The sequence below is a fragment of the Canis lupus genome, chromosome 1 (assembly GCF_003254725.2).
Source record: "Canis lupus dingo isolate Sandy chromosome 1, ASM325472v2, whole genome shotgun sequence".
Lineage (NCBI taxonomy): Eukaryota > Metazoa > Chordata > Mammalia > Carnivora > Canidae > Canis > Canis lupus.
The window spans coordinates 100,138,655-100,427,012 of record NC_064243.1 but is presented as its reverse complement, the minus strand read 5'-3'; the positions used below and the strand labels follow the sequence as shown (position 1 = coordinate 100,427,012).

At 43.8% G+C, this 288,358-nt stretch overlaps 8 protein-coding genes, 3 long non-coding RNA genes and 1 pseudogene across 25 annotated transcripts in view; 4 read left to right on the top strand and 8 right to left on the bottom strand.

Moving 5' to 3' along the window:
* The window catches only part of LOC112643660 (adenosine deaminase 2-like), a 14,912-nt gene extending 1,159 nt beyond the window's left edge, over positions 1 to 13,753 (top strand). Inside the window, 2 exon segments of the mRNA XM_049108344.1 lie at positions 10,908 to 11,743; positions 11,746 to 13,753. Coding sequence (XP_048964301.1) covers positions 10,908 to 11,743; positions 11,746 to 11,873 — 964 coding nt within the window. The 3' untranslated portion in view covers positions 11,874 to 13,753.
* Positions 13,754 to 14,671: 918 nt separating this feature from the next.
* On the bottom strand, positions 14,672 to 22,239 carry LOC125753105 (uncharacterized). The gene is made up of 3 exons (XR_007404137.1): positions 21,636 to 22,239; positions 19,794 to 19,936; positions 14,672 to 17,028 (listed from the first exon to the last, which is right to left on the bottom strand). It is a non-coding gene; the product is annotated as an uncharacterized LOC125753105 (long non-coding RNA).
* Positions 22,240 to 30,284: 8,045 nt separating this feature from the next.
* Positions 30,285 to 53,649, bottom strand: LOC112643321 (zinc finger protein 850-like). 3 transcript variants are annotated; one of them, XM_025421229.3, is made up of 3 exons: positions 53,417 to 53,649; positions 50,746 to 50,872; positions 30,285 to 38,152 (listed from the first exon to the last, which is right to left on the bottom strand). In XM_025421229.3, the coding sequence occupies exons 1-3, from the start codon at positions 53,447 to 53,449 to the stop codon at positions 35,355 to 35,357; spliced, it is 2,958 nt and encodes a 985-aa protein (XP_025277014.1). In that variant the 5' UTR covers positions 53,450 to 53,649; the 3' UTR covers positions 30,285 to 35,354. The 3 variants fall into 3 exon arrangements, with proteins under 3 accessions (XP_025277014.1, XP_048951310.1, XP_025277016.1); XM_049095353.1 differs by lacking the exon at positions 53,417 to 53,649 and adding an exon at positions 51,259 to 51,596; XM_025421231.3 differs by lacking the exon at positions 50,746 to 50,872.
* Positions 53,650 to 63,836: 10,187 nt separating this feature from the next.
* LOC112643323 (zinc finger protein 345-like) lies at positions 63,837 to 78,206 on the bottom strand. The gene is made up of 3 exons (XM_025421235.3): positions 77,902 to 78,206; positions 75,205 to 75,331; positions 63,837 to 68,729 (listed from the first exon to the last, which is right to left on the bottom strand). Exons 1-3 carry the CDS (start codon positions 77,932 to 77,934, stop codon positions 66,412 to 66,414), a joined length of 2,478 nt encoding a protein of 825 aa, XP_025277020.2. The 5' UTR covers positions 77,935 to 78,206; the 3' UTR covers positions 63,837 to 66,411.
* A 5,218-nt stretch (positions 78,207 to 83,424) lies between these two features.
* LOC118351473 (mitochondrial import inner membrane translocase subunit Tim23-like) lies at positions 83,425 to 85,728 on the top strand. The gene has a single exon (XM_035702096.2). It carries the CDS (start codon positions 84,190 to 84,192, stop codon positions 84,817 to 84,819), a length of 630 nt encoding a protein of 209 aa, XP_035557989.1. The 5' UTR covers positions 83,425 to 84,189; the 3' UTR covers positions 84,820 to 85,728.
* Positions 85,729 to 85,860: 132 nt separating this feature from the next.
* Positions 85,861 to 94,777, bottom strand: LOC125753140 (uncharacterized). Its single transcript, XR_007404250.1, has 2 exons — positions 94,474 to 94,777; positions 85,861 to 86,138 (listed from the first exon to the last, which is right to left on the bottom strand). It is a non-coding gene; the product is annotated as an uncharacterized LOC125753140 (long non-coding RNA).
* An 8,742-nt stretch (positions 94,778 to 103,519) lies between these two features.
* Positions 103,520 to 104,491, top strand: LOC118351470 (ribosome biogenesis protein NSA2 homolog; annotated as a pseudogene).
* Positions 104,492 to 124,551: 20,060 nt separating this feature from the next.
* Positions 124,552 to 200,885, bottom strand: LOC112643320 (zinc finger protein 850-like). Of its 13 annotated transcripts, none has more exons than XM_049095083.1 (4): positions 200,753 to 200,885; positions 200,222 to 200,481; positions 135,792 to 135,918; positions 124,552 to 130,686 (listed from the first exon to the last, which is right to left on the bottom strand). In XM_049095083.1, exons 3-4 carry the CDS (start codon positions 135,823 to 135,825, stop codon positions 126,947 to 126,949), a joined length of 3,774 nt encoding a protein of 1,257 aa, XP_048951040.1. In that variant the 5' UTR covers positions 135,826 to 135,918; positions 200,222 to 200,481; positions 200,753 to 200,885; the 3' UTR covers positions 124,552 to 126,946. The 13 variants fall into 13 exon arrangements, with proteins under 13 accessions (XP_048951040.1, XP_048950992.1, XP_048950956.1 ...); XM_049095035.1 differs by lacking the exon at positions 200,222 to 200,481 and adding an exon at positions 180,182 to 180,439; XM_049094999.1 differs by lacking the exons at positions 200,222 to 200,481; positions 200,753 to 200,885 and adding exons at positions 160,759 to 160,970; positions 197,928 to 198,054.
* LOC125753143 (uncharacterized) lies at positions 160,942 to 171,901 on the top strand. The gene is made up of 2 exons (XR_007404254.1): positions 160,942 to 161,356; positions 170,557 to 171,901. It is a non-coding gene; the product is annotated as an uncharacterized LOC125753143 (long non-coding RNA).
* On the bottom strand, positions 188,360 to 200,893 carry LOC112643324 (zinc finger protein 256-like). The gene is given in 4 exon segments (XM_025421236.3): positions 188,360 to 190,896; positions 190,898 to 193,047; positions 197,928 to 198,054; positions 200,753 to 200,893. Coding segments are annotated over 4 exon segments (2,406 nt in total). The 5' UTR covers positions 200,786 to 200,893; the 3' UTR covers positions 188,360 to 190,800.
* Positions 200,894 to 213,744: 12,851 nt separating this feature from the next.
* On the bottom strand, positions 213,745 to 278,770 carry LOC112643345 (zinc finger protein 671). Its single transcript, XM_049108288.1, has 8 exons — positions 278,618 to 278,770; positions 277,598 to 277,739; positions 274,632 to 274,707; positions 274,234 to 274,402; positions 268,638 to 268,727; positions 221,608 to 221,734; positions 220,574 to 220,696; positions 213,745 to 219,965 (listed from the first exon to the last, which is right to left on the bottom strand). The coding sequence occupies exons 1-8, from the start codon at positions 278,768 to 278,770 to the stop codon at positions 218,770 to 218,772; spliced, it is 2,076 nt and encodes a 691-aa protein (XP_048964245.1). The 3' UTR covers positions 213,745 to 218,769.
* Positions 264,069 to 268,447, bottom strand: LOC112645635 (zinc finger protein 256-like). The gene is given in 5 exon segments (XM_025425303.3): positions 264,069 to 267,195; positions 267,198 to 267,537; positions 267,539 to 267,595; positions 267,597 to 267,863; positions 268,274 to 268,447. Coding segments are annotated over 5 exon segments (1,125 nt in total). The 3' UTR covers positions 264,069 to 266,908.
* Positions 278,771 to 288,358: the final 9,588 nt, after the last annotated feature.

Sequence of the window (288,358 nt, the reverse complement as noted above, 5' to 3'; positions counted from 1 at the left end):
GGGAGTGTTGTGTGTTGCCTGTAGCTGTTCACCCAAGCGTTTGGGGACATGTTCTTTTGGACTCCGTGAAGTTCAGCTTGCTCCCAGAGGCAAAAACATTATTTCAGATACTCCCAAAGGCTACAGATCCAAATAACATTTATCATCCGTAGTCATGAGGGCTCAAAATGTGTCCACGGGTAGCAGAAGCTAACATGTCACGTTGCAGTTTAAATCCATACACCATGAAGTGTTAGAGCCAGTTTTATCAGTTGTTCTATGTTTGATCAGGGACGAGAGAAAAAATAGATCAGGTCATGACAGGAAATACTGAGGGGGATGTTGGGGTACTCTGAAGCAGGAATACAAAGGTGATCTCTGTAATTACCACAGAAAACATTTCCCTTGACTGTAAATTGTGTCCAACTTAGCAACACATTTATCTCTCTGACATTAATCTCAAAAACAGAACTGTGAAAGATGTGCTATTTTGATACCAGACAGTGGCTTCAGTGTTCACAGGTGTTAGCATGTATGAAAAGGGCTCTCTGATTTCCAAAATGTAGGAAGTAACTTAAATCTATGATCTCATCACGTTACTGGAAAGTGGTTATCATTTCCCCTTTGATTACAGGGAGTATTCTACATGAGGAACTGGTATTATCTGAGAAACACAGTTGTAAAATGCAAATTATACAAAGCTATTAATAATAGCCACATAAGGGGATCCCTGGATGGTTTGGCGCCTTCGGCCCAGGGCGTGGCCCTGGAGACCCGGGATGGAGTCCCACGTAGAGCTCCCTGCATGGGGCCTGCTTCTTCCTCTGCCTGTGTCTCTGCCTCTCTCTCTCTCTCTTTCTCTCCTGAATAAATAAATGAAATATTAAAAAATAATAACAATGGCCACATAATGATTCAGAGATTGTGTCAGAAATGTCTTAGTGGAAATACCAGTGAATGGTAAAAATGTGAAGATCGTAGAGAAATTTTATAAGTGATGTCTGAGAAAAGATGCAATTAACCTGAGCACGTGACTAAATCATGCTGCAGACTCTCTCTCCAAATTTGATTCTTATTCATTCTTGAAATTAAGCAATACCAGCATTCAGGGAGAGTGAACAGGGATATTAGGAATAGGTAGAATTGGGCAGCCTGAGTGGCTCAGCAGTTTAGCACCGTCTTCAGCCCAGGACATGATCCTGGAGACCCAGGATGGAGTCCCATGTTGGGCTCCCTGCACAGAGCCTGCTTCTCCTTCTGCCTGTGTCTCTACCTCCATGTGTCTCATGAATAAACAGAATCTTTAAAAAAAAAAAAAAAAGAAAAGAAAAAAGGGAATAGGTAGAATCATAAAAATACAAAGGGAAGCTAACATATCTTGTTTATCCACTTTTCTAACAAATAATCAGAGTATTCGGCTTCAAGAACTTATTGTAGATGCATAAGAGACATTCAAACAAAGAGACAAAAGACTTCTACCCTCCTGGGTGTTATGTTATATACAAGGAGGTCACAGAAATCATGGAAAAAAAAAAAAAAAAAAAAAGCCTAAGTCATATAGCATCTTGGAATGTGGTAGGCACAAGGGAAGAACATAGGTGAATGCACTTAATAATATGGTATTTATATTACAAAGCACAGTAAGGTGGACCTCTGATAATAGGGTCATTGAACAAAAACTCGAAGGATATGAGGAATAACTATATGGGTATTTTTAGAATAAGTTCTAGGCAAAATATGCAGGGAACTGGATAGGTTTGGTAGGTGGAACCCTCACAGGGCTCCTAAGCATTTGAGGACTCCAGCCAAGTTGGCCATTAGCCTGACTTGCTCACTGCAGAGACATATGTATGTGAGAAACCTTGGCTCTGCCTCTGGGAATCTGCAATATTTCACTGTGGTGGACTCCAAGACCTGGAACTAGGTAGCCTAATTTTTCACAGGATCCTGGTTTTCAAGTTTGATTCCTAGACCTTTACCATTCATGTCACCTGGTGACTTGTTTGAACTATTCATTCTCATTTCAGAAACTAACCTAGTGAAACAGAGATTCTGTGGATCAAGACCTAGCTTCCATGTTTTAACAATTTTCCAGGTGATTCTGATATAACATTCCACTGTACTGTTGTGGTTTCTGTGGACCAGGTCACAGTGTTCCTGAAAATAACAGGAAAATCCTCTAAAATCTGCAGGATTTTTGAACTGATATAAAAAAAAAGAACGGATCAGTACAGGTTATTTTCCCTAATAAAGAACACTATATACAATTACAAAATAGAATGTAAAGGCGCACCTGGGTGGCTCAGTTGGTTAAGTATCCAACTCTTGGTTTCAGCTCATGTCATGATTGTAAGATCAAGCCACCTGTCAGGTTCTGTGCTCAGAACGGAATCTCAAGATGCTTTCTCGCTCTCCCTCTGTCCCTCACCCCGCTCTCTCTAAAATAATTAAAGTCTATTAAAAAATACAATGTGAAAAGTCTAATAGTTGTACCTCCTGGAGAAAAATATTTAGAGTACAGCATTATCTTTTCAGAATTGTGTCTGCACATGTATCACTTTGTGTCTGAGTTCAAATACATTCCTTTATAGTTTTTCTCAGTAAAAATTAAGTCAGACTTTATACACCAATCCATATTTTGATTTTTCTCAATACATCTAAAGCTACTTTCTCATTTTACACTCAATATCTGATATTTCCTTCTCTTGAAACTTTGTAGACCTAAAGCTGCCTTCTTTTAAAGACTGTTTTGCATTTTGTGCACTGGCATGTACTATAACTGGCCAGCTGCTGTGAGGGAGCAGGGCTTATGGCTATTCATCACCTTTCAATCCCCTTTCTCCAAGGCCCCCTTCTCCAAGGCCAAAGAAACTCCTCAGAGGCAACTAGAGTGCTCCAAGTGCTGATCAAGCTCCTCTGTAAGTTCCCTGTGGGCAGAAACACCAGACCAAGTAATGATAGCATGAAGGTCCAGAGGCTGGCAGCTGTGTCCTAGTTCTCAGAATTAGCAGACATTCCTGATGCAGAGTCCATGAGGCTGCATCCTGACACAAGGGCAGGTCCCCAAGATTGCATGTGCAAGAGAGGAGCTAGCACTGCTCAACTGCACAAGGGGTATCAACTTCTTGAGTAGGAGTGGGACCTCAGCTTCTGAGCCTGAAATAAGGACACTGTCTCTGTAGGAGGAAGCTGGGATGCAGCAGCTAGCTGGTGGCAACTGCCTACACCTGACCTCTGATGCTAGAGTGAGGGTCTTCACCTCTGGGGCTGAGGTTTGAGAGAGGCCAGCCTGAGGTTTCAGAACCCTCCTGGGTAGGACTCCCCGGAAAAGACAGACACAGGATTCTAGCTCCCTCTGGAGCACTGGGTTCTGATCTGTTACCCTCATCTCTGTTGTCTGGGCTCCACTTCCCTATAATAGGGTTAGAAAGTGCCCTTGCCCTGGCAGAAGACATCTCATCTGCTGTGCTGTCATTCCGTCAAAGAACACAGCCCCATGGGATCCCTGGGTGGCGCAGCGGTTTGGCGCCTGCCTTTGGCCCAGGGCGCGATCCTGGAGACCCGGGATCGAATCCCACGTCGGGCTCCCGGTGCATGGAGCCTGCTTCTCCCTCTGCCTGTGTCTCTGCCTCTCTCTCTCTCTCTCTGTGTGTGTGACTATCATAAATAAATAAAAATTAAAAAAAAAAAGAACACAGCCCCATGCTGTGTGCTGTCCCACATGTGAAGCAGGAACTCCATGTATTTTGCCCTTTTTATAGTTACTTATGGCAGGTGTGTTACTGTACACGTAGACAAAGGCACTTAACAAATGCAAATGCCCACCCCAATGAATTTCTAATGCACTATTTAGTAAATGGTGCTGTCTAGTCCTCTTACTTGAGGACTAGTTCACATTTTCTTGAGAACATGTACGTAATAGGTTGTATCTGCCTGACTGTATAAAAAGGTGAGATTTCTTACTGACTTCACAATATCTTTATTAGATTGCCTGTGATGCACATCACATCTCTTTTAATGCTTACTAATAATAAAACTGTTCTTTCTCTTCTACTGTGTGCAAAGATTTTCTGGGTAAGCAGGTATTTTGTTTCCCCAGTAGATCCTCCTACCTCAGAACTCCAAAATGCTGAATGTACAACCCCAAAAGTGAACTCTCAACTATTAACTTTGGATGATAATGATATGTCAATTTAGGTGCATCCATTGTAACAAATGAACCACTTATATAGGATGTTCATAGCTGGGGAGACTGTTCATATAGGCACAGGCAGGCATATAGGAACTCCCTGTACTTTCTGATCTTTCATAGTTATGAACCTAAAACTGCTCTAAAAGAATTTTATTTCAGGGGCACCTGTGTGGCTTAGTGGTTGAGCATCAGCCTTTGGCTCACGTTGTGATCCCAGCATCCTGGGATTGAGTCCCGCATCAGGCTCCCGGCAGGGAACCTGCTTCTCCCTCTACCTATGTCTCTGCCTCTCTCTGTCTCTCTCATGAATAAATAAATAAATCTTTTCTAAAAATAAAACAGGTTTATTTCAAAAATTAAAATCCATTTCTAACATTTTAGAAAGTCATCTTTGAGTAATAATTATTTTAACATTTTTATAATAAAATATACATAATAAAAATTTACCATTTTAACCATTTTAAGTGTACAATTCAGAGGCAGTAAGTACATTTACATTGTTGTGCAACCATTAAGACTACCCATCTCGAGAATTCTTACATCATTCAATGAGGTCCTTTTGTTCTCATGGAGCTTAGGGCCTGACACACAGAAATGTTCCGGTTCTCCAAGTGTGAAACCTCTCCAAAATGACCAAAAGACATGTCCTCTTGGGTCTTTATGAAGGCTTTATTACAGTCATGATTGCCAAGTCATTGGCCATTAGCTGATGCAACCTTCCAGCCCCTCTCATTCCCTGGAGGTGGGGGACTAAGGATAGGGACTGAAAGTTCATCATGTGATTGCTCCTCCTGGCAAATTGCCTCTGAACCTTGGGTGGGTTTGGAAAGGAAAAATCACCTTCATTAATAACAAAACACTCATTTTACCTTTATGGCTCTGAAGTGTTTTCAGGATCTGCGGACGAAGACAAATATATCTGAGAAATTATATACTATATAATAATACAATATTTCTTATAAATCATTGTATCATACCAGCAACAAATGGAATTTGAAATAAAAAAAGTTACTGTTTACATAATACCCTCAAAATGGAATACTTAAGTATCAATCTAACAAAACATGTAGAAGATATACATGGGGGAAAATTACAAAATTCTGATGAAAGATATCAAAGAAGAACTAAAAAAAAAAAATGGAGAGGTATACCATGTTCATGAACAGGAAGACTCAACATTGTCTAGATGCATTTTCCTCAAATTTATCTATATTCAACAGAATCTTAATAAAAAATCCCAGCAAATTATTGTGCAGATATTGACAAACAGATTCTAAAGCTTGTATGGAGAAGAAAAAGAGCAAAAATAGCTAACTAACCCAATATTGAAGAACAACAGAGCTGAAGAGTGACACTACCTAACTTTAAGATTACTATAGAGCTACAGTGAAGACAGTGTGTAACTGGCTAAAGGATAAAAAGATTAATGGAACAGAATAGTCATCTTAGAAATAGACCCACAGGGCAGCCCAGGTGGCTCAGCGGTTTAGCACAGCTTTCAGCCCAGGGCATGATCCTGGAGACCCGGGATCGAGTTCCACGTCAGGCTCCCTGCATGGAGCCTGCTTCTCCCTCTGCCTGTGTCTCTGCCTCTCTCTCTCTGTCTCTCATGAAAAAATAAAATCTTAAAAAAAAAAAAGAAAAAGAAATAGACCCACATAGTCAACTGATCTTTGACAAAGTAACAAAAGCAATGCAATGGAGCACAAATAATATGTTCAACAACAACAACAAAAAAATATGTTCAACAAATATGCTGGAACAACTGGACATCTACATGTGAAAAAAAAAAAAGAAAGGATCTAGACATAGCCTTTATTCCCTTCACTTTAAAAATGAACTCAAAGTGGATCACAGACCTATGTATAGCAAGAACAACTATAAAATTCCTAGATGAGGGACACCTTGGTGGCTCAGTGGCTGAGCATCTACCTTTGGCTGAGGGCGTGATCCTGGAGTCCCGGGATCAAGTCCCACATCGGGCTCCCTGCATGAAGCCTGCTTCTTCCTCTGCCTGCGTCTCTGCCTCTCTCTCTGTCTCTCTCATGAATAAAGGAATAAAATCTTTAAAAAAAAATTCCTAGATGATAACATAGAAGAAAACTTAGATAACCTTGATAACTTTTTCAATACAAAACCAAAGGCATAATTCACTACAGAAATAATTGATAAAGACTTCATTAAATTCAAAACTTCTGCTCAGCAAATGACAATGTAAAGAGAACAAGAAGACAAGTCACAAACCATAAGAAAACATTTGTAAAAGACACATCTGATAAAAGACTGCTATCAAAAATATACAAAGAACTCTTAAAACCCAAGAGTAACAAAACACTCAAAAAATGGGCAAAAAAATACCAAACAAACAAAAAAGGGCAAAAGACCTTAACAGAAACTTCACTAAATAAGATACACATACCACCACTGAGCATATGAAATGATGTTCTACATCATAGGTCATTAAGAAACTGCAAATTAGGGGTCCCTGGTGGCTCAGTCGGTTAAGCATCTATCTGCCTTTGGCTCAGGTCATGATCTCAGGATCTTGGGATCGAGCTCTGCATTGGGCTTCCAGCTCAACAGTCCCTGTCTGCTTGTCCCTCTCCCTCTGTCCTTCACCCTCACTTGTGCTTTTTCTCTCCTGCTCTACTCTCTCTCAAATAAATAAAAATTTTTTTCAAATAAATAAAAATCTTTTAAAATGAATATTAAAAATGAATATTGAAACGAGATGCTACTACACACCTAACAGAATTGCCAATATCAAAAACACTGACAATATCAAATGCTGGGGAGAAGGTGGCACAACAGGAATTATCATTCATTTCTGGTAGCAATGCACACTTGCATAACTACTTTGGAATATAGTCTGACAGTGTCTAACAAAACTAAACATACTCTTAATACATTGATTCAGTAATCAATCACATTCCTTGGTATTTACCCAAATGGGCTAAAAACACATCCACACAAAAACCTGCAAACAGATGGTATAGCAGCTTTATTCATAGTTGCCAAACTGGGAAGCAACCAAGATTCACTTTAATAGATAAATGGATACATAAACCCTAGTATATTTAACAATGGAATATTATTCAGCACTAAGAAGAAATGAACTCTCAAGCCTTGAAAAGACACAAAGGAATCAAAAATGCATATTACTAAGTGAAAGAGGATAATCTGAAAAGGCTACACACTGTGTGATTCCAGTTATATAACATTTAGAAAAAGGCAAAACGTTGGAGACAGTAAAAAGATCAGTGGTTGCCAGGGATTAAGGTTAGGAATGGATGAATATGCAGAGCATGAAGAACTTTTAGGGCAGCAAAATTATTCTGTATGATAATGATATCATTATATGTTTGCCAAATCCATAGAATGTACAACACCAAAAGCAAACTCTAATTTAAACTATGAACTTCGGTGATAATGATGTATCAACTTAGGTTCATTGATTGTAACAAATGAACCACTCTAATATAGGGTGCTCATAGTTGGGAAGGCTGTGCATCTGGGGACAAGCAGACAGTATACAGAAACTCCCTGTACTTTCTGCTCTATTTTGCTATGAACCTAAAACTGCTCTCAAATAAGTTTATTTTAAAAAATTAAAAATAGGCACGCCTGGGTGGCTCAGCAGTTGAACATCTGCTTTCAGCTCAAGGCGTGATCCCAGGATCCAGGATCAAGTCCCGCATTGGGCTTCTTGTGAGAAGCCTGCTTCTCCCTCTGCCTGTCTCTCTCTCTCTCTCTCTCTCTCTCTCTCTCTGTCTCTCATGAATAAATAAATAAAATCTTTTTAAAAATATAGATAGATAGATAGATAGATAGATAGATAGATAGATAGATAGATAGATAGAGATGCCTGGATGGCTCAGTGGTTGAGCGTCTGCCATCAGCTCATGGTGTGGTCCAGAGGTTCCTGGGTTGAGTCCCACATCGGGCTCTATACATGGAGCCTGTTTCTCCCTCTGCCTGTGTCTCTGCCTCTTTGTGTATCCCTCATGAATAAATAAATAAAATCTTAAAAATAAATACAAATAAGTGAAAATAGGCACCTGGCTGGCTCAGTTGATAGAGCATGCAATTCTTGATTGCAAGACCATGAGCTTGAGCTCCGTATTGGGTGTGGAGCCTAATTAAAATTAAAAAAATAAAATTAAAAATAGATTATCACACTTTAAAGCTTTTACATAATTAAAGAGGAAAACATACATTTAAAGGCATGGAATGTAGAGGAGTTTGAGTAGCTCTTCTTTTCCCTTTGATCTCTGGGTGAAAGATGAGTCAAAAATAGGCTTATAGTAAAAATTTCCTAGAGCTAGTTACTTAAGAAAAAAATTTAGGCATTACCTACCATACTGTTAGATTGTAGAGTATGAGGACAAAAGTCTTTTTTTTTTTTTTTTTAAGATTTTATTTATTCATGAGAGACACACACCGAGAGAGAGAGGCTGAGACACAGGCAAAGGGAGAAGCAGGCTCCATGCAGGGAGCCCGACGCAGGACTCGATCCTGGGTCTCCAGGATCACGCCCTGGGCTGAAGGCGGTGCTAAACTGCTGAGCCACCACGGATGCCCACAAAAGTCTTCTCTACTTACTCTTAGCTCTTCATAATTATTCAGAACCTCCAGATTCAAGAAACTGATCAATGACTATCATCCAAGTATATTTTGAATCTGAGTCTTAATATATTAGCACATGATTCTAGAAAGAAGATGGAGGAGGATCCTAGTCACATACATCAAGATTTTCAATGCATAGCCATGCCATCTGCCCTGTCCAACAACAGAACCTTGGATGTTATCCTCATGAGAGGAGGAGTATCAGGTTTAGAACCCAAAAGAGACTGGGATTCAGAGAGGAACACCCCAATAAGGAGCACGGTACACCAGGGCCATCCCTATAATTGCTGGGGTTTTTTAAGATTTTTTTTTAGTTATTCACAAGAGACAGAGAGACAGAGAGAGAGAGAGAGAGAGAGGCAGAGACACAAGCAGGGGGAGAAGCAGGCTCCATGCACGAAGCCCAATGTGGAACTCGATCCTGGGTCTCCAGGATCACACCCTGGGCTGAAGGAAGCGCTAAACTGCTGAGCCACAGGGCTGCCCAAGACTTTATTTATTTATTTATTCACAAGAGACAGAAAGAGAGAGGCAGAGACATAGGCAGAGAGAGAAGCAGGCTCCATGCAGGAAGCTGGATGCGGGACTCAATCCAGGGACTCCAGGATCACACCCTGAGCCGAAGGCAGACGCCCAACCACTGTGCCACCCAGGTGTCCCTAGCCACAGGATAATTTACTAAATGTATGCAGTGACCATGTACTAAACTTTTATGAAAGAGAGACACAGGAAAATGATGAGCCATCTGGAGTGGCTTCCTAGACTTGGAATATTCTTCATATGGATTTATTCCTGGCAAATGAAGAGGAAATATGACTGAGTTGAATTTAGGACAGGTCCTAGATGTCGGACATTTTCTCTTTTATATTATTTAGTGGAATCTTCAAGAATGGAGTCGTAGGAGTTTTGATGTAGTTATGAAACCTAATCTTTTTTTTTTTTTTTAAGATTTTATTTATTTATTCATGAAAGACAGAGAGAGAGAGAAGCAGACACACAGGCAAAGGGAGAAGCAGGCTCCATGCAGAAAGCCCAACGCGGGACTTGATCCTGGGACTCCGGGACCACGACCTGAGCCAAAGGCAGACACGCAACTGCTGAACCATCCAGGTGTCCCAAAACCTAATCTATAGCTAGATTGTTATTTTTGCCTTCTATCTGCTGTTCCACCTGCCGTTCGAAATCCTCACGTTGCCTCTTCACACTGCAGAATCATGAACATTTTTATAAAACTCTTGTAGATGGGATCCCTGGGTGGCGCAGCGGTTTGGCGCCTGCCTTTGGCCCAGGGCACGATCCTGGAGACCCGGGATCGAATCCCACATCAGGCTCCTGGTGCATGGAGCCTGCTTCTCCCTCTGCCTGTGTCTCCTCCTCTCTCTCTCTCTCTCTCTCTCTCTCTCTCTCTGTGACTATCATAAATAAATAAAAAAAAAATTAAACTCTTGTAGATGATGGCAACAGTATGGGGCACCTGGGTGGTTCAGTTGGTTAAGCGTCTGCCCTTGGCTCAGATCATGATTTCAGGTTCCTGAGATCCAGCTCATCAGGCTCCCTGCTCAGCAGAGAGTCTGCTTCTCCCTCTGCTTTCCCCAACCCCTGTGCTTTCTCTCTTAAATAAAAATAAAAATTAAAAGGTAACACAGTATGTGGGAGGCTCCCAATTCAGAGAAACTCCAAATCTTATGACACCATCCAGAATATGACTGTTTCTCTGAGGACACACTTAAGAAATCAGGATTATACTTCCATGGAAGAATTATATGAACTGCAAAAAAAGAAAAACCTTCCCTCCCCTCTTAAACAGAGAAAATATAAATTTAAGGAAGAGACTTAGTTATTTCAGGTAAAAGGTTGTATGTGGTTTTATCAGTTTCAAAATTCAAATGTTTTCCTAAGATGCTTTTCCTAACTTAAACCGCTTTAATCTAATCTCATCCTGTCTCTTGACATGTTTGCTCTTTCCATTCTTCCTACTTACAAATATCTCTTAAATCTTTTACTTCTGGTCTGAGTGACTGAGTGGATGAGGCAACTGATGTTTGCTAAAAGTTCATTTGTTTTACAAATGGTGTATGTGGTCATGAATTATACATTTAAAATCTTGTAGGAAACTTAAGTGTTTGAAAGAAGAAATACTGGCAGATGGTCTGACCCAGAGCACACTGGCAGCAAGGGCCTTCTCTACCTTGACCTTTACAAAGCACTCGGGCTGCATAGCAAGCTTGCGCCGTATAGGCAGGAAACTGAGGCGTAGAGGGTCCAAGGGCTCGATCAAGATCACACTGGTGGTGTATGAACTGAATGGGACCGTCCATAGCCGAGAGTGGTCAGTGAGGACTTATAGAGAAGTGGCTTATATGTTTGCGAAAAAGCATCCTGGGTTCATTGGAATCAAACTCATTTATACGGATCACAGATTTAAAAATGTGTCCTTCATCATGAAATCCGTGCAAACAGCCATGGCGCTTCGAATCATGTTCCCCAGGATGGTGGCAGGGTTTGACCTGGTGGGGCATGAAGACACTGGCTACTCCTTGTTTGACTACAAGGAGGCTTTGATGATTCCCACCTTGCATGGTGTTAAACTGCCTTACTTTTTCCATACTGGAGAGACAGATTGGCTGGGTACTTCCATAGATAGAAACCTTTTGGATGCTCTAATACTGAACTCTACCAGGATTGGCCATGGATTTGCTTTGACCAAACACCCAGCAGTCTGGGCTGACTCCCGGAAGAAGAACATTCCCATAGAAGTCTGTCCCATCTCCAATCAGGTTCTGAAACTGGTGTCTGACCTGCGAAACCACCCTGCTGCTGTCCTGATGGCCAGTGGGTATCCCATGGTGATCAGCTCTGATGACCCAGCTATCTTTGGTGCCAAAGGCTTATCCTATGATTTCTATGAGGCCTTCATGGGCATTGGGGGAATGGAGGCTGATCTGAGGACAAACAGCTGGCCATGAACTCCATCAAATTCAGCACCTTGTTGGATATTGATAAAAAGGCTGCCATGAAAACCTGGGAGGAGAGATGGGATAAGTTTGTAGCCGACCTGGCCAGGTGGCCAAAGTGAGAAGATAGCCATTTATTACCATATTCCTCTGCTTTCCTCTGCAAGCTGTTTTCACCTTCGGTCAGTCAGTCTTGAACCCACTTCAGTATGGTTTCTATCTCCATTTCTTTATCAAAACTGCCTCATGAAGGTCATCAATGGCCTCCACGTTGCTTGACTCTCAGAAACACTTAAACAGTCTACCAAACTCATCTTTTTGAAATATTATTTTCTCTCAACCTCAGGCCATCAATTTTCTTGGTTTCCTCCTTTCTCTCTGGCCATTCCTTCCAGGGTCCCTTTTCCAGAGGGTCTTCTCTATCAGATCTCTGTGTTGGAATTCTTCAGGGCTCAGTTTTGCTGCTTTTTGCTTTTCTGTTCACATCTCTGCTTCTCTCCTCTACTTTTCTCTCTACTCAATAGTCTTTTTCTAGGTAGTCTCATCCATTCCTTTGCTTTTAAATATCATTTATTTGCTGATGATCCCCAGTTTATTCACTTGGATGGTTCACAGGAATCTCAGAAACCTATGTGCAATTCTGAACTTTCAATCTCTCCTTTCAATCTTTTCCTGGTCTTTCTCATCTTGGTAAATGGCACCTCCATCCCATCCCACCGAGTTGCTCTAAGTAGAATTTCTCAGCAAAATTCTTGATACTGCTTTCTTCCCTGTTCCCTACATCAAAATGTACCTTGAATTCTGCACACCTCTCTATCTGTATTGCTGTTGGCTGAGTTCAAGCCGCTATCACTTCTTGTCTAAGTTATAATAGCCTCTTAGTTGATCTCTCCTTTCTTCTCTTTGCTTACTTCATTACATTTTTCACAGAGCAATGACTTTTTAAAAATTAATTCAGATTACTCCATTGTTTACTACTCAGTGCACTTAGAAAAACTCAAATGTTTCAACAGGGCATATAGCATCCTCCGTAACCTGGATTCCTTCCAGCAGCATCCCACCCTAGGCTCCTCTAGAGCACCAGATTCTGGCCACATTGGTCCTTTGTTCCTCAAATATCTCAAACTCTATCCTGCATCAGAGTCTTTTCTCATTCTCATTGCCTGGGAGAGTCTTTCTTTCCACTTTTGCCTAACAGACTCCTGTTCACCCTTCAGGCTTCACTTTTAATGTCCCTGTGTCAGAAAAGTTTCCTAGACCCCTAACCTGTTAATATCTCTCATGGCACCTTGCTTTTTGTCTTCAAGGAAGGAAATACCATAATAATATGGTATTATCTTACCATAATTTGTAATTACGTATTTATTTCTGTGTTTATAGTCTTCACTTCTACCAGACTGTAAGCTCCCTGTGGGCAAGTACTGATGATTGTGAACCCAGAGCCTTGCTCCATGCCCCAAACCTAGTCAGTACTCAATAAAGGATATGTTGAACAAATGGATATAACCTGTATGTTTTGAGCTGGTTGCTGAAGCAGGAGAGAACAGAGCAGAGTCTCCCCCAAAGAAAAGACCTCCCGTGATCAAATTCTGGCTCCTGACCTGGTTTTCAGGAGAAGTAAGGCAAGAAGCCAGCCCTGTCTTCACTTGACTAAAAGAAGTGTAGGAGGATCAAAGAATTCATTAGAAGTCCCCAGAGGATTCAAGTGTCTGCTCATTCATCACCCATCACCTGCACCTGAGCTCAAAGGCCGCAGCCAACCCTCTCTCCATTAGTAGTTTATCACTATTTGGCTCATGACACTGGAAAAACTCTTGGTGATTAGAGGTCCTCAACCACAGGCTGGTACCCAGATGGAACAAGATGACCTTTCAGCTCCTGTCCAATTCTGACAATCTTTGATTTATTGCCTTAACCAACCCCAGTAGATAGTATATAGGTCCCAACTCTGCCAACTTATGTTTAATAAATGGTGAAAATGGAAAAAAAAAAAAAAAGAAAGAAGAAATACTGTCTCAAATAAAACAAAACCACCTAACACCTAAGGAACCATGGAATTGTCCTGACAGAACATGCATGCGCAAGAACACACAAATATCATTTGTGATAAGGAAAGCTGTCTTCCCAACTTTTGAAAAAGATGAATGTGTTTGGTTTTATCTATATAACTAGGATTTCAACAGCTCTCATCAAGAGCACAGGGTAGGTTTTTCTCAGTCACTGCGGTCAATAGATGGACCTCAAAACACCAAACCTTACTGCTTTAGTTTTCTTTTTTTTTTTTTTAAATTATTTTTTATTGGTGTTCAATTTACTAACATACAGAATAACCCCCAGTGCCCGTCACCCATTCACTCCCACCCCCCGCCCTCCTCCCCTTCTACCATCCCTAGTTCGTTTCCCAGAGTTAGCAGTCTTTACGTTCTGTCTCCCTTTCTGATATTTCCCACACATTTCTTCTCCCTTCCCTTATATTCCCTTTCACTATTATTTATATTCCCCAAATGAATGAGAACATATAATGTTTGTCCTTCTCCGACTGACTTACTTCACTCAGCTTTAGTTTTCTTAATCACTGCACTGTGCTTGTTCACAGTAGTCTCTTGTGATTCTTTTATTTCTCTGGTATCCGCTGTAAAGCCTAGACTTTTTATACAGTTTTAATTGGATCCTTTCTCTTTTTTACATTGGGTAACTAGTTTTATCAATTTTGCTTTTCTTCACACACACACACACACACACACACACACACACACACCCTCTTGGCTTCATTGATCATTTCCACTGTCTTTCTAGTATCTTTTTCACTTATTTCTGTTCTAATCTGTATCATTTATTTTCTTCAACTAACTTTGGGCTTAGTTCATTGTTTTTCTAGTTCCTGGAAATGTAAAGTAAGGTTGCTTATTGGAGATCTAGCTTTTATCTTTTTTTTTTTTTTTTTTTTTTTTTTTTTTTTTTTTTTTTTTTTTAAATTTTTTATTTATTTATGATAGGCACACAGTGAGAGAGAGAGAGAGGCAGAGACACAGGCAGAGGGAGAAGCAGGCTCCATGCACCGGAAGCCCGACGTGGGATTCGATCCCGGGTCTCCAGGATCGCGCCCTGGGCCAAAGGCAGGCGCCAAACTGCTGCGCCACCCAGGGATCCCTCTAGCTTTTATCTTAATGTAGTTATTTCTATCTATAACCTTTCCTTATTTGTTTTTTTTTTTTTTAATTTATTTATTCATGAGAGACACACAGAGAGAGGCAGATACATAGGCATAGGGAGAAGCAGGCTCCATGCAGGGAGCCCAACGTGGGACTCAATCCCGGGTCTCCAGGATCATGCCCTGGGCCGAAGGCGGCACTAAACCAGTGAGCCACCTGGGCTGCCCCTGGTTCATATCTATTATGTGCTTTTTATTTTTTAAAAGATTTTATTTATTCATGAGAGACAGAGAGAGAGAGGCAGAGACACAGACAGAGGGAGAAGCAGGCTCCATGCAGGGAGTCCGATGTGGGACTCGATCCAGGATCATGCCCTGGGCCAAAGGCAGGCACTAAACCGCTGAGCCACCCAGGGATTCACCTAATATTATTATAATATTATCCTATCCTAACAAAGTTTGGTCCCAACACAAGCTGGCTACACCTTCATGCTAGCAGAACTCAAATAGTTATTTTCAAACTGCCACATACACAGTGAACAGAATCCCCAAGGTTAAAGGTGCCTTAAATAAGGCCTTCATTATCACACAAACCAGAAACACAGAAGGCAGGCTGTTCCAAGCTTTTTTATTTGAAGGCTGGAAAACTCCATCACGAGAGTCATATCAACAACCTGAAAGGAATAAAATGCTGGAGGAGTCCCTGTTGACTCTGGTTGGAGTCAACTACCCATTCACAAGAATGCGTTTGACAAACTCAGGACAAGTCCATGGGCTTGTCTGCAGAACCAGGATTGGTTTGGGCTGAAGACAGCCTTTGTTCCAGGGAAATGAAGAGCATAAAATGGGGAAGGTCTCAAATGGTGGAGGACACAACTCTGATGTATGACAAGTGGAGGAGAGGAGGCCTATGCCCCGTTTTTCTGCAAGTAACTTCCAACAAGTTCTTGTTTATGAGTGACACATGAGCACTATATAGAAAGGTAAGTCCAGGACCAAGAAAATCCAACTGCAACAGAGTAGCTCATGTTCAAGGACTATTTGAAGATATATGCACACCTCATGACAAGGACTATTTGAAGATATATGCACACCTCATGTTCAAGGACTATTTGAAGATATATGCACACCTCATGTAGAAGTCAATGTTGGGAAACACTGCAGATGGAGGAGTGAGAAAAGTAGGTAAGACATGGAGTCCAGAAAGGTATGGACTGGTCCTGCACAGAACATAAGAATAGAAGTGACATGTAGAGTTGATAAGTAGGCAAAGCATCAAGACTGAAGAAACACCAGAAATGAGGTGTGCCCCCTGGCACTGAACACTAACCAAATAGAATAGATTTCTGCTACAATTTATTTATTTTAAAGATTTTATTTATTTATTCATTAGAGACACAGAAAGAGACAGATACAGGCAGAGGGAGAAGCAGGCTCCATGCAGGAACCCGATGTGGGACTCGATCTCAGGACCCCGGGATCATGACTTGAACCAAAGGTAGATGCTCAACCACTGAGCTCTACCTGGGTGCCCCGATTTCTGCTACAATTTAAGCACAACCTTGATATTATGTCCTTCTCCAGGTACCAACCCTCCAGATCAGGATCCTCCATCTTGCTGTGGCTTGATCAGAACCATTTGTGAACCATTTAAATAAAGGCTCTACAACCTACCCCCAAGATGACCAAATACATGGCACCTGGATGATGTAAGAGAAGAGCAGACAGTACTGGGTCAGAACAACTCAGCATGTGATAGCACACAGGAGGAAAAAAAATACAGAAAACGTAGAGGAGTTGCAAGAAAAAGACCGTGGTCCACACAACTGTAACTGTGCTGGTGTTAGCAATTCCTGGCACAAGCAGTCATGAAAAAATGTCAGCTAGAGGAAAGAAGTAGCAACTGGTATTCAGGTGCCTTGGACCTGCACAAAGTCACCAGGCCAGGGAAAGGGCAAGCAAAGTAAAATCAATTACAATGACCACTATATGCCTAACCTTGTGTTGGGGCTGCTCAGGGAGAGGGCAGTGCACACACCTCAGACTTCTCAGCCACAGCACAGGCTTAGGGAATTGGGGAAACAAGCAGTGTCCATGGTCCTGCTATGGGAAGGAGAGACCAGTGCCTGGGGAAAAAGAGAAGAGCAGAGAACATCTAAGGGTACCATGATGGGTATGAGGGCCTTACCCAGAGAGACTGTAAGTTCCTTTTTTTTCTTTTTAAAGATTTTATTTATTCATTTATGAGAGATACACAGAGAGAGGCAGAGACACAGGCAGAGGGAGAAGCAGGCTCCTTGCAGGGAGCCCAATGCAGGACTTGATCCCAGGACTCCAGGATCACACTCGGAGCCAAAGGCAGACGCTCGACCACTGAGCCACCCTGGCGTCCTGAGATTATAAGTTCAAAGCTTTCCAGCATCACATTATTGTATGAGTGTCTCTGAACCTCAAGGAGACCCTACTCCTGCCAGAACAAGTACATAGCCATGTCTTCAAGGGTCACAGTGCCCTATCATGATGGTGACACATGAAACCACCAACAGCCCTTCTCCAGAGTACCCACAATTCATCCATACACGAATACCCCATACCCATTCTCCTCCCAAGCCCTCCAACTCAGGGAATGAATCAGGCCTTGGTACAACTTGCACTGCTGTCTCCTCATGGGCTCACTGGTCAGGTCCAATCATCAGCAAAAAGAGGCAGGTGAACAAATGGATGTCTAAGCTGTTGCCCTCACTAGATGAATCCACACACTTCTGTCAAGCTATTCCTCTGATGTTATCAAAGTCCTGTAAATCTCAATACTAGGTCTCTGAAACCATCAGACACACTCTCTTTCCAAGTATTCTTTAGAATGCACAGCCCTCACATTCCTGGACACCACAGCCATATGCCCATGGCCATACCTCAATGCCCCACAGCACAGGCATCTCCCTGGTCTCCCTATAAGTCACTCTTGTGTTAGTCATCCCTCCTTTACACCACTGCGAGAAGAGCAGAATTCCCATCCTAGGGTTAAGGGGATGGCCAAACACAAAGTACCTAATACTGGACAGATAAGGTCAAAGGTAGTTTATTAATTACATATACTCACAGCCAGGGAGAGGAGGACACCACAACCTTATAGGGCCACATGAACGTTGTACACTGTGTAAGAGTAAACAACCAGGGGCTGTGAGATGCAAGTTTTACAAGATCAAGAGGTGGGGTACAATCTGGTTCCCACAGGATGATGTGAATGGCTTGTGTGAATAACCCCATGGCCTAGCAGAGAAGTGAAACCCATTTTAAAGGCATAAGCAGGGGGGATCCCTGGGTGGCTCAGTGGTTTAGCGCCTGCCTTTGGCCTGGGGTGCGATCCTGGAGTCCCGGGATCGAGTCCCACATCAGGCTCCCGGCATGGAGCCTGCTTCTCCCTCCTCCTGTCTCTGTGCCCCCCTCTCTCTCTGTCTATCATAAATAAATAAATAAATCTTTTTAAAAAAATATTTAAAAAAATAAAAATAAAAATAAAGGCATAAGCAGGAACTGCTCTGGTCCTCTTGATGAAAAGGGATGCTTGGCTAGGAAACTTTATCTAAGAGTGGGGAGAACTTGCACTCAGGCCATGTGAAGCACTTGGGAGTTTCATGAGGTGTCAAGGGAGCACATAACAATGGGTCTTAATTTTAGGCCATGAAATACAACTTAGCAGAAAACAGCCAGAGTTGCTTGGCAAATTCAAACAGGACCCAATACTACCCCAGAGTTCCCATGGCTCCTGTTGGGAGTTGGAAACACCTAATCCTTCTATGAAGGCCTCCCTCCTGGCTCTGTTCCATGCCTGACACTAAGCCACACAGAGCCAGTTGTGGATCTCAGAAACCCATGGCCCTCTTGCACCTTGTGTTGTGCTTGCTGTCCCCTCAGCAATGACAACCTTCTCTGTCCACCTAACCCTCATTCAAAGTTCAGTCCATTTATCACCCACCCCAGTCCTACTGATTCTTACAGATGACCATATTTGCCCCAACTACACCCACCAGGCTGAATGAAACACCCCAGGTCCCACCAAAGTCCTCACAAATCATAGAGAATAAGCAAGAGCTCTGGCCTGAGTGACATCTTGCCTCATTTACCCCTTATCTCTGAATCTTTCTCATCTCCATTCTTATCTTGGAAGCCCTGGCCATCTGCTAGACTAGTCAGTCTGATACAGCCTACGTTAGGGATACATACCACCCTCACCTGCATTTATGAATTCTAATACCATCACTAAGGTACCCAAATGAGAGACCCAGTGCTCAGCCCTTACCCTCTACATCCTGGCCTATAAACAGCTTCACAATCATTAACAAGACTATACCTCTTATATGTAACCACAGATTAATTAGGTCCACACAGTAAATACCACATTTTGAAGGTCTCCAATTTGAACCACTTTTTGATTTCCCAACTTGTGTTTCCAGTTGCCAATTTGATGCCTCCACTCAGTGGTCTCTGAAATACCTCAGATTCTCAATTTGGCCAAACAAAGCTCCTGATATCCCCAGTGATTATTACTCCTACTATCAACTTCCTCATCTCAGTTGGAACTGCCATCCCTACAGTAGCAAAGATCAAATCCCCTGTGGTTATCCCTGATACCTCTGTTTTCTTCCCTCATCACACATATTAGAAAATCTAGTTTCGGGGATCCCCGGGTGGCTCGGCGGTTGAGCGCCTGCCTTCGGCCCAGGGTGTGATCCTGGAGTCCTGGGATCGAGTCCCACATCAGGCTCCCTGCATGGAGCCTGCTTCTCCCTCTGCCTGTGTCTCTGCCTCTCTCTCTCTCTCCCTCAGTCTCTCTCTCTCTCTGTGTCTCTCATAAATAAATAAAAATCTAGGGGATCCCTGGGTGGCTCACCGGTTTAGCGCCTGCCTTCAGGCCAGGGTGTGATCCTGGAGTCCCAGGATCAAGTCCCACATTGGGCTCCCTGCATGGAACCTGCTTCTCCCTCTGCCGATGTCTCCGCCTCTCTCTCTCTGTCATGAATGAATTAAAAAAATCTTAAAAAAAAGAAAGAAAAGAAGAAAAAAAAAGAAAGAAAAGAAAAAAAGAAAACAAAAGAAAAGAAAGGAAAAGAGAGAAAATTTAGTTTCGGATGCCTGGGTGGCTAAGTCAGTTAAACGTCTACCTTCAGCTTAGGTGGTGATCCCAGGGTCCTGAGACTGAGCCCCATGTTGGGCTCTCTGCTCAATGGGGAGCTTGCTTTTCCTCTCTCTGCCTGCTGCTCTGTCTACTTGTGCGTGCACGTGCATGCTCTTGTCAAATAATAAAAAAAATAAAAATCTTAAAAAAAAAAAAAGAAAATCTAGTTTCCCATTTTTAAAACATGCATCCCATGTTGCATCCAGAAACGCAACCACTCTAAATCACAGTCCTGGATGATTAACCGTCACCAGCCTATGTTAGTAGCCTCTGCCCTGATTTCCCATGATCTGTTCTCCACTTTACATTCAGGAAGACTGTTTCGACTTTCCTAATATTATCCCTTTCCTCTGACCCAAACCTCCCATTACCTCCTGAATAGACTCAATTTTTCAGGCAGTCATTCCTGTCCCAACACCTAACCTCCTATTCTTTATTCATATCATAAAAGGAGGCCTGTGAGGCACCTGGGTGGCTCAGAACATGATCCAGGGGTCCTGGGATTGAGTCCCACATCAGGCTCTCTGCAGGAAGCCTACTTCTCCCTCTGTCTGTCTCTCTCATGAATAAACAAATACAATCTTTAAAAAAGAGAGAGAGAGAGAGAGAGCAAGCTGTGGTTCCTAAACACCCCCAGCTCAGCTTTACCTCCATGTATTTGCATATCCTGGTATCTGCTCCTGGCTTAACCCTTAACACTCATTTATGTTGGTTGCCAGGAATGGGAACGCCTTAATATAACCCCTGACATGAACTTAGAACTCTGAGATCGGGGTTTCTCTAGAGTCCTCAGACCCAAGGACTGGGAAAGTGGCAGGTAAGAGTCCCAGGACACCACAATCCAGAGAACATCTGAGCGGCAGTCATGGCCAGTAAGGGACGCGGACACCCTTTATACATCCCTGTTGGTTCCATAAGTATACTTCTGTAGTCCTGGGGCTTTGCGGGAAAAGGCAAAACTTTAAAATTTTTAAATTTTAAAATTTTAAAAATGTGACCACGGGGGAAAGGGAAATTGAAAGGGAAATTCATGCCTCTGTGTACCCTCCCGCGGCCGTGGAGCCAAGTGACCTCAGGCTGGCCGTCTAACCAGTGGGCCTCAGGGCTCAGTGTTGCCTTTTACCAGCTGTGTGACCCTGAACAAAGACTCAACCTACCAGGGCCTCAATGTCCTCATCACTCCTCACCCCTTACGGAGATCCTGTCCCTCCTTTGGCCAAAACTCCCCCTGGCGTCCAGAGTCCTTACATAAAGGTGCCGCAAGTCTCGGACCGCCAGCTCCTGAGTGACCCCGCCTCACGCTCCCTGTTCCCAGACCTCAGACTCCTCCCGCCTCAGCCCCCCGACCCCCGAAGCCGCAGCCTCTGCCCCAGCCCGCCTCTCCCCTGCAGCCCGCTCCCGCACGCCAGCGCTCACACGCGGGGCCCCCACCCACCGGCGCCTCCCTGTCCGGAACACCCGGGCCTGGGCCGCAGGGACCCGAGCAGGCGCCCCGTGCTCCGGCCTTGAGGGTCTGGGTCGGGGGAGGGCGGGGAGGGCCCGGGGACGAGCGTTTACCTGCGCTGGGGCCCTGGGCTCGGCCGCCGCCATCGGACTCTGTGGACGGAGCGGACACCGGGCTGGGGGTCCCTGTCCCCGACCCCGTGAGGCGCAGCCCGGGCGGCGTCGCAGAGCCGTGCGCCAAGTCTCTGCCCTGAGGACGACTCTTTTCACATCTACTCGGCTCCGTCACCTACTCCTCAGCCCTGCGGAAAGGATCTCCGAAAACTGCAAACTACGCCAACCAGCCGCAGAAAGCCGGAAGTTCCGCCCCGATGCCATGCGCAAGCACAGATACGCGTCGTCCTGATCAGTTATCGCCTCCTCTCAACGCAGAATCTTCTGGGTAATGTAGTCCCGGAGCTCTGGAGGTGGCTGGGAAGGGTGTTCTCCATCCTGACCAACCAGAGCATTGACTGCGCGGCACTAGGAGGGAAGCTGGAAAGTAGTACTTCTCCTACCTCAAGGAAGGTAGAGGCTTTGCCTGTGTCAAAGGCGGAGAAAAGACATTGTTTCAGACTCCATAAAGTCAGCATGCCTCAAGAGGATAAAAATCGGGGATCCCTGGGTGGCTCAGCGGTTTAGAGCCTGCCTTCGGCCCAGGGCGTGATCCTGGAGTCCTGAGATCGAGTCCCACGTCGGGCTCCCTGCATGGAGCCTGCTTCTCCCTCTGGTGTGTCTCTGCCTCTTTCTCTCTCTCTCTCTCTCTCTCTCTCTCTCTCTCTCTCGGTCTCGTGAATAAATAAATAAAATCTTTAAAAAAAAGAGGATAAAAATCTTATTTGAGATGCTCCCAGATCTATTAACATAAATGGCCTAATCATCCCATAATCAGTCAGTCATAAAATGAGTCGTAGATGGGACGTCTGGGTGACTCAGCGGTTGAGAGGCTGCCTTTGGCTCAGGGCGTGATCCTGGAGTCCCCGGATGGAGTCCCTCATCGCGCTCCCTGCATGGAGTCGGCTTCTCCCTCTGCCTGTGTCTGTGTCTCTCATGAATAAATAAATAAAATCTTTTAAAAATAAATACAATGAGGGCAGCCCTGGTGGCGCAGAGGTTTGGCGCCGACTGCAGCCTGGGGTGTGATCCTGGAGACCCGGAATCGAGTCCCACATCGAGCTTCCTGCATGGAGCCTGCTTCTCCCTCTGCCTGTGTCTTTGCCTCTCTCTCTGTGTCTATGAATGGATAAATAAAATCTTTTTTAAAAAATAGAAAAAAAATAAATACAATGAGTCCTTGAATAGCTGGAAACATTATGTTATTGCTCTTCAAATGCTGTGGCTTGAAGTGCTATTCAGCATTTCTATATGTTTGGTCAGGAAGAATAGAAAAGACTCCAAAGAGGGCCATGACTGGGAAGGAAGAAGAGGGATGTTAGACCGCCTGAAGCCGGTGGACAAGCTCTGTGTCTGAATCCCATAGAAAATTTCTCCTTTGCCTATATCATCAAGGATTGTGACCCACATACTGAAAAACACTTTTTATCCACTTTTTTACTCCATATACTAAGATACACTCGATTCTTTTAGCAATCTGAGAAACATCTCAATCTGAGAGCAACTTAACCAATGCTATCTTTTTTTTGTAATAAATTTATTTCTTTAAGATTTTATTCATTCATGAGAGACACAGAGAGAGAGAGAGAGAGAGGCAGAGAGAGAAGCAGGCTCCATGCAGGAAGCCCAAAGCAGGATTTGATCTCGGGACTCCAGGATCATGCCCTGGGCCAAAGGCAGGTGCTAAACCCCTGAGCTACCCAGGGATCCCCTATTTTTTAAAGATTTTATTTATTTTTCATGAGAGAGGAGAGAGAGAGAGAGAGGCAGAGGAGAAGCAGGCTCCATGCAGGGAGCCCAATGTGGGACTTGATCCCAGGACTCCAGGACCACACCATGAGCTGAAGGCAGACGCTCAACCACTGAGCCACCCAGGTATCCCTAGATTTTATTTTATTTTTTTTAATTTTTATTTATTTATGATAGTCACAGAGAGAGAGAGAGAGAGAAGCAGAGACACAGGCAGAGGGAGAAGCAGGCTCCATGCACCGGGAGCCCGACGTGGGATTCGATCCCGGGTCTCCAGGATCGTGCCCTGGGCCAAAGGCAGGCACTAAACCGCTGCGCCACCCAGGGATCCCCCCTAGATTTTATTTTTTTATACCAGTTTTAGGATCACAACAAAATTAAGCAAAAGGTACAGAGATTTTCCCTATATCTCTGCCCCCTCCCCCAACCGAAGCTCCCCCATTACCAGTATACCTCCACCAGAGTGTTGTATTTGTTGCAATTTATGAAACTTCACTGACATATCATTATAACCCAAAGCCCACAGTTGTATACGGATTCACTCATGGTATACAGTATATGGATTTAGACAAATGTATACTGACAAGTATCCACCATTATAATATCATATAGAGATGTTTCCCTGATCCAAAAATTCTTTGTGCTCCACCTATTCACCCCTCCCTGTAGTGCTAGGACTTGACAATAAACTTTTGATTGCCAAGACATCAATTTCAAAGACATCCATCTGGAAAAAGCATATTGCCAGCTTTTTTTTTTTTTTTTTTTTTTAGATTTTATCTATTTATTCATGAGAGACAGAGAGAGAGAGAGAGAGAGAGAAAGAAGCAGGTTCCGTGCAGGAAGCCTGTGGAGGACTTGATTCCGGGATTCCAGGATTCCGGGATTCCAGGATTACGCCCTGAGCCAAAGGCAGACGCTCAACCGCTGAGCCACTGAGGCATCCCATATTGCTGGCTTTTTAACATAGCTACTAGTCAAATGACTGGTGTAAAGTCCCAGGCAGCCTAAATAACCGATCACTTAAGTGACCCTGTTTTTCCCTTTGTGACACAATTCCCACTCTTATGTTTTAAATTCTCCAACAAAGAGGGGACCTGTGAAACCCTTGGCAGCCCATACATGGCCATAATCAAGGCAGAGCTCCAGGTTCACACCCATCCCTATCTCTACTGGTGACCCCCTTGTGTGGCCCTTGTGTGTGCCTTGTATCCTTCACTACCTGTGAGTAATAAATTTTGGTTTTTCAAAGTTCTTGGTGGTTTTCCCTGAGGTGTGTCCTGCAATCATAATAAAAAATCATGAGGGGTAGTCCAGCCACGACATTAGCTCCAGAGATATATCTATGAGGGCTTGCCACAAGTAGTACTGAACCTCAGGCATTCCTAGCTGATTGCCTCATTATTGATAGGCTGAGACCAACACAAAACCCTCTCTTACTCTAATGTTGCTATTTTGTAAAGGTCAAGGTAGAAAGGGAGCATCTGAATTCTGAGATGAGGCACCTGAATCCCATGATCTCCTCTTTTTGCTCCAAAGTGATTATTATCTTCCAGTGGTTGCAGGGATCGTTCTGAATGGGGAATTGAGATTATCTCAAAAGTGTTTTTAAATGCAAATTTCAGAACATTAGTTATAAGGTTTATGCAGTTATTCAAGACAGTGTCAGACACAGCTCTGAGGAAACATCAGGAAAGTCTGAAGAAAGTTAGGATCATGGAGAATTTTTATCAGGGCTTTTATTCCTGAAAACATTGAGAAATACCAGCTTGCAGGGAGACTTGAAGGGGATATTTACTGTAGCCAGATTGGTAAAAATGAATAAGAAGCTGAGGTGTCCTATTTATTCACAGCTTCAACAAGTGTTCATTGAGCAAGTACTCAGTTTCAGGTAGTACTATACGTGAATGGGAGACCTTGGGACACAGAGACAAAAACCATTGTCTACGTGCAGCTTACAGTCTTTTTTTTTTTTTTTAATTTATTCATGAGAGACAGAGAGAGAGGCAGAGATGCAGGCAGAGGGAGAAGCAGGCTCCATGCAGGGAGCCCGACACGGGACCCAATGCCAGGTCCCCAGGATCACGCCCCGGGCAGAAGGTGGCACCAAACTGCCAAGCCACCCGGGCTGCAGCTTACATTCTTCAAATAAAATAGGCAGGTAATATGAAAGAAAATCATGAAGTAACATAGTAGGTTAGCATGTGGTAAAACAATGAAAACAAGAGATCAATAGAATGTAATATTACATAGCACAGTAAGGGGGGGGGAGATTCTTCTTCATAAGTCCATTGAGAAAACATTTTAAAGAGATAAGGAATGAACCATATGGGTGTTTTTGAAATAAGTTTGGAGCAGAAGAAGCAGGTGACTGGCTTTGCTGGGTAGAGCCCTCACAAGGTTCAACAGCAGTGGAGGGTGCAGGACTTGAGCCCAGTTCATTCATCTGCTTTCCTCACTGTAGAGATACTCAGAGGATGCAGGTAAGAACACTTGGGTGTACCTCTTGAAGCCTACAATTCCCCACCTTGGTGGACTCTGGGCCAGAACCAGGCTGGATTTCATACAACCCTGGTTTTCCCAGTTTGATCTTTGGACTTTTGCCTTCACAGTCACTTGGGAACCTACTGGAAATGCATCTTCTCATTTTTTTTTTTTCTTTTTTCTTTCTTTTTTTTTTTTTTTTTCTTTTTTTGCATCTTCTCATTTCTGAATGCAGACCAACTAAATCAGTAACTCTGGAAGTCAGGCCCTGGAATCTGTCTTACTCTTCACTCTTCAAGTGATTTTTTATTTTTTTTTAAGATTTTATTTATTTATTCATGAGAGTCACAGAGAGAGAGAGAGAGAGAGAGAGAGAGGCAGAGACACAGGAGGAGGGAGAAGCAGGCTCCATGCCGGGAGCCTGACGTGGGACTCGATCTCCAGGATCGCGCCCCGGGCCAAAGGCAGGCGCCAAACTGCTGAGCCACCCAGGGATCCCCAAGAGATTTTATTTTAAACAAGATTTTATTTATTCATGAGAGACAGAAAAAGAAAGGCAGAGACATAGGCAGAGGGAGAAGCAGGCTTCCCGTGGGGAGCCTAATTCAGGACTTGATGCCAGGACCCCAGGATCACAACCTGAGCCAAAGGCAGACACTCAACCACTGAACCACCCAGACGCCCCTCAAGTAAGAGATATTAAATGGATAAAAATGCTGTTCATTGAGAGACATGCAGTCACTGGATATACAGAGGAGGGATCCCTGGGTGGCGCAGCGGTTTGGCGCCTGCCTTTGGCCCAGGGCGCGATCCTGGTAGACCCCGGATCGAATCCCACGTCAGGCTCCCGGTGCGTGGAGCCTGCTTCTCCCTCTGCCTATGTCTCTGCCTCTCTCTCTCTCTCTCTCTCTCTATGTGACTATCATAAATAAATAAAATTAAAAAAAAAATTTTTGGATATACAGAGGAGATATGTGGGAACCACAGAAATATACCCATATTTATATTCCTGCTTCAGGGTGACCCAATATTTCACCTCATGCAGTGTTGACCACGAAGACAATGAGGCTGATAAACGCAAGAGCATTTATTTGGGGGCTTAGAGATTACAATCCAGAAGACACAGTCAACCAAAATCAAAAGCATGCTCCAAATTGCCAGGAGGGAGTGCAGGTTTATAAAAGCAAAAACCACAAAGTTACATGTCATTTTGAAAGAATTATGATTGGTGCTGGCAGAGTTTAATCTATCTAATAGATGGTTGGCGAGTTGGCAAACAGGCGTTGCATTATCTCTGTTTTAGTCCAGAATAGAAGGATGTATTCCAGGAGGTGGCTAAGTTTGCAACTGACAAAAGTCAAAAGTTCACAATGTTCCAAGAAACAGGAGACTTGCATAGGCCCTACTTCCTCAATGTCCTTCTGACTCTGTTTTGAGTGATTCCACTAGCAGTGCTTACTCCATTTTGATTCTCCTTTCACATTTTATCCTCTTGGTTGAGATCTTTCTGGCAGGAAAGCATGGATGACCAATTTTATGACTGTATAGTCCCATTTCATTGTGGGAGTGATTGGCAGCCTGCTTTGGGTCCATCATGCCGCTCAGAGGGGAATTTTATAGTTGGCTGATAACCTGTTATGTTCAACAAACATTCTGGTTGAGTCTCACTGCTACATTTGAGGAACAAGGAGGTTCGAAAAGTATGACCTAGATGTTATTTAGGTTCTCATTTCTTTTAGTCAGATCGAACAAGAAGTTAAAGAAAAAAAAAAAAAGACTCTTCAGTACAGGTGCTTGGTCATCTAGTTGTTGTAAAGTGGCAGTAACAAGGGAAAGTGGGGAGACTCCTCTCGGTTGGGCAGGCAGCTCACAAAGGTCACCAACTGACTTCTGGTCCCGCACAGACGCTGGAGACCTTCAAATAAAATCAACAAATAAGAGAAGTAGCTGACACTGAGGTACACTGCTTCCACCAAAGATGTCAGATCAAGACTCAAGAATGAAATCTTTTCTTTTTTCATTTTCTTTCCTTTACTGTGGCATTGAACTGGAAAGATAATGGCTTTAGTATTTCCCTGGCCATTGCTAAGGGGTACCTTTCAGACTTCTAGATCCATCAATGATCCCAATCTTCCCATGATGCTCAAGACTCCTTGGTCGTCCCTGCGACCAACTACTCTTCTATTTCCAATGTAAATGCAAACTACAATCAATCCTCCCACCTCCACTGCCCCTGCAGAAGTCTCTTACCAAGTTCCACTTTTATGGCCAGAACAACCTGTGCCTTGTTTTTACCTTTCTTCAATTATAACTATATGTACCAAATTAGACACAAATACTTAACATATATCTTAGTACATTTGCACCATCACCCTCCCATGATTATCTAGATCAGATCTATCCTTACTAAGAGATTTCAACCAGCAGTAAGCATCTTTGCAAGGTATTTAGAATGACTCAATCTTTAGGCTAGGAGAGTTTCTTCCCATATGTGCTAAAACTTTTTGCAAGCAAACTAAGACATCTTATCAATCAATTCCCCTGGATTTACATTGTTGAGACATACCTACCAGGAGGCATTCATGGCTCAGGTTTTGCTTCCTTTGGCAAGGCCATAGTTGTTAGGAGTAAATGTAAAGGGGAATTATGATCAGAAACCCCTCCTTAACTCTGAAAGATATTATAGAATTTGTTCCTAATAGCTTTAAAAAAAGATCTTTAGACTCTGACCAAGGTTGTTTTCAAATATTTTATTTATTTAGACAGAGTGAGCATGTGGGGAGGGGAGCACAATCTCAGGACCCTGAGATCATTACCTGAGTCAGAATCAAGAGTCAGATGCTTAATTGACTGAGCCACCCAGGTGTCCCCCCAAAGTGGTTGTTAATAATAGAAGAGTTCTTAAATCTTTTAGCTGAGCAAGGAGGTATCTGTGCTGTTGTGACCAACACCACCTATTGTACCTGGATTAACATTTGCAGAAGTTGAAACTCAATTACAGATCATGGAACAATCCGCTTGGTAGCTTAAAAGGTGACTTCTTCTACAAGGTCTTTCTCAGACTTCTTGGTCTGGGTCTTAGCGACCATGGCTCCACAGTGCACTCCAAACATGAGGAATTATCCTGTTCATAATCATCTATCTCCCTGGCATGTATTCTCTCTAAATTATGCCTCCTCACTGCAGTTCACAAGAAGCAAATCCCCTCCCTCCCTTTAGGTTTCCAGCATCCTTTGAGAAAGCCCTGGCTGATGCACTAATTGGTCAGAATGGAGAAAACCCGTCCATTGGGCTCTATGGGGCCTCCAACACATTACCCACAAGATCAAGCGCGCAGTTGAGCCAAAGGAATCATTTCCGTGGTAATTTACCGCTGACGGTGGGGAATCCCGGTCTCCTCCTGGCGGCTTCCTTCTTGCTGCCCTCGGGCTGCCAGGGCCGGGCCGACGTGACGGAACTGTCAAGGTGCTGGAGTCGTCCCCACGGCAGAGAGGCGGGCCCCAGGTTGATGTCGCCGTCCAGGCTGCCCCTCACAGGGCCTGGGACTAGGGCCATCGGCCCGGGTGTCCGCCCCGCCTCCCGAGTCCGATGGCGAAGGCCGTGCCCAGGGTCCCGGTAGATGCTCGTCCCCTGGGCCCTCGCCGCCCTCCCACCACCCAGACCCTCAAGAAGACCCGAGCTCGCATCCCTGTGGCCCAGGGCTCGTTGTGAGTGCCCCTGCACAGGCGTGCGGGAGCGGGCTGGAGCAGAGGCTGCAGAAGGATCTGAGGCTGGAAGGATCTGTCATTCGGGAACAGGGAGCATGAGGCGGGGTCAGGGACTGGTGGCCCCAGGTGCCGGACCTCTGTTCCCAGGGCCTTGGGAGCCACGGGATCTTGAGTCGGAAGACACTAGTCCAGCCCTTCCCCAGCTTCTGAGAGAACTGGTCATTGGCCCTGCTGGAGTATTCTCAAGGTTGTGGTTTCCTAGTAGTCTAAATTCCATTTCCCTAGGCTTTTTTTTTTTTTTTAAGATGGACATAAAGGCATTATGCTAAGTGAAATATGTCAGAGAAAGACAGATACCCTGTGACTTCACTTACATGTGGAATCTGAAACAACAAAGGAGAGAAACTGACTCAGAGAAAACCAGTGGATGCCAGGGAGGAAGGGGTAGGGGGATGGGCAAAATAGGTGATTAATTAGTACAAACTTCCCATCATAAAATATGGAAGTCACAGAGATAAAAAGTACAGCATAGGGAATATAGTCAATAATATTGTAATGATTCTGTATGACAGATGGTAACTACATGTATGGTAAGCATTTCACAATGTATGTGTCAAATCACTATGTTGTACATCTGAAACTAATATATTACACGTCAACTATATCTCAATTAAAATTTTTTAAAATGTATTTTATTATTTTTAAAAGATTTTATTTATTTATTCATGAGAGACATAGAGAGGCAGACACAGGCAGAGGGAGAAGCAGGCTCCATGCAGGGAGCCTGATGCAGAACTTGATCCTGGGACTCTGGGATCATGCCTTGGGCTGAAGACAGGTGCCCAATTGCTGAGCCACCCAGGTGACCCGAAGACAAAGATTTTAACAAACCTGCACTTGAAATGTGCAAGTCATTACAAAACAAGACCCCAATTTAAAACCACAAAATATGCTTTTCACTTTTTAAAAAATAGAAACATATGCAAAATACAAAGACAGCTAGAAAAATCACAAAAATAACTTATATAATGTAAAAAAGTAGTATAATATTTTCAACACTCATACAAGCCATAAAATATTAGGCAAAAATTTAAAACAGGCAATTATTGTGAAAACTATCCAGCATATGGAGATACACACTATACAATATATTAATTTGTGGAAATTTCATTTTTGATGTCAAAATTTACCTTTAGCCCATTCAGAACTAAGGTGGACTGAAATTTTTAAATGTTTCAAAAACATTCTAATTGTAGAAAACGTATATAGTTATATATTTATCATTTCTACTTTATATCAGCCACTTTCACTGAATTCTTTAAAAATATATTTGGAAACTTTCCAGTACACTCTAACAGAATTCATTAAAATAGTAAGTAGTCCTCTGTTACATACATATTAAGCTATTTAAGTTTAAAACTCATGTTGAATTTTTAGTAAAGACTCTTAATGAACCAAAATATAACTATGTAGGTGAAAAAGAATCTATGGTGTGTGGAATAACATACCTTAATAGTATTGAATGTTTTGCATTAAGCATCATAAATCGAATTTGTTTAAAGAGGACCTGAAGAGGATTAATCTGGCAGTTAAGGCAAGTAGAGGTCCATAAGAAGAGCTCTCCCAGTACATAAGACAATGAATTGGAGCACCTGGGTGGCTCAGTCAGTTAACTATAGATTTGTCCTTCTCCCAATCCCCCCCGCCCCCTGCTGGGGTGTTCTCTCAGATAAATTTAAAAAAAGAAAATGATTCAAAATATTTGTGATAATCCACCAATTGATGAGCATGATCTTGGTCTCAGTTATAGAGTGATTCAGAAGAGAAAATAAGCTAGGTCATACACACATGGATTGGACAAAACTCCACTGTAAATATATTGATTTGAGTGGTACTCTATAGAATGGACAAAACTAGGATATTAGGGACACCTGGGTGGCTCAGCAGTTGGGTTGCTGCCTTTGGCTCAGGTCGTGATCCTGGGATCCAGGATCGAGTTCCACATTGGGCTCCTGTGAAGAGCCCGCTTCTCTCTCTGCCTATGTCTCTGCCTGTCTTTCATGAATAAATCTTAAAAAACAAACACTAGGATATTATTGTGATACAAACACCAGTAAGAGTGAAGCAGAGTAAGAGAAATGTGAAAAGGAAAGTTATGGAAATATTTATATTAAAAACTTGATATAAAAACAGTGAAGCAGAGTAAGAGAAATGTGAAAAGGAAAGTTATGGAAATATTTATATTAAAAACTTGATATAAAAACATCGTATACAAGCTCAAAATCCCATGGAATTCTTTAAGTGCTCAGTGTTTTATTTTTATTAATGGCCCCAGGGGCCAGGGTAAACACCATCACTTCTGTGTCATAGCAGACTGAGGCTCAAGGGGCTCTAGAGAGTTGTCCAGATATTCCCAGTAAACCACACTGAGACCTACTGTGCAGACCCTCCTCCCCCTAGGGACTGACCTGGATCAGGGGCTCTTGAGCAGCTCTATTTCTTTCTGACACACCTGGTGGCATAGCAGTCTGGTGGTAACAGGGAGAGCTACAGGTGCCTGGCTCTAGGATGTTCCCCACAGGTACAGCTATATAGGAATGAATACCTCAGCTCTTCACAATTCCCAATGGATCAGGGATAGGGCCACTCCTAATCCCACTGTACATTGGGTTTTTGAAACAGGCCCTGGATAGGGGCTTTTGCCTGCGGGTCCTTACAGTGGCCCGAAATCCAGGAATTAAACCTAGGGACCCTGGACAAAGACTTGGGAAATCTGATTAGTGACCTCTACATCACCCCCTAGGCAGGCTTTGGGACTCAAAGGAAAACCCAGCCCATACTGATCCAATCTTGTCCCCCATCTGCTCCAACCCACCAACCCCAATGGTGATAAAAAAGGAAAATAGGTAGCCACTAAAAAGCAAGGCTTTAATGCATTCCCCAATGACTGGACTTAATGTGATGGAGAGGGGAGCCTGGGTAGCTCAGTCAGTTGAGCGTCTGCCGTCGGCTTAGGTCATGATCCTAGGGTCCTGGGATTGAGCTCTGGGCTGGGGTCCCTGTTCATCAAGGAAGCTGCTTCTCCCTCTCCCTCTCCCTCTGCCCTTTCCCCCACCGCTCGCTCACTCTCTCCCCAAATAAAATCTTTTTTAAAAGAATGTGACAAAGAATATGTTAACAATGCAGAAAAAATTTGAAAGCGTACAGCTGTCCATTCCATTGTGAGTAGCGCATGCACGCAGAAACACACTTGTTTCATTGTTGTATCTGTTAAAGGAAAATAGCTAAAGCTCAAAGAATAGGAAAAAGGTACATGCATTTTACCAAAGGTGTAGACAGTAAATAAGCATTGGAAAAAATGATTGTGAATCCTTACAGAAATGTAATTAAAACAAAATAACATAACACTAAAAACTTATTAAAAGGCCTAAAATTAAATAATTAGCCAAACCAAATGTTCAGAATGTGGATGAACTGGAACTCCTACACTGCTGGGAAAAGGCAAACGATACAATCAAAAAGTAAAACATTTACCTACTCTATGACCCAGACATTATACACTAAGTTACTGACAAAACATCAAAGAAACATACATTCACATAAAGAACACAGATGTTTACACTAGCTTTACCTTCAATAGTCAGAATCTAGAAATAAACCAAATCCTCAAACACAGATAAATGGATAAACTGGTATATCCAAAAATATTACTCAGCAAAAAAACAAAAAACAAAAAACCCACTACTCATATATCACTGATGAATCTCAAAGTAATTTTCAATAAAAACAAAAAATCAAAACAGTATCAATACCAAACATAAATTTAAAAAATTCAAAACTATCCATCTATTGTAAAAGCAAGTAAATCAGTAGTTACCTGGAGAAGTAGGAGGGGCAGGGGAGATTATAAAAGAACAGGAGGTAAACATGTGACAGATAAAGTTATTAACAGGACTATGATGATGGTTTCAGAAGTTCATAACTATGTCAAAATTTACCAAATCACACGGTAAATACATGCAGGCTAGAAAATATAAACTATGCCTTACTTAACAAAGCTTTAAAAATGGCTCAAAATGTCTATGTCCCACTCTTTTTGGGAAATTGGTTTGGCCACCCCACACCGATTCCATCCCTCTTTCTCATGCCTATGGGGTATTACCTTAGTGGCAGCAAATGTGGAGAACAACAGAGTATTTCCATACAAGTCAACAGGAATGCTTCCTGGGTCACAAGTGTCATATTCCAGGAATATAGATTACCCTTTATCTTTTTTTCCCCTGACTCAGTGGTAGTGGCTTTGAAGCAGACATCACAGAGAGGAAACCACAGAACCTTTGGATTATTTTAGTTTTTATTTTTTTCTCTAACAATAACTATACCTAACACAAGATAATCATACCTGGAGGTCCTGAGATTTGTGTACACACTAACCTTGCAAAATCACTGTTACAGAAACGTGTCCGGATCCATTTTTAGAAGAGGCATATTCCATCTAGTTGGCTGCGGTCTCCTCTACTTCCTATTAAGCAGTGTTTCTGTAGCAATTATGGTTTCCCCTGCCCCCTGTGATCTTACAACCAGTGACCCTAGCCCAATTAGGCTGTGGACATCAGGGCACATGGCTGTTTGTAAAGCTAGGGAAGATAACTCAACAGTGCTGACATCCCCTGTGATGTCTCCTTTGAGTAAGGAGAAAAAATTTATGCTGCTTTCAGAAGCACCTGAGGGTCTCACACTTGCCTCCTCCTTGAGTCATCTTTTTTTTTTTTTTTAAGATTTTATTTTTTCATGAGACAGAGAGACAGAGACATAGGCAGAGGGAGAAGCAGGCTCCAAGCAGGGAGCCCCATGTGGGACTCGATCTCAGGACTCCAGGACCACACTGTAAGCCAAAGGCAAACACTCAACTGCTGAGCCACCCAGGCGTCCCAATCACTGAGACTCCTAAAACACGAAGCATCTAGGATTTCAAATGAAAACCAGAAAGCCCTGCAGTTTTTCAGAGGCTGTGGGGCAGCAATGCACATTTGATCAACACTGGCAAGCTATTTTCTGCCATCCTCCTCTCCCTCCTCAAGCACAATTTGAGACTCCTAAAAAGCTCACCCAGTACTGCTTGTTGAGCCCAGATCCATTTATAAACTACCCCAAACAGTAAGCAGAACATCCAAAATTAAGACTTAAAAAGTAAGGCCTTGAACATCACATAAGCCAAAGCAATGTGCAGTAGTTACTGTTTCACTGGGAAGCTGGAAAAACATCGCGTCACAGGAGACCAACATGTCCCTGAAAAAAGGTAGTCATTCTCTGTAAGCTGCCAGCCAAACTCATTTTCTCTGGGTCATCACTGATTCAGGTCCATGCCTAAGGTAGTTAAGGAGACAGGAAAGCTGATCCCTCAGGGCTCAGGTTACTTCTAATTTGTTCTAAATCATGGGAGAACAAAGGTCAGCTTCCCTGAATACATTGTAGTGGTGACTGATGCACACTTTGTAGACCTCCGAAGTGGGAGAGGTGAAAAGGCTTTGGCTACAAAATCTAGCAGTGAGCTAAATCTGGAAAAGAGCCCTGGACGGTTTAGAAAGTGCAACATATTTACACAAGTTTATTACAGAACTAAAACTTACAAGGAATATACCACTGCATGTTTAGCTGAGTTTTAGTTCAGAGAGATGGCTCCTCAGAGTTCCCTCCAGTGTTGTTATAGTGAATAGGAAATTGCACATTCCCTGCACACCTAAGGCTTCTCTCTAGTGTGAACTCTCTGATGTTGAGAGAGTGTAGATTTTCTTGTAAAAAATTTCCCACATTCACCACACTCATAAGGCCTTTCTCCAGTGTGACCTCTCCGGTGCTGACTGAATTGTGAACTATCCCTGAAGGATTTTCCACATTCACTGCACTCATAAGGCCTTTCTCCAGTGTGAACTCTCTGATGATAACGTAGTTTGGAGCTAGAGATAAAAGATTTCCCACATTCACTACACCCATAAGGCCTATCTCCTGCATGAACTCTCTGATGATAACGGAGAGTGGAACTGGAGGTAAAAGACTTCCCACATTCACTGCATTCATAAGGCCTTTTACCTGCATGAACTCTCTGATGATAAGAAAGGGTAGCGCTACTGGTAAAAGATTTCCCACATTCACTGCACACATAAGGTCTTTCTCCTGTGTGAACTCTCTGGTGTCGAATCAGTATTGAGCTATTGGTAAAAGATTTCCCACATTCACTACACTGATAAGGCTTTTCTCCCTTATGAACTCTATGATGATAACCAAGGCCAGAGATAGATGTAAAAGATTTCCCACAAGCACTACACTCATAAGATCGTTCACTATTATGAATTCTCTGGTGTATTGACAGAGAAGATTTTTGGCTAAAAGTCTTCCCACATTCACTGCACTCGTAAGGTCTTTCACCCGTGTGAGTTCTCTGGTGTTTATTGAATTGTGATCTATCTTTAAAGGATTTCCCACATTCAGTGCACTCATAAGGCCTTTCTCCACTGTGAACTCTGTGATGATAACGAAGGCTGGCACTAAAGGTAAAAGATTTCCCACATTCACTGCATTTGTAAGGCCTTTCTCCTGTGTGAACTCTCTGATGATAACGGAGAGTAGAACTGGAGGTAAAGGATTTCCCACACTCACTGCATTCATAAGGCCTTTTACCTTCATGAACTCTCTGATGGTAACAAAGTGTGGAGCTGCAGGTAAAAGATTTCCCACATTCACTGCACACATATGGTTTTTCTCCTGTGTGAACTCTCTGGTGTTGAATAAGTGTCCACCTATTATTAAAAGATTTCCCACATTCACTACACTTGTAAGGCCTTTCTCCTGTGTGAACTCTCTGATGTAAAATGAGGTTATTTCTTCGGATAAAGGATTTCCCACATTCATTACACTCATAAGGCCTTTCTCCAGAATGAACTCTATGATGATAATGCAGGTCAGACCTAGAAATGAAAGATTTCCCACATTCACTGCACTCATAAGGCCTTTCTCCAGTATGAACTCTCTGGTGATAACGGAGGGCAGAACTAGTGGTAAAAGATCTCCCACATTCATTACACTCATAAGGTCTTTCTCCAAGATGACCTCGATGATGATACTGGAGAGTAGAGCTACAAGTAAAAGACTTCCCACATTTACTGCACACATAAGGCTTTTCTCCTGTGTGAATTCTTCGGTGTCGAATGAGTGTCCACCTATTGTTAAAAGATTTCCCACATTCACTACATTCATAAGGTCTTTCTCCAGTGTGAACTCTGTGGTGATAACGCAGGCTGGAGCTAAAGGTAAAAGATTTCCCACATTCACTACACTCATAAGGTCTTTCACCTGAGTGAACTCTTAGATGTATAATGAGGTTATTTCTTCGAGTAAAGGATTTGCCACATTCACTACACTCATAAGGCCTTTCTCCAGTGTGAACTCTGTGATGATAACGGAGAGCAGTACGAGTGATAAAAGATTTCCCACATTCACTGCACTCATAAGGCCTTTCTCCAGAATGAACTCTCTGATGATAACGGAGGTCAGACCTAGAGATAAAAGATTTCCCACATTCACTGCACTCATAAGGCCTTTCTCCTGTGTGAGATCTCTGATGATAACTGAGGGCAGAGACAGAGGTAAAAGATTTTGCACAGTCATTACACTTATAAGGCCTCTCTCCAGTTTGAACTCTACATGGAATCAACACTGAGCTATGGCTAAAAGACTCTGCACATTCACTGCACACATTTTCTCCATTATGCCATCTCTGGGGATGAATGAGGACAGATTTGTGGCAAAAGGACTTCCCACATTTGCTACACTTGTATTGCCTGGACCCAGTGTGAGTCTTTCCATGTTGACTGAGGGTTGAGCTTTGCCGAAGGGATTTTTCACATTCACCAAACTCATGATGTCTTTTTCCAGTATGGAATCTCTGGTGTATAGCAAATGAAGACTTGTACCTGAATGTTTTCCCACATTCACTGCATACAAAACAGTGGTCCTGAACAAGTGTGTGTTTTGGACCAAAGTCCTTCTTGCATTCTCCCCAGGTGTAATGACTTTTTCTGCTTTGTAAAGTTCCCCTGCACTGTGTGATTGTGTTTGGCTTCTCCCCAGCATGAGTGGCCTCTTGCTGCAGATGCCCTGAGCCAGGCAAGAAGTCCTTCTCAACCTCTCCACAGGTAAAGGGCTTTCCTGAATCAAAGATTCCGCAACTCTTCACAAAAGAGGCCCTGTCCACACTGTTTCTCAACAGTTTCTCTCCCACATGCTCCTCCTGCTGCTGTTGAAACTTTATGCTGAAATAAAATCTTTTTGTACATGCCCCGCACCTCAACAGTTTCTGGCTGTTTTCTTTTCCTTGGTGCTCAGCCAAGTGGAAAATGTCTCTCAAGACTGGACCACACATCTCACAGGGGTGGGTCTTCCGGAAAGTCAGAGCTGCCCTGGGCGTTCTGTCCTGTGACACACCTACAGAAATGCTCTGTTCACAAGGTGCCTCCACATCCTCTGCTCCACAGCAGCAACCTGAACGCAAAGATACACTGGTGAGATACGTGATCATAGCGAGGGGATGAGCACATGACATATATACATCCATCTCATTTAGGCATGAGTCTATGGCATACTTTTCCAGACACCGTAGTTGGAATTCAGTTGTAGGGGCAGCCACTGTGCATTACTTGACCCCAAAGGTCACAGAATGGTGACCTCACCAGGGGAAGGATACAAAGACAGGGTATGAGACAAGAAAAAGAGGCAAGGATTACAACTGATTTCCCTGTCAACAGTCTTTGGCAGGACCTTTGCTACTGCTGATGTGAGGCTGGGTAAAAGCATGCATCCAAGCCCATTAAAATCTAACTGCCAACAGATTAGCTACTGTTCAGTGTCAATTTAGGGATACATGAACATCTCATGGCCAATGCTGGAGTACACAGAAAGAACAGTGGGAGAAATGGGTACAATGTGGGGTCCAGAGAAGTGGAGATTATCCCTGTGCTGGAAGTCAGGGGATTGGCAAAATGTCAAAATGGAGAAGAAAAGGTAGCAATGAAGTGTGGCCACTTGAAATGGCATGAAAGTGTGGGTGAATAAAGACAGGTTCACCATGGGGGATCTGGTATGACCTGAACACTCTTTCCAGTCATTGACCAGGACCACATTGCTCTGAGTCTACTTTGCCATGTCTGGAGTCCTGTCCATCCTGTGATACATAAAAGATTCTTCCCTGGGCAGCCCTGGTGGCTCAGAGGTTTAGTGCCACCTTCAGCCCTGGAGACCCAGGATCAAGTCCCACGTCAGGCTCCCTGCATGGAGCCTGCTTCTCCCCCTGCCTGTGTGTCTGTTTCTCTGTGTGTGTGTGTCTCATGAATAAATAAATAAAATCTTAAAAAAAAAAAAGACAATAAGTGGGGTAATGGTAGGAATAACCCCCACAATTTGTTTGTAAAAAAAAAAAAGATTCTTCCCTATAAGCCTTGGACAACTACATGGGACATGGACAATACAAGTCCTAAGGGAAAAACAGGACAAATGAATAGCTAGCCCCGCCCCAGGGCTATTCAGCACAAAAGAGCAAGGTAAGTAATGTCAGCATAACAGCCTTTGCCCTTGGAAGGTTTAAGTGGCCAATTAAGGGCAGCCCGGGTGGCTCAGTGACTTAGCGCCACCTTCAGTCCTAGGTGTGGTCCTGGAGACCTGGGATTGAGTCCCATGTTGGGCTCCCTGCATGGAATGGGGCCTGCTTCTCCCTGTGCCTGTGTCTGTGACTCTCTCTCTCTCTCTGTCTTTCTCATGAATAAATAAATAATAAAAAAAAAATTTTTAAAAAGGGCACCTGGGTGGTGGCTCAGTTAATACCTGCCTTCAGCTCAGGTCATGATCTTGGGGTCCTGGGATTGAGCCCCACATCCAGCTCCCTCCTCAGCAGAGAGCCTGCTTATCCCTCTCCCTCTGTCATTCTCCCTGCTTATGCATGTGCTCTCTCTCTCTCAAATAAATAAATAAAATATTAAATACACAGTGACACAACAGAGCACACAATAATAATAACCACCACACAAAAAGGATCAATGGGGACACTGGCTTAGTGAAGACATATGGATATAGGCAGAAAATAAGAAGGATGGCGACTGTGTCAGCCAAAGAGCTGATGCCATTACAGTCCCCTACTATGCAGGGGACCTCAGCATCCTTTGCTGCAGAGAACCTCAATAAGTCCTGCTACAGTAGCAGAACATCACAGATTACACAGCAGAGGGGTCCAAGTGTTTATAGGCATGGACCCCATATGCCTGCTCTGCAGAAGACCCCAGCAGCTTTTGCACTAAGGTAATCAAAAGCTATCACCAGAAACCCGCCAGAGAATAATATGCTGACTTGCCCTCTCCCCCCGAAAAGGGAGCCATTTTCCATTCCAGGGGCAGAGCTGCCACTCACATCAACACTGCATATACCCTGGATGCCAGCATTGCAACTATTCCATGGATGCCTATATTTCATAACCTGACTGCATGGCTGTCACCTGAGTGCCCAGGTCGAGGCACCAGTTCCATGGCTGTTGTGGGCTAGTGAGCTCCTTAGGACCAGAGACAGAGTACCTATGCTCCAGTCACAGACTCCATCAATGCTTAGTGTACAACTGCATCTCACACAGCAAGTCATCACTGCTATAGGCTATTCAGAATCTGGGATCCTAGAACTGCTATTGCTCTAACTATTCACATTCTAGAACCCAGACCCTTACCTGATCCACTGGTGCCTGCACATCACACTCCAATGTTAAAACCACCACAAAGGGCAGCCCCGGTGGCTCAGTGGTTTAGCACTGCCTTCAGCCCAGGGCATGATCCTGGAGACCCGGGATTGAGTCCCACGTCAGGCTCCCTGCATGGAGCTTGCTTCTCCCTCTGCCTGTGTTTCTGCCTTTCTTTCTCCTCTCTGTGTATTCTAATGAATAAATAAATAAAATCTTTTAAAAATAAAAAAATAAAAAATAAATAAAACCACCACAAAGACACCCAAGAGCTGGACTTGGCATCAAAGGAACACCACAGCCAAAACACTTCCAGTGAGAGAGAGAGATCAGGAGGTTCCCAGTAACATTCTCTACTACTATGGACACACACAGCCTTGGATTCCTACAATCTTTGCTGACACTGATCTCAGGTAACAGCTGCACAGACACTAAGCCTCTTGACCATCTTATACTCAGACTTGCCACACTCCACCAAGCTGGTGCATTCACATCAACAGACAGACAAAGATTTTCCTGTTCAAAACCTTTCTGTAAAGTCTGGAAAAAGTGACTACTCCATGAAATGTACAGACATCAACGCAAGGCTACAAGAAACACAAGAATATCAAGGAAACAGGACACCTCCAAAGGAACACAGTAATTGATCAGTCACCCCAAAGAAATGCAAATCTAGGAATTGTTAAAGAATTCAAAATAACTTTTTTTAAAGATTTTATTTTATTTATTCATGACAGACACAGAAAAGAGGCAGACATAGGAAGAGGGAGAAGCAGGCTCCATGTAGGGAGCCCGATGTGGGACTTGATCCCAGGACTTCGAGATCAGGCCTTGGGCCAAAGGCAGGCACTAAACTGCTGAGCCACCCAGACGTCCCATCAAAATAATTTTTCAAGGGGGCTCAGTGAGCTATAAGAAAACACAGACAATTCAATGAAATAAGGAAAACAATTATAAACAATGCAAGATTTTCGATAGATAACTGTACTGTATACCTGCAACAAATAGAACATAGTATGTTAATTATACTGGAATTACAACTTAATAGAAAAAGTTATGGTGAAGAATACAATGAATGAAATGAAAAATGCAGGGGTGCCTGGGTGGCTCAGTCAGTTACATGTCTCTTGATTTCAGCTCAAGTCATGATCTCAGAGTTGTGAGATGGGAGCCCTATATCACCAAGCCTGCTTGATATCCTCTTTCTTAAAAAAAAAAAAAGAAAGAAAGAAAGAAAAGAAAAATGCAATAGAGAGGATCAATAGCCAGCCTGATCAATCAAAAAAAATGAATCTGAAATTAAAGATATGCCTTTTGAAATCATCCAGTCAAATTATAAAAAAGACAACTTAAAAAGGGTAAATAAAGAAAGTCTGTGTGGACTATAGGACATCAAGAAACAGAGCAATACTTGCATTATGGGGGCCTGAAGAAGGCAGATGGGCAGGGACAAAAATCTTATTTTCTCTAGCTTACTTACTTGTCCATTTCAAAGATTTTATTTATTTATTTATTTATTTATTTATTTATTTATTCATTCATTCATTCATTCATTCATTCATTCATGAGAGACAGACAGAGATGCGGGGAGGGGGGCAGAGACACAGGCAGAGAGAGAAGCAGGTCCTACGCAGGAAGCCCGATGCAGGACTCGATTCTGGGACTCCGGGATCAGGCCCTGAGCCAAAGGCAAATGCTCAACCACTGAGCCACCCAGGCGTCCCTCTCTAGCTTACTTTAATGTAAGAATACAGTACACATATAACATACAAAACATGGGCTAATTGACTCTAATTAGGAAGGCTTTGGTGAAGAAGAGGCTATTTGTAGCTAAGTTCTGGGGACTGTCAAAAGTTATACACAGATTTCTGGCTACACAGAGATTAGCACCCCTAACCCCACGTTGCTCAAAGGTCAACTATATGATAAAAGTCTAAATGTAATGACAAAGAGAATTTGACAGCCTTGAGAAAAGAAACTCATATGGGGGGGGGGGGGAACTCCCCTCCCCTTCATAAGGATATGAGCCGTTTTCTTCGCTGTAACACTGAATACAAGGAATAAATGGGATGATATGTTCTAAATGCTGCAACAAAGAAACCGCAAACCAAAAATCTTTACCAGTAAAGTTGTCCTTCAGAAATGAAGGAGAAAGACTTTCCCAAACAGAAGCTGAGGGAGTTCAACACCACTTGACCTACCCTACAAAAGATACTAAACACAGTTCTTCAAACTGAAATGAAAGTATGCTAATTAGTAACATGAAAATATAGAATACTCTAATAAATGCAATTGTATAATCATATTCAAAATATAGGAGTCCTTCCTTATCTAACTTTCCACGGTCTCAGTTACCATAGTCAACCATGGTCCAAAAACAAATGATCCTTCTTCATTGTAACGTATTGTCAGGAGGAATAGTAGCCTAATGCTATGTCACAAAGCCTATGTCATTCACCTCACTTCATTTCATCGTGTAGGCATTCTATCACTTCACACCGTCACAAGAAGGGTGAGTATGCTATAAAAAGATATTCTGGGGATGCCAGGGTGGCTCCGCAGCTCTGCCTTCAGCTCAGGGTGTGATCCTGGAATCCCGGGATGGGAGTCCATATCCGATTCTCTGCAGGGAGCCTGCTTCTTCCTCTGCCTGTGTCTCTGCCTCTGTGTCTCTCATGAATAAATACATAAAATCTTCAATAAATAAATATACTCTTAAAAAAAAAGCATCAGGAAGCTTAACCATTCAAATATGTGGGCATTAAACAACAAATGCCTATCCAATCAATTGGCCAAAGGAAAAATAAAAAATTAGATGTGCCTATTACTAACAATGAAATCCCTTTTTTAAAAGATTTTATTTATTTATTCATGAGAGACACAGAGAGAGACAGAGAGAAGCAGAGGCACAGGCAAAAGCTGAAGCAAGCTCCATGCAGGGAGCCCTACGTGGGACTCGATCCCGGGTCTCCAGGGTGACACCCTGGGCTGAAGACGGTGCTGAGCCGCTCACCCCTGAGCCACCCAGGCTGCCCCACAATGAGGTATCTCAATAAGAAATTAAGAAATCAATTCCATTTGCAATAGCATTAAAAAATAAAACGCTTGCAAATAAATGTAGCTAAGGAGATGCAAGATGTGTACAATGAAAACTGTAACACACCAATGAAAGAAACTGAAGACACAGATAAATGGAAAGATAGCCCATATTTCTAGACTGAAAGAATTATTATTAAAATACTTCTACTATATAAAGCAATCTAATATTCAATGCAATCTTTACCAAAATTCCAATGGTATTTTTACCAGAAACAGAGAAAGAATCCTAAAATTTGAACCACAAATGACTTCAAATAGCCAAAGAAACCTTGATTATGAAGATCAAAGTTAGAGGAATCACATTTAGAGATTTCAAACTATACTACAAAACAATAGTAATCGGGATGCCTGGGTGGCTCAGTGGCTGAGCACCTCCCTTAGGCCCAGGGCATGATCCTGGAGTCCTGGGATCAAGTCCCACAACAGGCTCCCTGCACGGAGCCTGCTTCTCCCTTTGCCTGTATCTCTGCATCTCTCTGTGTCTCTCATGAATAAATAAATTAAATCTTTAAAAAAACACAAGGGCAGCCCTGGTGGCTCAGTGGTTTAGTGCCGCGTTCAGCCCAGGGTATGATCCTGGAGACCCGGGATTGAGTCCCACGTTGGGCTCCCTGCATGGAGCCTGCTTCTCCCTCTGCCTGTGTCTCTGCCTCTCTCTCTGTGTGTCTCTCATGAATAAATAAAATCTTAAACAAAACAAAAAAAACAAAACAGTAATCAAAACTCTATGGTACTAGAATAAAAACAGACATACAGAAACATGATAAAAAGCCCAGAAATAAACCAACACATATATAATCAACTACTGACAAGGGTGCCAAAAACACACATAGGAAAAGGACAATCTCTTTAATAAATGGTGCTGAGAAAACTGGATATGCATATGCCAAAAAGAGAAAAAAAAAAAGAAAATGGGACCCTACCTTACACCACTCACAAAAATTACCTCAAAATGGGTTAAAGGCTTCAATGTAGACATGAAAATGAAAATGTAAAACTTCTTGGGGGGAAAAAAGGTCCCTTGAAACTGGTCTTAACAATGAGTCTTCTGACAGGAAACAAAACACACAGGCAACAAAGGCAAAAATAAACAAGTCAAGCTACATCAAACTAAAAATCTTCTGCACAGCAAAGGAAATAATCAACAAAATATAATGGGAGAAAATATTTGCAAATGCTTTACCTTATAATGGTTAATATCCAAAATATATAGGTGCTCATACAAATCAGTAACAATGAAACAATCAGATTAAAATATTGGCAAAGAGGGATGCCTGGGTGGCTCAGTGGTTGAGCGTCTGCCTTTCGCCCAGGGTGTGATCCTGGAGTCCAGGGATCGAGTCCCACATCGGGCTCCCTGGATGGAGCCTGCTTCTCCCTCTGCCTGTGTCTCTCTGCCTCTCTCTGTATGTCTCTCATGAATAAATAATTAAAATCTTAAAAAATATATATTGGCAAAGATCATAAATAGACATTTTATCAAAAAAAATCTACAAATGGCCAACAGGTATGTGAAAAAATGTTCTTCCCCACTAATCAACAGGAAAATGCAAACCAAAACCACAATGTATCACTCGACACTTGGTAAGATGGCTACCTTCAAAAAGAGCAGAGACAGGTGTTAGTGAGGGTGAAGGTTGAAGGAACCCTTGTATACTGAGGTTGGCATGTTTAAAAAAAATAAAAAATAAAAAAGCCAAAATCACAGAAACAGAGAGTACAGGCATTTTTATTTATATTTTAGTTTTATGGTATTTTGGTTTATGATGCTTCACAGATACTGTGTTTCTAACATAGTGAAGGTCTATGGCAATGCTGCAAGGAGCAAGTCTATTGGTGCCATTTTTCCAATGGCACTTGCTCACTTCATGTCTGTATCACATTTTGATAATTTTTGTAATATTTCAAATGTTTCCGTTAGAACTGTATTTGTTATGATGATTTGTGATCAGAGACCTTTGTTACCATTTAATTGTTCTGGAGCGCCACAAACTGTGCCCATATGACATTTAACATAATCAATAAATGATAAAAGTTGTGTCTCTTCTCATTGTTCCATGACCAGTCATTCCTCTATCTCTTTCTCTTGGGCCACTCTATTCCCTGAGTCACAACAGTATTAAAATTATGGCAATTAATAACCCTACAATAGTTTCCAGGTGTTCAAGTTAAGAGTCACATCTTTCAGTTTAAATCAAAAGACAGAAATGATTAAGCTTGGTGAGGAAGGGATGTTGAAAGCCAAGATAGGCCAAAAGCTAGCTAGGCCTCTTGAGCCCAACAGCTAGCCAAGTAGCCAAGCTGTGAACACACACACACAAAAACCCTCAAAAAGTCTTTGAAGAGAATTAAAAGTGCTACTTCAGTGAACACACAAATGTTAAGAAAGCAAACAGCCTTACTACTGATATAAAGTTTTAGTAGTCTGGATAGAAGATCAAAGTGGCCACAACATTCCCTTAGGCCAAAACCTAATCCAGAGCAAGGCCCTAACTCTCTTCAATTCTAGGAATGCTGAGAGGGGTGAGTTGGCAGAAGACAAGTTGAAAGCAGAGGGTGCTTCATGAGGTTGAAGGAAAGAAACCATCTCCCTATCATCAAAGTACAAGGTGAAGCAGCTAGTGCTGATGCAGAAGCTGCAGCAAGTGATCCAGAAGATCTAGCTAAGATCATTCATGAAGGTGGCTATGCTAAACAATACAGTTTCAATGCAGACAAAACAGCCTTCTATTGGAAGATGTCATCTAGCACTTTCATAGCTAGAGATGTCAATCAAGCCTGGCTTCAAAGGACAGGTGGACTCTCATTAGGGACCAGTGCTCATTTATTACTCTGAAAATCCTAGGATCCTTAAGAATTATGCTAAATCTATCCTGCCTGAGCTATCAATGGAAAAACGAAGCCTGGATGACAGCACCCTGTTTATTGGTGCTGGTTTATTGAATATTTTAAGCATATTGTTGAGACGTACTGCTCAGAAAAAAATGTTTCAAAAATTACTGGTCATTGACAAAGCACCTGGTCACCCAAGAGCTCTGATGAAGATGTACAATGACATTAACATTGTTTTTGCTAAGATTTTTATTTATTTACTTGAGAGAGCAAGAGCAAGAGAGAGTGTGCATGCGTGCACGTGAAGGATAGGGAGAAGCAGACTCCTGTTGAGCAGGGAGCCCAATGCAGGGCCCAATCCTATGGTCCTGGGATCATGACCTGAGTCAAAGGCAGATGCTTAAGTGACTGAGCCACCCAGGCACGCTGACATTAATGTTTTCATGCCTGCTAACATAACATCTATTCTGTAGCCCAAGTAATTTCGACATTCTTTCTTTTCTTTTTCAAAGATTTGTTTGGGAGAGAGAGAAAAAGAGAGAGTGAGTGTGTTCCTGTGTGCAAGGGGTAGAGGACAGACCCTGAACTGAGCACAGAGCCTGACATGGGACTTGATCTCATGACCCTGAGATCATGACCTGAGCTGAAATTAAGAGTCAGACACTGAAAAAACTGCACCACTCAGGCACCCCAACACTCCAAAGTGTTATTATTTAAGAAATACAATTTGTTGGGGTGCCTAGGTGTCTCAATTAGTTAAGTATCTGCTTTTAGCTCAGGTCATGATCTCAGGGTCCTGGGATGGAGCCCCATACCGGACTCCCTGCTCAGCATGGAGTCTGCTTAAGACTACCTCATTCTCCCTCTACTCCCCTACCCCTCGCATGCAACTGTGCATGCACTCTCTTTCTCTCTCTCTCTCAAATAGGAAGGGAGGAAGACAATTTGTAAGGCCAGGGCTGCCAGAGTGAGTTTTCTGATGGATCTGGGCAAAGTAAGTAGGAACCTTCTGGAAAGGATTCAACATTCTAGCTGCATTCATGGGTGCCAGAAGTCAAAGTATCAACAGGAGTCTGGAAGAAGTTCATGTCAAACCTCATGGATGATTTTGAAGGGTTCATGACTTCCATGGAGAAAGTAACTGCAGATGTGGTAGAAATGGCAAGAGAACTAGAACTAGAAGTGGAACCTGGGGGCACCTGGGTGGTTCAGTCAGTTAAGCATCCAACTCTTGATTTTGGCTCAGGTCACAATGTCAGGGTCCTGAGATTGAGCCCTGCATTCAGCATGGAGTCTACTTATCCCTCTCCTTCTCTTTCTTCTCCTGTTCTCTCATTCTCAAATAAGTAAAATCTAAAAAAAAAGTGGAGTCTGAAGATGATTGAATGCAAGCTCATGATAAAACCTGAATGGATGAGAAATTACTTCATATGGATGAGCAAAGAAAGTTGTTTATTCAGATGGAACCTAAAATTCAAACATGTTTTAAAAAATACTATATTTAACTATACTGGAGTTAATTTTTTTTTTTTTAATTCGAAAAAAAGGACAGCCTGGGTGGCTCAGTGGTTTAGCACTGCCTTTGGCCCAGGGCCTGATCCTGGAGACCCAGGATCGAGTCCCATGTAGGGCTCCCTGCATGGAGCCTGCTTCTCCCTCTGCTGTGTCTCTGCCCTTCTCTCTCTGTGTCTCAAATAGATATAGAGATAGATAGATAGGTAGATAGAATCTTAATAAAATAAAATTCGGAAAAAAAAAAAAAGAGATGGAATCTACTCCTGGTGAAAATGCTGCGAAGACTGTGGAAATGACAGTGATAATTTAGAATATTATATAAACTTAGTTGATAAAGCAGCAATAGGGTTTGAGAGGATTGACTGCAATTCTGAAAGGTCTACTATGGGTAAAATGCTATAAAACAGCATCACGTGCTAGAGAGAAATCATTTACAAAAGAAGAGTCAATGCACCAAGCGTCATTGTTGTCTTATTTTCTTAAAGAAAAAAAAAAAAGATTTTATTTATTCATTCATGAGAAACACACAGAGAGAGAGAGAGAGGCAGAGATAGGCAGAGAGAGAAGCAGGCTCCGTGCAGGGAGCCGGATGTAGGACTCGATCCTGGGTCTCTAGGATCATGCTCTGGGCCAAAGGCAGGCGCCAAACCACTGAGCCACCCAGGCGTCTCCACTGTCTTTTTTTTTTTTAAGATTTTATTTATTCATTCATGAGAGACACAGAAAAAGAGAGGCACAGACATAGGCAGAGGGAGAAGCAGGCTCCATGCAGGGAGCCTGACATGGGACTCGATCCCAGGACTCCAGGATCACACCCTGGGCTGAAAGCAGCACTAAACCGCTGAGCCACCTGGGCTGCCCTCCACTGTGTTATTTTAAGAAATTGCCACAGCCGCCCCAACCTTGCAAGCTACCACTCTGACCAGTCAGCAGCTATCAGTATCAAGGCAAGACCCTTCACCACCAAAAAGAAACCTGCTAGAATTTCAGATGGTAGCATTTTTTAGGACTAAAATATTTTTAAGTGTACTTTTTTTTTTTTTTTTTTTAGACATAATGCTAGGCTATAGTGTAGGCTATAGTGTAACAGGGCACCATGTGGCTCAGTCAGTTAGGAGTCCAACTCTTGATTTCAGCTCAGGTCATGATCTCAGGGTCCTGATATCAAGCCCTGTGTCAGGCTCTGTGCTGTGTGTGGAGCCTGCTTAAGATGCTCCCTCTGCCCCTCCCTGTCTGCTTGAGGTTTCTCTAAAATCAAACAAAAAAAAGACTATATGTAATAAACCTAACTTTTATATGTACTGGGATAACAAAAATCTCATTTGACTTGATTTATTGTGATGTTTGCTATATTGTGGTGGACTGGAACCAAACCTACAGTATCTCCAAGGTATGCCTATAAAATGCCAGGAGCTAAGGTGTGGGGGAAATGTACCATGTTAGTCAAAAGGTACAAATGTTCAGTTATAAAACGAAAAAGATACAAAGATAAAACATATAGCATAGTGACTACAGTTAATAATATGTTGTATATGTGAAATGAGAGTAGATCTTAAGTATTTCTACAAAAAAAAAAAAAATAATGATAATAATAATAATAACGTAGGGACACCTGGGTAGCTCAGTGGTTAAGCGTCTGCCTTCAGTCCAGGTCGTGATCCTGGAGTCCCGGGATCGAGTCTCACATCTGGCTCCCTGCATGGAGCCTGCTTCTCTCTGCCTGTGTCTCTGCCTCTCTCTGTGTGTGTGTCTCATGAATAAACAAATAAAATCTTTTTTTTTAAATAAAATCTTTAAAAAAAATTAATAATGTAATTTTATGAGGTGGTAGATACTTAATGAACTTCCATTGTGAAAATTATATTACAAAGGATGCATATACCAAATCATCACACTGTATGTACATTTTTATTTTTTTAAATATAAAGGTTTTATATATTTACTTGAGACAGAACACAAGTGAGGGATGAAAGAGGGACAAGCAGACTCCGTGCTAAGCGTGGAGCCACACACAAGGGTCAATCCCACATCCCTGAGACCATGACCTGAGCAGAAACCAAGAGTCAGATGCTCAACTGACTGAGCTACCCAGGTGCACCTCGTACATTTTAATTATTTTATATTACTAGGCTGGAGGGAAAAAAATATGTTTAAACTATAAACCTTTAGGAGTATGTTGAAAAGTAGCCTATGGTTCAAGTTAAGTGGTGACTATGACAATGCATGCAAACCTGGCACAAGCAGACACAAGGAAATGCTGGCTAAAAGGAGAGATCAAAACCTGGGATACAGGGGAGCCTTGGCTGGCTCAGTCAGTAAAGCATCCAATTCTTTTTTTTAAGATTTTATTTATTTTTTTGAGGGAGAGCGAAGTCAAGAAAGATCAGAGTGAGAGTGAGAGGGAGCAGACTTGCCATTGAGCAGAGGAGCCAGATGTGGTACTCGACCCCAGAAACCTGAGATCATGACCTGAGCCGAAGGCAGATACTTAACTGACTGGGCCACCCAAGTGCCCCTGAGCATGCAATTCTTCATCTGATGGTTGTGAGTTTAAGCCCCAAGGGTGTAGAGCTTACTTTAAAAACAAACAAACCAACCAATCCTGGGATACAGAAGTGACATGGATCTGTACACAGTGACCCAAACAAAAAAGAGAATAAGCATGACAGAATCCATTAAGCTCACTAAAAATCTACTAACCCTGAATCCTTTCCTAAGAGGGCTCAGTATACCAGGTATTGAGGCTGCAGGGGAGAGAAGAGGGCAGTGCAAATAAACCAGCCCTATCAACACAGCAACTACCCAGAAAGCTGAGAAGCAGGCAGTGTTCATGGTCCACATATGAGAGACACTGAGAAAAGGTGAGTGGGGAGGGAAAAGAAACAGTTCAGGCCACTGGGGAGGGTGAGGGCCTTACCCAGTGAGGATATAAGTGCAAAGTTCTCCAGCATCACATCATGGTACAGGAATCTCTGAGCCTCATCAAGGAGCCTCCACTCCTCCCAGGAAAAGTACACAGCAATGTCCTCAAAGGTCACACTATCCTGTTATGATGGACAGATGAAACCATGAACATTCTCTGAGATCCCACAATCCATCTCACCACACATCTATCCCATGCTCATCCTCCTTCAAAGCTCCCCACTTCAGAAATGCCAGGAGTAGGTGCACCTGACGCCCACCCTATCTTCAGGTTCTCTTTATTCACTGTGTTCTGCCCTCAACATCAGGCAGGGGGAACAGAGATGTCATCCAAATTCGTCCTGGCCTGTAGGGTCTCCTCTACATCATCAATTCTCCCAGAGTCTCTACTTTGAGATTCCCAAGATACAATGAAATGTGGACTCCTGTTTTACCCTTCAGCCTCTAACACCCTGAGGCCTTTAGCTCCCACTTCCTCTTGTTGTGCACATTGTTCTGTAAACTGTACCTCTCTCACATCTTTAGTTCTCACAGCTGCACTCCCATAGCTCCACTCTGGGCAAAGCCCTGATTGCTGCTTAAGGGCTTCTCTGTACCGGATCCTTGCTTCAATACTAGACACCTAGAGGCACATACAGATTACAAATGCCCGTGACCCACTTCCACTTCTGTGGACTTGCTGTCCCCTCAGCAGTCACAACTCCCCCACCTTCCATTCAATTTTTCCTAAAACCCCAGTCCTTAGAGTTTCCCCTGGCATCATGACTCTCACAAATGACTACATTGACCCCAGATCTTATCTACCAGCAAGACTAAATACCCCAGACCCCATCAAAGCTCACCACAATATTCCAGTGAAACTATAGTAATGAATAAAAGGAGGAGCCTGGCCTCAGTGTCATCTTGTCTCAATTATTCCCATGCCTCCATAGCCATCTCATGCCCACTCATCCCATGGAAGCCTTGATCATTTGTCAAACCATTCTCTCTCCCACATGGTTACCATGATCACCTTTCTCCTTCACCTGCATTTGTGTGCTCAGCAAGACAATCACTCCTCATCATGCATCTTCCTCTGAAGCTAAGGCATTGTCATGATGACCTGCATTTCCAAATATAAATGTAATCCACAGCTCTGCCCTGGTCCACACAATAATCATCACTTTTGGATATCTTTATCCAAAACCACCTCCCCAGATCTCCAGACCTGTGAATCCAGCTACTTATTTGCTGTCTTCACTCACTGTTCTCTGAAACATCTCAGACTCTTACCAGAACCAAACAAAACTCTTCTTAGTCCCAAAGAAAATTAACCTACAATCAATCCATCGCAGTTGGATGGGTCAGCAGTTGAGCCTCTACCTTTGGCCCAGGGCATGATCCTGGAGTCCCAGGATCAAATCCCGCATCGGGCTCCCTGCATGGAGCCTGCTTCTCTCTCTGCCTCTCATGAATAAATAAATTAAATCTCAAAAAAAAAAAAAAAAAGTTTCCCAGTTGATGGAACTTCCATCCCTTTAGCTGCTAGAACCAAAACCCCTGCGGTATTCCTGGTCTCCTCCCTCCCTCTCAACTATAACATCAAAAAATCTACCACTCTTTAAAAAATGGACACAGAGTCCAACTTTTCACCCACCTCTACAGGGACCACTCTCGTCCATCAACACTCCTCTGGATTATAGCAGCTGCCTCCTCCCTTACCCTCAAGATCTGTTATCTCAAGCATTTGCATACTCTGGTGTTTATTTGTGGGATAATTTCTCATATCTGTTTATATTAGCTGACAGCAACAGGAACACCTGCCTGGAACCCTTGGCCTGCACTCAAGACCCTGGGCTTGGGGTATCCTCAGGGTCCCCAAACCCAGCAACTGGAAAACTACCAAGGGAAGAGCCTTAAGACACCACAATCCCAGACACCATACTGGCGATGTCCAGACCAGTAAGGGACAGAGGCAACCTCCCCATACTTTTGTAGGTTTTCTAAGTGCTTTCACAACCTTCAGAATTTGAGGTTTAGGTAAGGAAACCAGGGCTGGGTTCCACGAGATCAGGCTTCCTCCGCATCCCGCCCAGGCCTGGAACCCAGTGACCTCAGGCTAACTAACCCCTGTGCCTCAATCCTCAGTGCTCCTCATACAAGCTCTGCGACCTCCAACAACTCCACTCCCGCTGCTTCCTTGTTTCACCACCCCCATTCAACCTGTTTTCCCTCAAGCAGCTTTTGGAAAGTTGTTAAGACCCTCACCCAGACTGTCCCTCTTTTTTTCACGAGTTCCAGGGTCCTCGGAACAGAGATACCACACCTCCGCCCGCCAGGCCCCGCGTGACGCCGCCTCACGCTCTCTGTTCCGCAAACGCAGAGTCCTCCCGCCTCAGCCCCCCACCGCCACCCCGCAGCTTCTCTACCAACCGGCCCCTCCCCTGGAGCCCGCTCCCGCACGCCAGTGCACCGGCGCTCACATACGGGCCCCCCCGCCCACCACTGCCTCCCTGTCCGGGACACTGGGGCCTGGGCCGCAGGGACGCGAGCAGGCGCCCCGCGCTCGGGCCTTGAAGGTCTGGGGGAGAGGGGTGAGGGAGGGAAAGGGAGGGGCGAAGGGGGGAGAGAGAGGGGAGAAGGGAAGGAGGGGGAGGAGGAGGGAAGGCGAGGCAACGAGCGTTTACCTGCGCCGGGGCCCTGGGCACGGCCGCAGCCATCGGACTCGGGGTGCGGGGCGAACACCGGGGCCGACGGTCCCTGTCCTGGCCCACGTGCGGGGCAGCCCGGGCGGCGTAGCCAGCCGCGGACCCGCCTCTCTGCCGGGGGGGACAACTCCAGCGCCTTGACAGTTCCGTCACTTCGGTCCCGCCCTGGCACGCCCGAGAGCAGCAAAATGGCCGCCACAAGGAGGAGGCCGGAAGTCCCACCCCTAGGGGAGGTATTCCCGCGGAAATGATTCCATTGGCTCAATTCCGCGCACGATCTTCTGGGTAATGTAGTTGGCGGCTTTCTAGTGGCCCCTGCAAGAGCGTTTCTCTATTCTGACCAATCAGAGCATTGGCCATGCGACTCCTCAAGGGATGATGGAACCTAAAGGTTGGGCGGGATGCAGAGAAGAGGATTTGCTCCTTGTGAACTGCAGTGAAAAGGCGTTAATTTCATACTCTGTAAAGGTCAGCATGCTCCAGAGGGTAATATTGTTTTTGAGGTACTCCGAGATCCACTGATCTAAATGATCATATTCCGTAGAGTCACTCAGACAAAATAGTCCACGCATAGCTGAAGGCATTTTCTTAATCCTCTTGAAATGCATGTAGCCTGATGAGTTTGTCAGTTTTGTGAGTTCTAATATGATTGACTAAGGGCAAGGGAAAAAACTTTATGCAGGGCTATGACTCAGAATAAAGAAAGTTGTTAGGCCGCCCTCATACAGGTGAACAAGCAGGATCTCTGCCTCTGGTTCCCAAAGAAAATGTGTCACTTGATTGTGGGTCAGTAATTGTGTCTTGCCCATTTTTTTATATAATATGTCTTACTCAGTACTCCAAGATACACTCAATTCTATTGAGCACACTGACATCTATCTCAAATGGAGATCAGCCTTAATGCTATTTTAGTTTGGGTCAGTGGCTACAACTTTCACAGTTGCAGAATGTCTGAACCTCCAGACAAAGGGGCAACTGAACCCCATGTTCTCATGTCCTTGCCTGTAAGTGATTAGAGGCATCACGTATCAGTGATTGCCGGTACAGTTCTGCATAGAGAATTAAGATTATTTTAGAAGAACAGTTTTGAAATGGAAATTTCAGAAAATTAGTAATAATGTTTATACTGTTTAAAGATAGTGTCAGAAAAAAAAAAAAAAAGATAGTGTCAGAAATACCTCTGGGGAAATATAAAGGGATACTGAAGAAAGTTAAGTGTTAAAACACTTTTCCCCACTATGGTCTGTAAATTGAAACAAGTCTATATATAAGTGTCTGCATAAATTTCAAATCAGAAGTGGTTTTCCACCCTAAGCTCCAAAATCATGAACATTCTGTGAAAGGATTTCAATTTCAAATGGAACTGGAAGATATGAAATGGAGAATCTCACGTACACACTCTGAGAATGGAACTTAAGAACTGAGACTAGGGGCACCTGAGTGGCTCAGTTGGTTGAGCATCTGCCTTCAGCTCAGGTCATGATCTTGGGGTCCTGGGATCTAGTCTCATATCAGGCTTCCTGTTCAGCGGCAAGTCTGATTTCCTCTCTTCCTCTCCCTCCGTGATCTCTCTCAGTCAAAAAAATAAAATCTTTTTTAAAACAAATATTGTTTATCTTTTTTAAAGATTTTATTTATTTATTCATGAGAAACAGAGAGACAGATGTAGAGACACAGGCAGAGGGAGAAGCAGGCTCCATGCAGGGAGCCCTACGTGGGACGCGATCCCAGGTCTCCAGGATCACGCCCTGGGCCAAAGGCGGCACTAAACCGCTGAGCTACCCAGGAAAAAAACGACTGAGACTCGTTTCCTTTAAGTGTTCAATTTACAGAAGACTTATCACCTGACCAATGAACATCCTCCAAGAATGTTTTCCATCCTGAAGACAATTAACTTACTGCTTGAACTCTGGCTGGACTCTGTCTTTGTACAGTATGCCGGTAAATACAGCCTGCTCAAAACCCCCAATGGACTTGCCTATATCTTGCTACTTTTGTGTGTCTGAATTTCCATTTCTTTCTTATTTCTGAATAAATTCAGTTTCCAGTAATTCAAGTTTGTTCCAGTTTTATTTAGTATAATGATTCCCTACATTATCATAAAATTTCCTGAATCTCTTTAGTGATTAACATTATTCAATTTTAGAAAATTATTATTTTTTTTTAAAGATTTTATTTATTCATTCATGATAGTCACAAAGAGAGAGGCAGAGAGGCAGAGACACAGGCAGAGGGAGAAGCAGGCTCCATGCTGGGAGCCCGATGTGGGATTCGATCCCGGGTCTCCAGGATCGCGCCCCGGGCCAAAGGCAGGCGCCAAACCACTGCGCCACCCAGGGATCCCAGAAAATTATTTTTTTTTTAAAGATTTTATTTATTTATTCATGAGAGACACACAGGCAGAGACAGGCCGAGGGAGAAACAGGCTCCCTGTGGGGAACTTGATGTGGGGCTCTATCCCAGGACCCCAGGATCAAAACCCGGGCCAAAGACAGACACTCAACCACCAAGCCACCCGGGCACCCAATTTTAGAAAATTATTTAAAAATAATCATCAAGGGGTGCCTGGATGGCTCAGTTGGTTAAGCATCTGACTCTTGACTTTGGCTCAGGTCATAATCTCAGGGTTGTGAGATTGAGCCCGTCATCAGGCTCCACACTGAGTCTGGAGCCTGCATAATAAATGCTCTCTCCCTCTCCCTGTCCTTCCCTGCCACTCTTCAAGCTCTCTCTCTCTAGTAAATTAATTTTAAAAAATTTAAAGTTATTAATAATCTTCATGAGAGAGAGAGAGAGAGAGAGAGAGGGAGGCAGAGACACAGAGGGAGAAGCAGGCTCCATGCAGGGAGCCTGATGTAGGACTCGATCCCAGGACTCTAGGATCAGGCCCTGGGTTGAACACAGAGCTAAACCGCTGAGTCACTCGGGCTGCCCACATTATTACTCAATTTTGAATCAAAATGTCCTGGAAGATTAAATCATGTAAAATGAGAGCCTACAAATATATAAAGTTGACTAAACAAATGATAGGGTGTTCTAGAGGGGACTTGTAGCCCAGAAACTGCATTTAGAACATTTGTTTTTTTGCCCAGCTTGCAAAACAAGAGACCTGGGTGTCATTGCCAAAGCATGAAGGGATGAATGTCAAGGGGCCTGAAGACACCAGGGCAGAGCTGTTCATCACACCTGGTGTGTCTTTATAATCAGGGTTATGTAAAAATATAAAATAGAAGACAGAGTAAGAGGAGACAAACACCCACCACGATGAGAGCTGTGCTGAGGACTCCAGCCCCAGGGGAAAGGCTGGGGGAAAAGCTGTTGCTGTGAATTTGATGGCCTTGCTGCCTATGCCAGTGCAGGTCAAAGATCCTGAAGCCACTTGGTTAACCATGAAGTTGGAACACATGTTAATGAAGAACAACATGAATGTGTACCCTGGAACAGTACATCTCTCTGGAATGCCTGAAAGACAATATCCATGAATTTTTTTTTTTTGGTAGTTATTTTTCCTTTGTATTGGTCTAGTCCATTCATAGCAATACATGAATTTAGTAGCGGTTACAGGACCCAGCAGAGGGAAGAGTAAAATTTAATGCACTTTGGGGACATCATTCTTAGCTCCACCCACCTCGTAATACTGGGGCAAAGCTTACTGGCCCAGAAGCCACTTAAGAGCAGGTAGTGCTGAGACAGATCCTTCTGGCCCTCTGTGAAAATAAAGGACAAGTTTATGTCCAACATCACTCAGAAAATATTTCCTTCCAAAATTGCCATTGTCTTAAGGAACTCCTTAGAGAGAAGCCCTAAGTAGTTGGCAAAGGCAAGTTGTTTAACCAAATCTTTTTAAAATTATTTATTTATTTATTTATTTATTTATTTATTTATTTATTTATTTATTTATTAGAGACACAGAGAGAGAGGCAGAGGGAGAAGCAGGCTCCCCAAGCAGAGCCCGATGTGAGACTTGATCCTGGGACTCTGGGACCAGCCTTGAGCTGAAGGCAGATGCTCAACCACTGAGCTACCTGGTCCCTGTTTAACCAAATCTCTTGACAAGTAAGCTCCCCATTATTGCTATTCTGTCTCTGAGGTTTTTTGTTTGTTTGTTTGTTTGTTTTGTTTTGTTTTTTGGTCTCTGAGTTTCTTTTTAAAATATCTTTATAATATTGGACACATTGAGGCAGTTACATTTTCATTCTTCCATCCAGTACACTTATTGCTTCTACCTTTTCGTTCATTATTTTGGGAACTTCCTGGGTAGAATCTGAAACTGGCCCCCATACATGGAAGACAGAGGCAAACTACTCCACATTGGTAGGTGGCAGGTTTAAGCAGGGGAACTTACATATGAAGCTTAACTTGGGTGACTGCAAGATGAGTAGATCTCTGTACCTGCCTGCCAGAATCTTAAAATTTATATAGAAGCAAAAAAAATTACATAGAAGCTTTAACTGGGTTCAGTTGGATATACCATCCAGATGGTAGCAACACCACCTTATTATCTCAAGGCTGTGTCCTTGGGCAGCTTCTAGTACAGGGAAGGCAAGCAGAATGGACATTCCAAGGACAGGGGAGAGGGTAAGAAGCCTCTGATTGCCCCGATCTAGCTCTTGCATCAATCAGTGGTCAGGTCTTTTTTTTTTTTTTTTTTAAGATTTTATTTATTCATGACAGACACAGAAAGCGAGAGAGGCAGAGACACAGTCAGAGGGAGAAGCAGGATCCATGCAGGGAGCCCGATGTAGGACTTGATCCTGGGACTCCGGGATCACACCCTGAGCCAAAGGCAAAGGCTCAACAGCTGAGCCCCCATGCATCCCTAGTGGTCATGTCTTCTTGGTGACTTTATCCAATACTACCTTCACACCTAAAATAATACACACACACACACACACACACACACACAGAGTCTCTGCCCCTGGTTCCTGATGCAAAGCTCCTAAAACCGTTATAATTACCTGGTAATGACGGTTTTAGGAGCTTTGCATCAGGATAGTCTTTTGTTCTAATAAGTGACTCTTGGTGGGCTCCTGGATGGGGTCTAGCCACCAGAAAAACTAAGCCATAATCAAAAGCTTGGAGTTTTCAGCCTGAGTTCCCATTCTCCAGAGAGGAGAGAGGGGCTGGAAATGGAGTTCATAATCGATCATGCCTATGTGATGAAGCCTCCATAAAAATCCCAATAGTATGGAGTTGGGAGAGCTCCCAGGTCAGTCAGCATATCCATGTCCTGGGAGAATGAAGTATCCCATATCCATGGGTACGGAAGCTCTTGCACTTGGAACCCTCCCAGACTTTATCCCCTGTATCTCTTCATCTGGCTATTCCTCTTTGTCTTGTATCACATCTTTTAATAAACTGGTACATGTGTTTTCCTGAGTTCTGTGAGCCACTCCAGAAAATTAATCCAACTTGAATAGGGGCATCATAGGAACCTCAGGTTTACAGCTGATCACTCAGAAGTAAAAGTAACAAACTACACCTGTAATTGGCATTTGAAGCGGGAGGCAGTCCCTTGGACCTGAGCCTTTAACTTGTGGGATCTGGGTTATCTCCAGGTAGTGTCATAATTGAGCTGAATTTTAGGACACCCAGTTGGTGTTGGAGACTTCTTGTTCCTTTCATTGGAACTGTTGGTGCAGAATGTAGTTGGTGTCATGAAATGGGATTTGCTAGGACAGTGCTTGCTCATGGAAACATGTGGTTTGGGAAGAGAAAGGATGAAAGGGTCAGGGATAAATAACCTTTGATTCCTGAATGGACACATGGTCACAGTGGTCAACGTGATATGGAGCAGCAGCTGTGCTGTAATCAGTTACTAACGGTAAGACTTAGCAAAGGAATTCAGAGACGGATCCAACTCCTGAGGAATTGGTTCATTGCATGCATAAGGAAGTGCAAACTAATAAGAAACAGGCAAAATAGAGTTAAACTAAAAATAAAGGAGAATACTGGGTCAGACTTCGATGCTAGACCAAGCTCATATTTCAGTGAGTCTAAGCTCTGCTCCCTGGCCTCAAATCGGCCTCCCAAGGGAAAAATTGTGCAGGGATAACAAAGTAATTCTAAGATCTCTGGTCACCATGTTCATCATCATGGTGGAGGGGCAAAACCAAGAAACTTGAAACCAAGGGGGCATAATATAAAGAAGTTCCTTCATTTTATTTTTTTAAAGATTTTATTTATTTATTCATAGAGACAGAGAGAGAGAGAGAGAGGCAGAGGGAGAAGCAGGCATCATACAGAGAGCCTGATGTGGGACTCGATCCAGGTTCTCCAGGATCACGCCCTGGGCTGCAGACTGCGCTAAACCACTGCGCCACCGGGGCTGCCCCAATTCCTTCATTTTATAGATCAGTATCATGAGAACCTGTACCTAAATGGCTGATGAGAATAAGTTGGGGGCTATGTCTCTGATTTGAATGCTGCAGAATGGAAGAGCATGTTTTGTTGATACAGGACCCATGGCTCACTGTGAAATAATCACAGATGGCTGTATGTGATAGAGACACAGAAGGTATTCCTTAGGGCAAAGCCAACTGATGGACCAGAATAAGTCACTGAAAGGTGTGTTAGTCCTGAGAAGGGGTCTGTTTCCTCCTATGAATGCCAAGTGGAGCGACCCAGGTGAAGCAGCTGATACACTTGGTATGCAAGCCATGTGGGCCTGACTTTGGGATACTCACACACTGAATTATGCCTGTTGCCTAGGTCATGGTAAATGCTGTGCTTAAGGGACTCCTTTCATATGGACACCCCATACAGACCTACTGTTGTTAAAACCAAAGCACAAGTCAGGAAGCCTTATCAAAATGCTGTTTCAGCTTTTCCTCGTGGGTCTTATCGATAACAAAAACATTACATTAATTAACAAAAGTAGGAAAAAGCAGAAGACAGAATCAGTAGACGTTTTAGCAGGGCAGAAATTTTTAAACAGTTATTAAGGAATAAAGTGAACAAAACAAATATTTTTTTTTGAACAAAACAAATATTGATAGGAATGGAACAAAAAAGGATTATTATTTTTTTTATTTTTTAAAGACTTTACTTATTTATTCATGAGAGACACACATAGAGACAGAGAGAGAGGCAGAGACAAAGGCAGAGGGAGAAGCAGGCTCCATGCAGGGAGCCCGATGTGGGACTCATCCCGGGTCTCCAGGATCACACCCTGGGCAGAAGGCGGCGCTAAACCGCTGAGCCACCCAGGCTGCCCTGAGCCACCGGGGCTGCCCAGGATTATTATTTTAAAATATTTTTTTCTTTATTTATTTATGATAGTCACACAGAGAGAGAGAGAGAGGCAGAGACACAGGCAGAGAGAAAAGCAGGCTCCATGCACCGGGAGCCCGACGTGGGATTCAATCCCGGGTCTCCAGGATCGTGCCCTGGGCCAAAGGCAGGCGCCAAACCACTGCACCACCCAGGGATCCCCCAGGATTATTATTTTAAAGTGGTATTGGGGCACCTGGGTGACTCAGTGTTTGAGATCTACCTTTGGCTCAGGTTGTGATCCCAGGGCCCGCAGGGAGCCTGCTTCTCTCTCTGCCTCTGTGTCTCTCATGAATAAATACATAAAATCTTAAAAATAAAATAGATATTGATAGGGTTAAAACTGTTTAAAAATTTTGACCAAGGGATCCCTGGGTGGCGCAGCGGTTTGGCGCCTGCCTTTGGCCCAGGGCGCGATCCTGGAGACCTGGGATCGAGTCCCACATTGGGCTCCCGGTGCATGGAGCCTGCTTCTCCCTCTGCCTGTGTCTCTGTGCCTCTCTCTCTCTCTGTGACTATCATAAATAAATAAAAATTAAAAAAAAAAATTTTGACCAAGTAAATTTGAAGATCTAATTGGCTTTATTAAAGATTTATGAATGAGGCAGCATTCCATCTAGGAAGTAGAGGGCAGCTCCGGAGATATACAAAATGGAAAGTTTTTAAAGGCAGAGATGGTGCAGAAAATGGAAATTTATTAGCAAGGAATGCATTGTTTTAGGAAAGCTTGCCCTTCTAAGGGGAAATACAGGGGCCTATCAGGGGATTAATTCCTAGTGCTGGCCAGGAAATTCCTGTTTGGTTAAAAGTAACATCCCTCCAGGGATTGAAACTACAGTTAGGTTATGCATTAAGCCACCCGGATCACCCCGCTGGCCCAGACTGCAACTGTTGGACACACTATCAATGTCATTTCTCTGGCACTGAAACTGTGCTGTGTCTGTCTGTCTTCCTTCCTCCCTCCCTGCTTCCCTCTCACCCTCCCTTGCTTCTTTCCTCTCTATTCTGTCCTTCCTTTCCTTCTTTTCAATTTTTAAAATCTGAGTATAGTTGACATACAATGTTACCTTAATATCAGGTGTACAACATAGTGATTTGACTTCTGTGCTTTCTCCTTGCTGCAAATGCTTTGTCTTTTACAAGAGACTGTGAACTCCTTCAGGTCAAGTACCAGATCTTAAAACCAAAGTTGTAGCAAAAAAGGATAACTAATACTGGTTTGGAACTTTTGCAACCATCATCTTCACTTTCTCATAATGGCCATGTGAGGTAGATGGGGGCAGAGGCATAATCTCCACCGGGCAGATGAGGAAGCAAAGTTTAGAGGGGCTAAGTAAGTTACTTGCAGTCACACAGCAAGCAAGCAGCATGGCCCAGAGAGGGCATGAGTCTTCTGCTGCTTGATTCTATACTTGGTTCCACTACCCCTTGCAGTATCCCTTGTGCACTTCTGATTTCCCAAACCTTATCTAAGGCAAGTGACAGCCAATATTTGTTGATTTTATAATCTCCAACTTTACCCCGGGTATTGTCTTGCTGCCATTGTGGCCTGATGTTTTGCTATTACAGCCTTGACCTCCATCTTCTATATGTCAGTGTTGTAGGCTCTGAGGCACAGCAAGTTACTGATGGTGGAACCTCAGAAGCTGCTGCCCAGTTCTTTACTGGACCAAGTGTGTGTCAAGGTCACACAGCTATAGAAAGATAGAGACTGCATTGGGACCTCACTCATTTGGCTACCCCTCTGGTTCTTTCCAGAGCTCGGTGCTGCCTCCTATGGAAAAAGCAGAGATGGAGCAAGGGAGAGAGATGCCCGTTGGGAGAAGTGAGCCCTTACCTAAGCGAGACCAGAAACCCAAAGGTCTCCAGCATCACTTCCACTTACCAGATCCTTTGGGCTGTGTACAGCTCACCAGAGCTAAAGTCATAAACACCTGAAAAACTAAACCTAAGACATCATATTGATCTTTGGGTTGGTGGGTGGGGGTCAGAGCTGTCACTCCATTGCTGATAAACGACGCAGAGATGGAACCCTGAATCACGAAGGCATCTTGAGGTTTGGGCTCTCTGCTGGGCTCAAGGAGGAGCATGGCACAGCCACTGTACATAATGCTGTGGCCAAGAGAACAGCCCTCCCCCAGGGGAGGCCACTGCAGATGAACATGGCTTCCCCATAAGGACTGTGTGGGCAGAGGGCAAGTGGGGAATATGCTCATGATGGTAATTCCACAGAGAACAACAGCAGCAGTGCCTCCTTGGTCCTTGCCCTTCATCTTCCCTGGGCTGAGGGCTTCATGAGCTGTGCTAACAGGATTAAACACCCAGGTCTGGAGCCAATCATTCAGGTTTGAGTCTGGTTACTGGAATCTATTGCCTGTCTCTTGTATGGCCTTGGGGAGCCAACTTCATCTTTCTGACCCTGGACTTCCCTAGAAATACAATAAATAATCATTCCTATTCCCACCTTCTCAGGTTGCTGTGAGAATGAGAGAAGATGCTCACAACACATACCCTCGAGTCCTGACACCAGTAAGTGCTGAGTGCAAGTCCTTGTAACCTTCACGGGGGCCAGTGTAAGCACCATCATCACCTCGGCATCAGTCAGGGAGCTAAGACTTAGGGAACAATAGCAAGTTGCCCCGATTCCCTGGTGGAGAAGCCCTGGCCTCCCCAACGGGTGGGTCAGCAGGTTTGAAGAAGCACCATTTCTTTCTCAAATACTCAGGGGTAGAAGGCCTTTGGGGCACTGGGGAAATAGATTGCTTGGCCTAGGCACGTCACTGCAGAGACTGAAGCTGCTCAGGCCTAGAGAGGCCACAGGTGCAGCCATTGCACAGCGAAGGGGTACCTCAGCTCTTGACCTCCAAACACTACCCCTTACATGCGTTTTACACAGGCGGAACCTGAGGCCCACAGAGGGTGGGTAGTTTGCCCGTGTGTCCTGGGGATCTGGTATTCAAGCCCAGGGTGCCTGGACCCAGGGCTTGAAGATCCTGATCAGCATTTTATTTCTGTCTCTGTTGGGGTTTGGGACTCCGAAAACACTTTCTCCATCTTGAGTCTATCTGGTGCCCCCAGAGTCCTGCTAACCAACCCACTAACCTCCATAATAGACCAGGAAAATGGGTGAACACTACAAAGCAACGGTTTATTGTATTTTTAAATGTCTGGACTTTAAAAGCAAAAATGTCAATAATGCAGATTAAAATTAAAAGTATATATATGTCCATTACGTTATACATAGCATAAAAAAACTGAAAACAATGAGAACATACACTTCCAGTATTAAAAAGGACTCCAAAAAGTTAAAAAAGTCACAAAATGAGTGAAATTCCAACATATCTTTGTTTCACATTCTTTTGTAAAAGAATACTCACAATTCATAGAATAGGCAGAAAATATGAACAGACATTTTAGCAAAAATATAGATAGCAAATGCACATCTGAAATAGTCACGGTGACTCCTTACAGAAATGCAGTTCAAACACTAAGACAGCACTACACATTTATAAAAAGGGTCAAAATTAAGAACAACTGATCAAACTAAACCACTCACTAGGATATGCAGGAAATGCAACTCTCATACACTGCTGGTGAGAATGCAAAAAGGTATAATCGTTTAGATCACAATTTACTAATTTAAGTTAAACACTGATCTACTCTATGACTCAGACTTTCCACTGAGTTATTGACAAAAGATTAAGTGAAACACATGTCCATATAAATAATTACACACAAATGTTTGTATCTTTATTTTCCATAGGCAAAAATTAGAAATACCCAAATGTCCATTAACAAATTAATGGGTAAACTAATAGTGTTATACTCAAAAACAAGAATATTTCTCAGCAAAAAAACAAAACAAAAACCACAAACCACCAAACACAAAACAAGCTACTTATATATCACTGATGATTCTACAATTATTTATGCAACATAAAAACAGGAAGGAAATAGTTCAGACTCCTATTATATAAATCATAGAAAATAAGAGTTTTCTATTACAATGGAAAGTAAGTCAATGGTGACTCAGAGGACTGGGGAGACAGGTAGAGAAATTACTAAGAACATGAGGTAAATATGCAATGACACATATGCTCACTATCATGACTATGATGTTTCAGGGTCATCAGTAGGTCAAAACTTACTGAAGACTACATTTCCAATATGTACAATTTATTACATGTAAATTATACTTTAATAAAGCTTTAAAAAATGATTCAAGATTAAAAATCTGTCCAACTCTTTTTGGAAAATAGGTTTTGCAACCCTACATTCACCACACATTTTTGCATTGTGGAGGCCAGTTTTGCTCAGTGAAAGAAAATATAGCAATTAAAGACTTTCCACTACAGCCAAAAAGACTGCTGACTGGGTCACGAAAGCCGCATCCCTGGACTACAGATCCCTGCTTTCTCGATCTGTTTTCCTCCCTGTGCAGCAATGGTCTTGAGGTGAACATCACTAGGCTACAGGAATCCAAAATACCTTTCAATTCTTTCCAATGATGACATAAGCTACACAAAATAGATATACCTGGAGGTCCACAGATTTGTGCACACACCAGCTCTGCAGTCCTCACTGCAGAAGTATTTCTGTGTGCACTTTTAGAAGAGGCACATTCCATATAATTGGCTGTAGTCCCCTCCACTATTAAGCCAGTGTTTCTGCAGTAGTTCTGGTTTCCCCCTGACCCTTATGGCCTTACAACCAGTGACCATCACCTACAGAAATGCGGACATCAGGGCAAATGGCTCTTTGCAGGACCTGGGGAAGAAGTTCCCCTCAACAGTGCTGGCGTCCTCTATGATATCCTCTGTGAACAAGGGAAAAACTTTCATGCTGCTCCTAGAAGGAACTGAGGTTCTCACACCTGATCTCCTGGGGGTGACCTCGGAGACTCCCAAAACTCATTGCATCCGGTCTCAAATCAGGACCAGAAAACCCTGCAGTTTTCCCTAGGAAGCCACAGGGAATACAAATTTAGCAAAAACTGGTAAGCTAATTTCTGCCACCATATTGACACCTTGAGATACGAAAGTTTGAGACCCTCCTCCCCAATGAAAGTTGTTTACTCCTGCATTCTTGTAGACCTCAAAATGTTTAATAAACCACATACATGGTAAAGAGAACACCCAAAATTAAAGAGGACTTAAACAATAAGGACTTGTTACTATACAAACCAAACCAATAGGGGCTAGCAGTTTTTGAGTTAGTGACTTGGAAGCTGGAAAATTAATCACACATATCTCTGGAGACCATGTCCCTGCAAACGGTGGTCCTAGGACAATATGGTGGTTCTCTAGGACAGTATGGGTCAGGTCCATGCCAGTTAGTCAGAAAAAAGGAAATGTGGGTCCCCCTAAGGACTCAGGTTACTCCTAATTTCCTTCAACAAATGAAAGCAGAGGTCATCTTCCCTGAGCACAATGGGGTGATGACTGATGCATGTTGTGGAGACATGCCAAATGGTAGAAGTACATTGCTTTGGCCAAAGACTGGCAGTAATGTAAATCTGGAAAGAGCCCTAGGCAGTTTAGAAAATGCAACATAGCCACAATGCTTCCCACATAACTGAAACTTAAGGGAAATCTCCTTACTATTGGCATTTGGATGTAGTAGATTGAATTCAGACAAATGGTGCCTCACAGAGTTTCCTCTGGTATCATTACTCTGAAGAAGGAAACTCCATTCCTATGCATCTAAGGCCTTTCTCCAGTGTGAACTCTCCGATGCTGAGAAAGATTAGATTTTCGACTAAAAGATTTCCCACATTCACTGCAGTCATAAGGCCTCTCTCCTGTGTGAACTCTTTGATGATAATGTAGGGTGGAACGAGAGGTAAAAGATTTCCCACACTCATTGCATTCAAAAGGCCTTTCTCCTGTGTGAACTCTCCGGTGAATAATGAGATGAATTCTTTGGGTAAAGGATTTTCCACATTCACTGCACTCATGAGGCCTTTCTCCTGTGTGAACTCTGCGATGTCGAATCAGTATAGAGCTATTGGTAAAAGATTTCCCACATTCACTACACTCGTAAGGCCTTTCTCCAGTGTGAACTCTCTGATGATAACCAAGGGCAGAGACAGAAGTAAAAGATTTCCCACATTCACTGCACTCATAAGGCCTTTCTCCAGTGTGAACTCTCCGGTGTTTAGAGAGGTATGAATTTTGACTAAATGATCTCCCACAATCACTACACTCATAAGGCTTTTCTCCAGTGTGAACTCTCTGGTGTTGATTCAACTGGGAACTATCCCTAAAAGATTTCCCACATTCACTGCAGTCAAAAGGCCTTTCTCCTGTGTGAACTCTCTGATGACAACGGAGGGCAGAGGTAGAAGTAAAAGACTTCTCACATTCTCTGCACTCGTAAGGCCTTTCTCCAATGTGAACCTTCTGATGATAACGGAGGGCAGAGCCAGATGTAAATGATTTTCCACATTCATTGCACTCATAAGGCCTTTCTCCTGTGTGAACTCTCTGGTGTATATTGAGGTGATTTCTTTGGGTAAAGGATTTCCCACATTCACTGCACTCATAAGGTCTTTCTCCTGTGTGAACTCTACGGTGTCGAATAAGTATTGGTCCATTGGTAAAAGATTTCCCACATTCACTACACTCATAAGGTTTTTCTCCAGTGTGAACTCTCTGATGATAACAGAGGGCAGAGCCAGAGGTAAAAGATTTTCCACATTCACTACATTCATAGGGCCTTTCTCCGGTGTGAACTCTCTGGTGTTGAGAGAGGTAAGATTTGTGGCTAAAAGATTTTCCACATTCACTACATTCATAAGGCCTTTCTCCAGTATGAACTCTTCGGTGTATGATGAGGTGATTTATTTGGGTAAAAGATTTCCCACAATCATTACACTCATATGGTCTCTCTCCTGTATGAATTCTTTGATGATAACGGAGGCCAGAACTAGACGTAAAAGACTTCCCACATTCACTACACTTATAAGGTTTTTCTCCAGTGTGAATTCTCTGATGATAACGGAGTGCAGAGCTAGAAGTAAAAGATTTTCCACATTCACTACACTCATAAGGCCTTTCTCCTGTATGTACTCTCCAATGTTCAATAAGATCAGATTTTCGTCTAAAAGATTTCTCACATTCAGTACACTCATAACTCACTTCTCCAGTGTGAATTGTACGTTGTCGAATAAGGATGGAGTTCTGGCTAAAAGACTGAGCACATATACGGCACACGTAACAATTTTCTTCAGTGTGATTTCTCTGAGGATAAATGAGGACAAATTTTTGGCTAAAGGATTTCCCACATTTGCTGCATTTGTACTGCCTTGGCCCAGTATGAATTCTTCGATGTTGACTAAGGGTTGAGCTTCCCCTAAAGGATTTTCCACAGTCACTACACACATGAAGCCTATCACCATTGTGGACCCTCTGATGAATTATAAGTGAGGACTTGTACCTGAATGTTTTTCCACATTCAGGGCACACAAAACACTGTCTTCCAGTGTGGACACCCTCGTCCTGACCAAGTGTGTGTTTGGGACCAAAGGGTTTCCTGCATTCTTCCCAGGTGTTATGATGTTTTAAGCTTTGAGAAGACACCCCAGACTCAGTGATTTTATTCTCCCCAGTATGAGTGGACTGGTGTTCGAGATGTTCTGAGGGGGCCAAGAGGTCCTCTTCAACTACCTCACAGGTGAAGGACTTTCCTGAATCATGGAAATTGCTGCTCTTCACAAATGATGCCCTGTCCACACTGCTTACAAAGGGTTTTTCTCCCACCTGCTGCTTCTCATGCTGCTGAAGGTCTGCACTGGAATAAATTTGTTTCACACATGTCCCATATTTGAAAATTTTCTGACTCTTTTGTTTTCCCTGGTGCCCAACCAAGTGGAAAATATTTCTCAAGACTGAACTACACATCTCACAGGGGTAGGTCTTCTGGGGAGACCGAGGTTCCTTCTGAGTCCAAGGCTGTGACACACCTACAGAAATGCTTTGTTCAAAGATTGCCTCTGCATCCTCTACTCCACAGCAGCAACCTAAATACAAAGAAACACTTGTGAAGAACACATTGACTTTACTGGAAGAGGGCAACCCAATTATGAATATATAAATGAAAACCAAAAAAATAAAAAAAAGGAAACCAAAAACAAACACAGTAACTATTCTTTTTATTTGTTTTTTTAAATAATTTTTATTTAAAAAAAAATAATAATAATTTTTATTTATTTATTTATGATAGTCACAGAGAGAGAGAGAGAGAGAGGCAGAGACATAGGCAGAGGGAGAAGCAGGCTCCATGCACCGGGAGCCCGACGTGGGATTTGATCCCGGGTCTCCAGGATCGCGCCCTAGGCTAAAGGCAGGTGCTAAACCGCTGCGCCACCCAGGGATCCCCACAGTAACTATTCTTATGTCAAAGCAGACTTAAAAAAAAAAAAAAAAAGTATACTTTAAAGTAAAAAACTGGGACGCCTGGGTGGCTCAGTGGTTGAGCATCTGCCTTCAGCTCAGGGCATGATCCCGTGGTCCCAGAATTGAGTCCCACATCGGGCTCCCTGCATGGAGTCTGCTTCTCCCTCTGTCTCTGCCTCTCATGAATAAATAAATAAAATCTTAAAAATAATAAGAAATATTTAAAATAAAAAAAGTCAAAAACTATCACAAGAGACAAAAAAGGTCATTTCAGAATGATAAAGAAGTAAATTCATCAAGAGGATATAATAAGTATATGTACCAAAAATCCAAGCACCTATTAAGCAAATACTAACAGATCGGAATTCAGAAATAGACAGCAATGCAGTAACAGTAGAGGACTTCAACAACCCAGTAGCAACAATAGACAGATGATTCAGACAAAAAATCAGTAAGGAAATGTTGGATTTGAACTGCACTTAATACCAAAGGCATCTAATAGACATAAAACAGATGCCTTTCAGCTGTAGCAGAATATACATTCTTTTCAATTACACATAGAAGATTCTCTAGACTCTTACCTGTTAGGTCATGAAAAAATTTTTAACATTTAAGAAGACTAAAATTATATCAAGTTTCTTTTCCAACTACAAGATATGAAACTAGAAGTCATTAACAAAAGGAAGGCTGGAAAATATCACAAACATGTGGAATTTAAACAACATTCTGAACAACAGGTCAAAGAAGAAATTAAAAAATATATGAAGACAAATGAAAATAGAAAAATAGAAACACAACACATGAAAATTTATAAGAGGCAAGAAAATCAGTTATAAGAGGGAAGCTTACAGTAATAAACGTCTACATTAAGAAAAAAGAAAAATCTCAAAACAACTTAATATCTCAATGTATGAGAAAAAAAACAAACAAACTAAGGTCAAAGCAAAAAGAAGAAAATAACAAACACCAGAGCAGAAATAAATGAAATAGACACTAGACAAACAATAGAAGAAGCACCTAGGTGGCTCAGTGGTTGAGCATCTCCCTTTGGTACAGGTCATGATCCTGGGGTCCTGGGATCAAGTCCTGCATCAGGCTACCTGTGAGGAGTCTGACTCCCTCAACCTATGTCTCTCTCTCTCTCTCTCATGAATAAATCTTAAAAACAAACAAACAACAACAACAACAACAACAAAAAACAATAGAAAAGACCCATGAAACTAAGAGTTGGGTTTTGGAGAATATAAACAAATTGACAACCTTTAGTTAGACTAAGAATAAAAGCGAAAAGACTCAAAATCAGAAATGAAAGAGGAAAAGAGGAAACATCACAATTGATACTGCAGGAATACAATCAAGAGACCACAATGAAGAATTACATGCCAACAAATTGGATAACCTAAAAGAAATGGATAAATTCACAGAAACATACAACCTGCCAAACCTCCACCTCCCTCTCAAAAGAAAGAAACATACAACATGCCAATACTAAATAATGAAGAAATAGAAAACGTGAATAGATTCGTAACTGGTAGGAGAAATCTCCTAACAAAGAAAAGCCCAGGACCAAACAAACAGAACCATGGAGAATTCTACTACGTATTTAAAGAATTAACACCATCCTTTTTATTTTTTTATTTTTTATTTTTTTTCATCCTTTAAAAAAAAAAGATCTATTTATTTTATTTTTTTAAAGATTTTATTTATTTATTCATAAGAGACACACACAGCGAGAGTGAGAGAGAGGGGCAGAGACACATGCAGGGAGCATGATGTAGGACTCGATCCCGGGACTCCAGGATCACGCCCTAAGCTGAAGGCAGGTGCTAAACCACTGAGCCACCCAGGGATCCTAAATATCTATTTATTTTAGAGAGAGAAAGAAAGCATGAGCAGGAAGAGGGACAGAGGGAGAGGGCAACAGAGAATATCAGGCAGACTCTCCACTGAGCATGGAGCCTGACGCCAAACTCAATCTCATGACCCTGAGATCATGACCGGAGTTGCAATCAACAGTCATATGCTCAACCAACTGACCCGCCCAGGTTCCCCACCATCCTTCTTAAAGGTCTCAAAAAGCAACAACAACAACAACAACAACAACAACAACAACAACAACAACAACAACAAAACTGAAGAGGGAACACTTCTAAACTCATTTTATAAGGCCTGATATCAAAGCCATTTTAAGACAACACAAAAGAAGAAAATCAGGCTAATATCTCTGATGAACATAAATGCAAAACTCTTGCAAACCAAATCCAAAAGCACATTACACAATATATACTACAATAATCAGGACTTATCCCTGAGATCCAAGGAGAGATCGACATGTGCAAATCAAAACAAGATACACCACCTTAAGTAAATAATGGTTTAAAGGGTAAAAATCATATAACCATATCAACAAATGTAGAAAAAGCACCTGGCAAAATTCAATATCCTTTTATAATGAAAATCATCAACAAATCAGATACATATTTAATATTTTATTTATTCATGAGAGAAAGAGAGATGGGATGCCAAATAAAGAGATCATTTGAAATAGGAAAGAGAGAGAGAGAGAGAGGCAGAGACAGAGGAAGAAGCAGGCTCCCCATGGAGCAGGGAGCTCAATATGGGACTAGATCCCAGGATCCTGGAATCATGAACCGAGCCAGAGACAAATGCTTAACAGACTGAGCCACCAAATAAGCAAAGAACCTCAACATACCTGACACGCCCACAGCTAGCATCATATTCTATTATCAAAAGCTAAGATATCCCTCCCAAACCTCCCCACCCCCAGCATCAGAACAAGACAAGGTGCCCACTCTCTTCACTTTTATTCAACATAATACTGAAAGTCCTAGCCCTGAGTAATTAAGAAAAAGAAAGGCACCTGGGTGGGCTTAGTTAAGTATCTACCTTCTGCTCGTGTCATGATTCCAGGGTCCTAGGACTAAGCCTCATGTCCAGCTCCCTGCTCAGTGGAAAATCTGCTTCACCCTCTACCCCCCTTTACCCCTGCTCATCCTCACTTGTACTCTTGCTCCCCCTCTCAAATATTTTTTTTAAAAAAAGAAGAAAAAGAAAAAAAAAAAAAAAAAAGAAGAAGAAGAAAAAGAGATAAAGGTATCCAAATCAGAATGGAAGAAGTAAAACTGTCTTTTTCCAGTGACATAATCTTACATATAGAAAACTAAAGAATCTACCAAAACACTGTTAGAATAAATGAATTCAGTATAGTTGCAGGATAAAAAAAAAAAAAAATCAATATACAAAACTAAGCTGCATTTATATACACTAAAATAAAGCTCTCCGAAAACAAATTGAGAAAACAATCCCACTTAAAGTAGTATCAAAAAGAGTAAAATACTCAGGACACCTGGATGGCCCAGTGGTTGGGCATCTGCCTTCATCTCTGGTTGTGGTCCCAGGGTCCTGGGATCGAATCCCGCATCAGGCTCCCCACGGGAAGCCTGCTTCTCCCTCTGCCTACGTCTCTGCCTCTTTGTTTCTCATGAAGAAATAAAATCTTAAAAAACAATAATAAAATAAATAAATGGTGATGGAAAAACTGGGTATCTACATGGAAAAAGAAAAAAGGAGATCCCCACTTTGGCTCTTAAAATAAGAGGGAAGGTGTAGGGAAAACTTGGCCAAGCCCAGCTAACTTGAGAAGCTAGACTACCTATTGGTAAATGTGGACATTCTAGGCTTACATTCACTCCACCACCAAGATTTCCATATGTATTTTGGGGGACCAGAGCACTGTGATGAAGCCAAGGCTGTCGATATTCCCCACACAGACACTGAGGCACTGAAGAAGCTTAACAAGAATAAAAGATTAGGGATCCCTGGGTGGCGCAGCGGTTTAGCGCCTGCCTTTGGCCCAGGGCGCGATCCTGGAGATCCGCGATCGAATCCCACGTGAGGCTCCCGGTGCATGGAGCCTGCTTCTCCCTCTGCCTGTGTCTCTGCCTCTCTCTCTCTCACTGTGTGCCTATCATAAATAAATAAAAAATTTAAAAAAAAGAATAAAAGATTAGCCAAGAAGCTGGCCTAGAAATATGATGCATTTTTGCCTTCAGAATCTCTGATCAAGCAGATCCCACAAATCCTGGGCTGAGGCCTAAATAAGGCTAACAAGTTCCCTTCCTTGCTAACTCACAATGGGAACACGGTGGCCAATGTGGATGAAGTTAAATCCACAATCAAATTCTAGATGAAAAAAAAAAAAAAAAAAAATTCTAGATGAAGAAGGTCCTTGTCTGGCAGTGGTAATGGCCATATGAAGATATGAGCTTGTGTACAACATCCACTTAGCTGCCACTTTTCTGAAGTCAACGCTCAAGAAGAATTGGCAGAACATTTGGGCTTTATACATTAAGAGCACCATGGGCAAGACCCAGAGCCTCTACTAAGACACAGCTTAATAAATCCTAGTGTTGGGACTCCTGCGTGGCTCAGCGGTTGAGCGTCTGCCTTCAGCTCAGGGTGTGATCCTGGGGTTCCGGGACCGAGTCCCACATCGGGCTTCCTGCATGGAGCCTGCTTCTCCCTCTACCTCTCTCTCTCTGTGTCTTTCATGAATGAATGAATAAAGTCTTAAATAAAATAAAAAACTAAAAACAAAAATGGGCAAAGGACCTCAAAAAACCTTTATTCAAAGATACACAAATGGCCAACAGGTACATGAAAAGATGCTCAACACCACTAATATAAGAAAAATGCAAATCTAAATAACAATATGCCTCACGCCTATTAGGATGGCTATTATCAAAAAGCAAGATATAACAAGTGTTGGTGAGGAATGTGAAAAAAAGGAAATCCTTATATAAAGTCGGTAAGATAAATTGGTACAGGCATTGGTAAAGAACGGAAGATCTTTAAGAAATAAAAATAGGGGTGCCTGGCTGGCTTAGCTGGAAGACCATGTGACTTTTGATCTCTGGATTTTGAGTTTGAGCCCCACACTGGGTATAGAGATTACTTAAAAATAATGTAAAAAATCTTAAAAAAAATTAAAAGTGGATCATATGGTTCAACAATCCCACTTCTCTGTACATGTCCAAAGGAACTGAAATCAGATATTTGCACTCCTGTGTTAATTGCAGCATTATTCACAATAGCCAAGGTATGGAAACAATCTAAGTATCTTTCTATGGATGAACAGACAAAGCCTGGTATATATACACAATGGAGTATGGTTCAGCCATAAAAAAGGAAATCATGCATTTATGATAACATGGATAAACTTGGAGAACATAATGCAAAGTGAAATAAGTCAGGAAAAGACAAATACTATATGTTATTACTTATATGTGGAATTAAAAAAAAAAAGTTCAACACCTAGAAGCAAAGAGTGGAATGCCAGGGGCTGGAGATACTGGTCAGTTACAAGATGATTAAGCTCTGTGAATCTAATGTACAGCATGATGATTATAGTTAATAATAATGCTATGTTGTATACTTAAATTTGCTAAGAGAATAGCAAGTGTTCTTACACATACACAAAAGGTAAATTATGTAAAGTGATGGATATGTTTAAGTTCATTGTAATACTTATTTTATAATGTATATGATATCAGGTCATAACACTGTATACTTTAAATATATACAATATTATTTGTCAATTATACCTTTATAGAGCTGGAAAAAAAAAAAAAAGAAATCTAAACACCATAAATAGAACAGTACAGAATAGTCTTAAAAGACAGTCCATGGCCCAGATAGGTAATGACCATGATAATTCCCAGCACAGGGAAACACAATGAAATGTCAGATAAAAAAAAAGGAAACAAAACCAGGGACACAAAAGACCTAGAGAAATAACCTGGCCAGGGAGGGGATAAACAAGATGCCATCCACTAGTCTCACTCCAAGACTACTGAACTCAAATTCTTCCTGTGAGGGTTCAGTACAGACAGTGTTGGGGAGAGAAGAGGGCAGAGCAAAAAACACAACCCTACAAAGGACAGCATCTATCCAAGAAACTGCTGAAGGAAGCAGTATCTATGGTCTACATACTGAAAAGAACAGAGCACCCCTGAGAAAAGAAGGGTCTGGGGAAATGTGAAACTTCGTTTACATCACTGGAGAAAGGGAGGGTCTTACCTAGTGAGGATATAAGTACAAAGTTCTCCAGCATTACATCGTGGTACAGGAGTCTCTGAGCCTCATCAAGGAGATCCCACTCCTCCTGGGAGAAATACACAGCAACATCCTCAAAGGTCATGCCACCCTGTCAAGAATGGGACAAAACCATGAACATTCTCTCTCTGAGAACGCATAATCCATCTCCCATACATCTATTCCACATGTATCCTCTGGAACTCCCTACCCCAGAGGAGGTACCAGGCCCTATCACCACTGATGCCTCTTCTCTCTTCATGATCTAATTCACCACTGTACATAGCCCTCAGCAACAATAGGCAAGGAGGCAGAGAAATGCCATGTAAGCTCTGGGCCTGGCCTGGAGGGCTCCGTCCCTTCTACAAACCAATTTCCCTACATCTCACAGATTATACATGCAAGATACAGCCATGTGGGCTCATGCTTCACCCTGAGGTCCCCAATACTAGGGCTCTAGGGTCTTCAGCTCATACTTACTGTCAATGTACACATCATTCAGTAGGCCAAACCTATCTCACATCTTTGGATCCCTCAAATGCACTCTCACTGCTCTGCCTTCTCCATACCCCACACCACAGGCATGACCCTGGACTCACCCATGCACTGGGCACACTGCATCCAGGGTGCCTGAAAACTTCAAACAAGATCTAATATAGCCCCTATCCTTCGATAGATCCCACTGACAAAGAAAGGCCTAAGGGCTGCTTTGAAGGCCTGCCCATCTACCTGTGATCTTTGTTTCTATTTCTATATCAGTCACACAGAACCACAAGTAAATTTTAGATACCTGTGACCTCTGTGCTGCTCTTGCTGTCCCCTCAGCAGCAATTACCCTCCTTCCTTCATGTAACCTTCATTAAAAGCATATCAAAACCCCATTGGTCTCCATGCTAGGCACAGAGACCCTCACAAATGAACAAATTTCCCCACACCTTATCCACCAGCAATACTAGAACACCACAGACGCCATAAAAGTTCACCACAAAACTCTGGTGAACCTGAACAGTAGTGAATAAACAGCAGGTCTGGACGCAGCATCATCTTGATTCAATTTCTACTCTGCCTCCATAGCCATCTCTCGTCCACTCATCCCAGGGAAGTCTTGGCCGCCTGCCAGATCATCCTCTCCCACACTGTTCCCACTATCAAATTTCTCTCTTGACATGCACCCTCTTCTTTCTAACTCACTAATAGCATTGCCACCATGACACCAGAACCTGCATAATCCCTCCTATATGTAATCCAAATCTCCACCCTCCTCCACACTATAACCATTATTCTTGGACATCTCCAACCTGGACCTCTCCCCCGATTCCCGACCTGTATGTTCAATGGCCCATTTGATGCTTTTACTCAGTTCTTTGAAATGTCTCAGACTCTGAACAGAGCCAAAAACTTTAAGATATTCCCAATGAAAATAACCTACCACCAACTTCCCATCCCAGTTGATGGACATTCCATACCTTCAGCTGCTAGGACCAAAAAGCCCAGAGATCCTCCCTGACTCCTCTCTCTCCCTCATCTACAACATCCAAAAGTCTACTTGGCCCTTCTTAAAAAATGGACAGAAGTCCAACTCCTTCCACCTCCACAACCACCACTTCCATCCATCAGTACTCGCCTGGATTATAGCAATTGTCTCCTCCTGGGATCCCTGTCTCCTTCTTTAACCCCATAATCCGTTCTCCACTGTGCAGCCACATGGAGCCTGTTAAACCTGGGTATCACCAACTCTTTCCTCCTAAGTTTATGACTTCCCTAACAGATGCTCAGATTCTCAGGCACCCACATTACAGGCCTGATTCTTGATCTCCTTCTCTTTGTTCTTAATAGAAAGAATGAAGACCTGCTATACTATTTCTAACTCAGGCACACCAAGTATTTACAAACAGGTATCTGTTCCTGGGATAACATTTTACACCTGTTTACATCGGCTGACAAACCGGGAACACCTCCATTAACCCTTGGCCTGCATTCAGGACCCTGAACTCGGGATATCTCGAAGGTCCCAGACCCAATTGCTAGGAAAATACTTGAAAGTTTCAGGCTACCACAATCTAATACATCATGCGGGTGGTCTCAGAGCAAGCGAAGGACTGGGAAACCCTCTCCCTCCTTGTGTAGGTGCCATAAGTGCCTTTTCAGCCTCCAGAAACTGTAGGAAGAGGAAGGCAACCAGCTGACCTGCTAATGGACTAACCTCTGTGCCTCGGTTTTCCTCCTACCAGATCTGCGACCTTGGACAAGACTCCACTCCCAGGGCCTGCTTGTCTTCATCACGCCCATTCCAATCCGTTCTCTCTCTTTAGCAGCTTTTGGAAAGCTGTTTACAGCCTCACCCAAACTGTGTCCCTCTTCTCTTCACAACTCTCCAGGGTCCTCGGAAAAAAGTACCACACCTCGGGCCGCCAGGCCCGGGGTGACCCCGCCTCACACTCCCTGTTCCCCGACTGCAGAGTCCTCCCGCCTTAGCACCCCCTCCCAACCTCTGCCTCAGCCAGCCCCTCCACCGCAGGCGGCTCCCGCACGCCAACGCGCCGGCGCTCACACACGAGGACCCCGCCCACCGGCGCCTGCCTGTCCAGGGCACCCGGGCCTGGGCCGCAGGGACGCGAGTAGGCGTCCCGCGCTCCGGCCTTGAGGGTCCAGGTGGGGAGGGCCCCGGGGACGAGCGTTTACCTGCGCTGGAGCCCTGGGCGCGGCTGCCGCCATTGGACTCGGGGCCGGTGGGGGGGGGAGGAGGTACGGCGGACACCGGGGCTGGAGATCCCTGTCCGAGCCCACGTGCGGAGCAGCCCGGGCGGCGTCGCCGAGCTGTGGACCCAAAGATGTGAGGCGGGGACAGCGCCTCCTCCCGCCCTTTCTCTGGTCCCGTTACCACAATCCAAACCCGGAGCTCCAGAACCTCTGACCGAGTGAAAGAATCAACGAGAAGCAGACCAGGATGACGATAAGCCAGAAGTCCCGCCCCGAATTAGTGCGCACGCTCGGAAATCCCTCATATTGGTCCCTCATTGGCTCATGACTGCGGCCTCCCATCGCAGAGTCTTCTGGGAGTTGTAGTACTTGCAAAGGGCGTTCTACCAGATGTTCCAGGAGGCAGCCTGAGAATGCTAGTGGTACTCCTGCGTCAAAGCAAGGAGGGATTTTGCTGGTTGTTAAACAAGGCTTGGAGACGTTTTTCGACTCTATAGAGTTCAGCCTGCTCCCAGAGGATAAAAATATTTAAGATGCTCCGAAATCCTCTACCTACATCTCATTCCGTAGAATCGTTCAGACGTTCAGACTTTAAGAGTTCACCCGTGGCTGGAAACGTTCTAGTATTGTTCTTCAAATGTATATAGCCTGAAGCATTACTCAGTTTTGTATTGTGTTTGTTAGGAAGGAAAAAAAAAAGACTTAACCCAGGCCCATAACAGAAGAGGAAGAAAAGGCATGTTAGGCTGCTGCCCTCACGCTGGTGGGCAAACAGGATTTATTTCTGGTTCCCACAAAAAAGTCCACTACCTACGTCTTCAGTGATTTTGACAAGTGGAAGCAAAATTAGAAGCTCTATAATAAATCCTCTAAATTTTGTAAAAAGCTAATTTATACTGTGTAGCCTTTAAAAAAAAAAAAGATTTTATTTTTAGGGGCACCTGGGTAGGGCAGTTGGTTGACATCCCCTGCTATTGTGTTGGCTTAGGTAATGATCTCAGGGTCCTGAGATCCAGTCCTGACTGGGGCTCACTCTCATCCTGGAGTCGGCTAGGGATTAAAAAAATATATTTTATTTTAAAAAAGATTTTATTTATTCATGAGAGACACACAGAGAGAGAGAGAGAGAGAGAGAGAGAGAGGCAGGGACACGGGCAGAGGGAAAAGCAGGCCCCATGCAGGAAGCCCGATGTGGGACTCGATCCTGGGATTCCAGGATCATGCCCTGGGCCAAAGGCAGGTGCTAAACCGCTGAGCCACCCAGGGATCCCAATTTTATTTTATTTTTTTTTAATTTTTTATTTTTTTTAAATTTTTATTTATTTGTGATAGTCACAGAGAGAGAGAGAGAATGAGGCAGAGACACAGGCAGAGGGAGAAGCAGGCTCCATGCACCGGGAGCCCGACGTGGGATTCGATCCCGGGTCTCCAGGATCGCGCCCTGGGCCAAAGGCAGGCGCCAAACCGCTGCGCCACCCAGGGATCCCCCAATTTTATTTTTAAGTAATCTCTACACCCAAGGTAGGGCTGGAACCCACAACCATAAGGTCAAAAGTCACATGCTCCACTGACTGAGCCAACTAGGTAGGTGTGCTTGTAGCCTTTTTATAATTGTATCAAGTATGTCCCCTAACTGTATCTTTTTGGATGTCCACTTTATTTGGTGAGGAAAACACATTAAATGACAATTGTGTTAGTCTACTAGGACTGCTATAACAAAATATTATGGACTGAAGTAGTTTAATCAACAGAAATTTTCTTACATTCTGGATGTTAGAAGTTGAAGGTGTCAACAGGTTTGGTTTCTCCTGAGGCCTCTCTCCTTGGCTTGTGGATGACCATCTTCTTGTGCTCTCATAGGGCCCTTTCTTCCCTGTGAACATACCCCTGGTGTCTATTCTTCTTAGAAGGAAATAGGTCCTCATGAAATAATGCCCCACCCTTATGATTTCATTTAACTTTGCCTCTACAAATGCTCTTTCTCCAAATATATATTCTGGCTTAGGGTTTCAACATATTAATATTACGTTAATGTTTTAGTGGTAATGAAAGGCAAATGACTTACTAAAGGCATGTAATAAAGAGCAACTTTTTGAAAGTATCATCCAGGTGCCAGTGGTTCACAATAATTACTAAAATCGACTTTGATAAAAATATAATTTCCAAAAACTTCCCATAAATACTGTAAATGCTCTTTTAAGATTTAAAACAAACCTTCAATTAAAACAGATATTAAAAAGTGGTAAAATGTAGTTTAATAAATTTAATTGAATACTTAAAATTGTATCATTAACAGTACTGTTTATCTCACCTGATTAATCCTTCACAAACCCATCATCTCCTTTACCAAAAGTTTTGATCATTCTGACAGTTCAGGTGTACTCTGATACCTGGTAAAGCCTCAACTACTTTCTATGATGTTATTTTCACCACTGTCCCCACCATACATTGTACTATGAATGCACTGATCTTCCTTCAGCTCTTTGAATTCCATATGTGCCCTTCCAACTCAGAGTATTCCCAGGTCTTTTTTTGCCTCTCTAAATGATATCCCCCCTTCCTGCCAACTATGCTTTGTTAATTAGAATGAATCTTTTAAGTGTCAGCATAAATTTCTAATCAGAAGTGGTATTATACTCTCAAGTTCTATATTCTAAGTATTCCCAATGCTGTATCATAAAATTACTTGAACTCTAGTGAATAACATTATACAATTTTAGAAAATTATTTTTGAATGAGTAGCATTCCTGTTTTATACACTATAAGCAATATAGAGCAGTATCATGATCTTTGTTATTCACCTTTGAATCAAAATATCCCAGAATGTTTTTTAAAAGATTTATTAGAACACAAGCATGGGAGTGGCAGGCAGAGAGAGAAGCAGGATCCCCACTGATCAGGAAGCTCGATATGGGGCTCAATCCCAGGGTCCTGAGATCATGACCTGAGCCCAAGGCAGATGCTTAATTCACTGAGCCACCCACGCACCAAAATATCCCAGAATATTAAATGACATAAAGTCTGAGCCCACAAATATATAAAGTTTACTGAAAAAATGGCAGATGTCCTAGAGAGAACTTTAGGAACTACACTTGAAGCATTTGGTTTTCTTGCCCAGCAAGCAAAATATAACTGAAAGACCTGGGTGTCACTGCCAAAGAGCATGAAGGAATGAATGTTAAAGAGCCTGAAGAGACAAGAGTAGGTATTCATCAAACCATGGTATAGGTTCATTATTAGGGTTATTAAAAAAAAATAGAACAGTATAAAACAACAAACATTCACCAGGATGAGAATGGTTAAGTGGCTTTTGTCTCACAGGATAAGAATGCTGCTTATGGGAAAGTCTAGGGGAAAGGATGTTATGTATGTGTTGGGTTCTCCGCTTGTGTCTGTACAGAAGTACTTTGGACTACTTGGTAGATCATGAAGCAAGAACATGAAATGTTCACAAAGAACAACATGAATGTGGGTGCCTGGGTGTCTCAGTCAGTTAAGTGTCTGTCTTCTGCTCAGGTCATGATCCCAGGGTCCTGGGTTGGAGTCCCACATTGGGCTCCTTGCTCAGAGCAGAGTCTGCTTCTCCATCTCTCTCTGCCCCTCCCCTGCTTGTGCTCTCTCTCACAAAAATAAATAAAATCTTAAAAGAACATAAATGCATATACTGTGATGATACATCTTTCTGGAATGCCTGAAAGACAATATCCATGAATTTTTTTTTGGTATTTTTCCTTTGTATTAGTCCAGTCCATTCATAGCAATACATGAATTTAGTAGCAGTTACAGGACCCAGCAGAGGAAAGAGTAAAATCCAGTGCATTTTGGGGACATCATTCTTAGCTCCACCCACTTCATAATACTGAGGCAAAGCCTACTGGCCCGGAAGCCACCTGAGACAGATTCTTCTGGCCCTCTGTGAAAATAAAGGACAAGTATATGTCCAACATCACTCAGAAAATATTTCCTTCCAAAGATGCCATTGTCTTAAGGAACTCCTTGGAGAGAAGCCCTAAGGAGTTGGCAAAAACAAATTGTTTAATCAAATCTCTTAACAGGTATCATTGGTATTCAGTCCCTTTGAATCTTTTTTTTTTTTTTTTCCTTTGAATCTTTTAAAGTACCTTCATGTTGGCGGTATCTGGCTAGCTCAGTTGGAAGAACATGCAACTCTTCACCTTGGGGTCATGAGTTTGAGCCCCATGTTGGGTGTAGAATTACTCAAATAAAAACAAGAAAATAACTTTGTTGGACATCTTTTTTTTTTTTTTAAGATTTTATTTATTCATTGAGAAAGAGAGAGAGCATGAGTGAGTGGCTGGGGCAGAAGGAGAGGGAGAAGCAGGCTCCCCACTGAGCAGGGAGCCCGACTTGGAGCTCAACGCTAGGACCCTGAGATCAGGACCTGAACCACAGGCAGATGCCCAAAAGACTGAGCCACCCAGGCCCCCGTATGTTGGACACTTTGAAACAATTACACTTCACTCTTCCATCCAGTACATTTCCTGCTTCTACCACTTCTCATTCACTCCCTTTACAACTCTTTTTTTTTTTACAACTTAACTTTTTAAGAGTATTTTTCCCGGGGATCCCTGGGTGGCGCAGCGGTTTGGCGCCTGCCTTTGGCCCAGGGCGCGATCCTGGAGACCCGGGATCGAATCCCACATCGGGCTCCCGGTGCATGGACCCTGCTTCTCCCTCTGCCTGTGTCTCTGCCTCTCTCTCTCTCACTGTGTGCCTATCATAAATAAATAAAAAAAAAAATTAAAAAAAAAAAAGAGTATTTTTCCCTCTGTTATCTCAATTCCTGTATAATTCTATTTACACCTTCATCTTCACAGATCAAATGTCATGAGCAAACTTCTAAGCAGAACAATCACATTTAAGATTTTGGTTAGGGGGATCCCTGGGTGGCGCAGTGGTTTGGCGCCTGCCTTTGGCCCAGTGTGCAATCCTGGAGACCCGGGATCAAATCCCACGTTGGGCTCCCGGTGCATGGAGCCTGCTTCTCCCTCTGTGACTATCATAAATAAATAAAAATTAAAAAAAAAAAAAAAAAAAAAAGATTTTGGTTAGGGATCCCTGGGTGGCGCAGCGGTTTAGCGCCTGCCTTTGGCCCAGGGTGCTATCCTGGAGACCCGGGATCGAATCCCACATCGGGCTCCCGGTGCATGGAGCCTGCTTCTCCCTCTGCCTGTGTCTCTGCCTCTCTCTCTCTCTCTCTCTGTGTGACTATCATAAATAAATAAAAATTTTTAAAAAATGTTAAAAAAAAAGATTTTGGTTAAAAACTCCTCTCACCAGATCTTGACACTCTTAATAACTTTATTTTAATTTTTAACTTACTTTTGCTGATTCTTCATTTTTCTCCCAAACGGTAGTAATGGAATTCCTGAGGGCTCCATTTTTAGTCATCTCTGTCTTCAAAATCTATACACATTTTATTGGTGATTTCAACCAATGTCATGGCACAAATACCACTATAAGCCAAAACCCTCCAAATTTCTTTTTTTTTTTTTTTAACCCTCCAAATTTCTATTTCTGAATATGTGCAAAGGGAGCATTTTACCCCTTAAATAAAGCTTTGGGACAACAGGAGGTCATCTCCTTTCTGGGAAGAGATTATTTCATGTCAATGCCATGGCAGTGTTTTCGGGACTTGAGATGATCTGAGACACTTGTAAAATGATCACATTATTGAGAACTATTAGAAGTGATTAAGTCATTTATTGAGAGAGAAACTGCCAGGTTAGAACATATCTAAAATGCCTGGAGGGGCGCCTGGGTGGCTCAGTCAGTTAAGTGTCTGCCTTTAACTCAGGTCATGACCCCAGGGTCCTGGGACTGAGCCCTGCGTAGGGCTCTCTGCTTTTCCCTCTCCTTCTGCCTGCTGCTCCCCCTGCTTATGCACTCTGTCAAAAAAATAAAATCTTTTAAAAATATATATTTTTAAAAATGAGCACGGACAAAGTAGCTATACTTTTATTCATTGCTTCAATAGGTACATATTAATCATGTAATGTGTGTATCAAACATTATTCTTGTATATGAGTAGTATCAGGAAGAAAAGTATCTGACAAAGAACCTGACTCTATTAAGCTGATGTTATCATCAGGAAAGACAAACTTCAGGAAAAACAAATTGTAAATACAATATGCAATATAGGGCTCCTGGAAGGTCACCATGCCTGCTGTTTTAGGGGAGCAAGGGCCAAGCAGATGAACCCGGCCTAAGGCAGTGGTGATAAGCAGACGGGCAGTTTGCTGCGACACCATGGAGAGCAGCCAGGGAAGCGGGAACAAAACCACCGGGGGCTTGGCTGGCTTCTTCGGAGCCGGCGGGGCAGGACTCTGGCACACGGATTTGGCCAGAGTCCCGCTGACTGGTATGAACCCTCTGTCTCCTTATTTAAATGTGGATCCACGATACCTGGTACAGGATACTGATGAGTTTATTTTACCCACTGGAGCTAATAAAACCTGGGGCAGATTTGAACTGGCCTTCTTTACCATGGGAGGATGTTGTATGGCAGGGGCTGCATTTGGAACAATGAACTGTCTACGGCTAGGATTGAAGGAAACCCAGAACATGTCCTGGTCCAAACCAAGAAATGTACAGATTTTGAACATGGTGACTAGGCAAGGGGCACTTTGGGCTAATACTCTGGGTTTTCTAGCTTTGCTTTATAGTGCATTTGGTGTCATCATTGAGAAAACACGAGGTGCAGAAGATGACCTTAACACAGTAGCAGCTGGAACCATGACAGGCATGTTGTATAAATGTACAGGTGGTCTACAAGGGGTAGCACGAGGTGGGCTAGCAGGACTAACGCTTACCAGCCTCTATGCACTATGTAACAACTGGGAGTACATGAAAGGCTCCTTACTCCAACAGTCACTCTGAAGATTTCGCCAGCTTATGAGTGGAGGACACTTTAGTAGTCATCCAGATCAATTTATATGTCAGTCTGGAGTTGCTCTCTCTTCCTACAATTAGTTTTAAAAATTGGAGATTCCAGTTTGCTGTGGTGAAGATCATGTAAGGTTCTATGCCTCCTTCTAGCCAGAGTGGAAGCCCAAACTCCTCTGGTAGCTGAGTAATGTGGTTCTTCCCTACCCTCTGAACTGGAAAACTACTTACAGGATTCAGGTCATGATTGTTGTCAGTACCGTATCACCACATTTATTTAATGATCTGAAACTGTAATGTTGCCTTGTATTTCCAATAAAGGGTGAAAATAGAAAAAAAAACAACAATATGCAATATATTTTCAGTTGACAAGGGCATAGACAGGAATTCCATAGAGGGAATTCCATCTCTAGATTGTCTTCAGACTAGAGCTGAATATCCTCTATTCCATGGATCTCCAGATTGCCAGTTTCCCCCCAGATTTGGACTTTCTAGCCTCCACATTTTTGCAAGTCAATTCATTAAAAATCTCTCTCCCTTTCTCTCTTGTGTCTCTATTAAGCCAATATTATTGAAGGAAAAAAATATCAATTTTCTCTTTCCCTGTCTATATATTTGTTCTGTTATTCTGGAGAACCCTGATGAATAGTCTTTGAAAACTCTCTATGATCAGTACAAAACTGTACATCCCATGTACTTTCTTATTGGTTCTGGGGAGCAGGCTATACTTTATTTCATCAATAATTTCATGTCGGGATCCCTGGGTGGCGCAGCGGTTTAGCGCCTGCCTTTGGCCCAGGGCGCGATCCTGGAGACCCGGGATCGAATCCCACATCGGGCTCCCGGTGCATGGAGCCTGCTTCTCCCTCTGTCTATGTCTCTGCCTCTCTCTCTCTCTGTATGACTATCATAAATAAATAAAAATTAAAAAAAAATAATTTAATGTCTATAGCAAATTTCTGGGATCCGTACAAAGAGTTACTAAACCCAAGTTCACCTGCCAGTCACCTGAAAGACCATTACTCATGAAAGAAGTTTCGATTGGATAAGAATTTGAGTTTTATTTAGGAGGCTGGCAACCTGCAGAGAAAGTGGACTCTTGTCCCAAAGCCAATTCTGAGGTTTCTGCCTGGCCCAGGGGTTCTTTAGAGGGTTTTAAGGTAGTTATGAAGCAAAGGGAGTGCTGTGGCCTGCAACATTTCTTAGTTACAGGCAGACTTGACGGTGCCAGTTACAAATGTTATCTCAGTGCTCGAGAGTTGTGTGAAGAGTCCAATTCTTGGTTCATGATATGTAGGAGTACTCTGTTCACTCTGCAAAGGAAGGCAAGTTCTACAGATGAACAAATGGAGGTCAGTATAGTCATTTCTATGACCTAAAAGAAAACAGTATACTAAAAAAAACTGGTAGGCTTCAAACAGGCTTGCTGGCCTCTGTGGCCTGGGAAGTTCTGGCTCTTCACTCCTCAAGGTTAGTGGTCTGCAAATCTCAAATACATTAGTTCTGTTACAGATCAAGGACCTCAAGTCAGTAAGGAATGTGTGAACTTGAAGAAACTTAACCCTTAGGACCAGCTGAAGTGGTTGCAAATGTGCTTCTCGGGATGCCTGGGTGGCTCAGCAGTTGAGCGTCTGCCTTTGGCTCAGGTCATGGTCCCAGGTCCGGGGATCAAGACCACATCAGGCTCCCTGCAGGGAGAATGCTTCTCACTATCTGTGTCTCTGCCTCTCTGTGTCTCTCATGAATAAATAAAATCTTAAAAAAAAAAAACAAAAACAAAACCCAAATGTGCTTCTCACTTAGAATAATAAACACTTCATTTGAGGGACATCTGCGTGGCTCATTCGGTTAAGTGTCCTACTCTTGATTTCAGCTCAGGTTATCTCAGGGTCTTGAAATCAAGACCCATGCCAGGCTCTATGCTTACCACAGAGTCTGCTTGAGATTCTCTTTTCCTCTCTGTCTCTCAAATAAGTAAATCTTAAAAAAATAAATAAATACTTCATTTGATAAAATAATGAATGAGATTGCCAAACTTAGAAGGCAGGAATAATAAAGGTGTATAATGGTATTAAGGTCTAAGTGTTTCTCTGGTAGATATAAAAGTGCTTTGATGGTCCCTGAACATCAGCACCTGCTCCACATTTGTTAGGATTTCTAAAGCAATTGCCCCATTCTTTGAGCACTGACAACTTGGTCTGATCTGACCTCCAAAATTTAAACTACAAAGCTGTGAGGTAGGGATTCTCCCATCACTTCCACTGAAAATAAGAGGTGTCAGTTTAGTCCCTAAGTGTCCTTCCACAGAAACTGTATGATAAAGACCAGAGACGGGCAGCCCTGGGTGGCTCAGCGGTTTAGCGCCGCCTCCAGCCCCAGGTGTGATCCTGGAGTCCCGGGATCGAGTCAGGTTCCCTGCATGGGGCCTGCTTCTCCCTCTGCCTGTGTCTCTGCCGCCCTCTCTCTCTCTCTCTCTCTCATGAATAAATAAACAAAATTAAAAAAAAAAAAAAGACAAGAGACAAGCTTGATTTTTTTTGCAAATGACTGCAGTTCTAAATGGGGGTGAGACACAACCACAACTAGTCCAAGAGTCAAAGATCTACTGTGATCTCCATTATTTACCCACATTTTGTGGTTCCGACTCCCATTTAAATGATATCTGATTATTTAAATTCATTTTGTAATTTCTTAGAATTCCTCTATAATTTTTTATTTGTATGTGTCAATTTCATACACATTTTATCAGTTTTCCTTATTTTCTTCAATATGTATAAAATAGTAGTTTGGAAAATTTTGAGATTTATTTGCATATACGTACAAGAGATGGTATTTCCTTTCTCCTATTCCATTCCTCATCCTCTAGAATGCAAGAGTTAAATTTTATCAATTGTTGAGCATGCCCCCAATGTATTTGTTAGCATACAGAATAACTAATCTGTAGTTTACATGTCTAATGGTCCCTGCGTCTAATTCCAATTAATAATGTTATTTAATAGGGGCAGCCCCGGTGGCGCAGTGGTTTAGTGCCGCCTGCAGCCCAGAGCGTGATCCTGGAGACCCTGCATCGAGTCCCACGTCAGGCCGTCTGCATGATGCCTGCTTCTCCCTCTGCCTGTGTCTCTGCCTCTCTCTCTCTCTGTCTCTATGAATAAATAAATAAAATCTTTTAAAAAAATAATGTTATTTAATAATTTATTGACTATTCTAAACAAGTAAAATACTATTATAGATTTGAAGTAAGTGAAGCTATGATGAATCCTAATTTGATTCTCTGAAATCATCTAAATTTTATTTTATTTTATTTTATTTTTTTGCTTTTTTTTTTTTATTTATTTATGATAGTTACAGAGAGAGAGAGAGAGAGAGAGAGAGGCAGAGACACAGGCAGAGGGAGAAGCAGGCTCCATGCACCGGGAGCCCGACGTGGGATTCGATCCCGGGTCTCCGGGATCACGCCCTGGGCCAAAGGCAGGCGCCAAACCGCTGCGCCACCCAGGGATCCCTGAAATCATCTAAATTTTAGATGGCTTAGGTGCTATTAACTTAAATGCGGTTATTAAAACTATGTTATTGTTTCTTTTAACATAACCATGAACAGATACCTCACCAAAGATGACATATGGATGGCAAACAAACATATGAAAGGAGTGAAGTTACCAAATCATGAAAAGGCATGGAGGAAACCTGAATGCATGTTACTAAGTCAAAGAAGCCAATCTAAAAAGAGCATATACTGTTATAATTGCAAGTATATGACATTCTGGAAAAGGGTGAACTATGGAGACAGTAAAAGGATGGGTGTTTCCTAGGGGCTAGCAGGGAGAGAGAGCTGAATTCAGGCAGAGCACTGATTTTGGGGACAGTGAAACTATGTATGATACTGTAATGGTAGATACATTTGTCAAAATCCACAGAATGCACAACACCAAGAATGAATCCCAATGTTAATTGTGGAATTTGAGTGAAAATGATGTATCAGTGCAGATTCATAGATTGTAACAAATATACCATTTTGATGTAGGATGTTAAGAGTAAGGGAGTCTGTGTTTAAGTGGAGGTGGGGGAGGGATATATGAGAAACCTCTGTAGTTTCCATGCAATTTTGCAGTGAACCTAAAACTGTCCTAAAAAAATAAAGTCTAAAAAAAAAAAAAAAAGTCTAATTTAAAAAAATAATAATATGGATTTGATGATCTTCTTAGCAATGTAAAAAATTGATCATAAATACAAAATAAGGGCGGCCCGGGTGGCTCAGTGGTTTAGTGCCACCTTCAGCCCAGGGCCTGATCCTGGAGACCCGGGATAGAGTCTCCCATTGGGCTCCCTACATGCAGCCTGCTTCTCCTCCCTCTGCCTGTGTCTCTGCCTCTCTCTGCATCTCTCATGAATAAATAAGTAAAATCTTTTTAAAAATAATAAGCCAATGTTATTTTATTAATGCATATTATAAAATATATATTTTAAAGATTTATTAAAATATATAATTTTATTATTATATATTTATATATTATAAAATATTATTTTTATTTATTAAAATAAATAAAATCTTTTTTTTTTTAAGATTTTATTTATTTATTCATGAGGGACACAGAGAGAGACAGAGGGAGAAGCAGGCTCCATGCAGGGAGCCCTATGTGGGACTCAATCCCAGGACTCCGGGATCAGGCCCTGGGCTGAAGGCAGACGTTCAACCGCTGAGCCACCCAGGCATCCCTAAATAAAATCTTTAAGAAATAATAAGCCAATTTTATTTTATTAATATGTATATTATAAAAATATTTTTTAATTTAATATATAATATACATATTTTAAAGGCTTTATTTATTTATTCATGAGAGAGGCAGAGACACAGGCAGAGGGAGAAGCAGGCTCCATGCAGGGAGCCTGATGCGGGACTCGATCTCGGGACTCGATCTCTGGAATCTGGCATCACGCCCTCAGCCAAAGGCAAACGCTCAAACACTGAGCCACCCAGGTGTCTCTAATTAATATATTTTTTAAGTAAGCTCTACACCCAACATGGGGTTAAATTCATGACCCTGAGATCAAGAGTCCTATGTTCCACCAACTGAGCCAGCCAGATGCCCCAAGCCAATTTCACTTTAAAATCTGCGTATTTCCCTCTAACTAGATTTCTCGGCCAATGGCAGCTTTTGAACAGAAATATTTTCTGGAATGATGTTGGATATTAACTTATCTTTATTTTCAGAGAAAGGGCAGATTTTTCTCAGCATTACCTGCTTTCTGTGTGGCTTTCAGAACCTTAGGCATTGCCACAATACTTTGCAGTGGATGGAGCTTAGAATGATGTTCCCAAAGTGTCATTGGCTTCTGCTGTTTCCTCTCCTGCACCCTGCATCTCCATTAAATAAATTTACTGCTATGAAAGCAAATGGCTCCAAAATAACAAACAAAAAACTAATGAAAAACATACAGTACTGTTCATCGGATATTCCAGAAATAGTATCTCACTGCATTTATGTATGTTGTCCTCCATTGACATTATATTTTCTGGCCTCAACTACCAAATGGCGCCAACTCCTTGTTCTGCTCATGCACAAGCACAAACCCAACACATTCATAGCCATGGCTATTTCCCCAGACCTTTCTGTGAAACCAAAGCCTCAAGCTCCATTACCATATTAATGGAACAAAAGCCAATCTCGGGCAGCCCAGGTGGCTTAGCGGTTTAGCGCCACCTTTAAGCCCAGAGCCTGATCCTGGAGACCGGGGATAGAGTCCCACATTGGGCTCCCTGCATGAAGCCTGCTTCTCCCTCTGCCTGCTTCTCCCTCTGCCTGTGTCTCTGCGCCTCTCTCTCTCTGTCTCTCATGAATAAATCAATAAAATCTTAAAAAAAAAAAAAAAGCCAATCTCATCCTGATGAATATGTTGGTCTTTTACTTTCTTCCACTTATCTTTTTGAATAACCCTGGTTATGAACCTATAACATGGTCTGACAAACACCTCTACACTGTTCTCTTCAGGCTCCCCGACATTCATCCCTTCATGCTCTTTGACAGTGACACATGGGTCTCTCAGTTCTGCTTTACCTGCTGGGTAAGAAAAACAAATGTTCCAAGTAGTCTCTAGGCTCAAGTTCCCTCTAGAACATCCTACTATTTATTTAATCAACTTTATATATTTATCGACTCACATTTCATGTCAGTTAGTCTTCTAGGATAATTCGATTCAAAATTCAATAACAGTGATAGTAAATCTGTATCATCTTGCTTATAGTGTAGACAACTATAAGCCACATCTTGAAAGGTCACACTGTCCTGCTATGATGATGACAGATAAAAATCACAGTCTACTTCCGAGGAGCCATAATTCCTTCCCCCACACATCTACCCAATGACCATCCATCTCCCAAGCCTCTCAGCTTAGAAATCATGCTGTGGTATCAACACTGTTTTTGTTTTCTCATGGTCCCATGGTCCCATTGAACACTGGGTTCAACCACCAGCAAGAAACAGGTGGACAGATACATATCTAAGCTGTGGGCCTGGCATATAGGGATCCATGACCTCCTGACAAGCAATTCTCCTGATACAGTCACTGTCATGTATCTATCAGTGCAGGGCCCTGGGACCATCTGACAATGCTCCCTCTCCAAGTATACATCATTCTTTAGACTGCATATCCCTCAATGTCCATATCCTACAGCTGACTGACCACGGCTGCCGCCACCTTACCCTCTTCCATATGCATCTGCCTGACCTACCCAGATGTTACTGCTTCCTCCTGACCCAACTCTTAGATTATAGTGATGGCCAAACACATGACACCTAAGACTAGAAAGATAAGCCTGACAGTAGTTTATTTATCACATAAATTCACACCTCCAAGAATAGGATATTGCTCACCATAAAGGCCCACAAGGGAGCTGGATTCTGAAAAAGAGTGAACAAACTGGGGATGTGAGATGCTCTCCTTGAAGAATGAAAAGGTTGGGAGTGCTCTGAATCCCTCAGGAAGATGTGACTGGTTTTTTTGAATAAGTCTGTTTGCTGGTGGGGGACTGGAACCTGCTACAAAGAGATGACCAGGAACAGCACCATGTTCCCTTTTTGAAAAAGGTCATGAGGCTAGGAAATGTTACCCATGAAGCAGTGCAGGGAGATGGCACTCAGGCCATCTGAGAGCATTTGGTATCACCAAACATCAAGGAAGCACATCATATAGGGTTTAGGTCTTATGCCACAATTTGCTAGATAGCATCCACAGTATACTTGGCAAATTCAAAGAGGATCCCATGGGTCCCAAATCATTTTATGAAGGCCTCACTCTGTGGCTTTGATCCTTGCCTTAGATTTAGATACACAGAACTATGTATGGATCTCAGATATGCATAGTTCAATTCTATTTTCTTAATGCATTTGCTGTCACCTCAGCAAATAAAAATTATCTCTGCCCCCAACCATCATTCCAAGACCACTCCCATTAATTGCCCATTGGAGGCCTAGTGATTCTCAGAAGTGATTCTATTTTTTCTCTGACCAGGCTGAAACACTTCATGTCCCACCAAAGTCCCCACAATATCATGCTAAGTCTAAAGAGTGGCTAAGAAGTACCAGCTCTGTCCTAAGTGTCATCTTTTGTCCATTACCCCTTGTCTCTGCATCCATCGCAAAGCTACTCTCCCCCTGGAAGCTTTGGCCACCTACCAGACTTTCCTGTCTGATACACCAAAACTTCATGTCCACTTACCTACATTTGTGAAGCCCCATACCCAGGGCTCCAAGGTAACCCAGGTAACAAAGCAAGAGATCCAGGCCTGGGCCCCCACTCTCTACACCTGGCTCTTGAAGAGCTTTGCCACAACAACCTCAAATTTGCCTCAATGCTTACTCATATTGGTCCACACTGTAGTTACCACATTTTGGGTGTGTCTAACCTGAATCCCTCCCCAGACTTCCCACCCTGTATATTAGTTGTTCATCTGATGCCTCTGATCAGTGATTTTTGAAACACCTCAGACGCTTAAAATGGTCAAAACAAAGCTCCTGATATCCTCAGTGAATACTGACTTGCCCATTTGAATTTTCCACCACCTAGATCCCAAGACCTAACTTTACTTCTCACCTGCTTCTAACCACCAAACTTTGTCCCACATTTTTCCTTAGTCTTCTCTTAGCTGATGTCCTATCTCAGGCAAAAGACCCAAGGGGCATAACATCCCAGGATGGAAACCAAACTACCTCTCAAGTAATAACAACTGCCTGGACTAAAGAGTTCTGGCCTCTCTGGTGGCTCAGACCACCCAGACCAATTTGAGCTTAACTCCGGACTCATGCCTGTGCAGATGGGCTAGAGAGTGATCAACAGTTAACTTTACTTCATTACAATGCTATAAATCATGCTCAGAGGTGGAGACAATTGCAAATGAAACAACGTATGAAGAAGCATGTTCTGACAACTATGCTTGAGCACCTAACTCCTTGTAATTCATTACCTCTACATGCTTGGATGTCACTCTTCCTCTGCTCTAGGTCCTTAAAACTTTCCCTATTTTTGGAGAGCCAATCTGACACCTTTGTTGTGACTAAGTCTCCATTCTGTTGCAGCTGTTGCCCCAATAAAGCCTTGTCTGTTTTTAAATTGTAGGTCCAGCCTCGTTTCTACTGTCACTGTGTCCAAGGACCGGAGTCCAGTACACACACAATGATGCAACTTCCATTCCTACAGCTACTTAAGACCAAAAGCTCTGAGATCATCCCTGATTATCTCTGTCCTTCCCTCACTGTCCATATCAGAAAGTCTAGCTGCCCCTTTTTTTATTTTTTAAAAGATATTATTTACTTATTCATGAGAGACAGAGAGTTAGAGGCGAGACATAGGCCTAGGGAGGAGAAGCAGGCTCCATGCAGGGAGCCCAGTGCAGGACTCGATCCCAGGACCCCAGGATCATGTCCTGAGCCGATGGCTGCCCCTTTTAAAAACAGCCAGAATACAACCATTTCCTAAGCAACAACCCTGGTCCATTAACTCTCACCTGGACTATAGCAGTAGCCTGCACAATGATTGTTCTTACTCTCTCAAGCCCATAGTCTGTTTTCCACTGTAAAGCCAGATGAAGCCTTTTAAGACTCTGGTAACATCACCTCCTTCCTGTGACTGAAAACTCTTATTACTTCTAGATTACACACCTAACATCTCAGGCAGTCGCTCTTGACAGGACTCCTATCCATTTGCTATTTATTCCTACCTGAAAGAAAGGAGATCTGTGGCTTTTGAACATACGATGGTTACTAGAAAAGGGAATGCCCGCATATAACAGCTGACACAGACTTAGGACCCTGGGCTTAGGGATTCTCCATGCCCACCAGACTCAAGGAGGGAGGAATGGGACTAAAAACCCCAGGACACCACAATCCAGAGAACATGAGGGCGAGAGGTTGGGGCCAGTGAGGGACTGGGGCATTATCCACTTCCTTCTATAAGTTCCAAGCACTTCTCCAGCCACGAGAACGTTTGTTGAGGCAGGCCTTTAAGAAATGTGTCCATGGTGGGATTCCACAGACTCACTGTATCTCTGCCTGACTCTGATCAGCCAGCTTATCGCAGGCTGGTTTCTACTCTCTGTGCCTAAGTACTTAATTTTGCCTTTTATCAGTAGTGTGACTTTGAACAAAGACTAACCTTCCCAGGGCCTCAATGTCCTCATCACTCCTCACCCCTCACAGAGATCCTGTCCCTCCTTTGGCCACAACTCCTGGCGTTCAGAGTCCTCACCGGAAGGTACCGCACATCTCGGGCCGCCAGTCGCGGCGTGACCTCGCCTCACGCTCCTCCGCAGCCGGCTCCCTCACGCCAGGGCGCCCGCGCTCACACGCGGGGTCCCCGCACACCGGCGCCTCCCTGTCCCGGACACCCGGGCCGGAGCCGCAGGGACGCGAGCAGGCGCCCCGCGCTCGGGCCTTGAGGATCTGGGTTGGGGGCAGGGTGGGAGGGTCCGGGGGACCAGCGTTTACCTGCGCCTGGGCCCTGGGCGCGACTGCCCCCATCGGACTCGGGTGGCGGAGTGAAGTGATGACAGCTGAGCGACCCGGTCAGTCCCGGGCACCAAGGTTTCCAGGCCGGCGTAGCAGGCAGTGAATGTGCCCGACACTAGACCCACCTCCTTACAGTGGGGACAAAGCCTCCTTTAGCCTCCGACCTCGCCCTCCGCAACCTCCCACGCGGTGAAGAAATCAGCAAGAAGCCAGCCGGACGCCGGAAGCCCCACCCTCACCCTTTGGGGAATGGGAAACCTCTTTTCTAAGCCTTCATTGGCTCAGCTACGCTGCCTTCAACGCAGGGCGTTCTGGGAAATGTAGTTCCCATATATTCCCAAGGTCTAAGTAAGAGGGTTCCCCATCTGGCCCCAGGAGAAAAGGCCAACATTTACTGAGAGGGGCTTTGGGAAATGGAAGGCCATTGCTCAAAGGTTAAGGATTGGCTGCCGTTCTTTAAAGGGGCCATATGCAGGTATCTGGAGACTCATCACCTAGGCGTCCAGGCCATGAATGACAATGACAAATCTCTACCAGGAGGCCCTGTGCAGCAATGCAAATTTGCCCAAAATAGTGCGTTTTCTTTTCTTTCTTTCTTTCTTTCTTTCTTTCTTTCTTTCTTTCTTTCTTTCTTTCTTTCTTCTTTTCTTTCTTTTCTTTTCTTTCTTTCTTTCTTTTCTTTCTTTCTCTTTCTTTCTTTTTTCTTTTCTTTTCTTTTTTTCTTTCTTTTCTTTCTTTTCTTTTCTTTTCTTTCTTTCTTTCTCTTTTCTTTCTCTTTTCTTTCTTTCTTTCTCCTTTCTTTCTTTCTTTCTTTCTTTCTTTCTTTCTTTCTTTCTTTCTCTATTGATTTTTTATTTATTCATGAGAGACACAGGGAGAAGCAGAGACATAGAGGGAGAAGCAGGCTTCCTGCGGGGAGCCCAATGCGGGACTTGATCCCAGGACCCTGGGATCAAGCCCTGATCTGAAGGCAGATGCTCAACCACTGAGCTGCCCAGGCGTCCAGAGGTGCCATTTTCTGCCATACTGACAAAAAATTATAATGCGTGCAGGGCCCAAACCTATTATAAAGCACTGCATAGTGACTAGAACCCCCCAAATTTAGAGAGGATTTAAATGATAAGGGCTTTCAGGGATCCCTGGGTGGCTCAGCGGTTTAGCGCCTGCCTTTGGCCCAGGGCCCATGATCCTGGAGTCCCGGGATGGAGTCCCGCCTCGGGCTCCCTACATAGAGCCTGCTTCTCCCTCTACCTGTGTCTCTGCTCCTCTCTCCCTTTCTCTCTAATGAATAAATAAAATCTTTTAAAAAAATAAATGATAAGGACTTTCTTTCTGTACAAACCAAAGTGTGGTAGGCTATTCTCAGGTTGGAGACTTGGGAACTGGAAAAATGCACTACAGGTATATCATGTGAGACAAACATGCCTGAAAAAGATAGTTTTGAGTGAGCTGCCAGTAAAATTCATTTGGTTTCTTGGCCAAAACTGGGTGAGGTCCTTGCCAACTAGTCAGAGGGAAGGGAACATGGACCTTCTAAGGGATCATGTTATTCCTACTTTGCTCCAATACAAGACAGATGTCAGTTTCCCTGAGTGCACTGTGGTGGTGACTGACACTGTGGGGACCTGCCAGGTGGCAGAGATGAAGTAGGTCTGGCTGCAGACACTGGAAGTGACATTAATATGCAAAAAGCCCTGGGCAAGTTAGAAAGTGCAACATAGCCATACATGCTTCCTACATAAATGAAATTTATGGGGAATTTTCCCTTTATGGAGGTTTAGATGTATGAGATTCAAACAGGCAGATGACTACCCACAGAGGCTTTTTTTTTTTAAGATTTTATTTATTTATTCATGAGAATAGACACAGAGAGAAAGAGAGAGAGGCAGAGATAGGCAGAGGGAGAAGCAGGCTCCATGCACGTCATCGGGGGAGACAGGACCTATGCAGGAAACCTGAACCATAATTTACCCAGACCCCATATAAGGGCATGGGCAGTTATTGCCCAGGCCGATTTCACCAGTAATATGCCTAATACCTATCATCCCATACAGGCTCACAACCCCTTACCCCTCCCTAAAAAAGCCCGCTTGCAGTCCCCTGCCCAAGACTTCCTCTGCTCTCTCCCTTCCTGGTGGACCGCAGAACCTTGCCCAAGAGCGTGTCCCATTAAAAGCCTGTTTAGACCAACTTTTGCCTGGCCTATTTCATTTCACTACGGATCGGATTAAAACTGACATAGTATGTGTTGATGTTACTGGAGGAATGCATCTACACTGATTTGTTGAATTAGAATCAATTGAATTACTCAACTGAAATGTAACCAGGGGATGCTTTTCAAGAAATGGGAGTGGGTTTCTGGTTGCAGAAGACTGCTGTGTATTACTGGACCCATAAGGTCACAGAATGGTAGTGGCCTCACCAGGAGAACACAAGGACAGGGTGTGGCACAGGGAAGCAAGGCAAATGTACAACTTCTTCCACCTGCTGGTGACATTTAAGGCTATGCAGAGGTCAGGCAGCCGGGTGGCTCAGCGGTTTAGCGCCGCGTATGGCCCAGGGAGTGATCCTGGAGACCCGGAATCGAGTCCCACGTCGGGCTCCCTGCATGGAGCCTGCTTGTGTCTCAGCCTCTCTCTCTGTCTCTCTCTCTGTGTTGCTCATGAATAAATAAATAAAATCTTTAAAAAAAACATATTAAAAAAAAAAGAAACAATGTCTGTGGTGCCAATGTGAGAAGGACAGAGCACCCTGTGGGGAAAGTAAGGCTGGGGAGGGGGGCGATATGAAGCCTAGATCAAGGCACTGGGAATGGTATGAGTACCTTGCCCTTTCAGGATATAAGTGCAAAGTTCTTCAGATTCATATTGTGGTACAGGCATCTCTGAACCTCATCCAGGAAACCCGTTCCTCCCACAAATATACAAGCATGGCCTCAAATTTCATAGCACCTGTCATGATAGGGACAGATGAAATCAGGAGTAGCCTCTCTGACGTCCCACAATACAATACAAACTCATCTTCTTGGGACACCTCAGTGATTGGGCGCATCTGCCTTCAGCCCAGGATGTGATCCTGGAATCCCGGGATTGAGTCCCGCATAGGGCTCCCTGCATGAAGCCTGCTTCTCCCTTAGCCTATGTCTCTGCCTCTCTTTTGGTGTCTCTCATGAATAAATAAATAAAAATCTTAAAAAAAAATCATCTTCTTCCAGGGATCCACATCTCAGAGGAAATACCAGTCCTTGGTCCCATTGATGCCAGTGCTCTCCTAATGGTTACACTGAGGGACACCTGGGTGGCTCAGCGGTTGGGCACGTCTGCTTTCAGCTCAGGGTGTGATCCCAGAGTCCCAGGATTGAGTCCCATATCAGGCTCCTTGGATTGAGTCTGCTTCTCCTGTCTCTGCCTCTCTGTGTGTCTCTCATGAATAAGTAAATAAAATCTTAAAAAAAAAAAAATGGTTACACTGATACTCAGCTCAGACCTCACAACAACAGGCAGGTTGGCAGATGCTACCTAAGCACTGGACCTGGCCTTCAGGGCCTAAACCCTACTGCCAGTCATAACCTTGGGGCCCCCAAGATCATGACTCCCAGATACAACCAAACCTGGCTTCACAACTCTACCTTCAGTCCCCAACAGCAAGGCCCTGGAGCATCAGATAACACTTCCTTTCTATAGGCACATCATTCTATGGACCATACATCTCACATCTCTGGGCACCACAGTCCCATTTTAACAGTCACCATCATCTCCCCCTGCCCCACTCATCAGGGAGAGCTGGACTCACTCAAGTACTCGGCACAAGGCATCCACAGTGCTTGACCAATTCAAACATGATCCAGCACAATCCCAGACCTCTGATGGATCCCATGGCCCGGGAAAGCCCTGAATGCTGTTTTGAAGGCCTCATAGCCTTCCTCTGAACCTTTCTGCAATATTAACTACCCAGACCTACATGTGAGTTTTAAGATACCCATTCCCTCTTTATTTCTGTGCTGCACTTGCTCTCCCCTCAGCAGCCATTATCCACGTTCTCTAAGAAGTTTTCATTAAAATCCCAGCACTGGGATCCCTGGGTGGCGCAGCAGTTTAGCGCCTGCCTTTGGCCCAGGGCGCGATCCTGGAGACCCGGGATCGAATTCCATGTCGGGCATCCCGGTGCATGGAGCCTGCTTCTCCTTCTGCCTGTGTCTCTGCCTCTCTCTCTCTCTCTCTTTGTGTGACTATCATAAATAAATAAAAATTTAAAAAAATGAAATAAACTCCCAGCACCGCTGACCTTCCTGCCAAGTAGAGTGATCTCACAGAGGACAACCTTGGCTCCAGACCCTATCTACCAGCAAGACTGAAACACCCCAGGCCCCACCAAATCTCACCACAAAATTCTAATTTTGTACAGCTTTGAATAAGCAGGAGCCTGGCCTCAGCGTCCTCTTGTCTTAATGACTCCCATGCCTCCATAGCCATCTCATGTCCACTCATTCCATGGAAGCCTTGGCCACCTGCCAAACAAGCCTTTTATCTTTGTGTGCCCACCACCCTCAGCCATGTGCCTGAGCAACAGACTCAGTCCTCTTTACCATTTTCCTAACCTATTAAGAGCATCAACAGCATAACATGAATTTCCCCTCCTTCATGTGATAAAAAAGATCCACCCTGGTCCACACCAGAGCCATTTTTTTTAAGATTTTATTTATTTATTCATGAGAGAGAGAATGAGAGGCAGAGACACAGGCAAAGGGAGAAGCAGGCTCCCCACAAGGAGTCCAATGTGGGACTGGATCCCGGGACTCCGGGATCATACCCTTAGCCAAAGGCAGATGCTCAACTGCTGAGACACCCAGGTGTCCCCAGAGCCACCACTTTTGAACACCTCTCTCCTGAACTGCTCCCCAGATTTCCAGTCCTGTGTGCCCAGCTATTTGATGACTTCAATCACCATTCTCTGAAACACAGATTCTTACCAGGCCAAACAAAACTCCTGAAAGTCCCAAAGAAAACTAACCATTCACCAACTTCACCATCCAGGTTGACAGAGCTTCCATTGCTTCAGATGCTGGAACCAAAACACCTGGGGTACTTTCTGACTCCTCCTTTCTCTCTCTCACCTACAACATCCAAGTCTACTTGGCCCCCTCCCCCTTTTTTAAAGCTTTTATTTATCCATTCATAAGTAACACAGAGACAGAGAAACATAGGCAGAGGGAGAAGCAGGCTTCATGCAGGGAGCCCGGTGAGGGGCTCGATCCCAGGACCACGCCCTGAGCTGGAGGCAGATGCTTAACCACTGAGCCAGCCACCCAGGTATCCCTACTAGGCCCTTCTTTAAAAATGGACCCAGAATCTAATCGCTTCCCTCACTTCTACAGCCACCATCTTGCTCAATAACCAGTTTACCTGGACTATTGCAGGAACGTCCTTCTCGGCCCCTACTTCCTCTCTTAACCCCATCATCTGCTCTCTACTGTGCAGGGTGTCACTCAGACCCTGTTGCTCTACCAAAACCAGAACCTACATTTGAGGAAAAGAAAAGTGATTCTGAGAGTTTCATAAACCAATCCTTCAAGTGGGGCTTTGTTTACATTTAGATAAAGTAGGATTTTGTTTTGTTTTTAAAGATTTTATTTATTTATTCATGAGAGACACAGAGAGAGGGGCACAGATACAGGCAGAGGGAGAAGTAGGCTCCATCCAGGGAGCCCGATGCCGGACTCAATCCTGGGACTCCAGGATCACACCGTGGGCGGAAGGCAGGCGCCAAACCACTGAGCCACCCAGAGATGACCATTGTTTTGGTTTTATTTTATTTTTTATTTTTTTATTTTTTTAAAAGATTTTATTTATTTATTCATAGAGACACAGAGAGAGAGAGAGAGAGGCAGAGGCACAGGCAGAGGAAGAAGCCGGCTCCATGCAGGGAGCTGACGTGGGACTCGATCCAGGGTCCCCAGGATCAAACCCGGGGCTGCAGGCGGCGCTAAACCGCGGCGCCGCCACCGGGACTGCCCTATTTTATTTTTTAAAGATTATTTATTTATTTATTTATTTATTTATTTATTTATTTATTTATTTATGATAGAGAGAGGCAGAGACACAGGCAGAGGGACAAGCAGGCTCCATGATTGATTGATTGATTGATTGATTGATTGATTGATTGATTTATGATAGAGAGAGGCAGAGACACAGGCAGAGGGACAAGCAGGCTCCCTGCCAGGAGCCCGAGGTGAGACTCGATCCCCGGACTCCAGGATCACGCCCTGGGCCAAAGGCAGGCGCCAAACTGCTGAGCCACCCAGGGATCCCCTTGTTTTGGTTTTAAAGATTTAAGTAATCAGGGATCCCTGGGTGGCGCAGCGGTTTGGCGCCTGCCTTTGGCCCAGGGCGCGATCCTGGAGACCCGGGATCGAATCCCACGTCGGGCTCCCGGTGCATGGAGCCTGCTTCTCCCTCTGCCTGTGTCTCTGCCTCTCTCTCTCTCTGTAACTATCATAAATAAATAAAAATTTAAAAAAAAAAAATTTAAAGATTTAAGTAATCACTACACCCAATGTGAGGCTCTAACTCTCCAGATCAAGAGCTGCATGGTCTACCAAATGAGCCAGCCAGCTGCCCCAAGTTTTGGATTCTAACAGACATGATCCATAGGCACAAAAAATCTTCACATAATATATGTACTTTTGAAAAATGCAATACATGAACAAGAGATAATTTTAAGGATCTTGAATTAGGCCAGATTTTATTTTATTTTAATATTTCATTTATTTATTCATGAGAGACAGACAGAGAGAGAGAGAGGCAGAGACACAGGCATAGGGAGAAGCAGGCTCCATGCAGGGTGCGATCCTATGGCCAGCCCCAGGCCAGATTTTAAAGTCAATATTTGTGAAAACAATGAAAAGATTCAACATTTCAAAATAATGGCATACCATTCAGATGCCATCTACATAAGGCACTAAGAACTTACTAAAAACTCTCAGACTGTGCAGGACGCCTGGGTGGCTTAGTGGTTGAACACTGGTGTGATCCTAGGGTCCTGGAATCAAGTTCTGAGTCAGGCTCCCTGTAGGGAGCCTGCTTCTCCCTCTGCCTATGTGTCTGCCTCTCTGTCTGTCATGAATAAATAAATAAAATTTACTATGGGAATATAGTAAAAAAAAAAAAAGAAAAAGAAAAACAGCTCTTACTACGGAAAATAATATATTGTTTACCAGAAATAAGAAATATAACTTAAATCACCATAATTTATCATTTATAACATCCATGTTACATAAATATACTGGATAAAAGTGTTATTTAGGCAATGATGTGCTTCATATTTTCTATTAAACAGTAATCTACATAATTAAATGTTAAAAATTAAAATTAATTTTCGAATCAATTTTTTAAAGCAGACATCATAGAACTACCTTTAGCTACAGGTAAGACAGGTACATTATTTTTCAATGACCAAACATTATTTTCTTTTAAGAGTTTATTTTTAGGAGATTCCAGGGTGGCTCAGCAGTTTATCACCTGCCTTCAAGCCTAGGGTGTGATCCTGGAGTCCCGGGATGGAGTCCCGCATCGGGCTCCCGGCACAGAGCCTGCTTCTCTCTCTGCCTGTGTCTCTGCCTCTCTCTCTCTTTCTCTCTCTCATGAATAAATAAGATAAAAAAAAATTTTTATTTTGAAATTTAAAGACCATGCACGGAGGTGTGCACAAACTGGGGAGAGGCAAAGGGAGAGGGAGAGGGAACCCAGAGCAGGCTCTCCACAGTCAGCACAGAGCCAATGCAAGGCTCCATCTCATAACCTTGAGATCACAAACTGAGCGGAAAAACAAGAGCCCAGTGCTTAACCTAACCGACCAAGTCACCCAGGTGCCCCAACCAACCATTAGTTTTGTTAGTCATAAAAGAAAGACAAATGGTTATAAAATATGAATAATGAATGAAAATTCAGCTGTTTGAAAGTTGCCATTATGTGCCAATGACTGTCAAAAATTTTCTAAAAGTTCTTTTCATTTCATAAAAAAAATTCCAAGGCAGCTACTCAACTGCTGAGCCACCCAGGCGTCCCACCTTCAGGATTCTATTTTATTATTTTTTAAAGATTTTATTTATTTATTCATGGGAGACACACAGAGAGAGAAAGAGAGAGAGAGAGAGAGAGGGAGAGGCAGAGACACAGGCAAAGGGAGAAGCAGGCTCCATGCAGGGTGCCCGAGTGAAACTCGATCCCCAGTCTCCAGGATCACACCCTGGGCTGAAGGCGGGGCTAAACCACCGAGCCACTTGGGCTGCCCCCACCTTTAGTATTTTTTTAAATTAATTAATTAATTTATTTATTTATTCATGAGAGAGAGAGAGAGAGAGAGAGAGAGAGGCAGAAACACAGGCAGAGGGAGAAGCAGGCTCCCTGCAGGAAGCCCGACGCGGGACTCATCCAGGGTCTCCAGGATCAGGCCCCCGGCCGAAGGCGGCGCTAAACCGCTGAGCCACCCGGGTGCCCCACCTTTAGTATTTTAAATCGAAGTTTATTGGTGGAAAATGCAATAGTCAATAAAATAAATTTATTTCAATTGAATTTTATAAAGAAACCCAATCATTTCACCTATGTAAATAAACACTCAGTGACCCATCATGTCTCCTCTGTAAAGTTTCTCATCTTTGGCATATCTATCAAAACCTAAGAGGGGCTCACGGGCCGGGAGCCCGAAGCTAAGAGCCTCTTGGCGCCGGGCGGCTGCTCGCGGCGGCCCGGCGGCCGTCACCATGCCACAAAATGAATATATTGAGTTACACCGGAAGCGCTATGGCTATCGTTTGGATTACCATGAGAAAAAGAGAAAGAAAGAAGGTCGAGAGGCTCATGAACGTTAAAAAAAAGCAAAAAAGATGATTGGTCTGAAAGCTAAGCTCTACCATAAACAGCGCCATGCTGAGAAAATACAAATGAAAAAGACTATCAAGATGCATGAAAAGAGAAACACCAAACAAAAGAATGATGAAAAGACTCCACAGGGAGCAGTACCTGCATATCTACTGGAGAGGGAGGGGCAGTCCCGAAATAAAGTACTTTCCAATATGATTAAACAAAAGTGAAAAGAGAAAGCGGGAAAGTGGGAAGTTCCTTTACCCAAAGTTCGTGCTCAGGGAGAAACAGAAGTATTAAAAGTCATTCGAACAGGAAAGAGAAAAAAGAAAGCATGGAAGAGGATGGTCACTAAAGTCTGCTTTGTTGGAGATGGCTTTACTAGAAAACCACCTAAATACGAAAGATTCATTAGGCCAATGGGCTTACGTTTCAAAAAGGCCCATGTAACACATCCTGAATTGAAAGCCACCTTTTGCCTGCCAATACTCGATGTAAAAAAGAATCCCTCATCCCCACTATATACAACTTTGGGTGTTATTACCAAAGGTACTGTCATTGAAGTGAACGTGAGTGAGTTGGGCCTTGTGACACAAGGAGGCAAAGTTATTTGGGGAAAACATGCCCAGGTTACCAACAATCCTGAAAATGATGGATGCATAAATGCAGTCCTGCTGGTTTAACAGCAGTTTGACAAGTAATCCCTTATAATTACTGAAGACTACACACCTGTCAGGAAGACCATCATTGTTGTGGTTCTGGATGCTACCAAACAGCCTTACATATCTACAGTCATCAAGACATTTATTCTACTGTAAAAAAAGTTGAAATAGACATTTATTAAAATAAAAAAAAAAACCTAAGAGGGAAATGATCACCACTTTCTCTGCTTTATCTCTCTCTCTCTCTCTCTCTGTCTCTCTCTCTCACACACACACACACACATTTTTAAACTCCTTTCAGTTTTGTGAAGTCTTTAGAAGCCTCTACAATCTGGATATTCCTATTGCTTTTCTTTCCATTTGAAAGGACCTTCACTTAGTATGCTTAGAAAATGCAAATAAATCTTTCCATCATTAAAGTGACCTGGGTGGCTCAGTCAGTGTTCATCTCTTGATTTCAACTCAGATCATGATCTCAGGGTCCCCAGATAAGAGCCCAGCATCTTGAGCTCCATGCTCAGCAGGGAGTCTGCTTGAGATTCCCTCTCTCTCCCTAAACTGTCTCTCTCCCTCTCCCTAAAATAAATAAACCATTTTTTTAAAAAGTAAAAGAGGGGTGCCTGAGTGACTCAGTTGGTTAAATGTTTGCCTTTAGCTCAGGTCATGATCCTGGAATTCTGGGATCCAGCACCACATGGGGCTCCCTGCTTCTCCCTCTCTCCCAGCTCATGCTAGCTCTCTCTTTCTCTTTCTCTTGCTTACTCACTCTCTCAAATAAATAAAATAAAATAAAATAAAATAAAATAAAATAAAATAAAATAAAATAAAATAAAATAAAATAAGTAAAAGAGAAATAAAGACTTTCTCAGACAAAAATCGAGGGAATTTGTTGCCAGGAGACCTGACTTGCAAGAAATGTTACAAAATGCTCTTATTTTTTAAAAAAGAATATTAGTCATTCCTATGTTTCCACAATAGAAACCCAATTTCTAAATTTAAAACATCATTCACTATTTGTTTAAGAATCACATTTAGACGATATGGCTTTTGACATATAAAAGTTCTGTGGGAAAAACTAAGATCTTTTAATTTTGCTTTAACATCAAAATAAACAGAGCAGCTGTGTCTCTCATGAATAAATAAATAAATAAATAACCTTTAAAAAAAAAAGGGCATCCTCTTGTGGGAGGGGAGGTTGGTGAGGGGATGGGGTAACTGGGTGATGGGCATTAAGGAGGACATTTGATAGAATGAGCACTGTATATTATATGCAACTGATGAATCACTAAATTCTACTTCTGAAACTAATAATACAGTATATATTAATTAAATTTTATTTACAATAAATAAAAATAAAGAGCATCCTTTATTATTATTAGAGCGGTATAGAGTTATTAGAGCAGTTATAACTAGCAGCATATGAAAAATTTCCAGAAATATGACCACAATGTTGAAATCCACCATTTTTAAGATTAACATATCTCTAGCAAAGACAAGGCAAAAGTATAACCATACGGAATTTCTTGGCAATCACAAATTTACCTTTTAATCTGTGGAGATTATACAATTGACTACTTGCTGAATAAATAGGCAATTAGTAAATGGAAAAAAAAAGTTAATATTTATGGATTTAGAAAATATACAAATGCTAAGGTAAAATGAGTAATTTATAGATGTTTCTGTGTAGATATAGTATTGTATTTGAAAATATGGGGAAAAAAGTGCTTTGAGAAAATGCGTATAAATGTACAGAACCACATGGTGTCTGAGTAGCGCAGTAGGTTAAGCATCTGTCTTCAGCTCAGGTCATGATCTCACGGTCCTGGGACTGAGCCCCATGTTGGGCTCCCTGCTCCGTGGAAAGTCCGATGCTCCCTCTCCCTCTGCCCTTCCTCCTGCTTGTGCTCTCTCTCTCTCTCTCTCTCGTGCTCTCTCAAATAAACAAAATCTTTAAAAAAAAATGACAGATCTACAGAATTAAATAAATATGGAATAAATATTTCAAGAAAGTAACTTAAGACAAGGTCTAAAGAAATGCACAGGGAAACAACTATCTTGCATAAAATGCTTCAATATTTAAATAATTTGACTGGAGAGCCTGGGTGGCTCAGTCGATTAAGTGTCTGACTCTTGATCTCAGCAAGTCTTGATCTCAGTCTTGAGTTCAAACGCTACACTGGGCTCTACACTGGGTGTGAAGCCTACCTTAAATAAACAAATAATTTTATCAGTTAAATAGAATTCTGTAAAAACAATGTAATTTGTAAGTAAGTGCAACACCATCAAATATCCTGTACTGGTAACAGGAGAAAGAGGAAGAGGAGAGGAAGGGAGGGGAGAGAGGAAGGAAAGAAAGCTCAGAGAACACTAAGCAAGATCAATGCCCAAAAAATCTAAATGTCAGCGTATTATTTTCAGTTTACAGAAAATCAAAGATAAAGAAAAAAGTCCTGAAAGAAAAAAATACCTTACCTATAGAGGAATATAGGTAGGAATTAAATTTCCCTTTTCAGAAATCATGAATCTGAGTAAAAGGGAAAACAACAAAATTTTGGTCAGTGTTTTCAAACAAGAAAATATTTGAATCCTGGATCAGCTGTGGTTATGGATCTGGGTGCCCTTCAGAACAGCAGTTACCCATAGAAAAATAAAGACCATTTTCTTTCTATGGAGGCACAATTAGGAATTAAATTTGGGATTAAGTTTTCCTTCCTGGCACAGTGACAGGAAAATACCTGCTCCACAGGTCTTCTGGCTTGGAACAGATGAAGTTTTCAATGCTCAATGACTGAATGGGGTGACAAATTCAGAAATCTTAACAGATCTGGGGCAGATGCAGAGGTTTCCAGGCTATCAAAACATTTCTAGGGATCCCTGGGTGGCGCAGCGGTTTGGCGCTTGCCTTTGGCCCAGGGCGCGATCCTGGAGACCCAGGATCGAATCCCACGTCGGGCTCCCGGTGCATGGAGCCTGCTTCTCCCTCTGCCTGTGTCTCTGCCTCTCTCTCTCTCTCTCTCTCTGTGACTATCATAAATAAATAAAAATTTAAAAAAAATTTCTAAGTCTGGTTACATGTCAGAGTGGCATTAAGACATCAACACACTTTAATCCCTGGTTATTCCTCCTCACTAAACCTGGCAATCTCTCTGAGAGAGAGAGATTTCTAATTCATTAAATGGGGGATATAGGGATGCCTGGGTAGCTCAGCGGTTGAGCATCTGCCTTGGGCCCAGAGCATGATCCTGGGTTCCCGGGATTGAATCCCACATCGGGCGCCTTGCACGGAGCCTGCTTCTCTCTCTGCCTATGTCTCTGTTTCTCTTTCGGTGTCTCTTGCAAATAAATAAATAAACTCTTTAAAAAATAAGTGGGGGATATAGTTTACTTCACACTGATCACAGAAATTTCGCAGAGATGAAATTACTGGTGCAATAAAATACATCCTACTCCCCACAGCCCATAATAAAGGAAATGGAGAATTACACTGATCACAGAGAGTTTTCACAGACATACTGTTATAGCCAATCAGCACAACATGCCACCACAGATGTTTTATTTTTGATTTTTTTAAAAATTTTATTATTTATTCATGAGAATACACAGAGAGGAGACAGAGAGAGAGGCAGAGGGAGAAGCAGGCTTCATGCAGGGAGCCGGACGTGGGACTCAATCAGGGGTCTCCAGGGTCACGCCCTGGAATGAAGGCAGGCGCCAAACCACTGAGCCACCCAGGCCGCCCCACCACAGATGTTTTAAAAGTCATATGTAGTAGGTGCCATCAGATACCAGGTGTCTAAGCAGAAACCCCAAGAGCTAAACACACTCATACCAACTGTATAAGCAGGACAGAGGGCTGTGAGGGTGTGTGTGCTCACTTAGGGAGAGGACTTCAGAGCTGTGACAGAGAAGGTGCACAGGAGATGCCAAGCAACCCTGGGACAGGAAGGCTGGGGTGACTCTGTCTCACCATGTTCACTCTATGTGAACTGTCAGAAAATACCACTACATATATCTCTGTGTTCAGTTTCAACAATGGGGGGAGAGAGAAATGTCTGTCTACATTGTATTTCTTACGAGTTTTCTAAAGAAACATTCTACTTCTCTAAGAATCTGTCTAAAATGAAGGTCCACTCACCAAATACCTTTTCTTGCTGGGACAGCAGCTACTATGGTCTCAGTCTGAGCACAAGTGCAGAGCACAAGCCTTATCCACAAGATAAAGGCTAGGGGCAATATGACCTCAACTCCTTGCTGGCGAGTGATTATAATTTCATTTGTAAGTTTAGTGAGTATCTGTATGGGGAGTGACAATTGTCTCAGAAAAAACAAATGTGAAATATGAAAATTACTTAAAGCTAGTAGTAGCAATTTGTAGTGATTAACCAATTAAAGAGAGACAGAGACAGAGAAGCAGGTAAAAGAAAATACATCCCAGATGCCTGGAAGAAACCAGGTAAAAGTGACAGGGAGGACAAGGACACTGAGGTCTAGAACTGAGCGAGGGAACCTGAGAACAAGGCTGGGCTTTGTTTCTTGCCAACCTGAGGTATTTTGCTTCCAAAATGTGATTATTTTTCAATTCTGCTAACTTTGCACTGTTGCAGCCTGAAAGGGAAAAGAAAGAATTGATTAGGAACAAATTGTCAGAATGTCAGAAACGAACTGGAGAAAGTGGATAAACTTTTACTCACTGCTTCAACAGACACAGGTGAAGCATCACACAGTATTTTTGGTGTGTGAGAGGTGCCACGAGAAAAACTTTTGAAGAACCTACCTCTATAGAAACAATTGATATAGATAAGAAAGATAGACGATAACAAAATATTGAATATAAAATGAATAGCACATTGCAAAGAGAGAGTGAGAGAGATGGTTCGAGGAATGAGCAGGGAATGAAGGAGGAAGCAATATAAACTGGGTAGTAATGGAGAACCTCACTGACAAGATTATCACAGGCAGTATTTGGAAAAAAAAAAAAAAAGCCAAAGGACTAAGCCATGCATGTATTGCATTGCATATTATATTATCCAAACACAGGAACCAGCCAGCATCATGTCTCAGACAAAGCCAAGTGCTAGTAGTGCACATGGAACTAAATGTGGGTCAGAGTCCAAGGAGGAGGTCAGAGAAAAACATAGGAGAAAGGACTGTAAGGCTGTCTAGGTTTCTGTAAGAATTTTGAATTTCCTCCAAATAAAATGGGAGCCATTACAAGGTTTGACCAAAGTATGGACATTATCTGATTTGTCTTTTCACAGGTTCATGTTGACTGGTGGGTAGAAATTACCCTTCAAAGAAGGTTAGGGAGAGGGAGAACCACCAGACAACCAACGAGGAAAGCCAAGTATATGGAGATGGTGGCTCTGCCCAAGCCAGTCATAGGGACAATGATGGAAAGCATTCACATTTCTGATACATTCTGAAGACAGAACCAGTAGGATGTTCTGTAGGACTGGATGTGGGGAGTGAAAACAAATGAATCAAAGATGGTTCCTGGGTTTGTGGGCTCTCCAACCAGAAGGATGAAGCTGGCATGAACTGAGGTTGGGAAGGCTGGCCAGAACAGGTCACATGTCCGTGAATATCACACAACAGAGAAATACTACTCAATGTAGATACATTTTACCACTGATTAAAATCATAGTAATTGTAAACTTTCCCATTTACATGTAATATTGTATTACGAACATCTTATGTTACAACTGGAAGTATTTTTTTTTAAGATTTTATTTATTTATTCACGAGAGACACACAGAGAGAGAAAGAGACACAGGCAGAGGGAGAAGCAGGCTCCAAGCAGGGAGCCTGATGTGGGACTCAATCCTGGGTCTCCAGGATCACGCCCTGGGCTGAAGGTGGCGCTAAACCGCTGAGCCACATGGGCTGCCCTACACTATTGGAAGTATTATGAATATGTTATTTTATTATTTTCTAAATAGTAAGGCATAGTGTTAACCTTCTGTCTGCAGCTTCACCCCCTTTTTACCTTCTCCCTGCACAGAAATTTTCAGCCTCAGAGATCTACTCACTTTCCTGAAATATTCTATATATCTGTAATTTTGTGCATTTCCAGATCTGCTTATCTTTGCTCATGGACACTTAGTGAACAAAGGACACCCTGAGTGAAGCTCTGTGGCTGTAGCATGGGCAGAACAGAAACAAAGCCTTTGCTCAAATGTATCTTGCACGCTGCAGAAAGAGGCAAGTATGACCGAACTGACACCTGCCCTCCGTTCTTCACTCAGGCATCTCACCTATCCTCCAAGGTTATCTCTGAGAACCCTTTCCTATTAACTCAACAGCTTTCCTAACCCTTGCTCATGTTCAAAGTTCTCATAACAGCCCAATCTCTAACATTTATGTGGATGCCATATATGTGGCATCATATTAGGATTATTTTGGTCTTTGGCCAGTAAATCGGCATCCCCGTTGCCACAGAACTCCCACTAGACGTTCATGATGTAATAAGGAAGACAGCAAATTCCCTGTGATTCCTCCCACTGAAAAGTTACTCTATTTCACCTGATCTTTAACTGGAGGACTTGTTGATTAAAAGAATTAGTGGGTGTGATTTTTTTTTTTTAAATCTCTGAGAACAAGATACAAAGAGTTTACAGCTTGTCTGTAAACTTCCTGATACACCCTGGACTTCCATGTAAGAAACCATGTGTATGTAAGTGCTCTAGTTCAGAGTTCCTGCTGAATCCACTTTCCATCCATCTATAAGGCAGCACAGGAATGTAAGTGAGGTCATCCCAGACCCCCTAAACCAACCCACCCACCACCCAATCTCCAGATGAATTCCCCTGATACGTTGAAGAGTAGAATTACCCAAGTGAAACCCATTCAGTTTTCAGAAGCCAAAATTGAATTAATGCCTTATTTGCTATTTGAAACCACTTAAGTTTGGTGTTCATGTTTTTACACAACAATAGATACCTGCAAAAGTATTTCTTTTTACCCACTCGATTATTAACTTCTTCCAAAGATGAGTGGAAGCCTCATTTATAAGTTCTTTCACATACTCACTTTTCCCTCTGAGGATGTCATGGTCCAAAGAACTTACAAAAAATGAAGAACTTATCTAAAAGGTGAGGTTCTCCCCTTGATAATTCAAGAGAAAATAAAAATTCTAACTTGGAGAAATGAAGAAGTTTGAACTCTTCTGACTCTTTTCAGTGCCCCCTTAGACCTCATGCTTGAATACGTTCAATATTCTGTCTCTGAGTGACTGGAGACCAGCCTGAGGGCCAGGTAAAAGAATCCTGGAGGACAACTCTCCTTCCCACCCAGGCAGGCAGAACTTATTCTCAAGAGCAAACTACTGGACAAGTCACCTAGTAGTTCAGCGACCATGGTCACCTGGAGCTGAAAGTAGACAGCTGCTCAATGGCCCCTGAACCAGAGCCTGTCTTTCAAGGGATGTGCCTATGTTCATTCAAGGAAGTCAAACGTTGCCTTTATATGGAAGACAGAGGTGTGAAAGAAACCCTGCTTGCTGGGACGCCTGGGTGACTCAGGGGTTAAGCACCTGCCTCCATCCTGGGGCCTGATCCTGGAGTTCCAGGATCGGGTCCCACGTCGGGCTCCCTACATGGAGCCTGCTTCTCTCTCTGCCTGTGTCTCTGCCTCTCTGTGTGTGTCTTTCATGAATAAATAAAGTCTTAAAAAAAAAAAAAGAAAAGAAAAAACCCCGCTTGGGCATCAGGCATCCTGTACTCTGGCTTCAGGTCTGACGTAACTTGCATGATGTTGGGGAAGCCCATTCCCCATTCTCCCACATGAAGGTAGACCTCAGGATGCCTGGGTGGCTCCAAGGTTGAGTGTCTGCCTTGGGCTCAGGTCATGATCCCCAGGGATCGAGTCCCACATCAGGCTCCCTGCAGGGAGCTTGCTTCTCCTTCTGCCTGTGTCTCTGCTTCTCTGTGTGTCTCTCATGAATAAATAAATAACATCTTAAAAAAAAAAAAAAAGGAAGGTAGACCTGTTTCCCATTCTGTACAAGAAGGCTAGGTTGTTGATCTTAGTGATGATTTAAATAAGCTAGTTTTGGGACACCTTGGTGGCTCGCTCAGTGGTTGAGTGTCTGCCTTCAGCTCAGGGCGTGATCCTGGGATCCAAGATAGAGTCCCACATTGGGCTCCCCTCAGGGAGCCTGCTTCTCCCTCTCCTATGTTTCTGCTTCTCTCTATGTCTCTGATGAATAAATAAATAAATCTTTAAAAAAAATAAGCTAGTTTTTCTCACTTCATTGAAGTACAATTGAAAAACAATAAAGTGTATCAATTTCAAATATACAATTTATTGAGTTTTGACAAACGTTTGCACTTGTGTAGCTACCACCATATATTTGGTGTCAAATCCAAAAAGATCATTACCAACACCAATGGCAAGGAGATTACCCACACATTTTCTTCTAGGAAATTATGGTTTCAGGTCTTACATTCAAATCTTTCACTCATTTTGACTTAATCTTCACTTATAAGACTGGGTTCCACATTCTTTTGCATTTGATTGCCCAGTTTTGCCAACATAATTTATTGAAGAGACTATCCTTTCTAAATTGTACATTCCTGGCTCCTTTGTCTAACTAAATTGACAAACCCATATATACACAAGTTTATTTCTGGGAGCTATATTCTGTTCCACTGATCTTTGTGCATTTCTACACCACTGATCTTTGTGCATTTCTACACCAATGATGAGATTTAAAAGCTTGCTTCAGGGTTGCCTGGGTGGCTCAATGGTTGAGCGACTGCCTTGGGCTCAGGTTGTGATCCCAGGGTCTTGGGTTCAAGTCCCACATCAGTCTCCCCACGGGGAGTCTGCTTCTTCCTCTGCCTCTGTCTCTGCCTCTCTCCATGTGTCACTCATGAATAAATAAAATCTTAAAAAAATAAAAGTTTGGGCAGCCTCGGTGGCACAGCGGTTTGGCGCCACCTGCAGCCTGGGGTGTGTTCCTGGAGAACCGGATCGGCTCCCACATTGGGCTCCCTGCATAGAGCCTGCTTCTCCCTCTGCCTGTGTCTCTGCCTCTCTCTCTCTCTCTCTCTGTGTCTATGAATAAATAAAATATTTTTTTAAAAAGGTTGTTTAATTCCAAACCCTCATATTCTTGAAGTATGATATCATATTTATAAAACACTATATATCCTATAACTATTTATCAGGTTAATTTCATGCAATACTCTGGGACTCCTGAGTGTCTCAGTGGGTGAACCTCTGCCTTCAGTCGTGATCCCAGGATCTGGGATTGAGTCCCACATTGGGCTCTCTGCAGGGAGCCTGCTTCTCCCTCTCCCTGTGTCTCTGCCTCTCTCTCTCTCAGTCTGTATCGCTCATGAATAAATAAATCAGTTATCATTAAAACACAATGATTTGAATGCTTTCCAAGTAGCTAAATAGGTTACCAACTAATTGACTTTTACACTCTATAATACTAAGGTCATTTCTGACTCAGTCATACCTGCATAATTTTATGATGAAATATCAATATAAAGTCATACTTTTCCCTGATGACAGTTAATGGATGCTGTTAAGCAATGAAGCCACAGTAAATAAAGCTGTTTACTTACCCACACTGACACTACCACGTCACACACAGGGAGAACCTTCATAAAGAAGTGACCCCTGGGACACCTGGGTGGCTTGGCGGTTGAACGTCTGCCTTCAGCTCAGGGCAAGATCTTGAAGTCCCAGGATCGAGTCCCACATTGGGCTCCCTGCATGGAGTCTGCTTCTCTCTCTGCCTATGTCTCTGCCTCTCACTCTCTCTCTGTCTCTGATGAATAAATAAATAAAATATATATAAAAAAAAGAGTGACCTCTCGCTCCATGACTTGCTCCATGTCTTTCTCAATTACTTAATTTCTTTGCATGCCTATTCTTCTATTCCTTTTCTATTGTTCCTATAACAAATTACTACAAACTTAGAGGCTTAAAACAGTGCATATGTATTGCAGAGTTTCTGTAGAAAATACATAGTAGGATCTTGGTTTGGGGCCCATTCTGAAAATCTTTTATTGTTTTTTTTGCCATTCAGAGTGATTATTGGGGGCACCTGGGTGGATCAGTCAGTTAAGCATACACCTTTGGCTCAGGTCATGATCCTGGAGTCCTGAGATCAAGCCCCACATCAGGCTCACTGCTCAGCAGGGAGGTTGCTTCTCTCTCTGACCCTTCCCCATCTTGTGCTCTCTCACTCTCTCTCAAACAAATAAATAAAAATTTAAAAACAAAATCAAACCAAAACCAAAATGATTAATGATAGATTTATAGCATATTTATTACTATTTGTCACCCTTTTTTGAGTTTCAATTTCTCTTCCACTTTCTGTTTTTTGTGGTTTTGAGTATTTTATGTGATTCGATTTTCTTTTGTTTCTTAGCATATCAGTTATACTTCTTTTCTTTAACTTTTTAAATTGGCTGTCCTACAGTTAGTCTATCTATCTATCTATCTATCTATCTATCCACATACAGAAAGGCAGAGACACAGGCAGAGGGAGAAGCAGGCTCCCTATGAGGAGCCCAATGCAAGACTTGATCTCAGGACCCTGGGATCACGACCTGAGCCAAAGACAGATATTCAACCACTGAGCTAAGCTGTCCTACAGTTTTCAATAAACATTGACCAGTAATCAATATCTAGTTTCAAATACTATACCTCTTCATGGGTAATATGAGTACCTTATAATAAAAAAAAAAATCTCACTTCCTTCCTCCAGTCCCTTGTATCATTGATGTCACTCATTATACAAATATAAAAGCATAATAAAAGTACACATACACACTAAGATAATCATAACAGAATATATTTTTGCTGCTACTATTTCAAAAAATTGTCCTATTAGATCAATTAAAAATTAGAAAAATAAGGAGGCCTGGGTGGCTTAGTGGTTGAACGTCTGCCTTTGGCTCAGGTCATGATCTTGGAGTCAAGGGATTGAGTCCCGCATTGGGCTCCCTGCATGGAGCCTCTTTCTCCCTCTGCCTATGTCTCTGCCTCTCTCTCTGTGTCTCTCATGAATAAATCAATAAAATCTTAAAAAAAAAAAAGGAATTATAAAAATAATAGTTTGGGGGCAGTTGTTTGGTTCAGTTAACTGAGCATGCAACTCTTAACCTCAGGTCAGGAGTTCAAGCCCCATATTTAGTGAGGAGCCCACTTAAAACTCAGTTAGGTGTTCAGCTCTTGATTTCAGCTCAGATCATGATCTCAGGGTCCTGAGATCGAGCTCCACCATCAGGCTAAGTGGGGGGTCTGCTTGAGATTCTCTCCCCCTCTGCCTCCTCCAACCTACTCTCTCTTTCTTTCATAAACAAACAAACAAACAAACAAACAAATAAATAAATCTTTCAAATGTAATAATAAAAGAAAAATACTTTTTATTTGGCCTTCACTTATTCCTCCTGCAACACTCTTCCTTTCTTTATGTAGACCAAAGTTTCTGACCTATATCATTTTATCTCTAAAGAACTTCTTTTAACAATTCTTACAAGAAAGATCTCATAACCACCCCCCTTCCCCCAAATTTATGATGAAATTCTAACCCCTAAATATATTATTAAGAGGTGAGGGGCACCTGGGTGGCCCAGTAGTTGAACATCTGCCTTTGGCGGGGGGGTTGTGATCCTAGGGTTCTGGGATTGAGTCTCACATCAGGCTCCCCACCGGGAGCCTGTTTCTCTCTCTGCCTGTGTCTCTGCCTCTCTCTGTGTGTCTCTCATGAATGAATAAATAAGATCTTAAAAAAAAAAGGGGGGGTGGGGCTTTGGGAGATACTTAGGTCATGATGTTGGAGTCCTCATGAATGGGCTACTGCCTTTATAAAAGAGATTCCACCTGAGTGCCTGGGTGGCTCAGTTGATAAAGCATCTGCCTTTGGCTCAGGTCATGATCTCAGGGTCCTGGGATCCAGGCCCACATCAGGCATCTTGCTCAACAGGGTGTCTACTTCACCCTTTCCCTCCCCCCCTCCCCCTGCTTGCGCTCCCTTCTCTCTCAAAAAAATTTCAATTAATTAAAAAGGTGCCATGGGGATCCTTGGGTGACTCCATGGTTTAGCGCCTGCCTTGGGGCCAGGGCGTGATCCTGGAGTCCCAGGATTGAGTCTCACATTGGGCTCCCTCCCTGCATGGAGCCTGCTTCTCCCTCTGCCTCTGTCTCTCATGAATAAATAAATAAAATCTTTAAAAAAAATAAGTCTTTAAAAATTTTTTTAAAAATATAAAGTTTTCATCAAGATCCATAATTTCTTCAATCATGGAAAGACACAGCAAGAAAAGTCAACTATGAACCAGGAGGAGGATCCTAACCAGATAACTCATCCATGCTGGCATCCTGACCTTGGACTTCCCAGCCTTCAGAACTGTGAGAAATGAATATTTACCTTTCTATAAATTACCCAGTCTCTAGTATTTTGTTATATCACCCCAAGAACTAAGATGGCAGGTCTACTGGCAACAAATTTCCTAATTTTTCTTTCAGAAAGGCTGTTTGCTCTGCACTGTTGAAGGATAATTTTGCAACAAACAGAATTCTAGCCTGATCAGTTTTTCTCTCAACGCTGTAAATATTTAAGCCTTCTCTCTTCTTGTTTGTGTGGTTTCTGAGACAATGCATTAAGTCTCAACTTGGTTCTTCTGGAGCTAAGGTATTTTTTTTCCTCAGCTTTTTTCAAAACTTTATTTAGGATTTCAAGGAAGTTGAAAATAATATGCCTACACGTGGGTTTTTGTGGCATTTATCCTGCTTAGTGTTCTCTAAACCTTCTCGACCTGTGGTTCATTTCCTGATATTAATTTGTCTCTTAACAATGTATTTTGAAAAAAATATAATCATTATGGAGACTGAGTGCCTAACTGGCTCCAAAGACTGAATACCATTTGTACATGCCATCACCTAGCACATGTGGGTTGCGTCAAGGACCTCCAGGCCACAAGGCCTGTCATGTGTCCCTCAGGGGACTGATGGGTAAAGAGCGGCTGGAGCTCTAGGCAGGGCATTGCTTTAGGGGCCCACAGTGGGGAACCGACCTACAGAAGAAGGGAGACTCAGCCCATAGGGTCCTACCTAAATTGCATCCCTAAGTGTGCCACCTCCCTCCAGGTGTCTACTCCAGTCCCCACTCCCCACCCTTGCCCTCCCACCTGCACTCCACATGGCTAGAGCCCCTTCTCTCTGTCCCCACTAAGATGTGATCACACTCACACTTGGATCTGCAAAGGAAAAGACCTCACCAGGTTGCTGTGCAGTACCCTACCACCATCCCCTCCTCCTGGTTGAGATCCTGCCTTACCTAACCAATTGGGCATCACAAGACCAACAATATCCCTAAGAGATTTAGTCATCTTCTGCAAGACACCACTCAGAACTCAGATCACATACTGATAAATACCAGGTTACATCCATGTCCTAACTTATAAGGGAATGAGAAGTTCCAGTTGCACATAATTTCCATCAGCAATGACAAACACAGAACTCAGCATCCTTAAGCATATTGGAGTGTGACTGATGTACATTATTGGGACCTGCCAGGTGGCAGAGGTTAAATGACATCTTCCAAAGAAATGTCAGTGTCTTCAATCTAGCAAGGACTCGGCACACATCATAAAGCACAATGCACTTCTCAATTTTCCCACATACCTGGAACTTATGGGAAGTCACACCACTGTGGACATTCAGGTGAACAAAGTTCAATTCAGGAAGGTGGCTGCCTCACAAAGGTTCTTTCCCTGTGTAATTATACTAAACAAGGAAATATCACCTTCTGTGCTCTAAAGCCTTTTTGCAGTGTCAACTCTCCAGTTTATTATTTTTTTAATTTTTATTTATTTATGATAGTCACACACACAGAGAGAGAGAGGCAGAGACACAGGCAGAGGGAGAAGCAGGTTCCATGCACCGGGAGCCCGATGTGGGATTCGATCCTGGGTCTCCAGGATCACGCCCTGGGTCAAAGGCAGGCGCCAAACCGCTGCGCCACCCAGGGATCCCGACTCTCCAGTTTAGAATGAAGACAGATGACTAGATAAAGAATAGTATCATTAACCTCACTCATGAGACCTTACTCCAGCATGAATTGTGATTTTTCTGAACCTATACCTTTGGCCAAACGATTACCTATATTCTTTACATTTGTTCTACCTCAGGCTTCTCTAAAAATAATAATAATAATAAAAAATCATAATCTAGGTGGCTTGTAAAACCACAGTTTTATTTCTCAGAGAAATAGAATGAAAAATAAAACTGAGAAATAAAATGCTGGGTATCTGGCATTACAGTCCTTATAAGGACTGGTTCTGTGTCTGGGAAGGTCCTGATTTATAGATGGTCTTCAAAAAAGGTCCTCACATGATATATAGAGGAAGCAACCGCTAACAGAACTCTTTGGAGGAAAAAAAAAAACTTTTTTGAGGACAATAACCCCATTCACAAGGGCTCCACACTCATGACTCATTCTAATTCCAATTCCTTGCCAAAGATATCACCTCACCTCCTAATCCTATCGCATTAGAGGATAGATTTTAACATATGAATTTTAGTGAACATAAAGATTCAGTTCATAGTATCACTCATAAGGACTTGATCTACTATGTACTTCATGGTTGAATGAGACTGGAGCTTTGGCTGAAAGACGGTCCACATTCCTAGCACTCCTGCGGCCTTTCTCCAGTGTGAACTCTTTGATAACATTTCTTACATTCATAAGGCCTTTCTTCTGTGTGAATTCTCTAGTGGCGAATGAATGTTGCCCTCTACTTAAAAGATTTCCTCCACTTGGGGTGCCTAGATGGCTCAGTCAGTTAAGTGTCCAAACTTAGTTTGGGCTCAGGTCTGACTTCATAGTCAGGGGATTAAGCCTGGATTCTAGCTGTGGATTGACTTTATATGTGATACTTCATTATGGCAAACCCCAAAAGACAGGCTTTCCTGATTACCACACCCAACAGCTCAGCCAATGAGAAGCCACAAGAAGCCACAACTCCCAACTTACTCCAGTGGACTTGTAGTTTACAACAGCCTCCCCAACTTCCTCCCTTTCCCCTTAAAAAGACTACCTCTTTTGTTTTCCACACTGGCCTGCTATTTTGACTCAGCTGCTTTGTTCCAAATTGCACTTCTCTTTCGCTCCCACATCAATCCATTATTGCGGGGAACTGGCACTTCTTAAGGTTCACATAAGGCAAGCTCTGGGGTTTGCCCTGACTCCTCCCTTCCTTTTCTCACCTGCAACACCCACAATCGGCCTCGGCCCTTCTCAAAACATAGACCAGAGTCAACCGGTTCCACATCCACGGTGGCCACGGAGTCCCTCAACAATCCACCGACTACTGCAATTCCCTCCTCCTCGCTTACCCCATAAGGACTTTCTCCAGTGGGAATTCTCTCGTGAGAAAAAAAGCCAGTACTGGTGATGAAACACTTCCCACATTCACTGCACACATAAAGTATTTCCCCTGTATGAGATCTTCAATGATAATGGGGGGCAGAGATAGAGGTAAAAGACTTGACACAGTCACTACACTAATAAGGCCTTTCTCAAGGATGAACCCTATGAGTAATCATCACTGAGCTATGGTTAAGATATTTTGCACAACCACTGCACACAGTTTTCTTCATTGTGCCATCTCTGAAGATGACGAGGACAGGAGAAGGACACAGCAATGTCCTCAAAGGTCACGCCACCCTGTCAGGAAAGGGACAGATGGAACCATGAACATTCTCTCTCTCTCTCTGAGAACCCACAATCCAACCCCACACACAGCACCCCAGTCTCCCCTGCCACCTCAGCTCCCCACCGCGGGATACATGCCAGGTCCTGGTGCCGCTAATGCTGCACTCCTCTCGCCTTCCCGTCAATCACTGTTCAGTCCTCAGTAGTAACAGACACGGGACATGTAGGTGCAATCTAAGCTCTGGGTGTGGCCTGCAAGGTCCCATCCTCCTGTCACGATATTCCCAATGCAGGCTCCCAGATTATGCCCTGAGACAGCCAGGTATGGGCCCTGCTTTACCAGAGAGTCCTCAATATCAGGACCCTGAGGTCCTTGGCTCACACTTCCTCTCCATGTGCACATGATTCTGTAGACTGTACCTCTCTCCTGTCTTCAGACCCCACAGATGAACGCCCACGCCTTCCTGCCCCCACACCACACGATTCTCCCACCACTCACTCATCACCAGTACTGGCTTTTTTTTCTCACGAGAGAATTCCCACTGGAGAAAGTCCTTATGTGTGCAGTAAATGTGGAAAGCCCTTTCTCCATAGAAGGAGCCTCAATGTGCATGTAAAGGTTCACTCAGGTGAACAGCCTTATAAGTGTAGTGATTGTGGGAAGTGTGTTATTTTTTCCCCAAAGATTTTAAAATGTATTTCAAAGAGGAATAGAACAAATGGAGATTGGCAAATAGAATCTTCAAGCTGCCTCCCTGCTGGGCTCGGAGCTAGAATCCTCTGAATCCGGCGCTCTGGAACCTTAGGAGACAGACGGATCTAACAGGAGGCAAAAAAAAAAAACCGCCACGGAGATGAGGCGGGGCTGAGGCAGGAAGTCCCACCCCCCTGGGGTGGCGCCCGCCTAGAAATGCGGCGTCCTGTTCCCTCATTGGCTCCTCACTGCGCCCTGTTGCCCAGGCTCTTCCGGGTGGTGTGGCTCGCAGAACTCTGGCTGTCTCCCGTCGTGGGTGCTCCCTCCAGGAGTTCTTGAGCATAGTTTTTCCTAGACGTCGGTAAAAGCTAAAAAAGGAAAACCATTATCACCCCAGAGACCTACTAGGAGAAGACTTAAGTCTGAGAAAAGATAGAATCAAAGCATGTCACCGTGCTAGACCAATGGGCCTGGACATTGTGAGGTTGTTCTCTCCAAAATGTGACTTGCATTCCTGAAAACATTGAGGCATACTGTTGTCAACCATAAGTATAAATAGCCAGCTATTTTACAAGCAGACTGAGTTTATTCAGGAATAACGGGAATTTCAACTCGGGATAAGCACAGGATGGTAAACCACAACTAAGTCTGAAGAGAAAAAGGGAAAGTCAGCTTTTATTAGGTCTTAGAAGGCGATTGGGGAGGGTAGCTTTAATTAAAGGTTATTCAAGAAAAGTTTGAAGGACGCCTGGGTGGCTGAGTGGTCACACATCTGCCTTAGGCTCAGGGCATGATCCCAGCATTTTGGGGATCGAATCCTGCATCGGGATCCCTGTGAGGAGCCTGCTTCTCCCTCTGTCTGTGCCTCTGCTTCTCTCACTGTGTTTCTCATGAATAAATAAAATATAAATATAAATAAAATATTTTAAAAAAAGAAAAGTTTGAGGTTTTTGGCAGTGTTTTATTGGCGCATGTCAAAGTTAATGTGTCTTTGCTGGGGCAAAGATAATGTGGACAACCTAAATCTGCTTAGTCGACTTCTACCCTGCATCTCCACCAGAAGGCACCAGTGGTCATATTGGGGCGAGTGGGTAGAATTAAGGACTCACCTGTGAACTATGCTGTATCCCATACCTGGACAAGAACGGGCAGAGCTCTGAACAGGGCATTACCTTGAGGATCCAAGTGTGGGAACATCAGCTCCAGAGGAAGTAAGGGACTCAGCCCAGAGGGTCCTTCCTAAATTGCCTCCAGCAGTGTTGCCATACATCAGGTGTTCCCCGCTCCTGCACTACACTTGCCCTCCTACCCAGCATCATGGTCCCCCTGCAGGCAGGCCTCTTCCTGGCTGATCCTCACAGAGGAGACCCTATCTCACCTGGGTACATGACAAAAAGGTCTCAGCAGATTCCCACACTAAAGTGCCTGACCTGGGATCCTTTTCCTTATGGTAGAGCACTACCCCAATCTTCCTGGTGAGGCCCCATTCCACCTGGCTCCCAGTCCTTCCAGGCAAGGGGAATACCGTAAGTGGCCCTAGTGTCCCTTCACAATCTTCCCCAAACAGCTATCTGGAAATTGCCCAGAGCAGTGGTGAGATGCACAGAAGGTAGACTCCTTTGGAGACGAGTAGTCAACTATTCCAGGAAGAAAAGGAATTACATCATTTGGAGGTGATTATGTGAATGGGGAAGTCCTTCCAGTGTACTGTGTGGGATCAGAGGAAGTGACTCTGAACTGAGTGGGTGTCACAACCTTGTATCTACTAGAGACCAGCCTGACTTACAGTCACCCCTCAGGGTATTCAGGGAGGTCCCTCCCGTCCACTGTCAGGATTAACTGCTCCCGCCTGCGTGGCTCCTGCACACATCTAGCCAGCTCACAGCCTGCGTGGCTCCTGCACACATCTAGCCAGCTCACAGCGACTCACAATGAGTCGCTTCCTACCTAACACCCAAATACGGTTTTTCAGCACATCCTGCACTCAGAATGGGATAATAAGCACTCTGGAAACTGGCTAACACTACAAATCAGGATGGATTTTTGTATTTCTGAATGCCTGGACTTTTTTTTTTTTTTTCCTCAAGATTATTTAAGAGAGAGAGGGTAAGAGAGAGAGAGAGCATGCACTCAAGGGTGAGGGGTGGGAGAAGATCCCCGCCCCCCACAGAGCAAGAAGACATACCTGGAGCTTGATTCAAGGACCCTGAGATCATGATCAGAGCCAAAGGCAGATAGATGCTTAGCCAAGTGAGCCACCCAGGCAAGTCTGAATGCCTGGACTTCAGAAAGACATTACATAATGGTAGGAATGCACTCTACACTTAACAGTGGGGCCATATCATACGGGACACAAAAAAATCCGAGAAAACATAAGGAAATGCCCTTCCAGTATTACTATGATTCCATTGAGAAAAATGTCACACCATGAAAGAATGAGAATTCCAAAATATACCTTTGTTGTACACATCTTATTTGTAAATGACAAGGAATAGTCAAAATTCATATGAAATACACAAATGATACAAACAGAAATTTTACCAAAGACGACATATAGGTGGTAAATAACACATTAAAGGGCAGCCCTGGTGGCGCAGCAGTTTAGCGCCGCCAGCAGCCTAGGGCGTGATCCTGGAAATCCTGGATGGAGTCCCACGTCAGGCTCTCTGCATGGAGCCTGCTTCTCCCTCTTCCTGTGTCTCTGCCTCTCTCTCTGTCTCTATGAATAAAAAAAAATAAAAAAATTTAAAAACCACATTAAGAAAAATGCTCAAGGGCAGCCTGGGTGGCTCAGTGGTTTAGCGCTGCCTTCAGCCCAGGGTGTGATCCTGGAGACCTGGGATCAAGTCCCATGTCGGGCTCCCTGCATGGAGCCTGCTTCTCCCTCTGCCTGTGTCTCTGCCTCTCTCTCCCTCATGAATAAATAAAAATCTTAAAAAAAAAAAAAAAAAAAAAAGCTCGAAGTCAGAAATTCCTAGGAAATGCAATCACAACATAGTACTACATGTGTATTAAAAGAGCTGACATTGGGATCCCTGGGTGGCACAGCGGTTTGGCGCCTGCCTTTGACCCAGGGCGCGATCCTGGAGACCCGGGATCGAATCCCACGTTGGGCTCCCGGTGCATGGAGCCTGCTTCTCCCTCTGCATATGTCTCTCCCTCTCTCTCTGTGTGTGTGTGACTATCATAAATAAAAATTTTAAAAAAAGAGCTGACATTAAAGACTGGCCCTACTAAGTATTGGCAGAGGCTGGAAATACTGGAACTCTCATACAAGCCTAGTGGAATGCAATAGTGAACAGTTTAGATCCCATTTCATATGTTTACACTGACCTGCTTCGACTTAGGCATTGGACTTGGAGGGGTGTTTTTGTTTTGTTTTTAGATTTTATTTATTCATGAAAGACACACAGAGGCAGAGACACAGGCAGAGGGAGAGCAGGCTCCATGCAGGGAGCCCGATGTGGGACTCGATCCCGGGTCTTCCAGGATCATGCCCTGAGATGAAGCCAGCGCTAAACTGCTGAGCCACCCGGGCTGCCCTGTTTTGTTTTGTTTTTAAGAGATTTTATGTATTTATTCATGAGAGACAGAGAGGCAGAGACATAGACGGAGGGAGAAGCAGGCTCCTCACAGGGACCCCAATGAGGGACTCGATCCCCAGACCCAGGATCATGCCCTGGGCCAAAGGCAGGCACTCAATCACTGGGCCACCCAGGAGTCCTGTGCTTTGAGTTTTAAGAGAAATGAAACCTCTATCTGCATAAGGAGTTACAATGAAAACATATAGATGGGTTTGTTTCCCAAAGCCAAAAGCTGGAAATAACCCAAATGCTCCAAACACATAAAGAAACTTTTTATTTTTTTACACATGAAGAAATTAATAGTGCTGTATGTCCAGAGAAGAAAACAGTAGTGTTGAAAGGAACGTCTTTGCAAAACACCTGAGCCTTCAGACCAATGAAAAAGTCTGAAGTCCACCTTGATTAGAAATGGTTAATTCAAGGTCTTTGGGACAGAAATATAATTTGAGAAACAACACTAGGAGTAGGTCTCTGCACCACCACATCCAGTAAGATTTTTTTTTTTTTTCTTTAAACACTGGGGTGTACTTGGGAAGAGGTTTCAGAAGAGGTGCCTGCCAGTTTGATATACCAACAATACTGTCTAGGCAGGATCACAAAAGCTACATCCCAGGGATCCCTGGGTGGCTCAGTGGTTTAGCATCTGCCTTTGGCCCAGGGTGTGATCTTGGAGTCCTGGAACCAAGTCCCACATCAGGCTTCTGCATGCAGCCTGCTTCTCCCTCTGCCTGTCTCTCATGAATAAATAAATAAAATCTAAAAAAAAAAAAAAAAAAAAAAGAGCTACATCCCTATGAATTCTCCCTGTTCCTTATCTTTTTTCTGCCTGCACTACAATTTCCTTGACATTAAGCAAGCACCAAAGAAGAAATGAGAAATCAGGTACCTTGGATTATTTTGATAATGACCTGTTACACAGGATATGTATCTGAAAGTGGAGAATTTGTGAACACTGATCCTGCCCACTCAGCCACTACAGTATTTGTGGATACACTTTTATAAGACATATTCTGGGACACCTGGGTGACTCAGTGGTTGAGTGTCTGCCTTTGGCTCAGGTCGTGATCCGAGGGTCCCTCTGGGGAGCCTGCTTCTCCTACTGCCTATGTCTCTCATGGGTAAATAAAATCCTAAAACTAAAAGAAAAAAAAAATACATACCTTCCATTAGGGGCCTGATATCTCCTCTAATTACCTAATTATGCAGTCATCTAGAGGACCACTTACAGTTCCCTTTCCCCTGTGGTGTCACAAGTGAATACTGTACATCAGGTCACATGGCTCCTCTGAAGGATCTGAGGTAGAGATTCCACTCAACAGTGCAGGGCACTATGTGGTATCAGCTGTGGGCAAGCAAAATATTCACATGGTCTCCATAAGCACTGGAGATGGTCTCAGCTGCTCCCTCTTCAGGGTGACCTGTGAACACGCAAAACTTCCTGGCATCTAGAACACAAAACCCAAATGTGGCCCCTAGGAGGATGTATTAGCTAAAACTGATGTACCAGTACCGCACACTGGGTGATTAGACAAGAGAAATTAATTTTCCCACAAATCTGGAGTCTAGAAATCAGACATAAAGTGTCATCAGCAGGGTTAGTTTCTTCTGAGGCCTCTCCTTGGCTGGTAGATGGAGATTCCCTGTCTTCAGGTGGTCATCCATATGTTCCCATACACTCATCTCTTATCATGAAACCATCCATACTGCCTGAGAGTCCATCCTAATAACCCATCTTAACTTCATCATTTCTTTAAAGGTGCTATGTCTAACTATAGTGAAATTGTGAGGTACTGGGGATTACTTCAAAATATGAATTTTAGGTACAGAATTCAGCCTATCAGAAAAGTTTGGGTTATAATGCAAATTAACAAACAAGCTAGTGTATTTATGGATATATCTATGTACATATTATTGATTTATTTGCAATTATCCTCTTAGAGACACATCCAGGTTGGGATGCAATGCAATCTGTTCATTCCTTTATGTTGGGAGAGCCCAATCCTGCTTGCTTGCTATTTATTTATTTATTTCCCCAATCTGGCTTTCAAACCACCCCTAGAGTACATACAATGTCAAAGACTAAAGGTAATTAAACAAAGATGGCATTTACTAATATATACATCAGAAAAACATGTGGAACACAATCCCCGTGTGGTGACTTGGAAGCTGCAAATACTTACCAAAGCATCATGAGACCAACAACATCCCTATGGGATTTTGTCTTCCTATGCAAGTTACCACCCAGAACTCAGATCACACACTAGATCAACACTGGGTCACATCCATGCCCTAACTTAGAAGGGAATGAGTTCTAATTACCCATAATTTACATCAGCAAATGAAAAGGCAAAGTCAGCATTAAACATGTTGGGGTGTTGACCTATGCACATTATCAGGAAATGCCAGGTGGCAGAGGTGAAAGGACATCTGCCACAGGAACTGACAGTGACTTTAATTTTGTAATGACTGCATGCATATCAGAAAGTACAACACAGGTTCTGAATTTTTCCCAACTGGAACACATCAGAAGTCACTCCATAGCATTGAGGTGAACCAAGTTCAGTACAGGTAGGTAATTGCCTCACAGAGGTTGTCCTCCAGCCTAAACTATACTAAGTAAGAAGTATCACATTCTGTCCTATTTTAAATCCTTCCTGCAGTGTGAAGATTGTTATGATATTTAAAACCATTACTACTCATATATGATTTCCCACATTCACGGCACTCATAAGGCCTTTCTCCAGTGTGAAGTCTCTGGTGAGAACGGAGGGAAGAATTACCAGTGAATGATTTTCCACATTCATGGCATTCATAAGGCTTTTCTCCAGTGTGAAGTCTCTGGTGAGAACGGAGAGAAGAACTACATATAAATGATTTCCCACATTCACGGCACTCATAAGGCCTTTCTCCAGTGTGAACTCTCTGGTGAGTACGGAGGGCAGAACTAAAAGTAAATGATTTCCCACATTCATTACACTCATAAGGCCGTTCACCTGAGTGAACCTTTTGATGAACAACGAGGGTATCTTTTCGGGGAAAGGATTTGCCACATTGACTGCATTGGTAAGGTCTCTCTCCACTGTGGACGCTCTGGTGAGCTCGAAGGCGGGTACTTGTGAGAAAAGATTTCCCACATTCATTGCACTTAGAACAGTTTTGTCCAGTGTGAACTCTCTGATGAATACGGAGGGCAGAACTAGCAATAAAAGATTTCTCACATTCACTGCACTTATAAGGCCTTTCTCCTGTATGACGTCTCTGGTGACAACGGAGGGCAGAACTAAAAGTAAAAGATTTCCCACACTCAGGGCACTCATGAGGCTTTTGTCCAGTATGACGTATACGGTGAGAATAGAGGGCAGAACTAGCAGCAAAAGATTTCCCACATTCACTGCACTTATAAGGCTTCTCTCCAGTGTGAATTCTCTGGTGAGAACGGAAGGCAGAACTAGTAGTAAAAGATTTCCCACATTCACTGCACTTATAAGGCCTTTCTCCTGTATGACATCTCTGGTGAGAACGGAGGGCAGAACTAAAAATAAAAGATTTGCCACATTCAGGACACTGATGAGGCTTTTGTCCAGTATGACGTATGCGGTGATAATAGAGGGCAGAATTAGCAGTAAAAGATTTCCCACATTCACTGCACTTATAAGGCCTCTCTCCAGTGTGAATTCTCTGGTGAGAACGGAAGGCAGAACTAGCAGTAAAAGATTTCCCACATTCACTGCACTTATAAGGCCTTTCTCCTGTATGACATCTCTGGTGATAACGGAAAGGAGAACTACCAGCAAAAGATTTCCCACATTCGTTGCATTCATAAGGCCTTTTTCCATTGAGAACTCTCTGATAACGTAGGGCAGAATCACTGGTAAAAGATTTCCCACGTTCACGGCATTCATAGGGCTTTTGTCCAGTGTGAACTCTGTGGTGATAACGGAGAGCAGGATTACTGATAAAAGATTTCCCACATTCATGGCACTTATAAGGCTTTTGTCCAGTGTGAACTGCCTGGTGATAACGTAGGATAGAATTAGTGGTAAAGGATTTCCCACATTCACGGCACTTATAAGGCCTTTGTCCAGTATGAACTCTCTGGTGAACACGGAGGGCAGAACTAACAGTGTAAGATTTCCCACAGTCATGGCACTCATAAGGCCTTTCTCCAGTGTGAAGTCTTTGGTGAGAACGGAGGGCAGAATTACTGGTAAAAGATTTCCCACATTCATGACACACATAAGGCCTTTCTCCAGTGTGAACTCTGTGGTGATAACGGAGAGCAGGATTACTGACAAAAGATTTCCCACATTCACGGCACTTGTAAGGCTTCTGTCCAGTATGAATTCTCTGGTGAACACGGAGGGCAGAACTAACAGTGTAAGATTTCCCACATTCACGGCACTTATAAGGCCTTTGTCCAGTATGAACTCTCTGGTGAACACGGAGGGCAGAACTAACAATGTAAGATTTCCCACAGTCACGGCACTCATAAGGCCTTTCTCCAGTGTGAAGTCTTTGGTGAGAACGGAGGGCAGAATTACTGGTAAAAGATTTCCCACATTCATGGCACTCATAAGGCCTTTCTCCAGTGTGAAGTCTTTGGTGAGAACGATATTGGCTACTAGTAATAAAAGATTTCCCACATTCATTACACTCATAAGGCCGTTCTTGTGAGTGAATCTTTCTGTGTTCAACAAGGCTATATTTTCGGGAAAAGGATTTGCCACATTCACTGCATTCATAAGGCCTCTCTCCACTGTGAACTGCCTGGTGATAACGTAGGTTAGAACTACTGGTAAAGGACTTTCCACATTCATGGCATTCATAAGGTCTTTCTCCAGTGTGAACTCTCTGGTGAACGTGGAGGCCAGAACTAACTGTGTAAGATTTCCCACATTCATGGCACTCATAAGGCCTTTCTCCAGTATGAACTCTCTGGTGAGAACGACATTGGCTACTAGTAATAAAAGATTTCCCACATTCCTTACACTCATAAGGCCGTTCTTGTGAGTGAATCTTTTTGTGTTCAACAAGGCTATATTTTCGGGGAAAGGATTTGCCACATTCACTGCATTCATGAGGCTTTTCTCCACTGTGAACTGTTTGGTGAGAACGGCACTGATTACTAGTAATAAAAGATTTCCCACATTCTCGGCACTTATAAGGCTTTTGTCCAGTATGAACTCTCTGGTGATAACGGAGGGTAGAACTAAAAGTAAAGGATTTCCCACATTCATGGCATTCATAAGGCCTTTCTCCAGTATGGAGTCTTTGGTGAGAACGGAGGACAGAATTACTGATAAAAGATTTCCCACATTCACGGCACTCATAATGCCTTTCTCCAGTATGAAGTCTCTGGTGAGAACGGAGGACAGAATTACTCGTAAAAGACTTCCCACATTCACGGCACTCATAAGGTCTTTCTCCCGTGTGAGATCTCCGATGATAACAGAGGGCAGACATAGAGGGAAAAGATTTTCCACAGGCATGACACTTATAAAACCTTTCTTCAGGTTGAACATTATGAGTAATCAACACTGAGTTACAGCTAAAAGATTTTTCACATTCACTGCACACATAACTCTTTACTCCATTGTGCCATCTCTGGGGATGAATGAGGACAGTTTTGGGACCTAAGGATTTCCCACATTTACTACACGTGTATTGCCTGGATCCACTATGAGTCTTTCCATGTTCACTCAGGGTTGATCTTTGCCTAGAGTATTTTCCATATTTGCCAAACTCATGGTATCTTTCTTCAGTATGGAACCTCTGATGTATAGCAAGTAACGATTTATACCTGAACGTTTTCCCACATTCACTACACACAAAGCACTGTCTTCCAGGGTGGACACCCTGGTCCTGAACATGGGGATGTTTGGGACTAAAGGCGTTCTTGCATTCTCCCCAAGGATAATGACTTTTTCTGCTTTGTGAAGTTGCCCTGTACTGTGTGATGGTGTTTGGCTTCTCCCCACTCGCAGTGGCCTCTTGCCGCAGATGTCTCGAGCCAGACAGGAAGTCCTTCCGAACTTCCCTACAGGTAAAGGGCTTTCCTGAATCATGGATTCCGCAGCTCTTCACGTCACAGGCCCCATCCACACCGTTTCTGCATAGTGTTTCTCCCACGTGCTGCTGCTGTTCAAACTTTATACTGAAATAAAATCGTTTCCCACATGCTCCGCACCTCAACAGTTTCTGGCTGTTTTCTTTTCCCTGCTGCTCAGCCAAATGGAAAATGTCTCTCAAGACTGGACCACACATCTCACAGGGGTGGGTCTTCTGGGAAGTCAGAGCTACTCTGGGCGTCCTGGTCTGTGACACACCTCCAGAAGCACTCTGTTCAATGGGTGCCTCCACAGCCTCTGCTCCACAGCAGCAACCTGAACGCAAAGAAAGGCTGGTAAAACACGTGTTGACTAAAGCGAAGCAGTGAGCACATAACATGTAAGCAACCCACTCATGTAGGCATGAGTGTATAGCTTGATTTTCCAAATACAAAAGATTCATTTGAAAGAATGGCTGCTGTGCATTCCTGGGCCCAACTGGTCAAAGTGTTTTGGAGAACACACTAGAAGGCTAAAAAACTAGGGTATAACATAAGGAAGAGAACCAGAGTCTACAACTTGTTCTCTGACAGCAGCTTCATATAGGACCATTTCTGCTACTGGTACTTGGCTGACTAGAAGACTGGAGGAAAATCCAATTACAAGAAATTTGTTTTTGTTCAAGGTCAGCTTAATATCAATATCTTATGGCAAAATGTTCACTGGTGAATGTTGGACTACACATAAAGTGCAGTGAGAGGAATGGGTGAGATAAGGAGGCCCGAAAAGCATTAATAACCCTTGCACTAGACATCACTGAATTACCAAAGGAATAGAATCCATAAAACAAATTGTCAACAGTGAGGACGGAAAGACAGAAATGGGGTGTGGCCATCAGCAATGGCACCAAACTCTGGTGTTTAACAAACAAAAGGTGCCCAGTATAACCTAAACACAGCCCTGATGTCACAACTTTGCCAACCACCATTCACAAGAAACAGGTCCTCTAGTCGACGTGGTCACGTCTAGAGCATAACCACTCTCTGAAACACAAAAGACTCTTCCCTGGAAGCCCTAGCAGTGCAACTAGAGTATGAAAAGGATATAAATACTGCAGGAAAACAGGCCAATTGGAGCACCAACACTGTCCCTGAGTTACTCAGGACACAACGAACACAGAAAAATAGCCTAACGGACTGTTATCAGCAAGAAGGCAGATTATGAGATACCATTACTCACTCCAACAAAAATCAATTCAATAGCTGTCCATAGATGACATTAGCCTTGGAGGGCTCAGTAGTCCTATTAAGACTGACTACTGTACAGTAGAACATAAGAGGGCACAAGCACATAGAAAAGATGGCTGAAGGCTATATTAGCAGAGACACATAGGGATGGGTAGGAAATAAAGCTGGGGCTATCTCCATCAGCCACATGGTGGGTGCTACTGCAGTCCCTGATGAGCAGAGACTCCTACTACCTGGTCCACAGAGGACATTGGAATATTTGTCACCAACTTTACAAAAGCTGAAACACTGGGCAGTCCGGGTGGCTCAGGGTTTAGCACTGCCTTCAGTCCAGGGTGTAATCCTGGGAACTCAGGATCTAGTCCCACATTGAGTTCCCTACGTGAAGCCTGCTTCTCTCTCAGCCTGTGTCTCTGACCGCCCCCCCCTGTGTCTCTCATGAATGAATAAATAAAATCTTAAAAAAAAAAAAAGCTGAAACATGAAGTCATCTTGAGAAAGATCAGTTTTAGGTAGCACATATCTTTAAATGTTTTCTTTCCTTTCTTTTTTTAAAAATTTATTATTTGAGAGAAAGAGAAAGAGAGAGAGAGAGAATGCATAAGCAGGGGAGGGGAAGAAGCATACTTCCTGCAGAGCAGGGAGCCCAACTCGGGGTTCAATCCCAGGATCTCGAGACCATGACCTGAGCCAAAGGCCAACTGCAGACACTTAACCGACTGAGACACCCAGGTGACCCTAGGCAGCACATTTCTGCTAAGAAACTACAGTGGGGAAAAAAAACTTCTTTCCTACTGCTGTGAAATCTAAATATCCAAATGAAAAAATAAAAGTGACTCCACCTTATAGCACTCCTTGAAATGCACATGCATTGATTAAAGACTGAAATATATGACCTGAAATCCCAAAACTCCTAGCAAAAACAAAGGGAAAAACCCCTTTAACCTTGCACCTGGCAATAATTTTTGAATCAGACATCCAAAGCATGTCCTATTTGCTTTCAAAAGCAAATACAACCAAACCATATTGAATTGAAATGTTGCAGCAGAGCCAAAGAAACAAAAAAGAGTGAAAAGGAAAAAAAAAAGTGAAAAGAAGATGTAAGTGCCCAAGACGAGCTCACAATCACTGATCATCAGAGAAATGAAACAAAACCATAATGTATTACCTCATAGCTGTTACAATGGTTATTACCAAAAAGACAAGACATGTGGTGAGGAAGTGGAGAAAATTGAACCCTTGAATACTATTGCTAGGCATATAAATTACAGAAGTCATGATGGAACACATTGGGGAAGACACAAAAAATTAAAAATAGAAATACTGTATCGGCTACCATTGCCATTTCTTTTTTGTAGGTTTTTTTAAAGAATTTTTTTTAATTTTTATTTATTTATGATAGTCACAGAGAGAGAGAGAGAGGCAGAGACATAGGCAGAGGGAGAAGCAGGCTCCATGCACCAGGAGCCCGATGTGGGATTCGATCCCGCGTCTCCAGGATTGCGCCCTGGGCCAAAGGCAGGCGCTAAACCACTGCGCCACCCAGGGTTCCCCGGTTTTTTATTATTATTCATGAGACACACAGAGAGGCAGAGGGATAGGGAGAGGGAGAAGCAGGCTCCTTGCAGAGAGCCTGATCCCAGAACTAGGACCTGAGCCAAAGACAGACGCTCAACAACCACTGAACCACCCAGGTGCCCCTACTGTTGCCAATTCTAATTATGTATCTCAAGGAAACAAAATCAGTATCTCTACAAACTCTCGGTATCTATTAGGGTTTAAAATGACAAAGAAAAGTTAGGGAGTGCCTGGCTAGCTCAGTAGGTACAGCATGGGACATTTGATCATGGGGCTGTAATTTCTAGCCTCACACAGAGTGTAGATTACGAAAAAAAAATAAAACCTTAAACAAAATAGTAAGGTGACAAAGAACAAATGCAGGAATACTCAGACATAAAAATGGGAACATTACCACTCGACACAACATGGATGAACATGGAAAACATTATGCTAAGTGACATCATCACAGAGCAAAAGACAAATACTTGGGGATCCCTGGGTGGCGCAGCGGTTTAGTGCCTGCCTTTGACCCAGGGCCTGATATTGGAGTCCGGGGATATAGTCCCACATCAGTCTCCCTGCATGGACCCTGCTTCTCCCTCAGCCTGTGTCTCTGCCTCTCTCTCTCTATGTGTCTATCATGAATAAATAAATAAAATCTTAAAAAAAAAAAAAAAAGACAAATACTGTATGGCATTGCTAACATGGATATCCCTTTTTTAAAAAGCCTTGGGATCCCTGGATGGCTCAGCGGTTTGGCGCCTGCCTTCTGCCCAGGGCATGATCCTGGAGACCTGGGATCAAGTCCCAGGTCGGGCTCCCTGCATGGAGCCTGCTTCTCCCTCCCTCTGCCTGCGTCTCTGCCTCTCTCTCTCTCTCTGTGTCTCTCATGAATAAATAAATAAAATCTTTAAAAAAAATAAAATAAAATAAAATAAAATAAAAAGCCTTATTTGAGAGACAGAGAGCCCACATGCACAAGACAGTTTGTAAGTGGGGGAAGGAGCATGGGGAGAGAATCTTCAAGCACACTCTTCACTGAGCAGGGACAGACACAGGGCTCAAACCTACAACCTAGGATCACGACACAAGCCAAAACCAAGAGTCAGGGGCAGTGTGGGTGGCTCAGGGGTTTAGTGCCGCCTTCAGCCCAGGATGAGATCCTGGAGACCTGGGATCCAGTCCCGAATCCGGGTTCCCTGGGTGGAGCCTGCTTCTCCCTCTGCCTGTGTCTCTGCCTCTCGCTGTGTGTCTCTCATGAATAAATAAATAAAATCTTTAAAATAATAAAAATAAATAAATAAAAAAGAGTCATATGCTTAACCAAGCAAGCCACCAAGTGCCCTAGATATTATGTTGTTAAATTTTTTTATTTTTATTTTTTTTATTTTTTTATTTTTTGTTTTTAAATTTTTTAAAATGGTGTTTGTATATGGGGATCCCTGGGTGGCACAGCGGTTTAGCGCCTGCCTTCAGCCCAAGGTGTGATCCTGGAGACCTGGGATCAAGTCCCACATCAGACCCACCTCATGGAGCCTCTCTCTGTCTCTCTCTCTCTCATGAATAAATAAATAAAATCTTTAAAAAAAAAAGTGTTTATTTGAGACAGCATGAGCTAGCATAGTCAGAGGGGAAGGGATAAGGATAGCAGACTCCCCACTGAGAAGGTAGCCCGATGTGGGACTGGATCCCAGGGCCCTAGGATCACAATCTGAGCCAAAGGAAGGCACTAAGTAGACTAAGCTACCCAGGCATCCAGCCTTGCATGTACCCATTAAAAAAAAAAAAAAACTCAGACTCAGAGACAAAAAGTAGAATGCTACAAAGAATTACAGGAGGGGACAGCGGGTGCTCAGGGGTTCACACTTTCAATTAAAAGATGAGAAATTTCGGAGGAACTAACATACAGCATGTAGAGTACACTTAATATTGCATTTACAGTTGAAATTTGCTAAGAGGGAAGATATTAAGCCTTCTTACCATCAAAAACAAAAAATGTACTATGCCAAGTGATGGGTGTGTCATTAGCTACATATCGGTATTAATTTCATAATGTGTGAGTAAATGAAATAATTATACTACATAATACATTACATATTAAATAATATAACTTTATCTGTCAATCATTCCTCACAAACCTGAAGGGAAGGGGGCGGGTAGAAAAAGAGATGTAAACACTACAGAAAGAAACACAGAGGACGCTCTTGAGAAGTAGCCCATGGTCCACTTAAGAAGTAAACATGCCAATGCCTGCAGTTTCAGGCACAGACAGGCACAAGGAAATGTCGCAAGGTATCAAAAGGCAGGCCACAGAAATGGCACGGATCTGAACACATGTACCCAGCTGGGCTGAGGACAAGCCAGGTGCAATCCATCAGCCTCACTGCAGGACTACTGACCTCCAATGTCACCCTCAGGGTTCAGTACACAGGGTACGGGGACTGCAGGGCAGAGGAAAGGGCACACCAACAACTCAGAGCTAGCCACAAAAGCAACTACCCAGAAAGCTGGGGAAGCAAGCAGTGCCCACAGGCCACGCATGAGAAGGACAAACCATCCCCTGGAAAAAGGAGGAGGGGGATGTGGAATACAGAGTCTACTACTCCAGGTGAATGAGGACGGTGAAGGCCTTACCCAGTGAGGATATAAGTGTAAAGTTCTCCAGCATCACATGGTGGTACAGCCGTCTCTGAGCCTCATCCAGAAGTCTCCACTCCTTCCAGGAGAAGTACACGGCAATGTCCTCAAAGGTCACGCCACCCTGTCAGGAGAGCGACAGATGGAACCATGAACATTCTCTCTCTCTCTCTCTCTGAGAACCTACAATCCAATCCCCCACACAGCACCCCAGTCTCCCCTGCCACCCCAGCTCCCCACCGTAGGATAAATGCCAGGTCCTGGTGCCGCTAATGCTGCACTCCTCTCCTCTTCCCATCAATCACTGTTCAGCCCTCAGTAGTAACAGACACAGGACATGTAGGTGCAATCTAAGCTCTGGGTGTGGCCTGCAAGGTCCCATGTCACGATATTACCAATGCAGGCTCTCCCAGATTATGCCCTGAGACAGCCAGGTATGGGCCCTGCTTTACCAGAGAGTCCTCAATATCAGGACCCTGAGGTCCTTGGCTCATACTTCCTCTCCATGTGCACATGATTCTGTAGACTGTACCTCTCTCCTGTCTTCAGACCGCAGATGAACGCCCACGCCTTCCTGCCCCCATACTACACGATTCTCCCACCACTCACTCTTGTACTTGTCACAGGTCATCCAAAGGATGTTTGACAGATTCACACAGGCTCCACTACCACCCCAGGACTCTCATGGATCCCAACTGAGGGAAAGCCTCAGATGCTGCTGAGAAGCCCTCCTCAACCTGCCTGTAATCCTCCCTTCAATAACAGACACTCACAAGCACATGTCAACCTAGGATACTCACAGACCCTCTTCTTTTTTTATTTTAAAGATTCGTATTTATGGGATCCCTGGGTGGCGCAGCGGTTTAGCGCCTGCCTTTGGCCCAGGGCGCGATCCTGGAGACCCGGGATCGAATCCCACGTCGGGCTCCCGGTGCATGGAGCCTGCTTCTCCCTCTGCCTGTGTCTCTGCCTCTCCCTCTCTCTGTGTGACTACCATAAATAAAAAAAAAAAAAAAAAAAAGATTCGTCTTTATTTATGCATGAAAGACACAGAGAGAGAGAGGCAGAGGCATAGGCAGAGGGAGAAGCAGGCTCCACACAGGGAGCCTGACGTGGGACTCCATCCCGGGACTCCAGGATCACACCCTGGGCCGAAGACAGGCGCTAAACTGCTGAGCCACCCAGGCGTCCCTGCATGCCTTTCCTATATGGGACCCAAATTTCCACCTACTCCGCACAACAGCCATCATTTTTGGAAGCCTCCAATCTGCAACTTTCCCCCAGTTTCCCAAAATGTCCTGTCCAGCTGCCCACTCCACACCATCACTCACACTTCCCTAAAACATCTAAGATGCTTAACCATGTCAAGACAAGTTAGGACACCCCAAGGGATAATCAACATACTGCCAACTTCCATCAGGTTCACGGGAGCTTCAATCCCTTCCGCTGCTATTCATAACGGAAAACCTCACTAAACTGTGGAGTCGGGAGATTGCACTTCGGGGAGCTCTCAGGCATTACCAATGTGATCAACTGCAGGCCCAACAGAAAGCGATGGGATTGACCTTATATGGGACAGGACTTCACTACCTCAGACCCCAAAAGACAGGCTTTCCTGATCACCGCACCCAACAGCTCAGCCAATGAGAAGCCGCAACTCCCAACTTACTCCTGTGGACTTGTAGTTTACAACAGCTTCCCCAACTTCTCCCCTTTCCCCTTAAAATAGACTACCTCTCTCTTGTTCTCCACACTGGCCCGCTATTTTGACTCAGCTGCTTTATTCCAAACCGCAGTTCTCTTTCGCTCCCACATTAATCCATTTTTGCGGGGAACTGGCACTTTTTTAAGGTTCACGTAACTAAGGCCCTGGGGTTTGCCCTGACTCCTCCCTTCCTTTTCTCACCTGCAACACCCACAATCGGCCTCGGCCCTTCTCAAAACATAGACCAGTCAACCGGTTCACCCACGTCCACGGTGGCCACGGAGTCCATCAACAATCCACCGACTACTGCGAGTCCCTCCTCCTCGCTTACCCCCGCGGGGCGTGCCCTTCTGCGGCCAGATAAAGCCTATGTACACCCGGGTCTCCCCCCACTCAGCATCGCTAGGACAGATGGCCCCGTCAGGCAGCGAGGGTGCAGGCCTCACTGGCCGTCACTGCTCCTGAAAGAATGGACACTTGCAGCTCGCCGCTGCTGACGCAGCCACCCCGCACCGCTATCCCCGCAGCCTCTGCCCCAGCCCGCCCCGCCTCTGCGGTCCGCTCCCCACCGCAGCGCGCCGGCGCTCACACCGGGGGTCCCAGCACACCGATGCGGGGTCTCAGGGACACAAGCAGGCGCCCCGCGCTCGGGCCTTGATAATCGGGGGGGCGGGGGAGGGGGGCGGGGAGGGTCCGGGGGATGAGCGTTTACCTGCGCTAGGGCCCTGGGCGCGGCCGCCGCCATTGGACTCATGGGGCGGAGCGAGGCCCGGTCCTAGTGTGTGCGGCGAGGACAGTGCCTCCCCTTGCGTCTTCACTAGCCACCCCGACTCTGAACCGGCACTCTGAAACCTTAGGAGACAGACGGACCTAGCGGGGGTAAAAAGACCGCCAGGGCCTCAGACCGGAAGTCCCGCCCCAGCAGATGGTGCCCGCCTAGAAACCCCGCGTCCTATTCCCTCATTGGCTCCTCGCTGCGCCCTTGCCCAGGTTCTTCCGGGTGGTGTGGTTCCCTGATCTCAGGCGGTCTCCGGTAGGGATCCTCCACCCTGGAGTACTGAAGCATAGGTCACGTGGCATCCTGAAGGCTGCAGGAAAGTGGTGCTCTTATGCAGAAGTATATGAGCATTGATTTTTTTTTTTTTTTAGATTTTATTTACTTGACAGAGCACAAGCAGGGGAATAGCAGAGGGAGTGGGAGAAGCAGGCTCTCTGGTGAGCAGAGTCTTATGGGACCCTGGATCCCGCGTGACCCCAACCTAAGGTAGGGGCTTGACCAACTGAGCCACCCTGGACTCCTGGCTTTACCCCTTCTTAAAGGTAGAGAGGAGTCATGAATGCAGACTCCATGAGGCCCAGCTTCCAAAGGAGAAAACTATTTTTGATAGTCCCAAATTCTTCTACTGAGATGACATTACTTCTGGACAGCAGTTCCGAAATAAATGAGACTTTACATAACTGGGAATATATTGCTGCTCCTCAAAAGTTTTCACCCTGAAGCATTAAAGTCAGTTTTGTAAGTTTCAGTAGGCTTGATTGGGAACTATAATTTCCAGTTAACAAAAATTCAACTCATCACATTGTAAAGCTCTCTTGGCTTTATTCAGCAATTTGTGAATTGGGCAGCATCCCATCTAAGGGATGGGATGAGTGCAGCTCCAAAAAGCTACAGAAAGGAAAAGGTTTTTAAAGGTAGTACAACAGCATCAAAAACAGAAAAGAATAGATTCACCATATTGTGGGAACAAAAGAGACTTATTAGAGGAATCCCTCATCTTTTGGGAGATGGAGAGGGCCCATCCATATGACAGATTACCTTTTTATTGCTTGCCAGAAAATTCCTAGCAGTGGGAACTAAATTCCTGGGGGAGGTTGTAAATGCAATGAGTTTCAGTATTCTGCCGCGGTTTGGTGACATGGCCTACCTAGCAGAAGCGATTCCATTTGGAACCCAATTGTTTCCTTTTTCATACCCTATACAGGTTGGTTACATGAATGGGGATGAGGGATGGTAGGTCACCCAGAATTATGGGGACAATGATGAAGTAAGACTCTGGTTCCACACTAAACCTCTCTTGCCGGGATCCTTGGGTGGCACAGCGGTTTAGCGCCTGTCTTTGGCCCCGGGCGTGATCCTGGAGACCCAGGATCAAATCCCACATCCGGCTCCCGGTGCATGGAGCCTGCTTCCGGTGCATGGAGCCTGCTTCTCCCTCTGCCTGTGTCTTTGCCTCTCTCTCTCTCTGTGACTATCATAAATAAATGAAAATTAAAAAAAAAAATTAAACCTCTCTTGCCTGCATACTGATTCTGTCCCAACTATTGAGGGACACTTTTATTCATATATTTCTTGCTCCATATTCTCAGATATATTCATTTCCTTTTAAGAGTCTGACATGTCAGGGACGCCTCGGTGGCTCAGAGGTTGAGCGCCCACCTTGGGCCCAGGGTGTGACCCCGGGGACCTGGGATCGAGTCCTGCATCGGACTCCCTGCATGGAGCCTGCTTCTCCCTCTGCCTGTGTCTCTGCCTCTCTCTGTGTGTCTCTCATGAATAAATAAATAAAATCTTAAAAAAAATATATTAAAAAAAAAATAAGAGTCTGACATGTCAAACACAGAGCAACTTAATGATTGCTGGTTTTGGTATAGAACACGTTGCCATTTCCAGTTGGAGCATGTGTGCAAAGAAAGAATCTAAACACTGAAATAATGGGTTATCTGAACCCAATGATCTCAACTTCTTGTGGGGAAATGATTCTATCTTTTTCAGGCCCTGGCAGTAGTGTTGCTTTAGGAATTAAAATTATCTCCAAAAAACAGCAGTGAAACACATTTCAGATGTTTAAAGACAGTGTTAGAAATAGCTCTGGGGAAACCCACATTCCATCTTCCTACATATCAGTAAAAGCTAAAAAAGCATTATGACTTCAGAGAACTTTTAGGAGAAGGCTTAAGAAGTCTGAGAAAAGATAGAATCAAACAGCATATCATTGTGCTAAAAATGTGCCTGACACTGTGAGGCTTTTATCTTGAAAATGTGTTTTTTTTTTTTCATTCCTGAAAACATTGAGCTATGCTACCGGTCAACCTTAAATAAATAGCCAGTTATTTATAAGCAAACTGAGTTTATTCTAGAATAATGGCGAAATTTCAACTATGGATAAGCACACTATGGCAAACCACAATTAAAAAAAACAAAAGTCAGCTTTTATTAGGTCTTAGGAGAAGATTGGGGAGGATAACTTTCAATAAAATGTCCTTGAGAAACACAAGACTGAGTTTGGCAGTCTCTTATTGGCTGCATGCCCTGGTTAGAGTGTGATTGCTGGGGCAAGGAGAGATCATACTTTCTTTTGTTAAAAACAGGAGATTGGGGGGATCCCTGGGTGGCGCAGCGGTTTGGCGCCTGACTTTGACCCAGGGCGCGATCCTGGAGACCTGGGATCGAATCCCACGTCGGGCTCCCTGTGCATGGAGCCTGCTTCTCCCTCTGCCTCTGTCTCTGCCTCTCTCTCTCTCTCTGTATGACTATCATAAATAAATAAAAAAAAAAAAAAAAAAAAAAACACAAACAAACAGGAGATTGGGCAGCCCAGGTGGCTCAGTGGTTTAGCGCTGCCTTCAGACCAGGACCTGATCCTGGAGTCTTGGGATCCAGTCCCATGTCAGGCTCCCTGCATGGAGCCTGCTTCTCTGTCTCTGTCTCTGTCTCTATCTCTGTCTCTGTCTCTCTCAGTGTGTCTCATGAATAAGTAAATTCTTTTTTTTTTAAATTTTTATTTATTTATGATAGTCACAGAGAGAGAGAGAGAGAGAGAGAGAGAGAGAGGCAGAGACACAGGCAGAGGGAGAAGCAGGCTCCATGCACAGGGAGCCCGACGTGGGATTCGATCCCAGGTCTCCAGGATCGCACCCTGGGCCAAAGGCAGGCGCCAAACCGCTGCGCCAACCAGGGATCCCTGAATAAGTAAATTCTTAAAAAAAAAAAAAAAAAGCAAGAGATTAAAATCATCCCTAGAAAGTCTCCTTTGTCAAGATAAAAATTGTCTTCCTTCTTAACTGCTGATTATGCTTCTCATGCCGGTTTGTACTGTGATTCCTTAATACATCTTCCATGAGTTCTCTCTTCTAATTTTCACACTACTTTGGAGAAACTTAGAAGAGTACATTTAGGGTACCTGAAGACTTAAAATGACCAGGAAATTGAAAGCCCATGTTTATCCACTCTTCTAACAAAGTGCACTGAGCGCATACGGGGTTTTCAGGAACTTTGGTAGGTGCATGGGAGAAATGTAGGCACAAGACATGCAGTCTTGCCTTCCTGTGGCTTTTATGAGGTTCAAGAAAACATAGGAAACATGAAAGCAGAAATACTAGGGAACCCTGGTTGGCGCAGCGGTTTAGCGCCTGCCTTTGGCCCAGGGCGCAATCCTGGAGACCCGGGATCGAGTCCTGCATCGGGATCCCTGCATGGAGCCTGCTTCTCCTTCTGCCTGTGTCTCTGCCTCTCTCTCTCTCTCTCTCTCTCTCTGTGTCTCATGAATAAATAAATAAAATCTTAAAAAAAAAAAAAAAAGAACCTTTGACTCTGCTGCTCATCACAGCCTGTACATCTACAGCCTCTCTGTACTGGAGCCTGGGGCATGCAGTCTGACCTTCCCTAAATAACCTGTTTTTACAGTTTCATCTCTGCACTGAGCTCTCCATCGGCTTCACCTCAACTCATTAGAAATGCTCATTCTCAGCCCCACAAGACACACCTATTGACTCAGGGCCTTTGGGGGTAGCCATAGAATGAGTATTTATTTTATTTTATTTTATTTTATTTTATTTTATTTATTTTATTTTATTTTTTTTATTTTTTTTTTAAATTTTTTTTTTTTATTTATTTATGATAGTCACAGAGAGAGAGAGAGAGAGAGAGAGAGAGAGAGGCAGAGACATAGGCAGAGGGGGAAGCAGGCTCCATGCACCGGGAGCCCGATGTGGGATTTGATCCCGGGTCTCCAGGATCGCGCCCTGGGCCAAAGGCAGGCGCCAAACCGCTGCGCCACCCAGGGATCCCTATTTTATTTATTTTATTTTATTTTATTTTATTATTTTATTTTTTTTTAGAATGAGTATTTTAAAAAGCCTCCAGGTGAGAGAGACACACAAATTCCATCTGCTTGCTGTGGTTCCTGTGGACAAGGCACCTGATATTCTTGTGATTCACACAAATGTCCTCTACGGCTGCAGGATTTCATAACCTAGGCAGAAAATTTATCAGCACACATTTGTTTCTTTCATTAAAAGTGGAGTGTCTAGGGACACCTGGGTGGCTCAGTGGTTGAGCGCCTGCCTTCAGCCCTAGGGTGTGATCCTGGAGTCCTAGGATTGAGTTCCACATTGAGCTCCCTGCATGGAGCCTGCTTCTCCCTCTTCCTGTGTCTCTGCCTTTCTCTCTCTCTGTCTCTGTCTCTCATGAATAAATAAATGAAATCTTTAAAAAAAAAGTGGAATGTCTAGAATGTCTGGTTTTGCTTTTAGTAACAGATTATTACTCCGTTGTGAACATAAAAATGAAAACCGGCTAATCACTCTGATGTGGAGAACAAGGGAAAAGAAAAAAAATTAAAATTCTTTACAACTTACTCCCCATTGACAACTACTTGAGACAGGGAGGGTGACCTTCCAGGAAGGTAACTCCCTCAGCGTTAGCTCTTTCCTTTTTTTTTTTTGTTAGCACTTTCCTAAAGGAAAAAGACAATTTTAGCCCAAATGCCAAGATCCGGTAGATCTTCTTTACCATATGAATATCCCTTTGGAAACTTCCTTTAGTTCTACCTATTCCCTCAAGGTATACAAGAGCAATCGTTCTCTAAACAAAGAGCCAACTAATCTACATTTGAAGGGGCTCTCAGTACTAAGATTTTAGTAGACAGCAGCAAATGACCTTGACCTAACAACAGCTACCTCTCAAGGTCCTGGAAACCTTGCTTCTAAAATACTTTACAGGTTAACATTTTCCCTACCCCAGTCCCAACTGAAAATTATATAATCAGTCACAGTGCAGCTCTTTCTGACCATGGATCCTGTCACCATGCTTTAATCAATCACTTTTTTCTCACCAAATCCTTTCCTGAGTCAAGAAATTCTTTCTTGACTGTGTGATCCCTCACCCTGACATTTCACATCAACTACCTCAATGCAGAAAAACAATTATCAGCAGTATGGTATCCTTTTATTTATTTTTTTTTAAGATTTTATTTATTCATGAGAGACACAGAGAGAGGCAGAGAATAGGCAGAGAGAGAAGCAGGCTCCATGCAGAGAGCCCGATGCGGGACTCGATCCCAGGACTCCAGGATTACACCCTGAGCTAAAGGCAGATACTCAACCACTGAGCCACTCCGGCATCCCAGTATGGTATCCTTTTAAAATTGCTTCGGCACATGGAAGGATTGCAATGTTTCTGTGGGGATCTGTGTTCAAATATGTTGTTAGCAAAACCCAAGTTTGGCTGCACATCACTATAAAGCCAATAATCAAGAGACAGGTGCTGACTGGAAAGATACAGGAGCTTTTTTTTTTTTTTTGATACAAGAGCTTTAACGAGGAGGCTGGCCGTGTGGAAAGAAGGCAGACCACTGTACAAAGAAAAACTCCAAAGTCTCTGCCTCATGAAGAGGTTTTTAGAGGCGTTTGGGTCAGTTAGCCAGTAAATGGAGCACAGCAGTACTTAACACTTCTTGACAACGTGCAGACTCCAGAGTGCTAGCTATAGATGTTATCACAGTGCTGGGAGGTTGTGCAAGGGGATCTGGTTTGTTTTGTGGCATGCAGAGTACTCAGCTCTTTCTAGGAGAGAATGCATGGTCTGTAGACAGAGAAACAACCAATCACATGGGCTAATGGTGCTTCTTTAACCTTAAGATTACAAGGTCACCCAAGGGCCCTAGGTGGCTTCACCCATACATACTGGTTTTCCTAGTACTGAAAGAGGACCTTGGCTGCCCCTATTTTGACCTCAAATCTTCCAGTTGGGTTCTTTTTTCAGGCTTGTCCCCTGTCTCAGATGGAAGACCCTGATGCCTGTTTCATCACCACCTCTTCCTCTGTCTTTGGATTTTGTCACCAGGCAGTGGCCAAACCTAGTTTGTCTGGGACCCTCAGGTTAGGTGCTCTTGCACCCCTGTGCCCTGACAGTACAACAAAGTCCGAATTTGTTGACAAACCTGCTCCTGAGGTTTTTTTCCTTTAAGATAATCGTGGGCAACCATCTGCTGAGTTTAGTCCAGACATATATACTCTGACACCGCCAGGAGGTGCCAGAGCGGTCATGATGGTGCATGTAAGAGGAATGGAGGGATCACCTGTGGACTGTGCTGTGTCCCTGAGGGATCTACCAGGTCAACACTCTGGGAGGGCATTTGCCATAAGTATCAGTGGTGGGAGCCTAGGCTCCAGAGGAAGTATGGGGACTCAGCCCAGAGAGTCCTTCCTAAATCTGCTACCCAGGGTCCTAACTCCCTCCAGGTGTCTCCTCTGTCCCTGTGCCACCCCTACTCTTCTGCCTGGTACTGAGGTCCTCAGGAGACCGCATCCCAATCTCCACGTGCTCAGCCCCTTTCTCGCTGACTCCCCAAGATGCCATCATGCTCATGCAAGGGTCCATAGAATAAAAGGCCTCTCCAGGTTCCCATATTAAAGCACTTAATCTGGGTACCCTCTTCCTTGCAAGATGGGCTGTACCCATCCTGGCCTTCCTTCTCTCCTCTTTCTTTCCTTCCTTCCTTTTTTTCCTTCCCTTCCTTTCCCTCTTTCTCTATTTTTGTTTTTCTTTTTTTTTTATTTTTGTTTTTCAAAAATAAAAATGCTAGTAGGTGAAATAGATTGCTTTTAAGCCACTGACATTAAAGCCCGCAGGCATTAAGGGCAGCCTTTTTTTTTTTTTTTTTTTTTTTTTTATTTATGATAGTCACACACACAGAGAGAGAGGCAGAGACACAGGCAGAGGGAGAAGCAGGCTCCATGCACTGGAAGCCCGATGTGGGATTCGATCCCGGGTTTCCAGGATCGAGCGCCCTGGGCCAAAGGCAGGCGCCAAACCGCCGCGCCACCCAGGGATCCCGGCAGCCTTTTTTTTTTTTTTTTTTTATGCCTACATACCCTAACTTTCTTTATTTATTTTATTGGAGTTCAATTTTCCAACATATAGCATAACACCCAGTGCTCATCCCATCAAGTGCCCCCCTCAGTGCCCGACACCCAGTCACCCCCACCCCCACCCCCGCCCCCGTCCACCTCCCTTTCCACCACCCCTTGTTCGTTTAAGGGCAGCCTTAAAGAGATTTACACTGGCTGTCTTCCTGTCCTCCACTATTATGCATAGCCAGTAAAAGTCCAGAAGTCAGTGCCAGACTTCTCAAATCCCAGAAGTAGTGCACTATAGGTGAGGGTTCCCTGTTTTGGCCACTAAGCTGACAGTGTAGAGGAGCCGAGACCTGTCGGAACCCAGGTGGCAGATTCATGTTGAACCAGGAAACCGGACCTTCCTGTGTATCTCCCAGTCAGCAACTGCAAAGGATCTTTCTGACATGGGAGCCCTCAGGTGGAGAGGGTGCTGCTTGGCCCGAAAGTGGATCAAAACAGGCACAAGGTCAAGAGGGATAGTTCAAACCAAATGCCAAAGTCACCACCTGGAGGTAGCAAACAAAAACCGCACCAACACTGACCCCAGGGCAGCTCCAGGGGCGCAGCAGTTTAGCGCCGCCTGCAGCCTGGGGCGTGGTCCTGGAGATCCCGGATCGAGTCCCACATCAGGCTCCCTGCATGGAGCCTGCTTCTCCCTCTGCCTGTGTCTCTGTCTCTCTCCCTCTCCGTGTGTGTGTCTCTCATTAATAAATAAAATCTAAAAAATAAATTAAAAAAAAAAGAAAAGAACACGGACCCCAGATCTATTCTAAGATAGGCTTCACTTCCTCCCACACCCTCCTGCTCCCAGTCCTTCCAGGTCAGGGGGAGGCGGGATGCGACCCCAGCGCCTGCCCTTCCCAGGCCCAGAAGACTTCCCCTGAGACAGCTGACGGGAAACAAAGCCCAGAGCAGTTTCCTTTGGGGATTAGTCGTCAACTGTTACAGAAAGAGAAGGAATTAAATCACTTGGAGGCTAGCGCTCTGCGGTGAGAAATCCTTCCCCGTGTACTGGATGGGATGGCAGGAAACAACTCTGTCAGGTGGGCACAGCAACCTTGTCTTTACTAATGTGAGACCAGCCTGACTTACAGTCACCCTTCAGGGTGTTCAGGCAGGTCCCTCCCCTCCAGCCTGTCAGGATTAATGTCTCCTGCCTGTGAGGCTCCTGGACACCTCCAGTCAGCTCACAGTCCCCAAATCTGCTGTCTGCCTGGGCTTGTAAAGGTAAACACATGAACAAAATCAGAAATCCCTAGGAAATGCAATTACAACATAGCACTACACATGTATTAAAAGAGCTGACCTTAAAGACTGGCACTACCAAGTATTGGCAGGGGCTGGAGATACTGGAACTCTCAGACATGCCTGGTGGGAATGCAATAGTGAACAGCTTAGATCCCATTTTGGCTCTTTCATGAAAATGTTAACTCCGGCCTACCTCTGCCTTTGGCATTGCACTTTGAGATTTAACATAAGAGAAATGAACCCTCTATCTGCATAAGGAATTATAATGAAAACATATAGAGGGGTTTGTTTGTGGAAGTCAAAAGCTGGAAATAAGCCAAATGTGCCAAATGCTCTAATGAAATAGATCAGTAGGGGTGTAAATCTGGAGAAGAAAACAGTACTGTTGACTCAAAGGGACATATATGTGAAACGTCAGAGCCGAATGACCAAAGAAAAAGGGTGTGAGGGCACTTGGGTTGCTCAGTCGGTTAAGTATCTGCTTTCGGCTCAGGTCGTCATCTCAGAGTCCTGGAATGGAGCCCCACATCAGGCTCCCTACTCAGTGGGCAATCTGCTTCTCCCTCTGCCCCTACCCCAATTTGTACTCTAATAAAATCCTAAAAAAACAAAAAAGAAAGAGGGTGAGAACTCCAGCCTGAGGAGGAATGGTTTATTTAAGAACTTCAGGACAGAAGCAAACCTTTGGCAATCTTAACAGAAGTAGAACTCCACACCACCACTGGCAGTTAAGACCTGCATTTACAGCCCTAGATGATGGGGAGTATCTGGGAGAAAACCTGGGAGATGGATGTTTCAGAACAGGTGTCTGCCATAGTTGTATAGGATACTGTAAGAATGCTGGCAAGGCAGGGTTACAAAACTACATCCCTAGCCTATGAAATCTCCTGTTTTTATCCTTTCCTTGCCTGCACCACAACAGCCTTGACATGTAAGCACCAGAGAGAGGATATAATTCAGAGACTTTTGGATAATTTTATGACAATGACCTCTGTTACACAGGATACCTGTGTCTGAAATTAAAGAATTTCTGTGCACACTGATCCTGCCCAGCCAGTCACTACATCTGTGATACATTTTTATAATAGATACATTCCATAAACAGGCCTGATGACTCCTCTACTCCCTAATTACCCAATCATTTAGATTACCAATTAGAGTTTCCCTGCCTCTGTGGTACAAGTGAATACTGTACAAAGGTCACATGGATCCTCTGAAGAATCTGAGTTAGAGACTCCACTCAACAGTGCAGGGCACTATGTGGTATCTGCTGTGGACAAGCTTGTCTCTACAAGCACTGGAGATGGTCTCAGCTGCTCCCTCTTCAGGGTGACCCGTGAACACGCAAAACTTCCTGGCATCTAGAACACAAAACCCAGATGTGGCCCCTAGGAGGCTGTATTAACTAAAACTGATGTAACACAGTACCACACTCTGGGTGATTAGACAAGAGAAATTTATTTTCCCACAAATCTGGAGTCCAAAAATTGGACATAAAGTGTCATCAGCAAGGTTAGTTTCTTCTAAGGCCTCTCCTTAGCTGGTAGATGGGGATTCCCTGTCTTCAGATGGTCATCCATGTGCACCCATATCCTCATCTCTTATCATGAAACCAGCTAGACTGCCTAAGAGTCCATCCTAATAACCCATTTCAACTTCATGATCTTTTTTAAGATGCCATGTATAACTATACTCACATTGTGTGGTACTGGCAGGTTACAACTTCAAAATAGGAATTGTGGGTGCACATTCAGCCCATCAGATAGGTTGTTAGAGTTAATGCAAATTCCCCAGGATGGAGAACAGTAAAGATGTACATATGTAGGTATTCTCCTCTCTGAGGCACAATAAATTTGTGATGCAATGAAATCTGTTCACTCCTAAGTGCCAGCAGAGCCCAACTCTGCTTTCCAACCACTCCTTAAAATGGATACAACTGGGCAGCCCCGGTGGCTCAGCGGTTTAGCGCACTTTCGGCCCTGGGTGTGATTCTGGAGACCCAGGATCGAGTCCCGCATCTGGCTCCCTGCATGGAGCCTGTTTCTCCCTCTGCCTGTGTCTCTGCCTCTCTCTCTCTGAATCTCTCATGAATAAATAAAATCTTAAAAAAAAAAAAAAAAGAATGGATACAACACCTACAATTAAAGGTAATTAAATAAAAAGACCTATTAATGCATAAACCAGAGCAACAAGTGGCATCCAATTCCTCTATTACTGACTTGGAAGCTTCATTAATGCTTTAATCCAAAGCATTAAAAGACCAACAAAGTCCCTAAGGGATTTAGTCTTCCTGTGCAAGTAACCACCCAGGACACAGATCAGGTACTGATAATCAAAACTAGGTCACATGCATGACCAAAATTAGAAGGAAACGAAGAGGGCAGCCCCGGTGGCGCAGCGGTTTAGTGCCACCTGCAGCCTGGGGTGTGATCCTGGAGACCTGGGATCGAGTCCCACGTTGGGCTTCCTGCATGGAGCCTGCTTCTTCCTCTGCCTGTGTCTCTGCCTCTCTCTCTCTCTGAATAAATAAATAAATAAATAAATAAATAAATAAATAAATAAATCTTTAAAAAAAAAAAAAGAAGGAAATGAAGAGGTCCAATTACCCATAATTTCCATCAGCAAATGACAACACAAAGACGTCAGCACTGTTAAGCATATTGGGTAGTGACTAATGTATATTATCAGGATCATCCTGGTGGCAGAGGTAAAATGACTTCTGCCACAGAATATAACAGTGACTTCTAACAATAACTTCAAACATATCAGAACGCAATATGCACATTCTGAATTTTTCCCAAAAGGCTAGAACTTACGGACAGTCAATTCACTGTGGACATTCAGGTAAACAAAGCTGAATTCAAGAAGGTGATGGACTCATAAAGGTTCTCCTCTAGAGATACTAAGCAAGGAAATATCAGTTTCTATGCTATTTTAAGTCTTTCTGCAGTGTGAACTCTCAAGTGGGGGAATGAATACAAATAACTGGCTAAAGGAATTTTGTTATTCACCTACTTATGAGGCTTCACTCCAGGGTGAATTCAGATTTTTATGAAACTATATCTTTAAATGATCTCCCAAGACACTACATGCTAATCCTATTGCATTAGAGGACAGGGATTCAACAAATCAATTTTAGTGAACATAAACATTCGGTTCGTAATATCACCCACAAGGACTTTATTTACTACGGACTTCCTCATGTTGAAGGAGACTGAAGATTTAGCTGAAAGATTCCCCACAATACCAGGACCCCTAAGGCCTGTCACCACTGTGAACTCTGTGATGATGGCCAAGAGCACCGTAACTAATAAAAGATTTCCCACATTCACTGCAAGTGAAAGACTTTTCCCCTGTGTGAATTCTCTGGTGTTTTATGAATGTTGACTTGCACTTCCAAGATTTCCCACATTCATTACACTTATAAGGCTTTTCACCTGAGTGAACCTTTATGTGTACATTGAGGCTATTTCTTCTGACAAAGGACTTGCCACATTCACTGCATTCATAAGGCCTTTCCCGAGAGTGAACTCTCTGGTGAGAACGGAGGACAGAGCGAGCGGTAAAAGATTTCCCACATTCACTGCACTCATAGGGCCTTTCTCCAGTGTGAAGTCTCTGGTGGTCACGGAGGACAGAACTAGTGGTAAAAGATTTCCCACATTCACTACAGTCATAAGGACTTATTCCAAGGTGACTTTGACGATGATACCGGAGGGCACAGCTATGACTAAAAGACTTCCCACATTCATTGCACAGATAAGGCTTTTCTCCTGTGTGAATTCTCTGGTGTTGGATGAACGTCGACTTATAGTTCAAAGATTTGCCACATTCATTACATTTATAAGGCCTTTCACCTGAGTGAACCTTAATATGTACATTGAGGCTATTTCTGTGGAGAAAGAACTTGCCACAGTCATCGCACTTATAAGGTCTTTCTCCTGTGTGTACTCTTTGGTGAGAACGGAGGGCAGAACTAGAGGTAAAAGATTTTTGACATTCATTGCACTCATAAGGCCTTTCTCCCGTGTGAACTCTCTGGTGAGAACGAAGGACAGAAGTAGCAGAAAAAGATTTCCCACATTCACTGCATTCATAAGGCCGTTCTCCTGTGTGAATTCTCTGATGTTGAATGAATGTTGACTTACACTTCAATGATTTCCCACATTCATTACATTTATAAGGTTTTTCACCTGAGTGAACCTTTAGGTGTACACTCAGGCTATTTCTTCGGACAAAAGACTTGCCACATTCACTGCACTCATAAGGCCTTTCTCCAGTGTGAACTCTGTGATGATAATGGAGGGCAGAACTTGTGGTAAAAGTTTTCCCACATTTACTACACTCATAAGGCCTTTCTCCAGTATGAAGTCTCTGGTGATCACGGAGGACAGAACTAGTGGTAAAAGTTTTCCCACATTCACTGCACTCATAAGGCCTTTCTCCAGTGTGAACTCTCTGATGAGAATGAAGGACAGAACTAGTAATAAAAGACTTCCCGCATTCACTGCACTCATAAGGCCTTTCTCCTGTGTGAATTCTCTGGTGTTTAATCAACGATGACTTACACTTCAAAGATTTCCCACATTCATTACACTTATAAGGCCTTTCACCTGAGTGAACCTTTCTGTGTACTTTGAGGATATTTTGTCGGACAAAAGACTTGCCACATTCACTGCACTCATAAGGCCTTTCTCCAGTGTGAATTCTTTGATGATAACGCAGGTCAGTCCTAGATATAAAAGATTTCCCACATTCATTGCACTCATAAGGCCTCTCTCCTGTGTGAATTCTCTGGTGTTTAATGAATGTTGACTTAAACTTAAATGATTTCCCACATTCATTGCACTTATAAGGCCTTTCACCTGAGTGAACCTTTATGTGTACATTGAGAGTATTTTTTCGGAGAAAGGACTTGCCACATTCTCTGCACTCAAAAGGCCTTTCTCCTGTGTGAATTCTCTGGTGTTTAATGAATGCTGACTTACACTTCAAAGATTTCCCACATTCATTACATTTATAAGGCCTTTCACTTGAGTGAACCTTTATGTGTACATTGAGGCTATTTCTTCGCAAAAAGGACTTGCCACATTCATTGCACTCATAAGGCTTTTCTCCAGTGTGAACCCTCTGGTGAGAATGGAGGACAGAACGAGCAGTAAAACACTTTCCACAATCACTGCACTCAAAAGGTCTTTCCCCTGTGTGAGATCTCCGATGATAACAGAGGGCAGACATAGAGGGAAAAGATTTTCCACAGCCACGACACTTATAAAACCTTTCTCCAGGTTGAACTCTATGAGTAATCGACACTGAGCTACAGCTATAAGATTTTGCACATTCACTGCACACATAACTCTTTACTCCATGATGCCATCTCTGGGGATGAATGAGGACAGTTTTGGGACCTAAGGATTTCCCACATTTGCTACACGTGTATTGCCTGGATCCACTGTGAGTCTTTCCATGTTCACTCAGGGTTGATCTTTGCCTAGAGTATTTTCCATATTTGCCAAACTCATGATATCTTTCTCCAGTATGAGATCTCTGGTGTATAGCAAATAATGATTTGTACCTGAATGTTTTCCCACATTCATTACACACAAAGCACTGTCTTCCAGGGTGGACACCCTGGTCCTGAACATGGGGATGTTTGGGACTAAAGGCGTTCTTGCATTCTCCCCAAGGATAATGACTTTTTCTGCTTTGTAAAGTTGCCCTGCACTGTGTGATGGTGTTTGGCTTCTCCTCACTCGCAGTGGCCTCTTGCCGCAGATGTCTCGAGCCAGACAGGAAGTCCTTCCGAACTTCCCTACAGGTAAAGGACTTTCCTGAATCATGGATTCCGCAGCTCTTCACGTCACAGGCCCCATCCACACCGTTTCTGCATAGTGTTTCTCCCACGTGCTGCTGCTGTTCAAACTTTATACTGAAATAAAATCGTTTCCCACATGCTCCGCACCTCAACAGTTTCTGGCTGTTTTCTTTTCCCTGCTGCTCAGCCAAATGGAAAATGTCTCTCAAGACTGGACCACACATCTCACAGGGGTGGGTCTTCTGGGAAGTCAGAGCTACCCTGGGCGTCCTGGTCTGTGACACACCTCCAGAAGCATTCTGTTCAATGGGTGCCTCCACAGCCTCTGCTCCACAGCAGCAACCTGAACGCAAAGAAAGGCTGGTGAAACATGTGTGTTTTTTTGTTTTCTTTTAAGGATTTTATTTATTTATTTATGAGACACAGGGAGAGAGGCAGAGACACAGGCAGAGGGAGAAGTAGGCTCCACGCAGGAAGCCCGATGAGGGACTCGATCCCAGGACCGCAGATCATGCCCTGAGCCAAAGGTAGCTGCTCAACCGCTGAGCCACCCAGGTGTCCCGAAACATGTGTTAACTAAAGTGAAGAGGTGAGCCCACTCACCTAGGCATTACTGACTGTACAGTCTGTTTTTACAGACAAATGAGATGGAATTTATTTGAATGAGAGGTTGCTGTATATTCCTGGGCCCAACTGGTCAAAGTATCATGGAAAACACACTAGAAAGATAAAAAACTAGGGTATGACACAAGGAACAAAGGGTCTGCAACTTGTTCTCTGCCCAAAGGTTTGTGTAGGACCATTGCTGCTGCTGCCATTTGGCTGAATAGAGGCTGCAGGAATATATAATTACAAGAAATTTGCTTTCGTTCAAGGTCAGCTTACGGGCATATGAATATCTCATGACAAAATTTTCAGAGGTGAATGTTGAACTACACAGAAATAGCAGTGAGAGAAATGGGTGAGATGTGGAGGCCTGAGGAGGATCAACAACCCTTCCATTGGACATTATGGAATTACCAGGGAGTAGAACCCAGAAGTCCACAGATTGTCAACAGCAAGGAAGGAAAGAAAGAAATGAAGTGTGGCCATTGGCAACAGCACCAAACTCTGGTCAAAAAAACCAAAAGGTGCCCAGTATGATCTAAACACAATCCTAATATCGTACCTTCTCCAGCTCTATTCACCAGAAACAGGTTCCCCTGAGGCCACCTGGTCATGTGAGAAGCATGTCCATACCATGTTACACAAAGGCCTCTTCCCTATAAGCCCTAGTTGAGCAACACAGGGTCCCAGGCAATACAAATACTGTAGGAAAACAGGCCAGCTGAACCACTAAGACTGTCCTAGAGCCACTCAGGACACAAGAAAGAAAAACACCCTACACGACTGATGTCAGCAGGATGGTGGAAAAGCAGAAACCATCCTTTACCCCAACAAAAATCAATTCAACAGCCATCTATGAATGACATTAACCTCAGACAGCTCAAGAGCCCATAACACTGACTAGAACACAGTGGAGCATAAAAGAGGGCATAAGCACACAGAAAAGATGGCTGGAGACTGTATGAGCATAGACATGCAGGGATGGATAGGAAATCAGTCTGAGGCTATCTCCATCACCCATAGCACAGGTGCTACCGCAGTCCCTGCTCAGCAGAGAATCCTACTGCCTGCTCCAAAGAGAACACTGGCATCTTTGGCCATCCAGATAACTAATATCTGAAGCCAAAGCAATTTGAAAAACAGGATCAAGCTGAACGCAGCACACTTCTGATTTTGAACTATATTACAAAGCTATTCTTCTCAAAATATTAGTGTGCTGGCATAAAAACAGACCAGTAAAACTGAATAAAGAGCCCAGAAGTAAAGCAATATATATACAGACAAGTAATCTTGACAATTAGGCCAAGAATCTATACTGGGGAAAGAAGAATCTCTTTATTACTTTAGTGAAATCTGAATATCCAAATTAAGACACAATGTAACTGGATCCCCATCTTACTCAAGGAAATGAACTTAAAACTGATTAAAGACTTAGACATACGATCTCAAGCCCTAAATTTCCTAGAAAAACATAGGAAAAAGCCTCCTTAACCTTATTCCTACCAATGAATTTTTGAATATGACATCTAAAGCATACATGACAAAAGCAAAAAATAACAAGTACAACTATATCAAATTAAAAGTTGCAGCAGGGCCAAACAAACACAGAAGAGAGTGAAAAGGATGTATAAGTGAGTAACACTTGCTAACAATCAGGAAAAATCAGTGAAATGAAAACTGAACCACAAGATATCACCTTCTATATGGTTCAATTACTATTACCAAAAAGACAAGAGGTAACATGTTGGTCAGGATGTGCAGAAAAAAAAAAAACACTGAATACTGCCACCTAGAATGTAAATAGGGAAGTCATTATGGAAAGTATTAGGGAGGGATCCCTGGGTGGCGCAGCGGTTTGGCGCCTGCCTTTGGCCCAGGGCGCAATCCTGGAGACCTGGGATTGAGTCCCACGTCAGGCTCCCGGTGCATGGAGCCTGCTTCTCCCACTGCCTGTGTCTCTGCCTCTCTCTCTCTCTGTGACTATCATTAAAAAAAAAAAAAAAAAAAAAAAAGGAAAGTATTAGGGAGACCCACAAAAACTTATTATTATTATTATTTTTTATTTTTTAAAAATATTTTATTTATTTATTCATGAGAGAGGCAGAGAGAGAGAAGCAGGCTCCATGCAGGGAGCCTAAGGCAGGAGCCAAATCGCTGAGCCACCCAGGGGTCCCGACCCACAAAAATTTAAATTGCAACTATATATAGTCCATCATTGCCATTTCTAGGTATGTATCCCAAGGAAACAAAATCAGTATCTCCAGAAAGTATATGAATATGAAAATCCACTGCAGTATTGTTCACATAACCAATATATGGAAACATGACCAAGCATGTGTGAGTGTTTATAGTGACAAACATGGGGCACCTGGATGACAGTCTGTAGAGCATCCAACTCTTGCTCTCAAGATAGTTAAGTTCAAGACCCACATTGGGCATGGAGTCTACAAATAAATAAATAAATACTATCTAAACAAATAAATAAGCGACAAAGAACATTTAGCACACATAGGGCAGGAATAGTCATCCATAAAAGAGTGTACAGGGGCAGCCTGGGTGGCTCAGCGGTTTAGCGCTGCTTTCAACCCAGGGCGTGATCCTGGAGAACTGGGATCGAGTCCCGCGTCAGGTTCCATGCATCGAGCCTGCTTCTCCCTCTGCCTGTGTCTCTGCCTGTCTTTCTCTCTGTGTGTCTCATGAATAAATAAATAAATAATCTTAAAAAAAAAAGAGTGTACAGGAATATTCAGCCATAAAAAAGAAGGCAACAGTGCCACTTGCCGTAAAACATATAAATCTGGAAAACACTATGCTAGGTCAACTAAGCTACACAACAAAATACAAATTCTGTATATGGACAAAGGCTAAAAATTCACTTATATGGATATTCATCAAGAAAAGAAATAAGTTAAATTCCTAGAAATAGGAAGCAGAATGCCAGAAGCTGTAGACTGAGGGAAATGGGGAGATGTCAGACAGAAGTACACCCTTTCATTTACAAGATAAGTTCTGAGGATCTCATATACAGCACGTTGACTATAGTTGCTAATATTATACTATACACTTGAAATTTGCTATATTTGCTATAAGATATATTAAGCTTTCAAACCACCGGGAAGAAAAATGTAATTATGTCAATTGATGCTGTGTTGATTAGGTTCATTTTGTTAATAATTTCATAATATTGGGGCACCTGAAGGGCCTAGTCATTTTTTGTTTTAAGATTTTATTTATTTACTCATGAGAGACAGAGAGAGAGGCAGAGACATAGGCTGAAGGAGAAGCAGGCTCCTCACCAGGAACCCGATGAGGGACTCCATCCCACCCCAGGATCATGCCCGGAGTCAAAGATAGATACTCAACCGGTGAGCCACCCAGGCATCCTGGCCTAGTCAATTTAACGTCCAGCTCTTGGTTGGTTTGGAACTGACGTCTGGGTTGAGAGATCAAACCCTGCTGAGGCTCTGTGCTCAGCTGAGTTTCTATCTCCCTCAGGTGTCCCCCACTGCCTCACATTTTCTCACTTTCAAATACAAAAATAAACTTAAAAAAACATTTTCATATGTATTAAGTCATTCTGTACTATAATTTCAATAGTTAATATCTCAAAAAAGCTCATGGCAGGCAGGTAGAAAAGAGATGTGAACACTATAAAAAGATCTATATAGGACAGACTTGAGAAGTAGCCCATGGTCCATTTAAGAAGTAAACTTGCCAATCCCCGGGCCAAAGGACAACACTCAACTACTGAGTCACCCAGGCATCCCTCATTTTGTTAATAATTTCATAAAGTAGGGGTGCCTGGTAGTGCAGTGGTTTAAGCATCCAATTTCTTGGTTTCTGCACATGTAGTGATATCAGGGTCCTCATATCGAGCCCCACCATAGGCTCTGTTCTCAGCACTGAGTCAGCTTAGGCTTCTCTCTTCCTTTCCTTTACTCTCTGCTTGCACGTGCAAGTACACACACTTTTTCCCTCTCATTCTCTCAAATACATAAATCTATAAAAAACTACACCAATCTTATAAGGTATATCAAAAATTATCATATAATGTAATTTCACTGATATAATCTTATCTGTCAATAATATCTTAAAGCTCAAGGAAAGACGAAGAGTAGAAGAGATGTAAACGCCACAGAAAGAACCATAGAGGACACTCTTGAGAAGTAGCCCATGGTCCACTTAAGAAATAAACATGCCAATGCCCGCAGTTTCAGGCACGGGCAGGCACAAGGAAATGTCACCTAAAACAAGGCATCAAAAGCCGGGCCACAGAAATGGCACGGATCTGAACACATGTACCCAGCTGGGCAGAGGGCAAGCCAGGTGCAATCCATCAGCCTCACTGCAGGACTACTGACCTCCAATGTCACCCTCAGGGTTCAGTACACAGGGTACGGGGACTGCAGGGCAGAGGAAAGGGCACACCAACAACTCAGAGCTAGCCACAAAAGCAACTACCCAGAAAGCTGGGGAAGCAAGCAGTGCCCACAGGCCACACATGAGAAGGACAAACCATCCCCTGGAAAAGAGAGGAGGGGGATGTGGAATACAGAGTCTACTACTCCAGGTGAATGAGGACGGTGAAGGCCTTACCCAGTGAGGATATAAGTGTAAAGTTCTCCAGCATCACATGGTGGTACAGCCGTCTCTGAGCCTCATCCAGAAGTCTCCACTCCTTCCAGGAGAAGTACACGGCAATGTCCTCAAAGGTCACGCCACCCTGTCAGGAGAGCGACAGATGGAACCATGAAAATTCTCTCTCTCTCTGAAAACCCACAACCCAACCCCCACCCCCCCACAGCACCTCAGTCTCCCCTGCCACCTCAGCTCCCCACTGTAAGATAAATGCCAGGTCCTGGTGCCGCTAATGCTGCACTCCTCTCGCCTTCCCGTCAATCACTGTTCAGTCCTCAGTAGTAACAGACACGGGACACGTAGGTGCAATCTAAGCTCTGGGCGTGGCCTGCAAGGTCCCATCCTCCTGTCACGATATTCCCAATGCAGGTTCTCCCAGATTATGCCCTGAGACAGCCAGGTATGGGCCCTGCTTTACCAGAGAGTCCTCAATATCAGGACCCTGAGGTCCTTGGCTCACACTTCCTATCCATGTGCACATGATTCTGTAGACTGTACCTCTCTCCTGTCTTCAGACCCCACAGATGAACGCCCACGCCTTCCTGCCCCCACACCACACGATTCTCCCATCACTCACTCTTGTACTCGTCACAGGTCATCCAAAGGATGTTTGATGGCTCCACTACCACCCCAGGACTCTCATGGATCCCAACTGAGGGAAAGCCTCAGATGCTGTTGAGAAGCCCTCCTCAACCTGCCTGTAATCCTCCCTTCAATGACAGGCACTCACAAGCACATGTCAACTTAGGATACTCACAGACCCTCTTCTACTTCTGTGCTGCCCATGCTGTCCCTCAACCATCAGAACCCAGCACTGTCCACTGAACCGTTGTGAAGACCCCAGCACTAAAGGTCTCCCTGCCAGGCACAGTGAAGCAGCAATGATCACATCTGCCCAGACCTTATCCAGCAGCAAGACTTTGAAAGACCCCAAATATGGTAAAAGCTGATCCCAAAATTCTGGTGAAGCCCTACAAAACTGGTAAGATAGTAGCCCCTGTTTCCCAAACACTCGTAGGTTCAGCATTTGACTCTTGATCTCAGAGTCCAGAGGTCAAGTCTCATTTTGGGCTCCACAAGGGCATGGGGCCGCCTTAAATCAGACAGACAAAAACAAAAACAAAAAAACTCCAAAACTCCCAGTTGTCCTCTGCTATCTCTTGTTCCATCCATCATCCCGTGGAAGGCTTGCCCATCTGACTGCCAGATCATTCTCTCTACCTTCACCTGTGTTCGCAATGCCCAGCAACTATACAAACTCACGCTGAACAACAGAACCACTCTTCAGCACAGTTTAGTAGGACCCAGTGACCTACTAATAGCACTGCCAATATTCTCTGCATTCCCTTCCTTTTTTTAAAAAAAGATTTTCTTTACTTATTCATGAGAGACACAGAGACAGAGACAGAGGCAGAGGCATAGGCAGAGGGGGAAGCAGGCTCCACGCAGGGAGCCTGATGTGGGACTCCATCCCGGGACTCCAGGATCACACCCTGGGCCGAAGACAGGCGCTAAACCACTGAGCCACCCAGGCGTCCCTGCATGCCCTTCCTAAATGGGACCCAATTCTCCCCCTGCTCCGCACAACAGCCATCACTTTGGGAAGCCTCCAATCTGCAACTTTCCCCCCAGTTTCCCAAAATGTCCTGTCCAGCTGCCCACTCCACACCATCACTCACACTTCCCTAAGACATCTAAGATGCTTAACCATGTCAAGACAAGTTAGGACACCCCAAAGGATAATCAACATACTGTCAACTTCCATCAGGTTCACGGGTGCTTCAATCCCTTCCGCTGCTATTCATAACGGAAAACCTCACTAAACTGGAGTCGGGAGGTTGCACTTTGGGGAGCTCTCAGGCACTACCAATGTGATCAACTGCAGGCCCAACAGAGAGCGATGAGATTGACCTTATATGGGACCCGACTTCACTACCTCAGACCCCAAAAAGACAGGCTTTCCTGATCACCGCACCCAAGACCTCAGCCAATGAGAAGCCGCAACTCCCAACTTACTCCTGTGGACTTGTAGTTTACAACAGCCTCCCCAACTTCCCCCCTTTCCCCTTAAAATAGACTACCTCTCTCTTGTTCTCCACACTGGCCCGCTATTTTGACTCAGCTGCTTTATTCCAAACCGCAGTTCTCTGTCGCTCCTACATCAATCCATTTTTGCGGGGAACTGGCACTTTTTAAGGTTCACGTAACGAAGGCCCTGGGGTTTGCCCTGACTCCTTCCTTCCTTTTCTCACCTACAACACTCACAATCGGCCTCGGCCCTTCTCAAGACATAGACCAGAGTCAACCGGTTCACCACGTCCACGGTGGCCACGGAGTCCATCAACAATCCACCGACTACTGCGATTCTCTCCTCCTCGCTTACCCCCGCGGGGTGTGCCCTTCTCTGCGGCCAGATAAAGCCTATGTACACGCGGGTCGCCCCCCTCTCAGCACCGCCAAGACAGACGGCCCCGTCAGGCAGCGAGGGCGCAGGCTCACTGGCCGCGCGGCACCTGCTTTGACAGAAAGAATGGACCCGTGCAGCTCCCGGGTGCTGGCGCAGCCAACCCCCACCCCCGCAGCCTCCGCCCCAGCCAACCCCTCCCCTGCAATACAGCGCACCCGCGCTCACACGTGGGGTTCCTGCACACCGGCGCCTCCCTGTCCGGAACGCCGGGGCCGGAGCCGCAGGGCCACGAGCAGGGGCCCCGCGCTCGGGCCTTAGGGGTCTGGGTGCGAGGAGGGCGGGGAGGGTCCTGAGGACTAGCGTTTACCTTCGCCGGGGCCCTGGGCGCGGCCGCCGCCATCGGACTCGGGAGGCGGAGTAGGGCCGAGAGCTGAGGGAGCGGAGCGGACACCCGGACCATCATTCTTTTTCCAGGCTTCATCATGAGAAGCGTTGCGGAGCCTCGGACCCCAGTCTTGCGTTGGAGCGACAGCCTGCCCTTACCTCTTCTCGATCAGTAATCCTTCCGAAATTGCTTTCCTGAACCCAGGCAAAGTAAACAAACGGAAAAAGAAGCCTAAGGTCGTAATGGGCCGGAAGTCCCGCCCCGGGGCCGGCGCCCGCCCATAAACGCCGCTTCCTATTCCCTCATTGGCTCCTCGCCGCTCCCTCAGTGCCCAGGCACTTCCAGGCGGTGTGGTTCCCAGAAGGTCTGGCTGTCGCCGGTAGTGGGTCCTACACCCTGGAGGTTCAGGGCTTTTTTTGGTGGCATCCTAAGGTCTGCCGGGAAATCCTGCTTCTATAGCGGGACCAGCTTTTTTCTTTATTAAGGGTGAAGAAGAGCCATAATTTCAGACTCCATAACAGTTTTCAAAGGAGAAAACTATTATTTTCGATGCTCTCAAATCTCCAATCCTTTCGCAGAGGTAAATGACCTATCATTTCTTGAGGTACTTCAGAAAGAAAGGTGTGTTTTGAGTTGCTGGAGAGGTGTTGTTTTTCATCAATTCTTGAAAGGTGTGTTTTGAGTTGCTGGAGAGGTGTTGTTTTTCATCAATTCTTGCGCCCTGAAGCATTAGAATACGTTTTGTAGTTAGGAACAATAGAAAACAATAGAAACCTCCCTTCCAAATGATAAAAATTCAACACTGCCTCCTAAAGGGTGTTGGCTTTATTCAGCGATTTCTGACTTGGGCAGCATCCCATCTAGCAAGTAGAGGGCAGCCTCAAGGAAGCAGTACAGAAAGGGAAAGGGTTTTTTGTTGTTCTTTTAAAAATTAGTTATTTGAGAGAGCATGAGCAGGGGCAGAGGGAGAAGCAGGCCTCCCACAGAGCAGGGAGCTGGATGTGGGGTGGATCCTACACTCTAGGATCATGACGTGAACTGAAGGCAGATGTTTAACCGACTGAGCCATCAGGGCACCCAGAATGTTTTTTTTTTTTTAAAGATTTTTTTTTTTAATTTTTATATGATAGTAACACAGAGAGAGAGAGAGAGGCAGAGACATAGGCAGAGGGAGAAGCAGGCTCCATGCACCGGGAGTTCGACGTGGGATTCGATCCCAGGTCTCCAGGATCGCGCCCTGGGCCAAAGGCAGGCGCCAAACGACTGCGCCACCCAGGGATCCCCAGAATGGTTTTTAAAGATAGGACAAATACATTATAAACAGGAAAAAAAAAAAAAGGATTATATCAGGTGAGGGCGCCTTAATGTGAGGCAAAATAGTCTTACTAGGGGTATGCCTCAACTTTTGGGTAACAGGGCCCAATCATGTGGCAGATTACCTCAGGACACGAGATTAGGACCTGAGCCAAAGGCAGACACTCAACCACTGAGCCACCCAGGCATCCCCGTATGATATCCTTTTAGAATTGCTTTGGCACACAGATGGATTGCTCTGTCTGTGCCTGTGTTCACATACATCCCATATTTCCAAATCCCAATTTCAGCTGCTTAGCACTACAGAAATCAATATTCAAGAGAGAGGTTTTTTTTTTTTTTTAAAGATTTTATTTATTTATTCATAGAGACAGAGAGAGAGAGGCAGAGACACAAGCAGGCATCATAAAGAGAGCCTGATGTGGGACTCGATCCAGGGTCTCCAGGATCACGCCCTGGGCTGCAGGCGGCGCTAAACCGCTGCGCCACTGGGGCTGCCCAAGAGAGAGGTATTGATTGGAAAGGAAAATGAGCTTTATTCAGAAGGCTGGCCACCTGGGGAGAAGGTGGACTCTTGTACAAAGATCAACCTCAAGGTTTCTACCTCTCCCAGGAGTTTTTATTATTTTTTAAACCATTCTTTATTTTTTTTAAAGATTCCATTTATTTATTCAGGAGAGAGACAGAGACAGCGTCAGAGACACAGGCAGAGGGAGAAGCAGGCTCCGTGCAGGGAGCCCGACATGGGACTCGAATTCTGGGTCTCCAGGATCATGCCGTGGCCCAAACTACCCAGGTTGCCCTCCCAGGCGTTTTTAAAGGATTCTAGGGCAGTTAGCCAGTAAAGGGAGCACAGCAGTCCTTAACACTTTTTGACAACATGCAGACTTGATGGTTCTAGTTATAGATGTTATCGCAGTGGTGCAAGGGTGTGTGCAAGAGGGTCTGTTTTGCTTTGTGGCATGCAGAAGTGCTCAGCTCTTTCTAGGAGAGAATGCATGATCTGTAGATAAACAAAAAGTTAATCATGTAGGCTAAGGATGCTTGTTAAACTGTAAGATTACTAGGTCACCCAAGGGCCTGAGGTGGCTTCAACCATACATACTGTTTTTCTTAGTACTGAAAAGTGAATCTCAGCTGCCACCAGATTGAGCTCACATTCCAGTTGAGTTCTTCTTTCCAGCGGTCTCATGATGCAGACCATTGACCATTATGGCAAAGCATCCCCTGATGAGAACCCAAACTACTCCCCTCAACCACTAATGATTGCCCTGAGCCAGCAAACTCAATCCACTGACTCCAAGACAACGATCTGTTTGATGTTCACTGCCTTCTTGCATGTACCTATCCACCTTGGCCCCATATTTCCTTATGTGAACCTCAAACTCTTGTTCATCACTCTGGAGTCAGTCTTTGAAAGGCTAGTCCATTGTCTTTCCTGTGTTGGTCAGGCTGAAAGAGATTCCTTTTCTTGTTTCACCACCACAACTTTCTCTGCCATTGGATTTTGTCACCACAGAGTGGCCAAAGGTAATCTGTCAAACAAAGCACTCCCAGGTTAGGTGCTCTCGCACCCCTGTGCCCCGAAACTACAGCAAAGTCAGAAGTCAGAATTTGTTGACAAACCAGCTCCTGAGGTTTTTTTCCCCTTAAGAGAATTGTGGACAACCTAATCTGCTGAGTTAGTCCAGGCATCTACACCCCGTCACTGCCAGGAGGTACCAGAGTGGTCACGATAGAGCATGTGGGAGGAATGTAGGATCACCTGTGGACTGTGCTGTGTCCCTGGAGAGCAAGAATGGCCAGAGAGCTCTGGGCAGGACAATGCCTCAAGGATTGATGGTGAAAACGTCAGTTCCAGTGAATTACGGGTACTCAACCCAGAGGGTTCTTCCAACAACTGCCAGGTGTCTTGTCTTTGTGCCACTCCTGCCCTCTCACCCAGCAGCAGACCACCCCACAAGCCCCTTCCTGGCTAGATGAGACCATGATCCCAAGTGTGTGTGGAAGAAATAAAAGGCTTCCGCAGATCCTGCAAGCCTGACCAAGGAAACCTTTTCTTTATGGTAAAGGCCCTATATTGCCTGGACTCCGGCCCTTCAGGTGGAGAGGGAGGTCAGCACTGATACGGATGTTCTGGGTGAGGTCTTGCCCAGGGGGGAATCCCTGTCTTTCTCAGGACAGTCCCTGTCCCACCTGTCTCTCAGTCCTTTCCGGCCAAGGGGAGGCTGGAAGTGGCCAGCCCTGCAAGCTTCCCGAGACAGTGGTCTGGAAACAAAGCCCAGAGCAGTGGTGAGATGCACGGAATGTCGACTCTTTGGGGACCAGCAGTCAACTATTACAGAAAGAGAAGGAATTAAATTAATTGGAGGCTGGTGCTCCACAGTGGGAAATCCTTCCAATGTACAGGTGGGATCAGAGGAAGCAACTCTGAACCCAGTGGGTGTGGGTGTGTCCCCCACACCCCTGCCTTACAGTCACCCCTGAGTGTTCAAGGAGGTCCCTCCAGCCTGTCAGGATTAATTTATCCTGCCTGTGATGCTCCTACACACCTCCAGCCAGCGTGCAGCCTCCACAGTGAGTGGTTTCCTACCAAACACCCAAATGCAGTTTCTAAGAACCTTCTCTGAGCATATCCTGTTCTCATAAGGGGGGGGTGGGGTGGGATTTACACTCTGGATATTGGCAAACACTACACATCAGGGATGAATTTTTGTTTTTCTGAATGCCTAAACTTAAGAAAATGACGCTGTCATGGTAAAAATGCACCCTAGATTTATACATGTAAGGTGTTTTGGGCCATGATATTGAGCAAAACACAAAAAATCTGGAAAAATAATGAAGAAATAGCCTTCCAGTATTACCATGACTCCATAGAGAAAAATGTCACACCATGGAAGAATGAGAAAATTCTAACATTTATCTTTGTTGTATGTATATAGTCTTTTTTTTTAAGATTGTATTTATTCATGAGATAGAGAGAGAGGCAGAGATACAGGCAGAGGGAGAAGCAGGCTCAATGCAGGGAGCCTGACAAGGACTCGACCCTGGGACCCCAAGACCACGACCCGAGCCGAAGGCAGCGCTAAACCACTGAGCCACCCAGGCTGCCCGTATGTATATAGTTTTTGTAATTGAAAAGGGAACTAGCTGAAACTCACATAAAAGAAAATAGACAAGGGACACTTGGGTGGCTCAGCTGGTTAAGCACATGAGTTCAGTTCAGGTCATGATCCCAGGGTTCTGGGATCAAGCCAGGTATCCAGCACCCTGCTCAGTGGGAAGTTAGCTTCTCCCTCTGCCCCTCCCTCTGCTTGTGTTCTCTCTCACATGTTCTCTCTCTCGAATAAATAAAATCTTTAAAAAAGAGAGAAAGAGAGAGAAAACAGGCAAATGATACAAATTGGAATTTTACCCAGGAAGTCATATAGGTAATAAACAAATGAAAAAATATTCAACATCAGAAATCCCTAGGAAATGCAATTAGAACACAGTGCTACACACATAATAAAAAGGCGGATGTTAAAGACTGGCGGTACCAGGTATTGACAGGGACTGGAAATACTGGAACTCTCATACATGCCTGGTAAGAATACAATAGTGAAGTTTAGAATCCCATATTGACCCCATTCATGAAAATGTTAACACTGACCTACCTGTGACTTAGGCATTACGCTCTGAGTTTTAACAGAAGAGAAATGAAGACTATTTGCATATGGAATTTTAAAAAGATTTTATTTATTCATGAGAGGCACTGAGAGAGAGAGAAGCAGAGACACAGGCAAAGGGAGAAGCAGGCTCCACAAAGGGAGTCCGATATGGGATTTGATCCCGGGTCTCCAGGACCACACGCTGGGCGGAAGGCGGTGCTAAACCGCTGAGCCACTGGGCTGCCCTATCTATTTGAAAGAGAGAGCAAGGGACAAAACAAGTAGGGTAAGGGGCAGAGGGAAAAGGAGTAGCAGACTCCCTGCTGAGCAGGGAGCCTGATGGGGTCTCCATCCCAGAACCATGGATTCATGACCTGAGCCAAAGGCAAACACTTAACCAACTGAGCCACCAACATGCCCTGCATAAGGAAATGTAATGAAAATATACAGAGGGGTTTGTGAAAGTCAAAAGTTGAAAATAACCCAAATCCTGGAAATAACCCAAATGTTTCAAACACATGAAGAGATCAATACTGGTATATGTCCAAAGAAGAAAAGGGTGTTGACTAAAAGGACATCTTTGCAAAACCACCTCCAAGCCTTCAGACCAGAGAAAAATGCTGAGAAGTCCACCTTGGAGAAATTGTTTGTTTATGGACATCGGGACTGATTATCTTGACCAAGCAAGAGTAGGCCTCTGCACCACCTCCAGTAACATTTCCTTTTTCTGCTGTAGATGCTAGGGTGTACCTGGAAGGAAGATGTCCCCCCCTCCCCTCCATTGGGTCACAAAAGCTACTTCCCTGGACTATGTGTTCTCCCTGGTCTTTAGCTTTTTCCTGCCTGCACAATGGCCTGGACACGTTAAGCACCCCAGAAAATAGGATAATTCAGAGACTTTTGGATTATTTTATGACAATGATCTGTTACACAGGATACCTGTGTCTGAAGTGATGAATTTCTGTGCACACTGTTCCTGCCCAGCTACTCACTACATCTGTGGATACACTTTGACACCATATGTACTCCACTAGGGGCCTGATATCTCCTCTAATTACCTAATTACGTAGTCATCTAGATGACCACTTACAGTTCCCCTTCCCCTGTGGTGTCACAGGTGAATACTGTACATCAGGTCACATAACTCCTCTGAAGGATCTGAGGTAGAATTCCACTCAACAGTGGAAGGCACTATGTGCTATCAGCTGTGGACAAGCAAAATATTCACATGGTCTCCACAAGCACTGGAGATGGTCTCAGCTGCTCCCTCTTCAGGGTGACCTGTGAGCACTCAAAACTTCCTGGCATCCAGAACATAAAACCCAGATGTGGATCCTAAGAGGCTGTATTTCCTAGAAGTGTTATAATACAGTACTGCACACTGGGAAAATAAGAGAAACTTATTTTCCCACAAATCTGGAGTCTAGAAATAGAATATAAGGTGTCAGCAAGGTTAGCTCCTTGAGACTCCACTCCTTGGCTTATAGAGGGGCTCCCTATCTTCACATGGTCAGCTGTGTGTGCCTGTATCCTCATCTCCTCTTATCACAAAGCCAGTCATATCTCATAAGAGTCCATCCTAATAACCCATCAACTTCACCATCTCCTTAAAGAGTCTCTAACTAAAGTCATATTGTGAGGTACTGGGGGTTACAACTTTAACATGTGAATTTTAGGTACAGAATTCAGCCCATAACAAAGGTCTTGAGTTTCAATACAAATTGAGGCCCAAGGGATCCCTGGGTGGCGCAGCAGTTTGGCGCCTGCCTTTGGCCCAGGGCGTGATCCCGGAGACCCAGGATCGAATCCCACATCGGGCTCCCGGTGCATGGAGCCTGCTTCTCCCTCTGCCTGTGTCTCTGCCTCCCTCTCTCTCTCTCTGTAACTATCATAAATAAAAAAAAAAAAAAAAAAAAAAATTAAAAAAAAAAAAACAAAAACAAAAAACAAATTGAGGCCCAAGCTGAAGAGTAGAACTGACGTACATATGTATTATTTATTTGCAATCATCCGTTCGGAGATAAGTAAATTTGGGAGACAATTAATCTCCTATGTGCTGGCAGAGCCCAATTCTAATTTCAAACCACCCCTTAGTGTGAATCTGATACCTAAGATTCATGGTAATTCAATCAAAAAGACAGTTAGCAATACCTAAAGGAGAGCAACACTTAGCACCTAATTCCTGTGTTGCTGACTTGGAAGCCACAAAGATTTATCACAATCCTCAGGAGACCAACAATGCCCCTACCAGATTTACTCATTCTCGGCAAACCACCACGCAGAATATTGATGAGGTACTGAGGGTCAACACTGGCTCACATCCATGCCCTAAAATAGCAGGGAATAAGGAGTTCCAAATACCCATAATTGCCATCAGCAAATGACAAAGCAAAGGTCAGCATCACTAATGGATAATGCATATGGTGTTGAGCATATGGGTGGTGACAGAAGTTCACTATTGGGACCATCAAGGTGGCTGAGGTGAAAGGACGTCTGCCACAGGATCTGGCAGTGACTTCCAGCAAGGACTTTGAATACATCAGATCACAGAGTACAACTTCCAAATTTTTCTCAAATACCTGGAACCTAAGGAAGTCATTCCATTGTGGACATTCAGGTGAACAAAGCTCAAATTGGGAAGATGGCTGCCTCATAAAGGTTCTCAGCATCATATACTAAGGAAGGAAATATCATCTTCCCTGCCATTTTAAAGCCTTTCTGCAGTGTGAACTCTCAGATGTGGAATAAAGACAGAAGTTTGGTGAAAGGAATGGTGTCCTTCACCTTAATCATGTGGCCTTGCTCCAGGGTGTATTCTGATTTCTCTGAAACAGTATCTTTGCCCGAAGAATTACCCATATTCTTCATGTTTGTCTGAGCGCAGGCTGCTCTAACAAAATATGATAAACTGGGTGGCTTGTAAGCAACATTTATTTATTTCTCAGTTATGGAAGCTGGATACCTCACATAACATTCCCCATATGGTCTGGTTTTGTGTCTGGCAAGGACCAGCTTCCTGATTGATTGGAGATCTTCTCAAAGGGTCCTCACATGATTGGTAGGGGAAGCTAGCTATCTCAGATTCTTATAAAACATCAATACCATTCATTAGGGATCTACACACATGACCCATTCTAATAAATATTACCTTCAAAAGACAGCACCTACTACTCCTACTGCATTAGAGGACAGGGATTCGACATGTCACCATTAGTGAACATAACCATTCAGTTCATATTATCACCTATTAAGAACTTTTACTGTGTACTTTCTCAAGTTGAATGAGAAATTTTTTTTTAATTTTTATTTATTTATGATAGTCACACACACAGAGAGAGAGCCAGAGACATAGGCAGAGGGAGAAGCAGGCTCCAGGCACTGGGAGCCCGATGTGGGATTCGATCCCCAGGGATCCCTCAAGTTGAATGAGATTAGAAATTTAGCTGAAGGGGATCCCTGGGTGGCTCAGCGGTTTAGCGCCTGCCTTCAGCCCAGGGCGTGATCCTTGAGTCCCAGGATCAAGTCCCACATCGGACACCCTACATGGAGCCTGCTTCTCTCTCTGCCTGTGTCTCTGCCTCTTTCTCTCTCTCTGCGTCTGTCATGAATAAATAAATAAAATCCTTTAAAAAAAATTTAGCTGAAAGTTTTCCCACATCTTCAGGATTCCTAAGGTCTCTCTCCATTGTGAACTCTGTGATAACTAAGCGCACTGTAACTAATAAAAGATTTCCCTCACTGCAACCATAAGGCCTCTCTCCTGTGTGAATTCTCTGGTGTTGAACGAATGTCGACTTATACTTCAACAATTTCCCACATTCATTACACTTAATAAGGCTTTTCACCCAAATGAACCTTTATGTGTACATTGAGGATATTTCTTTGGAAGGTCCTGACACATTCACTGCACTCATAAGGCCTTTTTCCAGTGTTAAGTCTCTGGTGAGAACGGAGGAGGGAACGAGCAGTGAAAGACTTCCCACATTCGTGTCATTTGTAAGGCCTTTCTCCAGTGTGAACTCACTTGTGATCATAAAGAGAAGAACTACAAGTAAAAGATTTCCCACATTCACTACAATCATAAGGGCTTATTGCAAGGTGACTCTGACAATGATATAGGAGGGTACGGCTATAACTAAAAGACTTCCTACATTCACTGCACAGATAAGGCTTTTCTCCTGTGTGAATTCTCTGGTGTTGGATCAATGTTGACTTATAGTTCAAAGATGTGCCATATTCATTACATTTATAAAGACTTTCACTGGCATAAACCTTCTCGTGTACATTGAGAGTGTTTCTTTGGATAAAGGACTTGCCACATTCACTGCACAAATAAGGCCTTTCACTATTGTGAACTCTCTTGTGAGAATGAAGGTCAGAAGTAGTAGTAAAAGATTTCCCACAATCAGTGCATTCATAAGGCCATTCACCAGTGTGAACTCTCTGGTGAGAATGAAGGGCAGATCTACTGGTAAAGGATTTCCCACATTCACTGCACTCATAAGGCCTCTCTCCTGTGTGAATTCTCTGGTGTTGAATGAATGTTGACTTACACCTCCACGATTTCCCACGTTCATTACATTTATAAGGCTTTTCACCTGAGTGAACCTTTAGGCATATACTCAGGCTATTTTTTCTGACAAAGGACTTGCCACATTCAACTGCACTTATAAGGTCTCTCTCCAGTGTGAACTCTATGGTGATTAACAAAGGGCCAAATTAGTAGTAAAAGACTTCCCACATTCATTATACTCATAAGGCCTTTCTCCAGTGTGAATTCTCTGGTGTTTAATCAATGTTGACTTACATTTCACAGACTTCCCACAATCATTTCACTTATAAAGGCTTTCATCTGAGTCAATCTTTCTGTGTACCTGTGGATATTTCATCAGATAAAGGACTTGCCACATTCATTGTACTCATAAGGCCTTTCTCCAATGTGAATTCTGTGATGATAATGGAGGTGAGTGCTATAGATAAAAGATTTCCTACATTCACTGCACTCATTAGGCCTTTCTCCTGTGTGAATTCTATGGTGTTTAAACCCTTTTTTTTTTAAATATATTTTTTATTTATTTATGATAGTCATACAGAGAGAGAGAGAGAGGCAGAGACACAGGCAGAGGGAGAAGCAGGCTCCATGCACCGAGAGCCCGACGTGGGATTCGATCCCGGGTCTCCAGGATCGCGCCCTGGGCCAAAGGCAGGCGCCAAACCGCTGCACCGCCCAGGGATCCCAAATTCTATGGTGTTTAATCAGTGTTGACTTCCACTTAAAAGATTTGCCACATTCATTACACTTACAAGGCTTTTCACCTGAATGAACATTTATATGTACTTTGTGGCTGTATTTTCACAGAAAGGACTTGCCACATTCACTGCACTCATAAGGTCTTTCTCCAGTGTGAACTCTCCCATGAGCATGGAGGACAGAATTAGTGGTAAAAGATTTCCCACATTCACTGCACTCATAAAGTCTTTTCCCTGTGTGAGATCTCTGATGATAATGGAGGGCTGACATAAATGTAAAATATTTTGTGGAGCCACTACGCTTATAAAACCTTTCTCTAGGCTGAACCCTGTAAGTAATAAAACCTGATCTATGGATTAAAGATTTTGCACATGTAACGCAATCATTACTCTTCACCCCATTGTGCCATTTCTGGGGATAAATGACAAATTTGTGGTTTAAGGATTTCCCACATTTGCTGCATGTGTACTGCTTGGATCCACTGTGAATATCTCCATTTTGACTATGGGTTGACATTTGCCAAAGGGATTTTCTATATTTTTCAAATTCATAATGTCCTTTTCCAATATGAAATCTCTGGTGTATCACAAATAAGGATGTGTACCTGAACATTTTCCCATAGTCACTGCACATAAAGTACTGTCTTCCAAGGTGGACACTCTGGTCCTGAATATGTGAATGTTTGTAACCGAAGGCATTCTTGCATTCTCCCCAAGGATAACGACTTTTTCTGCTTTGTAAAGATGTCCTGCACTGTGTAATTGTGTTTGGCTTCTCCCCACTCAGTGGCCTCTTGCTGTAGATGCCCTAAGCCAGACAGGAAGTCCTTCTGAACCTCCACACAGGCAAAGGACTTCCCAGAATCATGGAGTCCCCAGCTCTTTACAAAAGATACTGTGTCCATGTTTATGGTTTTTGTTTCACGTGATGTTCCTGTTGTTGAAACTTTATACTGAAATAAAATTGTTTCCCGCATGCCCTGCACCTCAACAGTTTCTGACTCTTTTCTTTTCTCTGATGCTCAGCCAAGTGGAAAATGTCTCTCAAGACTGCACCACACATTTCACAGGGGTGGGTCATCCAGGAAGACAGAGCTGCCCTGGGTGTCCTGGTCTGTGACACGCCTCCAGAAGCACTCTGTTCAATGGGTGCCTCTACAGCCTTTGCTCCACAGCAGCAACCTGAATGCAAGGAAATGCTGGTAAAATATGTGTTGACTATAGCAGGGGGCTCATCCTATCACATGCCACTGTCACATACATGACAGTCACATACATATCATATACATGCCACTGTCTCACTTGAGAATGAGTGTATGGCATGGTTTCCAGACACTGGAGATGAAATTCAGTTGAAAGAGTGGCTGCTGTGCATTGTTGTGCCTTGAAAGTCAAACTGTTATGGAGATCCCACTAGAAGGATATCAAACTAGGGTATGACACAAGGAAGAGAGCCAAGGGGTCTAAACCTTACTTCTCGGGATCCCTGGGTGGCGCAGCGGTTTGGCGCCTGCCTTTGGCCCAGGGCGCGATCCTGGAGACCCAGGATCGAATCCCACATCAGGCTCCCGGTGCATGGAGCCTGCTTCTCCCTCTGCCTGTGTCTCTGCCTCTCTCTCTCTCTCTCTCTGTGTGACTATCATAAATAAATAAAAAAAATTAAACCTTACTTCTCCTCCCACAACTTAGTTTGGGACCACTTCTGCTGGTGATACTTATCCAAGTACAAAGTTGTAGAAGAATTCAATCACACTAAATTTGCAGCTGTTCAATATCAGTTTAAGAACAGGTAAATGGGGCACCTGGGTAGCTTAGTTATTTACCTGTCTTCGGCTCAGGTCATGGTCCCAGAGACGTGGGACTGAACCCTACACTGGGCTCCCTGCTCAGCAGGGAACCTGCTTCTTCCTCTCCCTCTGATCCCTGCCCTGCTTGTGCTCTAATAAAGAAAATCTTTAGAAAAAATTTTTTAAAAATAAGGACATGTGAATGTCTCATGGTAAAACATTCAGTGAATGCTAGAGTACACAGAAAGACCAGTGAGAGGAATGAATGAGATGTGGAGGCCTGAGGAGCACCAATTACTCCTGTACCGGAAGTTATGTAGTTACCAAAGGATTAGAACCCAGAATTCACAAATTGTCAAGAGTAAAGAAGAAAACATGGAAAAGGGGTGTGTCCATCAGCAATCACACCAAACTCTGGATGAACAAAGGTGCCCAGTATGATCTGAATAGAAGCCTAATTTCACGCCTTTCCCAGCTGAGATTTGCCAAAAACAGGGCCCGTAGGAGATCACCTGTCATGTCTGCTGCATGTCCATACTATGATACACACAGGATTCTACCCTGGAAGCTCAAGCTGAAAACCACACGGTACCATGATGATAGAAATACTGTAGGAGGGATGCCTGGGTGGCTCAGATCCTGGATCTTCCTGGGGTCGAGGATCGAGTCCTGCATCAGGCTCCTTGCGAGGAGCCTGTTACTCCTCCTGCCTATGTCTGCCTCTCTCCGTTTCTCATGAATAAATAAATAAAATCTTAAAAAAAAATACTGTAGGAAAATAGGCACATGGACAACCAAACTGTCCCAAAGAGGATGGTAGAATAGGAGATACCATCTTTCACCCCAAGAAAAATTAATTCAACAGTCATCTATGAATAGCATTATCTCAGGGAGCTCAAAAGTGCCATTAAGACTGGGTAGTACACAGTGGAGCTTAAAAACGGCACAAGGACACAGAAAAGAAAGCCGGACAGTGTATTAGCAGAGACAAATGGGGATGGGTGGGAAATAAGGGCTGAGGCTATCTCCATCAGCCACAGGGCAGATACTACTGGAATCCTTGCTCAACAGAGACTCCAGCTGCCTGCTCCACAGGGGACACTAGTATCACTGTCACCAATTCAACCAAAGGCTAAAGCCAAAGCAATCTTTTTTTTTTTTTTAATTGGAGTTCAATTTGCCAACATATAGCATAACACCCAGTGCTCATCCCATCAAGCGCCCCCCTCAGTGCCTGTCACCCAGTCACCCCCATCCCCCGCCCAACTCCCTTTCCACCACCCCTTGTTCGTTTCCCAGAGTTAGGAGTCTCTCATGTTCTGTTTCCCTCTCTGATATTTCCCACTCATTTTCTCTCCTTTCCCCTTTATTCCCTTTCACTATTTTTTATATTCCCCAAATGAATGAGACCATATAATGTTTGTCCTTCTCTGATTGGCTTATTTCACTCAGCATAATACCCTCCAGTTCCATCCACATCAAAGTAAAAGGTGGGTATTTGTCGTTTCTAATGGCTGAGTAATATTCCAAGCCAAAGCAATCTTGAGAAAGAAAATCAAATCTGAAGGCAGGACATTTCCGATTCCAAAACTAGATTATAAAGCTATAGTATTCAAAATAATAGGGTACGGGCTTAAAAACAGACAATGGGAATAGAAGAAAAATCCCAGAAGTAAACACACACATATATAGTCAACTAATTGTTTACAATTATGCCAAAAACCCACAATGGGGCAGAAAAATCTCTTTAATAATGTTGTGAAATCTCTGGGGAGCCTGGGTGGCACAGCTGATTCAGCTTCAATTCCTAGTTTCAGCTCAGGTTCTCATTTCAGGGTGGTGAGAGCAATCTCCACATTGTTTAGCTAGGAGCTGCTTGGGATTGTCTATCTTCCTCTCCCTCTGCCTCTCCTATCTTGGTCTCTCTCTCTCAAATAAATAAATAAATCTTAAAAAAAAATAAGTTAACTATTATTACTATTCTTTTTTTTTAAGATTTATTTATTTACCTATGATAGACATAGAGAGAGAGAGAGAGAGAGAGAGGCAGAGACAAAGGCAGAGGGAGAAGCAGGCTCCATGCCGGGAGCCCGACACGGGACTCGATCTCGGGACTCCAGGATCACGCCCTGGGCCAAAGGCAGGCGCCAAACAGCTGAGCCACCCAGGGATCCCCCTATTATTACTATTCTTTAAAGACTTTATTTATTTAAGAGAGAGAAACAGAGATAAAAAGAGAAAACACAAGCAGGGAGGAGTGGGAGAAGTGATGCAGAGCTTGATCCCAGGACCCTGGAATCATGACCTGAATCAAAGACAGATGCTTATCCGACTAAGACACCCAGGCACCCCAATAAACAAATCTTTAAATACCATTGTGAAGGGTGCCTGGGTGGCTCGGTCTGTTGAGTGTTCGACTTTTGGTTTCGGCTCAGATCATGAACTCACAGTTGTGAGATGGAGCCTGCATCGGACTCCATGGTCCGCAGAAAATCTGCTTTGGAATCATTCTCCGTCTCCCTCAGCCTTTCCCTGCTGTCCCTCTTTCTCTTTCTCTAAAATAAATAAGCAAAATATTTTTTAAAAATAGGCGCCTGAGTGGTACAGTTAATTAAACATCTGACACTTGGTCTCAGCCAAGGTGGTGATCTTATTATGGTTGTGGGATCAAGCCCAACTTCATGCTCTGTGTTTAGGTCAGAGTCTGCTTGATTTTCTCTCTCTCCCCATCTGGCATTCCCTTCCTTGTGCATGCATTCAATTGCTCTTTCTCAAATAAAAAAATGTATTTTAAAAATAATAATAAAATACTGTTGTGAAATCTGAATATTTCAATAAAAAAATAGGCAAACTCCTGTAAACAAAGTAGAAAGCCAGAAGCTAGGGATCCCTGGGTGGCGCAGCGGTTTAGAGCCTGCCTTTGTGCCTCTCTCTTCACTCTCTGAATGAATAAGTAATCTTAAAAAAAAAATACAATTACCATATAGTCCACCATTGCCATTTCTAGTTATGTATCCCAAAGAAACAAAATCGGTATCTCCATAAGTATCTGAACATGGATATTCACTGAAGTATTATTCGTAACAGTAAATAAATGGAAACATCAGTAAGTGTGTATGAATGTTTAAAGTGACAAGGGAGGCAAGCCTGGCTGCCTCTGTCCATAAAGTATGTGACTCTTGATCTTGGCATTATAAGTGCAAGCCCCACACTGTATATGGAGTATATGTAAAAAATAAAATAATTTTTTTTAAGATTTTATTTATTCATGAGAGACACAGAAAGAGAGAGTGGGGGGGGGGGGGCACAGACACAAGCAGAGGGAGAAGCAGGCTCCATGCAGGAAGCCTGATGTGGGTGGGACTCGATCCGGGGTCTCCAGGATCACACCCTGGGCTGAAGGCGGTACTAAACCACTGAGCCACTGGGGCAGCCCAAAAAAATAAATTGTATTTAAATGAATAAATGAAATAAAGAGACAAGGAAAATTTAGTACACACACACACAGGAATATTCAGCCATAAAAAAAAAGAAGGCAACAAGTCACTTTCCACAGATGGACCTGGAAAACATTATGCAAAGTCAAAACAGCACACAGCAAAACACAAACATTGTAGGGTATCACTTATCTAAGTATTATATAAAAAAGAAATAAATCAAACTCCTGTAAACAAAGTAGAAAGCCAGAAGCTAGGGATCCCTGGGTGGCGCAGCGGTTTAGAGCCTGCCTTTGTCCCAGGGCGCGATCCTGGAGACCCAGGATCGAATCCCACGCCGGGTTCCCGGTGCATGGAGCCTGCTTTTCCCTCTGCCTATGTCTCTGCCTCTCTCTCTCTCTGTGACTATCATAAATAAATAAAAATTAAAAAAAAAACCCAGAAGCTAGGGACTCAGGGAAATGGGGAGATGTTGGTGAGGGATACACATTTTCACTTACAAGATAAGGAAGTTCCGAGATTCTAATGTACAACAGGTTGATTACAGTCATTAATATTGCATTCGACACTTGATTTTGATAACAGGATAGATATTAAGTTCTTGACTCACTATCACGATCAAAAAAGATAATTATGTTAAGTGATGGTGTGTTATAGCTTCATTTTTTTTTTTAAGAATTATTTATTCATGAGAGACAGAGAAAGAGAGAGAGACAGACACAGGCAGAAGGAGAAGCAGACTCCATGCAAGGAGTCCGAAGTGGGACTCGATCCTGGAACTGTGGGAACACGCCCTGAGCTAAAGGCAGATGCTCAACACCTGGGCCACCGAGGTGTCCCTCATTTTGTTAATAATTTCATAAAGTAGGGGTGCCTGGTAGTGCAGTGGTTTAAGCATCCAATTTCTTGGTTTCTGAACAGGTAGTGATATCAGGGTCCTCATATCGAGCCCCACCATAGGCTCTGTTCTCAGCACTGAGTCAGCTTAGGCTTCTCTCTTCCTTTCCTTTACTCTCTGCTTGCAAGTGCAAGTACAAGTACACACACTTTTTCCCTCTCATTCTCTCAAATACATAAATCTATAAAAAACTACACCAATCTTATATAGTATACCAAAAATCATCATATAATGTAATTTCATTGATATAATCTTATCTGTCAATAATATCTTAAAGCTCAAGGGAAGGCGGAGAGTAGAAGAGATGTAAACGCCACAGAAAGAACCATAGAGGACACTCTTGAGAAGTAGCCCATGGTCCACTTAAGAAGTAAACATGCCAATGCCCGCAGTTTCAGGCACAGGCAGGCACAAGGAAATGTCACCTAAAACAAGGCATCAAAAGCCGGGCCACAGAAATGGCACGGATCTGAACACATGTACCCAGCTGGGCTGAGGACAAGCCAGGTGCAATCCATCAGCCTCACTGCAGGACTACTGACCTCCAATGTCACCCTCAGGGTTCAGTACACAGGGTACGGGGACTGCAGGGCAGAGGAAAGGGCACACCAACAACTCAGAGCTAGCCACAAAAGCAACTACCCAGAAAGCTGGGGAAGCAAGCAGTGCCCACAGGCCACACATGAGAAGGACAAACCATCCCCTGGAAAAGAGAGGAGGGGGATGTGGAATACAGAGTCTACTACTCCAGGTGAATGAGGACGGTGAAGGCCTTACCCAGTGAGGATATAAGTGTAAAGTTCTCCAGCATCACATGGTGGTACAGCCGTCTCTGAGCCTCATCCAGAAGTCTCCACTCCTTCCAGGAGAAGTACACGGCAATGTCCTCAAAGGTCACGCCACCCTGTCAGGAGAGCGACAGATGGAACCATGAAAATTCTCTCTCTCTCTGAAAACCCACAACCCAACCCCCCCCCCCCACAGCACCCCAGTCTCCCCTGCCACCTCAGCTCCCCACTGTAAGATAAATGCCAGGTCCTGGTGCCGCTAATGCTGCACTCCTCTCACCTTCCCGTCAATCACTGTTCAGTCCTCAGTAGTAACAGACACGGGACATGTAGGTGCAATCTAAGCTCTGGGCGTGGCCTGCAAGGTCCCATCCTCCTGTCACGATATTCCCAATGCAGGCTCTCCCAGATTATGCCCTGAGACAGCCAGGTATGGGCCCTGGCTTTACCAGAGAGTCCTCAATATCAGGACCCTGAGGTCCTTGGCTCACACTTCCTATCCATGTGCACATGATTCTGTAGACTGTACCTCTCTCCTGTCTTCAGACCCCACAGATGAACGCCCACGCCTTCCTGCCCCCACACCACACGATTCTCCCACCACTCACTCTTGTACTCGTCACAGGTCATCCAAAGGATGTTTGATGGCTCCACTACCACCCCAGGACTCTCATGGATCCCAACTGAGGGAAAGCCTCAGATGCTGCTGAGAAGCCCTCCTCAACCTGCCTGTAATCCTCCCTTCAATGACAGGCACTCACAAGCACATGTCAACTTAGGATACTCACAGACCCTCTTCTACTTCTGTGCTGCCCATGCTGTCCCTCAACCATCAGAACCCAGCACTGTCCACTGAACCGTTGTGAAGACCCCAGCACTAAAGGTCTCCCTGCCAGGCACAGTGAAGCAGCAATGATCACATCTGCCCAGACCTTATCCAGCAGCAAGACTTTGAAAGACCCCAAATATGGTAAAAGCTGATCCCAAAATTCTGGTGAAGCCCTACAAAACTGGTAAGATAGTAGCCCCTGTTTCCCAAACACTCGTAGGTTCAGCATTTGACTCTTGATCTCAGAGTCCAGAGGTCAAGTCTCATTTTGGGCTCCACAAGGGCATGGGGCCGCCTTAAAACAGACAGACAAAAACAAAAACAAAAAAACTCCAAAACTCCCAGTTGTCCTCTGCTATCTCTTGTTCCATCCATCATCCCGTGGAAGGCTTGCCCATCTGACTGCCAGATCATTCTCTCTACCTTCACCTGTGTTCGCAATGCCCAGCAACTATACAAACTCACGCTGAACAACAGAACCACTCTTCAGCACAGTTTAGTAGGACCCAGTGACCTACTAATAGCACTGCCAATATTCTCTGCATTCCCTTCCTTTTTTTAAAAAAGATTTTCTTTACTTATTCATGAGAGACACAGAGACAGAGACAGAGGCAGAGGCATAGGCAGAGGGAGAAGCAGACTCCACGCAGGGAGCCTGATGTGGGACTCCATCCCGGGACTCCAGGATCACACCCTGGGCCGAAGACAGGCGCTAAACCACTGAGCCACCCAGGCGTCCCTGCATGCCCTTCCTAAATGGGACCCAATTCTCCCCCTGCTCCGCACAACAGCCATCACTTTGGGAAGCCTCCAATCTGCAACTTCCCCCCAGTTTCCCAAAATGTCCTGTCCAGCTGCCCACTCCACACCATCACTCACACTTCCCTAAGACATCTAAGATGCTTAACCATGTCAAGACAAGTTAGGACACCCCAAGGGATAATCAACATACTGCCAACTTCCATCAGGTTCACGGGAGCTTCAATCCCTTCCGCTGCTATTCATAACGGAAAACCTCACTAAACTGGAGTCGGGAGGTTGCACTTCGGGGAGCTCTCAGGCACTACCAATGTGATCAACTGCAGGCCCAACAGAAAGCGATGGGATTGACCTTATATGGGACCCGACTTCACTACCTCAGACCCCAAAAAGACAGGCTTTCCTGATCACCGCACCCAAGACCTCAGCCAATGAGAAGCCGCAACTCCCAACTTACTCCTGTGGACTTGTAGTTTACAACAGCCTCCCCAACTTCCCCCCTTTCCCCTTAAAATAGACTACCTCTCTCTTGTTCTCCACACTGGCCCGCTATTTTGACTCAGCTGCTTTATTGGAAACCGCAGTTCTCTGTCGCTCCCACATCAATCCATTTTTGCGGGGAACTGGCACTTTTTAAGGTTCGCGTAACGAAGGCCCTGGGGTTTGCCCTGACTCCTCCCTTCCTTTTCTCACCTGCAACACCCACAATCGGCCTCGGCCCTTCTCAAGACATAGACCAGTCAACCGGTTCACCCACGTCCACTGGCCACGGAGTCCATCAACAATCCACCGACTGCTGCGAGTCCCTCCTCCTCGCTTACCCCCGCGGGGCGTGCCCTTCTCTGCGGCCAGATAAAGCCTATGTACACGCGGGTCGCCCCCCTCTCAGCACCGCCAAGACAGACGGCCCCGTCAGGCAGCGAGGGCGCAGGCTCACTGGCCGCGCGGCACCTGCTTTGACAGAAAGAATGGACCCGTGCAGCTCCCCGCTGCTGACGAACCCCCACCCCGCAGTCAGCCCCTGCCCGCCCCTCCCCTGCTGCCCGCTCCAGCAATACAGCCCGCAGGCGCTCACCCGCGGGGACCCCGCACACCGGCGCCTCCCTGTCCGGAACGCCGGGGCGGGGCCGGGGCCGTAGGGCCAGGAGCAGGCGCCCCGCGCTCGGGCCTTAGGGGTCTGGGTGCAGGGAGCGCGGGGAGGGTCCGGGGGATGAGCGACTGTGTCGGGGCCCTGGGCGCGGCCGCAGCCATTGGACTCGAGAGGCGGTCCGGGGCCCGGCCCCCATTGGTTGCGACGAAGACAGCACGTGCCTTCGGGTGTTCAGGGTTAGTCACCCCGACTCTGAACCCAAACCTTACAGGATAAACGGACTCAACCAGAGGCAAAATACCTACGCGAGATGAGGCGGGAAGTCCCGCCCCCGAGGATTGCGCCCGCGTAGTAACGCCGCGTCCTGTGCCCTCATTGGCCCCTCGTCCGCCTTCGGTGCCCAGGCTCTTCCGGGTGGTGTAGTTCCGAGAGCTCAGGCACCCTCCGGTGGGGGCGGGGGGGTCCTCTTCCGGGTAGTACTGGTGCGGAGGTCACGTGGCATCCTGAGGGCTGCAGGAAAGTGCTTCTGCTACCCAGAGGGACTAGCATCACTTCTTGTTAAAGGCGAAGGGTCATAATTTCAGACTCCTGGAAGTTCGGTCAGCTTCCAAGACACTATTATTTTAGATGCTCTCAAATCCTTTTATTTAGGTAAATTACATGTCATTTCGTACAGCACTCCAGATATATTAAATGAAAGTACATAGCTGGAAAGATGTTGCTCATCAATGCTTGTATCCCGAAACGTTATAGTCAGTTTGGAATTGGTTAGGAAGAATACAGAAGTCCGTGTTAAACAACAAAAATTAAGTCTAAGACACTGTAAGGTCTATTGGCTTCAGTCAGTGATTTGTGACTTGGGCAGCATCTCTTCCAGCAGGCAAAAGGCAGCTTCAAACAGTACAGAAAGGTATAGGTTTTTAGAGATAAGACCTAAATGTCATAAACAGAACAAAGGATTATGTCAGGTGAGGTCACCTTATTGTGGGGACAAAAGAGTCTTATTAGGAGAATATATCATATTTCTTTGGGAATTGAGATGGCCCATCCATGTGGCAGATTGCCTTTTTGGTGATGACCAGAAATTCCTGACTGAGCTTGGAACTAAATTTCTGGGGAAGTTTGAAAGTGCATTGAGCTTTAGAATTACTCCCTGGTTTGTGACATGGCCTAACAGAAGTGACTCCATTTGAGGCCTGTGGTTTACTCTTTTACACCCCTTACAGTTCTCTGATATTGAAGAAGAGCAGGAATGTTAGGCCACCCTGAATGAAGTGGTCAGTGACAGAGTCAGCCTCTGGCTCCACACTAATACTCTCTTGCCTGTATAGTGGTTGTGTCCCTTCTATTAAGGAACACTTGTATCCATATATTTCTTACTCCATAATTTCAAATGTCCTTAATTTCTTTTAGGAATCTAATATCACCCCATACATAGTGGAACTTAACTGATGCTATTTTTCAAATCAAACACATATTGCCATTTTCAGTTGCAGTGAGTGTGCAAAGGGAGTATCTGAACCCTGAAACAAAGGGTTATCTGAATTCAGTGATCTCATATCCTTACTGGGAAGTGATTCTTCTTTCCTCAGGCACTGGCAATTGTGTTGCTTTAGGATTTTTTTTTTAATTTTTTTTAATTTTTATTTATTTATGATAGTTACAGAGAGAGAGAGAGGCAGAGACACAGGCAGAGGGAGAAGCAGGCTCCATGCACCGGGAGCCCGATGTGGGACTCGATCCCGCGTCTCCAGGATCGCGCCCTGGGCCAAAGGCAGGCGCCAAACCGCTGCGCCACCCAGGGATCCCTGCTTTAGGAATTAAAGTTATCACAGAAAAACAGCCATGAAATGCACATTTCAGAAAGTAGTTCATAAGGGTTATGGAGCTATTTAAAGATAGTGGCAGAAATAGCTATGAGGAAATCCACATTCTATCTCCCTACACATCAATAAGAGCTGAAAAAAAAAACAGTTATGACCTCAGAGAATTTTATATTTTTTAAATATTTCATTTATTTATTCATGAGAGACTCGGGGAAAGAGAGATGCAGAGACAGGCAGAGAGAGAAGCAAGCTCCATTCAGGGAGCCTGATGTGGGACTCGATCCCAGGCCTCCAGGATCACACCCCGACCTGAAGACAGAAGCTGTTCATGAGCCACACACACACACACACACACACACACACACACACACACACAGAGAGGCAGAGACGCAGGCAGAGGGAGAAGCAGGCTCCATGCAGGGAGCCTGACATAGGACTCAATCCCAGGTCTCTAGGATCAGGCTCTGGGCTGAAGGCAGTGCTAAACCATTGAGCCACCAGGGGTGCCCCCTTAGAGAGCTTTTAGAAGAAGCCTATGATGTCTGAGAAAAGTTAGAATCAAATGGAGCATGTGACTGTGGTGGACCAATGTGCTTGGTCACTATGGTAAGGCTTTTATCTCTAAAATGTGACTTTCTCATTGTTGAAAACATTGAGCAATGCTACTGTCATCTCTATGAGTAAATAACCAGTTATTTTACTAGAAAACTGAGTTTATTCAGGACTAATAGAGGAATTTCAAATGGGGATTAGCAACCACGACAAACCACAATCAAGACTGAAGAGTTAGAAGCTAAAGTCAGATTTTATTAGGGTTTAATAAGAAAGTGGGAGGTTTGCTATCAGTAAAAGTTCATCGAAGAAAAAGTTTCCAGTTGTGACAGTTTTTCATTGGCTGCATGTCCTGGTTAGTGTGTGGTTCCTGGGGCAAGTAGAGATCATCCTTTTTTTCAAAACAGGAGATTAAATTTATAGAGAAAGCATCCTCCCTCTTCAAAATAAAAATAATAATCATTTTCCCTGCTGATTATCTATTCCTCCCTGTGTGAATCCTCCATTTCATTTAATAGATTCTATTTATTTGAAAGAGAGAGAGAGAGAAAGAGAGAGAGAATGAGTGGGGGAGGGACAGAGAGGCTCTCAAGCAAACTCCCTGCTGAGGGTAGAGCCCAATGTGGGGCTAACTTTCATAATCCTGAGATCATGACTTGAGCCAAAATCAAAAGCTGAATGCTTCAAGGACTGAGCCACCCAGGCACTCTATTAGAACTCCATTTTATTTATATATTTATTTTTAAAGATTTTATTTATTCATCAGAGACACAGAGAGAGAGAGAGAGGCAGACACATAGGCAGAAGGAGAAGCAGGCTCCATGCAGGAAGGCTGATGCGGGACTCGATCCTGGGACCCCAGGATCATGCCCTGAGCCAAAGGCAGATGCTTACTGCTGAGCCACCCAGGCATCCCTAGAGCTCCATTTTATTTATTTTATTTTATTTTAATTTTTATTTATTTATGATAGTCTCACAGAGAGAGAGAGAGAGGCAGAGACACAGGCAGAGGGAGAAGCAGGCTCCATGCAGGGAGCCCGATGTGGGATTCGATCCCGGGTCTCCAGGATCGCGCCCTGGGCCAAAGGCAGGCGCCAAACCGCTGCGCCACCCAGGGATCCCCTAGAGCTCCATTTTAAATATGGTTTTCTTTACTAATTTTCACACCACTTTGGAGGGAGAGTTAAGGAAGCAATGTAAGATGCTTGGAATAAAAATGCAAGTAAAATTGAAATGTTGTTTATTCATTGTTCTAACAAATATGCATTGAGTACATATTGGTTTCTGAGAAACTGCTATTTAAATTTAAATTATTTAATATTTAAAATATTTAAATATTTAATATTTAAAATATTTAAATATTTAAAATATTTGATATTTAATATATTTAAATATTTAATATTTAAAATATTTAAAACAAAAAGAGTGAAAAGCTTCTAACCACTCTACCTGATGCAGAAAAACAATGTTTGCAGTTGGTATGCTTTTTCTTTTTGTAAAAAATATTTTATTTATTCATGAGAGACAGAGAGGCAGAGACATAGGCAGAGGGAGAAGCAGGTTCCTCAAGGGGAGCCCAATATGGGACTGATCCCGGAATCCCAGGACCACACCCTGAGTCAAAGGCCAACACTCAACCACTGAGCCACTCAGGTATCCCTAGAATTGCTTCTTCACATGGATGGGTTGCTCTGTGTGTGTGCCTCTGTGTTCAAATACCCTCCTCTGTTTCCAAAACCCAGTTCTGGCTACCTAGAACTCCCAGAAGTCAATACTAACGAGGCAGGTGTTGATTGGAACAGAACATGATCTTTATCAGGAGACTGGCCACCTAGGGAGAAGGTGGATTCTAGTAAAAATGCCAATTCTGAGGTTTCTGTCTTGCCTACAGATTGTTAATGTTAGGACAGTGAACCAGTAAAGGGACTACATTGGTCTGTGACATTTCTTGACTATATGCACACTTGGTGCTGCTAGCTATAGATGTTATCACAGTGCTGGTAGGTGGTACAAGGGGGTCTGGTTCCTTAGTGCCTAGGGGTTGTGCAAGAGGGTCTGTTTCGCTTTGTGGCATGCAGAAGTGCTCACTCTTTCTAGGAGAGAATGCATGATCTATAGATGATCAGAGAAATGTTAATCAATCATGTGGGCTAAGTGTTCTTGTTAAACCTTAGGATTACTAGGTTGGTTGAGGGCCCAAAGTGGCTTCACACATACTGTTTCTCTTAGTACCAAAAGAGGACCTTGGCTGCCCCCATTTGACCTCAAACTTTCTAGCTAGGTTCTTCTTTCCAGCTTGTCTCGACTCAGATGGAAGACCCTGATGGCAAAGCATCCTCTGATGGGAACCCAAACTACACCTTAAGCACTAAGGATTACCCTGAACATGCAAGACCCCACCCATGATTGACTCCAGGACAATGACCTATTTGACTTTTACTGCCTACCAGCAAGTCCCTACTCACCTTTGCCCCACATTTTCCTTCTACAAACCCGGAAGCGTTTTGAGCACTTTGGAGACAATTTTTGAGAGGTTATTCCACTGTCTTCCCTGCGTTGTCCTCGCTGAGGTCCTTTCTTCTTTAACCACCACACATTTCTCTGCCTTTGGATTTTGTAATTGGGGAGTGGCCAAATCTAGACTGTTTAGGAACCCCAGGTTAGGTGCTCTCACACCCCTGTGCTGGGACAGTACAACAAGGTCATAATTTCTTGATCATCTTGGGCCTGAGGCTTTTTTCCATTAAAATAATCATGGACAACATAATCCACTGAGTTTAGTCCAGATGTCTACACTCCATCACCGCCAAGAGGAGCCAGAGCAGTCATGATGATGCCTGTGGGAGGAATGGAGGACACATCTGTGGACTGTGCTGTGTCCCTGGGGAGCAAGAATGGCCAAAGCTGTGGGCAGGCACCACCTTAAGGATTGATGGGAATATCGGCTCCAGCAAAGTACGGGTACTCAACCCAGAGGGTCCTTCCAACAACTGCCAGGTGTCTCCTCTCTTCCTGTGCCACCCCTGCCGTCCTACCAGGCACCAGGCCCTTCTGCAGGCCCCTTCCTGGCTGATTTTGCGAGATGGCACCATGATCCTGCATGTCCAGGAGGGAAAAAAAGGACTCCACAGCTTCCCACATGCCTGAACTAGGGACCCTCTTCGTTCTGGTAGAGGCCCTACACCACCTGGACTCCCATCCTTCCGGTGGAGAGGGAGGCTGGCACTGACCGGATGTTTCGGGTGAAATACCACTCAGGGGAATCCCTGTCTTTTCTGATAGAGTCCCCGCTGCCCCAGGCTCCAAGTACTTCCAGGTCAAGGGGAGGCCGGATATGACTCCAGCGCCCGTCCCCTCCTGGTCCCATCCAACTTCCCCTGAGCTAGCTGTCTGGAAACAAAGCCCAGATCGGAGACACGGAATGACGATCCTTTGGGTGATCAGCAGTTAATTGTTACAGAAAGAGAAGGAATTAAATCACTTGGAGGCTGGCACTCCACGGTGAGACGTTCTTCCCATATACCGCGTAGGATGGGAGGAAGCAACTCTGCCGGGTGTGCGTGCCAACCTTGTCTTTACCAATGTGAGACCAGCCTGACTTACACTCACCCCTCAGGGTGTTCAGGGAGTCTCTCCCCTCCGGCCGGTCAGGATAAATGTCTCCTGCCTGTGAGACTCCTGCACACCTCCAGCCAGTTCTCAGCCCCCAAATCTGCTGTCTGCCTGGGCTTGTAAAATCTCCTGCAGATGCCAAAGTTTAGTTTTCCACCAAACACCCAAGTACAGCTTTTCAGTGCTTTCTCAGAGTATCCCGCAATCATAATGGGAGAATTTAACTTTGTAAAGAGGCAAACACTACATCAGGGATGGATTTTTATATTTCTGCATGCCTGCATTTATGAAAGTGCTAACATGATGGTAAGAATGCACGCTAAATTTAAACATATATAGTGTTTCTGCTAAAAAAAAACAATATTCAACTGAGTAAATTTGAAGATCAAATTATCTCTATTGAACAATTTATAAATTGAACAGCATCCCATCTTGCAAATATTAAGGGAGCTCCAATGGGGCAGAAAGGTTTTAAAGGCAGGACAAGGACGTCATAAAAACAAAAAAGGAGGGACGCCTGGGTGGCTCAGCGGTTGAGCGCCTGCCTTCAGCCCAGGGTGTGATCCTGGAGTCCAGGGATCAAGTCCCACATCAGGCTCCCTGCATGGAGCCTGCTTCTCTCTTTCTCTCTCTGCCTATGTCTCTGCCCCTCTCTGTGTGCTTCTCGTGAATGAATAAATAAAATATTTTAAAAAAAGGATTATTTGGGCAAAGTCATCCCCATTTGGGGGGACAATGGGGACTTATTAGGTGGATTACATCACTACTGTAACCAGGAAACTTTGGGCTGATTGAGGAAAAGTTAAAACTACAACATACAACTTAAAACTAAAACTACTAATCTACAATAGGTTAGCTATTAAGCCCAGGTTTGGTGATGTAGTGGTAGCAAAGCAACTGTATTCAGGGCTTGGGGTTTTCTTTTAAACATGCCTTTGTTGCTTCAGTGTCTTATTTGTAAATGAAAAGGAAAATTGCTGTAACTCACATACAAGAAAATAGGCAACTGATTTTTTTTGTTTTTTTTATTTATTTATTTTATTTTATTTATGATAGTCATACAGAGAGAGAGAGAGAGGCAGAGACATAGGCAAAGGGAGAAGCAGGCTCCATGCACCGGGAGCCTGACATGGGATTCGATCCTGGGTCTCCAGGATCGCGCCCTGGGCCAAAGGCAGGCGCCAAACCGCTGCGCCACCCAGGGATCCCAGGCAACTGATGTTAATGGAAAAGAAATACATAAGATTTATAATTGGCAAGTAAAACAAAAGATGCTCAAAATCATGAATCCTTCAGGAAATGCAATAAAAACTACACTAAGGGGACACCTGGGTGGTTAAGCAGTTGAAAGTCTGCCTTCAGCTCAGGGAATGATCCTGGGGTCCAGGATCAAGTCCTACATGGGGCTCCCTACAGGGAGCCTGCTTCTCCCTCTGCCTATGTCTCTGCCTCTCTCTCTCATGAATAAATAAATAAAAATCTTTAAAAAAATAAAACTACACTGAGATTATACTTCACACTTATTACATGAGCTGAAATTAAAGAATGGTCATATCAAGTGTTGGCAGGTATGTAGAAGATACGGACTTCCATCCACTGTTGATGTGAATGCAAAAGCAAACAATCGTTTTTGTTTGTTTGTTTGTTTGTTTTTTGTTTTGGCAAACAATCATTTTGATCACAGTATAGCAGTTTCTTCAAAAGTTAGTATTCATCTACCACGTGACTCAGATATTGAACATTACTGACAAAAATAAAAACAGCATGTCTGTATGAAAGTACTGACACAAATGTTTGTTGAGTGCTTTATTTTCAATAGGCAAATCTAGAAATAACCTAAAAGCCCATAAAAAGGATGAATAAAGTAACAGCAGCATACCCAAACATAAGAATGTTAGAAAAGTGAGCTACTCATAATATCATTGATGAAAGTCAAAGTAATTATAAAACACAAAGGAAATCAGGAAAAAAAAAAGAGTAAACAGTTTGATTCCAAACACATAAATAAAAAATGTGATGGCTTCCATTGCAAAACAAAGTACAATGGTTACCAAGAGGTGGGTAGCGTAAGGAGAGATTGTAATAGGGCAGGAGGTAAATATAACATGACATATATAGTCATTATCAAGGTTATGATGGTTTTCAGAGATTCATATGCTTGTCAAAACTTATCAAATTGTACATTTTTAAACACGCAGTTTATTAGCATCTGTAAATTAAACCTTTATAGTTTTAAAAATTGGCTCAAAAATATGTTTGGCAACCCTATACTGACAGTCCCACCTGTTCCCATGTCCTCTAGGCGTCAGTCTTACCTCGGTGTCTGCAAATACCGGGAGCAGTGAAGGACATTTCCACCAGAGCCAACAGGAACAGTGCCTGGGTCTTAAGAGCCACATCAAAAAACTACAGATTCCTCCACCCCTTTTATTTTTATTTATTTATTTTTAAAGATTTTATTTATTCATGAGACACACAGAGACTGAGAGGCAAAGGGGGAAACAGGCTCCATGCAGGGAGCCCGATGTGGGGACTCGATCCTGGGTCTCCAGGATCATACCCTGAACCACTGAGTCACCCAGGCGCCCCCTCCACCCCCTTTAATATCTTGTTTTCCTCTCTGTGCAGTAATGGCTTTGAAGTGGTAAACAATGAGGGGGGTAAAGGAATCAATAGCTTTCAATTATTTTATCTGACAATGACTTCAGCTACATAAGAAAGGCACACCTGTACCTCCTAAGATTTGTGCACACACTAATCCTGCAGAGTCACTGTCACAGAAACTTGTCCAGATGCACTTTTAGAAGAGGCACACTGCATCCAGTTGGCTGCAGTCTCCTCCATTTCCTATTAAGCCAGTGTTTCTGTACCAGTTACAGTTTCCCCCTGCCCCCTGTGGTCTTAGAACCAGTGACCCTAGCCTAGTGAACTGTGGACATCAGAGCACAGAGCTGTTTGTAGACATGGGAAGATACCACTTCAATGGTGCTGACATCCCCTGTGAGATCTCTTTTGAGTACGGGGAAAAATTCATGCTGCTTGCAGAAGCATCTGAGGGTCTCACACCTGCCCCCTCCTTGGGGTCATCACTGAGGATCCTAAAATCACATGGTATCCAGGCCTCAAATGAAAACCAGAAAGCCCTGCATAGGAGGCTGTGGGGCAGCAATGCAAATTTAGTCAAAACTGGCAGGCTGCTTACTGAAACACCTGGCTGGCTCAGTCAGTAGAGCCTGTGATTCTTTTTTTTTTTTTTTTTAATATTTTATTTATTTATTCATGAGAGATCCAGAGAGAAAGAGGCAGAGACACAAGGCAGAGGGAGAAGCAGGCTCCATGCAGGGAGCCCAACGTGGGACTCGATCCCAGGACTTCAGGATCATGCCCTGGGCCAAAGGCAAGCACTAAACCGCTGAACCACCCAGGCTGCCTGAGCCTGTGATTCATGAAGTTTTGAGTTTGAGTCCCAAGTTGGACACAAAGTTTACTTAAAAAAACAAAAAACAAAGCAAAACAAACAAACAAACAAAAAAACCTGGCAAGCTGTTTTCTGCCTTCCTCCTCTCCCTCGACAGGCACAGATAATTGGAGATTCCTAAAAAGTTGAGCCTTTGATGACTGATGAGCCCACGTCTCTTTATAAATTAGCCTGTACAGTAAGTAGAACATTCAAAATCAAAAAGGACTTAAACAGTAAGGCCTTGATTACCATGTCGGCCAAATCAACGTGCAGCAGATAGTTCTCCGGTCTGTGACCTGGAAAAACTCATCACAAGTATCACATAAGACCAAGATATCCCTGAAAAACGTAGTCATTCTCTGTAAACTGCCAGCCAAACTCATGATATTCTCTGGATCATCACTGATTTAGGTCCATGCCTTGAAGGTATTCAAGGAAGAAGGAAAGCTGACCCCTAAGACCTTAGGTTACTGCTAATCTGCTGTAATTCATAAGAACAGAGGTCAGCCTGAGTACAAGGAGTACACTGGGGTGAGGACAGATGCGCACTGTGTGGACCTACCAGCTGGCAGAGGTGAAATAGTCACTGAACTGTCAGTTACATAAATTTAGAGGGATCTCTGGACAAGTTAGAAAATGCAACTTAGCCACATATACTTCCAACATAACTGAAATTGTAAGGAATATCCAACTGTAAAAGATTCAAATCAGGCAAATGCCTCCTCAGAGTTTCACCAGTGTCATTACACTGAATAAGGAAATTGCATATTCATTATACAATTATGCCTTTCTCTAGTGTGAACTTTCCAATGTTGAGAGAGGTTAGATTTTCCTCTAAACGATTTCCCACATTCACTGCACTCATAAGGCCGTTCTCCAGTGTGAACCCTGTGATGGTAACAGAGAGCAGTACGAGTGATAAAGGACTTCCCACATTCACTGCACTCATGTGGCCTTTCTCCAGTGTGAACTTTTTGATGATAATGGAAACTGGAACTATAGGTAAAGGATTTACCACATTCACTGCATTCGTAAGGCCTTTCTCTCTTATGAAGTCTCTGGTGTACTGAGAGGGAAGATGTTTGGATAAAGGACTTCCCACATTCACTGCACTCATGAGGCCTTTCTCCAGTATGAACTCTGTGATGATAATGGAGGGCAGTGCTACTGATAAAAGATTTTCCACACTCATTGCACTCATAAGGCCTTTCTCCTGTGTGAATTCTCTGATGATAATAGAAGCTGGAACTAAAAGTAAAAGATTTCCCACATTTGTCGCATTGGTAAGGGCTTCCACCATTATGAATTCTCTGATGTATTGAGAGGGAATGTTTTTGCCTAAAGGATTTCCCACATTCACTGCACTGATAAGGCCTTTCTCCTGTGTGACCTCTCTGATGATACCTGAGGGAAGACCCAGAAGTAAAAGATTTCCCACATTCACTACACTCATAAGGCCTTTCTCCTCTGTGAGATCTCTGATGATAAGTGAGGGCAGAGCTAGAGGTAAAAGATTTTCCACATTCATTGCACTCAAAAGGTTTTTCTCCAGAATGAACTCTGTTATGATACTGGAGTTCATACCTACAAATAAAAGATTTCCCACATTCATTACACTCATAAAATCTTTCACTTGAATGAACTTTGAGGTGCATATTGAGGCTATTTCTTCGGGTAAAGGACTTGCCACATTCACTGCACTCATGAGGCCTCTCTCCAGTGTGAACTCTGCGATGATATCGAAGAGCACTATGAGTGCTGAAAGATTTCCCACAGTCACTGCACTCATGAGGCCTTTCTCCAGTGTGAATTCTCTGATGATAATGGAGGGCAGTGCTACTGATAAAAGATTTTCCACACTCACTGCACTCATAAGGCCTTTCTCCTGTGTGAATTCTCTGATGATAATGGAAACTGGAACTACAAGAAAAAGATTTCCCACATTTGTTGCATTTATAAGGGCTTCCTCTACTATGAATTTTCTGGTGTATTGAGAGGGAATATTTTTGTCTAAAGGATTTCCCACATTCACTGCACTCATAAGGCCTTTCTCCCGTGTGACCTCTCTGATGGTACCTGAGGGAAGACCCAGAAGTAAAAGATTTCCCACATTCATTGCACTCATAAGGTCTTTCTCCTCTGTGAGATCTCTGATGATAACTGAGGGCAGAGCTAGAGGTAAAAGATTTTCCACATTCACTACACTCATAAGGTTTTTCTCCAGAATGACTTCTATGATGATACTGGAGTTCATACCTACAAATAAAAGATTTCCCACATTCATTACACTTATAAGGCCTTTCACCTGAGTGAACCTTTAGGTGCACATTGAGGCTATGTCTTCGGGTAAAGGACTTGCCACACTCACTGCACTCATAAGGCCTCTCTCCAGTGTGAACTCTCTGGTGATAATGGAGAGCAGTATGAGTGCTAAAAGACTTCCCACAGTCACTGCACATAAAGCACTGTCTTCCAAGGTGAACACCCTGGTCCTGAATATGTGAATGTTGGGGACCAAAGGCATTCTTGCATTCTCCCCAAGGATAATGACTTTTTCTGCTTTGTAAAGTTGCTCTGCACTGGATGATTGTGTTTGGCTTCTCCCTACTCTCAGTGGCCTCTTGCTGCAGATGCCCCGAGCCAGACAGAAAATCTTTCTGAACTTCCCCACAGGTAAAGGACTTTCCAGAATTGTGGAGTCCCCAGCTCTTCACAACAGAGACCCTGTCTACACGGTTTCTGAATGGTTTTTCAGCCACGTGCTGCTCCTGCTGCTGTTTAAACCGTATACTAAAATAAAATCGTTTCCCACATGCCCCACACCTTAACAGTTTTTGGCTGTTTTCTTTTCCTTGCTCCTCAGCCAAGTGGAAAATGTCTCTCAAGACAAGACTACACATCTCACAGGGGTGGGTCATCCGGGAAGTCAGAGCTATCCTGGGCGTCCTGGTCTGTGACACACCTCCAGAAGCACTCTGTTCAATGGGTGCCTCCACAGCCTCTGCTCCACAGCAGCAACCTGAACACAAAGAAATGCTGGTGAAATATGTGTTGACTATAGTGATGGGTAAGCCAATCACATACATGCCAGTCTTACCTGAGCATAAACGTATGGCATGGTTTTCTAGACACTGGAGATGGAATTCAGTTGAAGGAGTGACTGCTGTGTGTTACTGGGCCCTTAAGATCAAAGTATCATGGAGAGCTCACTAGAAGAATACAAAACTAAGGTATGACACCAGGAAGAGAGCCAGGGTCTACAACTTGTTCTCTGCCCACAGCTTCGTGTAGGCCCATTTTTGCTGCAGATATTTGGCTGAGTAGAAGGCTTTGGAAAATCCAATCACAAGAAATTTGCTACTGTTCAAGGTCAGTTCAGGGATTTGTTAACATCTCATGGCAAACTGGGCAAGTGTGAATGTTGGACTACACAGAAAGAGCAGTGAGAGAAAGGGGTGAGATGGAGGCCTGAGGAGCACCGATTACCCCTGCGCTGGAAGTCAAGGCATCACCAAAGAAACAGAACCCAGAAGTCCACAAACTGCCAACAGAGAAGAAAGAAAGCCAGAAATGGGGTGTGGCCATTGCCAACTACAGCAAACTCTGGTTGAACAAACAAAGGTACCCAGTATGATATGAACAGAGGCCTAATATCACCGGCTTTCCCAGCTGTGATTCGCCAGAAACAGGCCCTCTATGAGCCCACCTGGTCATGTCTGCAGCATACTCTGATACATGAAGGACTCCTCCCTGGAAGCCCTAGCTGAGGAACTACATGGTACCAGGAAGATAGAAATACTGTAGGACGGGGCCCCTGGGTGACTCAGTCAGTTGGGCATCTGATCTTTGATTGCAGCTCAGGTCTTGATCTCAGGGTCGTGAGTTTAAGCCCTGTGTTTGGCTCCATGCTGAGTGTGGAGCCTACTGAAAAGAAAAAAGAAAACAGAAAAGAAAAATACTGTAGGAGGGATCCCTGGGTGGCTCAGTGGTTTGGCGCCTGCCTTTGGCCCAAGGCCTGATCCTGGAGTCCTGGGATCGAGTCCCATATCGGCCTCCTGGCATGAAGCCTGCTTCTCCCTCTGCCTGTGTCTCTGCCTCTCTGTCTCTCTCCAATAAATAAAAAAAATAAAATCTTTTAAAAAATTAAAATTAATGCAATCCTTATCAAAATACCACCAGCATGTGTCACACAGCGAGAACAAACAATCCTAAAAATTTGTATGGAACCACAAAATTCCCTGAATAGCCAAAGCAATTCCGAAAAGAAAAAACAAAACTGGAGGGGTGCGTGGGTGGCTCAGAGGATGAGTGAGCGTTTGCCTTCAGCTCAGGGCATGATCCTGGATCCCAGGTCTGGGATTGAGCCCCACATTGGGGTGCCTGCAGGAAGTTGGCTTCTCCCTCTGCCTGTGTCTCTGCTTTTTCTCTGTGTCTCTCATAAATAAATAAATAAAATCTTAAAAAAAAAAAAAAAGAAAAAAGAAAAAACTGGAAGCATCACAATTCCGGATTTCAAGTTTTATTACAAAGCTGTAGTGATTAACATAGTATGGTACTGGCACAAAAACAGATAGATAGATCAATGGAACAGAAAAGAGAGCCCAGAAAGGGACCCTCAACTCTATAGTCAACTAATCTTCCACAAAAAAGGAAATATTATTCAAAGGGAAAAAAAGACAGTTTCTTCAACAAATGGTGCTGGGAAAACTGGATAGCAACATGGAAAAGAATGAAACTGGACCATTATTTTATACCATACATGAAAAAAAAATTAAAAAACAGATGAAAGATCTAAATGTGAAACAAGAAACCATCAAAATCCTAGAGAACATAGACAGAAACCTCTTTGACCTCAGCCATAGCAACTTATCAGACACGTTGCCAGAAATGAGGGAAGCAAAAGCAAAAATGAACTATTGAGACTTCATCCAGATAAAAGGTTCTGCATAGCAAAGGAAACAATCAACAAAACTAAAAGGCAGGCTACAGAATGGATGAAGATATTTGCAAACAACATATACGATAAAGGCTTACTATCCAAAATCTATAAAGAACTTAACAAACTCAACATCACAAAACAAATAATCCAGTTAAGAAATGGGCAGAAGACACGAATAGACATTTTTCCAAAGAAGACATCCAGATAGATGGCTAACAGATGTATGAAAAGATGCTTAACACTATTCCTATCAGGGAACTACAAATCAAAACCATGATGAGATATCATCTCACACCTGTGAGAATGGTTAAAATTAACAACACAGGAAACAAGCGTTGGTGAGGATGTGGAAAAAGGGGAACACTTTTGGACTGTTAATGAGAAATGCAAACTGGTACAGCCACTCTGGAGAACATTATGGAGGTTGCTCAAAAAGTTAACAGAACTACCCTACAAACCAACAATTATATTTATCCAAAGGATACAAAAACACAGATAAGAAGGCGTATATACACCCCGATGTGTACAGCAGCATTATCGACAAGAAGAGAACCATATGTCCACTGACTAATGAATGGATAAAGAAGATGTGGTATATTTATACAATGGAGTATTACTCAGCCTTCAAAAAGAATGAAATCTTGCCATTTGTAATGACATGGATGAAACTAGAGGTTATTAGGCTAAGTGAAATAAGTCAATCAAAGAAAGACAATATCATATGATCTCACTCATATCTGCAATTTAAGAAAACAAATGAACAAATGAGAAGGGGGAGTAGAAAAAGGAGAAAGAAAAAAAAAAAAAGGGACGCCTGGGTGGTTGAGTGGTTGAGCGTCTGCCTTTGGCTCACAGCGTGATCCTGGGATCCAGGATTGAGTCCTGCATTGGGCTCCCTTTGGGGAGCCTGCTACTCCCCTCTACCTGTGTCTCTGCCCACCCCCCTCTGTGTCTCTCATGAATAAATAAATCTTAAAAAAAAAAAAAAAAGAAAAGAAAAAGAAAAAGGATACAGAACAAACTAAGAGTTGATGGAGGGAAGTGGGTGGGGATGGGCCAGATAAGTGATGAATATTAAAGAGGGCACTTGTGATGAGCACTGGGAATTGCATGTAAGTGACAAATCATGGAATTCTACTCCAAAAACTATTACTATACTACATGTTAACTAAGTTTAAATTAAAAAAAAAAAAAAAAAAAAAAGCAAAAAACTACCACATGGTCCACCATTGTCATTTCTAGATATGTATGCCAAAGAAAATCAGTATCTCCACACACATACCCACTGCAGTATTATTCACAATAACCAATATGTGGAAATATCATTAACTGTGCCTGTGTGTTTAAAGTGACAAAGAACATTTAGTATACACACATACACAGGAATATTCAGTCATAAAAAAGAAAGCAAAATTTCCACTTGCCACAACATGGATGAACCTGAAAAATACTATGCTAAGTCAAATAAACCACACAGTAAAAGACAAGTATTGCACAGTATTACATATAAGGATACTCTTGAAAAAACAAACATACCCAAACTCACAAAAAAGAAAACAGGATGCCAGAAGCTAGGACTGGTGGAAATGGGGAGATGGTGGTCAGGGATACACGCTTTCAATTAAAACATGAGTAAGTTCTAAGGACCGAATGTACAGCAGTTTGAATACAGTTCTTTTCTTTGTCTGTTTAAGATTTTATTTATTTATTCATGAGAGAGAGAGAGAGAGAGAAAGAGGCACAGAGACACAGGCAGAGGAAGAAGCAGGCCCCCTGCGGAGAGCCCAACTGTGGGACTCATCCCAGGTATCCAGGATCACGCCCTAGGCTGAAGGCGGCGCTAAACTGCTGAGCCACCAGGGCTGCCTTGAATACAGTTGTTAATACTGTATTGTACACCTGAAATTTGGTAAGTGAGTAGATATTAAGCTTTCTCAACAATACTAAAAAAGGTAAATTTTTTTTAAGATTTATTTATTTATTCATGAGAGACACACACACACACACAGAGACAGAGACACAGGCATGGGAGAAGCAGGCTCCATGCAGAGAGCCTGATGTGGGACTTGATCCCAGGTCTCCAGAATCACGCCTTTGGCTGAAGGCAGCACTAAACCACTGAACCACCCGGGCTGCCAAAAAAAGTTATATCAAGTGATCAGTGTGTTGATTGCCTTAATTTAGGTAATAGTTTCATATTCTATAATAAATCATCATATAATACACCTCATTTATTTTTAAAGATTTTATTTATTTATTCATAAGAGACACAGAGAGAGGCAGAGACACAGGCAGAGGGAGAAGCAGGCTCCCCACAGGGAGCCCAGTGCGGGACATGATCCCTGAACGGAGATCACACCCGGCAGACGCCCAACTGCTGAGCCACCCAGGCATCCCAAATCATCATATAATATACTTTCAATAATATAATTTTATTTGTCAATCATTTCTCAAAAGTTGAAGGAAGGCGACCAGATGGAAGAAGAGATGTAAACACTACAGAAAGAACCATAGAGGACGCTCTTGAGAAGTAGCCCATGGTCCACTTAAGAAGTAAACATGCCAATGCCCGCAGTTTCAGGCACAGGCAGGCACAAGGAAATGTCACCTAAAACAAGGCATCAAAAGCCGGGCCACAGAAATGGCACGGATCTGAACACATGTACCCAGCTGGGCTGAGGACAAGCCAGGTGCAATCCATCAGCCTCACTGCAGGACTACTGACCTCCAATGTCACCCTCAGGGTTCAGTACACAGGGTACGGGGACTGCAGGGCAGAGGAAAGGGCACACCAACAACTCAGAGCTAGCCACAAAAGCAACTACCCAGAAAGCTGGGGAAGCAAGCAGTGCCCACAGGCCACACATGAGAAGGACAAACCATCCCCTGGAAAAGAGAGGAGGGGGATGTGGAATACAGAGTCTACTACTCCAGGTGAATGAGGACGGTGAAGGCCTTACCCAGTGAGGATATAAGTGTAAAGTTCTCCAGCATCACATGGTGGTACAGCCGTCTCTGAGCCTCATCCAGAAGTCTCCACTCCTTCCAGGAGAAGTACACGGCAATGTCCTCAAAGGTCACGCCACCCTGTCAGGAGAGCGACAGATGGAACCATGAAAATTCTCTCTCTCTCTGAAAACCCACAACCCAACCCCCACCCCCCCACAGCACCTCAGTCTCCCCTGCCACCTCAGCTCCCCACTGTAAGATAAATGCCAGGTCCTGGTGCCGCTAATGCTGCACTCCTCTCGCCTTCCCGTCAATCACTGTTCAGTCCTCAGTAGTAACAGACACGGGACACGTAGGTGCAATCTAAGCTCTGGGCGTGGCCTGCAAGGTCCCATCCTCCTGTCACGATATTCCCAATGCAGGCTCTCCAAGATTATGCCCTGAGACAGCCAGGTATGGGCCCTGCTTTACCAGAGAGTCCTCAATATCAGGACCCTGAGGTCCTTGGCTCACACTTCCTATCCATGTGCACATGATTCTGTAGACTGTACCTCTCTCCTGTCTTCAGACCCCACAGATGAACGCCCACGCCTTCCTGCCCCCACACCACACGATTCTCCCACCACTCACTCTTGTACTCGTCACAGGTCATCCAAAGGATGTTTGATGGCTCCACTACCACCCCAGGACTCTCATGGATCCCAACTGAGGGAAAGCCTCAGATGCTGCTGAGAAGCCCTCCTCAACCTGCCTGTAATCCTCCCTTCAATGACAGGCACTCACAAGCACATGTCAACTTAGGATACTCACAGACCCTCTTCTACTTCTGTGCTGCCCATGCTGTCCCTCAACCATCAGAACCCAGCACTGTCCACTGAACCGTTGTGAAGACCCCAGCACTAAAGGTCTCCCTGCCAGGCACAGTGAAGCAGCAATGATCACATCTGCCCAGACCTTATCCAGCAGCAAGACTTTGAAAGACCCCAAATATGGTAAAAGCTGATCCCAAAATTCTGGTGAAGCCCTACAAAACTGGTAAGATAGTAGCCCCTGTTTCCCAAACACTCGTAGGTTCAGCATTTGACTCTTGATCTCAGAGTCCAGAGGTCAAGTCTCATTTTGGGCTCCACAAGGGCATGGGGCCGCCTTAAAACAGACAGACAAAAACAAAAACAAAAAAACTCCAAAACTCCCAGTTGTCCTCTGCTATCTCTTGTTCCATCCATCATCCCGTGGAAGGCTTGCCCATCTGACTGCCAGATCATTCTCTCTACCTTCACCTGTGTTCGCAATGCCCAGCAACTATACAAACTCACGCTGAACAACAGAACCACTCTTCAGCACAGTTTAGTAGGACCCGGTGACCTACTAATAGCACTGCCAATATTCTCTGCATTCCCTTCCTTTTTTTAAAAAAAGATTTTCTTTACTTATTCATGAGAGACACAGAGACAGAGACAGAGGCAGAGGCATAGGCAGAGGGAGAAGCAGACTCCACGCAGGGAGCCTGATGTGGGACTCCATCCCGGGACTCCAGGATCACACCCTGGGCCGAAGACAGGCGCTAAACCACTGAGCCACCCAGGCGTCCCTGCATGCCCTTCCTAAATGGGACCCAATTCTCCCCCTGCTCCGCACAACAGCCATCACTTTGGGAAGCCTCCAATCTGCAACTTTCCCCCCAGTTTCCCAAAATGTCCTGTCCAGCTGCCCACTCCACACCATCACTCACACTTCCCTAAGACATCTAAGATGCTTAACCATGTCAAGACAAGTTAGGACACCCCAAGGGATAATCAACATACTGCCAACTTCCATCAGGTTCACGGGAGCTTCAATCCCTTCCGCTGCTATTCATAACGGAAAACCTCACTAAACTGGAGTCGGGAGGTTGCACTTCGGGGAGCTCTCAGGCACTACCAATGTGATCAACTGCAGGCCCAACAGAAAGCGATGGGATTGACCTTATATGGGACCCGACTTCACTACCTCAGACCCCAAAAAGACAGGCTTTCCTGATCACCGCACCCAAGACCTCAGCCAATGAGAAGCCGCAACTCCCAACTTACTCCAGTGGACTTGTAGTTTACAACAGCCTCCCCAACTTCCCCCCTTTCCCCTTAAAATAGACTACCTCTCTCTTGTTCTCCACACTGGCCCGCTATTTTGACTCAGCTGCTTTATTGGAAACCGCAGTTCTCTTTCGCTCCCACATCAATCCATTTTTGCGGGGAACTGGCACTTTTTAAGGTTCGCGTAACGAAGGCCCTGGGGTTTGCCCTGACTCCTCCCTTCCTTTTCTCACCTGCAACACCCACAATCGGCCTCGGCCCTTCTCAAGACATAGACCAGTCAACCGGTTCACCCACGTCCACGGTGGCCACGGAGTCCATCAACAATCCACCGACTGCTGCGAGTCCCTCCTCCTCGCTTACCCCCGCGGGGCGTGCCCTTCTCTGCGGCCAGATAAAGCCTATGTACACGCGGGTCGCCCCCCTCTCAGCACCGCCAAGACAGACGGCCCCGTCAGGCAGCGAGGGCGCAGGCTCACTGGCCGCGCGGCACCTGCTTTGACAGAAAGAATGGACCCGTGCAGCTCCCCGCTGCTGACGAACCCCCACCCCGCAGTCAGCCCCTGCCCGCCCCTCCCCTGCTGCCCGCTCCAGCAATACAGCCCGCAGGCGCTCACCCGCGGGGACCCCGCACACCGGCGCCTCCCTGTCCGGAACGCCGGGGCGGGGCCGGGACCGCAAGGCCAGGAGCAGGCGCCCCGCGCTCGGGCCTTAGGGGTCTGGGTGCGGGGAGCGCGGGGAGGGTCCGGGCGATGAGCGTTTACCTGCGCCGGGGTCCTGGGCGCGGCCGCAGCCATTGGACTCGGAGGCGGAGTGGGCCCGGCCCTCCGTGTGCCTGGCGAGGACAGTGGGTCCCTTTGCGTCTTCACGATTAGTCACCCCGACTCTGAGCCCGACCCCTGGGGGATAAACATACCCAACCAGAGGAAAAATATTTACAGGGAGATGAGGCCGGAAGCCCCGCCCCCTAGGATGGCGCCCGCCTAGAAACCCGGCATTGTGTTCCCTCATTGGCTCCTCGCTGCACCGTGCCCAGGCTCTTCCCGGTAGTGTGGTTTCCAGAGCTCAGGCAGCCTCCCGTAGGGGGTCCTACACCCAGGAGTACTGGAGCAGAGGTCACGTGGCATCCTGGGGCCTTTGGAAAGTGCTGCTCCTACCCAGAGGCACTGTCATCACTTCCTGTTAAGGGCGGAGAAAGGGGCGGCCTGGGTGGCTCAGCGGTTTAGTCCCTCTTTCTAGTCCAGGGCCTGATCCTGGAGAACCGGAGTCCCAGGTCAGCCTCCCTGCAGGGAGCCTACTTCTTCCTCTGCCTGTGTCTCTGCGCCCCCCCCCCCCCGCCCGCGTGTTTCTCATTAATAAGTAAATAAAAACTTTAAAGATAAATAAAGGCGGAGAAAGGTCATAATTTTAGACTCCAGGAAGTTCAGTCAGCTTCCAACACACTATTATTTTAGGTGCTCTCAAATCCTTTTACTTTGGTAAATTACATGTCATTTCGTACAGCACTCCAGATATATAATGAATGTACATAGTTGAAAGATGTTGCTCATCAATGCTTGTATCCCGAAATGTTAGTCAGTTTTGGAATTGGTTAGGACGAATACAAAATTACCTGTTTTTTTTTTTTTTTTAAGATTTTATTTATTTATTCATGAGAAACACAGAGAGGAGAGAGAGAGAGGCAGACACACCAGGCAGAGGGAGAAGCTGGCTTCATGCAGGGAGCCCGACGTGGGACTCGATCCCGGGTCTCCAGGATCAGGCCCTGGGCTGAAGGCGGCACTAAGCCGCCAAGCCACCCGGGCTGCCCTGTTTTTGTTTTTTTAAAATATTTTATTTATTCATGCGAGACAGAGAGAGAGGCAGAGACCTAGGAGAGGGAGAAGCAGGCCCCACACATAAACCGGATATAGGACTGGATCCTGGGCTCCGGGATCATGCCCTGAGCCAAAGGCTGATGCTCAACTGCCTAGCCACCCAGGCGTTCCACAAAAGCCCCTGTTTAAAATTAAGTCTAAGACATTGTTAAGGTCTTTAGGCTTTAGTCAGTGATTTGTGACTTGGGCAGCATCTCATCTAGCAAGTAGAGGGCAGCTCCAAAGCGCTACAGAAAGGGAAAGGTTTTTAAAGATAGGACCTAAATGTCATAAACAGAACAAAGGATGATGTCAGGTAAGATCACCTTATTGTGGGGACAAAAGAGTCTTATTAGGAGAGTCCCTCATATTTCTTTGGGGAATTGAGATGGCCCATCTATGTGGCAGAGTACCTTTTTGGTACTGACCAGAAAATCCCTTACTGAGCTTGGAACTAAATTTCTGAGGGAGTTTGAAAATGCATTGAGCTTTGGAATTACTCCCTGGTTTGGTGACATGGCCTAGCAGAAGTGACTCCATTTGGGGCCTGTGGTTTCCTTTTTCACACCCCATATAGTTTTCTGATATTGAAGAAGAGCAGGAATGTTAGGCCACCCTGAATGAAGTGGTCAGTGACAGGTTCGGCTTCTGGCTCCACACTAATCCTCTCTTGCCTGTATAGTGATTGTGTCCCATCTATTGAGGAACACTTTTATCCATATATTTCTTTTTTTTTTTAATTTTATTTATGTATTTGAGAGAAAGAGAGAAATAACACCAGCAGAGGGAGAGGGAGAAGGCTTTTTGCTAAGCAGAGAGCCTGATGAGGGACTGGGTCCCAGGACCCTGAGATCATGACCTGAGCCAAAGGCCGATACCCAATCAGCCAAGCCACCCACTAGCCCCTACCCATATATTTCTTACTCTATATTCTCAGGTATCCTCAATATCTTTTACAAATCTGACATCATCTCAAACACAAAGGAGCTTAAGTGATGCTGTTTTGGGTACAGAACAGATATTGTCATTTTCATTTGGAGCATGTGTGCAGAGACAATCTGAGCCCTGAAATAAAGGGTTATCTGAACCCAGTGATCTCATCTCCTTGCTGGGAATGATCCTTCTTTCTTCAGGCCCTAGCAGTACTGTTGCTTCAGTATTTGAAATTATATTGGAAAAACAGTGGTGAAATACCCATTTCAGCTATTTAGTGGAAGAATAGCTCTTAGAAAACCCATGTTCCATCTCCCTACACATCAGTAAAGGTTAAAAAAGAATGACAGCCTCAGAGAACTTTTAGAAGAAGGCTCTAAGAGTCTGAGAAGAGAGAGAATCAAACTAATAAAAAAAAAATGTGCTGGACTAATGTGTTTGGTTATTCTGAGGCTTTTATCTTAAAAACGTGATTTTTTTTTATTCCTGAAAACACTGAGAAATACTACTGTCAATCTTAAAAATAATAGCAGTTAATTTGCTAGTAAATTAAGCTTATTCAAGAATAACAGAGGAATTTCAACCTAGATAACCACACTATGGTAAATCACAAGCAAATCTGAAGAGACAAAGGTAAAGCCAGCTTTTATTAGGTCTTAGGAGATTTGAGAGGGTGTCTTTCAATAAAAGTCATTGAAGAACAAAATTTTGAGAGTGCGGCAGTGTTTCATTTACTGCATGTCATGGTTAGTACATCATTGCTGATTTAAGGACAGAGCATCCTTTTTGTTAAAAGCAGGATATTAAATTCGTACCACAAAGTATCCTCCCTTGTCAAGATTAAAATTGTATTCCTTTTTCCTCGTGATTATATATGTCACACCAGCATCCTCTTTTAGGGTCTCTTGACTCCACATTACCTGTGGTTTCCTTTACTAATTTTCACACCACTTTGGATAGAGACTTAAAGAGGAAATTTACAGTACCTGGGGTAGTTAAAATAAGGGGGAAGTTGAAATGTCGTATTTATTCACTGTTCTACCAAATGTGAATTGAACACATACTGGGTTTTCAGGAACTTTTGGTAGGTGTATGGGAAAAATGCAGGCATAAGACAAGCAGTCCTGCATTCATGTGGCATTTCTTAGGTTCAAGGAAAACAGAGGAAACCTGAAAGCAGAACTACTAAATTATGTTGCATGTTAGAATGTGGCAGGTGCAATGGAAACAAGGAGAGGTCATGATTTTGTCATACAAGGGGACTGGATGGAATACTACACTGGGCAGTGAGAAAGCTTTCCTTAATAAGAGCAGCACTGAGGGGCGCTGCCTGGCTCAGTTGATAGACCAACTTGATCTCAGGGTTGTAAGTTCAGAACCCACGTTGGGTATAGAGATTACTTAAAAATAAAATCTTTTAGGGCGCCAAGGTAGCCCAGTTGGTTAAGTTTCTGCCAATTGGCTCAGGTCATGATCCCAGGGTCCAGAATGGAGCCTCACATCAGGCTCCCTGCTGGGCAAAGAGTCTGCTTTTTCCTCTCCCTTTGCCCTTCCCCCTCTGCTAGTGCTCTATCTATGGCCATCTCTCTCAAATAAATAAAGTCTTTAAAAAATAAACAAGTAAATAAACAAAATCTTTTTAAAAAAATAAATAAAAGCACTACTGAGCAAGGGTGAGCCTTGTGTGTGTGTTTTTTTGTTTTTTTGTTTTTGTTTTTTTAAGGTAACTCTGTTAGGGGTCCCTGGGTGGCTCAGTCAGTTAAGCATCTGCCTTTGGCTCAGGTAGTGATCCCAGGGTCCTGGGATCAAGTCCTGCACCAGGTTCCCTGCTCAGCAGAGAGCCAGTTTCTCCCTCTCCTACTTCTCCTGCTTGTGCTCTATCAAATAAATAAATAAAATCTTTAAAAACAAAAATTAGCTCTGTTAAAAGATAAAGTGAGGTAAAATCATATTTCAAACAGCATGTTTGAGTATACAGCAAATGCAATTGGGCAGCATCAAACCAAACTAGAGAGAAGTCCATTGTAGACAAAAAGGGGAAACAAAGCAAAGAAGTTATAAGATTGGCTATAGCTTAAGGAATTGCCTCATTTAGGAAAGCCTAGTTGCTTGTTTGTGATTGGGTGTTCTTAGGTTTTGATTTCTTACCCTTAAGGCATTTACAATAATTTGCTTGAAGTTTCAGTTTGCTTATGTAGGTGTCTAGGGCATTGGAACTTCCTGCATCTAATGGCCTCCTTCTTGAGTTATGGTTTCAAGCCAAAGAAGTAGGTGGCTAGGTGGCTTCAGTGTGTGGCATTCTCAGCAGTGGAGATCCTGGAATCTCAGCCCTTTAATTCTTTAGCCTCCTCCACTCACTGCAGAGACACTCAGGAAATGTCCATTAGAAACCTTTGCTCTGGGGGTCACCTGGGTGGCGCAGTCAGTTAAGCAAGAAAAATCTCAGTACACAGGGACGCCTGGGTGGCTCAGTGGTTGAGCGTCTGCCTTCCGCTCAGGGTGTGATCCGGAGTTCCAGGATCAAGTCCCACATCGGGCTTCTTGCATGGAGCTTGCTTCTCCTCCTTCTGCCTATGTCTCTGCCTCTCTCTGTGTCTCTCATGAATAATAAATAAAATCTTAAAAAAAAATCTCAGTACACAATCTAATCATACACCTAAGGGAGCTAGGAAAAGAACAACGAATGAAGCCCTGAGCCAGGAGAAGGAGGGAAATAATAAAGATTAGAACAGAAATAAATGATATAGAAACTAAAAGAACATTAGAATAGGTCCTTGAAATGAGGATCTGGTTCTTTGAAAAAATTAATAAAATTGATAAACTGCTAGCCAGACTGTTCAAAAAGAAAAAGGAAAGGACCCAGGTAAGTAAAATCACAGTGAAAGAGGAGAAATAACAACCAGCACCACGGAAATACAAACAAGTATAACAGAATATTATGAAAATCTATATGACAACACATTGGACAATGTGGGAAAAAATGGATAAATTCCTACAGATATATAAACTACCAAAACTGAAACAGGAAGAAATAAAAAACTTGAACTGACCAATAACCAGCCAGGAAATTGAATCAGTAATCAAAAATCTCCCAACAAGCAAAAGTCTAGGGACAGATGGCTTCACAGAGGAGTTCTACCAAACATTGAACAAAGGGGTGAGGGATCCCTGGGTGGCGCAGCGGTTTAGCACCTGCCTTTGGCCCAGGGCGCGATCCTGGAGACCCGGGATCGAATCCCACGTCAGGCTCCCGGTGCATGGAGCCTGCTTCTCCCTCTGCCTCTCTCTCTCTCTCTGTGACTATCATAAATAAATAAAAATTAAAAAAAGGGGTGATACCATTCTTCTCATATTATTCCAAAAAATAGAAATGGAAGGAAAACTTCCAAAATCATTCTATGAGGCCAGAATTACCCTGATTCCAAAACCAGACAAAGACTTCTCTAAAAAAGACAACTACAGGCCAATATCCCTGGTGCACATGAATATAAAAAATTTCAATAAAATACTAGCTAAGCAAACAGTACATTAAATGAATTACTTACCATGATCAATTGGGATTTATCCTAGACTTAAAGGGTGATTCAAAATTTGCAAATCAACCAATGTGATACACCACATTTGTAAAAGAAAGGATGAGAACCATATGATCCTCTCAATAGATGCAGAAAAAGCATCTGACAAAGTACAACATCTATTCATGATTAAAAAAAAAAAAAAAACACTCGGGACACCTGGGTGGCTCAGTTGTTGAGCGTCTGCCTTTGGCTCAGGGCATGATCCCAGGGTTCTGGGATCGAGTCCCACATCAGGCCCCCTGCACGGAGTCTGCTTCTCCCTCTGCCTGTGTCTGCCTCTCTCTCTCTCATGAATAAATAAAATCTTTAAAAAAAAAAACTCAACAAAGTAGAGATAGAGGGAACGTACCTCAACATCATAAAGGCCATATATGAAAGACCCACAGCTAATATCATCCTCACTGGGGAAAAACTGAGAGCTCTTCCTCAATAGTCAGGAACAAGACAGGGAAGTTCACTCATACCACTGTTATTTAACACAGTCCTGGAAGTCCTAGCCTCAGCAATCAGACAACAAATGAAAATGAAAGCCATCCACAACTGGCAAGGAAGAAGTCACACATTCACTATTTGCAGATGACATGATATTCTGTATAGAAAACCCGAAAGACTCCACCAAAAAATTCCTAGAACTAATACATGAATTCAGTAAAGTCACAGGATAAAAAATCAACATACAGAAATCTGTTGCATTTTTATCCACCAATCATGAAGAAGCAGAAAGAGAAAAAAAATTGATGCCATTTACAATTGCACAAATGACCATAAGATACCTAGGAATAAACCTAACCAAAAAGGTAAAAGATCTGTACTCTGAAAACCATAAAACATTGATTAAAAAAATTGAAGATAACACAAAGAAATGGAAAAACATTCCATGTTCATGGATTAGAAGAACAAACATTGTTAAAATATCTATATTACCCAAAACATTCTATACATTTAATGCAAGCCCTATCAAAACAACACCAGCATTATTCACAAGCTAGAACAAACCATCCTAAATTTTATAGGGAACCACAAAATTCCCCAAAGAGCCAAAGTAATCTTGAAAAAGAAAAGCAAAGATGGAGGCATCACAATTCTGGAATTCAAGTTCTTTTACAAAGCTGTAGTGATTAACAAACAATATGGTAATGGCACAAAAACAGACACATAGATCAATGGAACAGAATAGAAAACCCAGAAATGAGCCCACATCTATATGGTCAACTAATCTTCCACAAAGTAGGAAATAATTTTTTTTTTTAGGAAAGAATATTTAATGGAAAAAAAAAAGACAATCCCTTCAAGAAATGGTATTGGGGACGCCTGGGTGGCTCAGTGGTTGAGCATCTGCCTTTGGCTCAGGTCATGATTCCAGGGTCCTGGGATCAAGTCCGGCCTCAGGTTCCCCACCAGCAGCCTGCTCCTCCCTCTGCCTGTGTCTCTGCCTGTCTGTTTCTTTCATGAATAAATAAATTATTTTTTAAGAAAAATGGTATTGGGAAAACTGGACAGCAACATGTGAAAGAATGAAACTAGATCACTTTCTTACATCATACACAAAAAATAAATTAAAAAATGGATGAAATACCTAAATGTGAGATAAGAAACCATCAAAATCCTAGAGGAGAACAGAGGCAGTAACCTGTTTGACGTGAGGTGAAGCAACTTCTCACTAGATATGTCTCCTGAAGCAAGGGAAACAAAAGCAAAAATGAAGTATCAGAATTTCGTCAAGATAAAAAACTTCTATGTAGTGAAAGAACTAGTCAACAAATTCTTCTTGGGAGAAGATATTTGCAAATGACATACCTTTTTTTTTTTTTTTTTTTTACTTGAGAGACAGAGAGAGTGAGAGGGGCAGAGGGAGAGGGAGAGAATCTCAAGCAGACTCCAAGCAGAGCCCAGGGTCTGACACAGAGCTTGATGTCACGACCCTGAGATGGTGACCTGAACTGACATCAAGAGTCAGATGCTCAACTAATTGAGCCACTCAGAAGCTCCTGCAAACGACATACTTGATAAAGGGTTTGTATCCGAAATATATACAGAATTTAGGGGGGAATCCCTGGGTGGCTCAGCGGTTTAGCACCTGCCATCTGCCCAGGGTGTGATTCTGGAGTCCTAGGATCGAATCCCATATTGGACTCCCTGCATGGAGCCTGCTTCTCCCTCTCCCCGTGTCTCTCATGGATAAATAAATAAAGTCTTAAAAAAAAACAAAAACAAAATATATACAGAATTTATAAAACTTAACACCCGAAAAGAAATGGGTGGAACACATAAATAGGCATTTTTCCAAAAAAGACATGCAGATGCCTAACAGACACATGAAAAGATGCTCAACATCTTTCATCATCAGAGAAATACAAATCAAAACTATTATGACATTTCACCTCACACTAGTCAGAATGGCGAAAATTAATAGCACAGGCAACAACAGGTGTTTGTCAGGATGCAGAGAGTGGGGAACCCTCTTACACTGTTGATAGGAATGCAAACTGGTGCAGCCACTCTGGAATACTGTATGGAGATTCCTCAAAAAGTTAAAAATAGAACTATCCTATGATCCAGCAATTGCACTTCTAGGTATTTACCCAAAGGACACAAAGATGCTGATTTGAAGAGATACATGCACCTCAATATTTATAGCAGCATTATCAACAACACCCTAATTATAGAAAGAGCTCAGAAGTCCATGTGGGGTAGGGATGCCTGGGTGGCTCAGTGGTTGAGCATCTGCCTTCGGCTCAGGGTATGATCCTGGGATCCGGGATCAAGTCCCTGTGAGGAGCCTGCTTCTCTCTCTGCCTCTCTCTCTCCGTGTCTCTCATGAATAAATAAATAAATCTTAAAAAAAAGATGTGTATTTACATATACAATAGAATATTAATCATCCATAAAAAAGAATGACATATTCCCATTTGCAAAGATGTGGGTGGAACTAGAAAGTATTATTCTAAGTGAAATACTCAGAGAAAGACATGTACCATATGATTTCACTCACGTGGAACTTAAGAAACCAAACATAAGGGATGCCTGGGTGGCTTAGTGGTTGAGCGTCTGCCTTCAGCTTGGGGCAGGATCCAGGGGTCCTGGGATTGAGTCCCACATAGGGCTCCCTGTGGGGAGCCTGTTTCTCCCTCTGCCTGTGTCTCTACCTCTCTCTGTGTGTGTCTCATGAATAAAAAAAAGAAAGAGAAGAAAGAGAAGAAAGAAAGGAAAGAAAGGAAAGAAAGGAAAGAAAGGAAGAAAGAAAGAAAGAAAGAAAGAAAGAAAGAAAGAAAGAAAGAAAGAAAGAAAGAAAGAAAGAAAGAAAGAAAGAAAGAAAGAAGAAACACATGAACATAGTAGGGGGAAAAGAGGCAAACCAGAATACAGATTCTTTTTTAAAAAAACATTTGTTGGGGCGCCTGGGTGGCTCAGCGGTTGGATGTCCGCCTTCAGCCCAGGGTGTGATCCTGGAGACCCGGGAATGGGTCCCGCATTAGGCTTCCTGCATGGAGCCTGCTTCTCTCTCTGCCTCTGCCTATGTCTCTGCCTCTCTCTGTGTGTCTCCCATGAATAAATAAATATTTAAAAATTTTTGTTTGTTTGTTTGTTTGTGAGAGACAGAGAAAAAGGAAGAGACACAGGTAGAGAGAGAAGCCGGAGCCCCATGCGGGACTCATCCCAAACCAGGATAATGCCCTGAGCCGCGAAGGCAGAGGCTCAACCACTGAGCCACCCAGGCGTCCCAACAAATTGGAATTTAAATAAAAACTAGGAAAAAAGGGGACGTCTGGGTAGCTCAGTGGTAGAGCGTCTGCCTTGGACTCAGGGCGTGATCCTGGGGTCCTGGGATTGAGTCCCGCATGGAGCTCCCTTCAGGGAGCATGATCTCCCTCTCTATGTCTTTGCCTCTCTCTGTGTGTCTCTCATGAATAAATAAATAAAATCTTTTTTTAAAATTAGGCAAAAACCAGTGACTATGTAGTGATTCAAAGGTGGTGGCAGATAAAGCTCTGGGGAAACATCAATTGATGATGAAAAAATTAATACTTTAGAGAAATTTTAGCAGTGAAGTCTGAAAGGATGTAGAATTAATCTGAGCAGTTGACTTACTAGAGTCACTAATCATTTTGCTTCCAAAGTGAAATTTTCCTCATTCTTTTTTTTAAAAAAGATTTTTATTTATTTGAGAGAGAGAGAGAGAGCGAGAGACCAAGCCTGGGTGAGGTGAGGGGCAGAGGGAAATGGAGAGGCAAACTCCCCACTGAATAAGGAGCCCAACACTGGGCTCAATCCCAGGACTCCGGGATTATGACCTGAGCCGAAGGCAGTTGCTTAACCGATTTAGCCATCCAGGGACCCAAAAATTTCTTCATTCTTTTTTTTTTTTTTTTTAAAGATTTTATTTATTTATTCATGAGAGGCACAGACAGAGAGGCAGAGACACAGGCAGAGGGAGAAGCAGGTTCCATGCAGGAAGCCCGATGCGAGACTGGATCCGGGACTCCAGGATCACATCCTGGGCCGAAGGCAGGTGATAAACCGCTGAGCCACCCAGGGATCCTCAAATTTTCTTCATTCTTAAAAACACTGAGCATACCTGTGTGGAGGCAAAAAATAATGTAGACACTTGATAATGATTTTATATTATTATTGGTACAATAAAAATACTTGCTTTATGAAATAAACTTTTTACCTTTAAAAAAAATACATACCTGGGGCGCCTGGGTAGCTCAGTCAGTTAAGCATCTGACTTTTGATTTCAGCTGAAGTCGTGATCCCAGTGTTGTGAGATTTATCCCCACAGCAGTCTCTGCATGGAGCACGGAGTCTGTTTAAGATTCTTCCTCTCCCTTTGCCCCAATCCCTCCACTTGTGTGACCCCATGCCCTGTCTCTCTCTCAAAAAACAAAAACAAAACCCTAATTGAATAAAATTGTATATTTGAGATTTGCTGTAAAATTTCCACATAAGTAAATGCTGCCTGTGTGATGTATTCACAGTCCTTGTTATTCTTCCCACTTTAATATTAATATATTTTTATATCTCTTCTAGAACCTTTCAAAAATGTATCCTTCCATCACTAATTTTGAGAGTTCTCTTTACCACAATACTTTTTCTAAGAAAAGAAGTTTAAGTATTTACTTAGCCTTTCATTTAATGGTATTATGTAAAGTCTTATCTTCTGTATTTTTAATTGTTTTTCAATATTCAAAAAATATTATTCCTCATATTGTCTAAATGAATGATGAATACCAGCCTTCCAGGGCACTGGATGAACAGCAGGAAACAACTTGGGTATCTGGATAGCTCAGTCATTTGAGAGTTCAACTCTGGATTTAGGCTCAGGTCATGATCTGGAGGTCATGGGATCGAGTTCTATATTGGGCTCTGGGCTCAGCAGAGTCTCCTTGGGATTCTCTTTTTCCCTCTCACTCTGTCCCTCCCCTCCCACTTGCTCTTTAATAAATCTCTTTAAGATAAAAATATTGCAGTGTGTTTTCAAAGTTTTAAATATTTTATTTATTTATTTATTTTTTAAAATTTTTTATTTATTTATGATAGTCACAGAGAGAGAGAGAGAGGCAGAGACACAGGCAGAGGGAGAAGCAGGCTCCATGCACTGGGAGCCCGACGTGGGATTCGATCCCGGGTCTCCAGGATCGCACCCTGGGCCAAAGGCAGGTGCTAAACCGCTGCGCCACCCAGGGATCCCAAATATTTTATTTATTTTTAAATTTATTTGAGGTAGTGAAAGAGAGCACAAGTGGGAAGGAGAGGGAGAAGCAGGCTCACTGCTGATCAGGGAGCCTGATCAGGGGCTCTATCCCAGGGCTCTCGGATCATAACCTGAGCCCAAAGCTGATGCCCAACCAACTGAGCCACCCAGGTCCCCATGTTTTCGAAGTTTTATAAGTAAAGTATTACTAAGCATGAACCAAACCAGATGGAACAAAACAGTTTTTGAATATTTGCATTCACTGAAATTAAAAATTAATGGAAAAAATGGACGCCTGGGTGGCTCAGTGGTTGAGTGTCTGCCTTTGGCTCAGGGCATGATCCTGGAGTCCTGGGATCCAGTCCCGCATCAGGCTCCTGGCAGGGAATCTGCTTCTCCCTCTGCCTATGTCTCTGCCTCTCTATGTCTCTCATGAATAAATAAATCTAAAAAAATTTAATAGAAAATGAAATGAAGCTATATTATATAGAATGTAAAATATGGATGGTAATAATCTTAGCATGTTTTTAGCAGTGTTTCTGAACAAGAAATTCTTAGAGGAAAGAGATAATAAATTATGAAATGTTTTTCTCACAAACATTAGAAAAATGCCTAACTTTGGAAATGTCACTGAATTTCTCAAATATACACTTAGTCTTTGGTTGAAACATTATTTTAAGTCCATTTCCCCTTACCCAATATTGACATCATCTTTCATAAAAATAATATTCAAGCATGACTTATAATTTGGAGTTTGTTAGTGTGGCCTGCAAAGGTAAAGACGTGTGGGAAAACTATCCAGATGCCAAACATGTAAAATTTTATATATCTTTTCTAATATTGTTTTACAAGCCACATTTTACACAGTAGGGAGAAAAAGAACTTTTTTCTCCCAAATTTCCAAAATGATGATTTAATTCTGGATTAAGTCAATAATACCTGCTTTCATTTTGCAAATGAGTAAATGAAATGAAATGAAGAGTAATTAGCGTTAAAATATTGAAGAGATGCCTCACTCTTGGGAAACAAACTTCTAGACTGATAATAACCCGATTGTGGGATAGAGGAATTATGTCCCACTATCAATTTTAATTGACATCCTATAGTCACTGATTAGTAAATTCCACCAAGGGAATGGGGAGGAGAAAAAAAATTAAGATTTTATTTATTCACTCATGAGAGACAGAGAGAGAGACAGAGAGAGAGGCAGAGACAACACAGGCATGGAGAAGCTCCATGCAGGGAGCCCGATATGGGACTTGATCCTGGGACCCAAGGATCATGCCCTGGACCTAAGGCAGGCACTCAACCGCTTAGCCACCCAGGTATCCCTAAAAAAAATTTTTTTTTAAAAGATTTTATTTATTTATTCATGGGAGACACAGAGAGAGGCAGAGAAACAGGCAGAGGGAGAGAAGCAGGCTCCATGTAGGAAGCTGGAAGTGAGACTCGATCCTGGGTCTCTGGGATCACACCCTGAGCCAAAGGCTCAACTGCTGAGCCATCCAGGCATCCCCCATAAAAATTTTAATTAAAAAAAAATAGAAGGTCCTTAACTTGGGAAACCTGGCTGGCTCAGTCTGTAGAGAATGTGACTCTTGAATTTGGGGTCCTGAGTTCAAGCCCCATATTGGGCATAGAGCTTACTTAAAAGAAAAAGGACTAGGTAGATTTATATGACATCATATCCATTCCAATAACACACTATGGTTGGGGGAGGCAATAATCATACATGGTTTCTTTTTTTTTTTTTTTAAGATTTTATTTATTCATTCATGAGAGATAGAGAGAGAGAGAGGCAGAGACATAGGCAGAGGGAGAAGCAGGCTCCATGCAGGGAGCCTGATGCAGGACTCCATCCAGGGACTCCAGGATAACAACCCTAGCCGAAGGCAGACAGATGCTCAACCGCTGAGCCACCCAGGAATCCCTCATACATGGTTTCTGTCCAGAAATTCCTTTGTGGACTTTACTCTCACCTGTAAGCCTCCTATAGAATAACATTCCTGATATTTCCCTCTCAATTTTCATTTGACTTTTAAGTTGTAACAATACATAGATCATCAAGTCTAGTAATTGTATATTTTTTTTTTACTGCCCTCAAGCCATGTTACCAGTATGATTCAAAGTAGACTTGGGGTCCCTTCTGCAAGGTCATGAGACCCTGACCTTCCCATCACTTAGTCATAATCTTCTGCATTTCCTTGCCTGGTTATAATCAGAATAGGTTCTAAGAGGATTATAGAAGCCTCTTTTTTATAGTCTTAATATTTTATTTTATTTTATTAAAGATTTTATTTATTCATGAGAGACAGAGAGAGAGAGAGAGAGAGGCTGAGACACAGGCAGTGGGAGAAGCAGGCTCCATGCAGGGAGCCCAATGTAGGACTTGATCCTGGTACTCCAGGATCACATCCTGGGCCGAAGGCAGGTGCTAAACCACTGAGCCACCCAGGGATCCCCTAGTCTTAACATTTTATTTATTTATTTATTTATTTATTTATTTATTTATTTATTTATTTATTTTTATTTATGATAGTTACAGAGAGAGAGAGAGGCAGAGACACAGGCAGAGGGAGAAGCAGGCTCCATGCACCGGGAGCCCGACGTGGGACTCGATCCCGGGTCTCCAGGATCGCGCCCTGGGCCAAAGGCAGGCACCAAACCGCTGCGCCACCCAGGGATCCCTAGTCTTAACATTTTAAAAGTTCATTATGACTAAGATGAATTGGGAGAATTTGTCCCAGTACTTTGAACAGATTACCAGTTTCTTACAGTGATCCATGAAAATTTTAGTAACTATTCCATCTACCTTCTCTTTTTATTATTTATTTAAAAGATTTATTTATTTATGATAGACATAGAGAGAGAGAGAGAAGTAGAGACACAGGAGAGGGAGAAGCAGGCTCCATGCTGGGAGCCCAACGTGGGACTCGATCCCAGGACTCCAGGATCATGTCCTGGGCCAAAGGCAGGCACCAAACCGCTGAGCCACCCAGGGATCCCTATCTTCTCCTTTTAAAAGATGTCACTTTTAATTAACCTCCTGAACATCTTTATCTAATTCAGTTATTCTGAGATTGCTTCCATGTCTTTTATTTATAATTACCTTTTTTCTGAAGAATCCTTCTTTCTCCCAACATTAAACCCCAAGAGAGTTGAACAAAGAGATGCATAGCATCATGCCTCACATATGTCTCCCCTTTTATTGTGGCAATCATCAGCTGGCTCAGAGGGATGGCGATAGAAGGTATGGTATCATACTGAACCATAGGTTGTAATCTACAGCTTTGAGAGCCTCTAGCTGCCTCTCTGATGCTTTTATTTTTACTAGAATAAGTGGGGGGTGGGTATAGCCAAGGAACCACACTCTTGGCTGACATCCTCTGTTTGTATTTGATTTATAATCTATTTAGCATGGACCTACAAACTCCAGTTGTCACTTAACGTTTTTCCTCCTCTTTCTGGGTGCAGCATTTCTGCATATGGAACCCAAGGATGGTCTGGAAACCAACCTGTTGACAAAAATCCTTCCTTATCAGCCTCTGTCATCTTTCTTCCTGTGCAATACATCATTTTTTAAAAAGTAGGCTCCACACTCAATGGGGGGGATGGGGGCTTGAACTCACGATCCCTGAGATCAAGAGTCACATGCTCTACCAGTGAGCCAGCCAGGCAGTCTCCTCTTAGGCATTATTATTTGAACTAGAATCAAGGGTTGTGTCAAATATCCCATCCTCATCACCAACTGCAAATGTCTCACAAGTACTGTAATTAAAATACTTGCAAGACTCCACAGAACATATTCATATGAGGTTTTCTTAAAAGCAAAGGATGTAACATAGCAAGAAAAAGAAAATGCAGGACCATATTGGAGTCAAATATCCAGGCAGTTTCCCAGATTCTTATTCACACACTCTCCCAGATTAAGCCACAAATATGTGAGTGATGAACCCTGGCTTCCAGAGAGTCAGAAGATCCCAGTAGGAGGTTTTTATGTATTTCTGGTAATACAGTCAAGCTGGACTATCTAACCATTATGCCAGTTGGAAACCATCAGCAAAACAAACTGGGACTTGGTATGGTCAGGAAATTTTTGGATATTATTATTATTATTATTTTTAAAAGATTTTATTTATTTATTCTTGAGACACACACACAGACACACACACACAGAGAGAGAGAGAGAGAGAGAGAGAGAGAAAGGCAGAGACACAGGCAGAGGGAGAAGCAGGCTCCACGCAAGGAGCCCAATGTGGGACGCAATCCTGGGTCTCCAGAATCACGCCCCAGGCTGAAGGTGGCACTAAACCGCTGATCCACCTGGGCTGCCCAATTTTTGGATATTAAACAATACATAATAAATCCCATGGGCCGGGCACCCCCGGTGGTGCAGCGGTTTAGTGCCGCCTGCAGCCCGGGGTGTGATCCTGGAGACCCGGGATCGAGGCCGGCGTCGGGCTCCCTGCATTGAGCCCGCTTCTCCCTCTGCCTGTGTCTCTGCCTCTCAATCTCGCTCTCTGAATAAATAAATTAAAAAAAAATCTTTAAAAAAAATAATAAATCCCACGGGCCTTATCTTAACAGAGTGTCAAAGCCAGATACTCAGAAGTCACTAGAAATAAAGCTAGATATTTTTTAGTGCAATTTTATTTTATTTTATTTTTAAGATTGTATTTATTTATTCATGACAGACACAGACAGAGAGAGAGAGGCAGACACAGGCAGAGGGAGAAGCAGGCTCCACGCAGGGAGCCAGATGTGGGACTTGATCCTGGGTCTCCAGGATCACACCCCGGGCCAAAGGTGGCGCTAAACCACTGGGCCACCAGGGCTACCCTTTTTAGTGCAATTTTAAACCAATTCTAGAAACAAAGGCACAATATATCAAAATGTGGGGAATGCTGCACATTACAGGGAATTACAGGGAAACTTACAAAATGACTATGTTAGAAGAGAGTTCTCAAATAAATAAGAGTCCTCCTTAGGAAAACAGGAAAAAGACAAATTAAATCCTATAGGCAACCCTGTTTACTCCATCATCTCTGTCCTAGCATCTTGGGAGTAGTCCTGCCTCAGTGGCAGCATAAATTGGCAACTAATGAAAGTGGTTTCTATATGAGTTACTAAGAACATTGAATAAGTCACAAAAACTACATCCCTAGAATCCCAGATCTCCTTTCTGTCACCCAGTTTCCTGCTAGCATAGAAATAGTTCTGACCTGAGGCATCTCGAGTTGAAGGGAATCCACAAAATATTTAGATTATTTGTCTGCAAGTGATCTTGACCACAGGAGACATAGCTCTGGAAGTCCTGAAAATTTCTGTGCTCTTCTCATCCTGTTCACTACAGTATGGGAATACTGTGAGCACCTGGTACCTTTCACGGTACCTTCTACTGTGCTGCAATGTCTCTAACTCTTTATTAGTCACACTTTGGTTTCTGTATCCATTACAGTTCCCACCTGGCTCCTGTAGGTTTTCCCACCAGTGACACCTGTCTACTGAATTCTGAACTCAGGCTCCCTGTCAGGTACCAGAGGCCAGTCTCCTTTTAACAGTTCTTGGTGATATGAACAGTCCAGGGGAAAAGGGACCAAACTCATTCTGCTTCTAGATGCACTGGAGATTGTCACAACCACATCTCCACATAGTTACTTATGGACCCACAAATTAAACTAGCACCCAGGCTGTCATGAAAGGCCTCACAAAGCTTCCTTTTAGGTCTTTCCTAAAAGACCTTGGGTAGCAACACAAATTAGGCCAAACCTGGAGTGAGAGCTTTTTTCTGCCATCATAGTCTCCTCTTTGAGACATGGAAAACTGAGGACTCTTACAACTTTATCCTTTCATGTAGTTAGAATACAACTGTGTTCTCAACACTACACACAATGAGCAGGACCTTCCAGATTAAAAACAGCTCAAAGAAGAAGTACTTCATTATTGTAGAAACGTGAGTGATGTGAGGTTTGTGGTTCCAAGGCTAGAGGACATGAGACTGTATACATCCACAGGAGTCTCACACAAGATGAAAAAGTCCATGAAAATCAACCTTTGCAAGCTACCTGGAAAACGCATCTTGTGTGCTGATTCTTTCCATGCCTAACTCAGACAGAAGGGGGCAAATGAAAAAGTCCATGAAAAGCAACTTTTGCAAGCTACCTGGAAAACCTATCCTGTGTGCTGATTCTTTCCATGCCTAACTCGGACAGAAGGGGGCATGGGACATGGAGGCCAATCACGACTCCTTATAAAGCCTGTGGAGATAGCAAAGAAGTCTGCCTGCCTGAGCATGCCAGGGTGACTGACATGCACTCGGAGACTCCCCCAGATGGTAACAGCAGGTCAGCTCTTGCCACTGGCAAAGGGACTCAGCAGTGTACAATGTACAACACAGCTCCTGAAAGTACCAGACATAGCAGGCTCTCACAAGGAATCTCCCTAGCACAGATGTTTGTGTCTATGAGGTACTACTTTTAAATGATGGCATACTCTCAGAACTTCACTCTGGGGAGAGCTATTGGGCTGAATAAGGAGATGGCACCTTCCCTGTACCGCTACAGCCTTTCTCCAGTGTGGACTTTTCAGGGCTGAATAAGATCTGGTCTTTGGGTAAAGGCTGTCTCATGTTCTTAGCACCCATAATCACCGCTAGGAATTCTCAAGTGAACAGTAAGTTGGGGGCACTGGCTAAAGGATTTCCCATATCTGATGTAGTATTAAGGCTTTTCTCCAGTATGAATCTTCTGGTGGAGAACAAGTGTGTGTTTACGGTTGAACTCTTTTCCACATTTGCTGCACACATAAGGCCGTTCATCAGTATGAACTTTCCAGTGCCGAATAAGATTTGGCCTTTGGGTAAAGGCTTTCCCACATCTGCTGCACTCATAAGGATTTTCTCCAGAGTGAACCTTCTGGTGCTGAACAAGTTTAGAGATGCAGCTAAAGGCTTTCCCACATCTGCTGCACTCATAATCACTGCTGTGAATTCTCCAATGTACATTGAGGTGGGAACTCTGGCTGAAGGCCTTCCCACATTCACTGCACTCATAAGGCCTTTCTCCAGTGTGAGTTCTCTGGTGCAGAACAAGTGTATGTTTGCGGCTGAACTCTTTCCCACATGTGCTACATACATAAGGCCTTGCTCCTGTGTGAACTTCTTGGTGTCTAATGAGGTTAGACTTACTACTAAAGAATTTTCCACAATTACTGCACTGATAGAGTCTTTCTCCAGTGTGAACTCGCCTGTGTTCGATAAGGCCAGAGATTTGTCGAAAGAACTTCCCACATTCACTGCATTCATAAGGCCTTTCTCCAGTGTGGATGGTCTTGTGTTTAAAGAGGTCACAGCTCTGACTAAAGAACTTCCCACATTTGCTGCATGCATAAGGCCTTTCTCCAGTGTGGATTCTCTGGTGCCGAGTAAGTGTGTCCTTGCGGGTGAATAATTTCCCACATTCGATGCATCTGTGCTGCTGCTGCTGTCTAGAGTGAAGGGCTCCCCCAAGCCTGGTGCTCTTGTGGGGCTTAGGGCTCACATGGGGAACCTGGTGCAGGGGAAGGCTGGAGGTGGCTGGAAAGCCCACTCTACCCTCACCATACACAAAGGTCTTCTCTGGTACACAGAATTGGTGGCTTTTCATGGAGTCCCTGCCCTCACCTCCTCTGAAGGATTTCTCTCCAGTGTGGCGCTGATGAAGATTCGCACTGAGCCAGAAGTGTTTCCAACTTGCCCCACATGGCTGTGGTTTCAGCCGGGCTTCTCCCACCTCATGTTCAGGCAGGTGTAAGATTCCTCTCAGTCTGGAGCCAGATCCGTCACATGGGTGGGTCTTCAGACTGGCCACAGGAGTCCTGACCTGTGACATTCCCTCTAAAGAAACACTCTGCTCGTCCTCCACTGCACACCGACAACCTGAAAGCAGACAAGTACTGCTGATGTGCATGTTAGACTTCTGTGGAGGGGCAACCCTGTTGTCAATGTGTGTATGACACACCCAGGAACACATCAGAGGGACTGTTTATAGGACAAGAGAGCTAGGGATGGGTTGAGGAAGGAGATGCAATGCAGAACTGGGTCTCTGAAGGTCACTGAATGAAAGGGGCCTCTTGAAGACAGGGATATGGGGATAGAGTACAGCAAGTGGCTTCCAGTAGGTATCTGGCTGTGAAGACCAGCAAGTGCTATGCAGAAGGGCAGGTGCAGGCCCAGGAAGGTCCACTTACAGGTGTATAGCTGGTGCTCAAGGATTATTTAGGGATATGTGTGCATCTCATGACACATTAAGTGTAGGCCAATGCTGAAGAACAATGTAGACTGAGCAGGAGTGTGGCCTGGGTATAGGGCTGATGGAAGATGGCAAGCGGCTAGAAGTCAGACAGGAGATAAGCTACAATGTCAAGAATGGAGAAGGATGGGTAGAAATTTTGTGTAGCCACCAGCCTTGAAGCTGAACACTGGTGTGAAAAGTTAATATAGTTTTGAATCCAATCTTGATATCCCCTTTCCTCATATCTACTCACCAGGTCCAGGTCCCTTCTGAGCCTCTCTCTCTGTGGCTGGGTTCATATTCACCTGTTCAGGCATCTGGGGATCTTCCCTTGGGTTCAGTTGTGTGACTAAGTGAGATCGTGAGGATGCAATTCCTAAGGGAGACATAGGACAGGTGAGCATCCTATAACACTGAACACTCCCTAAGTTTAAAAAAAAAATTACAAAAAAAAAAAAAAAAAAAACCCTTGGCGGGGGGTGTGTGTGCCAACTGGGTGGCTAGTTGGTTGAGTTTCTGCCTCTTGGTTTTGACTCAGATCATGATTCAGGGTCATGGGATCATAGGGCCCTGCATTCAGTGTGGAATCTGCTTGGTATTCTCTCTCTCCCTCTACCCCTTCTCCCTGCTCATGCTCTCTCTGTTTCTCTCTCTAAAATGAATAAAGTCTTTTAAATTTTTTTTTTTTTTAAACCTTGAAGGAAGGTTTTGGAGAAACAGCACAAAGGTCCCCTTAAGTAGTGACTATGTGAGTGCCTATAACTCCTGGTACAATTAAGTTCCAGATGGGATGCTTGAGTGGCTTAGTGGTTGAGCATCTGCCTTTGGCTCAGGGCATGATCCTGGAGTCCCAGGATCAAGTCTCACACTGGGCTCTCTGCATGGAGCCTGCTTCTCCTCCCTCTTCCTATGTCTCTGCCTCTCTGTGTCTCTCATGAATAAATAAATAAAATCTTAAAAAAAAAAATTAAGTCCCAGAAAATGTCACCTGGAGAAAGGGAGCAGAACCTTAGGCACAGAGGTACCCTAATTCTGGACAGATTCAACAGGCTTGAAAATGACCAAGACTGTGGGGTTGACTGGGCAAACCACACCTTGTAACTCCCAATTCCTTTGCTGCATGGCTTTAGGACTGGCTAGCTAAGAGGTGAGAACACTCCTGACACCCATAGCATCTACCCTGGTAGATCAGGTAAGGAAGCAGTGCCTATGATCTGACCATGGGAAGGACAGAGCAGTCTCTGGAGAAAAAAGAGAAAGCAGATGGTATTGGCATGCAGACCTTACCCAGTGAGGCTAAAAGTGCAAAGTTCTCCAGCATCACATCCTGATATAAAAGTCTCTGAGAATCATCAAGGAGTATCCATTCTTCCCAGGAGAAGTACACAAACACGTCCTCAGAGATCACACAGCCCTGCAATGACATGGCCAGCAAGGTCCAGGGAAGTTTCTTGACTGAGTATCCCCACTCTATCCACCCATAACAATGTCATGCTTACCCACTCCCTACTTGCCAGCCAATCCCCCTGGGGTACCCTAAATCATACCCCCTAGACATAAACCTGGGCTCACTATTCTCATGGAAGCCTCCAAGAATGGGGATGCAGGACCATCAGTTTACACTCCTCTCGTGCAGATCACTTCTCAGACCACACCTCCCTCATAGTTTCAGCTACCTACCGTGACTCTTCTCACTCACACCACAGACATCACACCAGTCTCCTCACATGTCACTCTGCATACAACGTGGAGAGAACGCTTGTCAATACACCCAGGATCCCATCTTGTCCCAAACCTCTAAGCCCTAATTGCCAAAGGAAAGCCTCCATTCCTGCCAGAAGGTCTCCCCATCTGGACCTTTTCTTCAATTGCAGGCACCCAGAACTACATGCATATTTCAGGTACCCTCAGCCTTCTTTCAATTCTCTGCTGCACACTACTAGTTTCCTATAGCTGCTGTAACAAATCATAACCAGCTTTGTGGCTTAAGTTAACACAAATTTATCTTCTTATACTTGTAAAGATTATAAATCCAAAATGGGCTTCACTAGGATAAAATCAAGATGTCCTCAGAATTGTGTTCTGTCTGGCAGTTCCTCAGAAGAATTTGTTTTCCTACCTTTCCCAATTTCTGAAGACCTCCTGCATTCCTTAGCTCCTTGCCCCCTTCCTCTGTCTTTAGAGTCAGCAATTATTATCACTCTGACCTGTTTACTTCCTGAAATCTTTTTTAAAAAAGATTTATTTATTTATTCATGACAGACACACAGGCAGAGGCAGAGACACAGGCAGAGGGAGAAGCAGGCTCCATGCAGGGAGCCGGATATGGGATTTGATCCGGGATCCTGGGATCATGCTCTGAGTGGAAGGCAGACATTCAACCACTGAGCCACCCAGGCTTCCCTACTTCCTGAAATCTTGACTCTATCCTCCTGTGACTACACTGGGCCCATTGGATGATCTCTCATGTTAATATACTTAATCACACACATAAAGTCCCTTTTGCCACATGAGTTAACATATCCAGAGGTTCAAGGGATCAGAACATCGATAGCTTTGGGAGGCTGTTATATTATTGATAACACACATGCTGTGCCCTCACAGCCTAACCCCCTCTCCTGGGCCATCACTGGCCAGGAACTGACACCTCACCATGTACAACCTTCTGGGTATTGTAGTAACCACCATTCCACAGGGCTCAGAAAGGAAGCCAGGTGGTAATAATGTAGAAGGCAAAGGAATCATTTATTGAAAGCCTAAAGTATGCTGAGCCTGCCAGTCACTCCTAAGCTACATTTTGCAGTTCAAGCCTCCTTCTCAAGTCTCCAGCAGGTGGCCCATATCCTAAGCATGAATGAACTGTATCTGGCTATTTTGGAGGTTCAGGATTTGTATATACCAGCCTCACCCCTCCTAACTGTTTTAAAATATCTATCTATCTATCTATCTATCTATCTATCTATCTATCTATGAGAGAAAGCATGAGCAGGAGGAGGGGTAGAGGGAAAGAGAGAGAATCCACAAGCTGACTCCCACTGAGCATGGAGCCCAACCCAGGGCTGGATCCCAGGACCCTGAGAACAGGACCTGAGCTGAAACCAAGAGTCACACACTTAACCCCCTGAGCCACCCAGGTGTGCTTCACTCCTCCTAATTTGGGACACAAGGGGAACAGTTTTACCTCCGTGATATAAAATGAAAAATGAACACAAAACCTTCCTGGCAGAACTCTGTGAAGATATTTAAATATTCCTCACACATAACACTGCACTCATTAAGATAGCAGGAAAAAGTAGTTCATATATCTTGATGATGTTATATATAAAGCACTAAAAATGGTGCAAGGTGCATAGCGAGGGCTGGATATGGTCCTCATCACCACAAACCTGAGCTCTTATGTACCATGTAGTGGAAAGTGAGTCCAGGTTGTCAATTTGCAGAGTTAAAGACACTATCTATCAAAATTCAAACACACATACCCCAGACCAACAAGTAGCCTTAACAGGAATGATTAAAAATTTTCAGAATGGCATAGCATGTACAATCTGTGACACTCAAAATTATCTCAGGAAAAAAAAATCAAACATACAAAATGCTGTTATACATTTGGGGTAGCCTGTTGCACTAAGGATATGTTTTTCTAAGCAAGATGACTCAAGATTTACAATTTAAGAAATATTTTTTCCTCAGGACTAAATAGCAGCTTAGGGTGGACTTCATTTCAAATTTTGTAGCACATTTCTACTGTATTTTATGTTCAAATTCACCAACATTGAGCTTGAATTATAACCAACCATATGGTGTTTGGGTTCAAACTGAAAATGGAATCTGGCAGATGGCATCTGACTTCTGGGCCTGAGCTCTAGAGGGAAGCTACCTGGGTTTACAGCAAGTAACCCCATTATTGATTCTGGTCCTTGGACAGGAAGCCTCACCTGTCTATGCCTCCATTTCCTTATTGCTGATGTGAGGGAAAATAGTAGTATCCAAAACACAGGGTGGTTGGGATTGTTGTCTGAGGAACTATATGCTATCCTCTGGTCACTCTCCCAATACCACTTCAAACCCATCACAATGGAGGAAAGAAAGCAATTGTGGATCACCCACATCCTTTTAGCCTGCACTCTCGATTCAGAGGGTTCCAAGTGGTCATCTCCTGTGGGAACTAGAAACTCACCCCCCTCCCAAACCTCTCCAACTGTCACACTAAGGTAAACTGAGCCTCAGGTAGATCTGTGTAGTCAATGGAAGCTCAGACTAAATTCCTGACTGTCACCAGATTCCGTGTCCAAGAGGACAGTATTCCTTAATATTGAAGACTGAGATACTATACACTTCTAGGGAGAAACAGTTAAGCCACTGAGTTCTATGGAAAATATCATACTATTTATTTAGGACACCTTCAACTTCTCTCAGCAGAAGTGTTTGTAGGTTTCAACAATGAAGTTTTCAGTAATATTCAGACAACTTTGTGGTTTTCCAATTTTAGTATATGTGCTGCCGAAGTGAGCACAACTTTGTGGTTTTCTTTTCTTTTTTTTTAAGATTTATTTATTTATTTATTTATTTATTTATTTATTATATTTATTTATTTATTTATTTATTTATTTATTTATTTATTTATGATAGACATAGAGAGAGAGGCAGAGATACAGGAGGGAGAAGCAGGCTTCATGCAGGGAGCCTGACTCGGGACTCGATCCTGGGACTCTAGGATCACGCCCTGGGCCAAAGGCAGGCGCTAAACCGCTGAGCCACCCAGGGATCTCCAACTTTGTGGTTTTCAATAAGGTATTTGGAAATAAGTGTTAAAGGAAGAACTTATTTTTAAAAATATATTATTAAAATATTTTATTTATTTATTCATGAGAGACACAGAGAGAGAGAGGCAGAGACTTAAGCAGAGGGAGAAACAGACTCTATGCAGGAAGCCCTATGTGGGACTTGATCCCGGGACTCCAAGACCATGCCCTGAGCTGAAGGCAGACACTTAACTGCTGAGCCATCCAAGTGTCCCTAAGGGAAGAACTTAAACAGATTTCATCATATTCATTCCTAAGATTTTTACTACGTGATGCTATAGAATTGATCTGTAAAAATTTCATCATTCAATTTTTGTGTTCTACATATTTTTGACATACAGACTACAGTTTATACACATCTATATCTACATCTTACATGAGTTCTTATACATGTCTTATATGTAAAGGGATAGAACCTATACATAGCACTATTACATTCATTTATGCTAGTGATTTTTCTGCACAAATTGATACGTTTTCTTCTTTAAGCAGCTCATGTTAGATAACATTGTTTCTTTTTTTTTTTTTAATTTTTTTTTAAATTTATTTATGATAGTCACAGAGAGAGAGAGGCAGAGACACAGGCAGAGGGAGAAGCAGGCTCCATGCACCGGGAGCCCGACGTGGGATTTGATCCCGGGTCTCCAGGATCGCGCCCTGGGCCAAAGGCAGGCGCCAAACCGCTGCGCCACCCAGGGATCCCGATAACATTGTTTCTTTTCATAATATTAAAGCAACCTGGCATCACTGGAGTATCTTTCTCTTGATTATGGTATACAGTACATTTTTTTTAAATTTTTTATTTATTTATGATAGGCACACAGTGAGAGAGAGAGAGGCAGAGACACAGGCAGAGGGAGAAGCAGGCTCCATGCACCGGGAGCCTGACGTGGGATTCGATCCCGGGTCTCCAGGATCGCGCCCTGGGCCAAAGGCAGGCGCCAAACCGCTGCGCCACCCAGGGATCCCGGTATACAGTACATTTTATACGCTGCTGAACATTATTAATATTATCTCAGGGCTATTTGTATCTACATTTGTGAGTTAGTTCTAGTAAAGTTTTCAGATGAGTTCATCTTTACACTCTATTATGTGTTCTGTAAAGACAGTTGTACTTGGCATGAATTTCTAAATTTAAGTGTGCTTATCTTTTCATATGTCTAATGGCCACTTAGGTTCCCCCTTCCATTGACCACTCATGTTTTGCCCATTTAGACTAGTCTTATTTCTTGCTCTGATTAATACTATTTTTTTGTATGGACTATGTGTTGATCTTTTCACAATTTTAGACATTGGAGATATCAACCCCCCCATTCCAATATAATTGTTTCACATGGACAATATAGTGATTCAACAACTCTACACAATTCTCAGTGCTCATCATGGTAAGTGTACTCTTAATCCTCTTCAGCTTTCCCACCATCTCCCATCTGGTAACCATGTTCGTTCTCTATATTTAAGAGTCTTGTTTTCTGTTTCATTGTTTTCTTTCTTAAGATCCACATAAAAGTGAAATCATATGGTATTTGTCTTTCTCTACCAATATCACTTGGCAATATACTCTCTAGATCCATTCATATTATTGCATGTGTCATGATTTCATTCTTTTTTTATGGCTGAATAATATTCCTTTGGAGATAGATATATATATATATCACCTTGCCAGCTTGCAGTCCCACCAACAGTGCACAAGGGATCCTGTTCCTCCATATCCTCACCAACACTTGTTGTTTCTTGTGTTTTTTAATTTAGCCATTCTGACAGGTGTAAGGTGATCACTCATTGTAGTTTATTTATTTTCATTTCCCTGATGATGAATGATGTTGAGCAGCCTTTTATGGGCCCATTGGCTAGTTGGATGTCTTCTTTGGAGAAATGTCTGTTCGTGTCTTCTGCCCATTTTTTAACTAAATTATTTGGGTTTTGGTGTTGAGTTATACAAGTTCTTTATATATTTTAGATACTAACCCTTTATTGTTTACTTTGCTTCGCAGAAACATTTTGCTTGGATGTAGTCCTAGTATTTTATTTTGGTTTTTGCTTCCCTTGCATTAGGAGACATATCTAGAAAAATGTTGCTATGGCCAAAGTCAGAGAAATTACTACTGTGCTGCTCTCTTCTAGGATTTTTATTTCAGGTCTTCCATTTAGGTCTTTCATTCATTTTGAGTTTATTTTTGCATATGGTGTACGAAAGTGATCGTTGTTTTGCATATACTTGTTCAGTTTTCCTAACACCTTTTTTTTTTTTTTTTTTTTTAGATTTTATTTATTTATTCATGAGAGACACACAGAGAGAGGCAGAGTCACAGGCAGAGGGAGAAGCATGCTTCCTGCAAGGAGCCCAATGCAGGACTCAATCCTGGATTCCGGGATCATGCCCTGAGCCAAAGGCAGATGCTCAACCACTGAACCACCCAGGTGTCCCAACACCATTTTTTTTCTTCAAAGATTTTATCAGGAAACCCGATGTGGGACTCGATCCTGAACCCGGAACTCCAGGATCATGCCCTGAGCCACAGGCAGACACTCAACCACTGAGCCACCCAGGCATCCCACCAACACCATTTGTTAAAAAGTCTTTCTCTTTGGATATTTTTGCTTCCTGAGTTGAAGATTAATTGACTGTACAGTAGTGGGTTTCTGAGCTCTCTATTCTGTTCCATTGATCTATATGTCTATTATTCTGCCAGTACCATAATGTTTTGATTACTAGAGCTGTGTAGTATATCTTGAAATCTGTGATTGTGATACCTCCATTTTTATCCTTCTTTTCCAAGATTGCTTTGGCTACTTGGGGTCTTTTGTGGTGCCATACAAATTTTAGGATTATTTGTTCTAGTTCTGTGAAAAATGCTGTTGGGGGGGACGCCTGCGTGGCTCAGCGGTTGAGCGTCTGCCTTTGGCTCATGTCCTGATCCCAGAATCTGGGACTGAGCCCCTGATTTAATTTCTCCCTCTGCCTGTATCTCTGCCTCTCTCTGTGTGTGTTTTTCATGAATAAATAAATAAAATCTTTAAAAAAATGCTGTTGTTTTTTAATAAGAATTGCATTAAATGTGTAGATTGCTTTAGGTAATAGGAACATTTTAACAATATTTATTCTCAAAAAAACAAACAAACAAACAAACAATATTTATTCTCCCAATCCATGAACATGTGGTATCTTTCCATTTGTTTCAGGGATCTTCACTTTATTTCGTCAGTATTTTACAGTTTTCATAGTATAGGTCTTTCACCTCCTTGGTTAAGAGCATCCCTAGGCATTTTATTATTTTTGGTGCAATCATAAAATGAGATTGTCTTATTTTTTCTTTATGCCACTTCATTATTAGTGCATAAAAATGCAATAGATTTGTATTCTGTGATCTTCCTGAATTCATTTGTCAATTCCAGTAGTTTTTTGGTGGAGTCTTTTGGGTTTTCTATATCAAGTATTACATCCTCTGCAAATAGTGAAAGATTTACTTCTTTCTTACCAATTTGGATGCCTTTTATTTTGCTGTCTTCATTGCTTTGGTTGGGACTTCCAGTACTATTTTCAATAAAAGTGGTTGGCAGTAGACATGCTTCTCTTGCTCCTGATCCTAGGGGAGAAAGCTCCCAGTTTTTCACCATGGAGTATGGTAACTGTGAGTTTTCTAGATATGACCTTTATCATGTTGAGGTATATTTCCTCTAAATTTACTTTGTTGAGGGTTTTTAGCATGAGTGGATGCTGTATTTTGTCAAACACTTTTTCTACATCTATTCAAATGATTGCATGGTTTTTATCTTTTCTCTTGTTGATATGATGTAGCACAATGATTTATTTGCAAATATTGAACCACCTTGTATCCCAGGAATAAATCCCACTTTATCATAGTGAATGATGTTTTAAAATGTTTGGTTGGGTTCAGTTTACTAGTATTTTCTTGAGAATTTCTGCACCTATGTTCATCAGAGATATTGGCCTATAGTTCTCTCTCTGTCTCTCTCTCTTGTATTGTCTTTATCTGGTTTGGTACCAGAGTAATTCTAGCCTGTACAATGAATTTGGGAGCTTTCCTTCCTCTTCTGTTTTATGGAACAGTTTGAGAAGAGTAAGCATTAACTCTGTTTTCAATGTTTAGTAGAATTCACCTGTGCAGCCATCTGGTCTTGAACTTTCCTTTGTCCAGAGATTTTTGATTACTGATTCAATTTCAAAGCTGGTAATCAGTGTGTTCAAATTTCCTATTTCTTCCTGGTTCAGTTTTGGGAGGTTATATGATTCTAGTAATTTATCTATCTCCTCTAGATTATCCAATTTGTTGGCATATAATGTTTCATAATATTCCTAAAATCCTTTGTATTTCTGAGGTTTTGGTTATTATTTCTCTTCTTTCGTTTCTGATTCTGTGTGAATCCTCTCTCCCTTTTTAATTTTTGTTCTCTAAAAAAAATTTAAAGACTTTATTTACTTGAGAGAGAGAGGGAGGGTAAGGGGGGAGAGGGGAAGGGAGAGAGGGGAGAGGGGGAAAGAGAGAGAGAGAATGGATATGATATGATTGGGGGGTGGCAGAGGGAGAGGCAGATTCCCTGCAGGGCAGGGAGCCTGATGTGGGACTCAATCCCAGGACCCTGGGATCATGACTTGAGCTGAAGGTAGATGCTTAACCAACTGAACCCAGGTGCCCCTAATTTTATTTTTGGTAAGTGTGACTAAAAGTTTATCAGTTTTGTTCATCTTTTCAAGGAAGCAAGCTCCTGGTTTCATTGATCTGTTCTATTTTTTTTATTTCTATTGTATTTCTGCTCTAATTTTTATCATTTCTTTCCTTTTACTGGTTTGGGGTTTTGTTTGTTCTTTTTCTAGCTCCCTTAGGTATAAGATTAGGTTGTTTATTTTTATTTATTTATTTTTTAAGATTTATTTATTTATTCATGATAGACAGAGAGACAGAGAGAGGCAGAGACACAGGCAGAGGAAGAAGCAGGCTCCATGCCGGGAGCCCGACGCGGGACTCGATCCTGGGACTCCAGGATCGCACCCCGGGCCAAAGGCAGGCACTAAACCACTGAGCCACCCAGGGATCCCAAGATTAGGTTGTTTATATGAGATTTTTCTTGCTGCTTGAGGTAGACCTGTATTGCTATAAAATTCCCTCTTAGGACAACTTTTGCTGCATCTCAAAAGATTTGACCATTGTGTTTTCGTTTTCATTTGTCTCTATGTATTTTGTTATTTCCTCTTTGATTTCTTGGTTGACCAATACATTGTTGAGTAGGATGTTATTTAACCTCTGTGTATTCGTTTGTATTCTTTACAGATTTTTTTCTTGTGATTTATTTTTAGTTTCAGAGCATTGCAGTCAGAAAAGATGCACGGTATGACTACACTTTTTGAATTTGTTGAGGGGCACATGGGCGGCTCAGTCGGTTAAGCACCTGCCTTTGGCTCATGTCCTGATCTCGGGGTCCTGGGATCCAGCCTTGCTTCAGGCTCTTGGCTCAGCAGTGAGTCTGCTTCTCCTTCTTTGATCTTTCTGGCTCTCACTCTCTCTCACATAAATAAAATCTTTTTTTTTTTTTTTTTTTTAAGAATTTGTTGAGACTTGTTTTGTGGCCTAACATGATCTCTTCTGGATAATGTTCCACATACACTTGAATAGAAAATACATTGTTGTTTCAGGATGGAATGTTCTGAATATATGTTAGATACATCTAGTCCAATGTATCATTCAAAGTCACTGTTTCCTTGACTTTGTTTGATCTGTCCATCAATGTAATTAGGATATTAAAATCCTCTACTATTATTTTATTACTATCAATTATTCCCTTTATGTTTGCTATTAGCTGCTTTATGTATTTGGGTGTTCACATGTTGGGTTTATAAATAACTAAAATTATTATAGCTTCTTGTTAGATTATTCTCTTTATAATTATACAGTGCCTTGCTATGTCTTGTTACAGAATTTGTTTTAAAGCCTATTTTGTCCAACATAAGTATTGGTACCCTGGCTTTCTTTGCACTTCCATTTATGTGATGAATGCTTTTCCAGCCCTTCCCTTTCAATCTGTACGTATTTTGAAGTAAAAAATGAGTCTCTTATAGGCAGTATACAGTTTGAGCCTTGCTTTTGTTTTTGTACCCAATCCATCATCCTAAGTCTTCTGATTGAAGCATTTGATCCATTTACATTCAACATAATTGCTGATAGGTATGTACTTCTTGCCATTTTGTTACTTGTTTTGTGATTATTTTTGTAGTTCTTCTCTGTTCCTTTCTTCCCTTGCTCTCTGCTCTCATTATTTTCTGGCTTTTTTAGTTATACGCTCAGATTTCTCCCCTCTTCCTCCTCCCCATTTTTGCATATCTATTACAGGTTTTTCATTTTTGGTTTCCATTAGGTTTATATATAATATCTTATGCATATAACAGTCCATATTAAGCTGAGAGTCACAAGTTTGAACTCATTCTTTAATCCTCTTCCCTCCACTCCACATTTTAAATCTATGGAATCATACTTTATATCCTTTTATTTTCTGAATCCCTTTACTGATTTTTATAGATATACTTAACTTTACTGCTTTTGATCTTCCTACTTTTCCTAGTCCCGTTTACAGTTTTTCCTTTCCACTTAAAAGAGTTCCCTTTAACATTTCTTCTAGGGCTGGTTTAATGGTGATGTATTCCTTATGAAGAGGTCCTGTCATGCCCTGCAGTGCAATGTCACCTATTCACCAGACCATGATGCCTCAGCAGTGTCCCCTACGTGTGCTATGTGCACCCTACTGTTGTGGCTGGCTGAGCCATTTTTGCTTTCAGTTCAGTAAATCTGCAAATGTTCTCTGACTATTGTGAGCAGAATTTGGTCCCTTTATTGTTAATGGAGCAGTCTGGGGCCACCTTGGCTTAAGTTGAGTCAGACCAGGCATTTGCCAGAGCTGCAGTCACAATGAATAGTGGGACACTGTTTCGTCCAGAGAGGCCGTCAGTGGTGGGTGTGGCCTAAAATAAGCCCAAATGTCTGCCCCAACCCAGTGCTGGGGCCACAGTCAAGCTGGTATGTGTGGTTATCTTTCCTTCTCCCCAGGACAGAAGTCACTTTGTAGTGGTGCTGGCCCCTGTCCAGACTGCCTGTACCCTGCCACGCTTGTGGCACCACCTTTGATGGAATCCTGCAGAAGGAGTGTTGGAGGGGTGGGTCGGCTGGAGAATGCAGGCATGTTAGCAAGGTTTGTGTTGTTCTGCTTGTGGGAGAGCAACTGAAGTCACTTTGGAGAACTCCTGTAGAGCAGGTCCACAGACAGCATGACACACATTGTGCTAACAGGGTTTGTACTGGTCTGCTATTGCAGGGGACCTATAGCCACTTTGGAGGGACTCCAGTGAGGCTGGACTGGAGAGAGTGGGGTGTGCCAATGGCAAGCTACGTGGAGAGGGTTCATACTGTGGTGGTTCCTGCAGGTGTTTGTGTAACTAGCTTGGGGGTGCAGCAGAGGAAAACGGTACCTGACAACTCTTAAAATCCTTGGAGCAGTCTCCTGAAAATTCTGCACCTCCAGGGATCCCTGGGTGGCACAGCGGTTTAATGCCTGCCTTTGGCCCAGGGCGCGATCCTGGAGACCCGGGATCAAATCCCACGTCGGGCTCCCAGTGCATGGAGCCTGCTTCTCCCTCTGCCTAGGTCTCTGCCTCTCTCTCTCTGTGTGACTATCATAAAAAATAAAAAAAAAATCTGCACCTCCAGCACATATTCTGAAACCAGCAAATAAATCTCCTTTCAGTACATATCAGGCATTTTTAAAACTGCTGCTTCTATGCTGTATCTCAATGGGGTTGTTTTTATGCTGTCTCTTTAAGGTCAGGGACTCTGTTTTCTATTGCCCTCCAAGGTCACTGATTTATTTTTAAAGTTCCAGTTGTTAACCATCCCTGATTTCAAGAACTCAGGAAGTTAAGCCCTTCTGGTTCTCGAAGCCAAATATGGGTATTAGTTTTCCCATTGTGGGTTCCTGGTGTCTGGGGTGCCTGGTGTGAAGTCTGCTCCTCTCCCTTCTCTGCCTACAGTGTCCCTCCCTCCCATAGTCTTGTGGGTTGGTTTGGTTCCTTACCGTGTCTCTGTCCTTCCTACCCCTTTCAACGTGGCCTCTTCTCTATATTTACCCGTGGAGAGTCTGTTCTATCAGTCTTTGGGTCATTTTCTGTTTGTTTGTTTGTTTTGTTTTTTTACACTGAAGTGTATATTATCTAGGAGTATCCATAGGGCAAGATGAGCTTAGGATCTTCCTACTTTGCCATCTTCCCCAGAAGACAAACCTCTCTCAATCTTTCTTAATTCTAAATTTTGGCTGCCATGAGGTATATGAAATAGAAGTCTTCAAGTTTAATTAGAATATGTTTATCCATTTTCATGTATTGCATTTTATAGTGCTATATTTAAATCACCCTCACCTATTTTACAAAACTATGCTCCCAGTTTATCCTTTATTGGTTTTCCTCATGTCTTCTCTTACTTTTTGATAATTTAAGTGTCCTGTAAAATTTAAATGTCTGTGGTTTTGTAGGGTAGCTTAAAATTTATGATTTAGAAATTAGAGACTATTTTCTGTATAATTCAATTTTTAAATAAGTGAAATTAATTTTATGTCCCAGCATTTAGTTTATTATCTTGAATATTCCATGTGTAGGTGAAAATAATGTGCATTCTGCTGTAATCCAGAGCAATGTTTTATGCATATCTATTGAATCAAGTTAGCTGATGATGTTCGTGGTGTCTTCTATACCCTTACCGTTTTTGTATCTAGTCTATTAATTACTAAAATAATTTGGGGGGGGGCTCCCAGCTGGCTCAGGTGATAGAACATGCAATGTTTGATCTCGGGATTTTGAGTTCAAGCCCCATATTGGGTGTGGAGATTACTTTAAAAAGTAATAAAATTAAGGAGTTTCTGGGTGGCACAGTCAGTTAAGTTTCTGACTCTTGGTTTCCACTCAGGTCATGATCTTGGGGTCAGGGGATAGAGCCCTACATCAGGCTCTGTGTTCAGCACAGAGTCTGCTTGAGATTCTCTCTCCCTCTCCCTTTGCCACTCCTACTTGGGTGCACTTTCTCTTTCTCCTTTCTCTCAAATAAATAAATGAGTCTTTAAGGAAAAAATAAAATAAAAAAATAATATTTAAAAATAATTTTTGAAGGCTTATTCTTATGAACAAATACATTTAGCATTCTTACATTTTCTTGATTAAATTACTTATCTAATATTTTAAATGCTCCTATGTTATCTTTGGTCACATTACTTTCTCAGAAATGTAAATGTAGGGCAGCCCCGGTGGCGCAGTGGTTTAGCACCGCCTGCAGCCCAGGGCGTGATCTTGGAGACCCGGGATCGAGTCCCACGTCGGGCTCCTTGCATGGAGCCTGCTTCTCCCTCTGCTGTGTCTTTGCCTCTCTCTCTAGCTATGTCTCTATGAATAAATAAATAAAAAATCTTAAAAAAAAAAAAAAAGAAATGTAAATGTAATATGACCATTTCTTATATTAATATAACTACTCCAACCCTTTTATTAGTATTTGTGTCTTATTTCATTCCATTCTTTTTAGCTTATCTCTATTTTTGTAATGAAGGATCATTTATCACAGACTGTATGGAGTTTGCCCACGCATTTTATATAGTCTGGCAATCCCTCCTTATAATTCAAATATATAAAATATTAAAACTGAATATAAATTTAAATATAAAAAACTGAAAAGAATTGTCGGTACAAATGTATAAATTACTCTTGCCTATCCTCTCATAAATCGAAAAATAAGCATATAGATGATATTAAGAATATAGAATCGGGGAGCTTGAGTGACTCAGTGGTTGAGTGTCTGCTTTTTAATATCAATAAAAGAATGTAACATTCACAAGATACATAATCATCTTCGTTTTACATCACAACATTTAAACACTTAAATTCACTAAGGCATAAATAAAGTCGCAACACAGATCATAAGTTCTCTGAATTTTCTATGAACATAGGTATATTATTTACTAGGTCAAAGTGATACTGTGATTCACAAGAAATATATATTTGATCTTTATTCCTGTGCCCTGCACAGAGCTCCTAAAACCATTGGTATTTCCTAAGTGATGAGAGAAAAGATGTCTTTTCTTTTGTTAATGAGGTGACTTTTTGAAGGCATCTAAGGGTGGGGGTTGGTTGCCAGGAAAACCAACCATGTGATTAGAGGGTTGGCACTTTTACTTCTATATCCTGGCCTCTGGAGAGAGCTGACTGACTGGAGACTGAGTTCAATCAATCATGCCCATTTAATGAAGACTCCACAAAACCCAAAAGGACAGGATTCAGAGAACTTCCAGGTTTGGTGAACTAGTGGAGATTCAGGAAGAGCAGTTCATCAGGAGAGGGCATGGAACCTCTGTGCCCTTGCCCTATGCATTTCTTCCACAGGGCTGTTTTGGGATTATACATTAATCTATTAAGTAAAATGTTTCCCTGAGTTCTGCGAGCCATTGTAATAAATTAATCAAACCAAAGGAGGGGGTCGTTGGAATCTCCTATCTATAGCCAGTTGGTTAGAAACACAAGCGACGACATGCTTGTGTGACTGGTGTCTGAAGGGGTATGGATAGACAGTCTTAGAGGACTAAACCCCTTTTATTTCTTTTTAAGTATTTATTTATTTATTCATGAGAGATAGAGATAAGCAGAGACACAAGCAGATGGAGAAGCAGGCTCCCTGTGGGGAACCCGATGTGGGACTCCATCCCAGGACTCAGGGATTACTACCTGAGCCAAAGGCAGGCCCTAAACCACTGAGCCACCCAGGTGTCCCTAGAGGACTAAACCCTTAACCTGTGAGATCTGATGCTATTTCCTGGTGAATAGTGTCAGATTTGAATTGAACTGTAGGATACCAGGTGGTGTCAGAGAATTGAGACTTGGTGTGAGTAAACCTACCCCTTTAAGCTGGAGTTGGTGTGGTCATAATCTTAAGCAGACTTTCTCAAATAGGGTTCCATAAGAGAACTGGTTCCTACATAAAATAATTTCAGTGAATATTGTCTTAAAAACCCCATGGAAGGGATCAATCTAAATGCAGGGAAGAAAAAATCAACTCATTACCTACAATGGATTCTTCAAGACATTAATGCTAAATTCTCTCATGAAATCAATTAGATAGACGTTACAAAGTTAGAATAATCTAGGAATTTAGGTAATTCAAATTTTTTTCCCTGGCTCTTTTCTAGTTCAAGAAGGAAACCAGAATATATTATCCCAAAATATGTATCTTTGACATAAAAAATTATTTTGAGCTAAAGGCAATTAAAAAACAGCAAACATAAAAATCTCCTTTTTCTCCCTAAAAGTAGGATATAAATTCTCCATTAACTGGAGACAGATCCTTACCAGCCCAGAGACTGGCACGAAAAGAATCTGCAAACTTGTTTCCTCCCATGTGTTTACCTTACTAGTCTGGTGCCCTTGGAAGTCTAATACTAATTTTCTTCCTGCCATTTCCCTACAAACTTATTGCTCTTTATTGAAAATGCCATATAAACTGGAATTCTGAACCATTTTCAGTTACTTTTGATTTAGGTTTCTCCCATCTTTGTTGCACACATCAACTATTTTTCTCTCATTAATCTGTTTCTTGGGTAGCCCGGGTGGCTCAGCAGTGTAGCGCCGCCTTCAGCTGAGGGTGTGATCCTGGGGACCCAGGATCAAGTCCTGCATCGGGCTCCCTGCGTGGAGCCTGCTTCTCCCTCTGCCTGTGTCTCTGCCTCTCTGTGTGTCTCTCATGAATAAATAAATAAAATCTTAAAAAAAAAAATCTGTTTCTTGGTTAAAAAGTCCAAGCCAATAATGTATGAACTTGTCTTGTACACTGAAACTAACATAATTTTGTGTGTCAATTCTACTTCAATTAAAAAAAAAAAAAGAGTCCAAGCTAAGATGGTTACAGGTAGAGTTTTGCCTCCACTACACTCAAAAAAGTCACGTATAGGGCATGTGAGCAGAAACATCCCCTGTGTCAGAACAACTTATATTAGAGAAATGCTTTGGTAGGAACTTCTTGTAAGGCAAGATGCTCCCAGTGAGTTTGTCCGTGGAAAATTTTAGTCAAAAACCTAAGAAGGCTGGAATAATCTATCATATGGTATTTGTGGTATTTTAAGTCTTTGGCAAGATTGAGTGAAGTGGAATCACTCCTAGCACTGGAAGAGTTTTTCAATGTGTGCTTCTCTTAGGACAGGCTGTTCAAAAGTGAAGGTGAGGTCATCCATCAGTAGCGATTTTACAGCACTCCAGCCTTGGTGGGTCACCATCCCAGGCCAAGATCCTCATGCCCTACAACATTTTCTTCATGCAGACACTGAGCAGAACCCTTTCAAATGTCAAGTCTCCTTTCTGGAGGGAAATGTCAAGAATGCCTACACTTTTTCCCCTACTACCTCTGCCAGTAAGCAACAGTCCTCCCCTTTCACACCAGGGACCATTTAAAATAACATACTTAAGGGGCACCTGGCTGGCTCAATCAGTGGAGCACAGGACTCTTGATTTCAGGGTTCTAAGTTGGAGCCCTATGTTGGGTGTAGAGATTACTTAAAAAATCTTTAAAATACAATAAAATAGGGATCCCTGGGTGGCGCAGCGGTTTGGCGCCTGCCTTTGGCCCAGGGCGTGATCCTGGAGACCCCGGATCGAATCCCACGTCGGGCTCCCGGTGCATGGATCCTGCTTCTCCCTCTGCCTATGTCTCTGCCTCTCTCTCTCTCTCTCTCTGTGACTATCATAAATAAATAAAAATTAAAAAATAAAATAAAATAAAATAAAATAACATACCTATGACGGCTAATCTAAATCTGATCAGGCCTTGACCTAGCCCAGATGGCTATTCTCACCCTGTAGGAATCTAATCGAGCCAATTCTCCTAGAACCCTAGACCTTCCATCCCAGATACCCATTTGACACCTCTACCCTGAGACATCTCAGAATCAAACACGTCCAAAACTCGACTTCTGAGCCCTCTGAAATCTTCCTACTTTGACTTCCCGATTTTCTTCCCGTTCATGAAAAACACGAGAATAGCAAAAATTAAAAACCTGGGTTTTCACTCCTTAAGCTCAATCACAGCCACATATGATGCAGCAGTAACTACTCTTGGTTTTATCTTTAAAATCTATCCAGGGGACCCCTGGGTGGCTCAGTGGTTGAGCTTCTGCCTTCAGCTCAGGTTGTGATCCCGGGGTCCTGGGTTGAGTCTCACATCAGGCTCCCCATAGGGAGCCTGCTTCTCCCTCTGCCTATGTCTCTGCCTCTCGGGGTATCTCATGAATAAATAAATAAAATCTTTTAAAAGAACTCCAGAATCTGACCAAGAGCAGATTCTTCTCTCTCTTCTGGCACTACTGTGGTTCACCCATCATCAAAACATTCCTGGGAGTCCACTGCACTAGCCTACCTACCGGTCTCTAAGAATCCACATTCATATTCCACGTCCCAACTTGATCTGTTTTGCTCCGGCAAAAATGCAGCTACTTTGTTAATCATTCACATCAAGACCTTCTATTCAAAACCCCTATGGCTCCCAGAGTCCCCACAATGACAGTATAACTTCTCCTGAAAGGGGAGCCGAGCCGCTGCCTCACGCTCTCTGAGCAGAAGAGTCCTCCCGCCTCTGCCCCAGCCCGCCCCTCGCCTGCAGTCCGCTCCCGCACGCCGGCGCGCCGGCGCAAACACACGGGGCCCCCGGCCACCGGCGCCTCCCGGTCCCGGACTCCCGAGCCTGGGCCACAGGACGCGAACAAGCGCCGGGTGCTCAGGCCTTGAGGGTCTTGGGGGTGGGGGTGGGAAGGAAGGCGAGAGCCCGGGGGACGAGAGTTTACCTGCGTCGGGACGCTTGGCGCGGCCGCCGCCGCCATCAGACTCGGGGGCGGAGCGAGGCCCGGAGCGTCCCGGGTCTAGGTCGGGAACTCAAACACCGCAGTCCCAAGTCTAGCCCCACGGCGGGGCCACGGTGGGCGTCGCCAGCGCCGAGCCTCCGAGTAGTCTCTGTGAAACGGGGACAACTCCTTCACCTCCGGCCTAACCAAGCATTCAAAAGCCTAGGGTTGGGTAGATCCTAGCAAAAAGCGACAGGTTCATTGCTAGGAGGATGCCGGAAGTACCGCCCAAAAGCCTGTCGCACTCACGGAAACGCCCCTATCCCGGGCTTTCATTGGACTGCGGCGCTTGGGCTTTTGGGTAATGTAGTTCTCTAGGAACCATAGATCCAGGAAAGTGGCTCTGGGCTGACGTTCCTGGGAAAAGGGACCACCGCGAAGGGCGTGGTCAATGGTATCCCTACCCCTCAAGCATGTGGTGTGACTTCTCTCCTCGTCGCCGGCGGCATCCAGATTCTGCGAAGTGTACTCTGTACCATCACAGAAATGTTTGTAGACCTATTACTTCGTATATTCACCAAAGCTGCAAAAACAAATGGACACACACCACCACAAAGTCTCTCTCCGCCCACTCGTATCTTGGAGCTAATAACTATTACTTTGCTGCTTTTTAAATAAACGTATAGAATGAAGCTTTAGAATCAGTTTTGCAAACTTCAGTTCTGGTTAGGGACAAGAGGGAAGAGACTCCAGACAGGGCCATGGAGTGAAAAAAAAAGGGGGGGATGTTTAACATCCATGAAGTTAGTGGACAAATTAACTCAGAAAACTTTACTCCTGCTTGTATAATCAGTGATTGTATCAACCCAGCGAGGGACACTCTTTATTCCAGATAATATTTCTTTTTTTTTCTAGGGGGTATAGCTCAGTGGTAGAGCATTTGACTGCAGATAATATTTCTTACTCCATATCCTAAGATACATAGAATTGCTTTTAAGATCTGAGATCTGTCTGAAAGAGCACAACCATTTGAATGTCACCTCCTCCCTGGACAGTGTCTGTCATTGTTGAATGTACCATTTCACGTGTTATTTTATTTATTTTTATTTTTTATTAAAGACTTATTTATTTGACAGAGAGAATGTAGAGAGGGAGAGAGCAAGAGAGCACGAGAGCAAGAGCAGCAGACTCCATTCCAGGACCCAGAAATCATGACCCAGGCCAAAGACACACACTTAACCAACTGAGCCACCCAGGTGCCCCTCACATGTTACTTTAAGTAGGTTTCAGCACAGGGAGTTGAGATTATCACTGAAAAAAATTCTGAGTACATAAGTATGAAAAATGAAAAAAATGAAGTTGAGCACATAGCTGTATTGGAATCTTGACCACAATCAAAGCTTTGTCTAGTTTTTTTTTTTTTTTTCCTGGAAACATGGAGCAATTGGAATGAGATAAAAGGGTATTTAGGAAAGATCAGAATGGTAAAAATCAATAGCAAAACTATGTTGTCATGGTAACTCATTCTCACATATATGTTCGAGAAACTACTAGGTTTTAGGCACTACCTTAATTGGATGAGGCACATCATGAGTAGGGTTGCCAGGAGTTCTCTCTAATACATGTCTTACCTTCAGTGATTTTTGTTCTGCATTCTTCATTGACAATGTCAGGATGCCTAAAGTGTTTTTATATTTTGCTTTTCAATAAAATACCAAAATTTAGCAATTAGGTTTATTTTCTCACCACAGTAATTGACACTAAACTCATTTAAATGACACTAGTTGAAAATCATATCTCTACAAATAAAGATCAAGACAATTGCTGGAGCACCTGACTGGCTCAGTCAGTAGAGCATGTAAATCTTGATGTCAAGATCGTGAATTCAAGCCCCACATTGGGTTTAGAGCTTAGATACAATTCCTTATGATTTGTCCTGCAAGATAGGTTAAGGGAAGAGCAACAGATAGCATTTAGAATTTAAAATTCTTTTTTAAAAGGGCATCTGGGTGGTTCAGCAGTTGAGCATCTGCCTTTGGCTCAGGTCGTGATCCCAGGATGTTGGGAGCATGTCCCACATCAGACTCCCTGCAGAGAGCCTGCTTTTCCCTCTGCCTAGGTCTCTGCCTCTTTCTCCCTCTCTCTGTGTCTTTCATGAATAAATAAATAAAATCTTTGAAAAAAATAAAGTTCTTTTTTTAAAAAGGTTTTATTTATTTGAGAGAGAGAGTGAGCAAGCACACAAGAGGTGGGGAGGGGGGAGAGGGAGAAGCAGACTCCTCACTGAGCATGGAGCTCCACATGGGGTTCAATCCCTGGAAATTCTTATTTTTCAAATTCAAGAAAGAAAAAGACTGGGGCACCTGAGTGGCTCAGTCAGTTAAGTGTCTGTCTGGCTCAGGTCATGATCTCATGGGTACTGGGATGGAGTCCCATGTCTGGATCCTCGCTCAGCGGGAAGTCTGCTTTTCCCTCTCTCTGCCCCTCCCACATTTCATGCTCTCTCACATGTGCTCTCTCTCTTATAAAATCTTTTTTTTTTTTTTGAAAGATTTTATTCATGAGAGATGCAGAGAAAGAGAGAGGCAGATACATAGGCAAAGAGAGAAGCAGGCTTCCTGCAGGAAGCCTGATGTGGGACTCGATCCCAGGACTCCAGGATCACGCCCTGGGCTGAAGGCAGGCACTCAACCACTGAGCCACCCAGGCATCCCAATAAAAAAATCTTTCTTTAAAAAACAAAGGAAAATGGGCAGCCCGGGTGGCTCAGCGGTTTAGCGCTACCTTTGGTCCAGGGTGATCCCGGAGACCAGGGATCAAGTCCCAAGTTGGGCTCCCTGCATGGAGCCTGCTTCTCCCTCTGCCTGTGTCTCTGTCTCTCTTTCTGTGTGCCTCTCATGAATAAATAAATAAAATATTAAAAAAAATAAAAATAAAAAACAAAGGACAAGACTATCCTTTTTTTTAAGTTGTTTAATTTTTTTTTTTTTTTTTTTTATGATAGTCACACAGAGAGAGAGAGAGAGAGAGGCAGAGACATAGGCAGAGGGAGAAGCAGGCTGCATGCACCGGGAGCCCGACGTGGGATTCGATCCCGGGTCTCCAGGATCGCGCCCTGGGCCAAAGGCAGGCGCTAAACCGCTGCGCCACCCGGGGATCCCAAGACTATCCTTTTAACAACTACTCACAGCTCATTTGAGATAACTGTGCATCAATATATATGGCTCAGAAAATCAGCCCATTGGAATCAACCTTGTTCCAATACTACACTTCTGAAAGCTAGACAATCAGTATCATTACTAAACATCTGAAAATCAATCAGTTATAAATCCTAGTCCAGGAAGACAGCCAACCAGGGACAGTCCCAGGCTCCTAACCAACAACCAATCAGCCAAGTGCCTCATTCCAGGGGCCATGTTTCTGACAGGAAGCTTCTGGACACCAGAGGTACTCCAGTGCCTGTGATAACAGAGAAAAAATTCTGTCCGACTCTAAACACTCCCATTTCTGAAAGTCCAGTATGCACTAAATACCAAACTTCCTAATATCCTATATAAGACTAGCTCCATCATGGGGCACCTGGGTGGCTCAGTCAGTTGAGCATCTGACTTCAGCTCAGGTCATGATCTCGGCATGGGATTGAGCCCTGTGTCAGGCTCCCCACTCAGTGCAGAGTTGGCTTGTCCCTCTCCCTCTGCCCCCCACCTCCCAGCTCATGCACTGTCTCTTTCAAACAAATACATAAAATCTTAAAAACAAAAACAAAAACAAAAAAAAAACCCCAAAGCACTAGCCCCATCATTGTTCGTGGAGACTATGTCTTATAGATATAGCTTCCTGTTGCAGGCAAATAAGAAGTTTACCCTTTTTTGCCTTAGATATTTCCTATTGCTACCATAAAAAGTTTAGTGGCTTAAAACAACGGAGATTTGGGGATCCCTGGGTGGCTCAGTGGTTTGGCGCCTGCCTTTGGTCCAGGGCGTGATCCTGGAGACCAGAGATTGAGTCCCATGTCAGGCTCCCTGCATGGAGCCTGCTTCTCCCTCTGCCTGTGTTTCTGCCTCTCTGTGTGTATATCTCTCATGAATAAATAAACAAAAACAACAAAAAACAACACCTTAAAAAAAACAGAGATTTATTCTCTTGCAGTTTTGGAAGCCAGGAGTCTGAAATGATTCTTATGAGGCTAAAGTCAAGGTGTGGGCAGAGTGGTTTCTGAGGAAATTTCCTTTGCCTTTTCCAGCTTCTTGTGGCTGTCCATATTCCTTGCAGTAGAATAATCTGCCTTATCACATTGCCTTCTCCTCTTCTATAGTCAAATCTCCCTCTGTCCCCAATTTTGTGATTATGCTTAGAGCTCATCTAGGTTAATCCATCCCAGATAATCATTCCATCCCAAAACTCTTATCTTAATCACGTCTGAAAAAAAATCACATCTGCAAAATTTCTTTTGCCCTATAAAGGAGCCTTTTTCAACTGACCACAGATACCAAGTTAAATTCACTATTAGTTGAAATTGTCTAAAACTTGCAAAGGCTCAAATTCTGTTTATTCTTCGGGCTACAGTTGTCCTAATAGTGGCTGTTAATTATATTGTCTGTGCAACGGGGAAACCCAACTGGTCAAATACCAATTTAGACTTCCACTTCAAAACACACAAAAATATTAATTATAGGTGGATAAGGCTTTTACGAGAATTGCAGCTCGTAAAAGACCATGGAAATGGAGCACCGGGTGGCTCAGTCAGTTAAGCATGGAACTCTTGATTTTGGCTTAGGTCATGATCTTAGGATCATGAGATACAGCCCCACACCAGCCTCCAAACTGGGCCTGAAGCCTGCTTAAAATTCTCTCTGTTCTTCTCCCTCTCCACCATTTGCACTTTCTCTTTCTCTATAAAAAAGAAAAAGGAAAAGAAAGGTCATGGGAAAAAATTCCCTTTGTTAAATATACAGAGCAGATTTTGTCAAAGCAGATATAAAAAGCATCATGATAGATGCCCCTGCTGAGGCCGGGATAGGTCGAGGGTGTTCGCCCCGCCCCCCAAGTCCGATGCCGGCTGCCTCGCCCAGGGTCCCAGCTCAGGTAAACGCTGGTTCCGCAGGCCCATCCTGCCCTCCGCCCACCCAGATCCTCAAGGCCGGAGCGCGGGGCGCCTGCTCGCGTCCCTGCGGCCCCGGCCCGGTGTCCGGGACAGGGAAACGCTGGGGTGCGGGAACGGGCTGCAGGGGAGGGGCGGGCTGGTACAGAGTCTGTGGGGGGCCTGAGGCAGGAGGACTCTGACGTGGGGGAACAGGGAGGTGAGGTGGGGTCACGTAGGGACCGTGGCCCGCGGTGCGGTAACTTCAGGTGAGGACTGTAGTAAACACCAGGGGGAGTTTTGGCCAAAGGAGGGACAGAATCTCCCTGAGGGTTTTAAAACTCCCCCGAGGAGTTCAAAGAAAAGAGCAGATGGGAGGAAGGTGATGAGTTCACTGAGGTCACTGCTGGCAAGAGGTAACAGTGAGCACGTAGGCCCAGGAGTGAGACAGCTAGCCTTTGGACCCCTGGTTCTGGGACTAGAGAAGAGTGCAAGGAAGCATGAGCTCCTCCAACACCACCCTGAACCTATTTCTCTAAAGCCCACATATTTGCACAAGTTGCCATGACTGCAGAAGCTGTTATGGAATCCACAGTTCATTGGAGGGCCCAACCTCCTACCCCCATTTTCTCTGGATTGTGGTGTTGGAGGACTCTTAGTGCTGTTCCTCCTCCAGTCTTTAAGTTGGAACCTGTTGAAATCCCAAGCCCTAAGGCATGTCAGTGTCCAGTTTATGTACAGATATGCTCATTACTGGCAATCAGTATAAATGGGTGTGTAGGGTTCTTCCAGGAACTGGATCCAAGATTTCCAAATGCTTACAGGTAAAAGTAAGTTGGTGGTCAAGAAACCACAGGTCTCCTCTCTTTTAGATAAGATCAAAAAGCAGAGGACAATAGGATAAAAATGGTTGGAAAAGATGTTTATCTGTCTCCCGGTGGTGGGAGGTTTGGATCAGAGGGAGAGGCCATTTTATGAAGGTCTTAACAGGTTGTTGAGTGGAGAACACACTGGGGTTGAGAGAGGAAAGGAAGATCAGAGTAGAGGCTATTGTCATAGTCCAAGGGATGGTTAATGGATGAGAGTGGTGGTTTAGGAAAAGGGGTTGGATTCTGGCCATAAAGAGAGGATGTGTTGGGGAGAGGATAGTATGGCAGATGACCAAGGCTTCCAAGTGAAAAATGGACATGGGAGGCCTAGGATTGAGGCAAGAGGACCATCAGGTTGGAGCTGGTGCTCATTTGCCGCTCTGTGGACTCTCTAGTAGGATTTTTTTTTTAAAGATGTTATTTATTCATGAGACAGAGAGAGAGAGAGAGAGAGAGAGAGGCAGAGACAGAGGGAGAAGGAGGCTTCATGCAGGGAGCCCAATGCGGGACTTGATCCCAGGACCACAGGATCATGCCCTGGGCCAAATGCAGGTGCTAAACTCCTGAGCCACCCAGGGATCCCCTCTAGTAGGATTTTTTTGGCGACTTTGGTGTGCTCTTTCATGTTTCATTCAACCTAGAGGATGAGATTGGGGGCAAATGTTGTCATCTATTAGAGTTGGTAGGCCTCAAATGGGCCAACTTGAATGAGGGTCAAGTAGAGGAAGAGGAAGGTCGATTGGTAAGGGAGCAGCAAGTGCATATAGAAGTGGAAGAAGGCCATAGGTATCTGAAAGCAATACATGATTCTTCTTGCCAACACTGAGGCAAGAAATGGAGCCACGCAGGGAGGCCTGCAATGAAGACTTTGGCACTTGGTGCCACTAACGAGCCATGGGAAATCTAGGTTACAACTGGATCCTGTATGAATTTGCCAAGCATACTCTGGGTGAGGTTTGCTAAATGTGGTATAAGGTCTGAAATTAAGTCTCAGTATTATATGTTGCCTTAACATGTATTGAAACCAGGACAACCTCAAATGGCCTAAGCACCAGTTCCCCACTTCACTCTGCTCCTGCAGATAAGGTCTTCAAAAAAAAAAAAAAAAAACTTTTTTAAAGTAGAGTCCAAGCCCAGCATGGAGCCCAGCGTGGCACTTGAACTCATGATCATGAGATCAAGACCTGAGCTGAGCTCAAGAGTCGGACACTCTCCCAGGTGCCCCTCAGATAAGATCTTTTGACTGTACCCTTTTAATAAAAAGGACCAGAAATAGTTCCTGCTTATCTCTTTGCAGTGGGTTTCACTTCCTTGTCTGCTCTTTGTTGTTATTCAGAAAAGGGAATTGTATCCTCCTGTAGGAACCAGGGGCACCTACCCTACACCTACAAAACTTGATCCCACAGCTGCTGGTTGTTCATTGTTTCACATAGTGTAACCCCATGTAGCCCTATGTGGTATGTAATGGTCTATCCCAGGCTGTGAAAATGTATGGTTAATAAGATGCTGCTAATCTTTGTCCAATATTCGTGTGCATCTATACAATTCCCACAACTCTGAGTAGGAATCCCACCCTCACCAGCGAAGTGAAAAGGAGGTGATCAAAATACTTTAATATGTGTGGAGGCCAGGGAGATTCTTAAATAGGAGGACAGGGAGATGATGGTGGATATGGGCAGAGGTGTGGTACAGGAGATGTGAGGGATGTGCAGTCCAGAGTGACATATATATGGAGAGGCAGTATGTCTGAGGACCCCAGGGTCCTGGTATTGGGGCTTACATGATCGTATCCATACCAGGGAAATTGGCAGGGGGTGTTGAATGCCTCTATGCCAGGTTCACAGTTTAGATATCTATTTGTCCACCTGCTTCTTATTGCTGATGGCTGGGCCTGGTAATTAATGGCCCCCATAAGAGACAACAGCACCAATAGCACCAGAGGTGTAGTTTCCACTCTGAGTTGGGGAACTGGAAGAAGGATGGGCATAGGATAGACATATGTGAGAATGGACTACAGGTCTTCAGAAAAGTGGCTATTTGTGGTTTCATTTCTCCCAATCATGGCAGGTCTGTGTGATCTTTGAGGGTGTGGCTGTGTACTTCTTCTAGGAAGAATAGGGTCTCCTTGCTGAAGCTCAGAGACACCTGTACCATGGTATGATGCTGGAGAATTTGCCACTTGTGGTCTCACTGGGTGAGGCCCTAAAATGTACCCCTGTGCCACAAGCTAGTCTCTGCTCTTCCCCTTTATCCATTGGCATGTCAGCCCTTTTCACATTAGCACCTTGGGCACTGCTTCCTTCCCCAGTTCCCTGAATACGTGCTGTGGTTGGTAGGGCTGGGGTCTGAACACTGTCCTCTCCTTCCTTGAGTAGGCCTGACACCTGTTACTCCTAGCTGGAAAGGATAGATCCAGAATCAGAAGACGTGCACTTGTGGATTCCATCTTGCTTGCCTTCTCCATCACCAGGTGAATTTTCCAGGCCCAGGCCACCCAAGGTTCTACTTCGTTCCTCTCACTAATATTTCTTCATTCTTCCTTGTACCAGAAATTGCCATCACTGACTTGGTATTTATGTGGACCATGGGTTATTCTTGTAATATTTAGTTTCCCTTCCCATGGTCTATCATGTGCTGAGTTATATTTGAACAGTCAGAGCTGTATCTGTCCTGTCTTTACCTTATTTATTTATTTTTTATTTATTTATGATAGTCACAGAGAGAGAGAGAGAGAGAGAGGCAGAGACATAGGCAGAGGGAGAAGCAGGCTCCATGCACCGGGAGCCTGATGTGGGATTCGATCCCGGGTCTCCAGGATCACGCCCTGGGCCAAAGGCAGGCGCCAAACCGCTGCGCCACCCAGGGATCCCCTGTCTTTACCTTAGTATTTGAATCATCCAGGTTCTGTGTAGTTGCTTATCAAGGTGTGTGGGAGAGGTTCACAGGATGGAAAGGAATCCAGCTGAAGCAAGACAAACTCAAACGTAGCCTTGTGATAAGCCGCAGCAGCTGGGGGAGGTCATGACCCTAGGGCTGAGTGCAAATTATGCCAGAGATCCATTTGCTTGTCTTTTGGTTCCACAGTGGCACCCACACCTCATTTTTGCCTTTCTTTACCCATTCTTCACGCTTATCCACCTTGTCAACTCTACTACTTGTCACTTCTGCTCTTACTTTAGCTCAAGGATAATCCTCACCTCTCTCAACTCTACATCTCAAAGCTTTTTCATACTGCAGTGTTGGATGCTTTTTCCATCTGCAGTGTTGTATGACATTGACCTATACATTTGTGTCATGAAGTATGCACATTCTCAATCTCTGAACAACAGCAACTCTTGCAGTTAGATTTTCAAGGGCTGGACATAACATTCTATCTAGCACTCATGTGTCACCAATTGCTGCTGAAAGGCCGAAAGTTGTTTGCGGAGGAATGAGGTGTAGATCCTGCTTGTGATCTTTGTGTCACATCTCATGATTTTGCCATTCATCTTGTGAGGACTGCCCCATTCTCTCAACATCAATTGGCCAGTACTGCTAAGCACCCTCATCCTCAACCTGAACCCAGCCACTCTGTCCTACAGATAATCCCATGGACTCAGCCTTGGGTTTGTCAGACATCTGTAATAGCACTGTTTCCCTACACAAAGTCAATAAGTAATTCACCAGCATTTCTCTGCTTTCAGGTTGTTGGTATGGAGCAGAGGATAAGGAAGCACTTACTGAGCAGCATATTTCAGTTTAAGAGGGATCACAGATCAGGATTATCAAGGCAGGTCTATCTTCCCAGAAGGCCAACCCCCATGAAATGCTTGATCTTGAGTGACATTTTTCATTTGGCTGAGTACCAGGGAACACATCACAGGCAGAAATTATGCATGTATGGGACATTTGAGAAACTATTTTCAGAGCAAACCTTTATCCATACTAAAAACAGAACACTGGAGAGAAACTACTGAGAAGCGATGTATTTGTAAACAACTGCAAATCCTGTCAGGGAAGCCCTTTACCCTTGGGGAGGTTGAGAGGTCCTCCTGTACAACTCAGGATTTCGTCATCAACAGGCCACACACACCAGGGAGAAGTCAAATAGTGGAATGAAGTGTGAGGATACCTTTCAAATACACATTTGTTCAGTGCCAGACCATCCTCCCTGGAGAAAGATGTTTTACGTGCAGTGAATGTGGGAAATCCTTTAGCCAAAGCTCCCACCTCATTAAACATCAGAGAATTCACACTGGAAAAAGGCCTTATAAGTGCAGTGAATATGGGAAATCTTTTAGCCAAAACTCTAATGTCACTCAAATCAGATAACTCACACTGAAGTAAGGCCTTATGAGTGCACTCAATACGGGAAATCTGGGATCCGTGGGTGGCGCAGCGGTTTGGCGCCTGCCTTTGCCCCAGGGCGTGATCCTGGAGACCCGGGATCGAATCCCATGTCGGGCTCCTGGTGCTTGGAGCCTGCTTCTCCCTCTGCCTATGTCTCTGCCTCTCTCTCTCTCTGTGACTATCATAAAAAATTTTAAAAATTAAAAAAAAATACGGGAAATCTTTTCACCAAAACTCTGCACTACTTCAATGTAAGAGAGTTCACACTGCAGAAAGGCTTATGAATGTAGTAAATGTGGGAAATCCATGATACATGCCAACCTCATTACAAATCAGGGAGTTCACACTGGAGAAAGGCCTTATGAATGCAGTGAACGTGGGAAATAATTAAGAAAAGCTCTTCATTCCTTTACCATCAGAGAGTACACAGTGGAAAAAGGCCTTATGAATGCAGTGAATGTGGGAAATCATTTCGTCAAAATTTTTGTGCTCCTTCAACATCAGAGAACTCACACTGGAGAAAAGCCTTATCAGTACAGTGAATGTGAGAAATCATTTTGATATATGTCTAACCTCATTACACATTAGAGTTCACACTGGAGAAAAGCCTTATGAGTGTGGGGAATGTGGGAAATCCTTTAGCCAAACCTCTACCCTCACTACACATCAGAAAATTCACACTGGAAAATGACTTTATAATTTTAGGAATGTGTGCAGTTCTAGAACTACAGCTTCAGGCTCTTAAAATACCAAAATGCTTACTTTGAAGAAAAGCTTTATGTGTGCAGCGTACATGGGAAATCCCCTACTAAAAACTCCAGCCTCAAGACACACAGAAAAGTTCATACTGCATCAAGGTCTTATGAAGCAATGAATGTGAGAACACCAGAACCCCAAAGCCTTCACTCTTTGAATACAAATTTCACATGGGTAGCAACATCTCTCATGTGTAGGGGTGTACAATGTTCCATACGTTGGAGCTTAGGGAGATCCCTAATGATGTTGCAGTCTATCTGAACTGAACCACATCCAAACATATACAAATTCCAAATACATGGGAGTTGCATTGCACTTTCTAACCTGCTCATGGCCTGTCCAGATTTATGCCATGGGAGGTTTCTGCAGAAGAAGCCACTTAACCTCTACTACCTAGCAGGTGCCTGTAGTCTCCATTGTTCATCCAGTGCAGTGAGTTCAGGGCAACTTGGGTGTTTTCCATTCATAACAGAGATTACTGAGAAGTCCGAGTACTCCTTTCTTTTTTCTCTTTGATATGTTGTGCCTTGTACCTGACCCATGTTTGGCCCAGTGGGCTATACTCTTGACTCGACAACATGGACTTTTTCTAGGGGTATTGGTTTCATGTGACTCCTGTGATGGAATTTCCCAGCCATCAAGTCACCAACTCAGGAGAAACTTGCCTCCCTATACTCTGGTTTGTATAATAGAGGCTTTATTGGTTATGCCCCCTTTAATTTTGGGGTACTGTTCACGCTATGGGATGATCTGAAAAACAGTTGGGTTCTACAAACCTAAAGGAACGGCACTTTTGTTGGGATACCAAACCTTGTGTGCCTCAGAGGTTGACAGTATCACAGCGGAGAGTAGTTCTCCACTTTTGCCCTTGTTTGCATTGCTGCCCAGAGCTTCTAGTGAAAGACTACAGGCTTTCTGGTCCTATTTTGTAGTTTAAATGCCATAATAGTTTCTGGGTTTCAAGGTCAACCTGAGAAGGAAGCAATTCTCATGACACCTTTGGTGCTTCTGAGAGCACCATGAAATTCTTATTCACAAGGGATCTTGCCTTGTACTCAGCAGTGGTGAGGAAAACCTCCTAGGTCCTGCAATGGAGCTATGGGCCCTCATGTCCAAAATTCTGTAGGGTAGCATCACTGGTTGTAAAAATGTAGGGGAAATTATAATTGCTACAGAAGCACTAGATTAGGGGCACCTAGCTGGCTCAGTCACAAAAGCGTGTGACTCTTGATCTCAGTGTCATGAGTTTGAGACCCGTATTGAATGTGGAGATTACCAAAGAAACAAAACAATAACAATTAAACACTAGATTAACAGCAGGAGGCAGGGACTAACCAATTGCTCAGAATGTGCCTCTAAAGAGATATCCACAAGGTTCCAATCATTGTGGCTGTGAAGTGTTAAGAGATACAGAAATTCTTAGACCTAAACTATGAATCATACAGCATTAGGTACAACGAAATAAAATAACCTGAAAGTTTTGTGGATTCCTGTAGCCTCTGTGAACTGTCCTCAAGGTCATTTCTGTGAAGAGAAAAAAATGACACAGAGAAGGGATATCTCTTCTTCAAGTTATGGGAACTTTAGGACCCAGCCAGCATTCCTATTGAATCTGGTGGAAAGTCTTCACTGTTCACTTAATTTTTGACCACTGAGGCAAGGAGCCTTTGCAGAGCATAAGAAGAGAGATGGTAAAATCAATGTAGGGTATTTCCTAAAAATAGGAAATTAAAAAATTTTACATCGAATTATATTTTTAAAATTTAGTAAGGTATAAATGGTAAAGGATATATATATTTAACATACAATTTGATAAGTTATGACATTTATGTAAATACTTGAAGCCATCATCATGTTTGCTTGTTATTTATTTTTGAGAAAAAGAAAGCAAAGGCAGGGGAAGGGAAAGAATTTTTTTTTTAAGATTTTATTTATTTGGGATCCCTGGGTGGCGCAGCGGTTTAGCGCCTGCCTTTGGCCCAGGGCGCGATCCCGGAGACCCGGGATCGAGTCCCACGTCGGGCTCCGGGTGCATGGAGCCTGCTTCTCCCTCTGCTTATGTCTCTGCCTCTCTCTCTCTCTCTCTCTCTCTCTGTGTGCCTATCATAAATAAATAAAATAAAAATAAAAATAAAAGATTTTATTTATTCATGAGAGACACAGAGAGAAAGAGAGAGGCAGAGACACAGGCGGAGGGAGAAACAGGCTCCATGCACGAAGCCTGAGGCAGGACTCGATCCCAGGTCTCCAGGATCATGCCCTGGGCTGAAGGCGGCGCTAAACCGCTGAGCCACCCGGGGTGCCAGAAGGGAAAGAATTTTAAGCAGGCGTCACACTCATTGTGGAGCCCAGCGCACGGCTCAATCTCAGAATTCTAAGATCATGATCTGAGCCAAAATCCAAGGTCAGACTCTTAATTGACTGAGCCACCCAGGTACCTCCAACATTGTGTTTATAATGAACTTATCTATCACTCCCATGTTTACCTCACATCCTTTAATGATAGCACTGTGCCCTGTAGCTAAAAACTGATTTATCTTTCATTACTTTAGTTTGCATTGTCTGGAACTTAATATAATTAAAGTCATTAAGTATTTACTTTCTCCCCTTGGGAGAAAAGCATACAGCAGCATACGTTTTGGGATTCATCAATGATGCTTATATTAGTAGTTCATTCTTTTTATATTGCTGAGTATTCATATTTTGTAGATGTACAACTATTTGTTTACTCATTCATCTGTATGAATATGGGTTATTTTCAGTTTTTCACTGTTGCAAGTAAAAAGATTTAAATCAATTTTTCATATGGATATATTTCATTTCCCTCTGCTACTACTTTGGAGTGAAATGTCTGAGGTTAATGGATATAGAATTTTAACGAACTATGATCTAAAATAGTTGTTTCTTTTTGTATTCCTAACAGCAGTATTTGGGACCTCCAATTCTGCCATATCTTTGGCAGTAAGTGGGTATAATCTTTTTAAACCTTTAACCCTTTTAAAAAACCCTTCCAATAATTGTACAGCAGTATCTCACCGTGATCTTAAATTGCATTTCTGTTGACTATTTTTTCATTTATTTGCCAGCTGTATGTCTTTTTTTGGTAAAAATGTCTTTTCAAACTTCTGCCAAGTTTTTAAGATGAATTTGCTTTGACAAATAAGATAATGAAACGACAAAGACTTATTCAGAACTTTATTCATTCTTTAGTGATGTGGCTTTTTTGTAGTAAGAAATAATCATTTTTGAATAGCAAAGGAATATTTCCTAAATCTTCTTGTGCAGTGGCCACATACAGCATATATAGTTTAACCTGCATTAATGTATTCTCCATCACTTAAGTCTAGATATCCAACAATAAAATAAATAAATAAATAAATAAATAAATAAATAAATAAATAAAATAAAATAAAATAAAATAAAATAAAATAAAATAAAATAAATCAAGCCATGATTTGTAGGGTTTGCAATTTCCCCAGTATACATATTCCCACTACGGCCAACTTAAAACTGCCAGTGTGATATCACTGAACATCAAGCTCAGAGTTGCCAGTACTACACCAATATATTTTATTTCCACCATAGCAATTCAGTAGCCACAAATAACCTCAAGAACATAGAAAAAAAAAATATAGTGGAGACTAGAAAGGTAGAAGTTTTTATATATTTTTAAGCAGCTTCATTTCAGTACGACTGAATAAAATAAGCTGGACATATTGCAAACATATATTCTCATGTTTGCTACATGCTTACACCTGAAACAAAAAGTTTCCTATTATGCCACTCTTTTTTCCCGTTATCCTTTTTAACTTTTCTTTTTTTTTTTTTTAAGATTTATTTTATTTATTTATTTATGATAGAGAGAGAGAGAGAGAGAGGCAGAGACACAGGTAGAGGAAGAAGCAGGCTCCACGCCGGGAGCCTGACGTGGGACTCTATCCCGGGACTCCAGGATCACACCCTGGGCCAAAGGCAGGTGCTAAACCGCTGAGCCACCCAGGGATCCCCTTTAACTTCTTTTCAACATATAAAATTACTGATACAATAACATATCTTTTGTTATGGCTATTTTTCAGTCTATAGACAAATGGAAAAGACTTTGTCATGAAGCCAGATGTACCCTTCTCCAATCTTCCACCATTACTTATCACTTCATGGCCACTCTTCTTTTACCTATACACATGTAGACTAGTGAGTATACTTTTTATTTTTGCTAAGTTAAGCTTTACGCCCTTTGTGGGCTTGAACTCATGACCTCAAGGTTATTAGTTGCATGCTCTACCAACTGAGCCAGCCAGGTGCCCCTAGTGGGTGTACTTTTTTTTTTTTTAATATTTTATTTATTTATTCATGAGAGACACAGAGAGAGAGGCAGAGACACAGGTAGAGGGAGAAGCAGGCTCCCTGCTGGGAGCCCAATGTGGGGCTCAATCCCAGGATCCCAGGATCATGACCTAAGCTAAAGGTAGAGGCTCAACCACTGAGCCACACAGGTGCCCCTACTTTTACATTTTTAATCTCAGACATACCATTTAATTCAGTCTCTTCAGGCTGGATATTTATTTATTTATTTATTTATTTTTAAGATTTATTCATTTATGGTAGACATGGAGAGAGAGAGAGAGAGAGAGAGAGAAAGGCAGAGACACAGAAGGAGAGAGAAGCAGGCTCCATACCGGGAGCCCGACGTGGGACTTGATCCCGGGACTCCAGGATCGCGCCCTGGGCCAAAGGCAGGCGCCAAACCACTGAGCCACCCTGGGATCCCCAGGCTGGATTTTTAAAATTTGAGGGCCTCTTCATAACCCAAGTAACTATCATACAAAATAAAAACACCTTAAAGTATGGCAAATACATTATCAAAGCTCAGTATTTTCAAAATGTGCCCTCAGCAAGTACAACTTTCATCTATCCATCCAGTCCTCATGCCAGGCCAGTCCCAATGACAGCCCCCCCAGGACTAATGGTTCTCACAGATGACCACATTTGCTCCTCATCACATACCAGGCTGAATGAAAACACCCCAGGCTCCACCAGAGTCAAAACAAACTCTTTGGCCCAGGGCATGATCCTGGAGTCCCGGGATCGAGTCCTGGGTCAGGCTCCCAGCATGGAGCCTGCTTCTTCCTCTGCCTGTGTCTCTGCCTCTCTCTCTATGTCTATCATAAATAAAATGAAATGAAATGAAATAAAATAAAATAAAAAATAACTCTTGGTGAATCCATAAGGATGGTAAATAAGAACCTGTTCCAGTCTGAGTATAATTTTTTTTAGATTTATTTATTTATTTATTCATGACAGACAGAGAGAGGCAAAGGCAGGCACTAAACCGCTGAGCCACCCAGGGATACCCAGTCTGAGTATAATTTGCCTCAATTACTGTTTGCCTCTGGATCCATCTCTTGTCCACTTTTCCCTTGGAAGCTTTGACCATCTGTCAGACTATCTTGTCTGATACACTCTACCTTCCTGGTCACTTATCTCCCCTCCCCTGTAGATATGAAACCCGACACCATCACCCTGGTATGCAAGCAAAAGACCCAGTTCTTGGACCTCTAGTCTCCCCTGCCTTGCCACCATAACCTGAATTTTGCCTCTTTTATTTATTTATTTTTTTAATTTGCCTCTTTTATTTATTTATTTTTTTTTTGTTTTTTGAATTTTTTATTTATTTATGATAGACACACAGAGAGAGAGAGGCAGAGACATAGGCAGAGGGAGAAGAAGGCTCCATGCACCGGGAGCCTGATGTGGGATTCGATCCCGGGTCTCCAGGATCACGCCCTGGGCCAAAGGCAGGCGCCAAACCGCTGCGCCACCCAGGGATCCCCAATTTGCCTCTTTTAAATGTGACCAGAGCTTACTCAACTTGTTCTTCACAATATCTACTACATTTTAAATATATCCAATCTGAATTCCTTCCCAGATTTCTCAACTGTGTGTCCAGGTGCCCATTTTAGGGCTCCATTTCCTGGTCTCTGAGATACCTTAGACTCTTAACATGGTCAAAACAAAGCTACCAAGTATCTCATCTCAAATGATGCAACTTTCATCCCTATAGTTGCTAAAATCAAACACCCTAAGGTCATCACTTATTAGTTTAATTCACTCATCCTCCACATTACAAAATTGACTTACCCTTTACAACAGGCATCCAGATTCCAACCACAACTTCTAAGTTACAAGTCTGTCCATTAATTCTCACCTGGGCTATCATTAGTAGCCTTCATTCTGATCTTCCTTCTACTCTCTCAAGTCCAGACTGTTCACTCTGCATCCAAATGAAGTCTGTTAAGATCTCAATATCACTTACTCATTCTGATCACTTTTACCTCTAAGCATATGCACATCCTGGTAGTGGCTCCTAGGTTAACTTTCCACATCTGTTCACATCATTCCCAGTAATGGGAATACCCCTATATACACCCTGCAGTGGACTTAGGAGTCTGGGCCTACGGCTTCTCTAGTGTCCCAGACACAAGGTCTGGAGAAATAGCACTGAGAGTCCAACAACATCACAATCCAGACAACATGGGAATAGGGGGCTAGGACCCTCAAGGTCCTGGGACGCCGTCCACTGATCTGTGCGGGTTCCAAAAGAGTTTCTGTAGTCATGGGAACCTGTGCGAAGAGGCAGGTCTCTGAGAAATGGGTCCATGCCTCTGTGTTCCCTTTCCTAGACCCGAAGCCAGGTGACCTAAGGCTAGCTGTCTCACTTCTAGGCCTCTTACCAGCAGTGACCTCAGTGAACTCATCACCCTCCCAATCTGCTTTCGTTGAATTCCTGGGGGAGTTTTGAAACCCTCAGGGAGATCCTGCTCCTTCTTTGGCCAAAACTCCCCCTGGCATTTACTAGTCTTCACCTGAAGTTATCGCACCGTGGGCCACCAGTCCGACGCGACCCCGCCTCACGTTAGAGGTTCCCCAACGTCAAAGTCGTCCCGCCTCAGGAACCCCCGCAGCCTTGCCCCAGCCCGCCCCTCCCCTGCAACCCGCTCCCGCAAGCCAGCGCGCTGGCGCCTCCCCGTCCCGGACACCGGGCCGGGGCCGCAGGGACACGAGCAGACGCCCCGCGCTCGGGCCTTGAGGGTTTGGGTGGGGGAAGGGCGGGGAGGGCCCGGGGGACGAGTGTTTACCTGCGTCGGGGCCCTGGGCGCCGCCGCCGCCATGGGACTCTGTGGACAGAGCGGACACCCGGACCCAGGTGTGTGCGGCGTGGACAGCGCGTCCCCTCGCGTCTTCTCGGTTAGTCACCTCAGTGCCCAGCCCGCGCTCTGTAGGGCCTCACTATGAACGCCCACTCCCAGAGCAGTCAAAACGACTCCCAAGTGGAGAACACAGGAAGTTCCGCCCCTACGAGCTGTGCCTCCCACGGAACCACTTATTTTCTAAGACTGTATTGGTCACCCGCACTTGCCGCTTCACGCTGAGCATTCTGGGTAATCTAGTTGCCGGGATCCATGGGCCCTGGAGTGAGTCGTTTCTTAACTGAATTCTGATCCAGGGGAGGAAGTTATCAGGAGTTTGGAGAGGCTGACTACTGGTCCAATAGCAGAGGAGTGGCTTCGTACCTTACTAAAGGGGCTCTATCATATTTCTAGGGAGTACTGTCTACAACTAACCAACCAAGTGTTTGGAGACATGAGTTTTTTGTTTTTTTGTTTTTTTTTTTTAAGATTTTATTTATTCGTAAGAGAAAAAGAGAAAGAGGCAGAGACAAAGGCAGAGGGAGAAGCCGACTCCAAGCAGGGAGCCGGATGTGGGACCTGATCCCGGGTCTCCAGGATCACGCCCTGGGCTGAAGGAGGCGCTAAACCGCTGAGCCACCCTGGCTGCTCGGAGACATGATTTCTGATTCCCAGAAGCTCAGCAAGTTCGTAATGGCTAAAATATTTCTAGATGCTCTAAAAGGTCACAAATCCAAATGCATATATTATTCCATAGCGTCATTCAGAAACAAAATGTGTTCACTGGAAACTGAATCTAATGTTATAATAATCTAACTGCAGCAAAGCGATGTCACTTATGCAAAGCCCCATGTCTGCAAACCAAAATATAACTAAGTTTGTTTAACTTTCCAGACAGGGAAGGCTTAGGTCAACTGATTAGCACTTGACTGTCCTGCACAAGTTACTTGGCCCCGCACCAAGGCTTTTCTTTGCTCCATTTAAGGAATGTAACCTTGCCTTATCAGTGCAGAGATGTTGGGATGCACAGCTATTGGTCAAGAAAGAATTCTTGAACATCTTCAGTGCAAAAAAGTGGTTTTATTAAAGTACAGGGACAGGACCCAAGGGCAGAAGGAGCTGAACTAGGGTTATGAGGGGTAGCCGATTATATACTTTCAGGTTGGGAGGGTGTTATGGATAGCACAAACCTCCAAGATATCTTGGAAACAAAGTTTCTAGGACCCTGAGGGGCTGGCTATTGGTAGGAAAGGTCATTTATTATTGTTTGGTAAAAACAAATCATGAGACCCTTCAGATGTATGTCACTGGGCCATATGTTTGGAGTATGGCTGCTAACATACAATCTTGGAGGGTAAGGAAAAAGGAAGTTTCCAAAGGAATTTCTATATTTTTAAAGTAGACTCTCAGGATCCTAGAGAGTCAGGTTAAGATTGCCTTCTGCTCTTAGCAAAGAGTCATTATCAAGGCAGCTGAACTCCCCAAAGAAGGTCATCTGCCTGTTTCAAGGAACTTGTTCCTGGGCTGTATGTGGTGAGTAAATCTAATTTTTCTTCTGCCATTGTTTCCTATATCAATCACCAAATGCCTGGTATGATCTGTCTGTTCCTGTTCCCTTTTGCGTATACAAATTGTTAATTTTTTACAGCTCTCAGAGCTCTTTACTATCTGCTAGATTGGTTGTTGCCCAACTCATGAATTGCCAAGTAAAGGCAATAATTTACTAGTATCGGGACAAGGATAGAGGAGGGATGCTGGGCCACCCGGAAGCAGAAGTACAAAACTGGACTTCTGGGATGCCTGTGTGGCTCAGCAGTTGAGCCTCTGCCTTTGGCTCAGAGCGTGATCCCGGGGCCTGGAATAAAGTCCCGCATTGGGCTCCTTGCAAGGAGCCTGCTTCTCCCTCTCTCTACCTATGCCCCTCTCTCTGTGTGTCTCTCATGAATAAATAAATCTTTTTAAAAAAAACTGGATTTCTGCAGTTCCCACAGGAAACATCTCTCCTGCCTTTAGAGTTAATCACATATGATTCACTTGTGAATCAATACATATGAGCAACACTTGTATATGTTGAATATCTCACTTTATCTTATTATCATTATTAAATAAATTCTACTTCCCCAATACAAGACTCAAACACATGACCTCAAGATAAAGACTCACAGACTCTACTGACTAAACCAGCCAGGCACCCCATCTCACTTTATATTCTGATATGTGTTTAATTCCTTTAGGAATCTGGTATGTGTCAAAAATGCCATGCTGTTTGGTACAGAGCAATGGCTGCAGTTTTCAAAAATGGAAGACATATGTAAAGGTTGCTCCAAACACTGAGATATTGGGAATATCTTAAATCCATGATTTCATTTCTTTGCTAGGAAATTATTATCATTTCTCTTGTGACTGCAGTGACTGATATCCATGGGAATTGATATTAACTCAGAAAAAAGTCATAAAATGCAAATTACAAAGACCTAATATATCTATGGATGATTCAAAAGTAGTGGCAGAAACTGCTTGGATGAAACAACATGGATAGTGATAAAAGGTAAGACCTCAGAGAAGTTCTGGCAAAAATGTCTGAGAACAGACAGAATTAAATGAGCACAGGACTAAAATGGTCATTCTGAAGGTTTCATCTCCAAAATGTCAACTTTTTTCATTCTTTTTTTTTTTTTTTTAACTTTTTTCATTCTTGAGAATGTAATGCAATACCAGCATGTAGGGAAAGCTAAGAAGAACATTTAGAGCAGCCAGACTTACTTAAAAAAATAAACAGAAGCTGAGGTTTGGGTGATAATGATATGTCAATGTCAGTTCATTAATTGTAACAATGTGGAATTCTCGGGGATCCCTGGGTGGCTCAGCGGTTTAGCGCCTGCCTTTGGCCCAGGGCGCGATCCTGGAGTCCCAGGATCGAGTCCCGCATCCGGCTCCCGGCATGGAGCCTGCTTCTCCCTCTTCCTGTGTCTCTGCCTCTCTCTCTCTCTCTCTCTCTCTCTCTCTCTCTATGTCTATCAAAAAATAAATAAATAGATAAATAAACCTTAAAAAAGCAACAATGTGGAATTCTCATGGTGAATATTGACAATGGGGGAGACTTCATGTGTAGATGAAGGGGTATAGGGGAAAATCTCAGCATATTCTGCTCAATTTTGTGTGAATCTAAACTGCAAAAAAAAGTATCTAAAAATGCAGAGGAATTTAAACATATATATATATTTTTATAAACAAAGTAGGAAATAAGTTATTATTATTATTTATTTTTTTAGGAAATAAGTTATTGACATATTTTCGTATAGGGGCAGACACTGATCATGGTGAAGCTACAATTATCTGAATTAATATTGTAATTGCTTTGACATTTCACAAATGTAAACATTTTACCTAATCATAAAACAGTATTTAATTCAAAACATTAAAACAAAAGCAGTATTTTAAAAAAGATTTCCTATGAAAGAGTCAATATTTTTAAAAACATTTCCTATGAAGAGAGATTATATTTAAAAATACAAACTATTGACTCTACATCACTAGTTGATTATAACTTAAAGAAAAAAATACCTGAAAATATTCAAACTGTTTTCCATTATATTTCTAGTAAACTAATGGCATTGTTATTTTCAAATATCAGTGCTATTAAGAACCAAAGTTTTCATCATGTGAAAAAAAAGTGAATATAAGATCAAATCATTAAACCCAAGTAATCCGGGCAGCCCTGGTGGCCTAGCAGTTTAGCGCTGCCTTCTGCCTGGAGCGTGATCCTGGGGGCCGGGGATCTAGTCCCATGTCAGGCTCCCTGCATGGGGCCTGCTTCTCCCACTGCCTGTGTCTCTGCCTCTCTCTCTCTTTCTCTGTGCCTCTCATTAATAAATAAAGTAAAATCTTTAAAACAATAAATAAATAAAACCAGGTAATCCTAAATCCATTTAGAAAAGTCATGATTATGGGGATTCCTGGGTGGCTCAGTGGTTCAGCGCCTGCCTTCCGCCCAGGGCGTGATCCGGAATCCCAGGATCGAGTCCTGCACTGGGCTCCCTGGATGGAGCCTGCTTCCCATCTGCCTCTCTCTCTCTCTCTCTCTCTGCTTATCATCAATAAATAAATAAATATTATTTTTTAAAAGTCATGATTACTATTCATAATGAGATTAATTGAAATGAGAACGCTCTTTGTTTTTTGAAACAGTTCTTGTTTACATTAAATCAATTTTTAAAAAGTAAAACACATTAAATTTGGGGGAAGAAGAATGACTCTTAATTAATCAAAGATTTAACCATGGAAGTGAGAATCAGGTGTATGGAATAACATCCTAATAGCACTGGTCATTTTGCATCACACGATCATAAATCAGATTCATTTAAACAGGGTTTGAAGAGAATGAATTCAGCAGTTAAGATACATAGAAAAAGAGCATAAGGAAATTTCACAGTACATCTGAGACAAAATATTTCTGTAGAAATCTACCAATTAATAAGTGTGTTCTCAGCCTCAATTATACAGCAGGTGAAAGAAAATATGCTGAACAATGTACATGTATGGACTAGTTAAAATAAGGAGAGAGGGGGAGGGAGAGAGAGAAGAAAAGACAGGAGAGAGTAAGTTCGCTAGGATCTCTTATAATGACATTAATCCCATCATGAGGACTTTATACTCTCAACCTCATTTAACTCTATTTCCCAAAGGTTCCATTTTCAAATACCATCACACTGAAGAATAGGGCTTCAACAGATGAATTTGGAGTGGGGAACATAATTCAGTCTATGACAATGATGAATGCAGAAACAAAGCTCAGGTTTTCCCTGCACCCTCCCCCGCCAGCTGGCTGTGTAAAACATCAAGAATAGTCGTTGGACAGAATTATCACTACTGTGGTGGGGTCTCAACTACCTGCTTATGCAGCCCACTTGTGTTCTCCAATTCTGATCCAGCTAAATCTTGGTTATAACCAGGATGTATACAGTATAATGTATCTTATATTATAATTCTATCTTATAATCAAATACAGCAAGGCTGTTCTGGATGTAGGGAAATTTGATGCCTCACATTTAACCATTCTGTTTTTTTTTTTTTTTAAGATTTTATTTATTTATTCATGAGAGACACACAGAGAGAGAGAGAGAGAGAGAGAGAGAGAGAGGCAGAGACACAGGCAGAGGGAGAAGCAGGCTCCATGCAGGGAACCCAACATGGGACTCGATCCCAGGTCTCCAGGATCACGCCCTGGGCTGAAGGCAGCGCTAAACCGCTGAGCCACCCGGGCTGCCCTCGACCATTCTGTTTTTCTGGGCATAGTGACACAACAGGAGTTGTTTCAAATGATGTAGAAATCTGGACTGCAGATGGTATGGGCATCCTCCAGAGAGCCAGGGGCATTCATTGTGATTCTCTGGCTATGGGTTGCTAGGAACCAAACACTGGACATTTTCTCACCAGCACGATCTTCAATTCCAAGGAGTCTGTTCGATCATGTGTCCTGAATGGCAGGACTACTTGCACACAACCGAGGCCATCTGAAGAGTCCTTTCCTACTGTAGGAGGAGAGAACTTCCTACTCTCAGTGCAGGCCATCTTCCAAGCCTCTGGTTATATTAGTTCTATTTCTAATTGAGGAAAAGTTTATCTTAAAGCCAAAGAAGGCTACAAGGCACGGTGCTTCCTTTCCCCCCACCAAAGGGATTCAAGAAACAAAAATGATGAAAATTAAAAGGACTGATTAAACCAATTATTGGTGAGAATCTAGAAACTGAAATTCTCAAGCACCACTGGGACTGTAGGACTGTAAAATTGTTTAGCCACCTTAAAAACACAGTTTGGTAGTTCCTTAACAATAGATACACTCACTGAGTCATTATACTCTCAGGTCTTAAGGAGATGAAACAAATTGCCATAAAAAGACTTAATATAAATGTCTGTGGCAACATTATCAGCCAAAAATACAGAAATAACTACATGTTAATTAACAGATGAATGTAAAAACAGATTGTGTTCTATACATACAATAAAATATCACTCAGGGGGGCAGCCCCGGTGGCCCAGTGGTTTAGGGCCACCTTCAGCCCAAGATGTGATCCTGGAGACCGGGGATCGAGTCCCACATCAGGCTCCCTGCATGGAGCCTGCTTCTCCCTCTGCCTGTGTCTCTGCCTCTTTCTCTCTCTGTCTGTCATGAATAAATAAATAAAATATTTAAAAAAATATATCACTCAGGGGAGGGGAGCCTGGGTAGCTCAGTGGATTGATCCTCTGACTCTTGATTTCCACTCAGGTCATGATCTCAGGGTCATGAGATTGAGCTCTACATTGAGCTCCACACTCAGTAAGGAGTCTGCTTGTCCCTCTCCCTCAGCCCCACTCCCCCACCCCATTTCACCCCTCCAAACCCTCACCTCGTGCATGCTCTGCATGCTCACTCTCTAGATGAAGTCTTTTAAAAAAAAGATCTCTCCCTCTCCCCTATTCCTCCCCTGCCCTGACTTGCACTCTCTCTCTACAAAATAAACAAATAAATAAAATTTAGGAATATTACTTGGTAGAAGAAAAACACATAAAAACAAGCAAAAAAAAAACCTAAACTATTTATACATCATATGCATACAGAATATCTCAAGATAATTATGTGGCAGGAAAGAAACTGCATCACAAAAAATAAAAATTCAACTGTTATAAAATTGTAGAAAAGGCAAACTATACTGAAATAAACAAATGGTTGTCTAGGAAAGGAAAGTCATGCAAGACAGTGAGAGGGATTATCCAGGGGAAGGAGGTTACATTTGGAAGGGTAGATAGGTTCATCATTTGGTTCATGATAATGATTTCACCAGCATTTGTTCTCACTTCCATCAGCATATCATCAAACCTGCAGGGATGATAGGGAAGGTTGTTATCTCCAAGCCACACTGTTTCTGCCTTGTCACGTGCAATCCATGGATGGATACTGTGTGACTATATGACTGTATGTGTATCTCAGATATTAATTTGGGCAAATCTTTATCACATGCTTATCTCACGTTTGTATGTAGTACATGTGTGTTCTTATGGCCATATCTGCTGTAGTGTCAGTACCTCCTTTTTCACCATGGGACCCTGGTGTTTTGCAAATGCAGGTTGTGTCTCATATCTGTCACACTTGTTTTCTGTGGACAGGGTGATATATGTGTAAGTGGATCCAAGCTGTGTTGAGGAGTGTCAGAATGCCATACCTGTCCTCAGACTCTAAGGGACATCCACAGGTTTGTCAGTTCCACATACCTATCACAGAGAAATGCTGGGATGTATGTTTCTCTAGGCTGTGCTACAGTGTAAGCAGCCCACATTTGTCATATACCTGGGGCATATGGTATCTGAAATGTTTGGGTTTCCAGACTGAGATGAGATATTCTAGCAAAAACAGACACTGTGAGTTTCCAGGTGTTTCACCAACATACTTACCTGGGATCACAGGTCTATGATCTATCTCATTAATACCTAGTATACAGAAAATATAGGGGAAGGGTAACTAAATTGCATCAGATATGCAAAAAGAGACAAATCCAGAATGTGAGAAATGCTCATGAACAAATGATTTAGGAACTCCAAGGAATAAATAAGAATAAAAAAGATGAAAGCATTAGCTGTAGGTTGAAAGAGAATTATGAGACAGAACTACTAAAGTAATAAATACACTTTGGAACCTGATGGCAATGAATTTCCCATAAAGAACAAATACATTTTTAGACAAGAGAAAAACTGGGCATTGAGAATGTTTTATTATGGTTCAAATATTTTTGTTTGAGCAAGTTGTTGAGGTTATCAAAGAGCTGTCTGAACTTGAAAATGTGTTCCGCAGATTGTGCAATAAGAGACGAGATGTCAAGATTAGAAGCAACACAACATAGCAATGTGCATAGCAACAGAGGAAATAAGAATGACTATGAAATTGGGCACCTGGGTGGCTCAGTGGTTGAGCATCTGCCTTTGACTCAGGTTGTGATCCCAGGGTCCCAGGATCAAGTCCTGCATCAGGCTCCCCATTAGGAGTCTGCTTCTCCCTCTGCCTATGTCTCTGCCTCTCTGTCTCTCATGAATGAATAAATAAAATCTTTAAAAAAAAGAATGACTATGAAATGGTAAAAGTTTAAGAACAGATTAAGAAGGCCAAGAAGGAAGTTTTATAATGAGTTTAAGAATGTATCAAAGCACAAACATAAACTGAATGCTTTAAATATACATAATTTATGACAAGATACCTATGTAGTCAATGCTCATTTTTCATGGATTTTGTATTTATAAATTTGCCTATCTTCTAAAAATTGAAACCATAAAATCAGCCCACATTTTTGCATTCACTCATAGACACACACAGGGCCACAAAAACTGAGTCACCCAATGTGCATGAGGTCTACAAGGCCACACTCTGCCTTCTCATTTCATACTGAAAACAAGTGTTCTTCTCCTGATCTAATTATTGCCATGCTTGTGGTTTTTGTTCATGATCTTGTGTTGCACATGGCCCCTACGCCTAGTGCTTAAGTCCTGTTTAGTGTTCTTAAGCACAAGGAAAATGCCTGAAAGAAACTACATGTCAGGCTTAAGGATGGGCCAGGCACAAGTTACAGTGCTATTGGCCATGAGTTCAATAATATTCAATCAACAATATACAGCAAGTGAGTTGCGTTTAAACAGAAACACATGTAAAACAATGTTATGTATTTTTTTATTTTTTTTCAATGTTATGTATTGACTGATGAAAGTGTGACTAGAGGCTCTTGGGAACCTAATCCCTGATTTTCCCAGGAACAGTGGTTCTGTATTCACTAATTCAGTGTTCACAGTGACTTTCTAAAACATAACTATCATGAATAACAGGAATTGATTATACTTCAATAAAGCTGTTAAAAAAGCAAAGTAAGGGATCCCTGGGTGGTGCAGTGGTTTAGTGCCTGCCTTTGGCCCAGGGCACGATCCTGGAGACCCGGGATCGAATCCCACGTCGGGCTCCCGGTGCATGGAGCCTGCTTCTCCCTCTGCCTATGTCTCTGCCTCTCTCTCTCTCTCTCTGTGTGACTATCATAAATAAATAAAAATAAAAAAATTTAAAAAAAAGCAAAGTAATTCTAAAATTTGTGACTTCTTAATTATTTTATCTTGTTTTATATGTTCTGGGGGTTATTCATGGTTACCTATCAGTGCAGTGAACACACAATATAATGTGGTACTTTGTATCTTTGTCCCCTCTCAGGCTGCCATAACAAAATACCAGACTACTTGGCTTAAACAACAGAAATTTACTTTCTTACACTTCTAGAGGTTAGAACTCCAAGACCATCAGAATTGGTCTGTAGTGAGGTCACCCTTCCTTGCTTACAGACAACTGTCTTATTAAATAGTCTGTCTTCTGTTCTTGGGGAGACAGACAAAGAGAAAGTGTGCAAGAGTACACCTTCTAATACCTTTTCTTCTTATAAGGACGACAGTCACACTGAATTAGGCCCCCATCTTTATTACCTCTTTTATCTTAGTAAAAGCCACACCTAAAAATATTTACATTGGGGAGTAGGACTTGAACATATGAATTTTGAGGGGGCACAATGCAGTCTTTTACAGACTTAGCTGTATTATGGAAAGGATTTTATTCTTTGTGGACATTTTGATGTTTTAGGAGATTAGAGTTGAAGGTAAATGATTTCCCACATTCACTGCACCCATAAATTCTCTAGTGTGAACTCACTGATGATTAATGAGGTTGGAGCTCTGGCTAAAGGATTTCCCACATTCACGGCATTCATAAGGCCTTTCTCCAGTATGAACTATTCGGTGTTTAATGAGGCTAGAGCTGCTGATAAAGGATTTCTGACACTCACTACATTCATAAGGCCTTTCTACAGTGTGACTTCTCTTGTGTCTGATAAGGCTAGATCTATGGCTAAAGGATTTCCCACATTCACTACACTCATAAGGCCTTTCCCTAGTGTGAACTCTCCGGTGTTGAAGGAGCATGGAGCTATGGTTAATGATTTCCCACATTCTCCACAATCATAAGGCCTTGCTCCAGTGTGAATTCTCCAGTGTGTAATGAGGTAGGATTTGCAGCTAAAAGACTTCCCACATTCATTACACTCAAATGGTCTATCTCCAATGTGAACTCTCTGGTGTTTAATGAGGTTGGACAGGTTGGTAAATAATTTTCCACACTCATCACATTTGTGAGGTCTTACACAAGTGTGAACTCTTTGATGTGGAAAGAAACAGTACCTAGAGATAAAGAATTTTCCACATTCTCTGCACTCATAAGATCTTTCTTCAGCATGAACTCCCCAGTGTTTAATTAGGTGAGAGCTCTGGCTAAAGGATTTTTCCACACTTCTCACACTCATAAGGCCTTTCTCCAGTGTGAATTCTCTGGTGTTTAAATGAGACTAGAGCTGTGGCTAAATGATTTCCCACATTCACTGCACTCATAAGGTCTTATTCCAGTATGAATTCTCTGGTGAGTAATGAGGTAAGATTTGTAGCTATAAAATTTCCCACATTCACTGCAATCATATGGCTTTTCACCAGTGTGAGCTTTCTGATGCATAATGAGGTTGTACTTCTTGCTAAATAATTTTCCACATTTATCACATTCATGAGGACTTAGTCCAGTGTGAACTCTCTGGTGTTGAATGAGGCCAGAATTTGCCTAAAGGATTTCCCACATTCCCCAAACTTATAAGGCTTTTCTCTAGTATGAACTCTCTCTTTTTTTTGTAAAGATTTTATTTATTTATTCATGAGAGACACAGGGAGAGAGGCAGAGACACAGGCAGAGGGAGAAACAGGCTTCCTCCACAGAGCCTGATGTGGGACTCGATCCCAAATCCCAGAATCATGCCCTGGGCCAAAGGCAGACACTCAACTGCTGAGCCACCCAGGCGTCCCTCTAGTATGAACTCTCAAATAGTTATGGAGACTACAGCTTTTGCTAAAGGATTTCCCACACTCACCACACCTGTAACATTTTTCCCTCATGAGGACTTGCTGGTGCTGAATAAAGGTGTTTGGGGGGCTAAAAGTTTTCAGGATGTCTTCCCTGTTATAATGATATTTTACACTGTGGAAGGCCACCACACACTCAGTTCCACTGTTTGACTTCTCTCTAGTGTGAGTGACCTTTTGCTGGAGAAAGCCCAGGCTGACCAGGAAATCCTTCCTAATTTCTTCACAAGTAAAGGGCTTCGCTAACACATGGAATTTGCAGTTCTCCAAAAGCGAGGCTCTACTCATGTTGCTCCTGAACTATTTATCTCTGATCTGCTGCTTATGGTGCTGATGAAGGTTTGTAGTGACAGGAAATCATCCACATGCCCCATGTGCAGTTTCTGCTCCGGATGTGTTTCCTGGTGCTCAACCAAGGGCAAAATGTCTCTCAAGATGGGTCCACATATCTCACAGAGGTACATCTGGGGAGACATACCTGCTTGGGAAGTCCTGCCTGGTGACAATACTCTTGCAGAAATGCACTGCTGAGAAGATGCAGCCTTATCCTCCACTCCACACCAGCAACCTGAAGAAAAGAAACACTAGTGAAGTACACACTGACTGGTGAGAAAGGGAAACCTCTGGAAAATTACCTGACAAACCCAGGAATGAATCAGTGGGATTGTTTTGAGGACCAAAGAGTTGGGTACAGATTGCAGATGGGTTACTTAGCAGAACTGGGCCTCTAAACATCACAGGAGTGGGAGGCCCCACAAGGTAAAAGATACTCCATAGGGTGCAATATAGGAAGAAGAACCATGGCCTCTACTTTTTCCTCTACAAACAACATTCAGTAGATCTTATCTTCTGCTGCCATGGGTGTGTTATGTAGAAGAGTGTGTTCAGGCCCAAGAACACATGACTACAACAGAGCAGCTGGTATTCAATGGTTGCCTCAGAATATGCACATATATCATGACACAGCACGTGGAGGCTGATGTAAGGAGAGCATGAGATGTGGAGTTCACCAACACAGGGAATAACCCCGAGCTGGAAAAGTAGAAGTGACAAGCAGCAGAGATGACAAGTTGTCAGTGTCAAGAATGGGAAAGGCACTAATGAGATTTGGCCACCATTGTCTTTAGCACCACCAATACCAAACAGAATAGGTTTCTGATAGGATTTGAATACAGCTCTGACATTGTGTCTCTCCCAGGGCCAGGTTCCCATTGAGCACATCGTGCTGTGACTGTATTCATGCCATGGACTCAATGTTTGTGTCCCTACAAAATTCTCATGTTGAAATCTTAGCCCTTGATGTGATGGTATTAGGAGCTGGGAGCCCTTAGTGGGTAATTAGATCATGAAAGCGAAGTCATCATGAAAGAGATTAGTGTCTTTGTAGAAGTGACCCCATAGAGCTCTCTCACTGTCTCTGGTTCGGGCAGGTCAGGAGGTCCCTATGGGGTCCTCAGATATGGGGACCCTGCTGAGAGCCACAGTGTGCTCAGCAGAGTGAGAGGGGCAATATTCAGAGCAGTAGGGCCTGGACTCAACACTGGTAGAGTCACTAGCTCATGATTCCAGCTTAGGAAAAGCTGTAGCCATAAGAACCCAATCTAGGACCTCATCAGAGGCAGGACTGCTGCCTAGGAGAGCCTTGGAGGTGGGGCTGCTGCTCGTTGGCCTGGATGGCATACCACTGAACCATAGAGGATTATTCTTGAGGCTTAAGATTTAATGAAATTTGCCTGCATGTTTGGATTTACTTGGTACCTGTCACTCCTTCTTCCCTCCAATTTCTCCTTTTGACATGAAAATGTAGACATTTTCCACCACTGCATTTTAGAAACACGTAACTTATTTGGTTATATGTGTTCACAGCTGGAAAAGAATGTATTGCAGGGTAAATCATACCTCAAGTTTCACCCACATCTGATTTAGATAAGACTTTAGAATTTAGATTTGATGCTAGAACGAATTAAGGTTTGGGGGCTGTTAGAATGGGATGAATGTATTTTGCATGTGAGAAGGATATCAACTTTAGGAGCTAGAGGTGGAAAGTCTGTGCCCCCCGCCCCACAAATTCTTGTTGAATTCTAACCCTCAATGTGATGGCATTAGGTGGTGGGGCCTCTGGGAAGAGATTAGGTCATGATGGTAGAGCCCTCATGAATGAGATTAGTGCCCCTATAAATGAGACCCCAGAGAGCTCCCTAGCCCCTTTCACTACGTAAGGAAACAGAGAGAACATAGCAGCTATGAACCAGAACAGGGCCCTCACCAGAACTACACCATGTTGGTGCCTTGATCTGGACTTCCTAGCCTCCAGAAGTATGAGAAATAAATATATGTTTAACCACCCAACCATGTTGGTTCGTTATAGCAGAATGAACGAAGATAATTCATTTCCACTCTAAAAGCATCAGGGGCTCTCTAACCTACCCCCAACATAAGCAACTGAATGGGATTTGGGTGATACAAGTATTCAGTTAAAGACAAGACAGAAGGGCACACATGACTGTTCCAAAACAACTAAGTATATGATATCCTGCAGGAAAGAAAACTATTACAAAGAGAACTTCAGAGGAGAGTCTTGAAAGCATTCTGATCCATATAAGTAGCGACTATTTCAGTAATGGCAATACCTGGCACAGATAGACATGAATAAATGTCCGCTAGATGAAGGAAGTAGGCCTGTGGCACATAGGGGCCTTGGATCCAGATAAACCTGTCCAATGGGAGGGCAAGCAACGTAGGAGTTATGAGGATGACTGTGAGACTCCTGACCCTGTACCCTTCCCTGAAAATCTGCAGAGAAGCAGGTGCTGGGGCTGCTCAAGAACACGAGGGCAGTGCCCACATCTCTGCTCAACCAGCCACAGCACCTACCCAGGACACTAAAGAAGGAAGCAATGCCCATGGTCCTGACGTAAGAACACAGATGTCCTTCAGGAAAGAGGAAGGGCAAAAAGTATTTCAGGACACAGGGGTAGGTTTGAGGGCCTTACCCAGGAAGGTTATAAGTGCCAAGTTCTCCAGCATCACATTGTGGTGCAAGCATCTCTAAGCCATATCAAGGAGACTCCATTCCTCCCAGGAAAAGTACACAGCCACGTCCTCAAAGTCACAGTCCCCTGTCAGGATGGTGACAGATGAACCACAAACAGTCCACTTCTGAGGAGCCCAATCCCTTCCCCCCACATCTACCCCAAGCCCACCCTCCCTCCAAGCTCCCCAACTCAGAGGAGAAACTATGTCCTGGCACCACCAGTACCATTGTGTCTTCATGGGTTCATTAATCATGGGGTCCAGACAATAGTAACAAGAGGCAGGTGGACAAATATGTATCTAAGCAGTAGGCCTGGCACAGAGGGATCCAGATGCTCATACTACCCTGTTATGGCCAAGGTCTCAATACCAGGTCCTAGAGCCATCAGGTATACTCTCTCTCCAAATACATATCATTCTTTAGAGGGTACATCTCTGGATACCACAGCCACATGTCCATGGCCACCACTACCTCACTCCCCACTCCATGGGACCAGGCCATGTCCCTGGACTCTCCACATATTATTTGTGTTTTATTCAGCATCTCTTCATCCCACTGGTGAGGGTGGAATTTCCATCCTACAGTTATAGAGATGACCAAACATCTGATATCTGACACTGACCAGATGAGATCGATAGCAATTCATTAAGCACACTTATTCACAGCATGGGAGAGGAAGACATGCTATGCTACACACGGCCACATGGAGGTTGTACTCCAGAAAAGAAGCTTTGATGTAAGCTTTGTAGTATCAAGAAATGTTTAACTTGGTTCCTATAGGAAGATATGATTGGCTTGTTACATAATCCACAGATTGGCAGGGAACTGAAACCCTCTACAAAGGGATAAACTGGAACCGCTCTGGTCTCCTTGATAAAAAGGTGGTGTTTGAGAGGGGGAAAAAAAGGTGGTGTTAGGAGAGGTTACCTGCAGGAGCAGAGTGGGGAGGGGAACTTGCACTCATGTCAAAGCAGCCATCCCATTTTCACCACACATTAAGGGCACCCATAATGGGCCTTAGTTTTAGGCCTATGCTAGCTACAACTTGGTAGATGGCATCCATATTATGTTTGACATATTCAAAAAGATCCAGTATTATCTCTGACACCCCATGGCTTCCACTAGTGGTCACAGCACCAAAACCTATGAAGATCTCTCTGCCTGGTTCCATTCCTTGGCTCAGACTCATGCCACACAGAACCACATGCGGCTCTCACAAACCATGGCCCTCTTCTACTTCTGTGCTCTACTTGCTGTCCCCTCAAAAGTCATAGCCTTTGTCCACCTAACCCTCTTTCAAAGCCTAGCCCACTGGGGGCCCACTCCAGGTCTAGTGACTCTTCCAGATGACCACATGTGCTCCTGACTTAACTGTTCAAGATGAATGGAACACCACAAGTCCCACCAAAGTCCCACCAAAACCCTGGTGTATATATGGAGTGGTGAATAAGCACCTATTCTAACTGGAGATCTTACCTCATTATTCTCTGTCTCTGTATCCAGCTCATGTCTACTCTTCTCCTGGAAGCCTTGGCCCCCTGCCAGACAACACTATCTCTAAGGCCCCTCCACCTCTTTCCCCTCCTTTTACCCCCACTGATAACCACTTGTCTCCTTCACCTGTGTTTTTTTTTTTTCCTTTTTTTTTTTTTTTCACCTGTGTTTGTAAAACTTGATACCATCAGCCAGGTATCCATGCCAGAGACCCAGGCCTTTGCCTTCACCCTCCCCCCTTCATGGCCCCTTAATGTCTTTACCACCATAACGTGAAGATCATCTCTTCTAAATGTGACCCACATTCATTCACTGTGTCCACACAATAGCCACTACATTTTGTGTTCATCCTGAACCACACGCCACATTTCATACCTATGGTTTTAGCTGCAAACTGAAATACGTCCACTTATTGCTATCTAAAATATTTCTGACTCTTAGCAGGGTCAAAACACAGCTCCTGGTGAATACTACTCCTATAGTTCCTCATGGTAGACAATGTTTTCATTCCTACTTCTAAAACCAAAAACTATCTCTGAATCTTGTTTCACACCCTCAGCCTTCACATCAGAAAATCTAGTTGCCCCATTAATAACACAAGTACAGAATCCAACCACATCTAAGCTATGACTCTGGTTTATTAACATTCAGCTGGACTTTGGCAGCAGCCTCCACCCTGATCTTCCTTCTTCCTCCTCAAGCCCAGTTTTTGCCTACTTTGCACCCAGATAGAGCTTGTTACGACCTTGGTAAGATCCCTCCCTCTTCTGATACAAATTTCCCATTACCTCCAGAGTAGACACTCAAATTTTCAGGCAGCCATTGCAGTCCTGACTCCTAACCCCCTACTCCTTGTTACCACCTGAAAGACAGACTTGTAGTTTCCTGAACATTCTGAACATTACATTATTACCTCAAAGAATTTCCACATCCTGGTATCAATTCTAGGGATAACCTTCCACCCCTGTTTACAGTGACTGCCAGAAACCCCTGGCATAGACTTAGAACCCTACGTTTGGGATCCCTAGACCCAAGGATTGAATGAATAGCACTAAGCCCCACCGCACCACAATCCATATAACTTGTGGTTCGAGGTGAGGGACTGAGAAACCCTCCACTTCCCTGTGGGCGTACAGCTGCTTTTGCAGGTAGGAGATGTGGAAAGAGGACAGCCTTAGAGGAATTAGTCCGTGGCAGGGCTTGACGGACTCCGGTCTCCCTATACCCCTGCCTGGCCCTGATATGGAGACAGGTGACTTCAGGCTAGCTGCTCAACCTCAGGGGACAGAACCGCCCCTAACCAAGCTCCCCTCCCCTGCAGCCCGCTCCCGCCCACCAGCGCCTCCCTCTCCGGGGCACCCGGGCAAGAGCCGCAGGGGCTGCAGAGACGCCCCGCGCTTGGGCCTTGAGGGTCTGGGAGGGGGACGGCGGGGAGGGGAGGGGGGACGGCGAGGAGGGGAGGGCGGACGGCGGGGAGGGGAGGGCGGACGGCGGGGAGGGGAAGGTGGACGGCGGCGCGGGGAGGGCCCGGGGGACCAGCGTTTACCTGCGCGGGGGTCCTGGGAGCGGCCACCGCTATCGGACTTGTTGGGCAGAGCGGACACCCGGGCTGGGGGGTCCCTGTCCCGGCCCCCGTGAGGCGCAGCCCGGGCGGCGTCGCCAAGCCGTGGACCCCTGTCTGTGCGACGGGGACAGCGCCTCCCCTCGCACCTTCTCAGTGTCGTCACCTTGGTCCCCACCCAGCGTTCCGGATCCCCGACTAGGCTGACAGCACTTCAGTGAAGCCAAAATGATTGACTACTAGAAACACACCGGAAGTCCAGCGCTGGCGTTTTACCTCTAACAGAAAAGCCGATTTGGGGAGAGTCCCGCCCCTCGTCGCAGAGCTTTCTGGACAATGTAGTTCTGACAGAGCCACAGAGCTATACGTCAGGGCGCTCGTACCTCACTTCCAATCCAAAAGCCCCAGCTCCGCCGCGAGGGCTCTGGGGCTCAGAACTGAGGATGGACTCAGCTCCTTCTTAAAGGGGACGCATACTCAGATTTCTGGGGTGTCTGGTTGCAACCGAGCACCTGTTTGGAGACTTGTTAAAGTCCATGAAGCACAGCATGCTCTAGGAAGCTAAACATTCTCTCAGATGCTCCCAAAGGATACAGATTCAAATGCACAAAATTTTCCAGTTAGTCACAAAATGTGTCCACTGGTAGAGGAAACGAATAAAAATTACCGTACTATAATTCATATTGCATGTGCTCTGAAGAATTAGAGCCAATTTTAGGAAATGAACTGTTCAGAGACAAGAGAAAAAATACCCCAGATAGGGCATGACAGGGAAGATGGAGGAGGATGCACCACCCTGAAGCAAGAGTACAAATATGGATCTGTAAAATCTATGGTGTCCGATTTGGTGAACCTTTGTGCACTTTTATGCACATCTCTTACTCGATGTCTTCGCATTCACTTCCCATAAGATCTGACATCGATCTCAAAAAAAGAACAATGAAAAAAAATGCTATTTTGATACAGGACAATGTCTGCAGTGTTCACAAGTGGACCATGCATGCAAAGGGTACTCTGAAACCCAAAATGTAGGAGTATCTTAAATCCATGATCTCATCTCATTATTGGAAAGCGGTTATCATTTCCCCTGTGATTACGGGGAGTATTCTGCATGAGGAATTGATATTATCTCAGAAAAACAGTTGTAGGGGATCCCTGGGTGGCTCAGCGGTTTAGCGCCTGCCTTCGGCCCAGGTCGTAATCCTGGAGTTCAGAGATGGAGTCCCGGGATCCAGCCCTAGGATCGAGTCCCACATCAGGCTCCCTGCATGGAGCCTGCTTCTCCCTCTCTGTGTCTCTGCCTCTCTCTGTGTGTCTCTCATGAATAAATAAATAAAATCGTAAAAAAATAAAAACAGTTGTAAAATGGAAATTATAGAAAGCTAATAATTTTTGTGACTCTGTAGGGTGATGGATAGTAGAGTTATTGTAGTCATTCACAATATATACAAATATGGGATCATTATGCTGTACACCTGAAACTAATATAATCTTATATGTCAATTATAACTCAATTGTAAAAAATTAAAGACAATTATTAATTATGACTATGTAGTGATGCAAAGATGGTGGCAGAAGTGTCTCTAGATATTTGGATGGTGAAAAAAGCGAAGATCTTGGAGAAATTTCAATAGTGATATCGATGTGCACCATGGATAATTTGGGGATTCATGAATTAGAAAGTTTTTAGACCTGATCATTTTGTTTTGCCATTAAAAGATTCCACATTCCCAAGCAATAGAGTACTATTCAATGGAGACAATTTCATTATTAAAACTTTGAGCCGCTGAAGAATATTAACATGTCTAATTAAAAGACTTTAAAAAGACCAGCAAAAAAAAAAAAAAAAAAAAGACCAGCAAATCCTAGTTAAGTTGGGCGTAAGACTCTCCCTGAAAAGAAATAGCTTTTTCGTGTAGAAATAGCATTGTCACTGACTTTATTAAAGGTAAGAATTTTTTTTTAGAAATGATTGTTATTCATAGCATCCACATCACCTAGACATATTGTTTTAAAATGCAAGTCAGGGGCACCTGGGTGCTTCAGTCAGTTAAGCATCTAACTTGATTTTGGCTCAGATCATGATCTCAGGACCCTGGGATAGAGCCCTGCCTGGGGCTCATTGCTCAGCACAAAGTCAGCTAGTCCCTCTCCTTCTGCTCCTCCCCGCCCTTTCTCAAATAAATACATAAATAAATAAAATGCTATTTAGATAATTCCATTACATGTTTTATGTTTAAATATATTTGACTATTTTTACACTGCTAATTTTCACTTAAAAAATCAAAAAGTAACTTCCAACTGTAAATCTTAAAAGTAACAACTACCAGTTATTTTTCCTGCAAAAGATGGTTAGTTTGGGACTAAAAGAGAATTGCCATTTAGGACAAACTTCAACAAAGAAGTAAACTGGAAGCTCTAAGTAGAATGGCTTCTCATTGGCTGAGCTGTTGGGGAATGAGGAAACTTAACTTTTTTTTTTTTTTTTTTTTTTTGAGGAAACTTTTCTTTCTCAGGCTTGGAGAGTAAAATAGTATCCCCTGCAAGGTCAAGTCAGGGTAGAGTCAAATCTGTCTCTTCCTGTTGGATCTGCAACTGACTACAAGTGTTAGGTTTTTCCCAAATGAATGGCGGAGAAATTTTTAAAAAACGGCAGAACCAGGCAGTAGGTTCGAGAGTGCTTTAATGGGGAGTGCTCCCGGGCGAGGTTCCATGACGACTTGGGAGAGGCTTGAGTCAGGGAAGTCTCGCCCAGGCAAACCGCAGGGGGATCTATAAAGAGTTTTCAGTGCGAAGTTGGGGGCAGGGTGGCATTCCAATTAGGGCAAGGGTTACAGGTCTTTGTAAGCTAAGTTAGGGTAGGGAGGTAAGGTGGTGTTGGCAGGAAGATGGGGGTAGGGCTGCATTCCAGTTAGGGCAAGAGTTACAGGTCTTTGTGTGCTAAGTTAGGGTAGGGCGGCAATAAGGCGGCCTTATTGGGAGGCTGCTGGCGTGGGGTCGCTGTTTTGAGGTCCCCAGTCTCGCCAGCCCAACATTCTGATCCTTTTGTTATGTTATAACGGGGCGACGATTCAGATCTGGCTGCTTCCTGCTGATATAGGGGCATCGTGGGGCATGTCGGAGGTGGGCAGGCAAGCATAGGGGTGTAAAATAAGTTGACTGACTGATACCTGAGATATTTCGCGGATTCGTTCCTTGATGAATCAGAGAAGGCAAGGGGCCACCATTAATAGTATGCCAATGATTAGGAGCGGGCTTAGGAGGTGGAGGAGCCATGTGGTTAGTGTGGTCTGCCACCATTGGGTTGTATTTGGGTCGACAGGGTGATACTGTTTTTGGAGAGACTCACGAACTTTGGCGAGGGTGTGGAGATTGGTTTCAACTACACCTGTTTCGTTGATGTAGTAGCAGCAATCTTCATTGAGAAACATACAAGTTCCTCCTTTCTCGGCTGTGAGGTGGTCCAAGGCACGTTGGTTCTGAAGAGCTACCTGGGCCACCGAGGTTATTTGGCGTTGTAGGGAAACCAAAGACTCTGCTGAAGCCTTGATAGCCATTTGAAGCTTCTCAGATAGGTCCCTGGAGGAATCTATAAAATGGATCAAGGCCCCCGTACCCAACCCTGTGGCCACCAGGGTTGAGGCCAGGGAGACCCTGACAACCAGTGGGAGAAAGATCACTTGTTTCTGCTTTTCCAGGGGGCTGGTGAGGAGAGCTACTTCTGCCTGACTATAGATAGTTCATCACGGAACCAGGGAGACAGGCAGACAGAGGAGGGAGGCAGAGGTATTGAGAGATTTAGATAGGGTGCCATTGCACCAAAAGAAACCACCGATAGGAGCATAATGAGAGGTGGCGTTTGACTGGGTGACGTTGCAAAGGGATAGGTTAGGGGTGGAATAACAGAAAGGGAATTGGTGGTTGAGAGGGTCAGTAAATAGGGGAACATCAGGGAAGAAAGATGAGGCGCTGGGGACGTGGGTGCGGGGCTAGTGAGGCTGAATGCATTAGGGAAGGGAATGGCCACAAAGGGAGTTTGGGGGGACACAAATGAAACAATGGGACAGATTGCCCATGCCAGAAAGGTTGGCAAGAGAAGTGCCTTGTTGGATAAGCTTTACCCAGGAGAAGGGATCCTGGTCCTGAGTTGGGTTAGTCTGTAAATGGGTTTGGAGAAGTTGTTCCTGTGTGCATATGGTGTCAGCTTGATCTTTTAGGGTGGATTGGTTCTGTAAGACTCTTATGTATGATCTATAGATTTGGAGGGAGGCAGTAGGATAGGAGGAATAACCCCATTGGTAAAGTTTTGCTGTTACCCCCATTGCCCAGCGGGGGTCCCAGGGGTCTGAGACAGTTAGGCCATATTTACCGGACTGTTGGTAGAAATGACAAGGTTGACGATGGGCCGTAGAAGGACTGGTGAAAGGGCCTTGGCAAAGGTGATGGATATTGCAGTAAGAATAAGGACAGCCTCCATTAGTTTGGACCCAATAATTTTGACAGTTAGGATGAGTCTGATCATAGGTGAAACAGATTATGGGATCAGAGCTAGGATTAGGGCCAGGTGGAGGGAGAGAGTAAAATCTATCAAAGGTAAAGTTGATGCTAGTTTGGCAACCTAAAGGTTGACAATCAGTGGTAGAAATGAGGCTGGACCAGTTTCGGTTTCCCTGGCTCCAGGATTCTGTGATATAAAACCTCCATCTAAACCCAGATTCAGGGATCCCTGGGTGGCGCAGCGGTTTGGCGCCTGCCTTTGGCCCAGGGCACCTGGGATCGAATCCCACGTCGGGCTCCCGGTGCATGGAGCCTGCTTCTCCCTCTGCCTGTGTCTCTGCCTCTCTCTCTCTCTCTCTCTCTGTGTGACTATCATAAATAAATAAAAATTAAAAAAATTAAAAAAAAATAAACCCAGGGGCAGCCCTGGTGGCGCAGCGGTTTAGCGCCGCCTGCAGCCTCGGGTGTGATCCTGGAGACCCAGGATCGAGTCCCACATCGGGCTTCCTGCATGGAGCCTGCTTCTCCCTCTGCTTGTGTCTCTGCCTCTCTCTTCCCTCTCTCTGAATGAATAAATAAATAAATCTTTAAAAAAAAATAAAAAAAATAAATTAAATAAACCCAGATTCAGAAGTGAGGTGGCTGGGAGGTAGGGTCAGGAGGAGGAGGATGGCGTGAAAGCCGCATCTTGGTAGGCCCGAGAGGTTGGGCTGTCCACTCAGTTGAGAGAGGGCCTGTTTTAGTTTAGACAGGGGAACCCAGGAGGGGTATCCTAAAAGTTTGCTACAGTTGGAGTAGTCAGGATTACTGTATAGGGGCCTATCCACCTGGGTTTTAGGGTCTTAGGGTGTAATTCTTTTAGTAAAACACTATCTCTGGGGGACAGATCTCACAATGTGTCAGGAGTCGGTGCCCCTGGGGCAGGAATGACTGAATTGGCATGGGCCCGGAGAAGGGCTCTCAAGAGAGTCAGGTAAGGTAGATAGGAGAGGAGAGGGGGTAGTGATGAAGGAAGGTTATGAGTAAGTAGAAAGGGTTGCCTGCACAGTAATTCAAAAGGTCTAAGTCCTGAGGGTCCCCTCGGGGTTGCCCTAAGCCTGGTTAGGGCAAGGGGGAGGAGGGAAGGCCATGACAAGCGTGTCTCAAGGGTTAATTTGGTAAGCTGTTCCTTGAGAAGGCTGTTGGCCCTCTCTACCTTACCCGAGGACTGGGGATGGTAGGGTACATGCAGTTTCCAGGCGATGTTGAGACTTTCAGAGACCTTCTGGGTGATGCTGGATGTGAAAGCCGGCCCATTATCTGACTGTAAGGTTCGAGGGAGGCCGAATCTGGGAATGGATATGTTCAATAAGTATTTCGGCAACAACGTCAGCAGTCTCTTGGGCGGTGGGGAAAGCTTCGATCCAACCTGTAAAGGTATCCACTAAAGTTAAGATCTATCGGAAGGCTTTATGACAGGGCATATGAGTGAAGTCAAGTTGCCAGTCCTTGCCCAGTTGGTGTCCCCTCAGTTGGTGGTTGGGCCCCGGTCAACGGATCCCTCCTTGTGAGTTAACAGAGGAGCATGTTTTACAGGCATGGTGGACAGTCTCGATAGCCCTACGGAGATGAGGGTGATAAAAAAAGGGGTGACAGGAAGTGATATAAAGCCTTAGGTCCTATGTGTAGAGACTGATGGATTTCACTAAGTAGGGTGTGGAGAAGTTTGTTTGGGAGGGCAATTTTTTCCTGGAGAAAGATCCATCCCTATCTCCAGGTTTGCCCCCCATTTGTTTGAGGGTGTTAAGTTCCTCATCTGTATATGAAGGGGTGTAGGGTGTATTCAGGAACAGGAGAGGGGCTGGGGAAGTTTCTTTAGCCATTTGTTTGGCCACATTGTCGGCTTTATTGTTCCCCCGAGAGACGAGGTCCTGGGATGTCTGATTTCCTCGGCAATGTATAATGGCCACTTTGGTAGGGAAGTCAAGGGCCTCCAACAATTTGGAGATAAGGGGTCCATTAACTATGGGCGTGCCTTGGTGGTCAGGAACCCTGTTCCTGCCAAAGTACGGAATGTGTGTGTGTGATTAGGTAGGTGTATTTAGAATCTGTATAGATGTTAACCCGTAAGTTCTTGGAGAGATGGAGTGCCCTGATGAGGGCAACTAACTCAGCCTTCTGGGAGGTAGTTCCCAGAGGAAGGGGAGCTGCCTCAACAGTGGTCTCCAGAGTGACCACTGCATATCCAATATGCCGCTGGCCATGTGGAGCCATGACAGAACTCTCATCTACAAACAGTACTCGATCGGGATGGGGAAGAGGCTGATCAGAGAGACCTGGATGAAGGGGTAAGATCGTCCAGGAGTTGTGGGCAAGAGTGGGTTGGTTCAGAAACAAGAGAAGGTGTGGGTAGAAGAGTAGCAGGGTTGAGACGTGGAGAAGTAGATAAGGAGACTTGAGGGTTTTCAATAAACAGTAGATGATATAGTTGGAGGTGTGAGGGGGTCAAATGGGCCAGGGATCTGTGGCCAACCAGGTCTATTAATTGGTGTGGGAAAAAACAGTGAGGGGCTGCCCCAAGTGAGTTTTACAGCCTCCTTAGTGAGGGAGGCAGCTGCCGCCAGGGCTCTGAGACAGGGTTGCCAGCCTTTAGTTGTGAGGTCCAGCTGTTTGGATAGAAAGGCTACTACCTGGTACGTTGGCCCAGCCGGTTGGGCAAGGAGGCTGGTAGCAGCCAGATCGTTCGTCGGTAAAAAGGTGAAACAGTCTAGAAGGGTCTGGGAGGGTTAAAGTGAGTTCTGAGATTAGTCAGTACCTGAGTTTGGAAAACAGGTTTTGGACTGCAGTGTGGTCAGTCAGGGGGCCGTGGGGGGTTTCCTTGGCTGCTTGATATAGGGGTCGAGACAGAAGGGCAAAGTTAGGTATCCAATGTCGGAAAAAAAACACTAATCCCAGGAAGGAAAGGATTTCGGCAGCGCTTTGAGGGGGTTGGAGGTCCCAGAGCAGCTGGATGCGGTCCTCTGTCAAGGACTTGGAGGTAGGAGTTAGGGAGATACCCAAGTAGATGACAGTTGGGGTGCAGAGCTGAGCCTTAGCTGGTGTGACCCTGTATCCCTTGGACCCCAAAAAGTTCAGTAGAGTGGTGGTATCTTCCTCTGAAGAAGAGAGGGAAGGGCTGCAGAGAAGGAGGTCGTCTACAAACTGAAGGAGGGTACTAGTTTTCAGAAAACATTGTTGGAGGGCCTCGGCCAGGGCCTGCCCAAAGAGGTGGGGGCTATCTCGAAAACCTTGAGGGAGGACCGTCCATGTAAGCTGCCCTGAGATGCGTGTGTCTGGGTTCTCCCAGATAAAGGCAAAGAGAAAGTAGGAATCGGGGTGTAAGGGGACAGTGAAGAAGGCATCCTTGAGGTCTAGGATGGAAAAATGAGTGGTGTTGGGTGGGATGTTGGAAAGAAGAGTGTACGGGTTGGGCACTACCGGATGAAGGGGTATAACGGCCTCATTGATGAGTCTTAGGTCCTGAACGAGGCGATATGCCCCAGTGGGTTTCCTTACAGGGAGGATAGGGGTATTACAGGGCGAGCTGATAGGTATGAGGACCCCTGTTGTTTGAGGCGGTCCATGATGGGCTTTAATCCTTGTCGGTGTATCAGGGAAATGGGGAACTGAGGATGGGCTGGATAGGTAGATTGTCTTTGAGTCTGATTTTTATAGGTTGGTGGTGTGATGCCACAACTGGCTTGGAGGTATCCCAGACCTGGGGATCGACAAACAGAAGGCGAGAAGAGGGTGCAGAGGGTTCAGATGCTAGAAGGGGAAGAATAAGGTGGCTAGAGGTAGTGGGAGAGGGGGAGAGCCGTATAGTGGCCCTTAGTTTATGGAGAATGTCCCTTCCAAGAAGGGGTACCCGGCAAGAGGGAATGAAAAGGAAAGAGTGAGCAAAAGGGAACCCGTCCAAGCTACAAGTGAGGAGTGGGGTTAACCTAGGACTGGAGGAGGTGTCATCAATTCCTATCACCATCACTGGGAAGGGCTGACTAGGTCCCGAGTAGGAGAGCAGGACAGAATAGGTAGCCCCTGTGTCCAGCAAGAAGGATATGGACTTACCCGCTACCTGGAGCATACCCCTGGGCTCGGCGTGGGTGAGTGGGGTGTGCGAGTCTGGGTGCCGTCAGTCGTCCTCCATACCCAGTAGTTGGAAAGCCGGACTCACCGTTTCAGTGTCTCCTCCACGTGGAGGCGCAGAGGACAGTCGGACTTCCAGTGGCCCATCATCTTACATTGAGGGCATGGCCGGGTGGGTTCCTTTGGATTAGGACAGTGACGGGCCCAGTGCCGCATTTGAAACAGGCTCCCGGAGGGCGGGAGGGGCGCGACTGTTTCCTCCTTTTTTTCTGATCTCCAGAGTTTGCCGGCCTCAGGGCAGCAACCAAGGTTTGGGTTTGTAATTGGACTTTCTGCTGGAGTCTGGCTTGCCGTTTCTGTTCGGCAGCCTCCTCCCGGGTGTTAAAAACTTTAAAGGCCATTTTCACCAGGTCTGAGATGGGAGTTTGAGGACCCTCCTCCGCCTTTTTAAGTTTTTTCCGAATGTCTGGCGCCGACTGGGAAATACAATGGGTGGCCAGCACAGTCGCTCCCGCTGGGGAAGCCGGGTCTAAACGAGTACACTGAGTTAAGGCTTCCGTAAGCCTATTTAAGAACATGGCAGGGTTCTCATCGGGGTTCTGAACAATTTCTTGCAGTTTGTCATAATTGACCGCCTTGTTTGAGGCCGCCTTCATACCCGCCGGGAGGCATTGCTCCAAGCGGTTGTGGCGTCGGCGGCCATCTTGGCTGTCCTGATAATCCCACCCGGGATCCGCCGCCGGGACCGCGTGGGCGCCCACCCGCCTCGCGGCGGCCGTGGACCTGGTCCGCGTGTCCCCGCGCGCTGCCTGAATGCGCTCTCTCTCTTCAGGAGTGAGAGTCATGGTCTGCACCACATGGAGGTCGTGCCATGTGAAGTCATAGGCCTGAGATAAATATTGAAATTCTTTAATATAGTTATCTGGGTTGGCAGAAAAAGAGCCGTTTTCCAATCAGAGAGAGAGAGCTTGTAAAGAGAAAGGATCGTGAACGCGGACCACTCCCTCGACCCCTGCCACCTCCTGCAAGGGACAGACAAGGTCCAAAGGTGTCTGCTGAGACCGAGTCCGGGCAGCGATCGGAAGGGAAGTCGGAGGAGATGGGGGAGCCGGAGAGGAGGGAGTAGGAGGGACGGGGTTAGGTTCAGGGTAAGGGGGGTGTAGAGGAGCCGCTGGTCCCGAGCGGGTGGGAGGATGTGTGAGGTTTTCGGTTTCGGAAAGGGGAGAAGGGGAGTAAGAGTAGAGGTCCTTGGAATTGGTAGGAGGTATGTTAGGAGGTGCGGTACAGGCAAGCAGGACTTGGGTAGTCGAACATTGAGAGCAGAGGGAGGGACGAGAGCGCAGATCCCAAAAAGCTTGTATATAAGGAACCTCGAGCCACTTGCCTTGGCGTCTGCAAAGATTACGAAGAGCCATAAGAATTTGGTAATCGAAAGTACCCTCTGGAGGCCACTGAGACTGATTGTCTAAGTGGTATTGAGGACAGGCTACAGTACAATAATGGATAAGATGTTGTCTCCTCAGGTCATGGGAATATCCCAAGACTTTAAAGTTAGCTACTAAGCAGCCCAATGGGGTTTTGGGGTCGAATTTGGATTGGGCACTTCCCATGATTCCTGCCTGGTAACCCAGAGACTGAAAACAGGCGTCCCCGTTTGCAGCTCTCAGGGTCACGGACAGAAACAGAGGTCACCGTGAGGATGAGGACGTCTCCTGATCCCCAGGGACCTGCGGAGAGCCACCCGGTGGCTCGGCAGAGGTGCCCTGGCGCGGCCGTGGCTTCAGGCAGGACCACTCGGAGGGAAGCACGGAATCAGGGGAACTTACCGGGCGTTTCCAGGCGCTGGGTTCAGTTAAGGTCCTGGTGGCGAGAGGAGAGAGGCTCCCCACCAACGTGGGGCCTTGATCTCCCCCCGGGTTTCGGCACCAAATGTTAGTTTTTTCCCAAATGAACGGCGGAGAAATTAAAAAAAACAAAACAAAACGGCAGAGCCAGGCAGTAGGTTCAAGAGTGCTTTAATGGGGAGTGCTCCCGGGAGAGGTTCCATGAAGACTTGGAGGGGCTTGAATAGGGAAGTCGCGCCCAGGCAAACCGCAGGGGGTTCTATAAAGATATTTCGGCGGGAAGATGGGGGCAGGGTGGCATTCCAATTAGGGCAAGGGTTACAGGTCTTTGTAAGCTAAGTTAGGGTAAGGAGGTAAGGGTGTTGGCAGGAAGATGGAGGTAGGGCTTCATTCCAGTTAGGGCCAGGGTTACAGGTCTTTGTGTGCTAAGTTAGGGTAGGGCGGATAGGGCGGCAAGGCAGCCTTATTGGGAGGCTGCTGGCCTGGGGTCGCTGTTTTGAGGTCCCCAGTCTCGCCAGCCCAACAAATGATAGGGTGTGAGAGCCTCACACCTGCTGAAGCTTCATCACTACATTTTAGTGAGGTTTCCTGTTACTATTACTAATTTTCACACAATTGAATTTTTATTAAATCAGTCGTGACAAAAAGGAAGCATTTTCTATTAAGTGATAAACTTTTTTTTAAAGATTTTATTTATTTATTCATGAGAGAGAGAGAGGCAGAGACACAGAGGGAGAAACGGGCTCCATGCAGGAAGCCCAACGCAGAACTCAATCCTGGGTCTCCAGGACCACACCCTGGGCTGAAGGCGGCGCTAAACCACTGAATCACCCGGGCTGCCCAGTGATCGACTTTTTTACCTGGAAAGAATATGTTATTAAAATTAGTGATAATAAAAGCAAATGATTTATTGCATTTGAGAGATAAGGAGAATAAACACATTGGACTCTTCAAAGCGCCAATGGCTAACAATAAGTTCTGAAAGTGAATTTCATTTTATGGAGAATAATTTACAAAAGCTGCCTATTAAATACTGTATTGCATTACATTTAGGCACTGATTTTTTTGTACATTCTTTTATTGGATTTCGATTTGCCAACATATAGTATAACACCCAGTGCTCTCATCCTGTCAAGTGCCCCCCTCAGAAGGCACTGATTTTTTTTTAAAGATTTTATTTATTTATTTATTTATTTATTTATTTATTTGACAGCACAAGAAGGGGGAGCGGGAGAAGGAGAAGCAGGCTCCTCGCTGAGCAGGGAGCCTGATGTGGGGCTTGATTCCAGGACCCTGGGATCATGACTTGAGCCAAAGGCAGATGCTTAACTGACTCAACCACCTAGGCATCGTGCTTTTTTTTAAAGGCATCATACTTTTAAGCACTAATTAAAACAAAAAACTTTAGCAAAATAAACTTATTTCAATTTAATTCTTAGCACTTTTATCATAAGTAATGCTATTCTTACAATCTGTATGATGGGAGAAATGGTAAGAAAAGAAGCAAGGGGAAAGGGAATGGTTCTGGCAAGTACAGAAAGTGCCCAACAACTAGAACTATCAGGATTTTCTGAAGGCAAGGTAATGGGTTCGTCGGGGTTTAATCATGTCAAATAAATACACCAGAGTCAGACTATCATATCAATAACAACATTAAAAAAAGACTAAAATAACTCATTGCTCAACATATAGTTGATGCTAGACTATAGCCACGTAAAGAAGACTAAAGTAAATTATATAATTAGTAAATTATATAAGTTAGTAAATTAGTATATTAGTAAATTATTTTTCTTTCCTAAAATTAAGCCTAGCTAGATGAAAATCTGGGAGGGAATTTTTTTTGGGGGGAGGGAATATTAAAGTAAAAATGAAACTCAAGCCATTAGAATTTTTCAAAAACAAGAAAAATAAAAATCACAAAATATCAATTTCATTGTTATCTAAATCAGAAAAAGTAAGTTTCAAGTACTGACTAAAGAGGGGCACCTGGGTGGCTCAGTGGTTGAGCATCTGCCTTCGGCTCAGGCCATGATCCTGGGGTCCCGGGATCGAGTCCCACATTGGGCTCCCTGCAAGGAGCCTGCTTCTCCCTCTGCCTGTGTCTCTGCCTCTTTCTCTGTGTGTCTCTCATGAATAAATAAAATCTTTGAAAAAAAAAAGGATTTTATCTCAGAGGAGCGAGGAGTGCGTCTTGTGCAAGGATATGAGGTTGCAGTGAAGGACACTGAAGGCCCATCTAGGCCTAGGGGCTGTGAGTTGGTGTAGCTCCTCAGGCTGCTGCCCCTGGGTCTCCAATGCCCTGTGGAACTCTACCCCCGGAGCACCATCCAGGCAGGTGGTGCAAACTGCTGGCTGAAAGATTCTTTGGACTTTGGGATTTTTGTTGTTATTATAATTTTCTTAATTTAGGAAAGATGGAAACTGAAAGGAAGAGTCAGGAAGCCCAAGTCTGCCTTCAGTTCACCCTCAGACAAAAAAAAAAAAAAATTAACAGTTCATTTGAGATCTATTTCACATACCCACAAAATTTACTCTTTTAAAAAGAATATAATCCTGTATTTTTATTTTAGTATATTCACCAACTTGTACAACCATCACAATTATTTAATTTTTGAATATTTTCATTACCCCAAAAAGAAACCCCACAACCATCAGCAGTCCTTCCCTTTTTTCCCCTCACCCAGTTCCTGGAACCACTTATCTATTTTCTGCCTCTGTGGATGTGATTGTTTAGGGCATTTTGTATAAATGCAATTGGAAAATATGTGACTAAAAATTTGAGTCTAACTTATTTCAGTTGGCATAATGTTTTCAAGGTTTTTCTATGTTGTAGATGTATCAGTATTTCTTGCTTTCTTATGGCTGAAAAATATTGCGTTGTATGGCTATCCCCTTATTTTATTTATCTTTTTGTCAGTTGATGGACGTTTGGATTGTTTCCACCGTGTTGCTCTTATGAGTAGTGCTGCTATGACCATTTGTGCACAGATTTTTCTGTGTAGGTGTCTTTTGTGTGTGTGTGTGTGTGTGTGTGTGTGTAGGTGTCTTTTCAGTTCTCTTGGACACAACCCAAGGAGTGGAATTGCTGGGTCACATAGTGACTCTGTGTTTAACATTATGAGGAATCATCAAACCATTTTCCAAAGCACTGACCCATTTGGATTCAGTCTTGACTCCTGTATTTCCACAGTTTATAGCATCCACTACAACTGGCCATGCTTTACAGCTCCTTGCCTGAAGACCCTTTTTCCTCACTAGATACCAGCTCCTTAAAAACAGGGATGAAGGGATCCCTGGGTGGCTCAGCGGTTTAGCGCCTGCCTTTGACCCAGGGCATGATCCTGGAGACCTGGGATTGAGTCCCACATTGAGTCCCACATCGGCCTCCCTGCATGGAGCCTGCTTCTCCCTCTGCCTGTGTCTCTGCCTCTCTCTCTCTTTGTGTGTCTCTCATGAATAAATAAATAAAATATTTAAAAAATAAACAGGGATGATTGCAACTTAATCCACTGCCATAACTATTTTGATATTCTCTGTCTCCATGTGAGTAAAATGGCAACAATTTACTGGAATTGATAGATAATATCCCTGGAAAAGTTTTGTATCATGAGAGTGATTTCTTAGTTTGGTCTGCCAGATGGCCCAAATAAATTATTTGTGCTTTT

What these genes read in the sequence shown, in the direction of transcription:
- LOC112643345 (XM_049108288.1), bottom strand. Translation starts at nt 278,770, where the DNA reads ATGATCAGACTCATCCTAACTGTCAAAATTATTGGGTCCAAACTAATG. An exon ending in CCACACCCTCGCCAAAGTTC is followed by an intron (nt 274,708 to 277,597) that starts GTGAGTCTCTCC and finishes GTCCCCTTTAAG; the next exon opens with AAGGAGCTGAGTCCATCCTC. An exon ending in GCTTTTGGATTGGAAGTGAG is followed by an intron (nt 274,403 to 274,631) that starts GTACGAGCGCCC and finishes GTGACGACACTG; the next exon opens with AGAAGGTGCGAGGGGAGGCG.
- LOC112643320 (XM_049094999.1), bottom strand. Translation starts at nt 160,875, where the DNA reads ATGATGAAGCCTGGAAAAAGAATGATGGTCCGGGTGTCCGCTCCGCTC. An exon ending in CGCCCAGGGCCCCGGCGAAG is followed by an intron (nt 135,919 to 160,758) that starts GTAAACGCTAGT and finishes CTCTCCTGACAG; the next exon opens with GGTGGCGTGACCTTTGAGGA. An exon ending in TACACTTATATCCTCACTGG is followed by an intron (nt 130,687 to 135,791) that starts GTAAGGCCTTCA and finishes CTTTGCGTTCAG; the next exon opens with GTTGCTGCTGTGGAGCAGAG.
- LOC112643323 (XM_025421235.3), bottom strand. Translation starts at nt 77,934, where the DNA reads ATGGCGGCAGCCGCGCCCAGGGCTCCAGCGCAG. An exon ending in CGCCCAGGGCTCCAGCGCAG is followed by an intron (nt 75,332 to 77,901) that starts GTAAACGCTCGT and finishes CATTCTTGACAG; the next exon opens with GGTGGCATGACCTTTGAGGA. An exon ending in TGTACTTATATCCTCACTAG is followed by an intron (nt 68,730 to 75,204) that starts GTAAGACCCTCC and finishes CTTTGTATTTAG; the next exon opens with GTTGCTGCTGTGGAGTAGAG.
- LOC112643321 (XM_025421229.3), bottom strand. Translation starts at nt 53,449, where the DNA reads ATGGCTGCGGCCGTGCCCAGGGCCCCGGCGCAG. An exon ending in TGCCCAGGGCCCCGGCGCAG is followed by an intron (nt 50,873 to 53,416) that starts GTAAACGCTCGT and finishes CCATCATAACAG; the next exon opens with GATAGTGTGACCTTTGAGGA. An exon ending in TGCACTTATATCCTCACTGG is followed by an intron (nt 38,153 to 50,745) that starts GTAAGGCCCTCA and finishes CTTTGCGTTCAG; the next exon opens with GTTGCTGCTGTGGAGCAGAG.
- LOC118351473 (XM_035702096.2), top strand. Translation starts at nt 84,190, where the DNA reads ATGGAGAGCAGCCAGGGAAGCGGGAACAAAACCACCGGGGGCTTGGCT.